Source organism: Python bivittatus, unplaced genomic scaffold, assembly GCF_059951505.1.
Source record: "Python bivittatus isolate LINGU-HERP-01145 unplaced genomic scaffold, Pbiv_v1 ctg000340_np1212, whole genome shotgun sequence".
Lineage (NCBI taxonomy): Eukaryota > Metazoa > Chordata > Lepidosauria > Squamata > Pythonidae > Python > Python bivittatus.
The window spans coordinates 9,127,551-9,398,846 of NW_028277056.1; the positions used below are offsets into that span (position 1 = coordinate 9,127,551).

The window sequence follows — 271,296 nt, forward strand, 5'->3', positions numbered from 1 at the left end:
TGGGCCATGTCCGTCGGTGGGGCGCTTCGGCGTCTTTTCCACTATTTTAAAATGGGCTGAATTTGGAGCGTGCTAACACGGGCACGTCGTTCACATTGTACAGACCAGCCACGTGGCCCCCATCGCGCTTTTGCACAAGTGGCTGCAGTTTCTGGAAGTTTATCCTCAAGGGAGTTTCCTCAGATCAATTTAGGTTTGATGTTCGGGCTACAACATTCCTTCAGGGAACCGCCATTCGTTTTTAATCGTCCCATGGAGCATGCACCAGAGAGTTGGCTGATCTCTAGAAGGATCTGACCGGCTTTGTACTTGGATGGGAGACCACTCGGAAATCCCAGGGAGGCAGACTAAAATTGTAAGAGCTTTTCCAGAATAGGTGGTGGCAAACCACTTCTCTAGCATTGCTAGGAAAGCTCCAGGAACGTGTCTGTGAGGTATCTGGAGTTGAGCCCGACTCAAAAGAGATTTATATGAGAGTGCTTGTTATTTTGAAGAAACGAAGCAGGAAGATTGTTTAGGCGGCTGTCCTTGGACGATCCTGAACAAGTAATCTGGGCTGCATGAATTTGGACTGGAGACCACCAGGAAGTTCCGGGGGTAGGCTAGACTGGGAAGTTGAAACAGCATCCTGGACGAAGAAAATGGTAAACGGCTTCCTTATTGCCACCAAGAAAATTATATGGATGTCCATGAAATCACCAGAAGTTGAGACCGACAGGAGGGAGAATTGATAATGTTACTTACAGTACTGTTCATTCAACGGCAAACATAAAGAGATAAAACTCAGGGAGCCGCTTTGAGCTGCCTAAAATAAAAAGTTCCAGTACTGATCTTTTTTGGAGGCGCCAAAATGAGGAGTGCCTGCTAAGACAGTTCCAGAGTTGTCTGCAGGGTGTGGTCAAAAAAGTCAAGATGGCAGCCATGACAGTGTGATCCAACCACTGCACGTAAAAAATGGGCGAAGCTTCAACTGCACCATCATGGCCGCCATCTTGCCTTGTTGACTACGCTCGGTGGGCACCCCGGACAGTTCTTTTAAATCAAGCCTCGTTTGCTTTTTTATAAAATGCTTTCCCCCCCTTTTTGTCACTTCTGCCTCATTTTTTATATCTTTGCATCCTAAGCTGATGTGTTGCTAAGGTGGACCCTTTGCTTTCAAAGATCGCCAGCTGAGGGAGTTGGATGCCCGAAGTATTAAAAAAACTGTATTTGCTTGCTTGTTTAGCCGCTGTTGTAGCCAATGTATGGTGGGAAATCCAGATTTGTTTTATAGGAAGTGGCATAAGTCTTCTAAGTTTATTTGGGGGATAAATATTATATTTTCTAGGCTGGCTGCATAGAATAATACACTTAGGCTTCATATATTGAGGTTCCTGCCTTTGTTATCTGTTCCTTTCCTAATAGCATGATTTTCTTAGGTATATGTGAATCGGGGAGGAATTGTTCTAGTTTTTCCTTTATTCAGAGAACCGATGGATTGTGAATAGTTAATAAGAATCATACTATAGGAAAAGGTTGTATAGGATGTACGTTGTTTCTTTATAAAGAGAGGTGTTAACAAAATTCAACCATGCTTATTTATAGTATTATGTACTTTCTCCAAATTGCCAACTGTCTCTCTCTTCTTTTATATCTAAGATCGCCAGTTTCTTTCCAGCGTATTTACTCTGTCCTATTTGGCTTATAAGGAGGGGTTCATTAAACATCTGCTTGGTTCTGTTAACAGAACAGTTTCATCGCGCAAGTGTTATTTTAATTTGGGCACACAAATACCTCAAGAACCCTAGCTGATGGGGGGGGGGGGAATGAAAAGATAGGCCAATTTTTACAAATTCTGAAACCTAGCAATTATGCCTAAATCTTAAAAACTATAGCAAGGATTAAAGCAAGCAGGGGTCGGCATTTCAGCTGGCTGAATGGAAAAGCTGCGTTTTGCATCCTTTAGCAAGGAGAACAGAAAATTACATTTCTCTGAGGGAAATTCATTCCACAACCTTAGATCAATTTTAACGTAGAGGATTTCCTTCTTGAAGAACAACACTGACGTGAGCAATAATAAGAGAGGATTCTGGGCCTCACCTTTACATATGCTCTCTTTAGAGCAGTGCTTCTCAACCTTGGCAACTTTAAGATGAGTGGACTTCAACTCCCAGAATTCCCCAGCCAGCTGGGGAATTCTGGGAGTTGAAGTCCACTCATCTTAAAGTTGCCAAGGTTGAGAAGCACTGCTCTAGGGAATCCTGGATGTATCTTTAATTCCATTCCCAAATTCCCAACATAAAATTTACATAGATTTAAATTTATATTTACAGAAGACATGAGTTCCCTCTCACCTGTAAACAGCCTGATACCCGAAACAAATTTTAATTTCACATCATGCTGTTTGATTTGCAGTGTGGGTGTTTTGTGTCTGTACTCTGAGCAGCCCCATGGAAATGGCGTGTATAACTATTCCTAGGTTTGGCCTCCAATTTAGGCACATCATGATATTTACCTATCAGGTTTCACTCTTCAAATTTTGCTGCAGATGGGCAATAGCTCAGAGCACCTGCTTGGCATATACTCAATTCCAGGACGAAACTCCCAGAAATCTCCAATTTAAAAATAAACGAGGTAGCAGATGATGTGAAGAACTTCCATCTGCGACATTGGGGATCTGCCAGTTAGGGTAGATAAGACTTGGCTAAGTTGCAGGCTAAGAAAGAATTATTTGTAGGGCTGCGCACACTTCAAAAATAATTGGGGAGGAAGGCTTCTGACCTTGTGCAGACGCCGTGTCTTTTCGCTATTTGTTCAGCAAAGCAGTCTGGCTTTTTTAAAAGCTTCCACATGAGCGGTGAGAAAAGATGCTGCCCCTTTAAGGAGTCCTCTTTTTTGCTCCTTCAGGCTCCTGCAGAAGCCCCCAAAATTCAAGCTACGTTAATGAATAGTGGGGCTTGCTACTTGGCAGCTAAATAAAACCAATAAATGCATAAACGCATAATCTCAAACTTGCATTTACTACCATGCCCCGTTGGTTGTTGGGCATCATCTGGCCTTAGGTCGACATCCTTCCTATCTGAAGGAGAGACCCACGCCTCCAGAATCAGTAAACCTGGTTGCCTAATCCTGTGTACATATTGCACACCGAAGCATCTCCAGCATGTAAAGTGAAGTCCATGCAATAACCCTAACCATCCATCCATCCATCCATCCATCCATCCATCCATCCAGAAACCCCTGCGTGAGAATTCCTCCCCTAGGAATTAACTAGCCTTCACCTGCGTTTGAGTCAGGTAGTTCTGTCTGGAACCCGATGGCAAGCGTGTGGCCATAGAAACTGAACTAAATAAAATTGAACAAGAGGCACAAATTGCGCTGCACAAAGGCTGCAACAATTTCCAATGCTCTGTTGGGACATCTGGCCATGGTTTCGGGCAACGTATCGGTGGCCAACATCTCTGAGAGTATGTGAAGATTCTCTTACTCATTCCTTGAGAATGTTCCTTGGCCTTCCTTGGTTCTATCAGCCAACCCGCCAAAATGGCCATTATTATTATCTGTCACACTCAGCTGCCGCTGTAACCATGACCAAGCCCATTTCCAGATGCCTTTGTTGGCTCCAGCTCAACTTCCGCATCCTTGATCGGGCCCCATATATGCCGTGTAAAAGGTATTCTTGCACTTATATCCATGAATAGTTTCAGACTACTCTATAGTCACGACAAGCAGATTTCTGGCAAGATGGTCTGTTTTTCCTAATAATCCATTGGGCAAAAGGCAGAGGGAGAGAGAAGAGAGGAGAGGAGAAAAATATGAGCGTGGAAAGATAAAGAGGATTCAGTCCTATTTGCTTTGGCTTCAGCCTGACCCACAGTGGTTTTGGTCCAGCAGCGTTATGTCCCCCCACGGTCCATGTTATTTGGAGAAAACAGTACTTGATAATGTTAGCAGAACTGAACATTATGAACGGATCAGATAATCTGTAGCCACGAACTGTAACTTAGCTTTTAGTGGAAACAAGTAGATTGTATAAACTGCACTTTAAACCATGGTTTATAACATAGCTGTGTTTAAACCATGTTGTGCAAATCCAGCTGTGTTTTATTGCATATATCATGGTTACATAAATTATGGTGTAGCATGTATGAGCCCAGTCAGTTTAAATAACCCACCCATTTAAATTAGGGAAAAGGTAAAAGTTCTTTAGACCATCTTTCAACTTTCACCAAAAACTATCTTCTTATGGTTACTAGTCAGTACTTACTTCCTCCCTTGTAGAACTCAAAATACAACATTGTGATTAACCCTATTTATGCTGCATGTAGATAGAAATGATTTTATGCTGGGATTTTAAAATGGGCAGCACTGGGAAAAGCAATCACTGCTCTGTTGATAATATTTGGATATGACTACATGCAAACAATAAACGGAGGCAACCTTGCATCTTTAATTCTAAACTTTATCATACAACTGGCTATTGACTCAAGTCATCAGGAAAATGAAGTAATTTTTTTTCAATTAGTAAGATCTCTCTATGCAAATACATTTTTGGATATTTTTAAAAACAATTTGGGAACTTCAAGTGCATCACCAATGTGAAAATGTTAAAGCGGAAGGATTCTTGACTTCTACCGAGCAGAAGACATTAGCATAAATAAAGAGGAATGTCACACTACTCAGAGAGGCTATACAGTAACTGTGAAAATAGTAATAATACTAATCAGCCTGATCAGTTGTAACCATTACAAAAATAACCTAAGGGCCAAAGCAAACACAATTATTTGCTGTTGTGCCAAATCACAAATACCAGAGACAGAGCCTGAATGCGAGGTCTACATGAAGGCCAACTTCCCAAGCCGCTGGCCATGCTTCCCAGCTTCCTCACTGCATGACAGCATCAATAGTCATGCCAGAGACCTCTCATTTCCATAGCCCTGATGCCTGATGGAGCTAAGACAACTGCGGTATGCCAGGGAAGGCCTTCGTGCTACCCATTCAACAGCCATCAACTCATGTAGTCGCCCTTATCCTTGGGCATTTGTTTTGCATCCTCCGAGGCACAGATGTGGGAGAGAAGTCCTAGTTCTGATCAGCCAGATTCTGCTTTATAGGCAGCAGTTCTTGATTTGAAACTGGGGCACCAAGCTACACTCAGGAAGAGGAGCCCCTAGAGATACCTGAGTGAAACCGCAAGAGTAGCCTATTGAATCAGAGCATAACAGGAATTAATCAGTCCCTTTGGCTTACCACCTCTTGCCCGTACAAGGCTTCTAGGTCATTTCATAGAGTAACGTAGTAGGACTGATTGCTGGATTCACACCAAGCCTAACATAGTTTGATTCTGGCTTAGCTTAAGGTGGGGATCCAGCAATTATGGCTTAGAGCAACCTCTCTTCTTTGTCTTCCCTCACCTCTGCCCTTCTGTTCCCAAACTGTCTGCAGTGTGTACTTGGAGAGCGTTGTCTTATCTCCTTGGGACACATTGACAGGCGTACTGCCTAACTGTGCAGAAAACCTAAGTAAGCAAAGAGAGAAGAAACTATTCTTTAGCTCTTCAATCTTCCTGCCTGTCTCCCGGGAAATAATAATAGGAGAAGGGGAAAACAGTCCCTGCCTGTCATTTTCTAGCAAGGAAGAACAATACGTCTAGTAAAATTAATGCCTTTATTAAACATCTCCCCCGTAAAGAAGAATCAGTCACTCCAGCACAGCTCAACATGAAGCACGTTGATGAGAGAGAAATGGAAAAAGAGGAGAATAGGCTGGTCGTTTTTGCTGGCCACGGCTGCGCTCATGATCAGGCGGGAGGGGGGCATGGCCAGATCCTGTACCTGTAAGGCAGGTCTGACGTGTCTGGGTTGCAAACATCCGGGCAACCACCAATTAGTAGCAAAGTGATCAGAAAACTGTTGTCTTGCCAACACCTGGATTTTTGCACCTTAGATATGGTGTCCCCTATTGTGGGAGAGGAGATGGTGAAGAACAATCAGAAGCTTACACAAAGACCCACAGAACACAGGCAGGAACCGAAAGCACATAGGTCCCCAACATGCATGCATAATGCAGGAGTAAGCGCTTGAGGACTGATTTTTCCCTGTAATTGCAGCATCCTGGTTTGACAAATGAGAAACACCATCAAAACAATACTGTGTCTCAGCTTCTCCTACACAATTTTCTTTGCATGGAAAGGGAGACTATGTTAGGAATGGATATATCTCTGCTCCTCTCTCCAGCAGTTGCCCCAAAGCAGTTGATGGGTTCAGACATTGGTTAAACCATGGCTTATTTTAACCATGGTTTGTTGGAAAAGCTATAATAGCTTGCTCTGTACCTATGGCTGAGTCAAAAACCATAGCTGGCAACCTGTAATGACTAGGCTTGCACATTATGCTAAGACAAAGCCAAGCCAAATACATTACGGCTTTGCATGACGCGTGACCCCAGAGGCGTGTGGTGAAAACTTACATGTGTTAAGATCCTGCAAGATGCATGTAAACAAATCATATGTCTGTGGCCAAACCGGGTTTATTTGGTCAGAAGAGGCATAATTTCTTTTAGATTTATTTTTGGGATAAACAAACTTTAAAATCCCACTGCCCTCACCTCAAGGTGATAAGCGTAGAGTTCTTATGTATATGTTTATTATTTATTTATTTTTTTAAACCTGAAACTTAAAAAAAACCCTTATGTTGCAATAATGATCTCGTTTGTCTTTTTTTCCTCTTGGTTGCATAATACCTTAGTTACAGTAGGTGGGGGATATATGTTGTGTCTCTCATTTACTCAGGGTATCCTTTGATTGCGAACAATTAAAGCTTTAAAGACATTTCACAGACAGTATAGGTTCTACCCACGGACATCTGTGGTAAGTCAGAAAATTATGATGTGTGCATCAGGTCATCATGCAAATAATGTGATTTACATATGTGTGTTAGGCATCGTGATGTGATGCATGTTACGTTATCTCAACATGTACATGATGATATTTTTATATATACTATATACATATATATATATAATGGTTATTGAAGATTTTAATTACAGTAATAAAAACTAATACAAACTAAACTCAGAGAGAGAAAGGAAGGTAAAACAAGAAAGTAAAAAGTACGGAGAAAGAAAAAGTAAAAAAAGAAGAAAGACAAGAAAAAAGAAAGAGTGAAAGAAAGAGAAAGAAAAGAAATATATAAAGAAGTTACTTCCAATCTTCATCACAACAAGTATAAACAAGTTTGGTAGCTCTTCACTCCCTAGAACTATAACCCATCCCTTGTCTATAAGCAAATCCATAAGACATCAACTTTTCAATCCTGGAATCAGCAAAAAACCTGTAAAGGGTTGCCAGAATTTCATAAAAACATATCTTAGTCTAACCTTGATCAAATAAACTTTATACTCCTTCATTTTGCCTCTGAAAATCTTAATCTTTAGTTCATTCAAATATTGTCGTAGGATTTGATCTCTCTTCAATTCTTCTTTGTCCCAATGCAAAGGCTTCTTTGAGGCTTTAACAAGCCTCTTTTGTAAATCCAGTAAAAAGACATTATCCAAGCCATTCTCTCGGTTTATAATTTGCATTTCTGCTTTAATTTTTAAAACTTCAGCCAGCTTCTTTTGTATATCCAGTAAAGTGTCCTTATTCGGGTCATTCTCTTGGCCTGTCACTTGTATTTCCACGTTAAATACCTTCTTTGTCTTGTAATCCATACTTTTTTTTATCCAATATTTCTGATTCTACTATTTCTGCATCAAGCAAGTTTTGTTTCACATCAGTCATTCCTTCATTATTATCCTTTAGACATAGTCTATCCATAGAAGCAGACATCATTAGTGATATTGTTGATATTGTGGCTACTAACTTCTGGCCCCATTCTTCGAAGATCTCCTTTAATATTTCAAACGTTATAATGTTTTGTGTCATTTTATAAATTCCAATCCTAATCAAAACCAAAGGCAGTTTTTCCCCCTCCCTTTTTTGCCTGGAATCTTTAGTCCCCTCTAGTGTCCAATTTAAATCATGAGGTCTCTAATCTCTATTATGACTTACAGTAGACAATATAATTGTTGGTTTTATAATCTTTTAATTATGTATTGCCGATTTTAGTCTGTTGTAAGTCGCCCAGAGTCCCCCATTGTGGGGAGATGGGCGGGGACAAGTCAAATAAATAATAATAATAATAATTCTGGTTCCCATGAAAAGCTGTTTATTTTATATAGTTAGTTCCCAAATCTTATAGTAAAAGTTTCAGTATTCCAAATTTGTCTGGATCCTTAACTCATTTGTATCTTTCTTGGTTCAAAATCTTATTTAGCTTTTTGCCATTTATTTCAAATTCTTTAAGATCTTAAATGTATAGTTAATTTTTCTTTTGTTCAGAAATGAAGGTAGACTCACTAGGTGGGTTTTCAAACCCGTCATTCTGAAGATCTTTGATATTCTCTTCTATTGGAATTACATATGGGCATCAAACGCTTCAGAAAGCATGCAAATGGGAGAAATTTCCATATAGGCAAACCTCCACGAAGGAACAACTATTCTTTCTGCATGAATGCCTAGGACAGCATGCCCTGCCCATCAGTGTCAGATACAAATCTCCAATAAACTGCACAGCTGGATAGGAAATAGCTCAACAAAGCGGCCAAAAAATGATACGGCTAACGATCATGGATGCTCACCTCCGACTAAGCAAATATCAGCACACCGTAGATAGCCTCAAGGAGCAACCGAAACAAACCATGACCCCAGAACACACAAAAATGCTGACAACTGCATCAAGGCTACATCACTAAGATAAGCTGAAAAAAGGAAAACAGAACTCCAAGCCAAACTGCTCAAGCTGAACCCCAGAAGCAAAAAGTTGCCTGAACCCAAATAGGTAGTCAACATGTCCAGCTACCCGCTATCTGCTGCAGAACTCCATATCCTCCAGAAAGGCCTCAACTATAACATAGATGATGCTAATTTGAAGAAGGACCCAAAGCCCACCTAACTTGCTAGATCTCATGGGATGAGCAGAAATAATTGGGAACAGGAGGTCCATCTGGAAGCTTATAGGGAACCAAAACAGCTTACAAATAGTGGTGTTACAAAAATGAACCAGAGAATGGCCATAACTAACCATGCTGCTGCATTCTGGATCAATGATAGCTTCTCTGTGATTTTCAAGGCCAGCCCCATGTAGTGTGTGACGTCCCTCAACACCGGAACACATTGCCATTGCCCCATGACAGAAAACAAGTCTGATGTATGACCAGTACTGTGTATCAGGCCAATAATCACCTGGGTCAGGTCTATGGTGGCAACAGTAGCCATGAAGCCCCATGCCCCCTCCAAATCATTGCCCAGAAAGGGCAAATTAAAGTCCCCCAGCACCATGAGTCTGGGGAACCGCACCACTAGCCCAGCTAGGACATCAAATAACTCAGACAGCAAGACCACTAGGCAACAGAGAGATAGGTATAGAAGTAGCAATCCCATCTGATCCCAGAGTCTCTCAACCAGTTATTTGCGGGGTAGCACCTCTGAAAGCCATCAGGGTCGCTGAGATCATTATAGCCCCCCACTATAATTATAGCCACATTTGGAGTTGCAACTGTTACCACACTCAAAGTCTGGGTAGGCATGTTTCTGAGAGAGGTGGTCCCCCTTCCATGCCCAGCCAGGTCTCGGTAAGACATGCCAGGCTGGCTTTCTTATCCACTACAGCAGTGTTTCTCAATTGAAGTCCACGCATCTTAAAACTGCCAAGGTTGAGAAACACTGCACTACAGTTTGGATTACACATGAGGAGAACCTTATTATGGGTTGATACAGGCATTCAGTAACAACAGGATCATGTAAGCCCTAGTTTAGATCAATCTGACTTTACAGATAGGGATGCAAGAATGGTGGCAATCCTATCTATGGGTGCAAAAATAGAGACTTCCTGAATACTGATGATCTTCTTTTGATTTCCTTTTTTTCCCACCCAAGGTCTCTCTCCCCTATTAAACTTTCCCTCCCTCCTCAAATTCTCTTAGCTTTCTCTCTGCCCGCCTTATAATGAAATGGCCAATTCACCCTTTACTTTTGATAGTGTTGAATGCAAACTATCCTTTCATCACAATGTCCATTAACTTCTCCTCTATCCTCTAAGATAAAACCCCCCGAAGGCTGTAACCTTTTCTTCATATTCCTCTGTCTCCTTGATTATTTTGGTTGCCTTTTTCTGTAATGAAATTCACTGACACTAATTTTTAAAAACTCTGCTTAGGTCTCCTCCTAAGGATGGTGCAGAGATGAACCTTAATGATTTGATACGTAATTGTGTCAGATTAACCATTTCATGTATAGATTTTTTAAAAAATTAGAGGATAGATGACATCGCAACCTGATGGCTTGTATATTCTCAATTTGTCAGTGAGGTCTAGAACTTCAAGACTTGTCACCTGTATTTATCTGAGTTCTTCGGGCTTCTTCCTTTATTTCATAGTTACACCAAGCTTCTTTTCTTCATTGTCTGGGATCAATCCTCCCTGATTATTTGGGGGTTTTGTCCCTCCTAGCTGCTTGCACGAGACCCTAATCATTCTTGAGAGAGCATGTCTCATAAGGAAGCAGAAATCTCCCTGTCATTAACATGTATTATTTTAACTGCAGAGGGGTCAACTTGGCTCCAACAGTTCTCATAAGATCCAGACCAAAAGACATAGATATAGAATATTTTGACACATCGTGAAGTTTGATAAAGCAATTTACCTCCCCCGCCCCCCATTTTATTCTCTAAGATTCATGGGTTGAAATCTAGATGGCATTCTCTCCAGCTCCAGAAATTATACCCTTTCTCTCTGCCTCTCTGTAATTGGGCCCCCTGGGGAAGTATTAAAAAAAGAAAGGCAGTCCTTGATAAATAGGAAAAGTTTAAATGTAGTTCTCTTCTATTGGATAGTTTAACTTCCTAGGCATTCCTTTCGGGCTTGTTTTAAACGAAAAATGGAGCTGCTGATTTTATCTTTTATAATAGGAGGGAAAGCTGAGGGCTTGCCAGCAGGGTCTTAGTCATCAACAGACGTACAACGTGTCCCAATTTTATGGGAAAAGGAAAAAAGAGAAAAAAAGTAATATTTGGCGGATAGAAGTAATTTTAACCAAAACTATGTTTTTAAATAGGATGTGCAGAGCAAAGTATATTGGCTTTATCTGAGCTTAAGCCAAGCATAGTGTTAAATTAGATGAAATGGAACAAGGGGCGTTGACATTGTGTCTGAATTTCTTTTAAAAATCCTGCACAGATTTTAAAGAATAAAGACATATGATAAAACGTCTGGTTCAAATCAAAAATCTCTAGTCCAGAATTATGTTTCCATCTTGGCTGAATAGATGCTTCTGGAATGTCCAATATGTAGGACATCTGGAATTTAAAAGGATGCTAATGCATAGATAGAGCCATATGGAGAAAACATTTTATAGCAACAAAGACTGCCATTTATGTGTTATAGAAAATGTCACTTCCCCACAACTGAAGCAGTAACTTATGGGAAAACATCTGGATCCTGCAGAACAATAGATGAAAAACAACTCTGCAATGGTTGCTTTGAAAAGCAGGGTTGGGAATGGCTTTGAGCCAGAAACAAAACATCAGCCCTGGGTGATCCATAATTTGACTGTACTAATTCAGAATTTAAATGGGAACCTGGTCATATGGGACCAGAGACTTCTGGCTGCCTGTTTGGCCAACAGAATCATGCATTTTATGGTATAGTGCGTGCTTCCCTGGCAAATAGTTATAGGTTCAGTTGCTGGTGTTGTCACGACCGTCTTTGGGGTTCATCTCCACAAAAAGAGGTGGAATTTCCTGAGTATGAAACCACAGTCCTTTAGAGATCCAGATTGTCAGAATGCCCACAGACACAGAAGCAACATGCTGGAAGGCATGTTAATTTCAGCTCTAGCTGAAAGGAGCAGAGAGAACCTGTTTCTCTAGGTGGGGATGGCCCAGAATTAGTTGCTTTCATTTTACAATGCACCGGTTCTACTTAGTAGCTGTCATTCTGCAATGGTCAGGGATATCTCTGGGGTCCCATGTGGTGGGTCTCGAGAATGATGCTCTCTGTTTTAGCACTTATGTTGGCTGTAGTCTCAGCATTCGTCTAAAACGTTCATGTTATAAGCACACCCACACTTAAGCTCACTGAGAGGAAAATCTGGTATGTCAAAGCTGAAAGCAAGTGCTTAAGCAGCAGCTTATTTCATTGAAGCACTCTGTTGTTGATTTGAACACCCAATAGGCCTTAGCATGGAGTTTAGGGTGGTCTACTCATTAGCAATGCAGTGGCAAGAAACTGTTCCAACCTCTTCATCTTCATCCCCATGGCTGGCTGGGGAATTCTGGGAGTTGAAGTCCACACATCTTAAAGTTGCCAAGGTTGAGAAACACTGCTCTATACTGTATAACAATTATGCCCATTGCTATTAGAGAAGATGGAAAGGTACCCTATTGCTTATCTGTCTGATAGTCCACATAGCAAACTATTATCAACTTTGAGGGACAGCACTTTTCCATGATTTCAGACTGGAGATGTCAGAGGCTGACTTAGAGAGTTTAGTTCTCTTTTTCTTTCTCATTCATGATTGGACTTCCAGATCAGGGCTGCAGAAATCTAGATGACCAGGAGATGGTAGCAAGGAGTTAGAATTTTCAGTATGTTTGCTGTCATCTAGTGATCACCTTAATTCATGCTTTAGAATATAGTCCATACTATGATCACACTCATATTTTTCAATACCATCAAACAATTGTGAAAAGTGGTAGTGGGAGCGAATGCATCAATTTTAATTTTTAACACAGTAAATATTGATAAATATAACCCCTACAATCAAAAGTTCCTTTGGGGTCCTCCACAATTTTTAAAAGTGGGAACGGGTCCTGAGAGAAAAAAGTTTAAGAAACACTGCCCTAGAGGAAATAGCAAATATGTTCCCATGTTTATTTCATTTCAGTTTGTTTTGCTCAGAGGGAAAAATGCCACTCCTTTCTCACCATTTGAGGTAAGAGAGACTGGGGCAGTATATAACAGCAATTTCACAATAGCTTCAGAAAATCTAGAACTGAAAGTGACCATGTAGATAGCCACATAGGAGGGATTTATGGAACTTCCCCTAGTTTTAAAAGTCTACATTTTGGAAAAGAGGACAGATTAGTTCATTTTACCTCCGTGAAAAAAAGCCCCAGAATCATGACAAATCATGCCATGCTAATCTGGGGAAAAATATTAGCAGCTTCCCATGTTTTAAACATGTCCTGCAAGCTATAAATTCATTATATAGTAATAAAACGTTACAGCCTCCAAACATAAAACTGATCTATGCTTGTAAGCTGAATCACATGGTGCACTGTATTTTTTTTCTAGCTGAATAACTTCAGTTTTACTGAATGGCCCCAGTGGAAAAGTCTGGACACTGAAAACTAGGGCACAAGGAATAAGATGTGGCTAAAATGTCTTTTTGTGTGCAAGGGGTCGTGGGCTCTGAAGGGCATTTTTGCATAAGTTTATGCTCCACTTTGGAACCAACTCAGCTTCTCACCTGACTCTTATGGCATTGCTGGTGGTCATTCACTGAATCATTTTCCTTCTGATTTTGAACAGGTTGACATGCAGCTGGGGAAAAATGGTTTTTTGCATGGCTTGCAAGCCATGCTGCTTTCTTTCATTTTCAGCCGTTTGGGACATTTTTCTGGATTTTTCCCAAGGTGACATGGTTGGGGGGATCATGGGTGTTTTGTCACCATCTTCTTGCACATCCTGAATCCTCCTCCCTCTTCTTGGCATCTTTCTATGAAGCCACAGAACCTTGTTTTCTGTCACTGCAAACACGAAGACGTAACTAAGAGAATGATGCCAATTTGACTTCTTCCTGCTTCAGAATGTTGGTGTAGGGAAGAGATGATACAATCCCTCAGCGTTTTAAGTCAGGAGTTTCCAAAATTTTTCAGGCCATGGAACCTGTTACTGTAGTTAAAAAGACCCAGGATCCCTGATGCAGAGGGAGTTAAAATAAAGCTGGTGGTTGCCCCTGTTGGCAGCAGCCATGTGAGTGGCTTGTTAAAATTGAGCTTGGGCTTCTTTCTTTCCAATATAAGAGAATATCTGTAGCTCAGGTTGAACTGTGGAGTCCTTGGTGCTCTCTGAGCTTGGATGTTTGCTTGCAGACGTTTCATTACCCGACTAGGTAACATCATCAATGCTAGTGAGTGTGGGGTTTGCTCCCTGTTTATATACAGTAGCTTGCCCTGCCAGTGTTGGTGGGGGTCTGGTTTTCTTCTTGGTAGTTCCTTAGGGTATTGTTTTCTGCTTGATGGTTTGTCTGGTGTTAATCCCTGCTTATCTGGGTACTGGCTGTTCAACAGGATGTGTTCTGGTCTTTTTGTTCCTTTCTTAGCTGTTTTATTGCCTCTTCTGAATGGTGTGTAAATATGCTTTATCTCTATGTGTTTATTGATGAATGATTTGTCTGAATGCCAAGCTTCCAGATATTCCTTAGCATTTTTGGATTTGGCTTGGTCTAGGACGCTCCCAGTTTCTCAGTTGGAACTATGGTTGAGTCTGTCCATGTGTTGTGAGATTAAGGAGTTTTTAACATGTTTTCTGACTGCTAGTTGATATTCATGGATGTGCTCTGATAGTCTTCTGCCTGTCTGTCCTACACAGTGGCTGTTACAGTCCTTGCATGGTAAGTTGTAGATGACTCCTGTTTTTCCTTCTTGGGCTACTGGGTCTTTTAATTTACTTAAGATGTTTTGGAGGGCTTTTAGTTGGTTTCTGTGCTACAGTAATGCCATGTGGTTGTAATAGTCTGTTGGTCGTTTCTGAGATGTTTTTGATGTATGGCAGTGTTATCCTTTCCATAGCTTGTGTTGGTTGTGGTATAGTGGGTTGTAGTGGGTTAACACCAGACAAACAATCAAGCAGAAAACAATACCCTAATCAAGGAACTACCAAGGAGAAAACCACACCCCCATCAACACTGGCAGGGCAAGCTACTATATAAAAACAGGGAGCAAACCCCACCCTCACTCACACTGATGATATTACCTAGTCGGGTAATAAAATGTCTGCAAGCAAACAGCCAAGCTCGGGGAGCATCAAGGGCTCCACAGTTCCACCCTGAGCTACATGTATTCTCTGCTACTAGAATGTTTTGTTTATTCTACAGACTAGTGGTGCACCAAAACATTGCAGAAATCCTTTGGGCTCCTTTTAATATTATTTTCTATCATTTATGTAATATGTAAATAAGCCCCTTATTGCTAATTATCTCTAGTATGATGAAGCTCTCCAGGGTTCCCTAGCCATTTTAGAGGGTGTAATGCTCCATTTCCTATCCTTTACACACTATGCAACATTGTTGGCATATGAAGCATGTCTGCTATTATTTCCTCCCACAGAATGGACTGCATTCCAGCACTGGCAAATATTCATAATTTAGAGAGGCGCACCAGTAACCTTGGCTTCCTGTTTTTACTTAAGCAGAATTGCGAGGGTGACAGCAGCTTTCGCCACGCCAAGAACAGTATTAAAGAAGAGCCCTGGATCCTTGCCATTCTATAGAATGTGTGCAGTCTTATCATAAGAAGAATTATGCAAAGAATTTAAGGCAGGAGTTCTAAATAAATGTACGAGGAAATCCCTGAAACCAAGTGGCATTAGGACAGGATAAAAAGAGCATCCGTTCTCTGCTGGATGACATCTTGTTGCCTTCATTTCTGTTTTCAGCTAAAACACCCTTTTCATTTTAGGATGTTGAGCCGGATCTGTTCTTTGCCCGTCAGATGGGATCCGACGAGTGTTTAGTCTGCAAAAATTAAAAGTGCAAACAAGGACTCGGGGCTGCCGCTTCTATTCTGGAAGAGGCTTCTTTAATCGCCAGCTGTCTAAATCCTGGCTAGGATCCTTCACTGGTGAAATACTGTGCTGGGGAATCTGATGTGTATACTGAAAAGTCCCACCTTTGTAAGTAGACAGCATTGCAAAAATGGCATACAGGTTTGCCAGGTCTGGGTGGGGCAAAGCAGAAGTCTTTTTAGCATACCCACCAGACTGCAGCAGACATACCAACTATCTCCAACAGAGAAACCGGCTTGATTCCTATGCTGTAACAGCAAAAGGTATGAACGGAGGTTGGTCTCTAATGAGGAACATGTTTTGTTTCTTAACGCAATATTTGTAATGCCAACTAGTTCCCTTCTGCTCCTATAAGCAGTGAAATACAGCTAATAGTTAGTAACCACCAAGAGAATTCGACACACATTTTAACTATGTAAAAACCCTAAGGGAAAGTTGTCCACCCCACTTATATTAATCACCAGGAGGCAAGACTTGACTGGTTCCATCCTATATTGGGACTCATCAGACATAGTTTGATTTTTTTTACGGGGTTCAAACCCCACACCAGGATTTGAACTCTTGGACCATTGTACTACATGCACTAGCTTTTGTACACATGCACTAGCTTTTAGATCACTACTCTGATCCTAGTGCTCAGTAATATTGCAGGGAGAGATGCATAACATTTATCCCTAGAACTGCATACCCAAGCCACCTCCCCTTCATCTCTCAGAGTAGAGTGATATGGATGTTGCATTATGTCATGTCCTCATGCACAAGATTTACATGACCTCCACTGCTCTGAAACTTAAGGGAAGGTGGACTGTATGTACCATGCTAAGGATAGATTCTGTCCCACTTATTATTATTTGGGCTAGCAGCACTCACCACAGAGACTGCCACTACCTCCACATGACTTGAACGTGTTTGACATGTTGCATTAGAATTAGAATTATGAAAAAAAAATTCATCTCAGAGCATCCATTCTCTTGTCCTGGTTGTTTACATGGCACCAAGGATGCTGTGAAAATATTGCTCCTTGATTACATCATGGTGGCCTTATCTCACCTCAGCTCCATGTCTCAAAATATTATGCTGATGCTTCTTGTCCTGTAAAATAATTAGCTTTTCCAGGCTAAGCCACCAAAGGGCCATGGTGAGTAAATTTCGGAGTGCATCCTCCCCATTGGCTTCTCTACGTTAACTGTCAGACCGTTTAAAAATGAAAATAATTCACCCTTACAAATCTGTAAAAAAATTTTTTTAATGCTTCTAGCCAGCAATATCAGCTGAGACAAACATCAAGAAGTGGAAATGACAAGGAAATGTTGAAGTCAAGGCAAGATCTGGGACGCCAATAAATTGCACAACTAGATGTGCCCCCCCCCCTCCACAGATTGGTCAGATCTGTAAAATAGAAACCACAGATGATCTGCTGAAAAAGTCAGCTTACACTTTAGGAGTTGCAATAGTAGAGGATACATGTAGTTCAGAATAGGACTGTTGAGTGTTGTCTGAATTTGCTTTTCTTCTTCTGGATGTTTCATGACCTGACTTGGTAACTATCAGAATGGTATATACAATCCACATCCCCTTAAACTCTCAGAAGAGATGCTGATGGTACATTATTCATGCCCCATGTACGTGGCTTTTACTTCCACTACCCCTCTTGGGGTGGGGACATTTCTCTATTTTAATGGTCACATAGTGCCTCCTGGTGGTCAGTGTAACTGAAAACACTTTATACAATTGTTTAGTCGTTAAGTCGTGTCCGACTCTTCGTGACCCCATGAACCATATTGCGCCAGGCCTTCCTGTCCTTCACTGCCTCCCTGAGTTTGCTCAGTTTCATGCTCATTGCTTCAGTGATGCTATCTAACCATCTCATCCTCTGCCGTCCTCTTCTCCTTTTGCCTTCAATCTTTCCCAGCATCAGGGTCTTCTCCAAAGAGATCTCTCTTTGCATTAGGTGACCAAAGTATCTGAGCTTGAGCTTCATTATCGATCCTTCCAATGAGCAATCAGGGTTGATTTCCTTTAAGATTGACTGGTTTGACCTCCTAGCAGTCCAGGGGACTCTCAAGAGTCTTCTCCAGCACCACAGTTCAAAGGCATCAATTCTTCGGCGCTCAGCCTTCTTTATGGTCCAGCTCTCACAGCCATACATTACTACTGGAAAAACCATAGCTTTGACTATGCGGATCTTTGTCGGCAAGGTGACGTCTCTGCTTTTTAATATGCTATCTAGGCTTGCCATAGCTTTCCTCCCAAGGAGCAAGCGTCTTTTAATTTCATGGCTGCAGTCTCCGTCTGTGGTGATCTTGGAGCCCAGATAAATGAAGTCTGTTACTGCTTCCATTTCTACCCCTTCTATTTGCCAGGAATTGATGGGTCCAGATGCCATGATCTTAGTTTTTTTAATGTTGAGTTTCAAGCCAGCTTTCGCACTCTCCTCTTTCACCCTCATCAAGAGGCTCTTTAGTTCTTCTTCACTTTCTGCCATTAGGGTGGTATCGTCTGCATATCTGAGGTTGTCGATGATTCTCCCTGCAATCTTAATTCCAGCTTGTGATTCTTCCAACCTGGCATTTCTCATGATGTACTCTGCATATAGGTTAAATAAGCAGGGTGACAGTATACAGCCTTGTCGTACTCCTTTCCCTATTTTGAACCAATTGGTTGTTCCATGACCGGTTCTAACTGTTGCTTCTTGGCCCGCATACAGATTTCTCAGGAGACAGGTAAGGTGGTCTGGTACTCCCATCTCTTTAAGAATTTGCCACAGTTTGTTGTGATCCACACAATCAAAGGCTTTTGCATAGTCAATGAAGCAGAAGTAGATATTTTTCTGGAACTCTCGTGCTTTCTCCATGATCCAGCGAATGTTGGTGATTTGATCTCTAGTTCCTCTGCCTCTTCGAAACCCAGCTTGTACATCCGGTAGTTCTCGGTTCACGTATTGCTGAAGCCTAGCTTGTAGGATTTTGAGCATAACCTTGCTAGCATGTGAAATGAGTGCAATTGTGCGATAGTTTGAGCATTCTTTGGCATTGCCCTTCTTTGGAATTGGAACGTAAACTGACCTTTTCCAATCCCGTGGCCACTGTTGCGTTTTCCAAACTTGCTGGTATATTGAGTGTAGCACTTTAACACCATCGTCTTTTAGTATTTTAAATAACTCAGCTGGAATACTGTCATCTCCACTAGCTTTAGTTGTTAGCAATGCTTCCTAAGGCCCACTTGACTTCACTCTCTAGGATGTCTGGCTCAAGGTCAGTGATCACACCAGCGTGGACATCAGGGACATTAATATAGTTCTTCTGTGTATTCTTGCCACTTCTTCTTAATCTCTTCTGCTTCTGTTAGGTCCCTGCCTTTTTTGTCCTTTATCATGCCCATCTTTGCACTAAACGTTCCTTTCATATCTCCAATTTTCTTGTAGAGATCTCTAGTCTTCCCCATTCTATTGTTTTCCTCAATTTCTTTGCATTGTTCATTTAAGAAGGCCTTCTTATCTCTCCTGGCTATTCTCTGGAAATCTGCATTCAGTTGCTTATATCTTTCCCTTTCACCCTTGCTTTTCGCATTCCTTCTTTCCACAGCTATTTGTAAAGCCTCATCAGACAGCCATTTTGCTTTCTTGCATTTCTTTTTCTTTGGGATGGTTTTAGTTGCTGCCTCCTGTACAATGTTACGGACCTCCGTCCATAATTCTTCAGGCACTCTGTCTACCAAACTTTATACAATACATACAAATAACTAAAAATAGTAGTGAAAATCCTTTTAAACCCTATTTTACATAGGACATCTGTATTTCTCTGCTCTGAAGGTGGACTGCATATATCATACTGATAGATTCTATACTGTATATCCCTTCCTGTATAGCTCCTAAAGCTAATGTACAGTATATAGTCATCCAAAGTGCAAAGGTCTGTAGCAGGTTTGAACCCCAAAGAATGACATCCAGCTACCTATGTCTTGTTGTTGTTGTTGCTCAGTCGTTAAGTCGTGTCCGACTCTTCGTGACCCCATGAACCATATTGCGCCAGGCCTTCCTGTCCTTCACTGCCTCCCTGAGTTTCCTCAGTTTCATGCTCATTGCTTCAGTGATGCTCTCTAACCATCTCATCCTCTGCCGCCCTCTTCTCCTTTTGCCTTCAATCTTTCCCAGCATCAGGGTCTTTTCCAGAGAGTCCTCTCTTCGCATTAGGTGACCAAAGTATCTGAGCTTGAGCTTCATTATCAATCCTTCCAATGAGCAGTCAGAGTTGATTTCCTTTAAGATTGACTATGTCTAATGAGTCCCAAATAGGACAACACCAATCACATAGGGCCTCCTGCTGGTCAGTGTAACTGGCTTGGTAACATCATCAGTGCATGGGGGAATAACGTTTGAGGGTTGTTAATATATGATGGCTTGTCCTACCAGTCTTGATTGGGGTATTGTTTCTTCCTTGATTGTCCTTCCTTTATCTGGTGCTGGTTCTCTGGGTGTTGTTTAGAAGGTGTGCTTAAGATTATTTGCCTGTTCTTTGACCTCTGATTGCTTCCTGTTTTGAATGGTTTATGAGATGGAGCTTATCTCAATGTGTCTATGAACAGCAGATTTGCCAGAGCGCCTCTAGGAATTCTCTTTCATTTTTAGATCTGACTTGGTTGGAAATGCCTACTGTTTCCCAAGTGAAATCACGGTTGAACTTGTCAATGCGTTGTGAAATTAAGGAGCGTTCGTCATGCCTTCTGACTGCCGATGGATGCTTGTGGATGCGTTCTGCCAGTTTTCTACCTATTTGGTTTCCCTAGTAATTTCCACTGCCCTTGTGTTGTATGTTGTAAATATTTCGTATCCTGTTTTGTCTCCTTTGGCTGTTGAGTTTTTGGGTTACTGTAGGATGTTTTGGATAGATTCTGTTGGGTTATGGGCTACCATGATGTCAAGGGGTTGTAGTAACTGTTGCAGGAATCCCTTGGTATCAACTGAAGCTGAAGAGGCTGGACATTTCGGCAAGGTAACCGTTTGAAATTAATACCAAAGAAGCCGTGAAGTTCTTACAGAAAGGACCTCTGGAAAGCTTTGAACTTCATAACCTCCAGACTTGAATATTATTGAAATATGTAGTGAGATCTCACACATGGAAGAAGAACTAAGAATATTTCTGAGCTATTGAAGACTGCAATGGGAAATCATTCTAAAAGCAAGAATCGCGAGACTCTTTACAAGCTACTGGAAATGTGAGAATGCTGTATTTCTGCCAAAGGAGGTGCTACGCAGGGCTGATGGAAAAGGTGTCCAAACTTTTCTCCTGCCATATTCAGTTTTCTTATTTTGAATCTGTAAAAAACTGCATATAAGCAGGTATTCAAATTTTCAGAAATATGCCATTGTTTAACTTTGCATCATGTAGACGTTGTGTCAGTTTCTGTTTACTTGGAGATACAATGAAACATACAGTTTGATCAGGAATGCCTACGCCAGTGTTTCTCAACCTCAGCGACTTTAAGATGTGTGGACCTCAACTCCCAGAATTCTCCCAGCCAGCCAGCTGGGGGAATTCTGGGAGTTGAAGTCCACACATCTTAAAGCCGCTGAGGTTGAGAAACACTGATGTAACTGTAGTTCCTCCATATTCAGAGACAGTTATGCCCTGATAAAAGGATCTGGCTGCCATCAGCTTTTGTGGGAAGGAGGTTAATATCTTTGACCTCTTTTAGGGCTCATTTTAGATTGTAGTTCGTATCCTCTTTTGATTTCGATGCATTTCATGGAGAAAGCGAGTTTTGCTCTCAGACCTGAAAAGACACATTCTGGAAGGCCATTGCAGACTCCCAGCAAAACAAAAAACAACCCCCCCCCCCAAAAACAGAAATAAGGTAGCAGTTTACAAACTGCTGTGGAACAGCTGAGCCATCGGTTGGTCTCTTTCTGAATCACATCCAAAAGAGACCTCACGTTATTATGTTATTGCTTACATTCTTCACAAAAAGGCCTCTCAATAAATACTTTGCGGCTAAATCAGGAGCTTTAGTATTTATATCCTGTTAGAATTGTGCCTTACCGTGGGCCTTGAGAGAGGCAGGAAAAAGGGAGGTATTATGACTTCTTTTTAAAAAAAAAAAAAGATTGCCAGATGTTTCCAAAATTACTCATACGAGATGTGAAACGAAAAATCCTATTTAAGACATACAGTGTATCTTTACGCTTCCTTTTCAGCCCCAAGGTCTACCTTTGGCTGCTTTTAAGCAAGGGGAAACTTCATTCATTCTCTTAAATTTCTTGCTCCACAACAAAATACGGGGAAAAAAAAGGCAGCCCAAACCAGATATTTAAGTTTTACTGCTCTATTCCAAGTTTATAACAAATGTAAAGTGTTTTAGTGTTTTACTACTTTCATTATTGTTTTACAATCATTGGTTATTAAGCAACCCAGAGTTGCTTAAAATGGGTGGCCATATAAATCTTTAAAATAAAATAAGATAAGATAAAATAAAATAAAATAAAATAAACTTGTCTAGGCTGGCTCGTTCTATCTAGTCAACAATTCCAATTACAGTACATTCCCAAGAAGTACAACTTTCTTTTGCAACACAAGAATCACAAAATTCACATATTGTGCAGGGTTCCGAACTACTCAACCCCTTGATGTCACATCTAAATCCAGATTTATATTGTTTATTTTTTCATCAGTTGCAGTTTTTTCTCCATTTTGCACTTGATCAGAGATAACATACTTTTTTTTCTATTTCTTTAGATCCCTTTGATTCCTCCTATAAACTGTTCCTTCAGCAGTTTGTATAGAGTGAGATCTAGGACTGTGATGGTTGTCTACAACTTGGGTCGGTTTCCACATTCCAGTTTGTTTTTTTCAATCCTTTATAAACATGGTCATCTTGCAAGTTTAATAAAATATAAGGTGATGGTAATCTAGTTCTCAAATGTCAACCCATCAACAATTATGCTGGTGATTTGTTGTCGACCTATTTTTATAAGCCAAAAGACCCAAATTAAAATAAGAATTGTCCACCTTTGACTTAAGTAACAGTCCCGATATAGTATGATAAGTTCTTTCCATCAGGCCGTTTGGGCATAATATGAGTTATAAGTAGTGTGTATGACGTCCCAATCATTGCAAATTGTCTCAATTTCACTGAGGTAAGTTGTGATCCATTATAAACTCTTCAGGGATCCTGTGTCTTGCAAAAAGAGACTTACAATGAACAACTACCGCTTGACTAAACAAATGTTCCAAACAATCTTCCAGTAATTTGGAATAATAATTTACCCCTACGATATATTTTTCTCTGAAATTCAAATGTATCCATTTGCAATTTCTGCAAAGTTCTCATGGACACTTCATGCTTTTCCACTGCTTCTTTAAAATTCCTATTTCTATTCACTGCGGCATCAGAATATTCTACATCTAAATCTTCTCTGTTTTCTATAAAAGCTCTAGAAAAGTCACCTGCTATTAGCTAGACTCATAAACCAGTTGCAACTGATATTCCTACAAAAACAATAACCATATTTGGATCTTAAAGTGCACAGTGTGATTTCTAAAAAATAGCTTTCAAAAGTTTATGACCAGTCTCTACTAAAACTTGTTTTCCATATATAAACTGGTGAAATCTTATATGGCTAAAAACAATAATATTTTCTGTCTGAGAAGAATTATGTTCTGCTTTTGTCATGGCTTTGGAAACCTGTGCCACAGGAAATAGCAATACTGTACCTAAAGAAGATGCATTAGCATCTACTAAAAACTACCCCTTCTTTTGCCTACTTTTTTAAATAGAGGTGCCTTCATTACCAATTCTTTCAATTCATTAAATAGTTAATGAATTGGTACCTAGTGAAATTCCATATCTTGCCACAACAGTTGCCTCAATGAATTCATCACAGCGGTCATTGCTTGAACAAATGTTGCTAAACATAGGCCATACTTGAAAATCTTTATCTTTTATCCTTTTGGTTTGGCATATGAATAGCCTAAGTCTTTATTTCATTAAGTTTTGCACCACTAGGAGTTAATGCAATTAATCCAATTTTTCACTTTTATTCATTTAATTTCAAATCTCTTTCCTACAATTTTCTAAAACTTGTTTAACTCCTATCATGTTCTCATTCATCCTTACCCCATATGATTATCAGTTAAAACACAAGACTCCTTCTACATCTTCTCCAGTCTGCTGTATTACTTTCTGATATATTTCTGGAGCAGAAGAAATACCAAATGGTCCCCATTTAAATCCATATGTACCAGAATCTATATTAAAAGTACATAACTTTGAATTGTCATATAATTGGATTTGCCAAAAACCATTACTTGCATCTAAAACTAGAGCTGGTAATTGATAATGTTCTCTCAAAATAGCTTTATTTTAATTCCTGGGATCTTAACATATTATTTGTTCCCTTCTTAATGTTTCCATTATTACTACTGGGTTTGCCCATTCAGTAGGTCCATTCACTTTTACTGAAACTCCTAACTGTTCCATTCTGTTCAGTTCTTGTTCAACTTTGAAGGCTATAAGAATTTTTCTCGGAGCACAGTCTACTGTGCATTTAATTTAATTGTATAATGTCCTGCTGAGCATCCTATTCCTAAAAAACCATCTTTAAATTCACCTATACAGTAGTAGGAATCTTACTTTACAAGAAACTCTCTGTACATGATTTAAATTAGCTACTGCTTTTAATCTTAAAACAGCATTTGCTTCAAAATCTATCATATTTAGAACTCTGTCTAATATTCATACAGTTTAATATAACATGCAATCATTGTCTTGAAATTGTTACTATCTTTACTTTTGACTTTTGTGAACTTACTTGAAAGTTTTATACATTCTGAAATACAAAGTATTTGCATGTGTTCCTATATCTATCTCAAATTTACAGTTTTATACTTATTAATGATTAAATCAACAGTCCATTATTCAACTAATCCTTTTATTTGAAAGTTCAATAAAAAATTCTGAAAGAACCTCTTCCTCATTTAGTGCACAATCTTTTAACTGTAACTTTCTGTCATTAGTTTTATACATTTTTGCAAAATGATTCAGCCTTCCACATTTTCTACATTTTTTTACCAACAAGCAGGCATGCTCTCTCAGGTTGATAAACTCCACACCTCAAACATTTTCAGTTTTGACTTTCTGTATCAAAACTGAGTGCTAAGATTTAGCTTTCATTGAGAGTCTCTTTCAGTCCTCAAAATATCAATTTCCATATTCCCAAGTCCTTTTAGTTAAGTTATGACCAATTCCTCAGTCCTACAAACAACATGTTCAAATGTGAAATAATTTTGGATTAACAACCTTGTTCTTACTTTGTTGGATCTCATTCCACACATTCCACAGTCTGTCATTAGAGAGTTGTGTAATTGTCCAGACTCATAATAGTGTAATGTGTTATTTGTGTGTCCAAGCTCACTATAATGTGCTTGCAGCTTGTTCAACTCAGTAGAGTTCAGTACTCTCTCGTTTCCTTTTTTAAAAAATATACTTCTCATGAGTAATGCTCTTCCTTAGTGCATGGTACAGTAATTTTCAAATTTCCCCTGCAGCTTTTGCTTTATCATACTTCTCACCAAACAGGAACATATTAAACACCTCTATCACCTCTTCTCCAGCAAGTAGTAGAAACAAGGCTGCCTGTAATTTCTCATTCTTTGTATTGGTTTCAATAGCCACAAATACAGCTCAAAGCTTTGTTTTTATTTTCTCCAGTTTTCTGCCACATTTCCCATAAAACTTATCTGGAAGCTGCAGTTGATCCAATTACTGTTCTGGTACCTTCTAAAAGTTCTTTGTTTTTTTCTGACACCATATTATATTTGGTATATCACAACAAACAGAAATAATAAATAACACAAACTGGATATTCAGGTACATTTGACTATTCTGTTCCAAATAGACAAGAATAGAGAACCACCTGCCCACACACACAACTGGCTCTTTCAATCTCTTCATCTACTTCAGTTACAATGGACTTCCAAGAATTACCACTCATAAAAAATTGGCTTTCCAAATTAGATTGAAAAAGTAAATTTTCTCCCCCATCCAACTCTATTTTTAATACCTCTCCATAGCAAAGACCAAAGCCATTTTGATGTAGTGGTTAAAGGCACCAGGCTAGAAACCAGGAGACTGTGAGTTCTACTTTTGCCTTAGGCATGAGGTCAGTTGGGTGACCTTGGGCCAGTCCTTCTCTCTCAGTCCTAGGAAGGAGGCAAGAGCAAGCCACTTCTGAAATCTTGCCAAGAAAACTGCAGGGACATATCCAGGCAGTCTCCAGGAGTCAACGCTGACTCGAAGGCACACACACACACACACACACACCCTAGCAAAGACTACAGTGTCCTGATCTAATTTTTTCAATAAACAGATGAAGGTCCTCATGACATTTAAAGGGGAGTAAGAATCTTCAGATGTATCCTGTCATCCTTACTTCCAAAATAGAAACACAAGGAGTTTTTGACAGAAAAAAACCAAACCAAAATCTGTTTCTTAATGGCAGGTCATGAGAATATACTGCAAGAGAAGTATATATAATAATGAAATGTGTTTTGTTTGATTTTGGCTTAGCGTGTTATGTGAACATAGCCATTGTGGGTTTTAAACCATGGTTTGGAGGTTAGCATGTATAGCCCAGCTAATTTTATTAAAGTATGGTTAGAACAAACTGGCTTAAGATACAGAAACCTAGTCAATGTGAAAGAGAGGGTTTTGAAACACAGCTTATAAAATGCAGTGAAATAAAATGTCTTCTCTGAAACTTTGCCTCATCTGGCAATAACCAAAAGGGTTCATTTCTTTTACAAAAAAACTAAAAATTTGGAAAAGGGCTCTCTGAAAGACTTGGTAATGTCATAACTAGAGATATCTACGTGACACGCTAAAAACGTGCAGCTGTATGGGGATTTTACGGTGTATAGAAAATGCAAAGGCTGCATCTTGCGTTTGTAACTCACCTAAGCGCCATCTTTTTCTGTTTAAGGAAGGAAAGAGAATATCTGCACAATATCTTTTGACGGATTATATGCATAGGCCCTGCTGATTGCTGAGCAAATATTACACTTGCGTAACATTGAATTGAGTCTCTGGTCTGCCCCTGAGGTTTTATTATAACTGAATGTCATGTCCTTTCAAACAATGTCAATGCAGGAAGACCAGCACTGCCTGTTCTGTGCCAAGTACAAACAAGACATGCTCAAACTTCCTTACCATTGCTGCGAGTATAAACAATGCCTTGTCAGCTTTTGCTGCAAGCTGCAGCCCAAAGCGAGAAGGAACCATCCTTATGAGATGGTTTTTAGGCAGCAAATGCTGAGGGCCTTCGGAAAGTGATGAGGAGTGGGGGGGGGGCATGCATTTAAGCCCACTGGTTAAAACCTGCTGCTCTCAGGTTTAATGGAAGACACCGTTGTCACATTTCCATTGCAGGCCAAACCGGTTGCCTTCGGTACACAGCTTCTTGTACAGCTTGTCTTTTGCCACAGGCAGGAGATGTCTTGGAGCTTTTCCTCACTAGGAACATTTAGCATCACTCATCTCTTGCTTTACTGATATAGGGATATGCCTAGAAGCCCAGACACCACTGCTAAATGCATAAACCCTTTTTCAAAATGCGCTGCTTTCCACACATGCTGGAACAACATTCAGAACCTTTCTTCATTTAAGGATCTTGAGCTGAATTTAGGCTTTGCTGTAATAATTTAAGGTCATCCTAGGGTAACAAGATGCTGCTAACTAACTCTTCACATCCAGACCAGCATCCCGTGCCACAAATAACCGAGTTTGTGCTTGCTGATCATCACCTCAAGAGAGCAGTTAACTTTTGTTTAGTCCAGAATGAATTGATTAGTCATCTATCTATCTATCTATCTATCTATCTATCTATCTATCTATCTATCTATCTATCTATCTATCTATCTATCAAATTTGTCACCACTCATCTTGTTGAAAAGCGACTCTGGGCAGTTTACAAAGGGGATAAAATCAATTAAAATATAATATAAAAACAATCTTAAAAATAATAAATAAATTCCAAGAATTTATGGTCCATGGTAATCTTAATAATTGTCTCCAATTCCATAATTTGAAGGTTTCTATCAACTAAGGAGAGCAAGTCCCCTACTTCATCGCACTTGCCATCTTTTATCTTTTTTAAATGTTTTATTGATTTTATTGTAATTTCTTTGATTCGTGAAGAGTCGGGTGGCATACAAGGTTAATAAATTGTTATTATGGTTATTGTTATCTTCTCTCACTCTCAGTGTTCAGCTTTCACAGCTATACATTATACTGAAAAACCATTGCCTTAACTATCCTGATCTTTGCTGTGCTTGAAATAAATATGTTTGCCTTCATGATCTTATCTAAACCTATCATGGCCTTCTTCTCTAAGATTAACCTCCTCTGAATTTCTTCAGCAGGCAGCCCATCGTTATCTATTCTTGAGCCAAAGGGAAATATAAATGCCATGCGTTAACTCCTTTGGGGATCTAACCCTTTGCACGCTGATTGGGGACATGCTGGCTTTTCTTTTCTAAAATGGAAATGAATTCCAAAGGCTGACACAATGCAGGACAGGGGTTTGCTCCTTGAGAGCCCAAGAATAAACGCTTTCTTTAAAAGCAGCCCTCCAATCCGCAGCAACGACGCCTCAAACGGGGAGCAGAAGAAATGGTCGCTAAAGGGTTGGGAGCGCGGGCACGAGGCGTCGGGGCCGCGCGCCCTCTGGCGGCCCGCCGGCTCGTGGTCATTGCTCCCGCGCACGCGCCGCCTCAGCCATTTTCCGGCAGTGTGGCTTCTTTTCGCTTGCGACAGCAGGGAGGGGAAAGCCGTTTGCGCTTTACGGCGGAAGGACCATGCCGAGCCGGTCTTCCCCTCGCCGCGGGCGGCGGGCGGCTTCCTCTTCCGCGCTTTACGGCCGGGTGCGAGGGGCGGGGAAGATGTCTGAGAGGAGGCGGGGAGCTGGCGGGAGAGGCGAGGCGCCTGAAGCGGCGGCGGGAGCGGAGATGCCGGCGAAGAAGCAGAAGCTCAGCAGCGATGAGAACAGCAATCCTGGCGACCTGTCGGGAGACGAGAATGTGAGCGGCCCCGCCGGGAAGGGAGCGAGGGGGTGGCCGCCGCGGCGCTCTCCGCCTTCCCGGTTTCCTTGGGAAGGGCGAGGCGGCCGGGGCCCGGGCCTAGCGCGTCTCCTAGCAACCGAGGGGGGGTGGGGGCAGTCCTCGCACTGGCTACCATTTAGAGATCGGACTGCAACTCCCATCACTCCCGCCCCAGATAGGGTGGCTGGGGATGATAGGCCAGGAGGGTGAAGGTGCAACTGCAACCCCATGATTCCCAGCCCTGTTAAGCTGGCTGGGAATGATAGGGCTGGAGGGAAAAGGTGGAACTGCAGTCCCATCATTCCCAGCCCCGTTATGTTGATGGGGATGATAGGGCTGGAGGGAGAAGGTGGAACTGCAGTCCCTTCACTGCTAGGCCAAATATCTTGGCTGTGGATGATAAAGGTAGGGTTGCAGTTCCTATCATTTGCACGTGTTGATTGGAGATGATGGGTCTGGAAGGATCAGTTTGAAAGGGAATAGCTGTGCTCCCTCAGGTATGTTGAAATATCATCCTCCCTTAGGTTATCCCCTGGGGATGTTGGGAATTCCCTGTTAGTAGATTTTATTTTCATAGGCAGTAGGCATATGTCAAAATAAAATTACCCAAATAGAAAATAAACATGTCAGAGGTAAACTTCCTAATTTGTTTGTATTCTTTTTTCAGAATACTTGGTGGAATATTCAAGCATAAGAGGTCATTCTCAAGTTCAGAGGTAGTGCAGGCCAGACAGAGAGTTGCTGTCTTAGTGAGAGCTTAACCACCCAATCAAACCATTGATTTATTGGCCAATATTGAGAAGGTTTCAGGAAGAGGTTTTTCTTGTCTAAGGTTACCTAAGATTGTAGATTTCCCTATATAAAGTCTTCTCCTTTTTCTTCCACTTTCCAGAAGGACCCCTAAGCTTTTCGAGTTGGCTGGCACATCTGGAATTTTAAGAATACAATGTGGGATGTTTCTCCAAAGTGGTGCTGGTTTTGCTCATGAACAAACATGACTCACCATCACTGTTTTTCAAACTTGGCACCTTTAAGATGTGTGGACTTCAACTCCCAGAATTCCCTAGCCAGCATGCTTTCTGGGACTTGAACTCCTCACATCTTAAAGTTGCCAAGTTTGAAAAACACTGCTCACCATGATGGCATCACTAATTAAAAAGAGCAGTTTACCAGCATAACTGTAACCTCCGTCAAATATTTCCTCCTAAAAGACATTTCCTATTACCTTTGCCTAGTTCTGTCTTTCTTCATTAGTAGGCGCACACTTCCTAGCAAAGCCACCCATCATTTTTACTTTCTATGAAAGATTTGGTGCCCAAAGTCTGAAAAAGATGCTGTAAGCTAGTGCTTAAATTTGCAGCATGCCACCTTCCCATATGTAATGTTTTATAAAATGAAACAAAATGACTGTTAGTGAACACACTGCTGCCTCCTGGATGCCATGTTATTCTCAGTTGTTTGTTTATAACTGCCAGTATTATGAGGCAGGATTATAGAAGGCTAAGTATCTAATGTTTTTGTAGAATACTCTTAGCTAATCTGTTCAGAAACTTGTCTTTTTTCCATCATTCTGGAAAATTTCTGCATTTCAGACGTTGCTGTTGCTGGCTTTTGGTTTTTTATGAAATCCATCTTGTTTTATGTTTTCAGGATGATGCTGTTAGTATAGAGAGTGGTACTAATACTGAACGCCCTGACACCCCTACGAATACTCCAAATGCTCCAGGAAGGAAAAGTTGGGGGAAAGGAAAATGGAAGTCAAAGAAATGCAAATATTCATTTAAATGTGTGAACAGCCTCAAGGTATTTGCTGTCTTAAATATTTCAGTTTGCTGTTGCCTGGTTTAAATTTATTTATTTATTTATTTACTTATTTATCAAGTTTGTATGTCACCTCAATCACAAGACACTGCTGTGATGGAAGTAGGTATCAAAAAGAGATTGTATTTGAGAGTATGGTGGCTGGAACGTAGAGAAATGCTTTTGCCAAGTCAATCTCTTGTCAATATTGATAGAACAGGATTTCAGAAATTGAACTGGATATCTTTTGCCTGCACAGCAGGCAGTCCACCAGTCAGCTGTGCTCCAGATACCCATTTTATCAAATAGCTTTAGATAAACATTCTCCAGAAATGTGCTTCATCTATTTCAACTGTTTTTAAAAGGTGATTTCAGCTAATGTCTTTTTCAGCATTCTAAGTAAGTCTGCCTGTTTATATGAGGGATGTGTTTTGCCTCCTGAAGATTCTGGGTTCAGTTCCACATTGGCATAGGAAAAATGCCCGAAATCCTAAAGAGTTTTTGATCAATAATGCCAAACTCAGTGGACACTGGTCTGACTTGGTAGAAAGCAGCTTCTCATGCTCCTAAAATTAGGAACATCTTTCCCAAAAAAAAAAAAATTCAGTGTACTACTCGCAGTATGTTATTCTCTTTGTGGGATAGTAGGGTTGTTCAGAGATACATCCTGAAAATACTAAACTTAGTTATACCACATTATTGTTAGATTTCCAGGAAGTTTTATCTCTCTTCATAGTTTTTAAAATATCTTTGTTACAAGTTCAGTGTCTGATGCATGTGTTGTTATGGGAGGTGTGCCTTGGTAAAACTGGAACAACAGGAAGTTGTATTTTAGCTGTTGACAGGAAATTGAAGGGTGCACTTTCTTTTTGGGGGATATCTAAGAACAGCAGCTGAACATTATAACTTGGGTATCCTTCAAGACATTCATGGAGAGGACTGTAGAAGTATAGCCCTTATACACAATACTGAAGCCATAACAACTGGTTTTATTTTGGATAGAAGATACTTAAAACAGATTCTGGAGTTGTTTCTAGACTCAACTGTTGGGCTCAGTGTATTGTCCACTCTTTTGGTTTAGCCTTTTCTTTCTGTACCTTTTCTCCCTGCTCCCCAAATGTTGCCTATGAACTTTATATAATATTAAAATACTCTCCAGATGAGCTTGACTCTGGGGCACTTCATGAATACATCTATATCATTTGGAATTGGCTTGCCATTGTGTTTCTTCATGATGCTTTTCTATGTCCCAGGAAAGGCTACTGCTTTGGTATTCCCCAGTTGTCTCTCATCCAAGTACTAACCTGAGCTGACTTTGCTAGCTTTTGAACCCAGACAAGGTTGTCCAGGTGCAGCTGTCTACTGGCTATATGGATTATTCATTGAGGAAAAAGTATAATCTGTTTTGCGAATATTAAACATGTGGACATCTACTTTTTGAAATAGAGGCAGGATGCCACATGCTCATAAGGTATATTACTGATGTTAGCGGCACAAAAAAGTTGTGATTTTGTAACCAGAATAATAATTGGTTTGGAAATTTCTAAAAAATGTATCTGCTTAAGTACTGGCAAGGGTTGATAATCTGTCAATTGCACTGACTGCCACCAGTCCTCTATTTAAATTTGAAGTATTGCTAAATGGTTTGGATCCAGCTTTGTTCATGCCCAACCACCTGTACTTTAAGATGTGTAATTTGTGCATTGCCTTATAAAAGCTGTTAGATTAGAGGACAGTGGAAATAGAATTTTCTTGATAGTGGTTCTGTGTTTGTGGAAGTTGGTGTTAATTGATGGCTGTCAAGCCCTAACATTTAGAAACAGGGCTGTGTTATGACTTTTGTGGGTCCTAAGCATTTTTGCCCTTGTGGGCCCCTGCCTCCATACAAATAATAGTATTAAAATTATATTTCATATGAATTTCAATATTTTCTTTGTAGTGTTACAAAGAAATAGGGAACAGTAAATAATATATGTATTATTTTGTATTAATAATCAGTTGATTAATCATGGTACTTGTTACATATAAGTTGCTAAATTTTAGTATTCTTGTTTCGACTATAGGTTACAAATAAGATCATTGGGTCGTTGTTCAAATTTTGTACCTTTCTTGCCTGTTTTTTATTAAAAGGCATGAAAATAAATAACTTCATTTTTATTCTTTCAAGTTTTTTTTTTTTTTTTTTTAATTTCATGGGCCCTAGGCACTGTGCCTAGTTTAGAAGTCTTAACTTAGCTCAAAAGATCTTCTGTTTTCTTGGTCTATGATCTCCATTTCCTTTCACTGGGAAGGAAAATACTCTCTTGGTCCATCAAAAATCCTATTAAACCCAGGGTGGGTTTCATCTCACTCTAGGTAATTTTTGGCAAGAATTTTTTTTCCTCCACTGCCTACATCTATTAATCAAATCACACTATAGACTTCTATTAGGACCAAAACCTTTCCCTTGCTAAACTTGATTGGAGGGAGATGGAAGTCTGTCCCCCATCAAAAATTCCTATTTGCCTAAATTGAAGTCTATTTATACCCCATATATGCCTGTGTTTCTGTCTACCCCTTTATCTTTCCCTGTGTCTGAGAAAGAAGAACATACAGCAAGGAGTGGAAACGCTTCCAGCTTTTTAGGAGTAACTGCACACCAATGTGATAGTCGGTTGATGGTTAGCCATGACTTTGTGAACATTTATGCTCAGGACATTTGTTAATGTTGCCAAATGCTCCATAGACCTCAGAAATCTTCCTACCAGATCCAGATCTAAAGCTGATTTAACAGTGTCTAGGAGGAAGGCAAGTATTAGAGTTCTCCCTCTAATAATACTACTCCTCAATCTTAACATTTTGGGGAGGAGGACACAAGTTTTAGTCATTTTGTAACTATATGTGGCCATTTAGTATTATTTGTGGACATCCAATATCCTTTATATTATTGGCTGTGATTAAAAGTAAGTCAGAAAATGTTTTGTGTAACGACATAGTATGTTCCAAAGTAAGGTGGCAGTAAAGCAAGGGTGAAATCCACAGGGGGTATTGTTTTTGGCAGTATCCATATGTTAACTGTGGTTCTGACTTGAAAAAGATCCTCCTACAAATGGTAAAGATAGTTCTTGGGTTTCGACAGCAATTAGGACTGGAATTTCCATCACTAGCTGATGCGGTTGTAAAGCATGATGTCACGTGACCACATCGCTTAGTGACAGCAATCCCAGCAGTCCTGGTTGCCCTCATAAACCAGAGACAACATGGGTTGTTAAGAGAGGACTTCACATGACTGGAGTCCTGTGCAAGCAGGCCAGCGGGCCAGGTGGGTGAGTGAGTGACACGGGCAGGCACTACTGAGTGTGGACAGGCCAGTGCAGGCCGCGGGAGGCCACAATGAAGTGCGGGCGGGCTGGTGGGGGTCCCTATGGGGTATGGGCGGGTGGGGTGTGCTACAGAATATGAGATCCCTGGGATCCCTTACTCCATAGCGGGGCTTCTCAGGAGAAAAAGCAGTGGAAGTGACTTATGGGAGCAACTTGCAACGTTCCCTGCTGGCTTCCCCATTGAATTTGTTTGGGGAAAGCTGGCAGGGAAGGTCACAAATGGGATCATGTGACTGCGGCTTGCTGCAACAATGTAATCATGAGGCGGGCACCCGAGTGCCTGGATCGTGACCGCGGGGATGCTACAATGGCCAGAACTCCAAGGACCAGTTGTGAGTCCCCTTGTTCAGCACTTTCATAACTTTGAATGGTCGCTAACGAGTGGTCATAACTTGAGGATGACCTATACAATAAGCTTGTTAAGCATACTTATGTCCTTGCTGAACTTGTTTTAACACTGAATGAAATGCTATGTTTTGAACTTGTTTTGCTGTTTCTTTCTCAGGAGGATCACAGCCAACCATTATTTGGGGTGCAGTTCAATTGGCATAGCAAGGAAGGTGATCCCCTGGTGTTTGCCACTGTTGGCAGCAACCGAGTGAGTGGCTGATTAAAATTGAACTTCGGCTTCTTTCTTTCCAATAGAAGAGAATATCTGTTGCTCAGGGTTTAACTGTGGAGTTCTTGGTGCTCTCTGAGTTGGTTGTTTGCTTGCAGGTGTTTCTTTACTCAACTAGGTAACATCATCAGTGCGAGCAGCAAACCCCACACTCACTTGCACTGATGATGATACTAGTTGGGTAATAAAATGTCTGCAAGCAAACAACCAAGCTCAGAGAGCATGAAGAACTCAACAGCTTCTTTCCTTCTCTGCTTTCTGAATGTCTGCTGTCTTGCTTTTGGAAGCTATAAAGTGCTGTTTCCTGAAAAGCTGAATAGTGCTTTTGATTTCACGAGTTGACTTCTGGAACTTGTGATGAGGTGGGGGAGCAGAGGGCAAAGCTGGCCGTGGTTGCTGACTGCAGCCTATCCAACGTGCCTTGGAAGCAAAAGCTTTCAAATGAAAAGCTCTGGACCTGTTTCACTGGGGATATGGGGAGTGGAGAATTTTGCCAAAGTTTAAAAATACAGTGTAGTCTGGCAGTCTAAGCTGATTGAATTGTGACTTGTTTTAGTTAATTTTCTGTGTATTTATTATATGATGTAATTCTTGCAGTGAAAGGATTGTAGGCTCACTTGCCTCCCCCGAGACTTATACTGTGTCTGTCCTTTAAACAAACACACGCACCCACCCACACATACATATTTAAGGTTACATTGACAGAACTGAGCAAGTCTAAAATAGTTGAGACAAATTATGGCTGGATAAATACATTATGGATATACCTAAGTTAAGCTGTTTGTGTAGCTTTTCTTCTCCTTCCCGCTGCTGTAGAAGAGTTAACTTGGTGATTCTCAACTTGTTTATTTATTTATTTATTTATTTATTAAATTTATATGCCGCCCATCTCCCCCAGAGGGTGACTCTGGGTGGCTCACAATTAAAATCAAATGGTAAAAACAGGAAAAATATAAATATCCATATTAAATTGGCTAAAAAAATAGTACTATATAAAAAGACTATATGCAATTCAAGATGACGGGAGATGGGGTGAACTTGATTACCCCACCAGCCAATTCCAACAATGTGAGTATGGAAGGACTTAGCTTTGGGAAACAGGAGCTTTAACCTCTTGTGTTTCGTCCATCTGCAGGTAACTTTATATGAATGCCATTCTCAAGGAGAAATACGGTTATTGCAATCCTATGTGGATGCTGATGTATCCTTTGTTACTTATGTTTCTAGGACTGTGTTCAGGGAGGCATCACAGCTCTCTTTTTAATTAGGCCATACCACAAGATCTGTTAAGAAGACTTTCTTTTCTCCAGAGGGAGTGAAACAAAATGATGCTCTGTCCTGTGGGATTTTGGACCTCATTGCTCATTAGTTCCAACTGCATAATGATGTCTCTGTTTTCTTTCCCCTCTTTGTCCCCTTTCCTCATTTCCACATGAACAGATGGTTTCCTTCGCATAAGCTCTGGTTCCAAAGGGATCGATAGCATCGCTGTAGTTTTTTGCCATGATCACTTAGGGTGACCTTGAGCACATCACACTTTCTTAACCCACCTGGAAGAATGTGTCACTTCATAAGGTTCTGTAGACTTTAGTAGTGATTAGAGATTATAAACAATGAGAAATGTGCTGTCACTTGTTAAATCAGTGTTTCTCAACCTTGGCAGCTTTAAGACGTGTGGACTTTAACTCCCAGAATTCCCCAGCCAGCCATGCTGGCTGAGGAATTCTGGGAGTTGAAGTCCACACGTCTTAAAGCTGCCAAGTTGAGAAACACTATGCTATTTAAGTATTTTGAATGCTTTGCTGAAATATTTCTGCTACTCAGAGGAAAGCAGCTACCTAATTAAGAGTATTCGTTGGGGAAAGTAAGGTAAATGTTAAAATACCTTTGTGATTTACAAATGATCCTAACTATTTTGTGCAGTACTTCCTATGTTCTCATTTTTTCCCTAAAGCTCTTTTTGTTTTTACCTCCTCTGGCCTTATTTTCTTTCGTACTTCTCTTTGTGCTATTTTTAAAGAAAAAAGGAGCTGAGTCAGGAACCTGTGTGGAGGGCCTGTGCTGTTATTCTTTGAGCTGCATGAGCTGAATCCTTGTTAATTGGCTTTGTCACCTAGGACTGGCAGTGGAAGCCCTGTGTGCTAATGCTGATCTGGGATTCAGTCCTGCTACAAAAAAAAACAAAACAAAACCCTCCTTCTCCAATCTGGGCCTGAGTAATTGGAGCTTAAGTCCAGCACGTCCGGAAGGTCCTAATTTGGGAAAGGCCGGCATAAAAAGTAGTGTGATAGACTGGAGTATCTCATCAACCTCTCTGCATTTCAGAGGCCTGAAACTGGAAATGTGGTTAGTAGGAACCATAGTTAAGAACAGTACAAGGACTGTGATTTGGAGAAATGGGTTTCAGGAGTGAAATGACACTGAGGGAGCAGTTTAGCTAATCTTTATTTTTCAGTTGAATCCTCTTCTAGCATGTCAACCACTGCTGTCTCCAGATTTTATCCATTCCCTTGGCCTCATATGAACTCCTCTGCTTTCTCTTTTACAGTGGGGCAAAAAAGTATTTAGTCAGCCACCAATTGTGCAAGTTCTCCCACTTAAAAAGATGAGAGAGGCCTGTAATTTTCATCATAGGTATACCTCAACTATGAGAGACAAAATGGGGGAAAAAATCCAGAAAATTACATTGTCTGATTTTTAAAGAATTTATTTGCAAATCATGGTGGAAAATAAGTATTTGGTCAATATCAAAAGTTCATCTCAATACTTTGTTATATATCCTTTGTTGGCAATGACAGAGGTCAAACGTTTTCTGTAAGTCTTCACAAGGTTTTCACACACTGTTGCTGGTATTTTGGCCCATTCCTCCATGCAGATCTCCTGTAGAGCAGTGATGTTTTGGGGCTGTCGCTGGGCAACACGGACTTTCAACTCCCTCCAAAGGTTTTCCATGGGGTTGAGATCTGGAGACTGGCTAGGCCACTCCAGGACCTTGAAATGCTTCTTACGAAGCCACTCCTTCGTTGCCTGGGTGGTGTGTTTGGGGTCATTGTCATGCTGAAAGACCCAGCCACGTTTCATCTTCAATGCCCTTGCTGATGGAAGGAGGTGTTCACTCAAAATCTCACAATACATGGCCCCATTCATTCTTTCCTTTACACGGATCAGTCGTCCTGGTCCCTTTGCAGAAAAACAGCCCCAAAGCATGACGTTTCCACCCCCATGCTTCACAGTAGGTATGGTGTTCTTTGGATGCAACTCAGCATTCTCTCTCTCCTCCAAACACAACGAGTTGAGTTTAGACCAAAACGTTCTACTTTGGTTTCATCTGACCATATGACATTCTCCCAATCCTCTTCTGGATCATCCAAATGCTCTCTAGCAAACTTCAGACAGGCCCAGACATGTACTGGCTTAAGCAGGGGGACACACCTGGCACTGCAGGATTTGAGTCCCTGGCGGCATAGTGTGTGATGGTAGCCTTTGTTACTTTGCTCCCAGCTCTCTGCAGGTCATTCACTAGGTCCCCCCATGTGGTTCTGGGATTTTTGCTCACCATTCTTGTGATCATTTTGACCCCCCAGGGTGAGATCTTGCATGGAGCCCCAGATCGAGGGAGATTATCAGTGGTCTTATATGTCTTCCATTTTCTAATTATTGCTCCCACAGTTGATTTCTTCACACCAAGCTGCTTGCCTATTGCAGATTCAGTCTTCCCAGCCTGGTGCAGGTCTACAATTTTGTTTCTGGTGTCCTTCAACAGCTCTTTGGTCTTGGCCACAGTGGAGTTTGGAGTGTGACTGTTTGAGGTTGTGGACAGGTGTCTTTTATACTGATAACAAGGTCAAACAGGTGCCATTACTACAGGTAACAAGTGGAGGACAGAGAAGCCTCTTAAAGAAGTAGTTACAGGTCTGTGAGAGCCAGACATCTTGCTTGTTTGTAGGTGACCAAATACTTATTTTCCACCATGTTTTGCAAATAAATTCTTTAAAAATCAGACAATGTGATTTTCTGGATTTTTTTCCCCATTTTGTCTCTCATAGTTGAGGTATACCTATGATGAAAATTACAGGCCTCTCTCATCTTTTTAAGTGGGAGAACTTGCACAATTGGTGGCTGACTAAATACTTTTTTGCCCCACTGTAGCTCCCTGGAATAGCCTTCTCCATCTGGTGTCCTCATAGTGAACCAATAACTATACAGGGAATTTATGGGAATTGTTCTCCAAAACATCTGGAGAGAACTGAGCTAGAGAAAGCTGCCCTAAAGCTATGGGCTGTTAATATTTTAATGGCTGCTGTACATGTTGAACCTAATCGTCCTTTGGCTTGTATCTGATTATTATGCCAAATGGCAGAATAGTTTCTGCAGACGATTGAAGGAATAAACTATGCTTTCACTAAAAATAACATACTTTTAAGCTGCCACTTTTCTCAAATGACTGTCTTAAGTTGTGCAAACATTTTTCTATTGCTGTTAGTGGAAATTCCACGGTTGTGTGTATTGTACTTAACTGCATACTTCAGGCAGATGAAAACTTTTATACTTGTGCATGGACTTATGATAGCAATACAAGCCACCCTCTTCTGGCAGTGGCCGGCTCACGAGGCATTATTCGAATAATCAACCCCATTACAATGCAGTGCATAAAGGTGAGTTGATACAAGAGGTAAGTATTAGGTTCAGAAATTGTCCCTGATTCTTAATACAAAATGCATAGGGTGAGAATGGGACCAGAGAGCTCAAGCTTAGCATGCAGAAGGCTGAAATTCAGCCTCTCCGGGAAAATCTGGGAAATAATCCTCCCTTAAACCCCTAAAGGTTAACTACTGGACTAGTTGCACTAGAACTCTGGCTTGGGGTAAGGCAGTGTTGTGGGCTGCCACCAAGAAACTGATCTCTGAATGTTATTGCAGCACTATGTGGGCCATGGAAATGCAATAAATGAATTGAAATTTCATCCGAGGGATCCAAATCTTCTTTTGTCTGTTAGCAAAGGTAGGAGAATAAATTCCTTTTAATGTTTTTATGAGTAATGTACTATATTAGTGGCCTGTTTCTGTGCCAGCAGAAAGGGGAACAAGGATGGCTCTGAAACTGATAAAGCAGCACAATAAAGGTTATAAAACCAAAAGCTAGTGCTGGATAGACTATATTAGAAAAAGCATACTACCCATAAACAACTAAGGAGTACTGTTGAGAGAGAGATTTATTATTGGCAAGAACTTGAGAAAACAGTTGGAATATCCAGTTTTAACAAAACATTGGTTAAGGATTTTAAAGAATATTATGTTTCTTATGACTTTAAAATTAGTTCAATCCAATGAAAGATTGTATTTCAGGTTTATTGGGCACATCAGTGTTTAAAAATTGATTTGATTGCCAGCTTCATTATGCTGAAGGTGTGAAATGGTTGCAGGAGTTCTTGGTCATATGACATGGGTATGTCCCACTTGTTTTTTAATAAACACTGGCGGGCCGTGTGTTGTGTGGGTCTGCTCTAGTTGTTGCTCAGCTACAGCTCCCAAGGAAGCAGGGTCACTGCAGAAGGATGCTGGGATATGTATTCAGCCATTTCAAGACAGTTGTCAGTTGCTTTCCCCTAGGCTAGTGAAATAAGATAGAATCAAACCATGATTTTGTACCCTGTGTTGTTACAGCAAAGGATACTTTTTCAAAATAGAACTTGGAATTATTGAAAAACTTGCTTTATTTAAATGAGATAGCAGATGCTTTCTACTTTCTTGTAGCTGCATTGAAGGTTCATACCAACTTTTTTTTAGAACCAAGCTATGGTTATTAAACAGGTCTGAAAAGAGCCTCTTTATTAGATGGAAGCTCTTTGGCAGCACAGAGGCTTGAAATCATGTGAGATGTTGGCCTATTTCTTTTAATTAAGCATTTATATCTCTCTGGCACCTCTGGACAGTAACTTACTAACCTTTGATACAGTTAGCTATAATGTGTACTTATAAATGAGGAATATGTTAATGGTGAGATATATATGGATAACACAATCTAATCTGGTTGATTGGACTTTACTAGATCATGCGCTCAGATTGTGGAACATTCAGACAGATACTTTGGTTGCAATATTTGGAGGAGTTGAAGGACACAGAGATGAAGTTTTAAGTGCAGTAAGTCCAATACTAATATATGGTTTGAGAAACTATTTGGGAACCATTTTGTAATTGATTTTTGTACTGAAGCAAGGAGGAAAGATAAACTTTAGAAAATTTAAATACGTGTGAACACTTCACAATAAGGTTTATATGGAGATTTCAGTGTTTTCTGGGCTGTTGTCTTGCTTTTATCTGAATGTTGGGTACAAAACTTAAAAACTACGACTTTGTGCTTTTTGCATATAGGATTATGACCTGCTTGGTGAGAAGATAATGTCTTGTGGCATGGATCACTCTCTAAAGCTCTGGCGAATCAATTCAAAGAGAATGATAAACGCCATCAAGGAATCCTACGAGTACAATCCCAATAAAACTAATAGGTAAGAACAGTCCTGATCCGAGCATTATATTTCTCAGTTCATAGTCTTCTCATGCAATCATGTATCCTCCAATCTAAAACTGGTAAGTGCATGGATTTAGAAATGGGTTAATCTCAAAACTGAGAGTCAGTGTGGTATAATGGTTAAGGGGCTGGATTAGGAGCAGAGAGACTCAGGTTCTCATCCCTGGTCAGCCACAGAAGTACATTGGCTGGATCTGGGCCAATCACTGTCTCTCAGCCCAACCTCTCTTACAGGGTGGTTGTTGTGGGGGGAGAATTCACTGGGTTTGAGGTGCAAATTGTCAGGAATTACATGTTTTTTTTTAACCCACTATCCGTTTTGATGGCCACTCACCCTCATTCCTCCTGTTTTTTGCATGTCTCTCTTCTTTGTCTGCAGGCCATTTGTTTCTCAAAAGATTCATTTTCCTGACTTCTCTACAAGAGACATACATAGGAATTATGTAGACTGTGTGCGATGGCTGGGTGATCTGATCCTTTCCAAGGTATGGTATCTTCCATTTTAAAACACTTGTTTGTTTACATTATATGTTTTGGTATCTAGAAGACAGCTTCAAAGCTGTTTACTGTCTGAAGTAAATAATTTGAAGAGTATAGACCCACACTCCATTGCTATTTCTTTCCAAAGTAAAGTACAATTGTTAACATATGTTAAATGTTTCATATTGTGGACTCCTTGCTAGCCGGGTAACAAAATGTTTGCAAGAAAACAACCAAGCTCAGAGAACTCCAAGGACTCCACAGCTCAACCCTGAGCTACATATATTCTCTTCTACGTTTCATATTAGCTGCAGTTTGGCTTAGTGAGAACATTTTGTCACTAATAATTGCTTTCATTTTCTCTCTCTCTGCAGTCCTGTGAAAATGCCATTGTATGCTGGAAACCTGGCAAAATGGAAGACAATATAGATAAAATTAAGCCCAGCGAGTCTAATGTGACTATTCTAGGGCGATTTGATTATAGCCAATGTGATATTTGGTATATGAGGTTTTCTATGGATTTCTGGCAAAAGGTAAAAATCATAAAAGATTAAGCAGTAGAGTAGCATAAGGAATAGCCCAGTGCTTTAATTGAATGTAGGGTGTTGTGAAGCAGCGCGAGTGTGTGAAGGGTTCATCAGGTTTAAACAGCCCATCTACGTATAGGGATTAATGTTGAATAGAAAAAATGGGGTGAGTGACTGAGTTAATAATATGCCATAGTGCTGGAGAAGAGAGGCAGGACTTTGGGGGTTTAATGAATATGGTGTGATTAGAGATTGTCCTATGGAGATTGGTGCCCTGTGGTCTTCATTACTGAATGCCTTCGTGTTATATGGGTGATTGAGAAACTACAGGTAGTCCTTGAGTTACGATAGCATTGGAACCGGGATGTCACATGACCTTATCACTTAGTGACAGGAATTTAGGCAGTCCCGGTTGCTGTCGTAACCCCAAAATGCACAAGTTGTTAAGTGGGAATAGGGGAAGTCCCAGATAAGGAGTGCAGGGGTGCTGCAGGGGGTTGAGGGAGGCCCGGCGCAGGCCACATGCAAGTTGGGGGATGTAATTCAGATGATTTTTCTGGGAAACAGGAATAGCATTTCAATTGTTTAAAATAAGATAGGCAATGGAATGAGAAGAGTAAGTCAACAGAGCAGATAATTCAGTCACACTTCATTCGCACCAATCAGTGGTGCTCGCTTTTGTGCCGATCCCATGTTTTCAGATGTCTTTCTAACATGAAGAATGCTAGATGTTTCCAGGTTTTTTTAACCCACAACCAAAAAGGTTTCTGCAGTTCAAGATCTACATATGTTCCTAATAGAGAACATACTTGACTGTAGTAAGCTATGACCATATTAGTATATGATAATCTAGTTTTATATAGTTGATGCCTTGAGTCAGCCTTGACAAGTCCCTGCAGCTTCCTTGGCAGCATTTTATAGAAGTGGTTTGCCATTGCTTGCTTCCTAGGACCAAGGAGAGTCACCCAGCCAGTTTCCATGCCCAAGGCAGGGCTAGAACTCAGCCTTCCTCATTCCTAGTCCAGTGCCTGAACCACTAGACCAGTGTTCCTCAACCTTGGCAGCTTTCAGATGTGTGGACTTCAACTCCCAGAATTCCCCAGCCAGCCTTGCCCTAGACCAAACCAGCTCTGTAGCTTACTGTATATGCAGACCCCAAAAGTATTAATTACAACAGCTTTTTCACTTTGCAGACTCTTATCCAATCTGGCATGTTGCAGATGTGTTGAACTACAATTTCAAGGCAATAGTCTACACTTCTGGAGAGCACTGAGCAGGAGAAGGGTGACCTAAACCATAATGTATAGGGTTTTATGAATTACTTTAGTTAAAAATGTTCAGTCGTAGAAAATATTTTATTCTAATAGCCTTGAAAGAGAAGAAGGGAGAAAGTCACAAACCTAAATTTCATTTACACATTACTAAACCATAGTTCAGGACCATGGATAAAGCCCTTGCTTCAAAATACTTACAAACATGTGGAGTGATAATTCTGTTGTTAAAATGTAGTATATAGCTTGAACAATTTATTTGGAGCAGGGGTTAAGCTCCAGGCACTTACTTGAGTTGCCTGAACAGGAAGGGTTTGAATATATCTTCGTTGAGGAAAAGTTAAGAAGATATTGATTACAACATCTCTGTGCCACAAACAAGTAGACTGGGATATTGAGCAACCCCTTTTAGATCCTTTGATCCTTGTGTCTGTGGCACAGGATTGCCTGCATGTATCTTCTGTTCTCTTCCAGATGCTGGCATTGGGCAATCAAGCTGGCAAACTCTATGTATGGGACTTAGAGGTAGAAGACCCACATAAGGCCAAGTGAGTTTGTGTGAATCTTTGACAGTGTCTCGGTTCTTACTTGTAAGCGTTGTGAAGCATGCATATATACCTTTTAATGAACCACAATGTTTAGAATTGTAGTTGGAAATATATGATAAATACCATTTTAATTATTTATTAAACCTTTACATTTCAGAGTGCAATTGGTATGCCTTTTGTTCTGACAATAAAGGGAGATATTACTGGGATACAGGCACCCACATGCACCCCTTAATAACTTAATCTGTGTATGATCTCCCTTTGTTTCAGATTAAAAATACACAGTAGACCCTCAGTTTAATGAACTGATGGAGGGAAAGGGTGTCTGTTAAAGCAGGGTGTCCTGCTAAATCCAAACAAAATTTTACACATGCATATTTTTTTGCATTTTATGCATATGTAAAATGAGAATGGGATTTTGTCCATGTGGATTTTTCACCTTTTACATGTGCTTGAAATAGTGGCTGGGCTTTATGAATGCATGGGAGCATATGATATATTGACAAATTTTGGCCATTGCATCTGAGGTTCCTTAAACCAGTATTTAACAGATAAAAATCACCACCTCGTGATTCTCTCATGAACATATAACAAATCAAGCATTTCTAGAACCTCAGCCTTATAGATGGTGTAGATTTACCTGATGTAAACCTCTCAGGACCATTTACCAGAGCACACTGTTAGCACAATTACAAAAATCTGAAACCTAGATTACAGTGTATTTGCAACAACATGGTAGAAGTATGTTTTTCCTCCTTTCTTGCATCAGCTTTTTTTGTCTGGAGAAATATTTCTATTTGAATGCACCCATGTCTTCAATCTGAAATTATTAAACCAGAATCCTATTTTGCAAATTCATTAGATTTTGATCTACTTTATGAGTGTAGACGAAGTGTTCAGTGAGGTTGGGGGAAGATGACTTCTTAAAATGAAGTTTAAAAGATTTAGCTCCTTTCTATCTTCTATGTTGTCCAAGGTGCTTTCTTTTTTGCAAAGAGAAATACGAGTATTAAAATACACTTAATTTCTTTTAATAGGTGCACAACTCTTACTCATCCAAAATGTGCTGCTGCTATTCGACAAACCAGTTTTAGCAGAGACAGTAGTATCCTTATAGCTGTGTGTGATGATGCCAGTATCTGGCGCTGGGACAGACTTCGATAAATTACGGCTTCCTGAGAATTATACTGCTTTTTTTGTCATAAGAATTTCCAACTTGCTGATATTGTAAATGCTTTCAGAGTAATCTTTCCTTGCTTCTGTCAACAGTTGAACTTCATTTGGTTTGGTAGTATTGTCCTTTTCAAAAACTACTGCTTTTAATAAAAGATATTTTTGTACATTTTTAAAAATTATTTTAGTTTTTGTGTTTGAAAGTTGGTAAATTTCCTCTGTATTAAATAGGTATTTGCTATTGTGTAAGTTTGTGAACTAAATGACAAGCAGAGATAAGTTTTGCATGTAAGGGAGACAGATTTGATTAGATGCAGAAAGAGAACATTATTTCATGCAGGATTCTATTTCCTTGGAAGATGGGCTTCATTATTTTCAGGTAGCTAGTTTTTAAGATTGAAAACCTATTTGAAAACATTGTGGTATTTGAAATTTCAGATATTGTGACTGAATCAGGCTTACCATAATTCAGGCAGGGTTCCACTCCGCTTAACTCATAACTCTTTCCCTTTATTACTAGAGCAGACTAAATTAAAAAAAATGAAATGATATAAATTTGTCTGTAATGTATACAGGCTCTAGCATTTTGTTCTCTTTTGCAGGAGTGATTTTTTTGGATACAGTCTTGCTTTAATGTAAAATGGCATGTAGAATCAGATGATTGGACTGGCCAGTTTTATTTCACTCCTCTCCTGCAGCCCCCCTTTTATTTCATTCCACGCCCCCCCCCCCAGTTTCTCTATGAAAGTTGTGCATTCGTTCAGAAATTATTCAGAAGCAGTGATATGGACTGCAACATCTTTATTATTTATGAAAGCAACTTACCTGTTTTCAAGCTTCCATGTCAGCTTGAAAAAAAAAGATGTGGCTGTGTTAACAGTTGCACTACTGAATCAACTTCTTAAAGCAGTCATATCTTGACACCTAAAATAAGAGGCACAGTTCTATTTTCTATATATTTATATTCTATCTTTCTTCCAGCAACTCAGTGTGGTATATATAGCACTTATTGGTTGGGATGAGAGAGTAACTGTTAGAAAGTCACCCAGTGAACTTCTGTGGCTGAGGGTGCACTTGCAACACTCCACCATCAGCACCGCCAGAATGGAAAAAAGATTTCTAAGTGAAATGAGACGAACTGCTGGACGAATTGCTGTTAGTGAATTACAGTCTTGGTGAAATGCAGTTAGCTTTTAATAATTTATTTAGAAGGTTTGTCTAGATGTTGAGAGGCCCATAATTTGGCTTAGAACAACAATATCAAGTAGTAAAGAGTCACTGGGAATGAGGTGGCATATACATTTAATAAATTATTATTATTATAATTAAAACCCATTCAACCAAGAAAAGGGGAAAAATCAGTAGAACCCCAGAAAACAAAACTGAAGATCCAAAGTATAAAAACATGTACTTTACATCTAAAAAGTCATGATGAAAAAATAAAGTAGGATCAGTCACATCCTCACCTCTGAAGTGGAACAAGAGTCTTTAAACCTTTAAAAAAGATTTTAAAAAAAGATTTAAGATGTGTTAGAGATGTATGTAAGATAAACTACTTGTCAGAAAAAATGTGAATGTGTTTAATTTGGTGATTAAATAAAAATATTTTGGAATAGTATGTGTATTTTTAATTTTAAGATTGCTTGTTTGGGACACTTGTGTTCACATCAGTCAATTTATTTCTTTACTTTTTTAGCTGTTGATAAAGCAGAGCAAGCAGTGTAAACAAACTGCTCTGTTAGTCCAAGTATGTAAGATCATTAATTCATTAAAATATCAATTTTTCCTTGTTTTTTAATTTGAGAACTGATTAAAGAAGTCTATACTTTTTAGGTTTTAGGGTAAGTTTTTCTAATACATTAACATTATTGTGTTCCTTTGACACAAGGATGGGCTACCTTTTCATTTCATTCTGCTTCAGGAGAATTAAAAAGACTCCCGCTTTCCTAAGCTGACAGAAATTGGATCAATAAGCCCGCTTTTTGGTATCCTGCTCTCACTAAAGCAGAAGTATTATTTGGACGGGGGGAAAATGATAAATGCATGTTGATGCTTTTTGTGCATCTGAAGAATTCTGTGAAATCAGAAAGCTTGCGCACTCCCTTGACAGTAGGAACGGGTAACAATAGCATCTCTATTTGCTGGGAGATAATAAAACGGCATCCGTAAGTTTCTTTTCCGGGAAGGAGGAACCCCTACAACCCCTGAGTCGGAAGAGAAAACCAGTTCAGTTTTCCAATGGAAGCTCATTTCGCTATCTCTGTGCGCACACGCGCCCTCCGCCCCTTGATAGGCTCAAGCCTACATTTCCCAATAGACTCTTCGGCCTCCGGAGCGGCGATTCCTTTGGAAACGAACCCGAATTGTTCTGCGCTGCATGCTGGGACGTGAGGTCCACTTTCTGGGTGCTTCCACCTACGCTCTTAAGAATCTCCTCCTTCCGGCTGCCCCGGATGTGCTTCCTTGGGGCGGGGTGGAGTGGGGGCGTCACGGAGGGGTGTTAGGGTGTTCGTTCGGGCGGATTATAGGTGTCTAGAAAGGCCCCCTCGGAGGAGCCAAGTCGGGGTGCTGCCGCCGCCACCGCCATGTTTGGTTGCTTGGTTGCGGGGAGGCTGGTGAGTGGCTCCCGCCTTCGGCCGCGGAGGATGGAGTGGGCGGGCCCCCTGGCCCTGGGTCTCCATGGAAACGAAAGGGAGGGGGAGGGAAGGAGAGAAAGAGATTGAGAGAGCGAGAGGGTGACCATGGAAACGAGAGGGCCGGTTGGCCCCTTGGGGTTTCTATGGTGAGCGATGCGCGGGGCAACTCTAAGCACCGCCTCCTGGGGTTTTCCAGTCGAGGGGACGACTCGGCGCCCACCGGGTGTCTAGGAACTACAACTCCCATCACCCCCCGGACAGCAGGGGCTATTGTGGTGGGTTGGTGGGAGTTGTAGTCTCAGTGCACCGGGATGGCGCCTGAGGGGGAAGACTAGAGAGATTCTGAAGTGATGTGCGACTTGTGGCGGGAGTTTACAAACTTATATTGCATTTATAGAAGCTTTCAACAGGCTTTATGCTTTCGCTAAAGAACAGCTCAAGACACGTAGTCCCTTATTGCTGTGTATTCCTGAGGGGGAAAGGCTGTGCCTGTTGAACTTCTGGATTGGACATGAGGCTCCTGTTTCAGGAGAAAGATTACTCTGTACTTATTTTATTCTTCTGTGGTCCGTGTGAGCTGCCTGCTTCCTCTCAGCCCTTCCACAGCCTATTTATCGAGCTGCCTAGGTCCCACTTCATCCTGGAGGGATTTGACTTCAGAAGATGACACTCCACCACTATTTGCACAATTTTTATTGCAAATTGGGGCTTTGCATGAAAGACTGCAGCCCAACACTTGCTTTGGACTTTTTTCCCTGTTGGAGTTGTGCAAGTGAACCCAAAGCTTGCATCCTACTGTTATTTATTTCAGCATAGAAAAGATGCGTCTGAACAGCGAATTACAACTTTTGGTTGTTGCTGTTGTGCAGATGTGGCCATTACTTTCATTAGCCCTTTCCCCATTTTAATGCATCTGTATTTTCAGTGGAAATAACTTTTTCAGGAGTCAGACTGATTTATCAGGTGGCTTAGCATCTTTGACAACTAAAAGACAGAGTTGGGTCACACTGAACCTGCTGATCGAGAAATGGTGTGTTAGAGCATGTTTTGTACAACTCTTTATTCTAATAGAGGTGAATATGTGTAGCTCAGGGTTGAACTGTGGCGTCCTTGGGGTTCTCTGAGCTTGGTTCTTTTCTTGCAAACGTTTCATTACCCGGCTAGGTAATATCTTCAGTGCTAAAATGGGATGGGGTTTGTTCTCTATTTATGTGCAGCACATAAATAGAGAGCAAACCCCATCCCATTTCAGCACTGAAGATGTTACCTAGCCGGGTAATGAAACGTTTGCAAGAAAAGAACCAAGCTCAGAGAACCCCAAGGACTCCACTCTTGTATTCTGTATAACTTAGCAACTCTTTCTTCTGCCCAGCTAGAGCAGGGATTGTTCTGTGAGCCACCCAAGAAGCAAATTGGACGAAATGACGCATTGCAATGTGAACCAGTTAAACTGATTAAAAATGTTTTACTCAGTGGAAAAAGGAGTTCCCGTTTAACTTCTTTTATAGGTTCAAACAGTGGCCCAGCAAGTGGCAGAGGACAAGTTTGTGTTTGACTTGCCCGACTACGAGAGCGTCAATCATGTGGTGGTCTTCATGCTGGGGACCGTGCCCTTCCCGGAGGGTATGGGCGGATCTGTCTACTTCTGCTATCCTGACGAGAATGGTGTGGCCGTGTGGCAGCTCCTTGGATTTGTCACAAATGAAAAACCAAGTGCCATCTTTAAAATTTCTGGTCTAAAATCTGGTAAGAGGGGAATACAAGGATTGGATCCTGTATATAAGTGTGTGTTATTAGGGAGCGCAGGTAGGCCATCTCTGCATTTTTGCAGCTTCCTGAAGTACCCCCCATGACTGGGCCTGCCACCAAACACATCTGTTTGACTAGGAAACATCCCAACCTCCTCAAAAGGACAGTAAATTCCACTTCTGCTCTGTGCAATTGGTGTCCCGAGATCATCACACTATCCATCCCTGCCATTCTTGGAGACTGAAAAAAAAGGTTGGAAAAGAAAAAAAGCTCCACCTGCAAGCACAAAACAGTTGTTTGCCCCTGCTATACATGTTGTGGCTCTCCAAATATTTTTAGACTGCAACTCAGCAGCAGCTGTCACCGGTAAGTAGGCAAGGACTAGAGAGCCTACTTATTAGTCAGGGATGATGTGAGCTGTATTTCAACATCTGGTGATGGATTCCTCATTCTTGCTATAAAGATTTACCATTGCTGACCGTGAGGGCAGTTCAGTCCTGCCAATTCTTCCCATGTTACTTACAACATTGCTTGTGAGCAGAAAAACATAACACAAGCAGCAGCGGCTGTTTCTGCTGTCCTTGTGTTCTGCTCTTAATCTTGTGACATAAACAATGGGATCTTCAGCCTTGTGTTTTCTTTGCTGCTGTTTATCTATTTAGCAAAGCAGTTTTTGGTCCCCTTTGCATGTTATGGAATTCAAGCACTCTGGACAAGCCCCATCCCCGCTGACATCAATCTCCTACAGTCACACATTATACATGTACAGATACGTATATGTTGGTGTACATTCAACAGATCGTAGCTCACATGGAATGCGCCACGTGCGCAGAGGCTAATCTCAAGCAATGTCAGCGAAGGGTGCAGGTTATCCAAATGTTCACGTGATGGGTGTTCTGGATTGAAGCATATCAGCATAGGGCTCAAATATTCTCTGCATTCTTGCTCTATTTTCTGCAGAATGCAAAATAGAAAACAAAATACCCCCCCCCCCCGCAAACCCTGCCTATCTCAACCAAAAAGCAGGCTTTGATCAGATGCATGCTTGCAAACACTTTAAATCCTAATGCTGAAATAATTAAAAGCCAGTATTAACCACCCAGTACTATAATAGGAAAAAAAGTTGCAAAGAAATATATTTCCCAAAACATAAATTATACTAAGCAGCGTTTTTAACAGGAGATAGCCACACTAAGGATGCAAACACAATATAGTGCAATTTCTCATGTTAGAAAAATAGTTAAATATATTTCCAACACGAAATGTGCGTGTTGTTATTTAATTAGAACTCACATATTTTAGTCAAATAATGAAACCTGATGGGAATCTATTACCACTTTATCCTAATAAAGATCTTTCTGGGCTACGATATGTTGGATTTGTTTCTTTTAAATATATTCAACAAGTGTATTTTAGTACCTGGTTTGCACTTGGAAATTTTTTTGTTTCTCCTTATTCACTCAAATATAGAAGCCAACAGCTGAGCCCTCAAAGAGGGTAGGACCTAGCCAGTGCTGTTGTCCTTTCAGCTCTTGTTCTAGGACAATTTTTTAGAAATTGCTGGCTGGATAGTTTATTTCTGTTTGGGAATTTGGAACATGGCCAACCTTACAGCCTTTGCATAACTGGGAAGGTTTAATTATAGGCCACTCAGGTTTTCTTATCAGTAATCCCCTGAAGTTTTACCAGAAGAAATATTAGCATACTTATAGTTAAAGATCTGAGAGGCCTTGGAAGAGAGAATCTGAAACTCATTTGTACCTATTACTCCCTGTAGTTTTCTTTGGAGGAGTTTATGCACATTTTAAACTAGTCTTTACTTTCAGAGAGGAATATTTTTCTTTTTAAAACAATCTTTTCATCTTCAGAACTCTATTCCTGTGACATAGCTACATGAAACTAATCTGGGATTAGTTTTTAAGGTTTGGAGTTATGTGCATGTTATTCACACTTTACTATTCTGCTGAAAACAAATACAAATAATGGATTGCTCCTCCCCCCCCATTTTTAAATATTAGTTTTCATGGGAACTCTTTAGCCATGTTTCCTGGCAGTTGGATTTATTTTGTTTCAGATAGCTATTATGTAATTTCATTACTAATAATGCATGGCTTCAGTTGGATGCATTAGATCACCACGTGACTAATATTAAAATATTACTATAAAGCTGGAAATCCAACAGGGAACAAGTAACTCTTGCTGAAAGCAAAAATCCACATCTTTGCCTTTCCCTCTTTCTTATATCTTTCATGATGCATGATATACAGTTTGGAGTATTTTTGTACCTATTTACTTAAACGGTATCTCTCTTTTAATGGCAGTTGAAATAGACATGAATAATACAAAACAAACAAAAACATAGTTTGGGATATAATAAAAGCATACTAATAAGCAGGTGACATTGATATAATTCAGTAGTAGACCAGCTTATATATAAAAATGTTCACACTTGCTAGAAGGAGTCTAGTAGTGTCTTTTCTAACTAACAATTTTTATTAAAAGGCACAAGCTTGCTTGAGCCACAGTTCACTTCATCAGATGCAGGGAATGGGGAAGGGAGGGGAAGACAGGTTGATTGTACAGATGTAGGCTGCAGTTGCAGTTCCCAAAAGCTTTTGCCTTTTAATTAAAAGTGTTAGTTAATAAAGGCACTATCAGATTCCTTCTTATTTTTTGCTACCCTAGACCAATACAGCTCTCTTCCTACAGAGTCACAATAAAGCTAACTGCCTTAGGGATCTCTAAGCCTGGGAGAGGCCACAGAGAAATCTCTTATCTTTCATGCTTTCACCAATTATGCTTCTGATGGCAACACTGAGAAAGGGTCCTCTCTATGAGATATTAAATCCCGAGAAAGTTGCAAAGGAGAGTGGCACAAATAGATTACTTGTTCAAATAACCTGATTCCAAATTGTATATGAATCATCATTAGCATTTTGTACTGTGTCCCAAAATTGTTTGGAACACAGTGGAACTGTTTTAATGAGAGAAATATGCCTCTTCTAGTCATTAGTCTGACAACAGCTTTTTGGTCAACTAAAGCAGTGTTTCTCAAACTTGGCAACTTTAAGATATGTGAACTTCAACTCCCAGAATCCCTCAGCCAGGCAGGCTGAGCTAAATTTTTCACACACTTCTTGAAGACAGCCCAGTGTCAAAGGTATTATTATGATCCTGTTGGGATATATCCATAACTTATGATATGATAGATTTGTTTGTCACATATATATAGCTGCCCATCTCACACAAAGCAACTCTGGGCGACATACAACAATTAAATAAAACAGCAAATAGATAAAAAACAATCCTTATTAAAGGATAAAAGGTAATTTTTAAAATTAAAAATATTATCAAAAATGTTGAAATATACAAACCCCACAGAGAAGGTCGAATATCAGTCATAGTGGAGCTCTCTGAGAATGTCTCCAGTTCCAAAGACCCCCAGGCCTGATGACATAACCAGGTCTTGAGGGGCTTCCTAAATAATAGCAGGGAAGGAGCAAGCCTAACTTCAGGGGGGAGAATGTTCCACAAGGAGGGATCCATAGCAGAGAAGGCCTGCCTCCTGGGACCCACCAAATGCAAGTCCTTAGTCGATGGAACCCATCGCATACCTTCCCTCCAGATCTAATGGGACTGACTGATGTAATCGGGAAGAGACAGTCCCTCAGATAACCCCAGCCCCCTGGCATGAAGGGCTTTAAAGTTCAGAACCAGCACCTTGAATTGGACCCAGAAGCAAACTGGCAGCCAATGCAGCTTGCAAAGCAGAAGTGTAATTTGTGCTCTTCTAGGAGTACACATAACTGCCCATGTTGCTGCATTCTGCACCACTGAAGCTTCTGGATACTCTTCAAGGGCAGCCCCATTTTGTTTAGAAACAAAACAGTCACCAATAAAACCATGATATATTTATTCTTGCCAGCAGCAGCACAACCAAAGAGGTTTGGCAAAACCAAACTGAAATGATGTCATGCCATGTGTTTTGTAGCATCACATGTTATGGGGAAGAAAGAGAGCTACTGAATGTGTGATTCTGGCCTATGTTGACACCCTCTGCCATGTTTACACAGTTATATATTCATCAAGCAGTCAGCAAAAGCAAGAAGAAGGAGGTCAGATATCTCCCCTGCATGACTCTTCCTTATGGCAAGTTTGAGTTCTTCCTTCCATTTATACTCCCTTAAACTGCTACTAGAGACTGTGATTTTGAAGCATCAGCATTTTAACATTTCATTAATGGTGGCTGTAGACTTTTGTTCTTTGTTTCATACCACTAGGATAACTGCTGTGTTTCCCTCCCATGAAGTCTTGTACATATTTGATACTAGTTTAGAATTGCACTTGCAATGAGAAGCAGACAAATGCATCAAGATATCTGTGGTGTCTTTCTTTTAGGTAAAGGTAGTCAGCATCCGTTTGGAGCCATGACTATCCCCCAAATGCCATCTGTGGCCCAGATTGGGATTTCTGTGGAACTTTTGGAACTCTTGGCTCAACAGACTCCTGTAGCAAGTGCTGCAGTATCATCAGTCAATTCATTCACAGAGGTAATTGCGTAGTTTTTTTTCCCAATAGAACAGTGTTTTTCAGCCTTGGCAACTTTAAGATGTGTGGACTTCAACTCTCAGAATTCCCAAGCCAGCATGCTGAAGTCCACACGTCTTAAAGTTTGCCAAGGTTGAAAAACACTGCAATAGAATAAGCAGTTTCTTCATGGATGGGCCTTGGAGTATCAGACAGGACAAAGAGTGGGTTAACAAATTTGCCATTCATTGGAACAGGACATGTCAAATGAGATTCTGAGAGATTCTGATCAATAATAGTAGAACTTCCCCAAACACAGATTGCTTAGCATTATTAATCCTTTATTGCAATGCATAGCTTTAAGGGGATTGTGTAGTGCAATCCAATTGAACAATAGCTTCCTAACTCTCTAGAGGAGGCTTTGGAGGAACATAGAGGATTGCAGGAAGCAGAAGGGAAAAAGTCACACAAACTACTTTCTGCTCTCAGAATGATTGGGTTCATCCCTGATATTGCAGGCTATTTTTGAGCATGCTTTTTTATTCAGATTGTATCTGTTGTGTTCTTGGTGTTGAGTTTGGTTATTTTCCTGCAGATGTTTGCTGGTAGTCCTCACTTACTGACCACTCATTCAGCGACTGTTTGAAATTACAAAGGTGGTGAAAAAATAACTTTATGGCCAATTTCCGACCATTTTTGGCCTTCACAGTGTCCCTCAGTCACGTGATTGCCATATAGTTAGCACATATTGTCCTGTGCCTGACCTGTGGTTTTTTTCATTTTTTCCTCCCTGCAAAGCAGACAGATTGGAGGGGAAGGGATTTCAGGAGAGTAAGCTGTTTGCTCTTCTACACATCAAAAACAATGTGATTGTGCCGGCAGCAGGAAAAGTGCAGAGATTGGAGAAGGGATTTCAAGAGAGTACTTTGTGTAGCACTCCCATGGCTCCCAGCCCTGGGCTGCCAGTGCAGTTGCCTTGCTTTTGATGTGTACAAGACAATAAGCAGGCACTCAAGCATTCCAAAGGGGGGGGGAGTGGTTAGGAGGCAAACAAAAGCTGAAGGTGTGGAACTGACTAGGCTTGTCTCTTTCCAGCCAGAAATTGCAGTTGTCATGTGATTTCCTGCTTAGCGACCATTTTGCTTAGTGGCAGAGTTGCCGATCCCAATTAGGATCATTAAGCAAAGACTAGCTGTAGAACCAGGCTAGGTAATGTCATCAGTGCAACTGGTGATGAAATGTCTGTAGGAAAACAACCAAGGTCAGAGAAGTCCAAGAACACAACAGTTCAGCCATGAGCTACAGATATTCTCTACTATTAAAACCAAATCTGTCAAATGATGGCTTTTGTTTCAATGGTACCTACCTTATTGGCATCAGGGAACTAGTTAAAACAGAGATATTTTGGACAGCATTTGGAGAGTAATAAGGGATGGCATTACCTGTTATGTTGATTTTCTACAATTTATTTTATTGTTGTTTGGTTTATTACTGTCTTTATTATGGATATATGTTTTGTTTTGTTTTTTGCTATTAACCACCACAAGTCCTAATAGCAGTTTTCAAATACATAAATAAATAGCTCGATCTGTTTTGAGAATTGCAGTAGAGATGAATATGTATGTGGAAATTGTTAATGCTTTTTTATTATTATTTCAGTTCACTCAAAAGATGCTAGACAATTTTTATAACTTCGCTTCATCCTTTGCTGTTACTCAAGCCCAAATGACACCCAACCCATCAGAAGCTTTTATTCCTGCAAATGTAGTTCTGAAATGGTAAGATACAGTACTTCTTAAGCAGAAGAAGTTTCCCCATTTCTGTACTAAACCAGAATAATAATATGGTTACAGGGTGGTTTTTTAGCTGGTTAATCAGGTTGATGTTTGATCAACGTAAAGTTCTGCGTATTAACCAATCAACAAATCTTGAGGTGTTTATTTTTTCAGTTCTATTTTCTTTTAGGATTGCAGATGGCAAGTATTTTGTGATGAGTCACTCCCTTCCATAAGTGAAAGATTTAAATATCATACAATAAGTATTTTTGTCATCAAGGAATGATGTTAGGAGTCAACATACTTCCTAATATTTTTTTAGCAGTATGCAGGGGGTTTGCTATCATCATGAGTCACTTCCTAGTGAGATGAGCAGTGACCAAATTTGAAATATAATTAAAATAAATAATCCAACATAAAATATGGAAGCTTTCCCCAAACTGGTTCCTTCCAAATGGGTTGGGTCATAGTTCCCATCATCCTCAGTTAACACAGTTCATCACTAAAAGTGGCTGGAGATTATGCCTTTTTTAGTCCAGCGTATCTCAGAAACCCTTGTTGGAGGAAGAATTCTGCAAGACCATTGTTCACTTGGCAGATGGAATTGTTCTGAAGGGTGCTGCTCTGTTTGCCAATGTTTAGGGAGGCTTCATTTAAGGAATGTATAAAGCTCTGGATTCAAGAAAGAGGATGGAGGGGTGTCCAAGAAGAGTGATGGCAACTCTCTTATTGCTGTTGACGTTTCCACTCTATTATTGGAAAACTTTGGGAAAACTATGGAACAAAAAAACACATTCTGTCAGACATTTAACTAATCAGTGTTAATGTGATCTAAGCCAAGATATTTTAATGTAATGTTTTGGTTGATTGTATGGCATGTAGTGTCTGTGTTGTTTTAGTTTCATAATTGCCTGTGGAGAAGCTATTTTAGAAATACTAAACCCATGACTCTCCAAATTTTGGAGACCCCATCTCCCAGCATCCTTTACTTTCACCACAGGGTATGCTAGCCCAGGCTGCTGAGATTTTGGTTCAGCCAGACTTGAATAGACACAGCTTTCCAAATCTTGTTCTAAGCCAAAATAATATTGAAAAAATAGTGCTTGGTTAGAGAAACCTGACACTTTCCCTAGTGAAAGTATCCATTTAATGGTCTGGTGAGACTTTGGGTCTTTTACCTTTAAGTAACTAGGAAAACTAAAGTAATGACAAGATTTGTCATGGATGGGAAACCTGGTTATGCAGTAGAGATCCCTTTAAGTTTCTACTGACGCATCTCTTCCTCTCCCTTCCCGCTCTGCCTTTTGTACTCTTACTATACTGAGCTTCAGTGTCCAGCCATTCTAAATGAGGCTGTACCATTTTAATGATTTAACCTAGCACACATGGTCCTTGTAAGGGTATCATGTGTTTCTTGAGTTCCTTCCAGGAAATGGAAGATGTCAGTGAATCAACAAGCTGCATGTCCTTTTCTGTAGCCTGCTTATTCTAGGCCTCTGAGGGATTGCACACTCATTTTTTTGCAGGAACGGCCTTTGTCCTGTGGAGGAGCAAGCTGTGTTGGCTATATGAAATGTACAGGAGTCATGATAGTCTCTGAAATAGTTGGAAGATGGCTTTGTTTCCAACATGGTGCTTTGAGTGCTGGAGATTAGGAGAAGTCTCTTTATGTCTAGAGAAAGGGAAACGATATCCTTAACTTGAGATTCCCGCCAAGTCTCACATACGAAGTAGCTTTCATATACCATTTTTTAGAATTTATCCACATCTTCTGTTTTTTCTCCCTTTCTTTCAGGTATGAGAATTTCCAAAGACGACTAACTCAAAACCCTTTTTTTTGGAAAACATAATCCTGAGTCAATTCCTTGGAAGTTCACTCTAGCAACCAGACAGAGCTTAAAAGATGCAATACACTGAGCCTGCTGAAGGATACCTGGATGAATTAATATGTTTGAGATGAAGAGAGAAAAAAACCCTCACTTTTTGTAATACTTCTGGGACTTCATTTAAAATTAAAACATAAAGAGTAGTCATTGCAGCGTGTCATGTTTTCAAGTTAAAAACTATGAACCTAGAAACCTATGACATGTACAGAAAACATGGTCAATAATATTAACAAGCATAAAGCTTTTGATTTGGTTTTTCTTTCATGCTTAGAGACTGATGTTGTTATGCAACATGTTTGCTTTTAAAGGTTCGTTAATAGCTTGTATAACTTCTAAATGTCCTGTTCAGTTAATTCTGCCTTACAGTAGTCGATTTGATTATTTGGTTTTCATGTTCAAAACAAATAGTTTCATCAGTAGCCATGACAAACATCATATCCTTCTGACTATATATTCCTGTTTAATTCTATCTGTGTACTTCTTTAGCATAGAGAGATGGGGACAGTGGAGTGGGGGACAATGGGACATCTATTACAGTCTTTCTTAGGGCCTGCTCTGAAGGACTGTCTGACAATATGTCCCATGAATTGTTTCCAGGTTAAGGTTGTAGAAGGTTGTAGTTGTTGATTCACCTGAACCTGTTGACCAGGATTTCTCCAAGCTTTATTTGTATAATGCAGAAGCCTTATGTACAGGGGCTTGATTCATTTTTGAGGGCAACTCAGAGCCACCTTTAAAATGCACTGTGCCCATTCTTCGGGGAGAGGGCAATCAAGAGCCACCTACAAAATGCCCCTTGACTGTGGAGAGAACAAATAGGGAATCTCACCCCTTCAAAAAGGTCAGTCTATCTCCTCAAAAATGAAAGCAGATTCCAGTTGGTTGTCCATAGGTCTGGCCCAGCATCTTAAAAGCTGTCTTGGGACCAGTGGGTGGGTGGGGGGGAGGAGATGAACAGCAGAAGGCTAGATACTTTCCCACTCTTTTATAAACCTTGGGAAAATTTGTTCCAGCCCCATTTTCAAACCAACCTCCTATTCTGCCTTGTGCTCTGTGCATTATCACTTATGTTTTTAGTGTGGATGGTCTGTAAAGAATGCATTTCTGAATTCTAAGCATTAGGTTCAGCTGCCTCCAGGTTTTTTCTGTTTTGTCTTGGGAGTATCAGTGAAACCTTGCTGTTTTTTCTTTGAAAAGCTTGGATGCTCATTCTCCTTAAGCATTCACAGAAAAGGGGACTTTCACCTTTTATATATGAGGTTGAGATTCATCAGGAGATTCCACTGATGGCAGCAGGAGGAAATTCTTGCTTACTTCCCCCACCCCGCTTTGCGGTCTGCCCTCCTATGGGCAGAAGATGATCAGAAGGCAAGACTTAAAAGGCGAGCTGTCATAATCATTTAGGACAGTCCTATTTTTATGTATGGAATAGACATTAGTGAATAAAGATAAATACACAAATATCTTTTTTTAAACTGAGCTACATTTTGCTGATGTAAAAATATAATTTGAGATCTATAGTGTGATTTCTTCTAACTGCAGCTGCAGTACAATGTTACTCAAAAGTTTATATACTTGTTCCAGCAGAACCAAATAAGTTAATAAGAATTGTTGGGATCAACGGAGCAGCAAAAATGTGTTAGTAGTCTTAGGTTTATCTTGTATATGTTAATATTTCTAATCATTTATCTTCATTAGCAATACATATGCAGAACTGTTTTGGGGAGGGGATAAAACTAATATGTTGAACAATAGGAAAGATAATTGATGGGTATGAAATTAGTATTTCTGGCAGCATTTTTGATTTCTCATGTTTTACTCCAATTTTCTTCTGTTATAATACATGGGCAAGCTTCCATTGTTCTAAATAATAGTAACTTAGAAATCTCAGAAATTAATTCATACTAAGCTGATGCATGCCTGCGCCCTCATCCAGTTTCTGTTGACAGAAGGTTTGAAGTTTCAGTTTACTAGCAGCTGTTGCCTTTATGTTAAGCACCATGTTTTCTTGGTAACATAAAAATATAGTAAGATTATTAATAATCAGAAGAGGCTGCATGTTAATCCTATAGAAGAGAGTAGCAGCATCTTAGCCTAGATTTGCTGATATGTGATGGTTTTATGTCAACAGATGGCAGCACCTAGCAAACCTTGGCTAGTTTCAAAAAAGCTAAGGAGTATGGTGTTTCATTACTGGATGGGAGACCACTAGGAAAGGCCAGGTATGCGGATTAAATCAGGAAGTTGAAAAGACATTCCAGAAAAAGGCCACATTCACATTATCCCAGGATAGGTACCTGGCCATATCCATGAAGTCACCAAGGGCCAAGTTGGATTGGGATGAGATTTCATTCATTCATTCATTCATTCATTCATTCATTCATTCATTCATTCATTCATTCATTCATTTATTTATTTAATGTATAGGGCTGCCCACCTTACATAGGTAACTCTGGGTGACTTTTCTTTTAAGGTGTTATAAATTAGAATCCACACAATGAGATGCATAATCGAGCCCTAACTTCAGCTGTCAAAGACAGAGTCAAAATAACGTGTCCCAAGAAGTGGATCCTCTAGGGTACAGTAAGTCTACGTCTCACAGATTTCATGATTATTTTCACTTTATGCATATGTTCTGTTACCTGATGGTTCAACTTGTTAGATTCAATGAGCAGGTAAAATACCGCACTTTAAAAACACACCTTTTATATAATGTCTGCCTTGGTCATCCACGAAATGGGAGGCAGGAAAGCTTAAACTATCATAAATGTGTTAGTTTTTAAGATACCACAACGCTTTTGCTTTGAGTTTGTTTTTGCTGCAAAGGAGCAACACTTTGCCACACTTCCGAAATCTCCACTCAGGTACTGATAAGAAAGATGGCCAACGATGGCAGTCAGCTGTGCAGTCCCTGGGAGGGAGTTGCATTGAACTGAGTATGTGTTTCCCTTGTCTTGAGTTTTCATACATACATAGGACTTCCCTGCCCTCTGGGCCTCTGTTCAATTTCTTAGCCCAAGATTGTTTCTAAACAAGACATTTTGAACTAAACAAGACATTATATAAAAGGTGTGTTTTTAAAGTGCAGTATTTTACCTGCTCATTGAATCTAACAAGTTGAACCATCAGGTAATAGAACATATGCATAAAGTGAGAATAACCATGGAATCTGTGAGACGCGTTGGAGAAGACTCCTGAGACTACCATGGACGGTCAAGAAAACAAACCGATGGATCATCGAACAAATCAACCCAGAGTTCTCACTTGAGGCATAAATGGCCAGGCTCAAATTATCATATTTTGGACACGTTATGCAAAGAGCCAGCTCTCTGGAGAAGACTTTGATGCTGCAAAAGGTGGAAGGGAAGAGATGAAAAGGACGACCAGCAGCAAGGTGGATGGCCTCAGGTACAGTGCTGATGAGTGCACCTTTGGAAGAGAAGGACCAGGTTAGGGACAGATCGTCATGGAGAAAATCTGTGGGGCTGCTAAGAGTGGGCACCAACCTGATGGCACCTAATCAGTGAATCAGTCAAACAAACAAACAAGCCATGATTGTATCGGTCCTTCCCTGATTATTCCCTTCTTGCTTTCTGGACGATCTTTCTTCGTCCCCTCTAACAGCGAAAGAGCGTCTAAAGGAGCCTGGAGGATTCTGAGTCGGACTCTCGTCCCGGCAGGACAATTCATGCAAAGCTGGGCGAGGAATCCTCGATTGTGACGTCACTCCTAGTAACAAGTGAGTGAGGCTCGCGTCCTAGCGACGGCCCCGCCCCTCCCTTCCCATTCATGAGCCCGCCCCGAGCGCTCTGAATGCCCTGCGTTTCGCAGAGTTTCTTCGCCCCCGTCTCTCTTTCAAGAAACCGAGTTTCGCTTCTTGCCTGGATGGGGAGGAGGAGAGCAAGAGAAGGGAAATGGGGCGACTTTGCTGAGGCCGTGCTTTAAAATCAAGTCAGCAGGAGAACGAAAATTAGGAAGCATGTGACTGCAATTCCCCCCGCCCCCCCGCACGAATCGGCCTCTGTACCTCGACCTCTCACTCGCTTTTCGCCTCAGTAAAGATAAAGGCCAAGGATGTAAAAATGTTGGACACGATCCATAATGCAATCACAGAGGGGAGCAAGAACCTGTTTCTGACACTTCCCAAGCTCACTTCAGAAGGTAAAGTTTATTTAATTGTTGCATAAAAAAAAAAAAAAGAATATAGGGCTGTGAATGGCTTTTCGGGGTATATCTTTAAATATCCCTAGTCTTTACTCTCCCGGTGTTTGAATACGGCAGTAAGTTTCTGAAAATATGAAATGGAAATGTTTCTTCAGGCAATACTGGCCCAGTTAGCCAAGCTGGCGGGCGAGTTTTGTGTGGAAGATGGATGGCGGATCTAAATATCCATTCCAGTAAATCAGTAACGTTTCTAAATAGATGTCTCTCTGGTGCTTCAGTTCCATTTCCCCCCCTTTAATATGTATTTTTTTGGGGGGGGGGGACTGTACTAGTAAAGAAGCAGCTGGAAAATAAAGGAGGAAAAGTCTCTATCCTCCCCGAAGCATGAGAAATATCTACAATCCTTGTCTAGAAGGCTGATGGACAGGTTAGTGCATTTGGGGGTGGAAAGATGTGTGAACGCTGTTCTGCAAATTCCTGGATCAGGAGCTGGGGTTCCTTCAGTATCACCCTGGGTTTCCCCTTTGAGTTGCTCTCTTGCTTCTCATTTTCGTTGGCGGTGGGGGGGGGATCTCACAGTTGTGGTGGAAAAGTGGTAAACACAACCTGGCTGTTTCTGGCCTTGTGGAATTTGGGGGCCCAGGAAAAAGAAGCCAGGGATGAGAGACCCTCTGTTTCCATGAGAGATTTTAGGATGGCCGCTGGTCACCAAAAAGAAGCTTGCCTTGGGGTCCAATCACCCCACGTCTCGGAGATCCCAGACTGGATCTGCTGTCTTTGGTAAAACAAGCTGACTAAAGAAAAATAAACTCCTACCAGAAGTTAGAAAAATGTCTGGGTTGAGTGATGGCCTTTTAAGATTTTCCCTTGGTATCTGTTTCTAGGTGGACGGTTAGTGGTATCGTAAAGAGCAGGGGTTTCAAAGAAGTCAGTATGGCTGCAGTTGAAGCCCCCACCCTCTTTTACATACCCCTGTTAATACTTATGTGGCACAAGCAAGCGTGCAAAGAAAAAAGAATCTCGTGGCGCTAGCTTTCATAAATTAGAACTCTACTGGCATTATTACTTCGTATCTTTGATGAAGTTTATTCAAGTCCAGAAGATCCACATCAGCCATTTTATTCAAGTCCTTTGAACTGTACTTCAGGAGAGTCTGCCTTTCTTTCCCCACTAGATGGCAGCAGCAAGCTATTTTGGCTGATCTCAAACAACTAAGCAGGGTCAGTCCAGGATAATATTGGGTGGGAGACAACCGGGAGATTTCAGGGCCACAAGCTAGACTGCGGGCAGACAGAAGCCATTCTGGAGGAGGGCAAGGGCAAAGCAGAAACGACAGCGATGTGTCTGTTAGTCAGTAGAGAGCTACATACTATACTCTTATCGGGAGTTGAGTTTGACTTGAAGGAGGGTTGGGTATAATAATAATAATAAAGCCAGGATTGAGAAGACAGCAACAGACAGCAAATGCCGCCTCTGCAAAGAAGCTGGAGAAACAGTGGACCACCTAGTGAGCTGCTGCAAGAAGATCACACAGACTGACTACAAACAACGGCATGACAAAGTAGCAACTATGGTGCATGGGAATATCTACAAGAAATCCCACTTGCTTGCAAGCAAGAATTGGTGGGACCATAAAACAAAGTAATAGAAAATGAAGAAGCTAAAGTGCTCTGGGACTCTAGAATTCAAACAGACAAGCACCTGCCACACAACACCCCAGACTTAACCATTGTTGATAAGAAGGACAAACAAATCTGGATAGTGGACATTGCAATACCTGGAGACGGTAGAATGGAAGAGAAAGAACTGGAGAAAATCACAAAATATAAAGACCTGCAAATAGAAGTAGAATGACTATGGCAAAAGAAAGTAAAGATAGTACCAATAGTAATAGCCTCCTTGGTGCAATCCCAAAACATCTGGAGCACCACTTGAAGACCATTGGCATTGACAAAATCACCATCAGTCAATTGCAAAAGGCAGCTTGACTTGGAACAACTTCCATCCTGTGACAATACTTTTAACCCCATCAAACAGCAACTGCCTATCCCAGGTCCTTGGGAAGGACCTGATAGGTGGATAAAAATGCCAAATCCAGTCTAAACATCTAGCCGACTGTGCAACCAACCATAATAATAATGTTTTTAAATTTATATTCAACTTTCAGCAACTCTGGGCAGTTTATAAATTGTTAAGAATGGTTAAAAACATTAAAACAAGATAACAAACCCAGATGGGAACAAAGAAATAGAAGAAAAGGGGGCTTCAATTATAGAGTTCATAGAGTTGGAAGAAATTCTGCAAATATTCTGCTTCAGCCTCTTGCTAAGTGAAGGGCATCCAGAGCCCTGCTCGCTGATTCCCCTGGAGAAATCATTTCTCATGATCGCCAACTGTAGCCTGCCCTCTTGTGTTCAAGTCCCAGAACCGAAGCAGGCAATCCTTGGGGCCAATAGATTGCAGCTGGAATTTTGAAAGCATGCTGTGGACACACTCACAAAATGGCTGTAATGGTGCCCTTCCATTAAAGCATTGCATTTTCACCATCCATAATTTCTGCTTTTGGAAAATGTGTAATCTATCAGAATGGTATATACAGTACCTTCCCTTAAGTGGTCAGCATAGGGCAGTGTTTCTCAACCTTAGCAACTTTAAGATGTGTGGACTTCAACTCCCAGAATTCCCCAGCCAGCCTGGCTGGCTGGGGAATTCTGGGAGTTGAAGTCCACACATCTTAAAGTTGCTAAGGTTGAGAAACACTGGCATAGGGAGATACATATGTTACATTATGTCACACCCCCATTTATGGGGCTGTACTTGAATGTACTTTTGGAGGGGGGGGGAATTTCTCTATTTTACACAGGGTTTATCCTGTGTAGTACATTCAGTGATACTAAGCATCAGGAGGCATTACATGGCCAGTTTCATCCTATTTGGGATCCATCCGATGTGGGTAGACAGATGTTATTCTACAGGGTTCAATCCCTCTGTGAGGAATTGTGTATGGGACTTATAAGCATTCTAGAAAATAAAGATGCTACAAGAAATTGCCACTTTACTGTGCAGCATGCCAATTTCTCCTTTAGTTTTTTAATGCAAGTCCCCTCCCCCCAATATTTAAGTAAGGCAGTGAACTTGCTGGACACCAAGAGTAGTATCTCTGGGCACAGGGATGCCCTGAAGGGTTAATTTTGCCTATTCTTGCATTACATACACCTTCAGGATAACCTTCTCCAGTCAGAAATGATCCACCTGATCTTGGAATCTCAGAAGAAATTGCTCAGGGTATGCCAATATTGAGATGTGAGGGGGAGTGAGGCTCCCAGGTGCTATTTTTTCAGAGTCTGTCGCTGCTCTGTGGAACAATCTCCCTGTGCCATTGAGATTGTTCCCACATTATGGGCCATCTGGAAACTTAAAGGCTAAATTGTCCCACAGAGTCACTGGTGGTGATTGAGAAGACATCAATGAGAAACTGGTGGATTGCTGCATTTTTGTTTAATGCTGTTTTTGCCATGAATGTTCTATTGAGTCCTCATTATGTATAGTCATAAACCACCAAGAGTCCAGTTGATTGCCACGGATATAAATCAAATCCATGTAGCAACAAATCAACCCATTTAATTGCCAAACATTGAACTAAGCTGCTATGAGAAAGACTAAATTATTTCACAGATTCTGTGGTGGTTAAGAAGACCCCAGTGAGAGATTGGTTGATTGATATATTTGTGTTTAATTTTAGAATTACTTAATGCTGTTTTGGCCATAAATGTTCTATTGAATTGTTATTATGCATACAGATAAACCACCAAGAGTCTGGTTAATTGTGGTGGGTATTAATTTAATCCATCCAGCAATAAATGAACCCATTTCACTGCAAAATGTTGAATTTAATTCAAAGCTGATCGTGAGGTAAGCTCAAAGTGTATCAGTGGGATATGACACAATGGTTGCATAGGGATGTGGAGGGAAAAAGATTTTCCTCTTAAAATCTTTAATGTTCTTTATACATGTTTCCTTAAGAAGCTGCTTACTATTTCAAAGTTTCTGTACCCATTTTAGCCATTCCTTCTCTTGAATGTGGGAGACACAAATTGTCTGAACAGATAAGTCAGTTCTCAGACATGAACAAAATCGATAGTAGATAAGTGCACATAGGCCTTGCTAAGGTCACAAACAGTTTACAAAGAACGTCTGTTAGAATCGACCTTGACTGATTTATGCATGTATAAGAACATTTAGTTTTGGTACACCTAAAACCTTTGGTTTCCCCAGTTTAATATAAATAAAGCTTCCCCCTAAATACCTTACGTTAGTTTTCTATTATACACCCCTTAGCCTATAAATGGAGAAGCCATTTTCTCTGTCTTTGCCTTAATTCTTCATGGTGTTGTTAAGAGCCTGATGTGATCCTTAATGCATCAAGTAAAATATTTTGCCTTGGGTACAGTTCTCTCTGATTTTCTCAATAGGGTTTTGAATTAAATTCCACATCAGAGAATTAAATTCAGTGAGCTTCTACCTAGGATTGAGGTTTCTCCTCTTTTTAGAGTTGTGTAAAAATGTGTTAAATGACAAATATGTGTGCTTTACATTTCAGAGGTCATTAATATTTGGGACACAGTTTCTGAGTTTGTTGAAAAACAACTATCCATGAATAAGGTAGGACTTCTTGTAAATTCTTCTGCTTGAACTCTTAACTTCACATCTTGGTAGGTTCTGTTTAAAGGCACCAGATCGTATGCATGACATCTCCTTTTTTAAATGTATTGGAAGGTAATGCTCTTTTGTTGATAAGATTAGGTGGCGAGGAATTGCTAACTCAGTTTGGCTTCCTTGAGAAAGAGGAGTTATTGGAGGCCAGCAGCAAGCCTCATGTATCTTCAAACCAGGCATTTGTTCACCACATTCCAACAGATCCTCAAAGAAATTTATGAGCAACTATCTCGGTTATTACTCAATTTGCTGCACCCCCCCTTCCTCCTTTCTCTTTTTCTCTCTCTTCAAAAACTGTACAGTCTTCTCCACAGAAATCTCAAGATCTTCTGTCATTAAGAAGACAAGGAGTTAAGAATATAAAAACATAGAAAGAGCATGTTGGATTGTACCAAAGGCTTATTAGTGGATCCATCAGATGTCTCTCATTCAAGAGAGAACTTCACGTCAAGAAGTTTTTCTAAAAAATATTTCACTTCTATCCAGGTTCATCAGTGACTCAGACTGTGCTATTAACATTCCTTTGTTCCAGCTGTGATTCAGCATTCCTTAAGAGCAAGCCTTCCAATTCCCTCCCTCCTTCCTGTTATGTTTTGTCTACATGTTCACAATATCCATATAAATGTCAGGCCTAGCCCAAGGAACTCCAAGAGACAATGCTAATTCAGTTCAGCTATGTTTATTAGCTACAACCTCTAGCAAGAATCTTCCCAGACTAAAACCCCAGTTCCCAAAGACCTCCAGCCACAACAGTGTGAATTCCTCAGGGAGGTGCCAGTCTCATCCTCTTGATCCTCCCTCGCGGTTCTGGCGAGCTAAGAAAATGTTTGTCTCCCTGAGCTCGACCTTCATAATTCCATTCCATCACAATAAACTAGACCAGTGTTGATACCCTTAGTTTGCTGATGTGTGTAGGGGAAAATCCTAGTTTGTTGAGTTAGGTCTGTGCTGAATATAAGATCTGAAGTGTGACCTTTCAGCTTGTAGCTTGGGGTCCTTCACCACTTTGCTATTCCGGCTCTTACTTAGGGTCTCTTCTTTTTCAGGGTGTCCAAATCCCTGGTCTTGGGACGTTCTCCTTCCTTAGACAGAAGCTGCAAGTTGGCAATAACAAATTCATTCAACGGCCTGTGTTCCTTCTCTCTGAGAAACTTGCACAGATCCACAGACTAAAATTGAACAAAATACACACTCCCGGTGAGAAATTGAGTTTCGGGGTTTGCCCCAGTCTTCAAGTCTGAACCCTTTGCTTTGTACAATTAAGTTATCCACTGAGCAACATAAATAATTTTAAAAGGAATATTTATTTGTTTGTTTGTTTGTTTATTGTACCCAAAGGGAAAAATGGAATTCTCATGTCAGGTGGAGGTGCCAACCTGAAACCCCAGTGAAGCATATGGCTCCCAGAAGCTTTGGGTTCCTCAAAATTTTGCAACCCCAATTATACTATACTTTTTTAATATCCTTATTATCCTTATCCCTAAGTTTTTGTAAATGGCTTAGGATGATTTATAATAACACTGAAATCATTTAAACATGCTAAAACAGATGGCAGTCAACCTAAAATTCTTATTAAAACCATTGAAACCTACCAAATACTGTTGAAAGCCAGGTTAAAAAGGCAGATTCTTAAAATTCTCTTGTAGGAGAAAGTAACCCCTAATAAACATGAGGAACACAACCAGGGATGTTGACAGAGGAAGTTCCCCCTTGACAAGTTCATGTCACCCAAAAGAGATACTCCTGATGCTCTTAATGAACAGCAGATTGTGCAAGGGTTTGTGACTGAAGGAGAAAATCATGCCCCACATAAATGCAGATTACTTGCATTGGCTGTACAGTATTTAATCTTAATGAAACATAATTCAGATTTAGTTATAGTCAGCCCTTCAAGGTAGTCCAAACCAGAAGCACCAACCACGGGTACTTGCGCTACCCTTATTGTAAGGCTACACTAACAGAATCTTGCAAGTGTAAAAGCACCTCTCCCCTCCCTTACTTTTACTCTCCTGAAAACTAGGGAGGGTCCCTTCTGAGATGCTTTCTCCACCCCCACCCGTCCTTCGGACTCAGCTTTTGTTTATCAGACCGTTGTCTAGGCTGCAGCTCTTCCTCCTGTCTCCCAAGGTCATTCCCGCATACCATCGCAGTTATTGATTGACTGGATCCACGTGCCACACTAATCACAGGCTCTGGGCTGCTCACAAGTTTGGTCCCAGAGCTATCTATTACTCCTGGATCCTCCTCCAAGGCCAAGCATGGTGTTGGTATATTTATGATGCCAGTTGCCAAAGTGGCAAGGGCGGGTGGGAGGGCCCAAGATATCTTCCTGCCTGAGTCAAAAGCAAGATTGTGCCACAGTTCCATATCCAGAAGCTGCCTAGACTAGAGTACCTGGGAGAAATATGTGAATCAACCCATCATGTTATTCTGCTAACATCTTATTGTATGATATCAGCTTGCCTATAGAGCATTTCTCCCTTCCACGCCTTCCTAGGTGATATCCCAATTGTCCAGCTGAATTTCATTGTGTTATCCCTGGAGGGTCCCTTCGACAGGGAGACGGTGGAAGGATGTGTCCGAGAGACCCTCCTGTCTTTCTCGCGGTCCATTGCCACCAAGCAGACAGTCGAGTTCACCTTCAAAGGAATTGGTGTCCTGATTATCCGAGACAACAAGGTGAAAATGAAGTTTTACAAAGATTTTCTTCAGACCATGGATGGAAGCGGGGCGCTCTTAAAAGCCCTTTCAAATGTAAGTTTGTTAGGCATTCATTATATTCTAGGATTAGATTGCATTTTTGTGGCATCTTAAGAAACATCTGCTAATACATTCAGTATGGCAGTGGAACCAAAATGACCAAATGATGGGTTCAAGCCGAATCAAGACAGCCATCAGTCTGGGATGCCTGATTTTGCATTTTTGCAGCAATTATGTATAATTAATATAAAATTTAAAAAATTAAAAACATAAAAATAAAATAATTAAATTAACATTGCATGTTTATTGTGTGTATAAATAGCGTGTTATAAGAGAATGAGAGTGGGAATGTGGTGTTTTTGGGTCTGGGGTGACTATATAAGTACATTCCTGTTCTGTGTGAGTACTAAAGGGAGGAAGACTCCATCCATCCATCCATCCATCCACCCATCCATCCATCCATCCATCCATCCATCCATCCATCCATCCATCCATCCATCCATCCATCCTCTCTCATTTCTCAGCCATTCATCTACCTACCTACCTACCTACCTACCTACCTACCTACCTACCTACCTACCTACCTACAGACCTACCTATCATATCTGTCTGTCTGTCTGTCTAATCTACTACTTACATACATTACTTACTGAGTGTCTATGCTATTCAGTTACCAATGCTCTGAATGGCTTATAGCCACGAAAATATGTACATTGTGCGTGTGTAGCATGTCACCTTATTCATCATCATCTCTGCAGCTTCAAGGCTCCTCCACCTGTGCAGCCTTCAAGGCTTCTCCAGTTTCTCAGACTTGGATGTTGAAGGCACTTGTACAGTGTTTTCATAAAAGTCTTGTTTGGTGTCACTTTTTTATCTCCAGCCTTACTACCTTTAGTCTTCATACCAACCTACTTTTCAGGGTAGTTGTTGTAGGAATAATGTTATGTACCCTTCCTTGAACTTCTGGTTCAGAGTCAGGCATAACTCTGCCTGCCTACCTGCCTGTCTGTGTGATTGATTGATTGACTGATTATATGCCATCAAGTCAATGTCAACTCTTAGCGACCCCATAGTTAGACCCTCTCCAGGATGATGGTAAAACTCTAGCACAACTAACTATATATAAATGTTGGTGTGTATGACTGAGTTGTACTGCATTCCTCTTTTCTACAAGGGAATTAAGACTACAAGTATATAGAATAAAATAAATAAATAAATAAATAGTAATAAATAAAAATTGCATAAAACAATCAACCATTTAAATATGCAACCACAAAGGCACCAAAACTGGAATTAAAATGATTGGTTGATTGATTATGTGCCATCAAATTGTTTTCGACTCCTAGCAACCACATAGATAGATTTTCTCCATGATGATCTATCCCCAACCTGTTCTTTCAAGTCTCCCAGCAGTACACTCATCACCACTGTAACTGAATCCATCCATCTTGCTGCTGGTCATCCATTAGAACCATAGAAGCAATTAAATTAGAAACAATGAGAATTTGCTAGCAACAGTTTTAAAACTTTCTTTGGTCTTCACCAGTTTGGTGGCTTCCAGAAGTCCATGCTTGTTGCCATTTCTGGAAGTTGTCTTCTCAGCCTATCTAAAGAACACTAAGTTGGGAAAGGCCATCTCTATAAGCAGCCAATACCAGAAAGATTTCAGTAATTGTTGGAAGGCAGAGAAGGTCAGCAAAGGTTTAGCTGTTCAAGAGCACAATATCCTTATTTAAAGCCACCTAAGATAGCGGCCATCATGCTGTACTGAATTCCACCTATTAAATACATTTTTCATGTGCCAGTTATGGGTCTACCGTCAATCTGTTTTATGAGATGACTCTGAGTTTGGCACACACTATGAAAGAGGGAGAACACTTTTTCTATCAATTTTTTCCAGAACATCCATTCTTTTATAGATCCCAGTACTATCCTCCCTTATTTGCCTTTCCTCCCTTCAAACCCTCTAAACCTTTTAGCCCAACTTGTGCAAATTCCCCTGGACCAAGAAATCTATTACTAGTGGGAAGAGAGTTGTGGTTATTCAACACAGTGTTTTCAGAAAAGAAGGTAGGTATAATAATATGTGGGAATGACCTTGGGAGACAGGGCAAAGAGATGCAGCCAAGGGAAAAGTCAGATAAAAAGTAGCTGAGCCCGCAGCAGGAATATGGACAAGGCAAGAGGCTCAGAAGAGACCCTTGGGCTGTAAGACTCTTGGGATGGGAGGAGAGAGGTACTTTCAGACTTGCAAGATTCTGTTAATGTAGCTTGATAAAGTAGAATTAGCTCATCTGGTCATTTTTCGTGTCTGGTCTACCTCATAAAGCTGATAGTAGGTTTAATTATTTTCTGGATGCCGTATTGATTCTTTCTTTTTCTTCAACAGAGGCCAGGAACTGTGGACTCTGTGTTGTCATCCACAGACACAATCACTCCACCATTCTGCCCTTCCAACACTGCAGCGTTTCCAAGGTGGGTGTGTTTCTCTAATCAGTCCACACGTTCTCTAACCTACAAGTTCATCTGCACAATAAGGCTGGCAAGCAAGGTTCAGTTATTTGGAGGCTGATCAGAAATAGCAGTAGTCTTTTCATTAGCTGCTTCCTGCTCCCTGGCAGGAAACGGACTGTAAAGGGGAAACAGCAGCTGGGCTGGTGGGTCCAGGGGTGGGACCTGGTGGCCTGTGATGCACCCTCTTGGCCTTTGGACCAATGTGATGGATGGTCCTGAAGATAAAGTGCACGTGCTCACATTTAAAGGAATTGTGCCTTGTATGACCAGAATGTGGAATTTATATGTTTCGGTGATTGGCTTGCTATGGTTTTAGCTTTGCATGTAAAACCCACCAAGTTTAAAAGGACATTTTGTGTAATGGGTAGTAGGAATAACCTTGGGTGACAGGAAGAAGAGCCACAACTAAGACAATGATCAGATAAAGGAAATGCAAGTCTGGGTCAGATCTGTAACTCCAGTAAGGATCTTAGGTCACACCTTCCCTAGTTCTCAAGAAGGTAAAGGTAGGGAGGGGGAAGGCACATTCAGACTTGCAAATTCTGTTACTATAACTTTATAATAAAAGTAGTATTCGCATGCATGACTTTGGTTTCCTTGTCTGGCCTACCTTGAAGGGTTGATATTTTGAGGCTCCTGAAGGGCAAAGGAGCCCCTGAACCCTTCTGTTTTGATTGATTCTTTTTTTCCTGGTAGGATTGAGGTCAAAGAACTGGAAACCATTCCTGAAGAAGATGAAAAGTCCAGCAAAGAGCAGGAGCAGGTGGACAAAGAGAGCTATAAAAAAGGTTGGATGAAAATGTACATTTTTGTGAGCTGTGTTATTGTTATTTATTTCATAGGTAGTAAGGCTATGCCTATGTAGCTGCTGTTTTTCTGAGATCTGCTTGGAGATGGGCTGTAGGGAAATCCAAATAAGTTCTTGTAAAATCTCTGAAAATCTAAATCATGGTAGTGGGGTGGGGGAAGGAATAAAAGATCTCCCCATCTCAGTTCTGGTATACTCTTCTTTTTATTGGAAGGTTTAAGGAAGAATAAAATATTTGCAGCTACAAAACATGCTGTTCTACTTAAGAGAATTAGGTATTAATAGAGGAGAATATATGTAGCTCAGGGTTGAACTGTGGAGTCCTTGGTGCTCTCTGAGCTTGGTTGCTTGCTTATAGACGTTTCATTACCCAACTAGGTAACATCATCAGTTCTAGTGAGTGTGGGGTTTGCTCCATGTTTATATATAGTAGCTTGCCCTGCCAGTGTTGATGGGGGTATGGTTTACTCCTTGGTAGTTCCTTGATTAGGATATTGTTTTCTGCTTGATTGTTTGTCTGTTGTTAATCCCTGCTTATCTGGGTGTTGGTTGGTGGAGAAGGCGCGTTCTTGTCTTTTTTGTTTCGTTCTTAGCTTTTTGTTCTCTCTTTTGAATGGTGTGTAAATATGGTTTATTTCACAACATTAACACCAGACAAACAATCAGTCAGAAAACAATACCCTAACAAAGGAACTACCAAGGAGAAAACCACACCCCCACCAACACTGGCAAGGCAAGCTACTGAATATAAACAGGGAGAAACACCCCCCCCCCTTGCACTGATGATGTTACCTAGTTGGGTAATGAAATGTCTCCAAACAAACAACCAAGCTCAGAGAGCACCAAGGACTCCACAGAATGAGGTGTCTTATATATTAGTACATAATAATACTCTATAATCCCATGTATCTGTAAAATATAAACATCTTAATGTCAGACTGTAATCCCATTTGAAGCCTTGGAAGTTACATTAATTGTCCATAATGGGGCTTAGTTCCTGAGTAGAAATTCCTAGAATCATAAAGATAATAAGTCCCTAGAGTTGATTACGTGAATAGGTCTGGAAATTTTTCTTGGCAACAGTATGGAAGTGCCATTGTTGCCTTGTTTTGCAATCTTTTTTAACTTCCCAGTCTAACTTCTACTTCTGGGAATTTCTGATAGTTTCCCATCCAAATATAAGCCAGGTCCAACTTTGGCTAGTTTTCCCAGATCATCCAAGGTCGCCCCAGGGCTGCTGTCAGCTGTAACATACCTTTTTACCTTTTATAGGATCAGCTTTATTCAGTGGCGCAATAAGATGATTTCAGATATTGGACTTGGGGGATGAGGGTGCTTTTAGATGGCTAAGTCCTCTATTTTAATTCCTTCAACCCTGCCTTTTCTTATTCTGTTGAGGGAGTCCTGAACCTTTGCTCCCAAGTCGCCTTCTAAAGACACTCTTTTGTAGAGGGGTGATGGAAATATCTGGCACTAGAAGAGAACCAGTGATGCTGAGAAAGCCAGACAATGTATGAAATTTAAAATAGCAGCCTAGTTCCAAAACACCTGATCCAGAGTGAATCACCCTTGTCAATGGCTGGATTGGAAGAAAACTAGGTTGAAACAGGAAATCACATAGAGGTGTGGTGGGCAGACTCTAGAAGAGACGGTGCTTTGGACTCCAGGATCTCATCCTTCTTTCATCTCTTTACTCCTTGGAGCTTGGTGGAAGTTCCTCAGAATAGTTTGAGAAGCTATCTTATCTATGATTTGCTTGAAAGCTCTTTCACTGACAGCTTGCAGTTGTGTCATAGAGTTCTCTGACAACCTCTGCTTTTACTTACAGAAAATCTGTTGCCAAAACGCTTTGTCTCCCGCCAAGCACTTTTTCCAGCCAAAGTGACTGGGATCAGTTTGACCGAGGAGCTTGAGAGGAACCTCAAGCCCAAGCCACCACCTCCTCCAAGGTGAGATCTTGACTCTGAGGGCATCAAGTGAGTCTTTTCAAGGTTATTGTGCTCTGGCCATATGAAATGACCTTACACTGAGGAATGTTGTTGCTTCTCATCTTTTCTGGCCTGGTGGTCGCATTTCAGAGATCACATAGCAAAACAGCTACTGAGGATCTTGCCCATCCTCAAACCAATTGCTATGTGGGATATGGCCAATTACAAAGGACTGTTTACCAGAAAGGTACTTTCTGTCACTGTTCTGACCACCGTCTCCACTTCTTCTTGCCCTGCTCACATATTTGAAAATTTTCATGTATATGAAATCTTCAGGGCAAAGATTCCTTTGTTAATTTTTCTTTTGTTTTGCCTGAGTTAGTGGGGCCTTGTTTTTTATTATTTTTTATTATTTTGATTTTATTGTATTTTATTTAAGATGGCTAATAGACAGGAAGAGATATATAAAAGAAAGGACATAATATAAATGTGGTAAAACAGTTTAAAACAACAGCTCAGATCAGTTCAGCCATCAAAGTCAGATCCTGGTTGATCAGATAGACAGGGCTTGGACTCACGTAATCCGTCTTCTTCTTGCACAATTCAGTTTCCTTTGTCGCTTTCCAGTTCACGTTGTGCTGTTGGAGTCAAATGAAGCAAACAGTACTTTTTGCAAACCAGAATTTTCATCCAAACCAAACACCAAGGTATTACTTAATCTCTCTCAGACCCACTCATTCTCCCTTCAAATTTGTCCTCCCTCATAATATATTTTTCCATCTGATTTCACTTCTGGGGTTGAAGCCTTGCCAGAGGTACAGAGAAATAATAATGATCCCAACAACAGAGTCAACAACTATCTTGGTTATATTTGCAACTTAGAATTGGCCAGTGAAGAAGGGTTAAGCACTTGTCACCTTCCTGATTTTTTATTACAATTTCTTTTCTCTATCTTAGGTATGATACATTCAGACGTGGGGAATAGCTTTCCCATTTTCCTTTGTGTGAGAGAGGCAATATGAAGCTGATCTTGATAGGTTAGAGAAGTGAGCTGAAAAGATCATAATAAATTTTAACACAGTTAAATGGAAAGGTATTCACTCCGTGGGGGGGGGGAATCAGAAGCGCAGATAGGGGATGGCCTGTTAATAGTGTACTTGAAAAGGATTTCGGACCTGTGGTTGATCCTAAGTGGGGTTTGATTCAAGAAAATGATGTGGTTGAAAAACAAGCAAATGTAGGTTAAATCAATAGAATCAATACAAATTCTAGGAAGTAAATAGCTTTGTTCTAGGCTCCACTGGCCAAGCTCTAACTCAAAAAATGTGTCCAATTCTGGACAACATACTTAAGAGCAATTCTTTGAAACTGGAGCAGTTGCAGAAAAGGGCAAAAACATTTTAACCCTGGCCGTGCAGCAACATATCATCACTGAAGCATGACAGACTGTATTCGTAGCAAAAATTGTGCTGGAAAAACCCTACAGCTAAAGCTGTCTCGTCTGTGAGCTGGGGATGAGACAAAGGCAAAAATATTGAAGCTGTGGCATAAAAAAGAACATGTTTGCGGTGTGGTTAGAGGAACTTGAAGATCAGCCCTTCATGACACGGGGCCGAGTTATCTGAGGGACTGCCTCTCCCCGATTACATTGGCCTGTCCCATCAGATCCGATAGGGAAGGTACACTACGTGTTCCATCAGCCAAGGACTAGCATTTGGTGGGTCCCAGGAGGTGGGCCTTCTCTGCTGTGGCTCCCTCCTTGTGGAACATTCTCCCCCTTAAAGTTAGGCTCGCCCCCTCCCTGCTGTCATTTAGGAAGCCCCTAAAGACCTGGTTGTGTCATCAGGCCTGGGAGTCTTTGGGAACCGGAGACATTCTTAGATGGCTCCACTGCAATTGATATTCTGCTCTCTCTGTGGAGTTTGTGTGTTTTAAAATCTTTTTTTTAATCTTTTTTAAAATCGGGGACAATGTGTTCATTCTAAGAATAATTTCTTAAATCTTTTTCTAATGCCTGTTTTTATTCACAGGTTATTTTATTTTAATTGGTTTAATTGGTAATTTTAATTAAACTGCCCAGAGTCGCTTTGTGTGAGATGGGTGGCTGTATAAATGTGACATATAAAGAAAAAAAGAAAGAAAGAAAGAAAGAAAGAAAGAAAGAAAGAAAGAAAGAAAGAAAGAAAGAAAGAAAGAAAGAAAGAAAGAAAGAATGAATGAATGAATGAATGAATGATTTGGTAAGATGCAGCCCCATCGTAAAGGTTTCTGCTTAATTTCCCCTGCCGTTGTTCTCCGTTCCTGGATGCTCTTTCAAGAGCTATTGTGAGAGCTGAGCACAAAGCATTATTAATGAACCTCTGGATCCAACTGAATTCTATGCTTCCTCCTGACCCCAAGCAATTGTTGAGTCACAGTCTTATGCACTGGTTGGCTTTTAAATATTTTAGAGGATTGTCTAACTAGTGTGGCATGTCAACTGTTGATCTTTTGACTGTTGGAAAGTATCTCTGAAAAGCTGGCATGCATGAAATTAAATAGGTAGGTGTGCCTTTGTGTTCAGCTGGAAGCAACCTCTGTGAAAGGATGAGTGAAATGGGAGGAAATAAACCAAAATCCGCCTCCGTTCTTTGTACATGGGGAGAGTTCTCAAGGCATCTGGAGCCACTTCTTTTGCAAAGAAATAACTTTGGCTCCCTCCCTGCCCCCTTTTTATAGGCCTCTGGAGTCTCCCAGGGTTGTGCTGCTAAATTTGATGGTAAAAGGGCCAAATAACAACATCGGGATTTGCCAAAGATTAAGCCAAGCTTTTGGGACAAGAGCTAATGCAGATATAACATTGTGATCCCTGGATGCAAACTGCTTCCCTTCTGCAATTTAGACAATGGTGTTAAACACTCCCTGAGTGCTGAGAAATTATTGGGGTAGCATGATAAGGAGTAGTGTCCTATAGAGTGAGAGAACAGTTGCGAACCCTGAAGTCTCTGTGGTCCTTATTTCATGCACAAGTCCACAGGCGGACCACATTGGGAGCAGCATCATAATGCCCTCTACATATAGTCACTTTGCCTCTGTCATTCAAAACCAGTCCAAACTCTTTGTTGGCTACACATGATTCTTCCCCAGGATTTTTTTAACCCATGATTTAAAAAAATGACAGAGTAGCTGAGGGTTTACATACAATCCTAAGTCATAGCCATGATTTATAAATCAAAGCAAACAGGGTTCACGCATGTTACTAAACCAAAAGCAAACCAAGCACACTGACATGGCTAGATGCCTCGACCAGATCCTTCTCTAGACCTCATGCTGAAGGATTTAATCTGGGAGCTCTCAGGGATTTGTAAGAGATGAAGGTAGATGCTCTATGAGCTGCTTCCGCAGACAAGCCTGGGCTATCTTCTCAGCAAAATTGCAGAAATAGTTTGCCAGAGTTTATTTTTTTCCCCCTGCATTGTTTTTCCTAATCTTCAGCCCTGGTAGTCTCCTATTCAAGTACAAACCACACCTTAACCTGCTTAGTTTTGGAGCCCAGGCAAGGTCAGCCAGGTGCTGTTGGCTACTGAGATCAGGGGGTTGCCTGAATATGGAAGGGGTGAGTGAGCATCTGGGTTCAGTTGCCTCCTGAGAGGGGAAGAATCATGTGTAGCCAATGTGGTCCACCTGTGGATTTGTGCATGAAATAAAGACCACAGAGACTTCAGAGTTCTCCACTGCTCTCTCACTCTATATATTTAGCATAATTTTCCTGAGGATGACTTGTAGATGACAAAATACTGTCCTGCCAAGCCTTCCTTATTAGCAAGCTTCAGTCTCTAAAGCACTGTTTCTCAACCATGGCAGCCTGAAGATGTGTGGACTTCAACTCCCAGAATTCCCCAGCCAGCATGCTGGCTGGGGAATTCTGGGAGTTGAAGTCCACACATCTTCAGGCTGCCATGGTTGAGAAACCCTGCTCTAAAGACATGCCGTACTGTTATATAAATAAATATATAGGCTAGTGAGCAATATGCAAAAATAAATATTGTGAATATGTCAAGGAAGGCCATCTGAAGCTGAATACAAAGAATAAAGCCTATAGGTTGCAGCTGACATAATGGCTTGTGGTTTTAGGTAACTTGCAAGGAACTGCCTAATGCTTTGTGAATAATATAGGTCAGCATTTCTCCTTTGGAAGACAAAATCAAGGCCGATCTTTGAACACAGTCCAGAAGGCCTACTTCAGAGCTTCATAAAGGTCCTCCCAATAAACCTGACTGCAGCCATACAGTTTGAGATAGGTACTGTGGTAGTTTGCTGCTACAAGCATGTGGCCTTCCCATCATGGGTGTCTGCGGGAGTGGGGGCAAATGATGTCACATGCATCATGCGTCTCTGTGCAAATGATGTAATTGGCATTGGTCATGGAGGCAATGGATGCATATTACTGGTCGTTTGATCAGTATTATTTGCCTCCTCTGCAAAATGATGTCATGAGACACAGGGTGGCTTCTAAGATGCCTGTGTTTACCGTCTTAAGATCACAAAGTATTTCAGATCAAATTAGCTTCACGTATCCCTTCTATGAACTTCAGATTGCTTTCATGGATGACTTCGAGGACTTCCCTTCATTCTCAGTAGCATCACATGTCAAAGGCAGCGGAGTGAGATTTCCAGCATTTATTTATTTATTTATTTACTGTATATACTCGTGGATAAGCTTATCCACGGATAAGCTGACCCTCGAATTTTTAACTAAAATACTGTGAAAAATGTGCCACCTGTGGATAAGCTGATCCTCAAAATTTTCGTATGTAGTAATTTTCACAATTGGCTTTATCTGCAGGTTTTCATGGTATTTTGGTTAGAAATTCGAGGGTCGGATTATCAACGGATGGGCTTACACATGAGTATATACAGGATATACAGGTACTTTTAAAAAGCTGAGGGAAAAACACTGTATACGGGGAGTCCTCACTTTGTTTAGTGACTGCTTTGTTTAGTGACTGTTCAAAGTTATGACAGTGTACAAAAAATAGCTTTATGACCAATCTTTGCATTTACAACTGTTGCAGCATCCCACAGTTATGTGTTTGCCATTTGTGTGCTTCACAACTGGCTTGTAACAAGCAGAGTTTAATAGAGAAGGCGGAAGTAAAATCGTAAGTCATGATCACATGATATTTTGCTTAACAATCACAGCACTTTGCTTAACGAGCGAAGAAAAAGGTCATAAGCCCATCATGATCACATGATCTACCACTTAGCAACAGGGTCGCCAGTCCGAATTGTGGTCGCTAGGTGAGGACTACTTCTCTACTTGAGGACAATCCATCCATGGATAAGCCAAACCCTGTTTGGGGAGTGTATTTGGCACCTAAAATTCTCAGCTTATCTGCGAGTGTATGTGGTATATGATTTATATGATTGCCCATCTCACATAAGTGACTCTGGGTGGTGTACAAAACACAAAAAAACTCATGACACGTATCTCCTGGCACCCAAGGATAAACGATGATCCCACTCACAGAAGAAAAAAGCACATCAATGATGCAGAGCTCATTTGACCTCCTGACCTAACAAAGAAAACACTGAGTCCTGTTGCTGAAATGATCAACCATGGACTACTGCAAACCACTGAACACCCATAATAGTCTTGCCCAAATAACACTAATGGTTAAATACGGTGTAGGTGGATTTTCTCTTTGGAAGCCTGACGTGAACATAAATCCAGCATTTTAAGCACAGTTGGAGCTGCAGTATTTGGGGTGTCATCTCAAAAATGTCTTGAGATGCAATTCTCCCTGTTCTTTCCAAGGACACAATCTTGCATTAATATTTGTGTTCAAACTGGAGCCTGAGCAGTTGTTGGTATATGCCCTGCTTTTGAGAGTATCCTGTGATTATTTTTCAAACCTATAAACTCCCACTAACTGCATATTGTGTTCTGCAGGCAAGCAACGCCCATTCCTGATGCCTTGAAGACAGAACGGGAAGTGAACCCTACCCAAACTTCTGCCCCCAGATCCCAGACTTCATCCCCAATTTGTGATGAACATGGTAGGGCAGGACAGGTATAAAATGTCGCTCCTTTCACATTTTTAGCTATAGCTTTGAGTGGTTAATAATAGCAACTCTGGAAATGATATTTGCTGTTAGGAAGGAATGGGTGGCTGGTGGTCCCTGGCCCATCCTAAGCTCTTTGGCCCACCACTCCCTACAATTTTCTAGCCGATGAGTGGTGACTCTGAGCTCCAGCCAATTGCTTTGCTATTGAGTCCTGGCATATGTGGACCCATGTGTCACCCAGGCAGTACTGATATGGAAACACAGATAGAATGAACTGGTGCTTTCATGGGGGAGGTTTATGCATAACAATCAAGATTTCTTTCACTTATGTAGTTACTACCATATGTTGTGAGATTGTCTCTATCATACTGGAAGCCATTGTTTAGGGACCAGGATCTGTCAGTTAATTTTCTCTCTTTCTCTGGAAGCTGGTGGTAGTGTCAGTCCAACAAGGCTGACCAGACTAAGAAACCAATGCCGTATAGGTCAGGACTACTTTTATTGTAACAGCTATAGTAACAGAATCTCCCAAGTCTGTATGTATTTTCCCCTCCCTCACATGGTTCTCTTGGCCTGGGCTCAAGCCCCGCTTATCTGACTATTGCCTTGGTAGTGGCTCTTCCTCCTGTCCTTCAAGGCCATTCCCTCTTCCCTCTACAGGTAGCCTGTTCTGACTAATTTTTCCTTCAGTTAGGTATGCAAGGAGATGCAAGTAAAAACAAAAAAAGTTCTAAATTACATTTAGGGGATTTTGATTGATTGATTAGATTTGTTACAAATTTGTTTAACAAGAGATTTGCCCTCTGCTATAGAATTAGAATAGAGAGCCAGTTTGGTGTAGTGCTTAAGGCAGCAAGCTAGAAACCTGGGAGACTGTGTCCCACCTTAGGTATGAAGCCAACTGGGTGACCTTGGGCCACTCACTTTCTCTCAGTGTTAGGAAGCAGGCAATGGCAAACCACTTCCAAACAATCTTGCCAAGAAAACTACACTTGTCCAGGCAGTTGCCAGGAGTCAAGAAGGACTTGAAGGCTACCTTGTCATTGGCCAGGAAACAAAAGGGGGGAGGGGCGAGGGAAGTCCAGGAGAGCCCTCTGAGACTATCTTCAGTGGAATGGAAGATAGGACTTCAAATTTCTCCTTTCTTTAGCATTCTTTTTATAGGCAATGTTGAATTACCTTAGTATTGTAGCTTGGGTTGTAATTGATAGATTATTCTTCATCAATCTGCAGAGGTCATTCATCTTTAGGAGCATCATTAGGATGGTCCTGGTTGTGCCTGTACTATGACCGTATTATAAACCCAGGGAGTACAAGAAACTTGTTGGCATGATGGCTTGAAGGATTCTCTATCCCTTCACAGCCTGATACATCTTGGAATGTCTCTGAACATCATGTGCTTAGGTATGCACACACTTTCAACAAGTACAACACTTCCAGCTTTTCACATCTTGCCATCAGCTTATCCTATAACAGTTTCTATCCTGCCTTTCATACAGGAACTCAAGATGTTATGTGTGTGTGTATACATGCACCAACATATGTATATACTTACATATACTTAGATACACATGCACTTGTGTAAGCAGAGGATAGAGGAAACATGGTTTGGCAACAGTCCATGTGAAAAGGATCTGGGGAACTTAATTGCAAACTGAACATGAACCAGTAATGTAATGAAGCCTAGGTTCCATTAATCGAAACTCAGCATGCAAATCATAAAAATTAGAAACCTTGACTGAATGACTGTAGCCAGTTCTAAGCACCACATTTCAAGAAGGATATAACTAAAGTGGACTTTTTCACTTAGTGTGACCAATATGGTGAGAGGTTAGGGCACCAAATCCTATGAGAAAATTAAAGGGAAATAAGGAATCTTCCTTCAAATGTCCTAAGATCTGGCATACAAAAGATGAATTGAATGTAATTACTGTTACTTGGAAAGGCAGGACTAAAACAGGGAGGTAGATTTTGTCTAAAGAGTGGGGTACTTCATAATATTAAAACTTGCTTCCATGGGGTAGTAAATTATCTTCTTTACATTATCCTTCTTTCTCATTTATGCAGAGTAGACTGCTACTGCTAAGGATGTCTAGCTGGATTCTGCATTGTAGATCTTGCATAGAGGAGTTAGACCAGATGTCCTCTAAGATCTCTTCCAATGTTATACTTGTATGAATGAGGAAACAATCAGGTTGAAGCACATCCAGATGCATTATTCTCTCTGTGTAGATCCCATGATACGTGTGCATGTAGCATATTTTTTTTCATTATAAACAAAGAAAAATGTGATTATTTAAATAATAATAAAATGATGGTGGTGGTGGCGGTCAGAAGAAGAGGAGGAGGAGGATGGTAGGATCAAATACCACCAGGGAGATCTGAATTGCTCCAAAATAAGCAATCTCTCCCTGTCCCCCCATGACTCTGATGGTATTTCATTCTATATAAATATATTTTGCATGCTTGTAGAACTATTTAATGAAGTCTTCAATTTCTGCTTTGTAATGTATAGTTTATGTTTTGAGGACGGAAATACAGGAGATGAGATTAACTGCAAATGAGAGCAAAGTCACACCTTTTGTCCTTTAATGCCGAAACAGCTGATAGAGTTTTACTGCCAAAAAGCAACCGAAGACAGTTTGGGACCAGATGTCTCTTTTCCTCATCAATATCCCCTTGTTTTCTGCTTTGGTGGTTAACATGATGACAATTTAATACTTAACAACAATAGTTGGCTCATGTGACCTGTAAACCTTTCAGAAGAGTAGGGGCCATTTCACCCATTGTAATGGTAGAGCCAGTCCTGAACAAGACACAATCCAGGTCATCTTTATTTGTTTAGAAACATTAGTATTAAGAAAGCCTGAGAGGAGAAGAAGGGAAAATATTTTTGTATGTAGCTTATAGCCTTCACCAAACTGATGTCCTCCAGATATGCTGGAGCAAAACTTCTATAATTCCATTCAGCAAGCTTAGCTGTGTGAGGATTATAGGAGTTTTACTCAAGGACAGAGGTATCAACATGCAGAGATGAGTGAAAGTTTGAAGCAAACATATTATTATAGTTCATTTGTAACTATACCCAGAATAATGAACCTTATTTCGTATGGTAAACTTATATTTTATTCATTGGGCGGCAAAGATCAGTACAACTTTATGGGCTGCAAAGATCAGTCTAACAATTTTCCCCCCCATCAGAAATGGAACTTCTTGTCCTCGTTTGAAATGTCAGTCATGAGTTTCTTTCAGAAACCTTACTTTAGAAATGTCTCGTGTTAAAAGTGGGATTAAATCTTCCTTGGAAATCAATAAAGGCAGAGCCTACAGTTCAGTGGCATTCTTTGCTTTGTGTACCTCCAGGAGATGTGTTACCTATGCATGCAGCGTGCTCAGAGGAATTTTCCTCTCTACTTGGCTGAAGAAAAAAGGAGGAAGGAGAAAGAGGATGACCGCATCCTGGCCCAGTATCAAGTCATGAAAGATCAAGACGCCCTTCAGAAGCAGCTGGTATTGGGACTGAAAAATTGTTTTTTTTCTTTCTAGAAAAGCAGGACTTTTGGAACCAGAAGAGCAATGCTAATTTTTTCACTGCTGATTCACATGTTCCTGTTCTTCCCTTCATAATCACAGCACTCTCAAGATTCATTCATATGAATGAATGAGTTGTCTGAAGTCAAACAACCTGGTAGAAATGCATATTCCCTGCACAATTTCAGGGTTCCTACCTGCCATTGCTGGTTCCATGTTTTCAAGTGGGGAGGGAAGTCTTCAAGGCCTTTTCTTCTCTCCTGCTCGAAGAGGGAAGCGATGCCAAAGGAAAATTCCCAAAGTATTTTTTTGTAATAGTCCTGGCATAGTGGAAGTGTTGGGAATGATATCTTTGGACATTCCTGTAGTCCTGCTGAATGTCTCACCTTGTGATTCTCTGAAGCCAGTCTTGAAAACTACAGACTTTCAGAGTGCCACATCCCAAGGGCTAGGCAGAGAAGGAAGATTGAAGGCCTCTGGATCTAGTTCTTTGGGGAACCCTTGGGGCAACAATGTAGGAGAGGATCTTACAGCTGGGGACTCTTGAGGCATAGCTTGTGGTGAGCGGATGGAAGGAAGTCACATATGTGGAAGAAGTTTCCAAGAATGACATGCACCATTCACAGCATGACCAGTGGGGGACGGGACACCCATTATTGATTCTGAATCATGGTTTCTCTAATTTGGCCCAGTTCATCTCTTCTTTTCCATCCTTTTCAGCTCAAAACCATTTAATTCTTTCTCCAAACTACAGATGGGAATTGTGACAGCTCGGGAGCAGAATCAGAAAGTGGCAGCTTATAACCTGGGCATTGCCGAAGCCATTCGAAAACACAAGAATGAAAAGCTGGCTGAACCCTTTGTAAGACCCCACTCTTTGCAAAACTTTTGCTTGGCCTTTTCTCTATCTAGGCTCTTCTGATCTGTTGGACCACCAGTCCCATGATCCACACACAGCATGACCATATGGAAAAATCTATTTTATCTGAATCAAGAGCTCTTGTCAAAAATAAGAGCATTGGAGAGAGCTTTGCCAAGTGAGCCATTAAGATAGTCCTCTCCAGCCAGAGGCCAGATTTGTTAAGGTTTCCCAGAATCCCTAGCCTCTGTGGCCATTGGTCTAGCTCACGTCCAATACTATCAGTCCATCTACTCCTTCACCCATAAAGGCACCCCATAGTTAGACAGCGGCAGGCCCTTAGCTACAAAGTAATGCAGCTTCTTATCTGCTTGAGGAATTCTGTAGGAGCATAAATCAGTTAAAACATTATTTTTAAAAGTTCAATAGATAAAAAGAATATAACAGTAATATAAAAAGTTTAACATGATATAAGCATGTGGGATATGATGTCATTTTACATTAATTCATTAGGTATAGCCTTCTGGGCAAAGTGGGTTTTACCTTTTTGGCAGCCTTCATAGATACTGGTTTCCATGTTTCTATAGATCAGTATTAGCAACACTGCTCTCATGTGCACAGAGCATCAACAACATTCTTCAATAATCTCTGTACCCCCCCTTAATTTTTAATATGTATGTATGTTTTTTTTAAAGCTTGAAAATTCATGAGCTTGCCAAATCTCATGAAATGTTTGGGGTTTTTTGCAAGAACTTTTGAGAGAATACCTTCATGAAATGTGGATGCTTTTAATGTGTGTTTTGTTGGAAGGGAAGGGGAACCATTGTGGAACTTTGTTGGAAGGGAAGGGGAATGCAAAACCAAAGTATTGTGTTTATTCACATAGAGATTTGTACCTCTTTTCAGAGGTCCTTCATTTTTGAGCAGAGGCCACCCAGTTGTACCCCTCATGAGAAGCAAGAGGAGTATGCCCAGCACTTGGACAAGCAGCTGGAGAGCAGGAAAGCCAGAGAAACAAAGCAAAAGCAGGAACAAGACTTCATTGACCGCTTGCAGCAAGTTCAGCTGGCAGAAGAGTGAGACTTTTGGGATAAGTTGGTCTACCTTTGAAGCATTTCTTTCCTCAATATTTATTGATTCCAAGTTTTAAATGTATCTTTCTCTAGCCTGGTGCCCTCTAGATGTCATAATTATGAGCTTGGAAGTCCTGCAGAATCTGGAAGGCAGTGTTTCTCAACCTTGGCAACTTTAAAATGCATGGACTTCAACTCTCAGAATTCCCCAGCCAGCCTTGAAGTTGAAGTCCACACATCTTAAAGTCGCCAAGGTTGAGAAACACTGCTGGAGGGGCACCTGTTTGGTAGGGTTGGTGATTCAGATTTCCCAGACAGTCAGTATGGTCTAGTGGTGAAGGCACCAGGCTAGAAACCAGGAGACTGTGAGTTCTAGTCCCTCCTTGGGCATTAAAGCCAGCTGGGTGACTTTGGGCCAGTCACTTTTTCTCAGCCCAACTCACCTCACAGGGTTATTGTTGTGGGAAAAATAGGAAGAGGAAGGAGTATTAGATATGTTCGCCATTTTGAGTTATTTATAAAAATAAGAAAGGCAGGATAAAAAAAATCTAAAAAAACAACAACACTGGAATACTCCAGATATGTTTTGACTATCATTCCATCACCCTCAACCAGTTAGGGATGGTGGAAGTTGTAACCAGACTCATTCAGAGGGACCCAGGATTTAGGAAGCTTGTTCCAATCAATTGTTATTTATTGTTCATTCCACAACTGTCTTCCTTGTAGCATCATGGTGCTTTCAATTGCAAATTCAGACTAAGAGCATAATATAAAATCATGGTGTGGCACTAATGCCTGGAACATGCCTTGAAATAGTAATATGGTATTTCTCTTAAACATGTAGTAAAAGCCTTTCCTTCTCTACTCTCTTGGCCTTATCGTCTGCATCTTCAGCGCTTCTTAAGATAGAGAATGTCAAGATATGTCTTGAATATACAGATAGTCCTTGTTTAGTGACCACCTCAGACACTGACCATTTGAAGTCATGATGGTGATGAAATGACCGTGTTTATGACCTTCACAGCATCTCTCTCTCTCAGTCACATGTTCACTATTACAGTCAGTTAGTACACATTGTCTTGTGTCTGACCCATTTTTTTCTTTTGCTCCCCTCACAGAGCGGAGAGATTGCCTAGACAAGCTATCTCTTCCTGAACTGCTTTTCTCCAGCAGTTCCCCAAAAAGTGCAAGCAGCAAGTTAACAAGCTCAGTTCTGTGACCTTAATTCATTGATTAGAATCCCTTCTTGCTAATTTCCCCATGCTGGGGTGAGCCGGAGGGTGGGGGAAAAAGGCCATAAGATTTGCCCATCCAGCTTCCTCATGAATCAAGTTTTGGAAACCTTCCCTGCCATTTGGGCTCATATCCTGTAAAGCAAAGGAAAGCTCAAGTAAAATCACAAGCACACTTGTGATCATGTGATTCTTCACTTAGTGACTGCAACCAAGTTGGTGGTCCCAGTTGTGGTCATTAATGCACTCACTAAACAAGGACCACCTGTAGGGGGCCAGCAGTCAATACAGCGGTGGCTTTTAAGATCTAATGGAAATGCTGTAGATTTGGGCAGCCCGATCCCAGGCCAATGCTTTAGATGCTACCTGGGCCATTAAACATCAAATCAAAACAACAACTCCTACTATGTTGATGACCATCCAGGAGTAAATCTGACTGAAATTGTACTGGCTGATTCCTAGTCTTCTGTCTACTTTTCTAGATTAGCTGCCCAAAGAGCAAAATATCTGAAAGAGAAGATGGAAGAAAAGCAAATTTATAAGAGGGCCCTTGATATGCAGGTAAATCAGCTGGCTGCCAACACAAGCAATTCCAACTTAGAACACGAGTTTGTGGTCCAGGTGTTGAAATCTCTTATTCAAGTCTCTGCTCAACTGATCCCTTTCTCTCAGCTGAGACAACTGGTAGGCTTGAACTCCCATTTCCATCAGCTTTTGCTGATCATGACAGGAGCTCTCTTCCCTAATACATGCACACACAAAAGTCTCATTGAATTTAGTGGAGTTACTTTTAGGTAAGAAACTGTACCATTGCAGCCTAAGTGAATCACAGCAGCAACAGCAGATGATTCGTGTTCATTTATAAGCTGTGCAGCTGAAATGAAAGTTGTTGGCTTCTCCCTTCAGTAAACACAATGAAATTGAAGATTAAATGTGGAGGGTGGAGAAAAAAAATAATGTTTCAGGGCATTCCAACTGAGTTGCTAATCTGGCATCATATCTCTCCCCTTCTTCATATGTTCATGTGAACATATGTAGGTTTACTATTGCAAATTAAGAGTTCCATTAGAGTGGAACCAACAAGGATGCTAACACGGAGGGCAAACTAGCTTGTGAATGATTTCTTGGAAATCTAATTAGCAAATCTTGAAAGAAAGTCCCATGGCAATCCAGCCCAGATGTTCAAACTGTCAGTAATAAAGGAGGAGGCAGATGATCCTAAACTCTTTCCAAGCCTGTTTTGGTCTGTACAATCAGAACATTTGCAGGCATTGTAGACCATTTGGTGTAGGATTACAGTGTTATCGAAACTGAGTTTGCTTGGAAGTAGATCCTGTTAGATTCAAAGAGGCTTGCATTTTAATCACTCTGCTTAAGCCAGTGTTGTCCAAACTTGACCACTTTAAGATGAGTGGACTTCAACTCCCAGAATTCCCCAGCCAGCATGGCTGGGAGTTGAAGTCCACTCATCTTAAAGTGGCCAAGTTTGGACAACACTGGCTTAAGATCATAAGATTCACTGCACAAATCCAACCTTCACTTCTCAGTTTTTAATGTCCCTATCTAAGTGGTTGGTTGGTTTTAAAGTGAGGTGCTTCTGCTTTGTAAAGATATCTGTAATACAGTCATCAGCCTTGTGTTTTCTACATGTCTGGGACTGCAACTTTGTGATAGCTTATTTATTTGTTCACAATATTTATTGTGAACTTCAATCCACAAGGACTCTGGCAGGGTACATAAAGCAACAACATAAACATTGTGAAAAAAATACAACAAGAAAACATCTCATTGGTGTCCCATGACAAAAACCTATTTCCAAATGCCCTTTGAAACAGCACCATTTTGTTTAATTTTTAGGGTAGGGGCCATCCGTATCTCCAGGGGGAGAATAATCCAAAGAAGGGGGCCATTACTGAAGATGCCTGTCACATGGACCATGTCCCACCTAACTCTGAAGGAGTGGGAGCCCACAACAGTCCTTCTCTTGATGACTGGACCAGATGGGCAGATTTAGTTCTGGCAAGGTGTTAACAGATGGTACTTGTAGTCTGCCAAATCCAGAGCATGCTAGATTAAGGAAGGCTGATATAACTAGCTCCATCATCTACTTCCTTAAAATTCTTATTAACAACATTTAAGGCATTCATAAAATGCTAACAGCTGTAATGATATGAAGGAACGACCTTGGGAGACAGGAGGAAGAGCTGCAGACTGGACAACTGGGATGTAAAAGATACCTCAGTCCATAGAAGGAGAGGGCACGTGGGAAGCCTTTCAAAAGGGACCCTCCCTAGTTTTTGGAGAGCAAAAGTACAGAACAGGAGAGGTACTTCCAGACTTGCAAGATTCTGTTAATGTAACCTTACAATAAAGATAGAGCTAGTATTCATTGTTGTGCTTCCTGTCTGGACTACCTCGAAAGGCTAACAACAGAGTTTGAATTTTGGGGGTGATTGGAAAATGCAGAGATTTAGTTCATAATTTTTCAATACCCCTTTCTGTGACTTTTAATTTGATTTTAGTTTCCCCCTAGCATTTATTATGCCAAGGATCATTACAGACATTTTGTCCTTTTGTGTACAGAGAGACAAGATGGGTGCTTATGTCACTTTTTGTGTGTGTATGAGGCTTGGGAAGATACAGTTGGCCATGTTTTGTACAACTGTAGCATAGCAATAAAGATGCAGGGCCATCCCTACTGTTGGGCCAAATGTCTCTGGGGGCTGTTGCCCAGTCTGACTACACCCCCTTCTCCCACCAGGTGGAGTCAAGGGTGTTGAAGGTCTCTCATCAGTTTTAGAGTAAGTTCCTGCCCTTGGTCAGATAGGCTCTTGTATCTAAATGGGGACATATCCCATCTTATCTGCAGTTAGCAAAATCTGTACCTGTGGACATATTTTTCAGAATCTCATGAATCTGGATATTTATGCATTTCTCCCAACACTTGTAACAAGCAAATTTGAAATGAGGCTAAGAATGAATTGCTGTGAGTGAAGCACCTTTTCTGATTTAAGTTTCCTCTCCCATTTGCACATAGGTAAAGTTAAAACCTACTCCCTTGCCTGAATATGTACCTGATTCAACAGAGGCCATTTTTGGGAAGAACGACATGAATGAAGAGAAAATGGAGGAAAGGAGGCAGCGTGCTCGGGAATATTCTAAGTCCCAGTTGCAGGCAGCTGCAGACCGGAAGCGAACAGCCATTCTCAACCAGCTGGTGGATCAGAGGAGAGCTGCAGAGATGATTCAAAGGGCTAAGAAACAGTAAGATGGAAATTGCTGTGTGGAAGTTTTTCTGACAAGATTGAGCTACTCTGACAGGTTAGGGTACTGGGTGGGTGGTTATGCTTCTTAACAAGGTGTCCCACTCTGGACATGCTCCAGATGGATTGTGATGAAATGGGAATGGCAGCCCATCAAAGTGCCAGAAAATTTCTCCTCCAGCAAGAGCTCTCCCAAGACGCACCTTGGAAGGGCAGATTTGACTTGGAGTAGGTGGATGGAAGATAGCCAGGCTTCAAGCCATAGAGGATTTTAAAGGTGATCTCCAGGACCTTGAAACAAACTGGCAACCAATACATCTCCCACAATGTTGGTGTTACAGGACAATACCAGACTGTTCTTGTGAATTTGTGGTCCACTGCATTTTGCCCTAGTTGCAGTTTTCAGGTGGTCTTCAAGGGCAGTCTCATGTAGAGTGCATTACAGCAGAACACCTGGGAGGTGACAATGGCATGAGTAATTGTAATCAGCATCCTGGTCACAACTGATGCATCAGCTAAAGCTGGGCAAAGGCACTTCTGGCTACTGCTTCTACCTGCTGTTCCAATGGAAGTCCATAAGGACCTCCAGATTACACACGTTGGTTAAAATCAGTAAAAGAAAGTCTCCTGGTGCATTTCCTACTGGTAGGATATCCACTTATGTGTGGTTGACAATGTGTGGTGATGGTGGTGTGTAGAGCCAATGAATATGCATACATTTGTAATGCTCATTTGTATGTAGAGATAACATTGTATAACTACTAGAACTTATATCTCATCGAAGACAAGTCAATCCAAATCCATTCAAACAGGGAGTTTGATTTCATTGATACCTTACTCCTTGTTCACCTTGAATCAGCTTCTTTTCAATTAATTTACCACCCCCCTGGTGGTCTTTAAATTACCACTCCCTCCCCCAAGCTGGAAGCAGGCAAAGAGGCAAAGCAGGACATTGATGGACCTGTTCTGCTTGTCCTAAAGGCCTCTTGATATTCTTCTAGGTGGATGGCAGAGAAAAGTGAGAGAATGGAGAAGATCTTCCAGATGAACTTGGCTATGCAAGAGGACTGGCGGAAAAGCGCAAGGCTGAAGCGGCAACGGGATTACGAAGAGAAGCTCTTCAAACAGTAAGGATTCATCCAGAGAACCTACTCTCTCCCATCTTTGGCTCAGACTAACCATCTGAAGTCTGGGATAAATGCTTGGATTTCTGAAATGGAAGATGCAGGTGGGGAAGAATGCCATTGCCCTTCCTTTCATCCCTTCTGGATGCAGTGGACACTGATACAAATGTCTTGCTTCCCTTTGGGGGGAATTTCTGCAAAAGCCCCATAAAATCAGTAAGAAAGTGGTGGTGGTGGGAAATGGTTAAAAATGTTTTTAGAGCATTTGTTCTCACCCTCTTTGCCTTACATTAGGAGGAGTCTGGTAGCACTTTTTCAGCCTAAGTCATTTTATGAAAAGGCATCCCCTTCCATTAACTGCAGCTCGCTTTGACCATGCCTTGCAGTCTCCTCTGTGGGTGGTTGTGTAGTTAGAGCTCTCTGAGCTGCTTTTAGGTTACAGACATTGCATTACCATAATTGGTAATTATGCAGGAGTTGTGGGGAAGTGAGGGTTGTTAGCCGCAAGGGTTTTATATAAATATGGATGAGCTTGAGGTTGACTGCTGTGTCTAGTACCGAGTCTCTGAAATCCTAAAGAGATGTTATTTAAGTCAGCAATACCCGCTTTTTTTCCCCTGGGTCATTGATTCAGGGTGCATGCTGGGGGCAGTGTTCCAAAAAGCAGATAGTGTCAGGACAAAGCTAAATTTAATTTAATTTGCATTTAAGTTTAGTTTAAGCTAAGCAATGTTGATACCATCACTCCCCATTCTCTGCTAAAATCATTCTTCCCTTCTGTCACTTTAAGATGACTATTTGCTAAATAGGCTGATCTTATCTGGGTTGGGCTTGAAAGCTATTTAGCATCAGGTCTGGTTAGTATTTGGATGGGAGATAATTGGAAATCCAAGGACTCTAGGCTAGATTGGGAAATTCAGATACATTGAAGAAGAAGGCAGTGATAAACTAAATGTCCATGTAGTTACCAGGAGTTGAGTGTGACTTGGAAACTTGACTTTATTCCTTCAGGGGCATTCTTCAGGAAACTTGACTTTATTTCTTCAAGATTTGGAGGGTCGGGGTGTGAAATGTAGCCATACCGCCTCAATTCTACACCTCTGATTTAGGTCAAATCATACAGGGCACTAGTTCTCTTGTTCCACCTTCCTAAGTAACAAAGAACTTCCTAATCAACTGGGCAGCAGAGGGTGTTTGAGGAAAAGTGGGTTATTGGCCTTTCTACCAAGAAGCTGATTTTTTAAAACATTTCTACCTCCTTGAACTGCAGGGCTGGAGACAAACTTCTGCTCCTTGACCAGTGCGCAAGGTTTCGTCGTTGCTACCAGTGCAAGAAGGGCCTGAACAATTTTGGGGAAAGCAATGTATGGACAGACAGTAAATATGTCCCGGGATCTCGGTTAATAGTTTGAAGCAATACAATTTGTTTATGTCTTCCTTTCCTTCCTTTTCTTCTCATAAGAACCTTTGAAATTGTTTTTAAAAAAGAATACCTCATTGTTTTAATGTGCTTATGATTTAATTCTTGTAGCTCTGTGAAATGAATTTCTAGTCTTTCACTTTCTGGTGTCAGGTTTTTGTCCTCCCACTTTGGAATGTTTCTCTGAATTAAAAATATGTGTGTGTGTGTGTGTGTGTGTACACACACACACACGCCATAAAATATGCATCTTTATTATTTTTTAGAAAGTGGGCGGATTGATCTTCTCAGGCAGGAATGTAAGAGTGACTTGTTTGATTTACAGGGATTGTCTGCCTTTTTATATATACATTTAAAAATTTTTTATTTTAAAACATCTGTGTTTTGTTCAAATAAGGTGGAAGACTAGGGACTGAGAGAAGAGAGAGGATTTTGACAGTGAGGTCCCCAGGTAGGGAAATGAAGCACCGTCAGTGGTGAAAACTATAGGACCCGTGAGGAAATGACACTCATGGAGATGGCTAGACAGGGTGCTTCTCACTTGCCTAGGACTGAGCCCAGTGTGACCTCCTGTCACCAGATGTTAGCCACTAATGCCTTGTCCAACCCCACCCATAGGCACCCATTTTTTCTGAGATCTTTGTCATGTTTGTTTCTAACTGTTGTCTTTTAGACCAGCTTTGGATGGCTCGCCAGGACATCTAGTAGATTCTGTTGGTGGCCAAGGTACCTTAAGGCTAGGTTTGTTCTTATAGTCCCCTGCTCAGACAAGCAGTGAAGCCAAGGCAAATTTGGACCCTGGGACTAAAGAACCTGTCTGGGCATAGGGCATTCAGACCATGCCAATCATTCCTCTTTTATCTTTATCAAGCTGGAAAACTGTGGTCTCCTGGACCAGTAAGGGATGATTAAGATGACCTCAGCCAGTAACTATACCCTGCAGGTCACTCTGATGAAGGTCAACCTTGATGGCAACACATACTGTATAATTCCAACACATCATTTGCTTCTGCTCTTCTGAAAGCAAGCAAAATAACATTGTACCTGCCAATAATTTCTGTTTGTGAATATGTTGACCTTCAGGGTTAATGTGGTGGAAGATTTCTGAAAATTGAATCCATTCTCCTTGCAACGGGCACTGCTGATTCAGCCATTCTACCAGCACATTTGCTGAGCCCTTAAAGTAATGCAAATTCTGTTGCATAAAGTGGAGATAAATCTCTACCCAGCTCCCAAGTCTTGGGGCTTTTTTTTCTTTGAAAACCTTTGGCTCTGTGCCTCTACGATGACTTATGTGACTGAATTACTATAATGAGATTTAAAGTAGGCACTTCCATTAGATTTCATAATAGTACCAGTATGGTGTAGAGGTTATGATGTTTAACTAAAACCATGAAGATGCTGGTGGAAGTCCGGCCTCCAGCATGGGAAGTCACACTGGGCAATGCTTTTAGCCCAATCCACCTCTCAGGCTTGGGGATGTGAGAATAAAATGGAGATTTTCATCTCAGTTGCCTTGCTCTTCTGGAGAAAAGGTGAGCTATAAGGTAAAGTCAAGTTTTACCTTTGTGGAGGGCCCACGCTATACTGTCAAGTGTGTAACCTACTTACAAGGGTATACGGTTAAGGAAATCTTTAATGGTTAATCAATTCCTTTATCATGACATTAAAATAAGAGAGACAATTAGTCATGGTTCTTCATTATGTGGAAATCTTTATTCTAGCTTTAGTTAATACATACCAAATTGGGACCATTCACAGTGCTAGATTCATGGGCACAACTCCGTTTTTGTAATAGATTTTAATAGGAGCAAAAGAGTACGGTATGATTTCATTACATGACGTACACAGCATTTTCGTAACACTAAAATCACAGCATAGGCATTCACTGATATTGTGCTTTCTCAGTTATTCAGAAACAAGTCATTTTTGATGGTTTTGATTAACAAATGCTGACACACCTTCTGTGTTTTACTGCAGATTACATAGAGTGCATAATGTGATTGGCTGACATCTAATAGCTACATTCTCTGCCCCAGGAGAACATTCAGTAGACCTGTTTTTGAGTAGAACTGCAGACCAACAGCAACCCTAACCTGGATCATAAGGCCCCTTATTATTTCTAGAAAGTGCATTAATCATGAAAAAGTGCAGGGTCCAACTTCCATGGCAAGTTCAGTTTGATTTCCATCACCTGCTCCAGGATCTTCTTGAAGCAGCTCATTTGGGTATGTTGAGAAAATTGAGAAAGACCTCCATAAGAACATTTGGAAACCCTTTTGTTCTTGAGTATGCAGCATCTCACAATTAAGTTTCTCCAGTGATCTTGAGCTGGCTTGATAATTTTTTAAGAACATTGGCCAAATCTTAAGGTAGTCTAAAATGAAATGGTTGGATGTGTGTTCATGGAATGAGACAGGGGAGGGAACATGGAGACTTCTTGGTTAAAAATAATAAAAATAGCACCCCAATTACTAGGCTAGATCTCCTCACCAAGCTTCTGTATTTTTCTGTATTTTTTATGACAGCAGTCCTAAAAATTCAGTTGCATCAATAACCCAATACTATTTTGCTGCAATTTCCCTTGGAAAATGACTCTTGTTTTGATAGTGGCTTCTGCATTAAAATATATTCATTTCCTTATCAAAATTCAGAACAAGGAAGATTAACGCAACACATCTTAATTTAGACATTTAGATGAATTCTGGAATGTAGAGTTGATTTGTCCCCTCATTTGGGGGACATGGTTGGGGGTGATGACAAAGTTACTCTGCTTTCTTACAGACCTTGTCCCTTCTTTTTCTAGACCCCCGTCCCTTATTTTTCAAAATCCCTCATGTGTTTGGTAAACATCAAGTATGCAATTGCTCTAGCTGTTAAATATGAAGAATCAGCAGCAATTACAAATGTACTTAGTAAAAAGGATGTTGCTTGATTTGGATATTAGCACTCATCAATGACTTCATTTCCACTGAGGTAAAGAAGGAAAAATTCCTGTAATTTTGAGGTAAATGTTGGGATTAAAGTTGTGGTTGAGCATCAGGGAGAAACAAACTCAACAGTCCATGGCAGGAAAATAGAGTTTAGTGCTATCTCAGTGAGTCAACAGAATGATATTGAGGAAAGGGTTTTCTATTGTACATTCTTGTAACATAGAGACTGGTATATTCTGCACCTTTCTCATTTGATACTGCCTGTTCCAGAAATGTAGTGATAGGTGCATGCAAAACCACACTGGGAAGCTTCACTAAATGTGTGAAAGGTATCTCATTGAGTCACAAGGTATCTAAAGCCTTTTGGTTGCCACTGGAAAATGAGCCTTCACTTATGGAAAAATAATTTTAGGGAAATAGCTTCATCTTCTGTCATAAAGAGACGTGTCCGGCCTGTGTTTTCATAATTTGCATTTTAATTCTGTTAAAAATTGTCAGTAGAATTGCATCAGGGAGCAAACCCTTGTATGGAATTAGCTAAGTGACAAAGCTGAAAAAGCATCTGGATATTCACAGCCTCTGGTTTGTAGAAAATTACCATCTGTTCAAAATATCAGTTTTGTTTTTAGAATCTCGGTAGCATTGACATTTGATCTTGTCAGCTGCAATTTAGGTCAGGAATGAATACAGCTCAATGATAATTTCACCATGTGCAAGAGACAATTTGCAATTTCTTTAGCAAAGTGGTGCTTACTCAGGATAATTGCAGGTTCTTTTTTGGGGTCTTTAGCATTTAAATGCCTTTGGGGAAGACCTGGGTAAGATTACAGGTTTCAGCAGAACTGAAAGTACTTCTGTGCGGAGACAAATTTTGGTGGTATCTCAAGAGTATGTGGGGAGGGGAATTGGGGAAAAAAAGAAACAAAGTGGGAAACTTACCAAAAAAAAAAGTTTCTGTTAAATATGGCCAGCTATTTGGCCAAACACTTGGTGCTGCTGTTCATAAAAGTCTTTCTAAGGATCTGGTAACCATAATTTCTTCCCAGTGATACATCTCTTGTTCTAACACAGCAATTACTAGTGGGGCATTGGCCGGATCCACATATTATATGACCCTTGGATTCGTTGGTGGATTTTTGAACAATGGCTGGGCTCCTACATAAGCCATACAGTAGTGCTTTAGGAATCTCAGTGGCTGATTTGCTTAACAGGCTAAACCAGAAGTTCTCAAATTGGGGGTTGTAACGCCAGAGGTCACAATTAGTGGGGGACTCATGTACACAAAGCTGGAGCCCTGTTAGAGCTTGTTCTTATTCTGTATGGCCAGAGGTATATAAAAGCTAGATGGACCTTCAGTGGTACTGTTGGGGCCATCATCGTGACATTTTTTGACCATACCCTGCAGATACCCCTGGCACAAAGGGTTCCTATGTTGGCTTAAAGTTACAAGTGCCACCACCACCATTCTGGAGGAAACCACCTGGGAAAAACCATAAGGATCACGGGGCTGCCCACTGTCTTAGATGAACACCTTTGATAGGGGAGGGAGGGAGAAGAAAAGGGGAGGGGAGAAGGGGCATTGGAAGCCCATATCTCACTCTTTTGCACTTGCCAAAGGCATATATTTGCCTCCAGACCAAACATAAACCCTACATTGAAGCATCCTTCCCCATAGCAGCTATCTACCCAGAACATAAAGCAAGTCTTATGGCAAGGCTCGTAAACAAGTAGATGAAAAAGAGAGCGAAAGGTCTATTCCTTTGCATGCTCCTCCATTCTGTCTAGTGGATCCCAACAGGAATCTACTCAGATAAAAGAGGACAGTGGCAGTAGATCTTTTACCTTCCCCTAAGAACCCAGGTTTGAGAAGCAGAGAAATGCCTTGGGAGGGGGGGAGTTATGCAAAGTTGAAGAACTTACCCTTGGCAGTCTTCTCTTATGTGGCCACCTCCTGTGTGTTGGACTACAGCAGTGTTTCTCAACCTTGGCAGCTTGAAGATGTGTGGACTTCAACTCCCAGAATTCCCCAGCCAGCAAGGAGTTGAAGTCCACACATCTTCAAGCTGCCACGGTTGAGAAACACTGGACTACAGTATCCATCAGCCAACCCATGCCCAGCTTTCCTTGCTGGCAAGCCATGAGAAGGCCAACATGGATGATGGGTACTGCCTATCAGTGGGCCAGTAGGTGGATGTGAACCTGCTTTGTAATTAATCTAAGTGGTGACACAACCCATAACCAAGGAGTTTTCCACTGATAGTTGAATTAAATATCTTTTGGCATTATGGTTAGTATGTTGAATTTTTAATAATAATAATACTAAAAATAATAAACATAGTGTTTAAAAACAAAGTTCCTATATTAAATCTGCAGATTGCTCCCTTTCCCATACTTAACCCCAGTGAAATCAATAGTTTTAATCACTGGAGAGGCATGTGTCACGCAAATCCATTTATCACTTTAGGAAGTTGTGGCATGGTTGAGTTTGAGAATCCCTTGGTTAAGCCAAAACCAAGCAAATCACCTTCTGATTTACTGCAGTGTGTGAACACAGCCATTCCCTAAAAGAAGGACAAGCAGGGGTATCCACAGGGTACTAACGAATGTCAAGACAGCAGCTGCAGAATTTAAAATTTTGAAATAGCAAAAAGCTAATTTAAGACTTTGGTTTTAGAAAGTTATAAACAGATTAAGGGTCCAGATAAATTTGAAATAAGATTTTGAATTAATTATAAAGAATCCTTCCCATGGGAAAGTGGACTTTTTAATTTTTTCTAAGAAATAATAAAGATAAGCAATTTTAAAAATTGGATACTGAGGGAACTAAAGATTTTAATTAAAGGAGAAGACTATATAAACCTGATTAACAACTACAGAATGATGCAAAATATTATAACATTGAAAATACTGAAGGCCACTTTTGAAAAATGGAATCAGAAGTTAATATCAACAATGTCAACAGCAATGTTTGCTTCTATGGATAGACTGTGTCCAAAAGATGTTTTGGAAGAAATGACAGGAGAGGAACAAGTTTTGTCTAACAAGACAGAGACACAGTTGACAATGAAAGTGATCTACAAATGACAGACTACAAGAATAACATGGAAAAAGAAATTGGTTGATGCTTTAAAAACCAAAAGGGAATTACAAATAATAAGCCAAGAGAGTGACCTGAACAATTCTTATATACTGGATTTACAAAAGAGGTTTGTTAAAGCTTGGATGAATCTTGCAAAAAGGGGCAAAAAAGAAATGAGAAAAAAAAATCAAGTTCTATGACATTATTTGAATGGACTAAAGATTAAGATTGTTACAAGTAAAAGGAAGGAATATAAAGTTGGTTCATTTGATCAAGGTTAAAATAGATACGTTGTTATTTCTGGCAATCCTTAATGGACTTTTGCTGACACCAGGACTGAAATGATGATGCTTTATGGATTTGTTCATAGATAGAGATGGAATATAGGAAGAAGAGATCACTTGTAGTGATAAATTATTAAAATTCTATATACTCGTGATGAAGTTGGAAGTCCTTTTTTATATATTTTCTCTTTCTTTACTATATTCTTACCCTCCCTCCCTCCCTCTACATTTTTCTTTTTCTTTTCCTTTGCACTTTTTACTCTTTCTACTCTTTTTTTTTTTAGTACTAGTTTGTACTATTGCAATTATAATCTTTAATAAAATTATTTTTTTAAAAAATGGTAGCAGCTGCAATGACACAATTGAAGCCTCACCCCTTTTACATGCATCAGATAAAAGAGGTGGGGCTTCATTCACCCCCAGTCCAGGAGGCCATCTTAACTTTTTTGACCTCTGGGGATCAAATTCACATTTTAAGGAACAAGGCAAGAACAAGCCACGATATAGTTCAACCACTGTTGTCCCCCACTGCTTTTCCAATCTCCCTACTCTCTTATTCTTCCATGAAAAAACAATGCTGCAGACTTCAAAGCTTTAGCAGAGGCTGAAACTACTGCTAGAAAACCCTGCTTTTCTTTATTCCCATGAAATAGTTCTCCAAGGATTCAAGCAGAAAAGTATCCAATTGTTTTTAAGACAAATAAGGATACAGGCAGACATATTATTCCATGAATTTGGAACTTCTTGTGGTCTTTTATCACTCCAGGAATAGTACAAAAATGGAAGACCATTTGCTGGTTACAGTACCTGTGTGTGAAACAGTGGAGAAAAAACATTCTTTTAAAGCTCCATGTCTAAGATTTCTGGAAGGCGTTGGCCATTGTTAAACCCAGGATACTAGCTAGCTTTTATGGACTTTTGGTCTGACTCAGCAGGACTCACTGGGAGGACTGACAACTTTCGATGAGTGACCAGTGGGGTTAAGCATCACCTGAGAAGGACTCATAGATAAAGCTTTCAGCTCTGGCGGAAGTATTTGCTGCTGCTTTTCCTTTACAGGCATATTTCCTCTGATGGGGTCCAGCCAACCAGAGGAGACATGGTAGAACTTTGGGTTAAGGGGGTTCAAGCAGAGGCTAGACATCCGTCTGTCTGGGGTGCTCTAATCTGGATTCCTGTACTGGTCAGGAGGTAGCCTCAGAGCCCTAAATGGCCCCTTCTAACTCTATGATTTTGAATACAATAAATAACATTAAAGCAAAAAAGAAGATTGTCCCTGAGATTACAATTTCTTGGTTGTGTTTGATGGGATCTTGGTGAGGCAGACTAATCAGCAGATGGATTTTTTTCAAGGCATAGTAATCATCATCTCATTGCTCAAGCTCAAATCACAGCTAAAGGAGCCGCTGCAGCACATTGTTCTCTAGTCCACAACCTGTGGGTTCCTTTGATCTACGCTTGCCACCAAATAAAATGTGAATGTTGCAATTTGGAGCAGTGCTTTCTCTTTCTCAATGCCCCAAGTTGAAACTGTAGTTCATGTTTTATTAGAAACATTACATCCATTTCTTTTTAGCCTGAGTAAAGCCAGGATCAACCTTAATGGGAAGGTCTGAAGATTACCTTAAAACCCCCACTCTTATCTCTACCCTAAGTTCTAACCATGACCCTTCAGATGTTTGAGTGCTATATCTACAGACCAGGCCTGAAAAAAACCTATAGTCTATCACCATCAAAGCACCTGTAAGCCCCTTTTTAATTGTATTAGCTACAGATAGTCCTCAACCTACAACCATTTGCTCAGCGGCCATTTGAAGTTACATAGTACTGAATGAATGGTGGTTATGACCAGTCCTCAGAGTTACGGCCGTTGCAGTGCCCCTGTGGTCACGTGATTGCCATTTGCGACCTTCCTGGCTGGCTTCCCCAGAAAGTCAATGGGGAAGCCGGCAGGGAAGGTTGCATGTTGCTTGAGTAAGTCTCCCCCCCCCCATGCACCCTCCCCCAGCCCCTTTGCACATGCTGCCTGACCCTTGCCCATACCCCTGCACACCCCCTCGCCCCCCCCACACCTGGCAGCAGCCACTTACCTGCCTGCCAGCCTGGGATTTGCAACCCTGCCAGCTTCCCCAATGGCTTTGGTTGCGGGAAGCCGGCAGGAAGTTGCCTTGCCTAACAACCATGGGATTTGGTTAACAATGGCAACTGGGACTGCAGGGATTGCCACTGCTAAGCAATGCAATTGTGCTTTATGACTGCATCACTTAGCAATGGAAATTCCAGACCCAACTGCTGTCATAAGTTGAGTACTTCCTGTACATTCCACACTGAACCATGAAATGATCAACCATATTTTAGTCTACATGTTGCATGAATCCACCCTATGTGGTGAGTTTATCTTTTAGCGTATCATGGAGATCCCCATACTTGGGCTAGTTGAGTAAACAAGACCCAATTAACCATAATATGCATATTGCGTGAACATACACTTTGAGTGCTTCTTGAGTTAGTCTATGTTGCCAAACATGAGTTTGGTAGAACTCTCATTGTTTTATGGTAACAGGACATTGTATAAGCTGGATAGAGACATACCAATTATCTGGAAAATTTTCAGTAAATTGGGTTAGTGGGAATTCTGTGTAACTGCTAATACCACCATCTACATCTCTAATGAGGGTCAGGGTTAGGATCAGAGCCCTGGTGATAGTTGCTAAGACTGGTAGAAGCCATGCAGGACTTTGGGGAAGAAGTCACTTCTCAACTGTATGCCCAATGGCAGTGCCATGCTTATTGTGAAACAGTTGCATTCTGAAGTCTCCTAAACCCATGGATGGTGGGCTTTACTGAGCAAGATAATAGGAATTACACCAGTTTAATAGATATGCTTTGGGATGAAGCTACCTAGCAAACAGCATTTTCTATGAGCTCTGCAGAAATCCTTAATCCAGCCTTCTCCAACTGGAAGCACGCTGGCAGGGAATTTTGGGAGCTGACATCCTAATACATTTAGAAAGTACCAGATTAGGGAAGGTTAGTTTGATTTGCAAGAGGAGATTCAAGAGTATGGAACCTTCTAAATTTCATCTAATCACATCAGTTCATTTGATGCTGGTGGCATAATTGGTCCTTGTTTACTCTGTGTTATTTCTGGCTCAGATTTTTTTTAAAAGGAAGCTGCTCATAGAAAGGGTGGGTACTTGCTCTTCTCTCCATTTATAACTGAAGATCCTACAAGCTTGAAGATCGAGACACTTTAGCATCTTAAGGTTCACAGCTGCTGGAATACTCCTCTTCCCTGCCTTCACAAAAAAGAAGCATTAAATATTTTGAGTCTTCATGGCTTCCTGCGGCCACTGGTAACTATCGATAATGAAGGAATCATAGTCAGGGCTGTAAATGAGGGATTTAACAAATGCTTCTTTGTCCTCTGGCTCTGGGTACCAGGATGCCAGGTTGTGTTTGTAGGCATAGTCAACCACCTAAGAACAAGAGATAGAAGAAAAAGCATTAGACAAACCCTTTGTTCCAACCAGATACCATCCAGATAGCTCCCCGTATCCAAAGCCAACAAGACTATGATAGATGTTTACAACATAGCCAACAAAGCTACGATAGTTGTCTACAACTTACCCTTTTTGTGATTTGCTCTATGTATGCAACTATACCTACAAGATGGATTTCTTTTGTGCATATTTAGTGACCTGCAGCCTCATGCTGAAGCAGTTTGGGAAGGTAGAGGAAACAGGAATTCGTTTTCTCAAGAGAAGGAACTTAAATCTCTCATTCCAGGAACCTCACAAAACTTCTTACTTTAACAGCAATTTTGAAGGACACATCTCGAATGGAGCTCAGGGGTGGATAGAGCCTGCCTTCAGCAAGATGCTGCTCTGTAACCTCTTCTGCAATTGCCTAGGAGAGAAGAAAGGGAGTGTGCATCACATTAAGAAATGTTTTCCAACAAGGATAGCATTCTCTCTGGCAACTTTGTGTATCTAGTACTACTTAACCCAAGGCATCACAAATTTCTAGATTCTAGCTCTTCCAAGGAAGTTGCTTTATTCCAAGTCTGACCGTTGTTCCATCTACCTCACTATTCCTAATCTGACCGGGAGTAGATCTCTCTAGAACATTTGCTCAAACTTAGTATCCTCCAAATAAGTTGTACTATAGCTTCTATGACTCCCATCTAGTATGCAAGTTGGGAAAAATGTGCACATAGTTTTCCCTGACCTGATACCTTCCCAATGTGTGGGGGTGCAACATCTGAATTTCCCAGCAGTGTGGCTACTGGTGTCTTAGCACAACTGGAAAATGGAAGGTTGGGAAAGGCAGCTTCAGAATTTCAGACACCTCTTCCTAGGACTACCACATCTGCATGTCAGAATCTAGATAATTCCTGGATAACAGAAAAGAGATACAGAAAAATCTAACACTCTTATGCCATCTTGTAGTCATCTGGAGTCTGACAACCCAGATACCACAGCCTATCTTTCCCATCATCTGCTAACTGATCTTTTTAATTAAGATGTCAGAGGTTAAACCTGGTCCTGCCAGCAGGTTGAACAGAAACCCCATCATGAGCAATAGTTCTACCACTAGTCCAGGATCATCCTTATTTGCTTGTATCTTTTTTTTTTTTTGGTCATATTCCTACTTATCTACCTTTGGGCAAAGGCCCAACGAAGGTTAATTATAAGGGCTATTCCTGGTTACATTTCACTTTGTGTCAACCTCCAAAGGCCAACTGCATGACAGAGACCACCACATCTGTTATCCAAGGGTCTGCCCCACTCAGATAATAGCTGCAGTGACACAAGATAGTTGATCAGATCAAGAAAGATGCAGGGACTGCATATGTAACAACATACTAATTTTGATTAGTGTTAACCTGGCTTAGGTTTATTTGTGGCATCTATTGTATCTCTTAAATTCAACAACTTGCTCCCAAGAAATGCAAGGAAAAAGGAGGGATTTTTGAGGGGGTCTGCAGATGAGGTGCTGGGGCCACATGAATGGAGGGTGGGTATGTCTATCCATCTCTGTTTTAAGCAAATACAACTGCAGATGTAAATACAATACAGCAGAAATATTGTGTAGATGCATTCTTTAGGAAGCCATACTTGATGTGGACCTTTACTGAAATTCCCATCAGGTATATATGAAGGAGGTTAAGCCAAAGGTTGCCGAGCAGAGAAGAAAGGGAGGACAGGAGTGGCAGAAAATGATAGTAAGTGGAACATAGGAGCACAAACCTCTGCTGTGGTGAGAAAGATCTCCTCGGAGATGTGGCGGACTCCACAAGCAATGACTCCTAGAGCAACTCCAGGGAAAACATAGGCATTGTTCCCTTGGCCAGGGAAGAAGGTTTGTCCATTTGACAGGGTTACTTTCGGAAATGGGCTCCCACTGGCAAATATGGCACGGCCCTATCCAAAGAGATCCAAGATTAAGTCCAGTCACCTACTGACAAAAAGTCAAAGAGGTGGAATGGAGCTGGAAGAGGAAAACAAGGAGTGGGGTGCAGAAGGTTTCAAACTCAAAAGACTTCAGGCATGAAACAGCTGTTTTGAAGTTCTTGGAAGTGTTCTGTTTTTCTTAACCATTCCAGAAATGTTCTGAGCCCCAAAGTGTCTTGGTTTGAATTCAGAACATTTTTGGAATGATTGTTCCAAACAGGTTAGTTGGAACTCTCCATTTTGAGTTTTGCTGTTCCAAGCAAATTTGAGAGGTTCTACCTGAAAGACAGGGGACGCGGTGGCACAGCGGCTTAATGACGCTGAAAGTTGCCGGCCAGAAATGGCTGACGCTTCGGCGGTTCGAGTCCAGCCTTCGCGCTAAACAGGTTGAGCTCCTGTTTCCTCCCCAGTTCCTGTCAACCCAACAGGTCGAAAACTCACGTGAGTAGATAAATGGGTACTCTCACTCCAGTGGGAGGAAAAATGCTGGCGGCGCTTGCATGGGAGTCGGGAGCAGTTGCTGGTAAGCGCGAAACCACGCTCGCCCGAAAAGGGGCGCAAAGCAACGGAAACCCCACCTCCTGCGCTCGCCAGCTGGGCTCTGCTCTAGGAAGGAGGCTCTGGCAAACCACTTCCGAAACAATTGCCTTGAAAACTGCAAGGACTCGTCCAAGCAGTCACTGCAGGATCAGTAATGACTGAGCGCAGACAAAAAAAACGCCTGAAAGACAAGCTTGGCCTCCAACAGTGGCCTTTGTGGCAGCAAAATTGCCTAGTTGGAAGCTTCAATAAGAGCAGACTTACATCTGTCAAGCGGTAACAATCTTCAGCCGTGCATTCTGCTTTGCTTGTTGGATTGCTGAGGGCAAACACAACTGGCTTCTCATTGAAAGTCCCCATGTCTTTCAAAATCTGGTGAGTAAAAGCTCCTGCAACTGCAGCTACACCTTCAGGATTTTTTGAAGAAAGAGAACAAATAGGAGAAAACAGAGTTCATGGCTGGATGGAAGATCATTGTTGTGCTCAGACAGTATGCTTTACCTGAGAAGTGAATTTACCCATGTTCTGGGTTCACACAAATGATGAAGTATAAGCTAAGCAATCACACTGGTTTTGTGCAATCTACCAAGCCATAAAAAACCTTAACCAACTATGCATGCTTTTAGAATATTATGTGCAGCTATGTCTTAAGCTGCTTAAGTGTGTGATACAAACTCAGCCGGTATCTCTCAGGTTTTTCAAACCCTTGGGGTTGTTGCATTGGGCTGCGGTCTTTATGGAAGTGGGAGATACAAATATGCGACAACGTAAAAAACAAAAAATAATGCCTGTGTTTGCACTACTGCATATTATTCTACATGAAGCTCCCACTGAAGGCAACTTAGAAACTACAATTGGTACAAAAATGTAGCCTTCTGCTTACTAATAGGACAGAACTGTCTGAGTCATAATACACACATATTGCCAATAGGTTTCTGGGTATAATACAAAGCGCAAAGCCTTCTTCCAGTTGTTTTTTCTACTTCCGAGTCTAGCCTACAGCCGTAGACTTAGGTGGCCTCCCATCCAACTCTAACCAGGCCTGCTCCTGTTTAGCTTTTCAGGATCAGCCAAGTCAGCTTCATTTCAAAGAAGAATTAGGCAGAGTGATGTCCAATGCTGAGCTATCACCTTCACTGAAATGGATGAACATGTTGCCCAAAAACCTATAATCCAGCCTTTCCCAGCTGGAGACCTCCAGATGTAGTGGACTACCATTTCCAAGATTCCAGCAAGAATTCTGGACACAGAAATTCTAAGACCAGGCTCCTGATGGAGTTGACCACCACAATCCTTCTTTTCAAAGCATAATTTTCTTTTTCTTCTCCAATATTACAGTAAGACATGTTACTCAGGGAAAATTCCAGGAAATATTTTACAGTTTTTCGAAATTTAGAGAGTCCAATAACCAGTTCCAACAGTCAGTTCCTAGTCAGAAAGTGAGAAACTTTGTAACGTAGAGAAAAAGCTTCAAACTGCTAACTTGATACATCATGCTCAGTTTGGACAGCATCCAGTCCGAGTTCTGATGATTCCTGATGATATCACAGCAGCTTAAGTAGGACACCACAGACTAAATATACATGTACAGTATGCTTAACCCAATTTCTAGATGAACTAATTTTCTGGGTTCATAAGTGACCCTGGCTAAGTTCACATGTACCATCAATCCACCAAGTCACCAAGAACAATCTAAAGTTAACCCCAAGCAAGTTGAGTATGTTGCATGAATGCATCTCCTTAGCCTTTATAGAATCTGGGTAATTTTGTTATGTGAACCCAGCCCCACCTTTCTGCTATCACATAACAAGACTATACCAGTAATATTTCACCCCATTTCTGCAGTGATATGCCTGCCTGCCCTCCACATGAATAAGGAATTTGTGCCCTATTCCACGACACTGAACTGAAAACTCACCCCAGGAGTTTCTGTGAGGGTGGGAGTGGGATCAAAAAGTCAAAATGGCAACCAAAATCATGTGACTGAAACTCTACCCTATATATAAAGCATCGAAAAAGTGGGTGTGGCTTCAATCAAGCACTCCTGCCTCATCTTGACTTTTCTGACTATCCCCTGTTGGGTACCCATAACTTGCTCCACATAACTGCAGCTTAAAAGTGAGCATCAAAGTTTACAACAGGAAGGCATGAAAATAGGATGGAAGCAGCAGAGAAAATCCTGCAGGGAAGCTGGAACAGTTACCAATAATAGCTGTTGGTTTTATTGTCCGCACCACGTCCTCCAGCGTCTTCACAGTGGGGTGGTCATGAGCAAACATTTGCTTCTCGTGGTTCAGGTGACTCCTGCCCTGGGAGACAACAGAACACAGGCAAACATCTATACAGGTAAAGAAAAGACTGAAGCAAGCCATTGTTCCAGCATTATGGATCTGTGGAGATTAGATTTATGAAAGACTCATTCTTGGTGATAACTCAACAAAACTGGGCCAAACTCATTCTTCCTGGAGAGTCACCATTTTCTGAAAAGCAGCTGGTTAGTCATTTAATATATTGTCTTGATGGCCATAGTAAAAAGCCTGAATAGTCTGAATAATTTATGAATTGGCATGCTATTTTTATATCTATGGAATATTTTATTCTATATTTTTTAAAAATGTTGTTACTCACACCAAGCCCTAGGTATTGGGAAGGCAGGGAGTAAGAAATCTGAACACATAATCCTTGTCTGGTTCAGAAGCCTTTGGGATCTGGACCCAAGTTTTCCAAAGAGTTAGACAGATAGGATTCTGAGGGTGGCCAAAGTAAATTCTTCACTCAACATTAAATGCATTGTTGCAGTCATGAGTTACAAACAAATATGCTGGCAAGTCATGTATTGATGCTACATTGGTATTACCTCTCTCTCTTTCTGTGGAAGACAAAGTATTTACAGTAATCCTATTAAAAATTTGCAAAACAGCTTCCCTTCCACATTTATTATTAATTCAGTTAGCTTACGATTGCCTTAGAAGTTACTCATTTTCACTGAAAGGCAGAAAAAGCATTACAGGTAGTCCTCATTTAGGGACTGCCTTGTTTAGTGTTCACAGTTATGATGGTGATGAAAAAGTACCTTTGTGACCAGTCCTTGCATTTATGACCTTTGCAGGTCTGTAAAGCAAAGGAAGCTGAAAATTGTGATGTTTCACTTAGCAACTGTTTGCTCAACAACTGAATTGCCAGTCCCAATTGTGTTCGCTAAACAAGGACTACCTGTATTACATCATCTTCACCATTCTCAAAATGCTGTCTTTGCAAGGAGAGTATCTGCTAGAATTTCTATATGTGAGCCTTCCCCAGTCTTGCACCTACAGAAGTGTTAAGAGTGTAACAACTACAGTTCCCATGCTGGGTGGCAATTATATTCCAGTCCTAATATATCTGGAGGAAAGCACTGAGACCAATGTCTGAGTCACTGAAAGGAATTTAGAGATGACCTTGGAGAAGGTACAAAAGAATCATTAAGGAGGGACTTCCAGAAGAAATTACATAGCCCACGGATTGAAGCAGGCATGAGAAAGAAACTCAGAATAACCCCACCTTGATTTTGTTTAGTATAAGATGAGACAGAGAGAAACTCTATGAGACAGATTTTCAAGATCCTGTTGCTAAAGTTACAATGGTGCTGAACAAGGACTACTTATGATGGGTCCTAGTAATTGCAGCCGTCGCAGTGTCCCTGTGGTCACATGATTGCAATTTGGGCACTTGGCAACCGGCTCGCAATTACAACATCACAGCATCCCACAGCCACGTGATCGCCATTTGCGACCTTCACTGCTGGCTTCTGACAAGCAAAGCCAATGGGGAAGCCAGCCGGAGGTTGCACATGGTGATGACATAACTGCAGGACACTGTGACCATGCAGGATTCGCCTCACAACAGCAACTGGGACTACCGGAACTGCTGTCGTCAGTGCAGTCATGTGACATTGTGCCTTATATCACTTAGCGACGGAGTTACTGGTTCCAATTACCGCTGGTAAGTGAGGACCACCTGTAGTGTTCCTGGAATCCCTGTGGTGTCTATTTCTTGACCTGACCTATCTTGAAGGGCTGACAATTACCTTGACAATGAGTCCTTTCGAGTCTACCATCCAGATTTTCTTAACAGCTTCTTCTCTGGGAATTCCTTCTTTCTCTAGTGCCATAACTATTAGGTGAGCAATACCCAAAGCCGCCTGGAAAGAAGCAGAAAATTATTTCCTTATAACAGGAGGAATGGCCTTATATTGAAAGAAGTCCCTGGGACTATTGGGAGCTCATGACTGTTGGCTCACAGCACTGGTGGTGGATGGGGGTTTGAGGACACTCTTCCCGTCTTTTAACCCTATATGTACAGTATATATAATATTTTTATTGTTTTTATTGCTTTTTTATTTGTAAGCTGCCTAGAGGCACTTGTATAGTGAGATGGGCAGCGTATAAATTTGATAAATAAATAAATAATGGCCAGAAAGAGTAAACAGGATGGCAAATAGGAACAGATAATTTTGTCAAATGCTGGTGAGACATGGGGTATGTATTTGCTTATTGAATATATTATTGGAAGAGGTTATGGCTGAAACTGATTCGCTGATCAACTGATCAGTTGGTGGGTGGAGTTACATTTCTCAGTTCAACCAGCACTTTTCGGAAAGAGGAAAAACAGTTGGGAGCTTACAATCAAGGCAAGTGAACAGGAGGACAAACAGGAATAAGGAAGCTTATGCAGGATTTTGGTCGGGAGGAGCACATTGATTTCCCATATTTGAGAGTGTTGACTACTTGGATTTTCAAAAGGCTTTTGATAATGTTCCTCACCAAAGGATCTTGAGAGAGTGTAGGATTTATTTTTGAAAAAATATGATTTAGGTGGGACATAACAGGTATATAAAATCATACCTGGCATGGAGAAAGTAGACAGGGAGATATTTTTCTCTGTCCTTCAAAAGATTAGAACCACCAGGGATCATCCAATGAAACTGATTTTAAAACAGAAAAAAAAGTACTTCTTCATGTGTGTAAGTTGGGGAACTCATTATCACAAGACATGGTGATGGCCACTAATTTGGTGAACTTTAAAAGGAGATTGGGTGAATTCATGGAGGACAAGACTAGCAGTCTTAAAGATTCAGTGTACTTTCCAGCTTGCAAGATCCTTTTAATGTAGCCTTACAACCACCCTATAATAAAGTAGAGCTAGTATTTCTGGGTGTGCTTCTTGTCTGGACTACCTTGCAAGGCTGACAGGTAGCCACCCAACCCTGTTCCTCTTAGAAGCAAATCAGAATCCTACCTCTCCCGCTCCTTGGAAGACAAACTTATTGTCAGAAAGCTTGTTCTTTGTAATTCTTAAGGCAGCAAAGATTCCTGCTATAGCAACCGAGGCGGTTCCTGCAAAAGGGGAAAAAAATGATCCAGACAGTCATATCATTGCTGTGCAACAAAATATGGTGTTTACTGAAGTCTATATACCCAGCAAGAGCTGCTGAGGGAAAGAGCTGCTGAGGGAAAGAGCAGTGAAAGAGCTTACAACTTGGAGTGATGCTCCGAGAACCTTACCACCCATTTTTCTCACTTCTTTGTCAAGGGGCTTCTTCAGAAGCTTGTGTAGTGGCTATAGAGGTTGCTTTGGGGCCATGACAGTGGCAGAATTACCAAGGGGTAAAACCATTGGTCAGTGTGTTGCTGGTGGGACCTCCATCTCCTCATGTTGGTGATTGAGTAGACATGATAAAGGTATGCCCAAGAGCCAGTGGAAGAAGCAACTCCTGTTAAGGGTATCTGGATCCATCCTGCTTGTCCTATAAGATCAGGAGCAGGAAGTTTATTCTCCCAGGCAAGAGAGAACTGCTGAATTCTCCTTTTATCTGCATTCAGATGATTACTGAAATTTTTTTCATTCCAGACACTGCTTAGTAAGACTCTGGCACTTTGGATTCGAAAGCAGACATCAGTCTGCATCTCCTTGTGTAACTTTTCCTGAGCCACACAATCTGGGAAAAGACACAGCTGCCTTAAAGAGTAGCAGACGAGTGTTAGTTTGTGGCCTCATGAATTCTGCACCAGGGGTTTGCCCTTGAACCCAAAGCATTTGTTTGCAAATATTCACTGTTGTCTGTTGAAAATAGCATTATTGTTCTAATGCTTGGTTTTGTATCCCGGATTAATGAAAAACTTGTTTATTTACTAGATTTTTATCCTTCCCCTATTGTTGCCACAACAGCAAACCTGTGAAGTAGGCTGGGCTGAGAAAAGCTAAAATGCAACTTTCTTCCATGTAAGGCCAACACTGTAACCACTACACCATACTGTGTTCATGGCATATTTCCTTATATGTTGCAAACCTACAAGCTACTAAGGGAGGAGGCGAACAGAATTTGTTCTGTCTTTCCTTCATGAGCTCAAGGTGGTGTATGTAGCGCCCTGTCCTCTCATTTCTCCTCACCACAACAACCTTGTGAGATAGGTAGGGTGGTGAGAGAGTAGTTGCCCCAAAGTCACTGAGGGAGCTTCCATGATAGAGGATGGACTTGACCTGGTCTCCCTGCACCTAGTCCAACACCTGATCACACTAGCTTTTGGGTTGAGAGAGAGGGGTTGGCTCAAAGTCACCCCGTGAGCTTCTGTGACTGAGGAGGGACTAGAACCTGGGTTTCTCCAGTATTTTCACCACTACACCACACTGGCTGTCTAACCCCAACACCAAACTACACTGTATTTTTATTTTCTACTTGTAGGCAGATTATTTTTAGTAGAAAAATGTGGATAATGGTCATTGGTCAATTAGTAACTTTCCCTGAACCAGCCTGTGGATTTCAGAGCTGGACTAAAAGAAAAACAGACATCAGCCTACCAAACATACATAGCTGGACTGTGCAATTTCTGAATCATTAAGCCAAAGGCATCTCCGCAGTCACAACAGGGCTTGTTAAGGACACTAAGCCATAATGGGTTCACATCTTGTATTACCACAAAACCAAAACAACTAAATTGCAGCTTTGCATTATAGATGAACCAGGTCACCGTGGCTTGCCAGGTGCTCGGACATCAGCTTTGTTAGGCCAGTAGGAAGAGGAAATTGACTGAGTTTCTAATGAAGCATGAATCGGTCTGAACGGTTGGAAAGGAAGATAAATATTCTAAAACAATCTTTGTAACATGAGTCAGGAAGTGTGTTGGATTACATGGATGCTCTGGAAACATGATACATTTTATTAGCATGACTTACAGGTGACCTCCCATCATCTGGGTCAGAACTGGCTTGGTTCTGAGAAGATGCAGCAAGCATTGGGATAAATGGTGTGATCTGCTACCTGAAACCATCACTTTGGTGTTTGTGACCAATCTTGCAATGTATGTTTTCAAAAAACTTGCAATCCCACAGAACCAGTTGTTGTCCTGTTTTGGGGTTTCTATAGGACCAAAAGGGTTTTTTGCCTTTCATGGGCTTCTTATAAAATAAATCTATTCTGTTCTGAATTCTGATGAAAAGGAAAAGCTTTTCAGTTCATATTTTAAACGGCCTTATCCAGCTAAGTTTTAACAGCTGGGTTTCATGACTGCTTTTCTCAGCTACAGAGAAAAATATAATGAACAGTTTAGTAAAGGAGAGTCTGTTGCATTATTTTACATCAAAGGCTGAAGTCTGACATAGTATTTAAAGAGAATTGATAGGAGGCTTTCTATTTCCAGGATGAACTCAACTTGGAAATTTACACCACATACACACGCATGCATGCTTAATGAATATCTAGTTTGCTTGTGAAGTGAAGGTGGTGCACAGTTTGTTTCCTTGGGTTCAAGAACAGAGAAAGATGGTCAGTGTACTGGAGAAAGGAAGAAGATTAATCCTACAGAGGACTAATCTTGAAGAAGATTAATCATGAAGAAGAAATGAAGAACATTCCAGTGATAGCATTCTGAAGAACAGTTAAATAACCCCATCTCCACTCCAGTCTCCAGCCATCCAAAATTATGACTGGGTAACCTTGTTTTGGATTAAGGACCATCTTCATTCCTTTTGGAATGTATCAAGGACAAGTAGGGGGGAAAAAGTGGACCTGAAGGGAAGAGTTAATGAGAAGAATCACACACAAAGCATAACAGCAGTCTTGCTCTCCTAATATTTCAGTTTGATTCCTCCACTATTCTCTTTCCCTGACCTTCTGCCATCATGTTTTTTCCTCTTAAATGGAAGTTTCACCATTACATGGGGTTTTTTTGCACCATCCTAATGGGAAAAGCTAAACAGCAGTTGACACGGCACACAGGTTTGAAGGTGGTTATTTCAGCTGGCTTCAGAGATGTACAAAAAGATTGAGGATGGATACGTGTGGGCTCACAAAGGAAGAATTAAACAAAGAGACCTCTCTCCTGCCCCACAGAAGTTGGAAAAGACTGACAGTTCAACCAGGACTGAAGTAGATTGTTCTTTGGCACCACTTTGTTATTATTGGATTATTTTATTATTTTGTGTTGCTTCTTTCGTTTCTATTGGTTTTTAACTTGTGCTTGCTGCCCAGAGTCGCAGCTGGCAAGATGGGCAGCAATATAAATCAATATAAATAAAATGATACGCATGAAATGATGTCATAATGCAAATGCCGCCATTGCGTAGCTGTATTGTAATGTCTGATGCAAGGCACAGCACTTGTTTGATGATGTCATCATGCACGTATCCTTCTTTGTCCCCCTGGGAATGCCCATAGCATTGGCATCTGAAGAAGAGGCAAGCAATGTCATGCATCTCACAATGCAATGAATTGCATACTGTGTATCATTTGTGCCATGACATCATGACGTGACTGATGAAAATTACAGCATTGTATATTCTACCAGACTTCCACGTATGCAGGATGATATTAACTTTGTCTCTGAAATATGATCAACCTAGTATTGTTCAGAAAACCTACTACTATTTTGGTGTCCTGATACATACAAGTGGACTACCCTGCTACTGTTATCCTAAAGCTTCAGAGGTTTTTATGCAAAAAATCCATTTCTCTTCCCTTAACATTATTTCTGAGAATATTTACCCATGCTTTTCAAAATTCCTATTTATCAATGCTCAGTGCACTCCTCTGTCCTCTTGAGGGAGCTAAAGATTATTTTTTTAGCAGCATCAGAGGAATGAGCTCCGTATAGCACACGGCACACAACTTTCCCAAAGAAACTTCATGTTTTTAAAAACATACTCATAAAAAGACAAGGGGGAGGAATGAAGGCTAAAGGATGGTATGATTCAGCCTCTCCTGTAATGTGTTTTTAAGAAGTCTGTATCCTGGAGAGAGACAGGGTGTGCCTACTTATAATTCTATACTCTAATGACAAAAGGGACTGAAAAGTTGCAAGACAGTGTTGCAATAAAAAAAGTCTGAAATAATAAGCTTCCTTCCTTGAAGAATGTTTCCAATCTCCATCATCTCTGCTCATTGTCCCCTTGCTCTCCAATTGTGTAATCACAGATATAACAGAGGTGCAGAACAATGATTTATTATGAAGATTAGGTTTTACTAATCTCAAAGGGAGAAGACTGTTAAGAGCCCACAGCTGCTTTCTACATAACGTTGGCTAATCAATGTTCATTTAATGCCAGAAGGTCACTCTTCAAAACAAATACAATTCAATCTTTCCTGCACAGTGTAATTTACTAACTCAAAAAACATTTACTTCAAGATTTTCTTAATCAATGATACTAAGTAAAGTTAACAACCCATTTATTCCATTGGTCATTTTAATTTCATTGCCAAATATGTATGTTTAGAACTAAAGTCTTACATCAGTTTTGTGAGAGAGAAGTCTAGAATCAATGTTTTTAACCGTTTCTTGGGAATTCTTCTCCACTTTGTTTAATGGAGGTCTGTCCACAAATTATGCTTTTCCTACTTTAACACCCCCTCAATCAAGTGTGGGACAAGATATTCTTTTTCCCAGCTGACATTTCTCTTTACTGGCCTATCAATAGACATACATGGCTAATTCCATACCCTGGGCTGATCTAAAAAAAATAAAACATTGAACAGTAGATATGTGCAAAATCTACAATTCTGGAGCAATCTAGGTTTGGCTAAGCTGTTCTGTGTTGCCAAGAAAATTAGATGCAGATATCTATGAAGTCAACAGAAACCATGTTTCACCTGAGATTTTTTTGATATTTTACCAACTCCAGCTCAATTTTATGTTCATTTCTTCCCCACAATCTTCACCAAAAGTGAAGAGGCCTTGTCAATTTCCCTAACAGTTTCTTGTTGACATACTTAGCAGTAGTCATGCATATTTTGTTTTGAAGAAGAAACAAAAACTTGGAAGAGCAGCAACAAAGAACAGAGGCCAGGTAAATCTCTCAGCCTCAGTAAAAATGACATGAGTTCTGTTTTTGCCAGCTTCACTAGAGAACAGAAAGTGGGGGTGATGAAGGAAATCATCAGTGAAATGAGAAACAATTTTTGTACAGGGAAAATGAATAAAACGTGAAGGAGAAAGATTCAACATGCAAGTATTCATGAAGGTAAAATCTCCTTCCAACTGTGAGGAAACAAGTTCTTCCTACTCCAGGTTTTTATAACTTGCTGCCTCCTGTTGTAAAGAACATCTCCAAATATCTCTATGGAACTTTACTCAAGGCTGGGATGAATTGCCAGAATATGTCACTCAACAAAAACAAAGTAACACCTCTGCTTATCCCTTGCAAATTTCCTCCAGGGGAGGTCCAGAAGAACTTCAGAGGTAAGTAGAACATGTTGACAAAGAATCAGCTGCAAAGGAGCTTTACAGAAAACTCCATGCAATCTCATAAATGAATACTTGGAACTCTTACCCTGAATGTCATCATTGAAAGTGCAATAGCGGTTGCGGTATTTGTTGAGAAGCCGGAATGCGTTGGCATTTGCAAAGTCTTCAAACTGAATAAGGCAATTCATTCCATACCTGCAGGGTGAAAAAAGAATAATAATCAAGAAAATTAACATTGGCAGAAGAACTAATGGGAAAAAACACTGGCAACTTGCTTGCAGGAAGAGATAGGAAACCCTCTTCACAAAGTGATGTATTAGAAGTAGTAGTATGGCCTTCTGAACCCAGCACCTTTCAAGAGTCTTGGAAGTTGTAATGTAAGAATTCTGAAGGGCGCCAGATTGGGGAAGGTCTGAAGTAGAAAAATGCTGCTATTGACGGGCTTCCAGAGAGACAAATACAGCTAGAAACTCAATTTTTATTGCATTTTAGAAAATGGAGCCATAATAGATGATTTGACAGGCATTTAGCAAACAGGAATGGTAGTTATGAATTTATACCATACAAGTCTCAAACTCTTTATGCTTTCTGGCATAGCTGCCTTCTTAGGAGACTTGGATTTCATCTCATCTCTAGCCCACATAGTATTGAAATGATGGATGTTTGTTTACATTCTCTGCATTTCTGCTTTTCTGTCCTAAGGAGTTCCCCCCAAGCTAAATTAGGAATCTTCCAGCCATTAGCTGATTCCTGACAGTTTCATCATTCAGCAACAAAACTACATTGCCCAGGACACTTGGGAGAGATAACTTACTGTATAACTTCTGGAACTGTGGTCTCCAGAAGTGTTAAACTTTCACTCTCATCATTCCCTGCCAGCATGATCACTAGCATGAGGGGAACTATAGTCCTATACATTTGGAAGACCCCAGTTCAGGGAAGGCTGTTCAAACAGTAGCAGGAAATGGGAGGAGACCTGTAAGTGTATGGGACAGGCAGACCCCCACCAACCTTCTAGTCCTCTGTTCAAAGTGCAGAGTTATGACTGATGTGACTACACTGCCTGAAACTGGTGTTTGGCGGAGGGCAGAGACAGGTGAAGAAGACAGATCTCTCTTTCCATCCATGACTACGAGAAAAGGCTAAACAGTAGAAAACCTGCTTAAACACCCCACCTGCAACCCTACTTGGGAGGAAAGGATCTTAAGACACACATTCCTGGCCCTAAGGCAAGGAAGGGCAACCTTCTGCCAGAATAGGCAAGGCTGCAATGGATGGAATTTTCTTTTTTTCAGGGTATTTGGGATAGGATGGAGGTTAAGGGATTTAGTTGATTTTTAAAACCATGTTAAGCCTATATTATTATACAGTATGTATGTATGTACATATGCATTACCTGACTAAAAATGGGGCAAGCCATTTCCAGTGACTAAAATTTTATGGTGGGGTCAGAGGACAATCCGGTGGTTGGAAAAAAGGGGTTGGAGGATTAGATTCATCTGCCTGTTCCTTAAAAGATAGTTTCACACCCAAGGTGTTCTCCTACACTAACAACCACATGAAAACATTGGCCATGTCCTCTGCACTCACACCATACTCTAAACTTGATTATTCAATAAACTCATTGCTGAGGTTTGCACAACATATGAAATTACAAACCAACAGATGGCATTGGGCTCATACAACACACTAAGTCACAAAACAAACAGAACTTAGGAAACCCACATATACAAACACCTAGTCGAAATTAACACTAATCGAGCTTAGCATATTGTATGAATATCTTGGCTGGGTCTTTACATTCTGTGCAAATGCAATTATTTTCAGCTCATGTGGGTAATGGAGAGATCTAGTAAGTTTGGGTGGTGTGAACTGAATTTCTGGCTTACAGTGTAATGGGACAGGCTTTAGGGAAGGAATAGAACTAGTCTGTGTAAATGAGGAGAGGGAGAAAAATTCTTTTGTGGCATCCTGCACTGAAAACAGATTGGAATTAGTTGAATGCCTCTTTGAATCCTATGATTTTGAAACTGGAGTACAAACAGGGACATTGTATTTTGGACCTTGAAGATCTGAGAGTGAATCAGGAATGGTTGAGAAGTTCTTCTGTCTAAAGGAGACCCACTGTTAGTTTGGCTGATCTGGCGTCATACCATCTAGCCACTTGCTTTGTAGGCTAAAACGGGGTGGGTAGTTTGTGGTTTAGAAAAGCATATTGTGAAAACTCAACCATTGTGTTAGCGTGTTGTGTGAACCAGACCGCCACATTAAGTCCTAACATGGTATATTTGTTATGAAATTTTGATTTTAGTTATGAGATGAGGTTCTGGTGTTTAACACGTGTGTGAACCCAACCCATATGAGCTCTGGGTTATGTGGAAGACTCCTGGAGGACTCTTTCAAAGGCACATTAATGGAGTATGCTTCTCTAAAAGCATATGGCTAAACAATCAGTGCTTTGAATATATAAAACTAATATTCTGAGACAGTGCTGATGTATGGAGACTGACGTTCAAAGAAAGAATGTGATGAATAAGTGGCAAGGGGAGCATCTATGAAAAAAGAAATGTTGCCTTTGGGACCCAAGCAAAGTAATAAAACTTTGGCATGGAAAAACAATCTTCCATTCAGCACCTCTGGCTCTTCCCGAGAAATCCCACGTGAACAAGCAGGATACACCGAGGGTTTCCAATCAGAAACTGACACCAGGAAAATCAAGCTTTATTTCTACACAAGTCACTGAAAGCTCCATTCATCACTGTATTAAAAAGGTTCCTGGTCTTTGTTAGTGTCTCCCAGGTGGATTTTTCTCTTGTTGGTATTTGTGAGGAATTTTTTGCTCTGCTAAAAAGTGTCTGTCAACAGGAAGACAAAGGAAGCTGCTTTGTGGCCTCTCACTAGGCATCCAGACAAGTTGCTCAGTCATATTTAGGAAGGCTCCTTGCTTTAAAAAAGATGAGAAAGAAGAAAAGATTTACCTCTTAGAGGGCCCTTCTGTCTCACCTGTTTTTCAGGTGGGCATCTGTTGCTAAAGAGCTTACAATCCATGCCCTACAAAGCATTTTTTAAATTTTCTGACCGTGTAGCATCAAATTCCTGTCAGGAGGCTACCATTTTTACTGCAAGCACCACTGATCAAAAGATGTGGCCTACCAGAAAAATGGAGTACAAGACTCAGGTCGATCTCAGCTCCTAGTGACCACGTCAACGTATTCAGAGCTCAACTCCTGATGATCACATGGACATGGATCAACCAAAGTTGGCTAGGTGTAACCACCTATAAGAAAGGGATGCCATTCCCTAAATTGTTCCCAGCAGCAACTTTACTGTTGATTCCTTTTTATTTTAAGCTGAAAACAGATGACAACGATACCGTCTTCTAGTACTTTCTTGCTATTTTCCCCGCAAAGGAAAAGTATCCTGAATGCAAGACAACTCCCCATCTAAAGAGAGCTTAGATAGGGGCAAAAAAAGGAGGACAGACATAAACATATGTAAAATATTCTATATACCACCTGCCTTCCTATCCTGTCAAATGGAGTTGCCAAATCCCACAGAAATCAGTTTGGAAGATATTTTCCTCCCAACATATGGGTGCATACAGCTGTGGGCATGTGTACAAATAGCTGGTGTGGGGTAGTGTTTAAAGGGTTGGATCTGGATCCAAGTCTAACTTCAGCCACAGAAATGCCAGTGACCGAGCCAGTTGTGACTTACTGCACAATGGTGGGAATGCTAAGTTTGCCACCCAGAAGTGCTGGAGAAAGACAAGCCATAAATCTAGCAAATGCATACATAAATAAATGACATACACATACTCCTACGAAGCCAGACAGGACAAAAATTAAATTTTATTAAGGATTAAAATTAATGGTTTATAAAATATGGCACTCCATCTGGAAAAATATACATACCAAAATGGTCTCTTTTACAAATACAGAGAGACTGTAGAAACGTAGGTTCATCATGCATAAACCTGTGCATTATAATAAGTTTGGCCTCATTACCAGAAGGCAATGTAGATATAGCTGCTAAACTGGATCTGATGATCCATTTTGCCTGGCTGAGGGAGAAATTGTGGCAGAAATCTATGAAATACTGAGTCATTTTTACATTTCTGTTTGCAAAAAACGAATTGGTTGATAGAGACCATGCAAGGAAATGTATGCATGTTTATTGTGTAGTCAATACATTCCCAAATAAATACAGACAGGATTTCTAATCAGCACACATACTCTGATAGCTGAAAATGCAAAGGTCTAGTAATAAAAGTCAAGGAGCATAGTGAAAAAATGGGACTACATATAAAGAAGACCAAAGTAATGACAACAGGTAGAACAACCAGCTATAGAACTGACAATGAAGATATTGAAGTGGTGGATACCTTCTTCCTTTTAGGATCAACCATTAATAGTAAAGGAACAAGTAGTCAAAAAATACACCACAGACTAGCACTTGGTAGAGTAGCCATGAAAGCCTTGGAAAAGATATTTAAATCCTGTGATGGGTCTATACCTACAAAGATCAGAATCCTGCAACCATGGTATTCCCTGTGACACACTATGGAAGCTAAAATTGGACTTCGAAGAAACAGGATAGGAGGAGTATTGAAACTTGTGAACTTTGGTGTTGGTGAAGACTCCTGAGAATATTGTGGACAGCCAAGAAAACAAACTGATGGCTCATCAAATAAATCAATCCAGAGTTCTCACTTGAGGTACAAATGACCAGGCTTAAGTTATCCTACTTCAGACACATTATGTGAAGACCCAGTTCTCTGCAGAAGGTTCTAATGCTGGAAAGGTGGAAGGAAAGAAAATAAGTGGATGACCAGCAGCAAGGTGGGTGGACTCAGTTGCACTGGTGATGAGTGCACCATTGGAAGAGCTGAAGGACCAAGTTGAGGACAGATAATCATGGAGAAAATCGATCTCCATGTGGCTACAAAGAGTCAACACTGACTTGATGACACATAATCAATCAGCACACAAGTCTCATTTTCCACTGAGGGTCAGCATTGGAAAGCCTCTCTCACCAAGGAGCCTCTCCATCAACTGAGGATACTTTAGCGAGTGACAATAGAAGGACATGCTTGTCCTAAACCCTCCCAAACAGACAACATCTTCTCCCTTTCCTCTCTCTGTTTCAGCTACTTCTGCTATGCACTCCTTGCACCTTCCTTCCTTTTGGGTAAAAAGAGCATTCATAAGTAATTCCATTACTTCCCTGTGCTAACAGCTTTGAATGGCTGCCCTTTTAAACGCTTTGCATTTTAAAACCTGACATTTATGAAGGAAGAATTTGATATCAAAATGCCTGTGGAAATACTGGCTTGCCAATGGATGCACACTTGTTCAAGAGAAAGTTCCTTAAATTCTGCCTCTTCACCCATGCTTGCAAATGAAAAAGAGTAGCTTGGACCGACATGATGGATTTAGCAGAAAAAATGAGCAATATAACAAATAAAGAATGGAGTTTATGTTTGTGGTAAACTGTTTACATTCTCAGCATAGTATGCAAAATCCAGAAAGGGAAATAAAAAATGGATTAACAAAGCAAAAGGACAGCTAAAAATCATTAGCTGAATGGAGCCATCTACACAAATGCCCACAAATTGCAATAGCTCCAGGATTCAGCAGCTAATCTGAATACTCATTCTTTCACATTCCAAAAAGTTTCACAACCTAGGAAAGATTTTCACATTAGCAAAAATGGTTTCAACCTCGTATACCTTTCATGTTTTCATTGTCTCACTTTGATTAGTTAATTAAGAAAGCATGTGAACGTTGTGTGTGTTCAAACTCAGTTCCCAGTGGATACAGATTATATATTTTCTACAATAAGGACAGGCAAATTACAGGCCTCTGAGAAATGGTTTGGCTTTCTCCAGAACTTGAAATCCATCAGTTTGGAGGTAAGTGCCAAAGAGTGGTTCAGAAGTAGGCCATTGCTGGGGGAGATGGGGTGTCAACATGGCAGCTGTGATTGTGTGTTTAAAGCTGCCACCACGGATGTGCCTACTCAAAAGGGAGGTTATAGAGTTCAATAGTTAATTTACAGGTGCAGAACATGAGCTTGTGCACAAGAGGCTTGTTTTCACTATGATTAAACTTTTTAAGAATAGAATTCCATGCTGAACTATTGCCAATTCCCCAGGACAATTAAAGTAACCAAAAATTTGCCCCAGTTAAGGCCTATATACTGAAGACTATGTTGATTATGGGATTATTGTCATGTGACAAAATTCCTGTCTATAAAATAATGTTTCCTGCATATTGAAAAAAAGCATATTTGGAAGATGCTTGGGCTAACATAAAAGGGTAGAGGGAAGTGCCTAATCAACTTTGCTGATTTTAGAAAACCTAAGCAGGGTTGGATTTGATTAGCACTTGGGTGGGAAATCCCAGGCTGGAGGCCATACTGGGAAGTTCAAAAAAGATCCTGAAAGATGGCAATCCCACTTCCATATTTTTGGCAACCACGCAATGTGGGCATTTTCATATAATCATCAGGAGTCAAGCTGTACTTCAAGGAGACTTTACACTGAGAACTCTTAATCTCCATGAACTTTCTCATTTGTACTCAAAATTCCTTGCAAACAGACTATGCCTATCAAGGAGAGGGCCATGCTAGAATCTTTTTTCGACCCAAATGGAATTCTTCCGTAAGGAGAGACCCTGAAATTTGCAAGTTTCCACTTGCACTCTGATGCTGCTTTATTATTTCACAAAGAACCCACCCTTTGTTCCCCTGAGATCAAGGGGATTGAAATGAATCCTTTACCTAAGCCCCACTCCATTATTTCTGGGCTAACTCTTGCTTGATGGAGCCAAAAGGGTGCTAAGCACCTGAGGCTCAGTTCTGCTTTAAGAATCAGAATCATAGAATTGGAGGGGACCTTGGAGGTCATCTAATCTAACCCCCAGCCCAGGGCAGGAAACCTCATACCATCCTGGACAAATGGCTGTCCGGTCTTTTCTTGAAAACTTCCAGAGAAGGAAAACCTTCAACAATGAAATCAGTCTTTGTTGGCATTGCGGGGTAAACGAGATAGGAATCACAACCAGATGAGCTAATTTACTGTATTGTAAAGGTACATTAACAGAATCTTGCAAGTTTGAAAGTATATCTTTTCCCCTAACCCCTTTACAGCCCCAGAAACTAGGAGGGTCCCTTCTGAGCCTCTTCCCCTGCCCGTATTCCTGCTGCAGGCTAACCTGCCTTTTATCTGACTGTTCCCTTGGCAGCGTCTCTTGGCCCAGTCTCCCAAGGTTATTCCCACATACCATCACAGACTTACGGCAGACCCGAACCTTCACATTTTAAAAAGTGTATTCCATCTATTTTTATTTTTTGGTGCCTTCAAGTCACTGTTGACTCCTGGTGACTGCCTGGACTAGTTCCTGCAGTTTTCTTGGCAAGATTTCAGAAGTGGTTTGCCCTTGCCTCCTTCCTAGGGCTGAGAGGGTATGACTGGCCCAAGGTCACCCAGCTGGCTTTGTGCCTAAGGTGGGACTAGAACTCACGGTCTACGATTCTGTCTACGGTTTACAATATTTTAAACTAATCTACCTTTCTGCTATTTCCAGTTCCCAAGATTGCCCACAGTAGAGGTAGCCTATAACACGTCATGATAACGAACTGCAATGTATTATCAACTCTAATAAAACAGACATCAACAAATATCTTTTGTTGGGATATATTTCCAAAACAGGTGGATAATTGTTGGCCTGGAATACCCCTTCTGGCATGTAACCTTATCCTGGTCTGAATCTGGCTTTATGTGGATAATCCCAGGTGTCCTGTCTGCCCCTGCCATTTTTCACATCATCACCTATCAGAGATTGGCGGTCAACCAGAGAAAATGGCACTACCACTTGATGACATTCTCAAAACCAATCAATGCAGCCACCTTTGCAAAAGACCACAGTAAGGGAACGAGACACCAATCTCTTTCTGTCTTAAATTCTGAATTTATGATGCTGAAAGGACAGCGTGGGGACTCCTCTTTGATTTAATCACTCACCAATGTTCTGTTTGGGGACAGACGACTGGGCAACTCACCAAACCAGACCAAATTAAGCCTGGAAATTGAGGGCAGCAATTGGCATGTTATTCACTTGCTGAACAATTGCTCTGATTCAAATCTTTAGCGAGTTTTCTTCAAGCACTCTTTTCAAAATGTGGATTCAAACTGCAGCTTTGGGTCTAAAGGTAGCTATTCAAAGCTATGATTAATGGTGAATCTTATTACTATAGGCACTCTTCAAACTCCTCATTTTGACCTCTTTTTAATGTGGGAAGATAAAAGACTTCAGTGAATATCTATTTAAACAAACAAACAAACAAGCCTATATGTGACGTATTTTGGGCATTAATTCATTCTTCAGCAATCTAGTGTCCCTTGAATGTTACAACTCCCAGAATTGATCACTGATTGGGAATTTTAGGACTATGGTCTCAAAACATTTGAGAGGCCACACATTTGGTGAGCTTGCGCCAAATAGATATCAATCTGATAAACAATAGAGTGTATGTGTAATTAATTTCCAGATGCTAAAATAAAACGACAGCTATTGCTTTACATGGCTTAAATAGGCACTTTAATTAAAGTTGGTCTGTCACTCACAAGAAACCATAGCATATCAAGTCAAATACAATCCCAACATTTGAAATCACTATGTCTGAGTCCCATGACTGGGGGAAAACAAGGGGAGAGGTGTGGCATCAATGGTAAGGCTATCATATTGGGCCGAAAAAATCCAGACAGCCACTAGATGGTCACAGAATAATTGGTAAGCCTTTGCTGCCCCCTAATAGCCAACCAGAGTCTTGCCACCTATATATAGTAGCTTAGCCCCAATCCATATCCTACTTCATGAATTTTCATCATGCATGGCTGGTCAATAGTTGGAAGCAAAATAATAGAATGTCTGTATGGTTTTTGCTCAGATACTACAGGTTAATGATATTTCAATTGAGGAAAGTACAGACTGTGTCTCTTGCTTATTCCAGGCACCTTTCAGTCTATTCTGTTCTGTGATCCTCCTGCCACTGCTTGGTTTACCTACCATAAACTGGAGAGGCTGGGAAGGAAGGTAAGGGAAAGCAGACAGAAACTATCAAGAGATAGAAGGCGAGTCCATTGGTAGCTTATCTCATAAACCAGTGTTTTTCAAACTTGTCAATTTTAAGATATGTGGACTTCAACTCCCAGAATTCCCCAGCCAGCTTGGAGAAATATCTTAAAGTTGCCAAGTTTGAAAAACATTGCCATAAACAGCTGCCCAGCTCAGGTGGCGAGAAACCTGAGAAGAAGCATTTCAAAGCATTCTGAGAAACTCTACCTTAAGGGGCTGACTATAAACCATGCTTGGAAATTCTCTTGCAGTTCCCAAGATTCTACACTGAACCCAAATGCTCGCATTTTGGGGGGGGGGTGCCTTTGACTCAGCATTGACTCCTGGCAACTGCCTGGACAAGTCCCTGCAGTTCTTTTGGCAAGATTTTCAGAAGTGATTTGCCCTTGCCTTCTTCTTCCTAGGGCTGAGAGAGAGTGACTGACCCAAGATCACCCAGCTGGCTTTGTGCCTATGGTGGGACTAGAACTCACAGTCTCCTGGTGTCTAGCCCGGTGCCTTAACCACTACACCAAGCTGGCTCTCAAATGCTTGCATTAAAGTCATCTTACTGAAGTCTGTGTAGTTGTTCCTTCCTGGATCTTGCCCAGCTGATGGAACTCAATACCGATCCTCAAAGGTTTTCCCTTAAAAAGGTCTCTAACTTCTGCACCACACTTCTACATCTTTTACACTTGCAGTCCACTCTTCTTCTGGCTACATCCCTGTTCTCCATCACCAGCTGAGTTTGCTATTACTCAGTGATGCATAAATTATGTCCGTGGGTTCTAATTATTTGGGTGTAATTGGCTGTAATTTGGCTGGGGCTGCTACTGTTCCTCTAATGGTACCATTTAAGCAATAGCATGTTCAAAGCATTTAATAAACAGTATCTACTATAATCTTTTTAGGATTTACAAGCAACTGCACAGCAAAGCCAGAAGGCCAGTTAAAGCCATTCCTGAGGTTATGAATTTCAGATACAGGGACACTTTCATCATCCACTTAACCCCAGCTGATTTCCAAAAGTTAAATTCTGATCTCAACACTGGATGGAAAGCCACTATGAAATCCCAAATCCATAGATGATGATGATGATAATGATGATATCAATTTATATAGCTGTCCATCTAGATTGAGGAGTTGAAATGAAGCCGAGCTTGACTTGAAAGAGACAATTTTAACTTGAGGACTAATTCCTTCTATGACGTGGGATGTAGCTTTGTGAAGGATATGATCCCAAAAAAATCAACTCATGTTGAAGTTTCTCAGGAAAGACAAATCTATTTTCTGCTCCTGGGGCCACATTTGGCAAAAACTGGGTGGCTGCTGGCTCAGTTTCCTGCCCAGGGAAGCCAAGCTAGTTTTGCTTTGTATCTTCTGCTGACAGGCAAAGACATTTTTTAAATTTCTAAGTAGCTTTTGCAGTTTCAGATGATTTACTACTGCACCAAATCCCTACTTTATTCCTAATGTTGTCATTTTTATTTAATTAGATTTTAACTCTTGAGGTTTAATGTTTTAATTATAATCTGGCTATGTTATTTGTACTCATATTTTGTGGGTTTAGACCAGGGTTTCTCAACCTCAGCAACTTCAAGATGTGTGGACCCCCAGTTCCATAATACTGGGAGTTAAAGCCCACACATCTCAAAGTTGCTGAGGATGAGAAACACCAATTCAGACATTGTTTTTGGTAGAAAGGTAAAGTATTAAGTAGACAAAGAAATAAACAAGGGAGGCCTAAATACCTCCATAGTGAACCAAAGGGGTTTAAGTTAAAGCTGACCTCACTTAAAGCAACCTCAATTTGGTGCTGTCCCAAAGTTTTCATAATTATGTTTGTTTGTTTATTTATTTATTTATATCACATTTACATAGCTGCCCATCTCAGGTAGTGATTCTGGGAGGCATACATAATAAAACAATCCAAATACATAAAAAGCCATTAAAATACAACCAAAATCAATTAAAAAGACAAAAACAAAATGGCGAAAAAATATACAAGGGAGTGCATTCCAATTAACCATCATATAACCATCTAGCTGGCTCCACTCTCTCATGGGGTCCCAGGCCAGTTGACAAAACCATGTTTTAAGGGCCTTCTGGAAGGCCAGCCGGGTTGGATCCAGCCTTACCTCGAGTTTGTTGGCAAAATTGTTGACTGGCAATTTTGGTATAACACTTTTGGAAACACCACCTTGGTGAAGATGGATAAAGGAATAGAAGGGAAAGACTGATGAAGTACAGATAGTCCTTGTTTAGTGACCATTCACAGTTATGACAGTGATGAAAAAGTAATTTTGTGAACAATCCTTGCATTTATGACCTTCGCAGGTCTCTAAAGCAAAGGAAAGCTGAAGTAACATCATAAGCACAGTTGTGCTTTCATTTAGCAATCATTTCACTTAATGACCAAGTTGCCAGTTCCAACTGTGGTCACTAAACAAGGACTACCTGTAATACAAAGGAAAAGAATGGGAGGTTTTCTCATTTGTGGTCACCTTACAATGCCACAGTCCTGCATTGCCAGGACTGAAATGTTTTTCCCATGGTTGGTAATTTGTAGAACAGAGAGGGTAGCACAGCCAAAGGAATCAACCAATCACTTTGCTTATCACAGGCTGCATATGCAAAATCAGGGCAGCACCATTTGGCAGTGAGTCAGAACAAAGGTGCTGGCAATGGAGGCAGCAAATTTCATATTTTTCGACTGACTTGGGGATGGGTGGCAAGCACTTTAATACAGCAGTGGGGAAGGACCCTGTTTTCTTGCTTTCCTTGTGTGCTTATTTCTCGCCCTCTCTCTCCATCCAGTTTTATCACCCCTTATTTATTTATTTATATATATATATATATATATATATATATATATCTCAAATGTAGACACTGCCCATCTCACAAGGAAGTGACTCTTTTTCCTTCCTTCCCAGGGCAGTTATTCCTTCCTTTACCTTCCTACCCTCATGTTTCTTTTCCTCTTTTCCTGCTGTTTCTGTGGAAAGGAAGGAGGAAACTGTGTTTGTATATGGGTCTACTTGTGCGTGAGAATAGTTGCTGAAACATGAACATGGGGGGCATGCAGGCCTGAGCTTTCACTCGATGAAGCTCTCCTGAACGAATATGGAGAACATTAAGATGTGAGCTTTCATTTGCAGTGTGATGTCAGCCTAGCATGGTAGTCCAGACAGAAAGCAGGCCCAGAAGGACTTATTCTACTTTACTGTAAGGTTACATTAACAGAATCTTGAAAGTCTGAAAGGACATCTCTTCACCCTCGTCTTTACAGCCCAAGAAACTAGGGAGGGTCCCTTCTGAGATGTTTGCCACACCCCCATTCCTTTTGTGGGCTCAGCTGCCTCTTATCTGACCATTGTCTACTTAGCAGCAATTCCCCCTGTCTCCTAAAGTCACTCCTATATACTATTACATGTGAAGAGCTATGCTAACAAAAAGTAGTAATAACTGGGCCTCGCCTTAATGGCAGAAATCCATGCGAGCTACATTTTTCACATCAGGATGGCCTGTGATATTGGTAGGAAATTGTTCCAGCTATACCATTGACCCCTCAAGCATAAATAAACATGATTTAAGAGGTTCTAAATCCAAAGGGTCATTCCCAGACCACCTATGGGGGCATCTGTGGCTATATTTTTTCTCTGCTTCAATCTGTGTTGAAAGTTGATTTGTTTACATGCATTAATCCGGTCTCTCATAATAAAGCAGTTAACGGAGGAGAACAAGCACACTCACTTGTTAGCAACTGCTTGCATGAACTCATCCACCAAGTCATCATACTGTTTCCCACGAACCCTCTTATGCTTTAGGCCAATGTAGAGTGGGTCATTCAGGAGCGCCTAAAATAGAGGGAGAGAAAACAAACACTGTCTGCTTGCATCGCAGGACATTTTCTCCTGCTGGCTAGAAATTTTATTTCTGAATTAGCAGGAAAGCTGATGATTATCTTCATTTCAGGCAGTTAACTCCAAATAGTAAGGCTCTGTGGTGGCTCAGGTTTGGTGCCATCAAGTATGTGGAACCTGGAACCTGGCATATAAAACACTTCTTAAAGCAGCTGTGTCTTTTCCTGGGAACACAGGGTAGCAACTTTAAGATGTGTGGACTTCATCTCCCAGAATTCCCTAGCCAGCATGCTGGCTGGGGAATTCTGGGAGTTGAAGTCCACATAGCTTAAAGTTGCCAAGTTTGAAAAACACTGACATAGGGCCTGTCTGCATCATCTTCAAGCAGCTGTGTCTTTTTCCAGAAACATGCAGCAACTGGCTAATGGCCTAATCTTGGTATTCATAGGAGAAAAGGCATACAGAGACATGGGATGTAGTATCAGAAAAATATTCTTGCAAACTTAGTGTTGCAGTGTCAAAATCTGAACAGAGGTGAGCTTTAAGGTGGTGCAGACAAGGAAAATGTTCATGCTCCAAAACACTTTTTAGAGAATCCAAAGTCCTGCACAGCCATACTGAAGAAGAAGTACCCCATAGCTACAGTGACCATACATCCTTTATCATAAAGGACAGTCCTTTGTTTCCAAAAGTTGTCCTTTAGATCTATTTATTTTTCAAAAACTTACTTCTGTCCTTTATTTTGGTCATTTCACTTTTACCATACAAATGGTATCACTTAATGCACGGTCTTTCACATTCCGGTGAAAAATCTGGAAATGGAATTGTCTTTTTAAAATAAATATACCTATACTGTTTGATTTTAGATATGTTTATTAGAATATGCATTTTGGTAAAGTTTTTCTTGGTTTTGCTCTTGAATTTTCCTTGGTAAAGCAAAGTTATAAACATAAACAATTAACATTTTTAATCCTTATGAACCTCTTTCAGATTTGCCCCTTTTTCAGGTTTGTCCTTTATTTTTTCCAAGAAAATATGGTCACCGTATCTATAGTCCTTCTGGCTTCTGCGTAAATAAATGAGCTCCCTCACAAGCAAGGCAAATGTGCGTATCTGTTACAGGGTAATGTTTGGCCTCTGTGCGGATTTCAGCATAACAATGAAGCTGTGGAAACATTATCCTTCCATGGCACTCCATGTCTCTCTGTTGCACTCCTGCTTGGGAAAATAAGATCAGGCAATTAGCAAGTGCCTTACTAGATAAGGCCAACCTTGACTGTGCGGGAGGGATTTTAATTAGCCCCAAAATAAAAATGTGCACAATGTCTGATTAAAAGAAAGGCTTCGACCTGAGCTCAGTCTCTGTTAGCTGATAATAAAGAGATGCCAGATGCTTTGTACAAGTGTCAACATCACTCACACCAATAAAAGGAGTGAGATTGGATGGTGATGCCCTGTCCACCATATTGCCTGATTTGACTCACACACACACACACATGCCCCAGACACCACTGCCCAAGTGGAAGTGTTTAGGCCTCGTCTTGTAATCACAAACTAGGTACACACAGACACACAGGTCACGCTCTTGACTGAAACATTATTTTCCAACAGAGCCATAACTGCAGCTTAACCAATGATTCATAGGAAGTACTGGCTTAGCTTGGTGGGAAACAGGATTCTGGACCACATAGTGGGAACAGAAGCAGATGCAAAGACTGGGGGACAATTAAGCAGCTTTGATGACTAAGAGGAAAGAGATCTGTTTCTACATAATAGGCTGATTCAGCCATACCAAAAACGGGGGATGTGAAAGCATCTTTCCAAGGGACCCATTGTTCCCACAGTGCTCCCTCACTGACATTTCACATCATTTTGTTCATTGTTTTCCAAAACAGCAAATGCACAGCTGTGTTTCTTCACCAGGAAACATAAAAGGGGATTCCCTGGATTGAAAGTCAAAGTTCCTCTCCACTGTGCCATAGTGACGTCCATGAAGAAAAGGCTATGTTTCCTAGTGCTATTAGCTGCACAATTTGACAAAAAGCACACATTTTATCTCTCGTGCAGATAAAAGGGACTTAGCCTCACAGTCACAACTGGCTCAGTATTTTTCTGGCAGGGGGTCAATAAACCTTTTGCAATATTATCTTATGATGATGACCCACAAAACGATAGCATGCATTATCACTATTTACAGTAATAAAAAAATCTGGGAGGAGAGAGATGATTCATTTTCAGCAGCATTTGATACTATCAATCATTGTATCCTTTGGGGTCCAAACTCCTCCAAATTCTCCAAAGTTTTTTTTTTTTTTTAAAGGCCAAATATATTTGGTTCCACACACCCCTAGTCTTATAAAGTGAGTTCCTAGCCTTTGGTGCTGGAAATATTGCCTGCCCCTGATATTAAGGGATCCAACATTGGCGATAATTTTAAGGAAAAAACCCACAGAGCTTTCCTAGAAAACTGGTGGGTCTTAATATGCTTCACTATATATGAAGAAGGATTAAAAAATTAATCCACTTCTAGGAACCAGCCAGATTGGCAGCTGAATCAACACTGATAGTAGGACACAACTGTCCTCAAGTGCACTCAAGTCCAAGAGAGTTGCTTTGAGGACAAACAGAAGATCTTGCCTCCAATAGCTTCTGGCTGCCTCCCAACTATTATTGCAAGAGATGGTTGTTTCATATCACCCAATGGTAGAACCAGCCTTCCAACTTTGCTATCATTAAAACTGCCATGTTTCAAAGAGCTTCTTCTCTGTACTTTGCATGAAGCCCATCTTCTTTGTTTAAGACTAGAAACAGATCAAATCACTGCTGGATTTTATATGTTCCACAATAGGGAATCAGCTGTAACGGCTCTCCTATTTGGCATGACTGTGGCTGACTACCTGGCTGAACCTAATCTTGACTCAGCTTGCTTTCTCTTCCTAAATTTTAAGACTAAAGCAAACTTCATCACAACAGCAAGGTTGCTGCTTTTCAATCTCACCACTTTATCATCAAACCCAATAAACAGCCAAGCTCACAATTGTATGCCATGCTGCTGTTCTAGTAGAAGAGCACTGACACCGCACTGTTGTAAGTTGTGGGCAGTGCTTCTTATAGATAGACTCAATTTCCTTTGATTTATATGCAGTCTTATAGGATGAGCATTCTTCAGTTGTTAGTGAGTGATGCATTTCTGGCTCTTGTTTCCTGTACTGACTTTTAACAGCTGTGAATTCTGATCTTAATTTGGACTTCTGTTCTCTCAGCCCCTTCCTCATAACAACCTGAACAACTCCCACTGTCTTAAACATTTCCCAGAAAAATTAGAAAAAGCCATTAAGAAAATTGGGGGTCTTGCCATTCATGGTAATTCGGTGTTTGATCTTAGACTTTGGGGAAATGGCCTTTGTTTCTTGCTAGTGCATAACATTCTGCTTTATGCAATTCAAAACAGGGACTAGAATATATTGGTTTATTTTCAGTTATCATTGCAAGAGTAGCAATTCTCTCTGTCTATCTGGAATCTTTTCTTTAATCTGTTGAAAGCTGAACTGGAAGGTGTCCTGCATTTATTGGCTTTCACAGTATCTGCTGAAATGTTAACATGTGGATCTCATGTAGGAACAGGTCAGATCTACCAGGTAGAGGCTAAGGAAATAAAATCTGGTGTGGAGAACTTGGATAGAGCAGCCTCCTTCAGCTTGGTGTCCTCCAGTTATTGTGGACTTCAGCTCCCATACTTTCAGCTGACCCACACATCTGGAGAGTACAAGGATAGAAAAGGATATGCTAAAGAGCACTATCTCCTAAATGTCACAAAACTAGCCAACAATACTTTCAGGAAAAAGTATTCATTCATGCAACCCAGCCTTACTTTATGGAATTTGCTGCTGGAGATGGGAAGACCACAAACCTAGATTGATACTTTAAAGAAGGATTTTCCAAATTCATGGAGGATTAGTCTATGAATGCCTGTGAGTTCTTATTGTTCTATATGATGCATGGACAACCAGCAACCATGGAATGATTGGGGCCCTATAACAATGAATTAGTGGCCTACAGAATCCTCTCAAGTAGGGAAGATTAAATTTTTCACTCTCCTTTTTTTATCTGAAGTTCAAAGGGAAGCTTAAAGGGCAAAATTAGACCATTTTTAATATTTGGGGAGGTGTTGGGTTAAGACAGAAATAATATCTTAAGTATTTAGGATCTGAGATAGCATTCCTCTGAGTACAAATTGCTGTAGAACACAAATGGGGCATCATTATTGCCTTCAGACCTAGTTGGTCACTTTGAAAAGGATGATTTAACAAGGGACCTCTGGACCTAATCTTTCTAATTTGCAAAATAACACAAAATGCTGTAACCTGCCTCAGTCTATTTTACTCTATGTTGTTGTGGCATTGTATGAGCAGTTCATCAGCTGCCTTGCAACGTTGGTATATGAAAGTCAGGTCGTAAATGTTTGGAAAAAAATGTCCCTGGATGCCGGGGATATCTGTGGAAATGTTCTTCAGTTGTCCTTCTAAAACCTCTCAGCTACAGGTATGGATAGAGTCACCCGTTGGGGGAGATGGGTGGCATAAAAATTAAATCAATCAATCAATCAATCAATCTTCATAAAGGCAGGTTGGAATAATAGTCACCAAAGCTTTCCACAACTGGGAATCTTCCAGATATGTTGAGAAGATAACTCCCATAATTTCCAGCTAGCCTGGCCATATGGAGTTGTATGCCACATGGCCAAAGAAGTTACAAAACCCAACTTATCTGGAGGGTACCAGACTGGGCTAAGCTGGTCTAGAATACGGCTATCAGACCTGAGCTGCAAAAATATATACTGTACAACCACTAGATGGGAACAGTGTTTTCCATATTTCTTTGCTGCCCCCAGAGGTAGTGTGAAGTTAGCCCTAACGTAAAGTACTGAAACAGGGAGAACTAAATGTGAACCTTTATTTAGTCTTGAAATTCTGAGAGATGTTCCAGCCGACACTGTTTCTAATTTTTCTTACTAGTGGGTGGTGAGACCATATAGGTTATCATGAGATCCTTGGAGAAAGGGCGTGATAAAAATTGTGGTTCCAAATAAAATTGCAATCTTCATTTTACTTCAGTAACAACACTCAGTCTTTGCTTTGTCACCCTATTGTTTTAACCGGTAAATTGCCAAAGTTAAAAAGAAAAAAAAGCACTTTGTTTTAATGAAGAACATTTTGTCAGCTAAGTTGATCGCATCAAATAGCACGAGATATTTACTGGCCAAAAACAAAGGGAAAAACAATTACAGATGTCCCTTCTGGCATGGGGTTTAGCTGCTGGATTGCATCCTTTTGGAGCCGAAGACCAGAAAACTGCTAACAGATGCAATCCTCTTATATCATCACAAACATTAAAGTGTGGAAACTGACAAAACACTGAAATTAATTAGGTTTGTATTCTTTATTTGCTGAAATGTGATCTCCTCTGGTCAGGCAGAGGGATGTATGGATTTCCTTGTGACTATTACAGGAAAAGTCAAATTTATCTGATAGACAGGAAACTTTTTACCTCAACTTCTTGTGCTGAAAGATTGAGATGACTCCTTCAGCTGCTGCAAATAGCTATTTCAATTTTCAGCCAGCAGAATAGGAGGGTACCCATCATTGATTTGCATCCACATGACTTGTTCAAATGCTTTAGACAACATCAATTCTGCATGCAAGCTGTCAGGAGCTCCCAAACTCTTAGGTCTGGGTGATTCAGATAATCATACACACTGCTCAAGTGATTCAAAGATTCCTGTCCATTTCAGTGGCCCTTTCAGAAGACCTACAGCTGTATTTATTTATTTTAAAGCAAGCTGTAATTCCTTATCTGGGCATACTTCCAATTGAACTCAAGGCCTAAGTAGAGATGTAAAAGATCATGCTGCTGGTATAAGGGAGGGATTCTTAAGATCCTTGATTGATCTACAGCATTTTAAGAGGAACACTGCTATAAAATTTGCAATTTGGATAAACTATAATAATATATTTCCCATATTTTCAAAAGGAAGTGCTATTCCCCCTTCTTCTACACACACATAGTAGCTAATTCTTCTCCTGTCTACTGTCATTCATTCTTGGCACTCCAAATAGCTGCCCTCTCCCTTTGTATTATCTTGTGTCCTTCCCATCCATTCATTCATGTCACCTAATGGAAAGATTTTGCCCTTAAGCATGTTTATTCCAAATGTTGCATTTTTTTCCTCTTCCAGACTCATCTCTAGTTTCTTATCACCAACCTGTGGATTGCTATTTTCTTATATCCCAATAACAACTTAAGCAACACTAATTCATACTTTCTGATATTCACTTTAGTCTATTTATTCAGAATGAAATATACATTTTACTTTCCTACAGCTTTTCATCAACTCCAAATAGACCACCTTCATTCATATCTGTTACATCCTTCTTGTTTCTCTTTGTTTCATGAACACACAATCTTTCTTGCTTGCTTGCTTGCTGTTTATCATTTCCTCCTCTTTCATTGCAAGTCACAAACTTCCAGATGGATCATAGATATTGACCTTCACCACTCATTATGGTCAATTTAGGCTTCTTGATAATGGCTTTCAGTTCAGACTAGGTCACCAGCCTTTGCCATGTCTGTGCCATGTTCAGCATTCCCTGCTACACTAAGGACAGTATCATTCAGTTCTGGCACATTTGGGGCAGTCTTCCATGAGTGAAACCAAAGCACAGCATGCTACAGCTAAATGTCTAATCTGGAGATTAGCTTTCAAACAAACATACAGTTGACTCCAACCCACCAACCTTAAGGTACATGCAGTCTAATGACATACTCAGGCTGCTTTGACACATATTTTTAAGACATTAGAAGTGTTTTAAAATAAAATAAGCAAGCCATCTCACCTCATTGTCTGTGCCAACATCTAGAAGAACAGGGAGGCACTGCTGGGGGTGAACGCCACCACAAGCGGTGTAGAGCGCAAGCTTTCCTACTGGGATGCCCATCCCGTAGCTTCCTAGATCACCCAAGCCTAAAATTCTTTCTCCATCGGTCACCACAATAGCCTGAAAATGAAGAGAGGAATGTGCTATAGAAAGAAGCATTCAGTGAAGCATTGCTTTTATTAAGCAGACAGTGCTAAACAGGATGGTTTGGAAGAACACTGAATTATTTCACAACATATGGACATCTTCTCTGTCAAGGTCATGTTCTGAAATGTTGGTTTTGCAAAAACAAATTGTGGATGATACCTCCTGGTTGATGTCCATGATGTTACCTATACAAATTCTGGATTAACTCAGTGACTTTTGCTTTTTCATTGTTATTTTCTTTTCTAAAGCAAAAAAATGAGGAAAGGCACCTAGCTAGGCATCTATCTCCTGTCATTTCTCATCTGTCTGTCTGTCTATCTATCCACATAATACTGTACTTGGGGGGGGAGGTATATGTATATGTAAAAAGATAAAAATACATGTATTCTGATGTTCTTTGAAGATCCTTATTCTTATAATTCCCCCCCAAACCACTCTCTCACTGTGAAGAGTTGAAGGATCTGCTTTGCTTCTAGCATTTTCTTCAATAATCACATTGAATCAGGTCACTTTTAAAATTCATTTAGAACATTATTGTCTATTTAGGTTAGCAGTAGTTCTCCAAGATTTCAGGAAGAGTTTTTTCCCCATCACAATCTTTTCTTAACCATGGGATACCTGAGATTCAAGATGGGATTTTCTATAGGTGCTCTACCATCAAATTATCATCCTTTTCCATTTTTTTTTGGTCTGTTCCTTTGACTTATATTCATATGAGGATTTTTATATGTGTGAGCCATAAAGATGCATCTCAAGGGTGTCTGGTAGGGAAATGTCAGTTTAATCCCTCACCCCCTCACCCCAAGAATGATTAATTTCTATTCACCACTTTTAAGACATGCCACATCCTTCTCTTCTAGCCTGATCGGCTACTGTTTACTCCTCCAATGATAAGATAACATTTTCTGGCTAATGAGAAACTTAGTGGACTGTTCTGGATTTCTTTTCTTCCACAAGAATTGCAGAAGATTTAAAAAAAAAAATAGGGCAAACCGCTTAAACTCTAGGAAGCCTATTGAATATTCCCCTATATATCTGGCTGCTGCTGATCTGAGTCTAGGTCAAATTAGCAACAGTTAAATTCAAGAGAACAGAAGGATATCTTTTGGACTTCACATATCCAGGACATGAACTAGAGAAACATCAAACACAATTGAAAAAGAAGTCAACAGAGCACAAGATGGCTAGATAGTATCACTGATAATCCAAGCAGGGGCTTATAAGAACTTGAAGAAGTAGTTACTGATAGACAATTTTGGCAAAATTATATCCGTCAGGTCACAAAGATTCGGAAGTGACTGAGTGACAAATATAATATTGAATTCAACATGGGATTGTTGTTTTGTCAATAAGCTGTGAAATTTTTAGTTTTTTTCCTCTCCAAATAATATAAAGGGAATAGATATACCCCCACATAGCCCTCCACTATGTTACAAGTGTATCAGGAGAAGAAGCCCATAAGTATATTATGTATTATTATTCATTTGATTTAGACCTGTCGCAATCAAAAGAAGCTTTCAGCAGTTTACTCCAACAGATCTACCTGTTTTAGGGACAGGGTGAAAGAGAATGAGAAATGCTGTGTTTACTTAGGAATAGACCTTGTTGGGGGTTTTTTTCCCTAGTGGAGAAGAAATTTGCTTTAAAATATTAACATATTTCAGATGATTAAAGAGAGAAATCCCAGGAGGATTTAAACATATGCCATATGCCATATGGCGTGTGGTTTTCTTTTTTCTGCTGAAGACAGATGGGCATCACTGTTCAATATAAAACAATGAAAGCCATGAACGGAATCAACCATTTCCTTTTCTCTAGATCACTCGGTTGTTTTCGATTGAAGAGAGAAATTCCACAAGAATGTATCTACAGATAATGGTTTGTGGCTTGGGCTGTGGGTAGAAGAAAGTTCTTTTTGCACAAAAAGCAATACAGACATAAATATATATTTGTGGTTTGAATATTTTGGATTTGCTAGCTAAGTCTCAGGGGTATCTGAATCTCGCTGGCCTTGTTAAATATGCTACAGATGCAGTGAAAACCTTGGTATTGATGTGCATTTCTTTATTTTAAGATGTGGACAATCAGTCATTCTCCCAGTAATGTCAAATATAATTTGGTTTTTCCTCCCTGTTTCTCTCCTGCTTACCATCTCAGAATGGTGACCTTGATCTTCCTCTCTAGCAACCTTTAGCCTTTCCATGTACCTTTAGAAGACCCTAATGCCCACTGGAATATTTTAGCACCTGCACAACCTTTTGTAGGCTCTGAAGCCAAGCAGGGTTAGACCTGGCTCATTCTTGGATGGGAGACCTCCAGAAAAGACCAGGTCTATACAGGTAGTCCTCACTTAATGATGGTAATTTGGACCAGAATTTCAGTTGCTAAATGATGCAGTCATAAAGCATAATGTCACATGACTGCATAGCTTAGTGTCAGCAATCCCAGAAGTCCCTGTCATTAAGTGAGGATTGCGGGTCATTAAAAGAGGATCTCGCAACTTCTGGCTGGCTTCCAATAACCAAAGTCTGTGTGGAAGCCTGCAGGAAGTTGCAAGTCCCAGGCAACTTCCAAGCATGCTGGCAGGCAAGTGGCATGGCAAGCTATTTTGGGCATGGGGTGGCTGCTGCCGGGCAGGGAAGACCTACCAGAGCAAATTGCAACCTTCCCTGCCAGCTTCCCCATTGACTTTGCTTGTGAGAAGCTGTCAGAGAAGGTTGCAAATGGCAATCATGTGACCACAGGGCACTGCAACCATCATAAGTGCGAGCCAATTGTCAAGCATCCAGATCGCAATCATGTGATTGCAGAGGTGGTGTGACGGCTGGAACTTTGAGGGCTGGTTGTAAGTACCACTTGTTCAGTGCCATCGCAACTTCGAACGGTCGTTCAACAAGTGGTTGGTAAGCGAGGACTACCTGTAGGTGGTTGAAAAACATCTTGGAAGAAGGCAGTAGCAAACCACTTCTGTACTGTTGCCAAGAAAACTGTATAGGTATGTCCATAAAACCACGAGTCAAGTTCGACTTGAAGAAGGGTAAATGTATGGACACTAAAACATCTCTTGGTTATCATGCATTCTAAATTTGGGTCTATGTGCGGAGGAAGGGAAACATTTTCAGGTTGATTAAGTAAAGCCATATCTATTTTGCAATGGACAGATGATGACAGCAATCCTTTGGTTTATTGAATCCATGGATGCATCGAAATCACTTCTAAGGAAGAATCACAGATGCTCGACAGGTCTATTTTTTACATACAGTTATTGTAGCTCCAGGATGCTGACATCTTGAAGAAGGGTTGGGAAACAGCTCCATTAAAAGCTGTGGAAAGGCACAATCAGCCAGTATCCCACACTCAACTGGCTCCATTGGCAGCGTGACTCAAGACAACGGCTTCATACATCCCATTTCTGAATCCTAGATATCCACCTGCATTTTGCAATGCAGGTTAGGCTGTCCAAATTCTAACCCAGTTTGCTTTGGTGTGCTTTTTGAACTGAACTTGGGTCTTCCACTTGTAGTCAGGAACTGGGCGACCATGTCAAGCAATGAGTCACCCTTTGATCTTAAATTCTAATAAAATCAAAGTATATGCAATTGGACACACACAGTACTACCGCAGAACCTGTTGTTTCAAAAGTACCAAACCCCAAGTTAACCACATGACTGCTCTTAGCTTGATTTGCTTAGATTCTTAAATGTTCCCATTCAATTATGCAAACTTCTAATTTACAAATGTTAGAAGTCACTTCTTGAAAATTAATTCAACATGCTAAGGCTGCCAATCATTCTGATGGAGTGAGGATGAAATCTGGCTTCCATTAAAACACAATGGATAAATGTTCCTGTGGAAGTGCTTAATTCCTAATGCAAAGAGGAACTGGGAGAACAGTTGTGTCTGGAAAGTGCAATCCTATATTACTAAACGTAGACAAGAGGGTTTCAGTTACTTAGGGATTAAAAAAAAAACAGCCAACCAGTCATGATTCCATATGTTCAGAAGTGGAATCTTCACTATAATTTCCTTTTGGAAAATGTTCAACGTTGTGGTTCATGGGACAAACAACAGGCTAAACATTATAAGAATCCTGCAAAAAGCATGCAGCATCTCCATGGAGTCAGGCCATCTACATCTTCTAGGAAGTGAAACTAGCTGTGTGTAGGTGCTCTCACACTGACAAGGCAGTCCTCTCACACTGATTTGTCCTCTCACACTGACCAGTGGCAAAGAGACATAACCCAAAGCTGAGCCTTGAACCCAAGGTCCAGGGCAATCCTTAATCAGTCTTAGTTCTAATCATCTTTTTGCAGCTAGAATAGGACCCACTTTAACCTTGCGGCTCATTTGTAATCTGTTTCTGATTCCCTGAAAAATAGGATTCCCCCCCCCCCCCATTGAAAACAAATCAAACAGTCCATTACCTTTATGTTTTCTTCAGGCCATGAGTTCAGCATTGTGGCAATATGTCCCTTGTCGTGAATGGTAATGAATAGCCCACTGGGGGAAAAAAAGGGATAAATTACAAGAAAGAAAAACCAGTCTGACCATGACAGAGAGATAGTTAGGACTTGCAGAGCTGTCTGGGTACGAAGTGGAATGGCATAGAAAGTACTTTGGTATGCAAAAAAAAAAAAAAAGAGTACCATTAGCAGATTTCTTAAAGCCCGATCTGTTTAAATGAGCATCCCAGGCAAAGACGAAGCACAATCATTCCATGATTCTAACACCCTTGTGAATCTGTCATTCCAGTGAAAAAGAAAACACACAGAACTATCCACGCCAAAGAGAAGCATGAGTAAGCAGAGCTCACCTTTACAGGGAGATGCTCCAAATACAAAGCCCTCTTTCGCAGTAATGCTAAACATGCAGTTCCAGGTGAGGTGGCCTAGTACTGAATAAGTATTACTCACTTCACATGTTCACTTAATATGGCCAGGTGCTGCTGAACAGTTGAACCTGTAAAGCCAGTGGGCTAAACAAGACTATCAGGTATCATCTTAGAAGAGGCATTCTACCCTCATTCATAAAGGGCTGCCTCTTTGAAGAAGCAACTTCTCATTTACCATTTTCTCCTAAGCTTTGCAATTAAACAATATGTGGTGAACTGCCTGCTTATTGGAAACCTATTTTTCAGTCTCTTAAAACATTTAAACTGATGGATTTCATCAATTGTATTATTTCTGGATGAACTTAGGTGCCTTTCCAAAATGTATATATTTCCTAAAGAAAATCTCCCCCTTAAAGATGCACAGAGCTATTTAGGGGGCATACTTATGATCCATTTACACACAAGGGCTGTGGCATTACTGTCTGTCTGTCCAGTGCTATGGGGGCTTTGGGTATACTCTGCCACTTAAATCAGAAGTTGCTCTAGTGGAAACCCAGTGAAGAAGATTTAGTAGTAGAGCAGTAGAGCCCATCATGCTAGCAAGGTTATGCTCAAAATCCTACAAGCTAGGCTTCAGCAATACATGAACCGAGAACTACCGGATGTACAAGCTGGGTTTCGAAGAGGCAGAGGAACTAGAGATCAAATCGCCAACATTCGCTGGATCATGGAGAAAGCACGACAGTTCCAGAAAAATATCTACTTCTGCTTCATTGACTATGCAAAAGCCATTGATTGTGTGGAACACAACAAACTGTGGCAAATTCTTAAAGAGATGGGAGTACCAGACCACCTTACCTGTCTCCTGAGAAATCTGTATGCGGGCCAAGAAGCAACAGTTAGAACCGGTCATGGAACAACCGATTGGTTCAAAATAGGGAAAGGTATACGACAAGGCTGTATACTGTCACCCTGCTTATTTAACCTATATGCAGAGTACATCATGAGAAATGCCAGGCTGGAAGAATCACAAGCCGGAATCAAGATTGCAGGGAGAATCATCAACAACCTCAGATATGCGGACGATACCACCCTAATGGCAGAAAGTGAAGAAGAACTAAAGAGCCTCTTGATGAGGGTGAAAGAGGAGAGTGCAAAAGCTGGCTTGAAACTCAACATTAAAAAAACTAAGATCATGGCATCTGGACCCATTAATTCCTGGCAAATAGAAGGGGTAGAAATGGAAGCAGTAACAGATTTCATTTATTTGGGCTCCAAGATCACTGCAGACGGAGACTGCAGCCATGAAATTAAAAGACGCTTGCTCCTTGGGAGGAAAGCTATGGCAAGCCTAGATAGCATATTAAAAAGCAGAGACGTCACCTTGCAGACAAAGATCCGCATAGTCAAAGCTATGGTTTTTCCAGTAGTAATGTATGGCTGTGAGAGCTGGACCATAAAGAAGGTTGAGCGCCGAAGAATTGATGCCTTTGAACTGTGGTGCTGGAGAAGACTCTTGAGAGTCCCCTGGACTGCTAGGAGGTCAAACCAGTCAATCTTAAAGGAAATCAACCCTGATTGCTCATTGGAAGGATCGATAATGAAGCTCAAGCTCAGATATTTTGGTCACCTAATGCGAAGAGAGATCTCTTTGGAGAAGACCCTGATGCTGGGAAAGATTGAAGGCAAAAGGAGAAGAGGACGGCAGAGGATGAGATGGTTAGAGAGCATCACTGAAGCAATGAGCATGAAACTGAGCAAACTCAGGGAGGCAGTGAAGGACAGGAAGGCCTGGCGCAATATGGTTCATGGGGTCACGAAGAGTCGGACACGACTTAATGACTAAACAACAACAGAGCCCATACAATTGTTATGCTGAGTGTAGATTGTTTTTTCAGATCTTGGCTGTGGATTTTGTTAATTAGTATCTAAGGGATTGTAATTGTATTTGTTTTCTGTAGTTGGTTTTAATTGTAAGCTGCCCAAAGTCATGCAGGTGAGATGGGTGGCTGTATAAATCAAATCAAATCAAATCAAAAAAGATTCTCTGTGTTTCCTCCCTGTTCTCCTAAAATGAAAGCAACATGGCACCTTGCTGCTTTCCTCCCATTGCTTCCTGGCTGTTCTAACCTGGAGCTTTGTCATACCCTTACCCAATGGCTGAGGGATTATTTTGCTTGACTGCAAGAAAATGGGGGCATGGTATTGTCTAGGTGCCACTTTTAGCATTTTCCAAATTGCCCTGATTGATTGGGGAGGAATGAACTGGCCCTTATAAAGCCCTTGTTGTTTCTTCCTTGAAATACTCTTTGAATGAGGTATTGTTTCATCCTTGATTGTTCCTGTTATCTGGGTGTTGGATAATAGGTGTGGTGAGAAAGGATATGCTTAGGGTTGTTTTCCTCCTTTCTTGGACTTTTGGTTGCTTCCTTTCTTGAATGGTTCAAAAATAATTATTTGGGAGGTTGATTCTACAGCAGAACCTGTTTGCATATATGTGGAATTGCGTTGCTGCAGAAGCCTGAACAATGTCACACCAAAAGATGTCAACATCCCTTTGTAGTGATCCCTGAAAGGTGGCCCCTTTTGAGGAGAGCTGCACTCCTGTGACATGTCCATGTAGTTTTCATGGCAACGCTAGAGATCTTCTGCCATTGCCTCCTCCTCCTCCTCTTTGTCGGTTGTTTGTTTGCTTCGTTTATTTTCCAGTCTAGTTTACAGCCTTGAGATTTCCTAACAGTTTCCCTTTCAAGCACTAACTTTGCTCAGCTTTTCAAGAGCAGTCAAGGTCAGTAGATGACACACATTCCTACCTCCCCCAAAGCCTGGATCTGATGACTAACATTAGTTTGCTGGAGAAGATTGGCTTTTTTCCCATTTGTCTGCCAAACTATATAGGTTATTAACAAACTGATTGCAAACAATTACCTTCTCTTTTTTGCTTGTCTGCCCAACTAGACGAATCAATGTGTTAATGACTGCAAGCAATGTACTGAGTGCAATGAAGACTTTAAAAGTGTCAGTGGCAGCCACACAGGACCTCAAATCCTGAAAGCATGGGGCATTTAAGTCTTCCTAAACCCAGCCTTTGCCCATGGAGGCTACCAGGGCATTCTCAAACTACAATTTGGTGGTGGCCCAGTGAAAAGTCACTGACCTTGAGCTGGACATCCTAGAGAATGAAGTCAAGTGGACCTTAGGAAGCATTACTAATGACAAAGCTAGCGGAGATGACAGTATTCCAGCTGAGTTATTTAAAATACTAAAAGATGATGCTGTTAAAGTGCTGCACTCAATATGCCAGCAAGTTTGGAAAACGCAACAGTGGCCACCGGATTGGAAAAGGTCAATTTACGCTCCAATTCCAGAGAAGGGAAATGCCAAAGAATGCTCAAACTATCACACAATTGCGCTCATTTCACATGCTAGCAAGGTTATGCTCAAAATCCTACAAGCTAGGCTTCAGCAATACATGAACCAAGAACTACTGGATGTACAAGCTGGGTTTCGAAGAGGCAGAGGAACTAGAGATCAAATTGCCAACATTCGCTGGATCATGGAGAGAGCACGACAGTTCCAGAAAAACATCTACTTCTGCTTCATTGACTATGCAAAAGCCATTGATTGTGTGGATCATAACAAACTGTGGCAAATTCTTAAAGAGATGGGAGTACCAGACCACCTTACCTGTCTCCTGAGAAATCTGTATGCGAGCCAAGAAGCAACAGTTAGAACCAGTCATGGAACAACCGACTGGTTCAAAATAGGGAAAGGAGTACGACAAGGCTGTATACTGTCACCCTGCTTATTTAACCTATATGCAGAGTACATCATGAGAAATGCCAGGCTGGAAGAATCACAAGCCGGAATTAAGATTGCAGGGAGAATCATCAACAACCTCAGATATGCGGACGATACCACCCTAATGGCAGAAAGTGAAGAAGAACTAAAGAGCCTCTTGATGAGGGTGAAAGAGGAGAGTGCAAAAGCTGGCTTGAAACTCAACATTAAAAAAACTAAGATCATGGCATCTGGACCCATTAATTCCTGGCAAATAGAAGGGGTAGAAATGGAAGCAGTAACAGACTTCATTTATTTGGGCTCCAAGATCACTGCAGACGGAGACTGCAGCCATGAAATTAAAAGATGCTTGCTCCTTGGGAGGAAAGCTATGGCAAACCTAGACAGCATATTAAAAAGCAGAGACATCACCTTGCCGACAAAGATCCGCATAGTCAAAGCTATGGTTTTTCCAGTAGTAATGTATGGCTGTGAGAGCTGGACCATAAAGAAGGCTGAGCGCCGAAGAATTGATGCCTTTGAACTGTGGTGCTAGAGAAGACTCTTGAGAGTCCCCTGGACTGCTAGGAGGTCAAACCAGTCAATCTTAAAGGAAATCAACCCTGACTGCTCATTGGAAGGATTGATAATTAAGCTCAAGCTCAGATACTTTGGTCACCTAATGCGAAGAGAGGACTCTTTGGAAAAGACCCTGATGCTGGGAAAGATTGAAGGCAAAAGGGGAAGAGGAAGGCAGAGGATGAGATGGCTAGATAGCATCACTGAAGCAATGAGCATGAAACTGAGCAAACTCAGGGAGGCAGTGAAGGACAGGAAGGCCTGGCGCGATATGGTTCATGGGGTCACAAAGAGTCGGACGTGACTTAACAACTGAACAACAACAGTGAAAGGAGACAAATAATCTGAGAGTTCGGTAAGTGTCAGAAATGAGATTCTACCTTCCCTCTGAATACATTTCTCCCAAAGAAATCTTTGTTATACAGCTGGAGAGTCAGGATTCCCATCATACTCAATACCCAAGCCAGTGCATTGCAAACTGCAGCAGTTGAGAATCAGTGAGCTGAGTTTGTTCTTTGGACAGGACTGGTTTAAAAGCTCAGTGGATTATGAGATGGCAGGATTCATCATCTTCCCAAGAGAATCAAAAGCAGGGGGATTTTTAAAGGGGTCCCCTTCTACACTCTAGTTTCAGAATAGTTTTTCCCACTTGTGTCAGTTATTGTAATTAATATTATTCCTATATGATCTGTAACATTTAGCAAATCTTGCAATGTTTTGAATTTTGCTATATTGTGAAAAATAAAAGAAGGAAACAACCGATCTCATCACCACTGATGAAGCCTACAATATAATTCTATTCCAACTTTCCTCTGGTGCTTTTCAGATGTGTTAGGATCACTGGCTGGAGGGTTTGGATGTTTCAGTCACAAGCATCTGATACTAGCCATGATGGTATCAGGTACATCATGATGTGATCGTGCAAATGATGCAAAGTTGCATCATTTGCACAAAAGCATCAGGGTGCATCTGGGCTCATCTTGCCCACCCCAAGACATCCATGGTTTTGGTCCCAACTTATCTGGGGAATGTCAGGTCATTCTGCATACTATAAGGCAGGGTTTGACTTAATGAATGTATTAAATGAAATTTTATTTAATTTAATGAATATAAAATTTTATTTCAAGACAAAACCCCACCATATGATGCATAGATCTCTTGAGGCTCTTTTTAAGGAACCTCCCTGACCATCTGTTATGTTGCAGATCCTATTTCTGTTATTGCTGTGGCAACTGTGTTAGGCTCTGAAATTTACAAACCAAACATTCAAAATTAGTTCTTTAGGGAAAACTTTAAACTAACAAACACATCATCTTACAAAAGAGCCTGGACAATCAAACTTCTTTTGAGCCTGCAAGGAATTTATGTGAACACGAAGAATAATTAACCAATCAGTGGTTGAAATTACAGCAAGTGACTAATCTCTGCCTCTTATAGATTTGTTTATTGCAAAGACTTGGTTGTTACAGAGGTTTTAAACAACAAAATAACCAAGGACTTTTCTTTCTTTCTTGGAGTGTTTTTCAGTTTATGCTCAGCAGGTAGCTCATGTTGTCTGAGCTCCAAAGCTAAGCATGGTTGGACCATTTGGTATTTGGATGGGCAACTACTAGGAAATGTAAGGGTTATTGTAGGCTAGGCTGGGAAGTTAAAATATATTCTAAAATAAGATAATGGCATCTTCCTTGACAACTGCTGTCAAGAAAGGTACCTGGATGTGACTATGGGGTCATCAGAGTTGAAGTTAACTCAAAAGAGACTTCACCTGTTCGTTTATCTGAAGAAAAAGAAAAGGTGTGAGAACAAAAACAGGAAGATAGTTTAGAACGTCTCTTCCAACCAAAATTCCAATCAGTCCTCTTACGAGCATTTATAAGCCAAGAGAATGGAAAACTGCTTTTTTCTGTCAAGTACAAATTCTAACCCTGTTATTGCATATTGTAAAACAAGCCTTAGGGTATAGGACAGAAGATGCCATTCCTAAGGCGCTGTTTCAAAACTTTGCTGTAACAACAGATGCTTAAACATTAAAAATCCCAAGGGAACAAGAGAAATCAAACTGCAAGCACCCAATGACAGGGTGCCAACATGGCAACATGGGCTCAATGACGCCACCACATGAATGCCATGATCACACACTTGCATCATGATGGCATTCATGTGATGACATCATCACACTGGTGTACTTCTTTGTACCCCCATCGCTCATGGATACCCATCTGCGTACTGTCCCCCTGAGGAGAAGAAAATGTTTAGAAGTTGGGGTAGGGGGCAGTGCAGAAAAGGAATATGAAGAATGGAGTGTTCCTCTTTAAGAAGCCATCTACTCCTTGCCCTATGATCTGATGTAAGGTGCAAGACACCCTAGACCATAATAAGTAGCCTGATGATTCTGAATAACAATAACAACGAAAATAATAATACTGTTTTGCAACATCGATGATGATGAAGTTGTCTTGCTGCAAAGCAAAACATCAGAGGATGAATTTTCATGATGGTGATGATGATGATGATGATGATGAAGAAGAGGAGGAGGAGGAGGAGGAGGAGGAAGATGATGATGATGATGATGATGTCTTGCTGTAAAGCATACCAGTCTCTAGAACAGTGTTTCTCAACCTTGGCAGCTTGAAGATGGGTGGACTTCAACTCCCAGAACTCCCCAGCCAGCATGCTGGCTGGGGAGTTCTGGGAGTTGAAGTCCACCCATCTTCAAGCTGCCAAGGCTGAGAAACACTGCTCTAGAATCATATATTTGCCTTCTAGTCAATGGGCTTTGTGACTAGACCCAGCCCCCAAAGCAGCCATTTTGTGACAGTAGGGATCTCAAAATTCCCAATATACCTTCCCCGAAAAGATTGTCTACCCCTCTTCTAGAGGGAAAGGACAAAGGTTCCCACTTCCCCCAGTAGCATTTTGCCGCATCTCCTGCTTCAGAGGCTATTGAAAAGCCAAACTTAACTGTTGTAATTTACAATTTGAAATGAGCATATCCTTTTCTGATTTTTTTTTTTTTCTTTCTCAGAACTAGTGGTTATCAAATATATCCCTTTGATTCATTTTATGAACAGAGAAAGGAAAGTAAAAAGCTGGAACTATCTTCTTTGGCAAAACATTCCAAGGTGGATTTAAAGCTTTTGTTAGTTTGTTTTCAGGACTAAATAGCTATTGCAGAAAGAAACAAGCCATTTTTAAGACAGTGAGTGGGATATTATGTTTATATGAAAGAGAGCCAAAACTCCTTTTTCCCATTTCTTTAATTTCCCCTCATAAAATGACTTCTCCTATCTGGACAATCTGTTTTCTGTACATTCTGGCCACTGAAATAATAATTTTTCTCTCTCTCTCTCTCAAAAAAAATGGAGATATTTCTGCCAAAATCTACATCTTCCTGTTCCAATCTCCCCTCTTATTATTTCAGCTTAGCAAAAATAGTGCAAAATCAGGCTGAGTTTCTACAGTGTAACACTTCCAAAGTGTTAGCAGTTTTCAGACCTGGCTTCATTTCCATTTTTTCCCCTCCCTCTTTCTCTCTCTCTGTCTCATGATCAAAAGAAACAGCAATGAATTCATGTACCATTCTCACATTTGCAGTTTTCACACAAACCTGCCAATTTACTAATTGGGCACCAACTGACTCCTTTTTTTAATATATAATTTTTATTAAAGATTTTTTAAAAGAATAAAAATACAAATTTTGAAAGAAAAAAGTAAGAAAAGTAAAGAAAAGTAATAAATAAGTGAAAAATGTGCAAAAAAGGAAAGGAAAGGAAAGGAAAGGAAAAAGAAGAGAAGAGAAGAGAAGAGAAGAGAAGAGAAGAGAAGAGAAGAGAAGAGAAGAGAAGAGAAGAGAAGAGAAGAGAAGAGAAAAAAGTAGAGAAAAGGAAGAGGAGGAGGAGGAGGGGAGGGGAGGGGAGGGTATACATTTATATTTTGCCCTCTCTCTCTCTAAGGTACCAGGTGTCTCCTTTTGACCCCTCTCAACCGTTTGTTTTTTGCTAAGGTGCAGAGGTCTCTTCCACTTCCTGGGTATGAAGGAGATCTGCACGGCCCTTACCTTGCCTACCTTCAGGCAATATTTAAAAACCTGCTTTCCCCCCTAGGCGTGGTGAGGTGATTTGGGTGAGGTGATTTGGGTGCATCCCTTTCTAGTTGCTTTTATGGCTCCCTTCATATGCCAGTTGTGTTTTTATGTTATGTGGTGTGCTGTTTTATGCCTAATGTTTCTAATCTTGTGAAGTCATCCAGTCATTCTGAAGTTGGGTGGCCTAGAAATTTGACAACAAACCAACCAGCCTGCACCATCTTGATCTCCTGGAGGAAAGGCAGGATAAAAATCTAAGTAACAAAGAAATAAGTAAGCCAAGCCAAGTAAACAGATAACAGCCTTGGGGTGAGGAGCTGAGTTTGCTAAATGCCTGCCCATCTTAGTCTTCCATCCCTTTGGTCCTTTTGCCTTGCTTTCACAACCTACAGTGGTACCTCGGGATACGAACGCCTCTACTAATGAACTTTTCGGGTTACGACCAGCTCCGGCCGCAAAAATTTACCTTGATGTGCAAACTCCGCCTCGGGGTATGGTCATTTTTCCACCCTGACACGTGGTCCACGGCCATTTTTCCACCCCTGACACATGGTCTGCGGCCATTTTCCCGTGGTGCGGCGCCCGGCCGTTTTCCCACCCCTGACGCGTGGTCCGCGGATGCCAGAACGGATTAACGGTAATTACATTGAACCTTATGGGAAAATTTGCTTCGGGGTGCGACCAAATTTGGAGGACGGAACGGATTAACCGGATTTACATTGAACCCTATGGGGAAATTTGCGTCGGGTTACGACCAACTCAGGATATGCCCAGAGTCACGGAACGGATTAAGTTCGTATCCCGAGGTACCACTGTATTAATTTTCTCTTTCTTTTGCCTAGAAAAGTCTACTAGGCAACAACTTTGATTTTTTTTTTTTTTTTGAGTGAGGAGAAATAGCAGTACCTTCACCTTCCCTTGTGCTCTGAAGAAAAGAGATGGAGAAAGAAGAGAGAAGATATCAGAGAGATGCTAGATAAATCTTGAAGGGAAGATTGAGGAAACTAGGAATGTGTGGTCATGAGAAGAAAGGGGTCTCACAGAGAAGATCAAAACCGGTTCTCTATCATCCCAAAGTACAGAAGACAGAAGAATGGTTTTAAATTAGAAAAAGGAGATTCCTGTTAAACATCAAGAAAAACTTCCTAATGGCAGGAGTAGTTTACAGAGGGTGGTGGCTGGCTGGCTGGTTCCCATTAATTGGAGGTGAAGTGGAGAAAGCGGCCCATCTGTTGTGGATTTTTAAAATTTGGATGCTTGCACTGAGCAGATGGTTGGACTTGATGGCCTTAGTAGCTCCATCCAACTCTAAGGTTCTGTGATTATTCTTCTCAGAGAAGCAAAACTGCTAAGTGTGTTGTGTCCTCTGGCCTGCCAAGAGAGTGCTGACACTAATGGGAGTAAAACTAAGGTGCCTATATTATTTATATTTATTATTTATGGGTGTAAGTTGAAGGCCAGAGCGGATGTTCTTCAATTTTTCAAACTTAATTCAATTCACTAAGGCCTTCGTTCAAACTAGAGTTTGAGTAGCAATTTACATAATCAAAACATAGACCTCTTTTTAAAAAATGGTAATTTCCACAGGTTTTATTAAAGCAGTTTTCCTGAAATGGATCTAGATATCTTGGATTGACTTCTCAGCCCACATGGACGATGGGAATTCTGATGATCACAGTTCCGGCATATCCGGAGAAAAACTCTGGAGGACCAGGCTTATAGTCCTGCTTACAGATGGTGTGAAAGTCAACGGGCCACGGTACCTAAGGGCCTTTCCTCACTAATGAATGAATCAGGGAGTCCACTCCTGAGTTCATCAGAAAACAATGTTAGCATGAAACCTGCTTTCTCCAAGGATGACAGACTGTCTCACTCATGGGCTAGGGATCGAGCCAACAACATGGGGAAGAGAACTGTATTTTATATTTGTATTACTTATGTTTTTACTGATTTTAAATTGTTTGTTGTGAACCACCCAGAGTCCCTCCTTGTGGGAGAGTTGGGCGGTGATATAAATTTAATATATAAATAAATACATGAATGAATAAAAACTTGACAAGGCATGTTTATACTAGTTGTATGTAAGTGGGGCTATCTCCAAGTTGCTTACTGTACTGGTTTTTCCTGAAGATAAAATGAACTGTTTTAGAATGATACATGCCATCTTCTATTCCTTGGCCAGAAGGATAAGAAGGATTTTTTTCAAGGAAGCAGAGAAGTTCAGGGGAAGGGTGCACCTAACCCCACAATACCTGATTTAGTAACTGCGATAAACAGAGTTAAGAGGTTATTGCTCACCTACTCAGTCTGACTGGACAAGATCTTTTCCAAAGAGAAGAAGAAATGCTCTATGCAAACAAGAATGTTATTCCTCATGTCACATTCATCACTTTTAATAATGGTAAAAAATAAACTTTCCAAGAGGTGGGGTTAGAAGAGAGAAAGAGATAATTGAAAAAATATGCACTGGAATACAGCTTCAAAGAGAGTTGGAACTGTTCTGCAACTATTTACAGAACATTTGCAAAGGTTTGTCTCCTCTGTGAATTAGAAAATGCAATTTGAAGCTTTCTCATTTAAGGTCTGGGTTGGAACCAGGGCCAGCTTTCCATCTGATGGCCAAAGAAAAACTTTCTGTGAAGAGGCAGGTGGAATATACAAACAGGCTTTCCTAGCAGTAGGAGAAAATCGATTTCATTTCACCAGCACTAGGAAGATTTTATGCCAGCTTTATCTCCAGCTGCATCCAAAAAGCGGAAGACTGCCAGCAATGCACTGAGATAGCAAACTGGGAATATAGACGTATAACCAAACCTGATTCAGACATAGGAGATGGCTGCTAACTTATCTAGGTGAAAATTGGATGCCCTATCAATTCTCTATCAGAAAGAGTGCTTTATAACTGAAATCAGGGATGAAAAAAACAGAATGATCCCAAGGAGGAGGAAGAGGAATTTGAAGTTAAAATTTAGCTGGGGTGGAGGAGGATTGGCTAGACTTTCTCCACCTACTTTTATTTGTTCTGAGGGACTTTAATGGCACAATTTTTCATACTGTAAAAAAAAAAAAATATGGGAATGGAAGCAGGAAGTCCTTCAAAAGCAAATCTCAACAGTCATACTTTTAATGTCCCTTGTTGAAAAACAGTCTCCAGTACAGTGGTTGAGGTCCAGGTTCCTGACAGGACTAGCAACTTTGTGAACCCATTCTGCACACCCATGTCCTCCGGGGGGCACTTTCTGTGGATTCTGCCACAGTTGTACTTGACTCAATCACCGGTCTGGCTTTCTCTGTATTATGAAATAAATTGGAGTTGAAGGAGGCCTCTCTTACTGCAGATCAGAATCAAAAAATCATAGGATTGTGGACTCAGAAGGATCATCTAATCCAGGGTGCAAGAAAACTAATTAACCCACCCACAAGAGCCTTCTTAAAAGCCTCCAGACTGGGGCATCTGTGTGTGTGTGTCAAAAAAGTCAAGATGGCAATTGTGATCATACAGTCAAAGCTCCACTCCTTTTATGTGCACAGAACTTTGATAGTGATGGCCATCTTGATGGAGAACTCACAACCTCCACAGATATACTATTTTATTGCTTTACTGTTGCACAGATCTTACCTCAGAAAGTTTTCCTTTATATTTAAATGAATCTGGAAGGTTCAAAACTTATTTATTTTTCCAGGTCTACTAAAGCCACTACAGTGGTACCTCGGTTCACGAACGCTTCTGTTCATGAACAATTCGGTTCACGAACAGCTCCGTTCGCAAAGTTTTGCCTCTATTCGCGAACGCCGGATCGGGTTACGAACAGGATCCACGGCCATTTTCCCTCCCGTGACACGTGGTCGCGGCTTCCTGTAGGGAGGGGGACTCTCCCTCCAAGCAATATCTGCCTCCCCACCCGCCTTCCTGTCCTCCACGCCAGAAGTCGCGTCAAGCAAGGTTAGCGTTCTCTCTCTTCGTGCTGTACTTTGTGTCATATTTTTGCGGTTTAAAAAAAACAAAACATATGGTTCAGAACAGATTAACTGTAATTACATTGAACCTTATGGGGAAATTTGATTCGGTTCACGACCAATTCGGTTCGCGACCAGAGTCGCAGAACGAATTAAGTTCGTGAACCGAGATACCACTGTATTTTAGTTCTATCATGTCATCATCTATTGAACGATCATCAATCTATCATGATTACTGTTACAATGTTACTTTACTATTACTTTTATGAACTTTTAGATCCATCTTTAATGTATGTAAATTATATTTTTTTGCGAGGCTCCCAGAGTTGTTAAGGGAGTAGGCAATATATAAACATTCTTAAATAGTCTGGTAAGTCATGGCTGCAATAAATAATTTAAAAAAGAATTTCCACTGGACCAACACTGGCATTTTCAAGGGCTCTTGTTCTGAGATGACTTAAAATATACCACCATCATTTAAACAACCTTGTCTTTCCTAGCACAGAAACAACCACTTTTATAACTTGCCCAGAGCTGATAAAATTTGAAATGGGATATTTCCAGTTGGACTACTGTGCCACTGTTTAATAATACAAATGAAGCAATGAAGAAGCCATTGTTTTTTGCTGCTGTTTTGACAGGATACAAAGTTTTCTGTAATTCTTACCTACCAGGTTGCAATCTATAGACAAATATTGAGAGAGCTTTAAATACACTGAGTCCTGACTGAGATATGAACCAGTGTTTCTCAATTTAGGACAGGAAGTCCTAGAATTTCAAGCTGGCAACATCTAGGAATTCTGAAAGCTGAAGTCCCTCCATCTCTGAAGGTGCCAAACTGACACAGGCACTGTATTTCCTAGGAAAGTGCAGAGTCCCATTTCGATTGAATTATGAATCCTAAAGGGTTAGACTCTATTTCTTAGCCCAACATATGCTGAAAGACAACTGTTGCAAAGAAAGAAACGGTGATGAATTTAGTGCTGTGTCAAAATCCACTTGGCTCCAGGTTTATTTGTATACCTTCTTACTTATTTATTTATTTAAGGAATTTATATAGCCGCCCAATTCACTCACGGTGACTCTGGCGGCTTACAAGAATAAAAACCCCAAATTCAAAATCCACTCCACGCCTCCCCCCCCCACGTCGCTCTTCAAATCCATATACCCCACTCAAAGAGGCTGACAAGAATTAAAATTAGTGCAGAATTCCAATAACTTTCTTTTTAAATTTTTTTATCCCGCCTTTCTTATTTTTATAAATAACTCAAGGCGGCGAACATACCTCATACTCCTTCCTCCTCCTATTTTCCCCACCACAACAACCCTGTGAGGTGAGTTGGGGTGAAAGAGAGGGACTGGCCCAAAGTAACCCAGCCGGCTTTCACTTAAAAGCAAAACAAAAATAAGACAGAGGGAAAAACAGAGAAACCAATTATCTAATGAAACCAACCCAGGAAAAAAAAGTAATGCTGGTAAAACATCATGCTGCCTATGGAATGAATGTCTAAAGAGGAATATCCCACCAAGCTGGTTAAAGAGCCCAGAAAATAATCTCCCCCTTTCTCTTTAAATGTCTTGGGTAGGGAGGTAAGGTCATAGAAGATACTTTCCTTCAATATTCAAATAATAAATAATAAATTTTATTACGGTTATTGACCAGTATGAGTGGCAATTCTATAAAAGTATACACCTTGATCCTTTCCCTTCTCCCAACCAGCTTTCACCATAGCTGGACAAAGAAGAACATGTTCTTCAGACCTTAGATTGGTAAGGGAAGAAACATCTACTCCTAAGGTAGATGCATCCGTGAAGACATCAGGATTCAAGCTCAATTTGAAGGAGCATCTCCAAGGTTAGGAAAAAAAATCCTCTAAAAAGAATGCAGAACAATAATTGACTAAGAGGAAATGCATTTTACCATAAACTGAAACTTTAAAGCTCTGACTTCCCTAAGGCCATTTGGCTATTCCTGCTAGTGGACTCCTCAGCTGTCCCATCTTAAAGGTCCTTGGTTAGTTTAATCTGCTTGGGGTTTTTCTTTGGCCATTTTTTGCTTTACTGTGTCTTGTCTCTGGCCAAATCTGGATGTTTGCACCCAGATGCTGACAAATCTCTTATCAACAATCTGCAGGGGAAAAAAAGTGAAATAATTTTTGGCTTTGTGGAAGGAAGGAAGGAAGGAAGGAAGGAAGGAAGGAAGGAAGGAAGGAAGGAAGGAAGGAAGGAAGGAAGGAAGGAAGGAAGGAAGGAAGGAAGGAAGGAAGGACATATATATTGCTAATAAGTACTGTTACTACCAGTGATTACCCTGCAAGACTATCAGAATTTTAAAAGTTATAGATTTGATGAAGTGTAAATAAGAATTCAGAGTCACATTTTGTTATTAACCTCAGGCAGAGTGAACTGTACTGTACTGCTCTCAAACAAAAGTGCTCTTGTTCATTTTAGAAGTAAGACTTTTCCCATTTGTCATTAAAGGAATACAAATGCACACCAGGTTGTCTGACAGTTGCATCAAGGATTGTGTGTTTCCTTCCTCTTGGAGACCACCCACAGAAAGACAGGTAGCAAATAGGGAACATTTAATGCCAATGGAAGTTTTAAGTGAGAAGCAGCCAGCAGAAGCAAGATAAAAACAATTCTATCTACTCACCGAGGTCGTCTGAAAGCTAGGCCATACAACTGACAAGCCAATCCCACCGTAGGAGTGTACACTATTGGCATGAATCTTTCTATGTCAGATGTGAGCACCCGGTAAAACAGTTTCTCGTTTCTGTCCTGCAGAGTCATAAGGATGATGTATCTGAAAAAGGACAGAAGAAAAGGAAGAGATGAAAAGTGGTGTTGACACACGCATGGGCAATTCATCCAGTACTCTGAAAGATCTGAAAAAGTTTCAGCCAGGTCAACAAGAGTTTGTCCTAGTTTTTATTAAGGGGACTGATTAGGGATGCAAACATCCAGATTTGGCCAGAGACAAGACACAGTAAAGCAAAAAATGGCCAAAGAAAAACCCCAAGCAGATTAAACTAACCAAGGACCTTTAAGATGGGACATTGTGGTGGGGATCTGTGGCAATTCAACCATTCAGATCCAAGGCAGTGGTAATCAAGGCATGAATAACTGTTGTTAAATACAACGGAATCAGGATTGGAGTTGGTGCATCGGCCTTAGTTGCCACCACAGCCACCTTGACATTCATACAGATGGATGTCAAGGAGCACCATGCTCCCCAATGACAAATTGGCTCTTTCTGGAGGACTACAATCCCATCCCGTACAGTATCACATCAGTCCCAAAATCCGTCTTTTTTCTTACAAACAGCACCTCTGTCTCCTCTAGATTTTAGCATGTTTTTTCTCATTTAGCCAGTTACTGAGATTAGGCAGTGAATCAAGAATACTTCAAGAGTTCAAAGTTTGAAGAATCAAAGAAACTTCTGATTCAAGAGTTGAAAGGTAGGGAGCAGTAGACCTGGATGTAATCACTGATGATACCTCACTCCAGAGCTCCAAGTGACTTCGCCCTGAGGTTTCATGTAGATGTTAAACAACATAGGAACACCTACAGTAAATTACTTAAGTACTGCAGTTCCCCCAGAATTATCTTCTGGGCATAGTCCAGCAGGACCAGAATTACTTCAAAAATGCTCCTAAAGCCAAAAGACACTGAAGTGTATCTAAGTCAGTAATACTAAAAGCTGCTGAGATATGCAAGATTGCTGTCAAGGTCACATTCCTTCCATCTAGCTTTTGGAGTGGATCATCTACCAACATGACAAGGCAAAATCAGTGCTATACCCCAGATGAAACCCTGATTGAAATGAGTCCAGAAAATCAGTTCCATCCAAGTGTACCTGGACCTGCAAAATTACCAGTTTCTCAGACACCATACCAAGAATGGAATATTTGAGACCAGCCGATAATTATAGAGGGTGAAGGGAGGGCTTTTTCACTAAAAGTGAAGGGAACCATACAGTACATAAGGGACATTGATCACCTTGCTGATTTTTTTAAATGATTGCCACTGATTTTAATAAATGTACTTAAAGTAGGATTAAAGCTGGATTTCATCCTAACACTTTAGGGTAAGATTTATAGTGGATAGCTCCGGTCTTCTCCCAGTACACAGAAAAGTAGATTAAAGTACACAGAACAGTAACTATGGAGGAATAAATGATGCAAAACAAGAGACATCATTATTCTGAATTGTTTTTAGTTAATGTTTTGTGATAGACTTGGTATTTTTTCCAGGTTTTTTGAAGGGCCAGGCAGGGAGAAAGGTGTGCTTTTCCTCTTACAAATGCTGGAGGGATGCTGCTACATTTTAAAAAAAGCACCACCTCCTGCAGTCCTTTAAAAAGTTCAACATTATCTGCCACTTTTACAACATGGCAGAGAATATTGGGTTAAATAAGAGACTGCAAGAGGTCATACAATAATAATAATAATAATGCAAGGAGGTCCTTATCTATGTGGGAAAATGTCTGAACACAGTAGAGATAAGATGGGGTCAATTTACTATTTCTGTTGGAGAGATGCATTAATAGGAGCTGGAAACAAAGATAGCATAGAAATTATGACTCTGCTCTGGGAACAGCTAGCCTCCTATTACAAAATGCATGGTGAGATGCCAGCTTATTAGCAGTTTCTCCACAACCACAGAAGGCAGCCAATGACAGCAATCTGAAGTGTCAAAATCCATGTTTCTTGGCATCCAGCTCCAACCATAAGCTTTGTGCAGACATCCCCAGCTCACTTCTGCTCACTTGTCTAGATCATTGGATTTGGTCTCGTAGCTTTTGAGGACTCGGAGAACTTGAACATCTTGACTCAAGAAGCAAGGTGGAAGAAGACCATGTATTCCCAGCTGGAGCCTCTCTTCAAGGGTAAAGGCCATACCCTAGGATGGAAGAGAGGATGGGTGTGTTAAAACAATGGAACAGAACCACTCTCTTAAAAGAAAGAAGTATTATTAGTTTTCTAACTTGGTAGACCTTTCCAAAGAAAGAGATGTTGTAAAGAACAGTAGCTTCCTGACAGCAGTTTATCCCACCTTCCAATTTAACTCGAAACTTACAATTGTGTAGAAAGTCAATGTAAAGGAGAGTAGCTGAACACAGACCAACAGTGAGTTCTGTGGTTACAATTCTCTAGATAATTTACAGTCTAGGATGATGTGACTTAGAAATCCAAGCAAGCTGGATTTCTTACAGAAAGACATCTTATACTAATTAGCCCCAGGGCTCTCTGTAAAACTCAGTGCTTCTACAATAAGTTTAGATTGTTAAAAAGTGAGCTGGTGATTGATTCTAAGTCAGTGCTATTTTAAATGCCTTTAATCCAAAACTCTGCTCTCTGTAGCAGGCAATGTGATTTTCAGATTTATAAGACATGGAGCACTCTGGTGGATCTTGTCAAAAGATCACCTTGTTTATTATTCTCTTTCCCACAATACGCAGTGAGATGCTTCTGGAAACACTAAAATTTAAGAGCCATTCACAGATTCACCATCCATGCATTGATCTAATCCTTGATTAAAAAGGATAAAAGTGCCATTTTTAAACATTGATTGTGGACAAGTTACGATGGGGAAGGGAATTATGCAGTAATCTGGATCCAAAGATCTGGAAAAGGGGATCTGGAGTGTGTACAGGCACCCACCTAGCACCTATTGGCATCTGTTTAAACCAAGTGTGCCTATTTTGTGCATTAACAACTATACAAGCCCAGGAAAAGTTATCGTTTCTATAAGAAGGTGCCAACATCCACCACATGAACACTCCAAAGCCTCTTTTCTCCTTTGAATTTGGATCGCTGCACAGCTCTCATGGTAATAAAATCAGAAATGACAGAAGATTAGGAAAAAGTACATACTCTGGTTTTAAGCTAATAGCGAAGATGAAAAAAAAAACATTGAAAATAATTCCACCAGCATTTCCAAGAAACAGAATTGAAAGCCAATACTGAATAAAAATATTTTTGTCCAACTCACCCCAATATATCTCCACATGCTATTTAAGATAGCTGAATTTGTTTGTTGTTATGTGGAAGCCATGAGTCATGCCTCCTCCCTTGGCAACCCTTCAAATGGGATGTTTTAAATAATGTGCGTGTTTCGTTTTTCGATCCTCCCAATTGCAATAACTTAAATGAAAACAATATTGTTTTTGGCATGATGTCCCCTAACCCACTCTGTTTAGTGACTGCCATAGCATGCGCTGGCTCTGAGAAAGACGTTGTGCAACTGAAATTTGCCAAGAAAGCAAATTTCCTTCTTCCAGTGACAGGGAAATGCAAATAGTTACTGAAGATGACAGATTTTTGCCAAATGTAGCAAAAGGTGAGCCAGAACTGCAGAGGAGAATCATTAACATTCATTAAAAAAACAGTCTTCAAATATATGCAGCATTTGATAAGTCAGCCAAAAAGCACAAGGTAAGGAAAGTCTGTGTGCCTTCTGGAATTCTCTCCAACTCCTTAAAAATACCCCTTCTCAGACTCATACAATCAGGAAAGGAGAGGGATAGGGGTTTAGAATGGAAGAGTTGGTGACATTTTAAGCCACCGCCCAACTGTGTCTCCCATAGAAATCCATTGGGGGATTTTTTCCTCTGCAGATCCTGGCCACTTTCAAACTCAATCATTCTTCTGCTAGTTTTGGTCCTGTTCTGTTAAGTTTTTAGAGTTATCAATGGGCAGATAAACAGACAAAGCCCCAAGCTCCTTGAAATAATTTTCTTCCAACATTCCAGTCCAGTGTTTCTCAACCTTGGCAACTTTAAGATGTGTGGACTTCAACTCCCAGAATTCCCCAGCCAGCCTGGGGAATATTCTGGGAGTTGAAATCCACACATCTTAAAGTCACCAACGTTGAGAAATACTGTTCCAATGGGTTGGAAAAAGTAACATGGCTTCTGGGTTTGTTTTCAACCCATTTTCCAATAGCTGCATAGGTATGCATGATGGCAGAGGATGAGATGGTTAGATAGCATCACTGAAGCAATGAGCATGAAACTGAGCAAACTCAAGGAGAATAGAATAGAATAGAATAGAAATCTTTATTGTCATTGTACTACTTGTACAATGAAATTAAATGCCACCCCAGTGCAGCTTTAAAAATATAAAAACCACAGAAGACATAAAACACATATCGCACATAAAACATATAACACAACCTTCACATTTCATATTGCACAACCCCTGATGCTGCATTAATACTGCACTATACGATAGAATTCAGTATAGTTACAGCTCTAACATAGAAGCTATTCTTCAGCCTATTCGTCCTTGTTTTTATTATCCTGTACCGTCTGCCAGATGATAATAGTTCAAAGAAAGAATGTCCTGGGTGGGATGGATCCTTAAGAATGTTTTGAGCCTTCATAAGGCAGCGGGAACTATAAAGTTCTTCCAAAGAGGGGAGAGGGCAACCAATGAGCCTCTGGGCAGTGATGGTAACCCTCTGGAGCGCTTTCCTATCTGCCACTGTGCAGTTAGCAAACCATACACAGGTGCAGTAGGTCAAAATGCTCTCAGTGGTACAGCGGTAGAAGGTCACCAGCAGTTTTTCATTCAGTTGTTGTTTCCTGAGAAGTCTCAGGTAGTATAATCTCTGCTGGGCCCTCTTAACCAAGGCTGCAATATGAGCGCCCCAAGTCAAGTCCTCCTTTATAGTAACACCCAGAAACTTAAAACTGGCCACCCGCTCCACTCGGTCTCCATTGATAACAAGGACAGGAAGGCCTGGCGTGATATGGTTCATGGGGCCATGAAGAGTCGGACACGACTTAACGACTGAACAACAACAACAAACATAGGTATGACTTTCTCCTGGTGGACAGACCTGATAAGTCTGCTGTATCAGATGTCAGCAAGTGATTCACTCATGTCTAATGCAGATACCCCCTTAGCATCACCCACAAGTTTTCATCGCTTTTTGAGAAGTTATACTGGTTGGCACTGGAACCAAAGCACATGGTCCCAGACTTGAAGGGAAGTGATAAACTTATCGTTGGTCTATCTATAGCAGTACCCAGTGAAGGAGCAGAATACCAGAAATCACAGAGAACTGTTACAGAATGAGTTGGTAGAGGAGAATTCTCGTATTTGTTGGTGACTATGGAAGGTAACAGGAGTTCTGAAAGAACCTTATTTACCATCCTTCAGCTATAGGACCCCTGCCTAGCTAGCTGCTTTTCTGCAAGCCAAACTGCAATCACATCCTTGAGCAGGTCCACTCAGACAAAAGCTTCTGGATCTCAAATAAAAATCTTCTAGCCTCGTTGCTTGAGAATTCTTAGTCGGCAGTGATTATTTTTCCCTAACAGTTATTTTTTTACTAAATTCTAGGATGAGAAAATTCTAGATGCTGCTTCCAGATTGTCTGCTAACGCCAAAGGAAACACAACTAGCCATGAGACATCCGTTTTCCTGTGATTATTTCCCGATGAAGCTTTTTAAGTCCTGTAAATCTGGATGTGAAATGTTTGTGCGTCAAAGAGAAGGGAGGCCAAGCCTGCAGGATGAACTTTGCTCCTTTTTGACCTTGTGATCCAAATGCCAACTTTAGATCATGTCATTCATTCAAATATTGATAAAGCCTACTTCACTGCCAATTTCCGATACCCAGGTTGGAAAGAATGCAGCATGGAGATGCCAACAACTGGATGGAAAGAATGAGCAAAAATTCCAAGGTTATTTGGCACTAAACAATTCAGAGACAGCCAACACGTGGTCGTTCCTTGGTTATTCTCTCTCAGGGTCATCCAAAATGTCCAGAAGCTGTGTTCGCCCAATACTTTTTAACCAGATCAGTGGCTGGATATGTACAGCATGTTTAATTTGGCTAATGTTAACTTTGGATTATCTGAAGGTGTGGCTTCACCTTTTCTACAAATTTAGTCTATGATTCAATGATTTGTGCAATTAGTTAATTCAGTAACCAAATTAAGCAATTGCACCAACCCAACTATAGTCCGCTAGATTTTCAGGACCTCAAACAGTGCTGACTTCTCTGATATTTTGTTATTTATTTTTTTGTTTACAACAACTGCTTTTATGCCACTTCAATTATTCAAATCTAGGTTGTTTACAAAGTAGAGAATTATCAGTACAATAGCTGGTAAAAAAATTCCATATATATTACTAACCATAATCAAAACCCTCATAAAACATGAATATCCTTCCCCAGAACATCCTCCACTCAATTCTCAGCCCTCAAATGCTCTTTGAAAAAGCCAAGTTTTTAAAAGCTTTCTGGAGGGCATCAATCTTATTTAAGGTGGTATTTGCCTGACTGGAAGGAGACCAAGAATAGCGAGTCTTACAGAGACACAAGGGACTGCTTCAACTTCGTGGGAGACAGGTTTGTTGTATCAAACAGAAACAAATGATTCAGTTCTATCTTATTCAGATAGCAGAATCACCTGCCTCTAGTAGGGACAGATTTGAAGCCTGAAGATCAGAATGGTATATGAGTCAAAGATGATACCATTTTCATGATGTGCTTGGACTTCAAAATGTCAGGATATTTGTTAAAAAAAGACAATTTATCAGACTTTTCTAGTTGGGTCAGACCCGAAGCATGCTGAAAGAATGACTCATAAGCCATCTTGGTTGCATCAGCCAGAGCTGAGATGACACAGTTTTTTGGAAAAAACGATGTCTCTGAGCATGCCAGCTTACAAGAGCTGCTACAACACAGAGCTCCTACATGCCTTAAGATAAAAGTCTCTAGGAGGGAAACACACCTCTGAAGCTGCTAGAGGTAAACACCCTGCCAAAAGCTGTCCTACCTTCACTATCTCTGCATGTATATTTCCTAATGATACTTGTCAATCAAACTCAGAAAAAGGCATAAAGAACTCTTGCACAGGCACACATATACACACTCTAGGAACGACATAGAAAGAGAGAGAGAGAAAGAAAGAGGCACATGCAGAAATATAAGTGTTGCTTCTCCTAAAACTCCATGGCTTTGTTAGTACAAATGTCCTGGGAGCCACCCAGAGTCATTTGGAGTCAGGCAGCATCAAATCAAATCAAACAAAGCAAATAAACAAATACATACTGGGGGGCATGTTAGAACTGGCATTGGATAAAAATTCCTTCTATCGTCCCTTCAGCTACACTAGGTTGGAGCTGACGTTATTAATTTCCTCCTGCTTTCTTCCAGGCTACGTCTTAGTCCTGCCTTATAAAACACCTGATTGGTCTTTAGAGGCACACTGAAACATTCCATCAGAACACACACACACACACAACCCTTCACATTACTTTTAAACAGCTATATGGTGCACTTTTAAGGCAGTGTTTCTTGAACTTTTTTTCTCTCAGGACCCCTTCCCACTTTTAAAAATTATGGAAGGCCCCAAAAGAGTTTTTGTTTCTATGGGTTATATTTATCAATATTTACTGTATTAAAAATTAAAATTAATGCATTTGTTGCCGCTACCATTTCTCACAATTGTTTGATGAGATTTTAAGATTGTATTATTTTTCAACATAGTCTGGCAAATAATTTTGATTTTGCAGACCCCTGAGAGAGTCTTAGGGAACGCGCAGGAGCCTAGGACCACACTTTATGAAACACTGTTTTAAGCTTCAGTGTTTGAAGTTTGAGGCTCTTTGAAACATGTATCTGGGCTGTTCACTCCCAGGTTTTTGGTCCCTAAGGCTACAAAGGATTGTTATTGTTGTTTTATAACTAACGGGCCCGAAGGTGTGATGGAACAGGTACCTTTGATGGCACCCTAAGGGGGTCAGACACATTCATGCTATCAACAATACTACCATATTAACTATGGTGGCATTGTGGAACATGATGGACAAAGCTGGGTTGCAAATGGAGAGCAACAATACTGAGAATGATATCTTTGGGCTTTGCTTCTCAGCCTCCTGAAAGAGATCTGGTTGGTTGTAAGAAGATTAAAATTGGAAAGTGCTGCATGTGGGTTAGCGATCCATCATGGTTATATGTTCCCCAAGAAAGCAACCCATGAGCGATTCCAGACTTTCAGATAATAGCTGTTTTCCATTCTTGTCCTACAAAATCCTTTGATGATATTCAGCAGACTTCTATTCATGTAAATTAAGCCAAGCTCCCCCAGCCTGTTAGCCACAGAAGTATTTTTATTTAATATAATTATGGGAGTACAACTCCCTCATAATTCCTACTTAGTGTAGCCACTGGTGATGCTGGATGAGAATTATGGGAGTCGGGGTCCACCCTATCTGCAGGACTGCTGTTGGGGAAGACTGAAGGACCCCTTTCAAATGTTTTCAGCTGGAGGTCTTTGGATTGCTAAGGCATGGCAACAGGAGCAAAGGAGGACTTACATCGCTCCATCGCTTTGGAGATGGATGCATTCATTGGCCGTGACTCCCCCACCCACTTTCAGCTTTGTTGCAGGCTAATAAAGAGCCTGTGCACGAGCTGTTTAGTGTACCAATAATGGGGGCAAGTATTCTGGGTCATTCGTAGTAACAAAAAGGGACCCTTCTGTTTTTCTGGTGGCTGCCAAATGATGTAAAGCGTTAGTAAACCGAAAACAACTTCTCTTTAAAAGAAAAATCTACTGTGTGATTCTTTTAGTGTGTTTCTCACTACAGACCCTTTTTTCATTTCAGTTTAGTAAGGAAGGCACTTAAAGATGGACAGACCTTTACAGTGACTTTCAATAGGGTATTTTTTGCTTGCCTTGGACATAAATCGATGCTTTCTGTTCATCTGGCTTCTTAGAAACGAGTAGCAAATATCTCTCCTGTTTCTCCATTTATATCCTACATCAAGCTTTCTCCATAGGCTGGTCCCAGCTCTTAATCACATACAGACACTACATTTTTTTTTCCTCTTCTTCACTGGAACACAATTGGCCGTAACCACTATGTGCCATGCAGTCATGACCCTACTGCTGGATTCCGCCTGCACTGGGACTTTTCTACAGTCCAAATAATTATTCAGTGCCATTAGAATAGAAAGACATTCATGAGAACTTTTTTTTACTCCTAGCAGCCCAGAAAATCCTAACAGTTGGGTATAAAAGATTAGATAAATTCCCAAGAACCAACCAAACAATAGCTAAATAGAGATTAAAGATGCAGAACTAGGGTGATCCTGAACTTCTCTCTCATTCAGTGATGGAGAGAGAATACTTCTCTCTTGCTTTCTGGAAGCATTTCTCCAGGAGCTGAGCTGCTAGATTACAGGTAGTCCCCAGTTTAAGAACAAGTCCTGTTCCCAAGGTCTGTCCTTAAGTCGAATTTGTATGTAAGCCAGAACAGCATTATTGTATAATACTGTACAAGTAGTATTGTATAGTTAACTCAAACCATTAGCAACAGAGCATGTGTATTGTGTATTGAACTTGAATCATAGTGTATTTAACTCAAATTTTGCTACAATAGGTTCTGTTCTTACCTATGGGTTGTCTATAAACTGGGCATTCTTAACCCAGGGATTACCTATATACTGCAGCACGGTCAGATCCAACATGGTCTTTCAGGAGTCAATCCTTAAGTGGCTTCTGTACAATACAAACTGAAACTTGGCCATAACAAGGATTAGATTCCTTTTAAAAAATCAACATGCCTTTGAACTGTGGTGCTGGAGAAGACTCTTAAGAGTCCCCTGGACTGCTAGGAGGTCAAACCAGTCAATCTTAAAGGAAATCAACCCTGATTGCTCATTGGAAGGATCGATAATGAAGCTCAAGCTCAGATACTCAGGTCACCTAATGCGAAGAGAGGACTCTTTGGAAAAGACCCTGATGCTGGGAAAGATTGAAGGCAAAAGGAGAAGGGGACGGCAGAGGATGAGATGGTTAGAGAGCATCACTGAAGCAGTGAGCATGAAACTGAGCAAACTCAGGGAGGCAGTGAAGGACAGGAAGACCTGGAGCAATATGGTTCATGGGGTCACAAAGAGTCGGACACGACTGAATGACTGAACAACAACAACAACAAAATCAATCATGCCCTCTACCAAACAACGTAACAAAATAACTTGATTTAATAATATCTTTTTGAGGTTTATTCATGGAGTATGTGTCTGTCAACTTACATGATGCATGCTCTATTTTATGAAAGCGACACAGTTGTTGATTGGCGCACATTACAGCAGCAGTAGAGTACTTGTGGATGTTGCTGAACTGCAATTCCCAGCAGTCCCAGCCAGCATGGCTAATGGTGAGGAACGCTGGGCATTGTCATTCAATAAACATCTACCAGACATTGATTGGTACCCTATCCCTGTACTAGATTTTGCTACAAAGGTCTAGGGAAATGGATGAAGTTCCATGCATGCAAACCACTTGATTGCTGTTTTCCAGGGATTTGTTTCAGAATGACAAAGGGTAGGAAAGGCTAAACTTGCAGCATTGCTGCTCAGATCATCTCAGAAGACCTTTTGTTAACAACAACAACAACAGCAACAACAACAACGAAAGCTCAGAATCTCTGATCATAGACCATAGTCTGATTTGACCTCAGTGACATTAGGGTGCATAGGAAGTGGAGAAGGGGGGTTGAAAGATGGGAATTTGAAACCACGGATGCCATGCAATTGTCCAACACATTCAGATTAGAAAAGGAGGTATCCAGATCTACATAGTCCGAGGCTTGGCAAGGATTCACCAACAAAGCTGTTTTGACTGGAGGGAGGTAACCCTCCCTGCCTCCAAATCAGCTCTCAACAGAGATCAACTTCAGGTCACCATGCTATAGTCTGCAAGGTTCAGTGTGTTACAGCTTTCTTCTGCCAGTAACACAGATGGAAATTCTGATCTTCATCTCAGTAGTAAGTCATTTGGATTGCCTTTTGTCTGCACTGCAACTGCACCTACAAAAAGATAAATGCCTAGATTCTACCAATGACAAAAGGTAAAAGAGGATGCCAACTTTCCATGTAAAAGAGATAAAAAAGATGCCAATTTGCATAAAAATCACCAGTGCTAATTTGCATTTGTGATGCATATATATATATATATATATATAGTACGGCTGTGCATACTTCAGATTCAAGTCAGAAGACTTGCTTCAGAATGCAAGGGAAGGCAAATGTAGCTGTTGTCTGTGACTCATCTGTGTCCAGAACTGCAGGACTGCAGGGCAAATCTTGCAGCAGCTACATGATCTTGGAAAAAGACAGGGATGCTTTAAGAAGTCACAAACAGATGCTACATTTGTACACCCACACATTCTAAAATGCCTCTTCCAAATCATTGCTCAGCCTTAGTATTTAGTAACATCTCACCTCTGTAGGAAAGACTGTGGTTAATAACTAGGTTTACACAAAGAATTAAGATGATGATGATGATGATGATGATGATGATGATTTTTTTTTACAATAAAATCTTGTACTTGAACTTGGATTCACTCAACAAGCCACAATTGGCTAGTTCATACATCACCCTAAGCCAGTGTTTCTCAACCTTGGCAACTTTAAGCTGTATGGACTTCAACTCCTAGAATTCCCCAGCCAGCCATGCTATGCTGGGGAATTCTGGGAGTTGAAGTCCATACAGCTTAAAGTTGCCAAGGTTGAGAAACACTGTGCTAAGCGATAAAATATAATTTGTAATGGCTTACTTCATATATTGCACTCTGCTAAAATCAAATAAGCCACATTCTAGCTTAACACATTGGATGAAAGTAAATGAATATTCTTATTATCAGTAAAATTTTGTATCATTTCCCTGCAAAAAGGGGTTCTCACTGAATCCAACTTCTTACTCACTAGGCACATTTCTCTCTCAATCTAAAACACTACATTTTTGAAAGCCTGGTTCCATTCAACATTTATAAAATTCCATGATTTAATTAAACCCATAAATAAGCAATTTTTTTTAAACACATACTTGTTTTATTCTTGTTGCATCTGGCATATCTACTGTATGAGTCAGACATGGTACACTTTATAAATGAACTCCTCTATTCTCAGTGTTAATATTTTCCAACATTTTTATTCATCATTCTGTTGTTCTTTTACCCTCTTCAAATCATAAAAGGTTCCATTTTGTATACAATGCTTAACAGATGTATGGTTACCTTAGAGAAAGTTGTTTACTGGCTGTACATAACTTGCATAAAAGCCCATCTCACTGGGGTCTGCCTATTTTGTACTTTGTCAACGTACTTATTCACTCCTTCAAAAGTATAATATTTAGTAATCCTCAAAATACCCTAATTCTAGAGATCAGCAGCATCTCCTCACTTATACAGCTAACTACTTCTTTCCTACTCCTTCACTCTTTTTCATCTACTTATTCCCCACTTTAGCACATACAGTATTTCCAGAGTAAAGTAGTATTTCAGAACCATTCCATGCTGCGTGTTCTTAAGCATATAAATCATCTGTAATACCCAAGGTTGCATACTGTTGTATACCTCCTACACTAACCATTTAACTAGTCTAGGAATGGTCAGTCATGAGCCTGCAGGCTACATACGGGCCCTCTGAGGTTCTCCACAGTTCCTGCTAACAAGCCAATTGGACTTCCTGCTTGGAAGTCCCTTTGTGCAAAGAAGGTTCCCCACCATGGTGGCCCATCCTCCTTAGCTCCCATCTGATCAGCTGACCATGTAGACAACTACAGGAAGGCACAGAGATTTCTGAGTTTCCTCAATGATTTGGCAGTGGGAGCCCAATAAAGCGAAGCAGAATGACTGGGAACAAGGGGGAAGTCAGGTGGCATACCCCTTCTTTCTGAAATTCTCCCCCAAAGTCCTGGTACTGTGCTGCAAACGTTTGAACTACCACTAGATGGCAGTGATGGGATACAGAACACTCTAGCAGATGTCTGGATCTTTGCAGGCCAGATATAGTGGCCCTACCAGGGACTGATTGTTGGGGAACCCAGCAGTCACTAGGACAAAAGGAGAAACTACAAGATTTCTTCCTCCTTCCAAGCAAATGGTAATCATTTCAGGGAGGAAAGATGAAACCTCCCTGCTTCCACCCAGAAACTCTGATAGCAGGCTTTTAGTTAAGATCTTTTAAGAGGGGACATCTAAAACCTGAACTTAAGACATAGTGGTAGCACTGAATCACAAGCCTTCAATCAACTTGATTGAGAAGTGGGTGGGTGGGGGGAATCCTACTCTGCAGATCACATTCTACAGGGAGTCCTCACTTAAAAACCCTAATTGGGACCAGCCACTCCGCTGCTAAGCGAAGCGGTCATTAAGTGGGAAATCAATCACGACTGTGCTTTCTGGCTAGAAAGAGAGAAGACTAGTCAGTTTCACACCTTTGACTTTTGTTTGCCTCCTAACAACTCCCTTGCCCTTTACAATGCTCAAATGCCTGCTTACTGTCTTGTATGCATCAAAAGCAATGCAATCGCACTGCAGCCTAGGGCTGGGAGCGATAGGCGCACTACACAATCAGCTTACAACACTCTCTTGAAACCCCTTTCTCTCCAATCTCTCTGCTCTGCGAGGGGGGGTCGAGGGAGAAAAAAAGCAAACGATTTCTATAGGCAATCTCTCCTTTGCCTGACCCTTCTCTTCCCCTCCCCCGCCCCCCACAGAGCAGAGAGACCAGAGAGGGGTTTCAAGAGAGCAAGCTGTTTGTTCTCCTACACACTGAGAGCAATGCGATCGCACCAGCAGCAGGAAAGGGCCAGGCAAAGGAAAGAGTGCCTACAGAAATTGCTTGCTTTTTTTAATTGGAAAACTGGACAAAGAGATCCAATTGGAGGAAGAAGTCTGTTGAGCTTGTGCATTTTTGCGCAACCATAGAAGTGTGGGAGGACGGGTCCACTGTTTTTCAGTACAGAAACTGGGCAACCAGATCAAGAGAATCCTCAATGTCCTAACCAGGAAAGGTCAAATCACAAAAGACGAACAGTGGCAGATGAAAAGCAGTAGATTTGTCCTCCCATGCTTATAGGGATGCCCAAAAATACACCAGCCCAACATACCTCTTCGTCCAATTGTACTGTTACCAGGGACCCCAACATACAACATAACCAAACTGCTTACAAAAAAGCTTGGACATCTCCCAGAAGGGAGCAAATATTCTATCAACTCCCAACTACGGTGCCTCCAGAAAATCAAAGACCTAAAAATAGAAGATGAAATTATGGTTTTATTCAATGTCGCACTCTTCGCATCCATAGATCCAGAACTAGCGAAAGAATCCATGGCAGCAGTACTACACAACACACCCAATCTAGCCAAATACACTAAGATCGAAATACCCAAAATCATGGACCTCATCAACCTCTGCCTCACCACCTACTTTCAGTTTGATGGACAGATATACCAACAAATCAGAGGAACACCCATGGGATCGCCACTCTCAGGACTCATAGCAGAGACTGTATTGCACCGTCTAGAAATTACAGCACTTCCACATATACAACAAAAAGTATGGATCCAGTATGTAGATGACACCTTCATCATAATAAAAAAGGAACAATTAACAGACACATAGAGATAAACAGCATCTACATACTATTCAAAAGAGACAAAAGACCAGATGATCACCTCACCAGCAATCATCACCCAGATAAGCAAAGGTTACCCCCAGGCACACAATCAAGAAGTCAACATATGCTAATCAAGGGACTACCAGAGGAGCAAAACAAACCCCCCACCCCCACCAGCACTGGCAAGGTAGGCCACAGCATATAAATAGAGAGCAAACCCCCATCCCATTTTAGCACTGAAGATGTTACCTAGCTGGGTAATGAAACGTTTGCAAGAGAAGAACCAAGCTCAGAGAACCCCAAGGACTCCAAAAAAAGGAACAACTAGAGAAGACACACGAAGCAATCAACAACATCTTCAAAAGAATAAAATTCACAAGGGAAGAAGAAGAAAACAACAACACACTACCCTTCCTGGATATCCTTATCAGAAGAGGAAATGGCAGCAAATTAGACATGCAGGTCTATCGAAAAACAACCCACACTAACCAAGTGGTCCATTACCAAAGTAACAACCCAGCCTCCCACAAGAGGAGCTGTGTAAGAACATTATTCAGATGAGCATAAACACACTGCAGCAACCCAGAGCACCAGAAAAAGGAAACAGACCGCCTATACAACATCTTCCAACAACATGGATACCCACTCAACTTTATCAAAAAGTGCCTGACCACTCAACCCACAACAGCACAACCAACACAAGCTATGAAAAGGATAACACTACCATAACATCAAAAACATCTCAGAAACAACCAACAGACTAAAACAACCACACGGCATCACCGTAGCACACAAACCAACTAAAGCCCTCCAAAACATCTTAAGTCAATCAAAAGACCCAGTAGCCCCAGAAGAAAAAACAGGAGTCATCTACAACGTACAGTGTAAGGACCGTAACAGCCACTATGTAGGACAGACAGGCAGAAAACTAGCAGAGCACATAGCAAATCCATGAATACCAACTAGCAGTCAGAAGACACCATGAAAACTCCTTAATCTCACAACACATGGACAGACTCAACCACAGTTTCAACTGGGAAACTGTGAGCATCCTAGACCAAGCTAAATCCAAAAACGCTAGGGAGTCCTGGAAGCTTGGCATTCAGACAAATCAGCCATCAATGGACACATAGAAATAAACCATATTTACACACCATTCAAAAGAAACAATAAAAAATTAAGAAGGAAAAAGAAAAAAGATCAGAACACATCCCCTCCAGCAGCCAATACCCAGATAAGCAGAGATTAACACCAGACAAACAATCACGCAGAAAACAATACCCTAATCAAGGAATTACCAAGGAGAAAACCACACCCCCACCAACACCGGCAGCTACTGTATATATACATAGTCCTTCGGGATCAAAGAAGACATGCTGTTGTGCAGTTCATCTGTGGACATGGATGGGGCTCTGCAATCCCAGTCTGGAAGCGCAGAGTCTAGCACAATGGAGGCACTGGAAGTCCATAAATTAATAGTTTTATGAGCCCAGTGCTATTCTTACTTCCTTTTATGCCTTTTCCCCCCTTAAAGTTGTTTTGTACTATAAGAGGGGATTAAGGAAACTCTGTCTCTTAGCCTCAAAGAAACACATGAAGGGTAGATGTCTTAGCATGTTTCAAAAAAAAAAAAAAAAGGGGTGAAGAAGGCAAAGACCTGTTCTCCATCACCCCACTAATGCAAGACTCAGAATAATTATTTAAGTTTTAAGAAGGCAGTTTCTTGTTATGTGCTAGGAAAAATCTCCTAACTTTAAGAGGAGTTCAACAGAGGAACCTAGTGCCAGAGAGATTATGTTTGAATGAACATAAGCATTGGCTGGCCTGCCATCTGTCAGGAATGATTTAAATTGGGTTCCTGCCTATATTTGCATTTCTACGGCTGCCTAACTCAATAGCAACTCTAGGCAGCATATAAATTAAAGACAAGTGCCATAATACATTATCCCCCACCTCCCCAAAATCATAACAAGAGAATAGACATGTATTATAAACAAACCCAGTATGGTTCACTCCAGGGGGACATGTATCCCAATGCATCCCAGCTAGGTCTTCAAGGCCCACTTAAAGAACAATAGGATCAGGTCTGTTTTAACCTCTGGGAAGATGCAATTCCAGAGGGAAGATACCTTGACAGAGAAGGCTGCTTCCTAGACCCCATCAGGTGACAGTGCTTGAGAGATGAGACGGGATGTGAATCCACCCTATTGGATGGGCAGACTAAATGGGATAAAGTCCGTCAGATATGCCTATGCCATGAAGGGCTTTGTAGGTGACAACCAGCATCATGAATTACAGTGGTACCTTGGGTCACAAACGCTTCTGTTCACGACCAATTCGGGTCACGAACAGCTCCGTTCGCAAAATTTTGCTTCCATTCGCGAACGCCGGATCGGGTAACGAACAGGATCCGCAGCCATTTTCCCTCCCGTGACACGTGGTCGTGGCTTCCTGTAGGAAGGGGGACTCTCCCTCCAAGCAATAACCGCCTCCCCACCCGCCTTCCTGTCCTCCGTGCCGGAAGTCGCGTCGAGCAAGGTTAGCGTTCTCTCTCTTCGTACTGTATTTTGTGTCATATTTTTGTGGTTTAAAAAAAAAAAATACATATGGTTCAGAACGGATTAACTGTAATTACATTGAACCTTATGAGAAAATTTGATTTGGGATGCAACCAAAATCGTGTCGCAACCAAATTCGGAGGGGTCAGAATGGATTAACCGTATTTACATTGAACCTTATGGGAAAATTTGATTTGGGTCGCGACCAATTTGGGTCACAACCAGAGTCGCAGAACGAATTAAGTTCGTGAACCGAGGTACCACTGTACACCTAGTATAGCTTGTGTAGCAGAGGTATTATATGGGCATACCAAGGTATACCCCTAACTGCTTGCACTTCTGGATCCTGCACCAGCGAGTGGTCTTCAAGAGTAGCCCCTTGTACAGCATATTGCAATAGTCCACATGCGAGGTAAGTAACTGTGAGGGACTCTGAGGAGGGCCTCGTAGTTCAGGACAGGGTGCAATTGGCGCACCAGGCAAATCTGGACAAAGACTTTCCTGGCCACACCTCCCACCTGCTCTTCAAGCAGGACCTGGGAGTCCAGGAGGGCCCCCAAATTGTGCATCAGTTCTGTCCTGATTCAGAACTAAAGAACTAGAGAATCAGTTCTCAACTGGGTTCAGAACTAAAGATGGAAAAGCCACAGTACTGGAAGAACCATGAACCCATAGAAACTGGGTCTTGTCACAACAGTTGAGCTTAAGCCTGTACCTCCCCATCCAGACCCTGAAAGCCTCCAGACACTGGGACAAGACTTTGATAGTACCACTTGGTTGAGCAGGGGTCAAGATACACCTGTCTTTTGTTTATGTCTTTTCCTGCAGTCCAGTTAGCATTTACTGGATGGTGTATATGCTGAATGTTAGGAAAAAAACTTCCCAAGAGCGTTTCAAAGGTAGAACCAGTTAGGTGGTGAGCTCCTCTTAGCAGAATATGTTCTAACAGAAGCTAGATAGCCATAAACTTTAATTTTCTGCAGCAGTTTCAGTGGCCCTTTCCTGTCCTTCATGAAGTCATAAGCCCTGGCTACATTAGGATCAACAGAAAAATAAGTTTGGCCTGGAAAAGAAGGAGCTTCACTCAGTTCCCCACCTCATGTGTTCCAGTTAAAGACTTTTTCAGGGAATCCCAATAAGGAATTGTATGGACACTGAAGGACATGGCATGTGCAAATCTGGAGTTTACACAATATTGTGCTGAAAATAAAGGATCAGGAGGTCTACAACGGGTTTAGTTAAGAAGTCACATGAGATCCTGATTATTCATTGGCTATCCAGGTTGATTTCAAAGCATTCTGGTTTGTCCCTCTGGAGGATGTTAGAGTTTGGAACTCACAAAGCAGATGAAAAATGATAGGAAATGTTTGCTTGGGGTATATCTGAAAGACATTCATAGTACAGCTCTTCATAATCTGCACAAGAATACTTTCCAACAATGTAAATTATGTCTGCACATTACAAGAAGTTTCAGTGCTCTTGTGTCTCATTTAGGCACTGGGAAGCAATAATTTAAATACACTGTTCTCTGTAAAATGCCTATTAAAAGCCCTCCTTCTTCATAGAACAACATGGCAAACATGTTGCTGTCATTTACCTCTGACATAAAGACTGAAGACCTGAGAAAACAATGGGGGAAAATTTGGCAGCTGAGAGCTGCATCTTTTGATTGACAGCATTCACAGCCGGCAAACCGTGACGCAATGCTATCAGTGGGGAGAGTGTAGCAGGATTTCTGGCACATATTAATTCTTTGGTGGGGTTAGGAGGTCTAAGAAAGGTTTGTAGATAAGTTAAGCTAGAATCCACTTGTATAAGCCACTTCGACAATCCACTTTTCTCTTGTCTCCCACTGAAAATCAGAGAGATTTTCTATGCCATTGTTCATGGGTTTGCCAAAAAAAATCAGACAATACAATCGTGGAGTCTTCATGGCTTCTAACCCATGGATTAGACAGACCTCATCAGACTTCAACTGGATGTTCTCCAGGTATGTTAATAAAGTAAAGGTAAGCCTTCCTTCATGCCAAGCTCAGCTCTGGGTGACTTCATGAACACATCCATGTAGTTTTCTCAGCAGCAATCAGAAATTATTTCCCACTGCTTCCTTCAGGATATTCTTCAACTTTCCAGTCTACCCTACAGTTTGGGGATTTGTTTGGTGGGCTGCCTTCCAAGTACTAACCAGGTTCAATCCTGTTTAGCTTTTGAGCTCAACCAAGGTGAGTTAGGGGCTGCTACCTGCTGTTGATATAAAAGTCAGGATAATTCTATAATCCTTCAGTCAACATCGGAGAGGCACCGAAGTGGGGAAGTTGGAATCCTTGAAATACACTTCCTGTGTTATATTTATGAATGCAAGAGGTGGAATTTCAGACTGCAAAAACGGAACTGCATTTTTCATACTCTTTCAGTTAGAAAAATAAAATGAAATCTCTCTCTCTCTGTAGACAGAGAACATCTCGACAAAACTACAGGACTTTTGGGAGGTTGTGGATCATTCAGTTATGCAATCCTTCAAATGGCCCTGTCAAAAAGGACAGTACAGTGTGTTAATACTCTAGCATTTTAGGAAGATACGCTACTGAAGGAGAAGAATTTTAGCACAAACCGACTTGTTCCATCATTTCACTGAGAGATATAAAGACCAAATATCTAATGGAGCCTCATAAAACTGCCTGTTATTCATATATCCTTAACAGACCTTTTTTTTAAAAAAAAAAAAAAGTCTTGAAATGTTATTGCTACAGGATTCATTTGCTTATAAACATGTGGCCCTATCGAATAAAAAAGATTTGGTAAAAGGCTTCATGCGCTCCTGGAATTTAAACTCCATTGTGCCACGTGGCAAAAGAGACATTCTTTCCATTCTTCTCCTCCAAAACTGATAATTGATTCAGGCATGTGTAGGTTAAGCTGATTGGCAGACTCAAGGATTCTTAGCCGTCTTTACTTCGCAGGCTCTTTAAGTGTGCATTGAATTAGAAGCTATAACTGGGAAGAAAGTGCCAATTTAAATTGGAAGAGAGCAGTGCTTCAGCTTTAGAAGAGAAACACCAGTTCTATTAGCACCTCATCTGCTCCAAACCACAGGATTAGATTATGAAAATAAAGCTCTTGATTTAAGATGCGCTCACTGATTGGCCTTGTGTTTACTCCATACAGAAAGCAGATGCACACTGGAAAAGCCACATAAAAGATGCTCTTTGAAGGCTATAAGACTTAAAACAGGCACAGGCAGCTTATCCAGCTAGGATTTGCACACATTTAAAAAACAAAATGGGGAGGAGGGAGATTCAAGAGCTTTGCTGAACATTTCAGCCTATTTTGCATGTTAATGAAACTTGGAAAGGGGGCTAAGTTAAATATGAAGAGGCCCAGTCCATTGATTTTGCCCTTTATTTTTGCAGAGAAGCAAACATCAAATTCATAGCCCAAGAAACAGCATTGCTGTTTTTCTCCATCTTCATTTGGGCAGTACAATCTAGTGGTGATGGGGGCCAAATAAAAAAGCAGTTTGGAGTCTGAAAGTCACAGCTTGTCCATTCCTATCTTAAAAACTAAAAGGAAACTCTTTTCCTTAAATTTAAATTTCAAAGACTATATTAATCTTTAAGAAGTTAATATAAATGATCCTTCAGTTAAACCATGTTGAGTTGAAATATACAATTTGGCACGAATTGTGTGAAACGGCTCGTTCGAAGGGCAATCCCATGCAAGGTGACCTGCAAGTAAGTCCCCCTGAAATGGAGCTTAATTGTGAATACACATGCGCTATTTAATGCTACGTAATGTACATGCCTTGGGATGTACAGTGGGAGCACATTTCATGGCATTAAATAGCACATGGGGTAAGATACCAATCAATTGAGCAAAAAGGCAGAAAACAAACAGAAAACAAAGGTTTCTGTCAGAAATTGCGTGCTGCTTGCTTGTGTCAAACAGCAAGGAACTTTAAGCTCTGATTCAAAACACAGTAGCTTGTAAATGTGGAAAGAGATATGTGATGTATATTTTGTTCTAAAGCTCAACAACATGGAAGTCCTCTCAAAACACAGCAAAGATATTTTTGGAAGACCAACAGAAGGAGAAAGCCATATCATTTGCCCTGACATAAATCCCCATCTTCAAATACTGCAGCTACGCTATGGATCTGTCAAACTGCCTGGAAGATGTCTCTGCTGCTCCCAAGCTGGTACCCTGAAGATGTGTTGGGCTTCAACTCTTCTAATTCAGAGACACCATCAGGAAAATCTTTGAAAAAATAACTTATGAGATTCCTGTGGATTCCTTTAACTCCTGAATAAATAAAAAGAAAATATTCAAGATGAGGGAAGAGCTTTCCTACTAAAACAGCTCCATCTCTTGGAAATTATATTCACATAGGGAATCATCCCCCCAAAGAAGGTGGGGCCATTGCAAATAAATAGGTGGGGTCAGGACTGTACTTTTTAGAGGAGATGAGCAGTTGTGGCTAAGTCTTTGAGTTGAAGTTGCAGGTTGAGCCTCCTGATAAAATGACCAGTCTAACCAGTTGCATTTGCAACAAATCAAGACTGTGTCAAAATTATGACATGGGTACGGTGATGTCATGATGCAACCTTACATACATGTGTCCCAAAGTCTGAGGCAACATAAGTTTGCATCATGATGTCATAATATATGTTTTGTCGCCTTCCCCCATTGGATGTCTATGAATCTACCTTGAATAGTGCTTTATTTTTGTATGCTACTATGTCTGCCCCCTTTTACACCCTGTATTCCTGCTTCACCAACACCTTCTGTGAAACTATACAGGACTCCTCATCCTAATCTTATTTGTTTGTCTCCTTCATGGTCATTTGTCTCCATTGTAGGAGTCAATCTTCTTGATCCCTGGATACATTTTCAATCTGAGAACCTGCCCATTCAGAAACCCATTTTCTGAAGCAACCTTCCACCATTTTTCTTTTCTAAGCACATTTATAAAGCCTCAATGCCACCTAAAGCCATTCTGGAAAAATAAGGTAATAGTAAAGGCTGTCATTTTACTCTGCAACACATAGCTCCTGTAGGAAGATCTTAAACCAGTTGTATCATGGGCTTATACAGCAATTGTTTGAAGCTGCTGTCCGATCCCAGGAGAAGACAGCTTTGGTTTAAGGTCTTCTCAAAGATGCACTGAACATGATCCCCGGGTGCTCCAAATCACAATTTGCCTGTCAAAACAAGATTGCTTCACAGCCCTAGACTGTATATCTGGCACCTGCTCTCCATAGTTGCAGAGAAAAATCCTTTTCAACTTTAATTGAAGATGCCAGGAATTAAAACTGCTGTTCCTTCCTCCCTGTCATATATATCAAATAATCAAATCCTCAATTCATGCAAGGTATTACCTATATCTCTAGGCTACTTTGTTACTCCATAATACTTGCAAATTTGTTCCTGAACATGTACAACCTTTTTCTTTTGGTTGATTCTGGAAGAAAAAATCAGGTCTGGAGGCTAACCTGTCTTGCAGTCCAGCTTTCCTTGGGAATAAGTTTCTCAGTAAATTCCCCTACGTATGGTATGGAACAAGGAGAGGAATACTAAATTTCACCTGCCTCTTCCTGTGCAGCAATTAAGAGAAAACAAGATTTGGTTCTAAGATTTCTGCCTTCCTCTGCCATAGGATTCCCATATCTGGGCTGCAAACACCTGCACAACCATTAGATGGCAACAAAGGTGTTACAGTAGCTTCCTGTATTTCTTTGCTGCCATCTAGCAGCTTGTGATGGAATAGTGTTATGAAGGCCATGCTCAGGGAGATAAGCGTTTCCTTAGCCCTCAACAGGAGCGTGGGAAGTTTAAGAAGATGAGACTGGCACCACCCTAAGGAATTCATAGTGTTGTGGCTTGCTGGCTTGGGAACTTAGGTTCAGTCTGGAGAGATTTCTGTCTTGAGGTGGAAGCTAATAAACGCAACAGAACTGTATTGCACTGTCTCATGGAGTTCTTTGGGCTGAACCTGACACAGCTGTATATAGTAGTCCACCAAATGTAAGCACTACAGGTGGTGTCATCCCATCTGAAACATCCAGCCCTACAGGTGGATGCAAATGGAGCTCCTTCCCCTGAGCATTCCATTTGTAGGTATCATCTGTGATCCTGGAGATCTAAGGCTTTCTCAGCCATTTTACCTACAGTATACATTTTCCAACATACTGTATAAACACAGTTCTTAACATCTGACATTCTAGCATGGCTTAATACAGTGAATTAAGTCCAAAGGAAAGTAATGCCAAATTTTAGAACTACTGGAGCTCCACATACAGGTGTGAGCAGAGGGGAGATTTGCCACTGAAGCAAAACAAAACAGTCATTGAGCAGATAATCAGAGAAGAAAGAACCTGAACCTGAAAACTGGAAGGACCTGGTTTTGTTTTGTTTCAGTTGGCATCAAGAAAAGGAGTATTTGCAGATTCTCCACCCACGCTTGGACTGGCAGCCTAGTGTGCTAGTTAAGACAAGGCAAATTATTTGCAAGAACTTTGGAATGTATTATTGAACTTGTTTCAATACTGTAAGCCTCCTGGGGAGGACTAATGAAACAGTTATGTATTCATTTTTGTTTTATTTTCCTCTATCTTCTGCTTTTAAAGCCAACATTGGTTCCCAAACTGACACAGCTAAAATCCACATGAAAGTTTGTTGAACACATTGCCCGATGGGTGGGCAGGGCTGGGATTTTAACATAATTATGTTGTCACTGGGATATTAATATAGTTCTCAAATTATTTTCAATTCTCTTTGAGTCTTGCAGAAATGAAGATGTTTAAATCTTGATCTTCTCATGCCCAAAAGAGAATATTACTGAAGTGAGTGCAGTGATTTAATTGGAAATAATCAGTAAAAGGTCAAAAGTGACAGCATGAGAAGAGAATGGTTGACTTCTTTTCTTTTTTTTAAGCCTATTTTGAACCAGAATGGAGCTCTTTCAGAATAGACTGAGTCAGCTGTAACAATTTTGTTCGGGTGGATCACTGAACACAAATGGAACATTTTACTCGTCAATCATTCCCTCTGCTAGTCATGTTCAGGAGTGAGGGCCAATGATTTCCTTACCAAATTTGAAGCAAAGATTTGCAAATGTTCTTTAAAAATGCACCCCGAAATTTAAGAGAGGAACATGCTCACACAATAATTCATGGAAGACTACCCAGATTCCATGGCTCAAGAAAGCTGAGTATCTACTGAGTGATAGAAAGGATATGCCTGGTGTATTGGAAGCTTGATGACCATGAAAGGTGTGGCAGTTCGGGAATAACCTTGCTCATCACAGGACTGGGCCAGCTCTAGCTGACTGACTGACAAGAACATTACACAGTTCCCTTCCATCTCCCTTATTACAGTCAAATTTGTACTCTCAGATACAACATAATGCAACATAGCCCTTAATCAGGGTCAACGTTCTTTTGCCAGTGTTTCCTGATTTTGCCAAAGATACTGTAAAACAGATGGTCCCTTCTTCTGTTATTACAAAAGTTCATTGATACCAGAATCTGCTGAGCAGCTGTTCCACCCATCCAATCTCATTTGGTCAATGTTTACTCTCTCTCTCTCTTTTTGTCCTACTTAACTTCCTTCCCATGCCAACCCAGTAATCTACAGCTTGTCATTTGCCTCTTGTACCTGGAAAAGGAGCACTCATTTCTGCTTACAATAGAGAGCAGAAAAAGGGAGACATTGCATCATGGAGACTCTCTGAAAGGGCATAGTTGAAGGCATCCTGCCATTTTGAAACCCATGTGTAAGTTTTTTGGTAATAAAGGTGTTTTCCTCAACGCAATTATTAAACGATAAAGTTTATTTTAGAAAACAGTGTTTTTACTGACCTACAACTGGACCTGCCCCTTTCGGCTCTGGACATTTAAGCTAGTGCTTAAAAGCAGTTGGGAGCACATTCCTACATTCCAATGAGCCTCCACCATTTTTGTCATTGAGCACATCTGGAATATTGAGACCACATTGTGACCATTCTGGGGAAGGCTTAAAAAGTAAAGATAAGATCTCCTTCAAGTCCAGTTCAAGTCCTGATCTGTGCAGTTTTCTCAACATCATGCCCAAAGTGGTTTGTTCTTGCTTTTTCAGGGAAGTTTTTTCAACTTCCCAGTCTAATCCAACAGCTCTGATATTCTGAGAAGGTCTCCCATCCCGGATGGAGGTGCAGCTAGTTACAAAACACATGGTGCTCACCTTTGTTCCAGCCTTGGAAAAACATCCTTGGATAGTCAAGCTGATTTTCTTCCAGCTTGACTATCCACAATATCAAAATAGAAAATATCAGTTTTTGGAATTTGAGATGCTTGGCCTTGTAGAACATGGAGGTAAACAGCTTTCTTAGCAACTGTAACTCTTACTAATGCTCTCTTATGGTTTTGGCTACAATGCTTCCAGAGGGTCTCAGTGCCCTAGCAATGGGTCCTGGGGCTTTTGGCAGCTAGACTTTTTTTTTTTTGTCCTCACCAAACAAGTGAGGTGAGGCAAGAATAGATGTTTAAGTGTATGATGTATATGATCAGCTAGAGACTGATTTTGGCATTCTCTTACTGGTTGGCTGGAAGGACAACATGTTGGCTCCAGGGACTCTCATTGCTGCTCCAATTGGTACAGCCACCAGCCATTATCAGCATGGCTCTATGGCTTAGAATTCAGTTTGGAAAAGGCAACAGTGGCCATGCAGAAGCCCCCTGGATACTGGTAGCACTGTGACACTTTTTGTAATTCTGAATGAGGATAGTGGTATTATTTGTGTAGGTGTATATTTGATTGTAACAGCATGTGACAGCATGCAGCCAACTTTAGTTGATCTTAGAAAAGTTAAGTAGGGCTGGATCTGCTTAGAATTTGGAGGGGAAGCCATCAGCAAGTCCCATGGTTGAAGGCTAGACTGGGAAGTCAAAAAAATACCTAAGAAGGCAATAGCAAACCACCTCTACCATACATGTTATGAACATGTTCAAGGAGTCATCAAAACCTGAGATCCACCTGATAAGAGTCTTTACTTACATCCATAGGCATCTGTAGGGGCTGATGTGGGCAACTGATGACGTTTGAACTGAGACACAAAATCCATCCCATGAGGGTTTGTGTGCAATATCACACTGCAAGTACAAAAGGGCATAATAATTTAACAATGTACATTTTGTTATTTTGACATCACAGTGAATAAGACGTATTTGGTAAGCTGAAACTAAAGAGGCTGGAAATCTTTTGAGGTCTTGGACCATGCCACAGTAGGTGTTCCAAAGTTGCAAAGTAGGCAAGGCAATGTCAGAACATGGGTCAGGACCAGCAACAGGCTTTCCTGTGTATTTTCCCTTAGGTTTTTTTTTGTTTTTTGTTTTGGTATGTGTGTAGGGGAGGCGGAATGAGAAGTTCTGTAAATTCTGTGGGCTCACGCTATCATTTTTCTGTTTCCTGCCTCAAAAGAGCAGAAAACCATACTACCAATTTTCAGCAATTGTGGTTGGAATCACTCCAGTATGTGAGCAAAGAAAGAAAGAGGCAGAGAGATTGGGGGGGGCGGGGGGGGCGGGTTCATATGCAGCTCGGGGCTTTCAGTTGTCCCACATTGTGATTTAGAGACCCCCAAAGGATAGAAAAGCAGGATATTTTCGATAAAGAACAAAAAGAAAATCAAACTGACCACATTTTTGGGGTGTGTGTGAAGTACGTGATGACTCAAGAAACTCAATTCCATCAGATTTATGGAATGTTTAAGAGAAAAATTACTTCATCCATTCTTTTTCATTTATTCTTTCCAAGGCAGTGTTTAATTTACCACAGGGATGGGCTTCAGATCTAACCACAGAGGTGTGGGGAGCAGTTTAATGCTGGTAGGTTGAATAGGCCTCACTGCAAAAAAAGAGTTTCGCCAGCTCTTGTTATTACTAAAAAAGTAACATTACACCAAACCCATTTTTGCAACCCCTTTCTAAAATGGACCAACAGAGAATGAACATTCTTGCCAAGCCTAAACATACATCGTGTACCAAGAAGATTTTTTTTTAATATATTTATTTTAATTTTTTTCTAACCACTTATTTTTTTAAAAATTCAAGGATTCCTGGGACAATTATCATACGTCTGTTTGGGAACCCTCCTGGGTTGAATACCAGCAAACAAAGCTCAGGAAAGATTAAGGGGTTTATTCCTTGTAAGGCAAAGCAAGGCAATCTTTTTTGGACTGGTAGATCCATCCAAAAATTGTGATGGCATGTCATAGGTGCTCTCACAAAATGGTTGAATTTTACTCATCTGAAAACAGAGAAAGGCCCCCGTGCATCAGGCTGAACTCCATGTAGCTTTCTTGGAAGCAGTACAGAAATTATCTGCTATTTCCTTCTTCCAGAATGTTCCTTTGACATCCCAGTCTAATCAACAGCCCTGGCATTACCTGGTGCTGCCCATCCAAGTACTAACCATGGCTGACCCTGCTTAGCTTCCATGATTGGCCGAAAGGTTGACAAGATGCTTGGAAAATTAGCAAAATAGCTTCCATTTGTCCATCATATCCCATCTCCCCATATACTTTCTAACATTCCAGGCTATTTTTGTCTTTTTCTTTGGACGGGCAGTGAGATTTCCAATCAAAGTACTGAGTGGCAGCCCCCTATCATTTTTATTTCTTAATGCCAAAGCAGTGTGCCCACCATGATAAACACACACACACACACACACACACACACACACAGAGCCACTCACCCCTAAATGCCTGAATACCCAATGCTAATACTCAAATTGCCGTTGCATTACAGCAAATGCCAGTTAAAGATACTTGGATCTTTCCTCCCTAATAAATCATGGAATTATTAAACTGCCTCCCACCAGGGCATCATTAAGATGCCTTGCAGTTTAGAGTTGTACAACTCGGAAGAAAAACTGTCCCTAAATTCTCCCGTGCACTACAATCACCTAATAAGGTTGAAATATGTTCTGCTTCTTTAACCTACAAAAATAGCACACTGTTACGTGCTATTTTTCAAGCAAGTCTGCATCTCTATAATGGGAGAAGCTTTCCCTTCCATCAATCAAAAGGCCTTAAAAATAATAAAAATCCAACCTTGATATCATAGTAACTTCCTAGCAATTTAATAGAAGCCTTGGCTTTCTCAGGGTGGAAGAAAGGGAGTCAATTGTTAAATTTTGGACCATTTCTGCCATTTAAAGTATTTCCTTTCCAAGCCTGAGGGAATCAGAACAGCTGAGAATCAAAGTAGATTTTCAATACATCTATTTGGCCAACCAACATGCTGTGGACAAAACCCAACTTGTGTTCAGTTCGCTGGAAAGCCAATATTTCCTACCTAGTACAGGGAAGAAAGGAGACAGAAAAAAGGGGAAATATGTTTTCTAAAAAACAGTAAGTCTATTTTAGGACATCCACGGTAGGGTTTGTGCATTTACTGCTTCAGAACAGTGGAAAACCATGCCATAGATTTACAACTATGTTCAAAGAAGGGTCTTTTTTAAAAACATTTTTAAAATTTATTTTTAATATCTTTATTTTTGTAACAAAACAATCTTTAATCTTAAAAAAAGAAACTTAAAAAAATTGAAAGTACAAACTAAAAATACAAAGTAAGAAGGAAAACTTTTTTTTTAATATTTTATACTTATCAATAGTCACTGGTTTAGCAATGAATTCGCTACTGTACTATGAACAGTACAAGATATTATTGTAAGATATCACAGAATCTCTGCCATAGTAACACATATGGCTGTGCCCTTTGATTGGTAGAAAATATTGCCTTTTCCAAAGCAGATAGATCACACATTTCCAACAACCAATCCTTGACTTCTAGAATAAGATCACTTTTCCAATTTCTTAATATAATTATTTTTTTCCAACCCCCATGCTCAGTAAAACCACAATTCCTGATAAACAATCAAATTCCAAATGGTATATAATTCAACATTACATTAACATCTTTAACAATTAAAGGTTTTCCCCAAAATGTACTAATATACATTAATACACTATTCCAAAAACATATCAAAGGATCATATCAAAGGATCATGTGGATCAATGAGCCCTCAAATTTCTTATACTTCCAGCATAAAAACCTCAGAGAGGGTTCTTAGAAGTACAACAATGGAGATCAATGTCTATCTGCAAGTTACCCACATTTATCATAATTAAAGTTAGAAATAAATTGCACCGAATTTGGAAATTATTTCTGAATACACATGCACAGGAAGGCATTCCAATATCCTTATGAAACAATTTTTTTTTACGGTGAAAAAAAACCCTATTATAGCAACTAAAATAAACTAAAAGCGACAAAAATAAACTAAAAAAGCCAAATTAACAGAAAAAAGAGATGCATAAAATGACTGCAGATAACAATGTGAAATGAATTAAATGCTTATCATTAAATATAGACCATATAGAAATATTGCATCATCTTCTCATTTTTGGAACAGAGACTTTTAAAAAATAGATAACAAATTCATATCCTGGATCAATTCCTTGAAATCAGAAGGGTAAGTTTCTTTCCAATTAAATAAAACTATTCCTTTTGCTGTACCACAGGCTCAATAAAGACCAAAGTCTTTATAAGATAACAATTTCCATATTTCAGGACTATAGTTCAACATCCCACTGAGATCTTTGACTATAATATTTCTTCCCAAAATTGTACTGACAAGAATGTATATAGAGGGAGGTTGGATTGGAAAAAAAGGAGCATGGTTTTAAAACTGGAGGAAGAAACACCCATAATCCATGCTATTTTATGACACTGTCTTGATAGCTGAAAATGCACATAGTCTGCAAGCTATAGGAATGAAAGACAAGGAGCACAGTGAAAAAATGGGACAAAGGTTAGGTATAAAGAAGACCATACTCATGACAACAGGCAATACGACCAGCCTTAGAATTGACAATGAAGATATTGACCTGGTAGTTAACTTTGGCCATTTAGGATCAACTATCAACAGTAAAAGAACAAGCAGTCAAGAAATATGCTGCAGACTAGCATTTGGTAGAGTAGCCATGAAGGCCTTGGAAAAGATATTCAGATGTCATGATGTGTCTATATCCACAAAGATCAGAATCTTGCAAGCCATAGTATTCCCTGTGACATTCTATGGAAGCAAAAGCTGGATTCTGAAGAACCAGAATAGAAAGCGTTTTGATCCTTTCGAATGTTGGTACTGCAGAAGACTCCTGAGAATACCATGGATCATCAAGAAAACAAACAAATGAATCACAGATTTCTTAATACCTAGACTCATTGATTCTCCAATATTGGATGTTCCAATTCTTCTGTATCACTTTCATTTTACTTTTCAATCCTTTACAAAATTGAATTGTTGGTTTCCGTCCAGCGTTGCATCTCTTAAGGATCCTAAAATTGCAGGAAACTAAGAGGCTGCTAAAGAATCTGGGCCATACTATTTCATTAACACATATGTCAAGCATGCATACTGCCAAGCGAATATTGTAAGTGCAGTAAGTCATATTCAATACCCAATCTCTCCATGTCTTTAAAACAACCCTGAGAAATCAGCTGGTCTAAAGTCCTGATCTTTATTCCTACCAAACAATCTTGAGCATCAGGGTTCGCTGTATGCGGGATCTTCATTAACCACTTGCTTTAAGAGCTACAATTTGGGAGAAAAGAACATGTTTTAAAGACAGTTCTCATCAATTGGCTAAAGAGAAACTGAGTCATGCATATTTTAAGTAGTTCTCTTATGAACAGCAATGACTTGTGTTTAAAACATTCCAAAGAATGAGCTGATGTCGCAAAAATGGTGTCAGTCCTTAGTCAGGAATATATGAAATAATCTCTCTTTTGAAACAACCTTGTTGCAAAAGAATTTTACTCATTCCAAAATTTAGTTGATAAAAGAGCTGCCAAATAACAGATGGAACAGGGATTTCTAAATATTGGTTAAAAGAGACAATTCCAAGAATATGTCTATCATCTATTAATGCTACTGCCCCACACCCAAATCTAATGTTCTCCACCTGTGTTGCTTCACAATTCTTTCTTTGGCCATGCTGGCTGGAAAGCATGGGGATTGTAGTCAGAACAAATTTAGACCACCCCAAATTGTTGAAGCTTAAGAGAGACATGCAATGCAATGCAATGCAAATCCTATGATTTCACGAAGAGGCCATATGGAGTTCAAGCATGTTCCTGAGATAACTCTTAGGTAAGTACAAAGTCAAAGTCTTTTATTTCAGTCACTGACCAGCCAGTAAGTATGTAGAGAATTGTAGGTTTAGGTTACACTCCTACACGTGGAAGTAAATCGCATGGAGGTGGACAGGAGATGTAAAAGCTGACAGGCAACAACACTATGTCCACTTAAATTAGCATATATTCTAATTGAACTTAATATAGGTAGTCCCCAGTTTAAGAACGAGTTCCATTCCCAAGGTCTATCCTTAAGTTGAATTGGTATGTAAGCCGAAACAGTATTACACAATGCTATATTATGATGGTGATAATGGCACCTACATCATAGATGGACATCTACGTAATGGACCATGTCCTCACTTCAGGTTTGGAAAAGGAATAGGTGGATGGGCAAATGATATGGACAAATGACAATACAAAATGGATGGGAGCATACTGCACACATAAGATTTCTCATTTTTTCCCGTTCTGGAGAAACATGGGGTAGGCGTTTTGCCATTCCCATTTTAAATCTATTTTAGGGCATACACAACAACTGAGCTTTCAGCCAACAATCACACTGTGAGATGCGTCTTCCTTTGGCTGACATCCAATACAACCTCCACCTAGGCAGTTGTTAGATCCCCAAACAGCCTTAATCATGCCAAAATCTTATGGCTATTTCTGAAGAAGGAAGAGAGCTACCAATCTGCAAATTAAAAGAGGAAAAGGAGTATCAGGTAGTAGAATGGGAAAGAACAGGATGTTCTTAATAAGGGCATTTCTTCTACTTAACAGGAGGGGCTGTGGGAAAAGAAGGACATGCCACAGAGGTCTCTGTAAGGAGGGGGAAGCCAAAAAGAGCTTGAGACACAGAAGTCGAAGAAATGCAGACATTAAAAAAACGGTGCCTTTCAATGAGCTACTGATTCCTAGCTTTCTTCCATAAATAGCTCCAGGAAAACCATCTTTTGTTATTAGCATCTGAGCCAGCTGCTACTTTTCTCAAGCCAAATGATAATAGTAATGCTCAAACTAATAATGGCTGAACGGAGATGCAGTATTTTTAAAAAAGGGGGCCTATGGCAGGTAACCTTCTAGACTGGCAATCTGCCCGTCCATTGAACACACTGGGAAAGTGAATGCTATCTCAGCTGTGCCCCCGTGTTTGAGGTTCACTACCTTTCCCTTTCTCCACTGGAGAAGGAAATGGCAACCCACTCCAGTATCCTTGCCAAGAAAACCCCATGGACAATGTTAAAAGGCTAAAAGATATGATGCCGGAAGATGAGCCCCTCAGGTCGGAAGGTGTCCAATATGCTACTGGGGAAGAGCGGAGGGCATTTCCAAGTAGCTCCAGAAAGAGTGAAGCGGCTGGGCCAAAGCCGAAAGGACGTTCAGCTGTGGATGTATCTGGAAGCGAAAAGAAGGTCCGATGCTGTAAAGAACAATATTGTATAGGTACCTGGAATGTAAGCTCTATGAACCAAGGCAAGCTGGATGTGGTCAAACATGAGATGACAAGATTAAACGTCGACATCTTGGGAATCAGCGAACCGAAATGGACGGGAATGGGTGAATTTAATTCGGGTGACCATTATATCTACTACTGTGGGCAAGAAACCCTTAGAAGAAATGGAGTTGCACTCATAGTGAATAAGAGAGTGGGAAAGGCAGTAATGGGGTACAACCTCAAAAACGACAGAATGATCTCAGTGCGTATCCAAGGCAAACCATTCAATATCACAGTCATCCAAGTCTATGCCCCAACCACTGATGCTGAAGAAGCTGAAGTTGACCGCTTCTATGAAGACCTACAACACCTTCTAGAACTAGCACCAAAAAAAGATGTCCTTTTCATCATAGGGGATTGGAATGCTAAAGTAGGAAGTCAAGGAGTAATCGGAATAACAGGCAAGTTTGGCCTTGGAGTACAAAATGAAGCAGGGCAAAGGCTAATAGAGTTCTGTCAAGAGAACAAGCTAGTCATAGCAAACACTCTTTTCCAACAACACAAGAGACGACTCTACACATGGACATCACCAGATGGTCAATACCGAAACCAGATTGATTATATACTTTGCAGCCAAAGATGGAGAAGCTCTATACAGACAGCAAAAACAAGACCAGGAGCTGACTGTGGCTCAGATCATGAGCTTCTTACTGCAAAATTTAGGCTTAAATTGAAGAATGTAGGGAAAACCACTAGACCACTCAGGTATGACTTAGATCATATTCCTTGTGAGTACACAGTGAAGGTGATGAATAGATTTAGAGGATTAGATTTGGTAGACAGAGTGCCTGAAGAACTATGGACGGAGGTCCGTAACATTGTACAGGAGGCAGCAACTAAAACCATCCCAAAGAAAAAGAAATGCAAGAAAGCAAAATGGCTGTCTGATGAGGCTTTACAAATAGCTGTGGAAAGAAGGAATGCGAAAAGCAAGGGTGAAAGGGAAAGATATAAGCAACTGAATGCAGATTTCCAGAGAATAGCCAGGAGAGATAAGAAGGCCTTCTTAAATGAACAATGCAAAGAAATCGAGGAAAACAATAGAATGGGGAAGACTAGAGATCTCTACAAGAAAATTGGAGATATGAAAGGAACGTTTAGTGCAAAGATGGGCATGATAAAGGACAAAAAAGGCAGGGACCTAACAGAAGCAGAAGAGATTAAGAAGAGGTGGCAAGAATACACAGAAGAACTATACAAGAAAGATCTTAATGTCCCTGATGTCCACGCTGGTGTGATCACTGACCTTGAGCCAGACATCCTAGAGAGTGAAGTCAAGTGGGCCTTAGGAAGCATTGCTAACAAAAAAGCTAGTGGAGATGACAGTATTCCAGCTGAGTTATTTAAAATACTAAAAGATGATGGTGTTAAAGTGCTGCACTCAATATGCCAGCAAGTTTGGAAAACGCAACAGTGGCCACGGGATTGGAAAAGATCAGTTTACGTTCCAATTCCAAAGAAGGGCAACGCCAAAGAATGCTCAAACTATCGCACAATTGCACTCATTTCACATGCTAGCAAGGTTATGCTCAAAATCCTACAAGCTAGGCTTCAGCAATACATGAACCGAGAACTACCGGATGTACAAGCTGGGTTTCGAAGAGGCAGAGGAACTAGAGATCAAATCGCCAACATTCGCTGGATCATGGAGAAAGCACGAGAGTTCCAGAAAAATATCTACTTCTGCTTCATTGACTATGCAAAAGCCTTTGATTGTGTGGATCACAACAAACTGTGGCAAATTCTTAAAGAGATGGGAATACCAGACCACCTTACCTGTCTCCTGAGAAATCTGTATGCGGGCCAAGAAGCAACAGTTAGAACCGGTCATGGAACAACCGATTGGTTCAAAATAGGGAAAGGTGTACAACAAGGCTGTATACTGTCACCCTGCTTATTTAACCTATATGCAGAGTACATCATGAGAAATGCCAGGCTGGAAGAATCACAAGCCGGAATTAAGATTGCAGGGAGAATCATCAACAACCTCAGATATGCGGACGATACCACCCTAATGGCAGAAAGTGAAGAAGAACTAAAGAGCCTCTTGATGAGGGTGAAAGAGGAGAGTGCAAAAGCTGGCTTGAAACTCAACATTAAAAAAACTAAGATCATGGCATCTGGACCCATCAATTCCTGGCAAATAGAAGGGGTAGAAATGGAAGCAGTAACAGACTTCATTTATTTGGGCTCCAAGATCACCGCAGATGGAGACTGCAGCCATGAAATTAAAAGACGCTTGCTCCTTGGGAGGAAAGCTATGGCAAGCCTAGATAGCATATTAAAAAGCAGAGACGTCACCTTGCCGACAAAGATCCGCATAGTCAAAGCTATGGTTTTTCCAGTAGTAATGTATGGCTGTGAGAGCTGGACCATAAAAAAGGCCGAGCGCCGAAGAATTGATGCCTTTGAACTGTGGTGCTGGAGAAGACTCTTGAGAGTCCCCTGGACTGCTAGGAGGTCAAACCAGTCAATCTTAAAGGAAATCAACCCTGATTGCTCATTGGAAGGATCGATAATGAAGCTCAAGCTCAGATACTTTGGCCATCTAATGAGAAGAGAGGACTCTTTGGAGAAGACCCTGATGCTGGGAAAGATTGAAGGCAAAAGGAGAAGAGGACGGCAGAGGATGAGATGGTTAGAGAGCATCACTGAAGCAATGAGCATGAAACTGAGCAAACTCAGGGAGGCAGTGAAGGACAGGAAGGCCTGGCGCAATATGGTTCATGGGGTCACGAAGAGTCGGACACGACTTAACGACTAAACAACAACAACCTTTCCCTTTGAAAAACTTCCACGTCTTGTTTTTCCTGTACATGTTTGATTCTCTTCTTCAGCTTTAAAAAGTGAAATACTGTAAAATTGCTCTAGAGAGGGGTGGAACAGGGGAAGAGTAGGGCTACCATATCTGGGTTGCCAAATTCCAGGTACCAGTAGATGTCAGTAGAAAGATAAAAATTCTAACCTGCTCCTGCCATCTAGTGGCAGCTGTATTTTTGCATCCAATATTTGGCGCTCCTCAGAAAGAGCTAGATTTATGATAGTATTAAATGCCAGACTCTGGGTACTGTTCACGGTGTTTTCAGCTCCACTGTGCTGAAAAAAGGAGCAACTATTCACTAAAATGCTTGCCGGACAAGACAAATCCTTATAAATCTGCCCCCGGCATCCCATGTCTAATTGTTCCCAAAGTGATGTCCTCCAGATCTGTTGGACTTTTATAAAGCCCCACTCTTAACATGTTGTCTCAACACAGCTGATGGGGAAAGGCTGTTAGATATTGAGAAGCCCTTTTTTGGCATGCTGCAGCTCTGGGGCTGCTTTCTGGTTTGTTTGGTTTTTTGCAGAACAAAGCCCAGCCCCAGTCCAGCCCAGCAGCCAGGCTGGGCACACGTCGTCAGCATCAGGAGCAAGAAGACAGCAAAGGTCAGCGGGGGCGGTGGAGCACAGGGTGGCAGAGGGCCAAAGGGGCATAGATGCGGGGGGAGATAGGCAGGTGGGGGGAGTTAAAATGTCGCTGTGTGTGATGGAATGGTTTGATGAAGGCCATGCTCGGGGAGATAAGCATTTCCTGAGTCCCCTGCAGGAGCGTGGGAAGGTTAAGAAGATGAGACTGGCACCACCCTACGGAATTCACGGTGTTTTGGCTTGCTGGCTTGGGAAGTTTAGATTCAGTCTGGAGAGATTCTGTCTTGGAGGTGGAAGCTAATAAATGCAACAGAACTGTATCTGTACTGTCTTGTGGAGTTCTTTGGGCTGAACCTGACATCAATCTCTCCAGACTCCTACTACCACCGAGAGGGGGAAATTGGAATCATGGCAACAGATCCCCAGGGGGCAAATTTGACACTACAGTTGTTGGTGGCAGCCCTGCTACAACATCAACAGCAAATGGATGCACAAATTAATAATCTACAAGAAGTTATGGGGCAGTTAATACAACAGCTCGCACCGGGAGCCCAGCAGTCACCTCCCCTGCCACCAGTATTGCTACGTTCACCTGGTAGCATGCCTGAGAAGTATGGAGGTGAGGTGGAGCAGATGAAAACCATTCTATCACACTGTGGTTGTAAGTGTGGGCAGGCTGCCAAGTGCCCAAATTTTGATCATGTGACCATGAGAGCACTACAACAGCCGTAACTTCAGGAATGGGTTGTAAGTCCCTTTGTTCAGCACTGCCGTAACTTCGAACAGTCACTGAACGAATGGTCGGAATTCCCACCTTTCATACAGGAGCTCAAGGTGACATATGCGACACTTCTTCCTCCTCTTATGACAACCCTGTGAGATAGGTTGGGTCTCCTTGCTCCTAGTTCAACACCTTCTCCACCGGACCATATTGGCTCTTGGGCTGAGAAGGAGGGACTAGAACTTCAGCTGCTTCAGTATCAATCCAACTCTTAATTGCTACACCAAACTGGATCTCTCTGCCAGGGCAACCAGTACCTACATCAGTAACTTTGGTAAAGATTACCTCGTACTTAGTTCCCTGTAGTGTCCAGTTGTTAAAATCTTATTATTATTTTTTAAAATTCAAAACAACAGCATTTCCCCCCAGAAAGGATTCTTTATAATTAATTCCAAAATCTTATTTCAAATTTATTTGGACTCTTAGTCCATTTGTAACTTTCTAAAGTCAAAGTTTTAATCACCCTTTTGCTGTTTATTCCCCCACCCCCCAAAATTAAAGTTCTTAAACTTATAGTTAAAACTTTATTTCTCTAAGGACTGAAGGAAACTCGCCCAGTGCTGTCAAACTTGTCAGTCCAAAGGTTTCTAATAGCTGAAAAACAGATAACAAGCAATTTCCAAAAGTGATTAGAAAAGGAAGTATGCAAACTTAGTGCCCTTTTAAAGGCGCCAACCGTGGTTGGAGCAAGATGGCTATTCCCTCATCTCCCAGAGCTGTAAAGCCACCAGAGACCACTAACTTGCGGTCTCCTTGTGAGGAGCAACTGTCTGGAGCACTTGTGGGCGATCTCAAGTCCTCTCCTTGCCTGGAGAGGTTTCAAAGACTGGTTTACTCACCAGCTCTTCATCCCATTGCAATCATTGGCTCCATTTTTCACAGAGCCCTCTTCAATCCACCATTTCTTCCTCAAGAAGTCTCCCTTGCAATTTCTCAAAAATGTTCTTCTCCTGTAAAAGATGTTTCTGTATTTCTGGCTTATTTTACAGGTAGAACATAAACAGGGTCCATGTAAGAAGGTTCTTCATCCCCTGAAATTCAGCTGAAGCATGAGAGCCAAGGAGATAGCAGTCTGCTTCAGATGATTGTAGAATGAAAGACAGAAGATTCACACAATACCTCAGCCATCTTGTAACCAATAACTGCAAGGACACCAAGTTTCAGTTTGCTGGCATTCTCTGCTGAAATTAGTTTCCAGAGCAAATCTCATTAAATTGACTTAGGTTAGGAAAAAGAACTGCTAAGAAAGAAAATGCAGGATCATTTTTTCTGCATGGAACTCAGCTAAATGCAGTCCCAAAGGGATAGAAATTCAAAGACCTAAGATATTTATACTCACAACCAACAACAATCTCCTTTCAGCATTCTGAACTGTACTTAAAAATGGCCATTTGTTTCCTGCCTAAAAGAATGTTAGATATCATAACTACTGTTGGCCACAACTCCAACTTTAAAGAGAAAATAGAAACAACAAAGAGGATAAACAACTATTTCCTACATAAGATCTTGGATAGTTACCCAACTACATTTTGCAGAGCAGGATCCAATAATGCAGGATGTAAGGATTTTGGCAAACATTTTAGAATTGCTGAAGAAATATCTGAGAGTTGCAAATGTTAATCTTTCTCCTCCTTCCTTACCCAATCTTTTCCTGCAGTAACATAACCAAGAACCTTAAGACCTAATTGACTGAAACAGAAAATACCTATCTTGGATTCCTGGCTATTACGATAACCTCCTTGCCTGCAACCAGAGGCATTTGTAGGATCTGACACTTTTGTCAAAAGGACAAAAGCAACTCCGGACTGTTGTGTCATGCACACAAAATCGGCAGAATTTGCAGCCTGAAGGTGTAACGTTTTCATCATCTGAATGCCCCACAGATGCTTCTGTGCAATGGTGTCCATTGTTTGGATCAAAACAGGTAAGACAGAGATCACAACAGCACAATCAAAAACCTGCACTTTTGTATGTGCCTGACATATAGACTCACATACAAAATGACTAAGACCTGGATCACACTATCTGTGCATCAGATTCTCTGAAATGTGAAGCTATTTAGATAATTAGTTCCTAAGATCTATTATTTCATTTACTGGCTGACAAGCAGGCAGCTCTGCTTGTTTGGCTGCAAACAACATTTAATATGATATGATATTGCAAAATACATCTCCTATTTCCAAAAATAAAATGGACTTGAGAATCCAAAGTTGTCCCTTGTGGCATCAGATTTTCCAGTGACACATTCTGGCTTCTTTCATTTTCATATGTTAAAATAGAAGCATATGGGAGAGGTTGGCCAATGATAAGAGACCATAAGAGTTATTGGGAAAACATCTCAAGAACTTCCAGTAAGCCTATGCCTGGACTGCTCAGGGGTCTAATGTAGTCCCAGGGAGGTCCTGGCTGTCTCAAAACATAGGATTGGCCAAAAACAGTTATCAAGAAGTTTTGAACTTGTGCACTTTCCTCCTAAAAGACAACAGGCATGGATTCAAGCTTCTTTACCATAACCCGAAATAGGAACAGGAGGGATATGAGTCTACGGAAGTTCATTGATCCTACAGGCCAGAACAAATCATATGAGACTCTTTGAAGTCAAGAAATCATTTGATTAATCATGAATTGTTGAATAAACCTCATCTGGAATGGTTCCCACATTCCACCAAGCCATAAACTATGGTTTACAAACCACAAGGACTAGGTTCAGAGAGTAGTTTAAACCAAAACCAAATATACCGTGGTGTGGCTTAGTACAATGTAGGCCACCAAACACTTAGATCTCAGGCTATTCCATCTCTCAGAGTCCTCTGAAATAGGTGCATCAGCCTTTGGCAAGCATGAGTATTTAACTGATGCTTAAATCCCCTGGTTCCCTGCTGGCAGTGCAATTCTTTGTCTCTTTGCATCACTCAGTACAGATTCTCTTTCTTGCAATATCAGGCAAATCTAGACCACACCCAACTCCCAGATGCCCCTATTTTTGATATGCTTGCTCTATCTGCAACAAATATTCCTCAGAGACATTCCAATATCCCCAGGTTGCCATCTCACAGCAGGTGGCAGACTATCTTGGCTGATCTCCAAAAATTAAGCAGTATTGAATTTAGATGGGAGACCACCAGGAAATCTCTGAACTAAACTCTAGTTGTTGAAAAAAGACAATCATGACAATCCCCTTTCATGATATTACTAAGAAAACAAGGACCTTTTCACGAAGTCATCAGAAGCAGAGCTTCACTCAAGGGTACACTTTTTACTATATAGGTATGAATAAATAATACTGTATTCTTTCATATTGCCTCGAAACTGCTGCCTGGCAAAGGCTGCTTCACCATGCCTAAAGATAGGGCCAGGTCCATATATCAGTTAGGAAACAAAGTGTGTGCTTTTTAATTTACTGAATTGAATTAGGAATTGATCACACCTTCAAAACATGATAAAAATATATTAAACAATTCTCCTTTCATTCCCGAGTAATTAAAAACAAATAATCAATTATTAATTTCAATTTAGAGGGGGATTACTGAACATTTACAGTATTATTTTTTTTTGGGGGGGGTAAAGTAGCCAGTAGATTTCCAGTTCCTAAAAAGATGTGGGAGTCACAATCCATTTTGAGCTGATGTGCCTATTGGCAACTATGTAGAATGCTGGTTTAGATAGGACTCTGAAATTAACTTCTAAGAAAACGGGTTTAGGATTGGGATGTTAAGTGCAACAAGGACATGGCCTTTAAAACCCCTAAACTGTATTAGCTGTGAAAAATCTCATGATGAAGGTTTGAACTGGCATACGGTCCAGAGTGCCTTCGGGCAGGTTTACACTTGTAATTAGCTATCTTGTCCCCACACCCCAAGCATCGAAGTCATGCCTCAGTCTCAGATGAAATGCAAACACAGCTGTTTGATTTTATTCCTGCCAAGATCTTCATGAGATTTTCACATTACGTAAGATTTAGCCCCTGTAACAGATAAACTCTGTTTATTTTTTCGAATGATTAAATGAAATGGATTTTATATAGCAAGCAGATTATCTCCTTCGCCTGTAACAACCTAAATTTGCACATGGCTATACAAATTTCCACATGCCTATAATTGCATGCAGGCATCACTTAATACAGAGTTTTGGAGTCACCCAATTTCAGTAAAAATCCACTGGCAGGATCTGGATGTGTTCACCCCATTCCAGTCTTTTAAACATCTCTTTTGCCAGGAAGAAAATATGTATTCTGAGTTAATGGCAGTCTTGTCCTGCCCTAGTCACGTCCCTGTTAAAATGCCTGAAAAGAAAGGATACTACAGCTAATTTGATTCAATTTTTAAAAGTGCATGATGAAATCATTCTGGAGGTAGGGGGACATAAGCTGAGATGATCAAAAATATCAGTTCAGTATATCAATGGGAGATTTTTAAAAATGAATACTGCAGGTATCCATCTGTTAACTGAGATGAAATTTCACTTTACACGGCCTACGAATCATAATAGCTTAGATCTTAAAATAATGCAAGAATGGAAGTTTCCATCTTTCTTCCTGCACTAGTTACTTCCCAGATCCCACTTCTCACTGATCTACTGACCCTCTAAAAATGCTGGTACAGGAAGGGGGCACCAGTGGCAAAAAGGTGAAAAAAAGATGGAAAACTTGCTTTACTGAAGTTCTTTAATTTATTTTAGGATCCAACTTGTTTTCATGTGCATGCTCTGAACAAAGAATAGGCTCCATTTACTAGAATTGTAGCCTTGGATGTGTGTGGGCAATGTTTGGCATCATCTCAGAATCTAAAAAGACCTCAAATTCTAGATGCTTCTTTTAAATTCTAGATGTTAATTTCATTATTAAACTGGGGAGAGTGGAATTATGTGGAATTCATTCATTCATTCATTCATTGAATTTATATAGCTGCCCATCTCATTTGCGTGCAACTCTACATCTTAGGTACCCCAATTTTTTCAGCCACAGTAATCTGGACTCCTAATCCAATTTTCTTTTTTTCACCCAAGCTGCTCAGCAGCGTTGGTGTGGGTATGTGTAGCAAAAACATCACAGTGTAGTCATGGTAGCACAATTGAAAACTTGCCGCTTTTGTACGTGTATGCAACATTAACATGTATACAAAGGGATCTGTTTGTTGCTGTCAGTTACAAACCCACAACCAGCTTCTGATAACAAACTCAAGAGACATATTTCAGTCATCAGTCATAACCGAAAGAATGCTGCAAATTCAAACCTTTCTACATAGAAAATAGGCACAAAAGCTTACTGTAGCAAAACACTCCAGAGAGACAAATCTCAAATTTAGGAAGATCCAAAAAGGGTCCATTTCCAGTCCAAGGGTCCAGACAACAACAGCATACAAAGAGAATCACAGGTAGGAAATTCAAATTGCCACCAAAAGTCAGTCATAAAAAATACCTCTTTCCTTAGTCCTATCAGCTTGACTAATTGCAGAGTCACTCTCCTTTCCTTCAAGTAGATGGCTTGACCTTCTTTGCTCTTCTCTTCTCAAATTTGCAACATCTTGCTGGGCTCAGAATTTTGCCTATTTTAGACTCTGAGTCAGCTGATGCTTCAGCCAATTCCTGTGGTCCAGACTAAACCCAGGTTGGTCACACTCTTCAGCTTCTGCATCTCAAGACTCAGACGGATCCCTAACAGAGAAGGACTTGGATCCTGCTGTTATGACTACCATCTTGACTTTTTGACCACCACCCTGATGGACAGCTCTAGATCCATCATTTATCACTAAGCTTCCACTCTTCCTTGTCACAAGGAAGGAGATCTCCTATAATTAATATGTTATCGAAGTCCTTCTCTTTATAACCCTCTGTTCCTATCTTTTTGAATTGAAGCAAGAGACATTCTTCTACCTGAGGCAAAGAAGAAGATGCACCTCTCTGTAATGGGTGTGAGAATAACCTTGAGAGACAGGAGGAAGAGCCGCAGCCTGGTCAACGGTCTGATAAGAGAAATCTGAGTCCAAAGCAGGAATAGAGGTGGAGAAAGCATCTCAGAATTGACCCTCCTTAGTCCTCTGGATCACAAAAGTGCAGGGGGTGGGTACTTTCAGACTTGCAAGATTCTCTTACTGTAATTTTAGGATAATGGTAGTATTAGCATTCTTGGTTTCAGTTTTCTTGTCTGGACTTCCATGTAGGGCTGACACCCTGTGCAAAATCTGATAGTTGATTCATTTCTTCTCTTACACCTGCAGGCAGAACACAGCTATACGTCTGAAGAGCAGACAATGTAATACGCAACTTTGCTTAGATAAGGAACACCTCTGAAGCTGAAGCTATAGATTTTCTAAAACTACTTTTAAATCCTTTTATTCATAGTAGCATAATCACCCAACGCACATTAAAATCATATGTAATCTGTAAAGAAAACAGCCTGGATTTCCTGGCAAGGAAATCAAACTGTGTACTTTAGCACTGATTATATGCTTGCTATTTCTTCCAACAGTCAGTACTTAAAAGTGTGAAGTACAGTTATGGCTTGATATATTGCTCATCAGTAATGTCGGTACAAAGAAATCCACTTAGAAAACAAAAGGAAATACAAACAATGTAAAAAACAAAAACAAAACCCCACAGTATAGAATTAATGACAACCTATTACCTGTTTACTTTTGAAGTTTGGAATAAAAAAAATTGTATAGTGGAACAATGAATTTCAAATTGCTGTATGTTCAGTTGGTTTCATCTCCACCTCTATTATTATTAAATATTAGATAAGCACCTCAAATTACTTGTCTGATCCTATACATATCTACTCTAAGTAAAACTAAGTTCTTTACGCTCAAGTGAGTAGTTGGAATTAAGCCCAACCGAATTCAATAAAAGGACAAAGAGTGTTTCATACACTACTCATTCACAATAATCTAGGATCAACCAGGAATCCTGGGTTATAATTATGTGCAGTCTATAAATGGAATGCAGCCAATAAGTTGAAGATGGTCACTTTTCAAAAGGAATTGCAGTTTGCTCATGGCAAATGGATGCCTAATGAAACAAAAGAAGAGGAAGAGATTTATAAATGCCCATTAAACAGAAGAGCTAAGTTAGAACTTTCATATGAAAGTACAAGATATCTCTGATACCAGAAGGTATATGCAAGAAACTGTGAGTGTTATCATTATGCTTCCTAGGTGGACTGCCAGAGAGACAAATATCATAGATTTATATTTCGCCTTCATCTGGTTTCTCTTTAATTTACTTTATGGCCTATGTGAGGAAACATTCTAATTAGGACAATAGCTCTACTAAATCTAATAGTTGACATAAATTGATAGTTGATTGATTGCGAGGATCCTGACATCTGTATAACTCTGTGAAGCTGGGTTAAGGGACTGACCAGCCCAAAGTCACCCAGTGACTTTCCATGGCTGAAGGTAGCCTTGAACTTGGATCTCCATCATCCTAGTCCAGCATTTTAACCACTACATGGAAAGAAAATACAGGACTAAACTATCCTTGATAAGACTCAATGTGTAAAGAGCAAAGTCCTGGCTTTCATGTCCTTGAAAGCTCTACATAAGGCTGTCTTTGAAGACAGCTGGGAAGCTTGAATTGGTCCAAAATGCAGTGGCCTGCCTGTAAATTGGGGTGGCAGAATTAGCAGAGTTGTACCTGTGCTGTGGTTGCTGCATAAGTTCCTGGTTTGTTTCTAGGTCTAATTAAAAGTCTGGTTATCAACAATCGTATCGATCAGATGCCTACAAAACCATATCTCCTGCCCAAATATGGCCAGCCCTGTGTGATCTTTGAGAGCAGAATGCTGGGTTCTCTTTCCATGGGAGGTAAGAAGGGTGTGGGTGGTTTTAAATGACTATATAAATAAATAAAATAAAAGAGAAGACAAACTTCTACATGCATCTGCAAATCTCCCCGAGTTGAACAGAGCAGCAACAGAGAAACATGTCCTCTTCTGTTACTTTACAATCAACAGGAGGCAATTGTCATGGTCAGAGAAAATACATGCATAAGAGCCCGTGTGGTGTAGTGATTAAAGTGCTGGACTAGGAGAGGGGAGACACAGGTTCTAATCCTCCCACAGTGCATTTTTCCAAAGACGGCGCGGCCTTCTGAAAGCTACTCTGTCTTTCTGAAGGCCCTCTGAGGACAGCACAGCTTTCTGAAGACAGCATAGCCTTCTCAGGGAGCCACGTGTAGGAAATGTTTGCCGGAGAACCTGGGTCCAAAAAGGAGACAGCAAAGACAGGGAGGTGCGTCTGCTTTGGCCATGGTGCCTGGGCACAAAAGGCGAAAGGTCGCTGCAGGGAATGGGAGAGAAGACAGCTGGGTGAACGAATGCTTGCTGGCACTTGCTGGGGCTTCCTGGGCGCTGCAGCTTGCAGGGGCAGGCTCGGGCTGCTGAGGCTTCCAGGGGTGGCTGTGGCTTCATGCTGCGCTGTGGCTCAGGGCCTTCCTGCAAGGCAGGGTGCAGGGCAGCCAAAAGGGCAGAGATATGGGGGAGATGGGCGGTGAGGGGAGTTGAAGTGCCCTTGCAGTCATAAGTGAGGGTGGGCTGCCAAGTGTCTGAATTTTGATCACATGACCATGGAGGCCCTATAAGGACTGTAACTTTGGGCATGGGTCATAAGTCCTTTTGTTCAGTGCTGTTGTAACTTTGAATGATCGCTGAACAAATGGTCGTAAGTCAAGGACTACCTGTGGTCACTTACTTCCAGCCTTAGACTATGAAGTCTAAACAACTTTATCTGCCAAGCTGCACTGGATCAGCATGGTAGATTATGGCCCATAATTTTTAATAAAGAGACTTTCACCAGGCAGTGGACTGATTCACACTGATAATGTAAATTACAATAATACATTATATAAGTTTATATTATATTGTATGTCCTCTAGTGAACGGAAATGCCATAAGGTAATTGGCACCAGAAGAAGAATGCAAATTGGAAGCTTCTCACTTATTACATGAGCAAATTAAAGATTAGCTCTGATTATGTAAAACAACTCTGAAAAAAATTGAAAACAAAATTAAATGCAGGGAATATAATTAAAGCTTTAAACACTTGCACTGATCCAATTATATGATATGCTGCAGGTCATCTTCTTGTGGTAAAGTGTTGCATGCTTTGATTATTATATTTATTTGTCAAGTTTATATAGCTGCACATCTCACAAGTGATGTGAAGCTTCAAGCAGATTAGGCAGGTGTCAGTTGAAAAACCAGACAAGTACCTCCAAACCCCATTAGTAATGGTGAAAACATGTTGATTTCCACACCAATTGTTTCTTGCCTGGATCAACAAGGACAAATGAAAAATTTGGACAAAACTGGAAAATCAAAAGACCATGGGATGTTATTAACTAATCTAACTTTAGAATCCATATAAAAGGATTCTAAAAATGAATGTTTGAAATTTGGAAGCAGAGATTCCCAGATTCAAATACTACTCAACAAAGACTAATGGATCAATGTTGTGAAATCCTTACAAGCAAATTCTTTTGAGACACAGAACTGAAAGCAACAGAGCAGATAATAAACAGAAATGCTGTAGATTCTGATGAACCCCAAACCTTGGCAAATTTAACTTCTGAAGGAATAATAGAAAATGCAGTTGAAGAAAACTTAGCACAACTTGACAAAGTAGAACAGCACATAACCCAACAGTTAGAAGAAATACACCGGATTGGCGAAAGAAATTGGCAGGAAAAAGAATTCAAATGAAAGAATTTGAACAAAGAAGTCAAAGTCATTTACAAAAGGAAAAGGAACACAATTCAGACAGATATAAGTAACTTGAAGAATTTGAACAGGGCAACCTTAAAAATGAAACCTCAAATGTAGTCTTATAGAGCGGTATAAAATTAATCTTAAGATCATGAAAGATGTTTTGGAAGAAGTGAGCCACAAATTGTGGAAGTAACCTAGAAAATGAAGCAATAATGAAAGCAGGATTAACCATTTCAAGCAAAACATTTTATTTTGAATAAAACGTTCATTGTATAAAAGCCTTGAAGTTGATCAGAAAAAAGTTGAAACAACTACAAAACTTAATAAGAGGGAAAATATATAGTTTTGGAAAGCTTTATGGGAAAATGAAGGAGAATATAATAAAAAGGCAGAATGGAACAACAAAGTCAGGAAATAATTTGAAGGAAAACAAATGAAAGATATCATTATAACTGAATTGGTTCAATTGCAAGCTCAAAGAATAAAAAATTGGAGTGGCCCTGGGAGGGATGAATTACATGGCTTTTGGATCAAACAGTTCACAAGCCTACATTCCAGGCTGGCAACATAGCAAAGTGAGCTTCTGCAAACTGCAAAGAACAAAAAATGGATGACAGAAGAAAAAAGTAAAGAAAAATCCTAACAACTACAGGTATATTACTTGTCTTCCTGCAATATTGAATTTATTTACAGGAATCATAGCAAACCTAATATATTCTTATATGAAAGAAAACATGTTTTTCTCTTCTGAACAAAAAGGAACTTCCAAGAATTCTTGAGGCACAGAAGACCAGTTACTATTTGACAAGAAGGTCCTTTAAAACTCAGTGAGAAGAAAAACTAACCTTGTTATGGCTTGGATAAACCATAAAAAGGTATTTGATTCACTCCTACATAGCTGGATCAGAAAATGCCTAGAAATATTTGGGATTAGTTAAACATTCCAAGAAACTTGAAAGTGTCAATGAATGTGCAGAAAACCAATAGCGAAGAGACAGGTGAAGACAAAATTAGAAGAGAAATATTCCAGGGTGACTTAGTGTCAACTTAATTATTTTGTTTTAGCAGTGTACCACTTGAGTATGTAGGAATACAATGCTGTCTAGACAAATGAGCAACTTTGGCAATTAAAGGAGGCAAATTGTTGTAGAAGATGGATTACCGCTAATGAATGGAAATGCCATGAGGTAATTGGCATCAGAAGAAGGATACAAATACTTAGAATAATTGGAAACTTCTGACTTATTACATGAGCAAATTAAAAAGATTCGCTCTGATTATGTAAAACAAATCTGAAAACAAAATTGAAAACAAAATTAAATGCAGGGGATATAATTAAAGCTTTAAACACTTGCACTGGGCCGATTATTTGATATACTGCCAGTACCGCTGAGAAAACACAAAATGTATTAGACTTATTTGATAGGAAAACAAGAAAATTAATGACTGTGAATCATACTTTTCACCCAAAGAAGTGATGTTGTCAGGTTCTACTTTGTCAGAAGTAAAGGTGGGAGAGAATTTAAGCAAACAGCAGAAGAAGAGAAACACAGCTTGAATGATCTATCAGGCATCGAAGTACCATTTCTGGTGGAAGTTCAGAAAGAAAAACTGCTGAAGGCTACAAAATCAAAAGAAGATTACAAAAAGGAAGCAACTGAAAGCTGAATTAATACGTGGAAAGCTAAGCCTCTTCATGGTTAATATATACATGATATTGAAGAAAAATCAGATCAAACTTTGACTTGGCAGTGGCTGAGAACTGAAGTTCTCAAAAAGGAAACATTAAAGCGTTAAAGCCAAAATTGATCATATTTCGAAAGATAGCAAATGCTGGCTCTGTAAGATCAAAAATGAAACTGTAGATCCCCTCATTAGTGGCTGTAGCAACATTGCTCAAACTGAGAATATAATGTTGCAAAAATAATGCGCTGGAATTTATGTAGAAAGTTTGGCTTGGCTGTTAACAAAAACTACTGGGATCACACAACTGAAGAAATCTTAGAAGATGAAGAGGCCAAGATCTTATGGGATTTTAAAACACAGACACTTGAAACACAACACACCAGACATTACTTTTACTGAAAAGAAAAATGTGTGGTGGGTAGATGTAACCATATCAGCAGATAGTCAAATTGAAAGTAATAAAATATTGAGATTTCCAAACTGAAGTCGAAAGACCTGGGGAAAGAAACCCAACCCAAAAATACCAACAGTAATTGGAGTTTTGGAGCCAAAGTGATTCACCAATATTTGGAAGCTTTAAATTTACTGTATTTGACACCCCTGACTTTGTAAAAAAACCCACCTTGTCTGGAACTTCCTACATGCTACAACAACCCCTCCATGATTCCCTTGATCAAAACCCAAATCATTAGAAAATATCCGGTCTAAGGATTGTGATATTCTTTGGAAGAACAGACAATATAATAATAATAATACAGGCACATGCACACACACTCCGTACTCAGAGGTGATTATGGATCCCAGAAATGTGAGAATCTGGTTGAATACAGCCATGCAGAATTTACCACTTCCGAAGTTAACATCTATATAGTTTCTTGGAAATACGTTAGTCTCAAACTATAGAGTTGGATTAAGTTCAAACCCAATAAAAATGGAAAATTCCAGCAATGTTTTATTGCTGCTGATACTCCGGACTGCAAGACCTTTGAAGCACATTTGATAGAAAAACATATCTAAGGGGCAAGGCAAAAGTCCAATAAATAGGTCAACATCCAGGTTTCCAACAAGCTAGTATCATTAATAGTCACTGATACAAACTCTCACACGTGAACAAAATGGTAGAGGAGAACAGATGGTCCAGAACGGCACCCATTTGCAAACATCTCTCTCTCTCTCTCTCTCTCTCTTTCATTCACACGCACAGAATAATCTTCTCCAGTGCAATGCCTGTACAGTTTATAAAGTGTATATGTGTATGTGTGTGTGTATCTGTGTTGCAGGTTTGCGCAGTCCCAGTTTTTCCCCGCTAACTCTGTTATCAAAAGTCACAAACCTACTTCCCATATTGTGCATTTGCTCCTATGGTCACTCAGCCAAAGTTTACTGAGATGGATAATTTATTCCCCACCATGCATATGCTCAAGTCTTCAAGAGCAATTTTTAGCGTGATTTGAATTTCAGAAGCTGCCTAATGAACTGTACAGTACTGGTACTGAAAAACCTGGCAAAACAGATTGTTCTTTTTTTAAATGTTCTGCTGGCTCGATTGACTTACAGGAGGCTGGTTTTAAGACCGGCAGCTACCCTGAGTAGAAGATACATGAATTTGCAGAAACACACCCACCCAAGGTGTCCCGAAAGATGCAGAAGATAAAGCCTGCCCAAATTTTAGTTCTGCATTGCATGCTTGCTGCTTTGCAAAAAAATGAGAGCTATTCAAAAGAGCTGACAAGTAAGGAATATCCTTCCCTCTTCTTGAAAAAATAAAATAAAACTGATGACTAATGAATTATCAATCTGTCTTGTTTGCAGTGGCACTTTTCCAAAAGATAGGGGAAGTTTCACTCCAAAGTACACATATTATTCTTCCTACAACCAGCTACATAACTTTTGTAAATAATCACAACAGTGTGCAAATAAAATAAAACAAAACAAAATAAACAAATAAAATAAAATAAAATAAAAATACAGCCAGAGGCGGCTACATTGCTGCATTGGGTGAGAGTAAGGGATCTTTTTCACGCTCAGCATGGGGATAGGATGAGTTTCCACTCCTCTGCCAGTAATCTTGTTTGCAGGCAATGCCTGATTCCCTGGTGCCTAAATACAAATGTGAACTTGTATTCACGGATGAATGGCAAAGGATGTTTCACTAGTAAATATGATACTCAAGACCTAGATCAGAGGAGCAGCAAAGGAAACTGTTGGTGGCTTGTAGCATTTCAGTCTGCAAGTGAGAGATGACTTGTGAAAATGCATCATCATTAGGAAACGGAACCCTTTGTCAATACAAAAATGAACCCTGGGGCAAAGGATTTGGGTATACCTTTCTCTTCATTCGTATGCTAATTCTGAATGGCCAGGGAATTTATTCGCAAGGGGAGTCTTCAGCCAAGTGAGTTCCCCCATGTGCAAGTCTTAAATGCTTCATTTCTTTCATCAGCTGATCTGGGCTTTGCGTGAACTAATCCTAATTCAGGAAGGAACATGCAGAGCAGGTTCATATATAGACTGGGTTCATACACAGATTGAATTCAGATCAATCTTGTGTATGAACAAGCTTTCTGTACTTATGTAATAAGCTATGTCTTAACAAATATACTTTATCATGACATAACAAGACAGCCATCTCATCTCCCTTCTAATTATAAAGTATTCAGACTGGTCCCAACAGGCAACTGTGTGCTTCCTATAAAATGCCTAGAATTGCAAAGTCTCCAGAAAACTGGCCAATTTTTGTGCCAAATCAATAGCTGTTGAAAGCCACTGGATCTGAATTGATTGATTATGTGCCATCAAGTTGTTTTCAACTCCTAGCAACCACATATAATCTAGGTATACTGAGTCATCTGTGAATGAGACTTTTTTGCTGGATGTTTTGTAATTTAACTGTTTTTTTGGTCTATGACTGTGCATAAACAATGATGGCCAGGTTCACGCTATATGCAAAGACACAATATGCTGAATCACAAACCACTTAACCCCATTTTAGCCTAGAATAGAGTGTTGTGGGAATCCACTCACTAAGTTAGAATCATAAAGATGACCCACATGTACAAGTTTATGTCCTTAGCTGGAAACCATGACAAAGACCATCAGTCTTTTCTAAACACCACCATCATCACCCATCATCTTCATTTCATGAGACCAACCAATTTCAGAAGACTTCAGACTTCTAGCCCTAAAGTTTAAGAATACACAAGCAACAATGCTGATATCTGATTAGATTTTGCAAGATTGCAGATATTTTAAAAAAATATCTTAGAGATGGCAATAGATGTTCTGCTGCCCCTGAGAGCCATGTTTCTGATCTCTGGTCTATTCACCTGCAATGCTCAATATAAAATAAGCTAATTTAAAATTAGTCAAGTTAGATCGGGCCCAAATTCCTCTTTCCAGCTGTGCATATATCAGCCACAGCTGGAAATGGCATTCAGGGAATATGTTTCCTGGGCTTCCATTCCTTCTGCAATTCCATGAATAGGTATGAGCTATAACTCAGAGGTAAAATAGATGTCTGAATGCAGAAGGTTGCAGGTATTTATTTAGATTTATGGCCAAAGGAAGTTTGGTAGGGCCCAGAATATTCCATCCTAAAATTTTAAAGTAGCTGCCAGCCTAAGTCAATAATACAAGGCTAGCTGGTCAAATTGTTTGATCCAAGAGAAAGCAGAATCTTGCTTTCTAAAAGCCATTCTGATTAGATTTTGACAACCTGATCATAGAAAACTTAGCCCAAAAGTTAAGCCATCAAGTAAATAAGCAAGACTCCCTTGTGTCATTAGGACAGAAGGATGTGGGAAAACCCCAAACATTCCAGAGAGGGAACTTTTAGGAAAACTCGGGAATGCTTCCCTTCCTTCTCCAGACCACCCCAATCCAGATGTTCCACAGGTGATCTATACAGTTTTCCAGAAGTTAATCCTCTGAACCAGAAGCAGTTAGTGATGTTCCAGTTATGGTCCAGCCTTTATACAGAAGACCTCATTTGGAATACTACAAAACATTGCATGGCCAAATCTGGATAGCTATAGCACCTTTTCCAAAACTGGTGCCTCTATGTGTATTCGGCTTGAACTCCAACTAGCATGCACCATGGCTGCTATACATCTGAACAGCAGTAGGCCCAAATAGTCTGCTCTGTAAATAATTTACGAGGGCAGAAGAATCAGTGGGAAATTTTATAGTACGTCTTCAGGCCCAATGGAGGATAATGTGAATGTGGGTCAACTGGAGAATCTCTCTGGTCCTGAAAAAAGACTTGCTGGCCTTTCTAGGTGGACCTTAGGAAAACAAACGCCAAGGAAGGTGAATTCCCTTGAAACTTAGATGAGAATTATAAGAACCACATTCAGTAGGGAATTGTTTTAGAGAACAAAATTGAATCTGAGGGCAGCAAGCAGTTGTGAGGTCTTCTTGTGCAACAATGACAACCGGATAGTATTAAGCAAAGTTTGGGTCCCCCTCCCCAAGTTTTAGGTCTGCTGGGGTAAGTGAGCACACCATTTGTGTACCTCTGGGAAATCCAACCTACAGGAAGAATGAACCCTGGTGGGTGGCGGAGAATTTTATGCAAATTTCATGGGTCTACATATTCTTGTTTTGGGTTTTTTAACACAGAGAAATAAAAAGATTCAAGTAGGAATACTGTACATCTTTCCCTTCTAGTGTGCAAAAATCCAGAGGACTGCTAGGGGCAGAAAAAAGCTAGTTTTTGGTATATCTCCTTGCTGCCATCTAGAGACCATCTGGAGTACTGAAGCCCATCTTCAGTAGCTTGGGTAATAGCCCCGGAGTTTGGTCTAACCTTGTTGAGATGGGGGTTCCTGGTGATATCATAGCCCCGCTTCTTAATCCCCGTCGCTTTCGTGGCTGACGGGGGGCACTCTCCCGAGGAGCAGGACCTGCTCGGGGGCAAACTGCCAGCTTGGAGCCCGGGCGTGGCCCCCAGCAGTCGAAGGAGGCTGCCCCCGCCTGCGCTCCTCAAGGACTTCAGCATCATGGATGGTGGAGAGCGGAGAGAGGCGGCACCTGCGCGATTTGGGGAAAAACGGTAGGAAAGGTAAGCAGGGAGACAAGCGGGAGGGGTGGGGTGGGGGTCTTGCCAGCGCGAGAAGGGGAGGGGGCAGGAGGCTCAAAGGAGGGAGGGTCCCTCTGCTAAGCAACCTCCCCCCCCCCCAAAGCTCCAGACAAAGAAACCGAACAGCCGTCTCTTACTTCCGTTGCTGGCGCCTTCCCTGCCCGGATCGGCAAGTGCGCGCCCAGCGCAGCAGCCTTGGAGGAGGCGACCCTGGGAAAGCGAAAGGAAACCCCAGGAAGCAGATCGGCCGCCGCTTTGCAACCCGAAGACTGGCACTGGCAGGCGGAGGGCGCCTCCCTCCGCCGCCCAGATCCCGCCCTCTCCCCCTCGCCCCCCAGCGTCGCTCTTCAGGAACCGGTGATCGGGCGAGGAGGCGAGAAGGACGGCCGGATCTGCCTTTGCGCTTCGGGCGGGGGGGGAGATCTCGTTTCCACTGCGCTGCAAGCGCGCGATGGACGATGCTCAGCCAGTCCCTGCCTTGGGAGGAGATGCAGGATCTGAGGTCCATGCCCGCTGCTGGACAGCAGCCCTTGTTATCCTTCGGTCTTGGCCTCGGGGGCAGGGTGATGGGGACAACGGGTGCTTGACCGACTCTGGAGCCCCACCGGTCGTTCATCCTGTAAGGACGGTGGGGTTACAGAGTCTCCCGGTTGGGTATGGCAGAAAGGAAAGGCAAGTTGAGGGTGCTACCAGTTTCACTTTGGGCCCCAATGTGCCAGTGGGAAATCAAGGGGAGTAGGCCAAGAACAGCATGAGTAGCATAGTTATTCATTTCGTTTCATTTCTTTATTGGAAGTAGGCCAGGAGTAGCATAATTATCTGTCTGTCTCTGCCTGTCCGTCCGTCCATCCATCCATCCATCCCTGGATAGTAAAAAGAAGCCTACAGGTTTTAGTACCCAGCTGGAAAATCCAAATGGCCATTTGTAGAGCAAGTCACGGGGCCATTGCTCTGTGTTCCCTTCAGGAAATGAATTGGACAGGTGCAAGAGTTAAGTGCGGTTGATCTCTTGCACAGCTCTGTCATCTTCCAATGGAACCGTTTAGCTCTTGATTGTAGATGGTTCCATCTGGTTTGAGGAAAGGAAGAAAACAGATAAATAAGGCTTCCAGGGGCAGCTTGAATGTATGGACCTCCATGGAGTAGGTTACCAAACTACGAGATGGCAGGCAAGACACTGTGGTCAAACCCTTGCCCCTTTGTTGGCACATACAAAAAGGACAGGGCTTTGGGACACCCACCAACTTTAAGATTTTGAGCAAACTCTACTGTGGATGGGCCAGTTTACAGTTTTGAGTGGGCTTCAGTCCATACTTGACTAGATACTAGCATCTGTTTGTTCAAAACAGTGATATTGATCCATATATTATTCATGACCTCCAAATGGGCAATGGCTACAAATCCCAGAATTCCTCTGACCAGGCTCTGTGGGAATTCTGGGAGTGGTCACCTCAACACATCTGAAGACCTCAAGAGGGAGAAACTTTGCTTGCAATGATATCAGTGTCATACTGGACTGCTGGGTCTCTGTGAACAGCCCTGGCTTGGTGAAGGGAGCCATGGAAATGATCTTGGAGAAGGCATCCAGAAGCTGTTAGAACAACAGGTGCTGAAGATGCATTAAGCCCTGGGCGGGGCAGGGGGAGAATATCGGAAGAGAATTAGATGTCTCCTCAACTTCTTGAGGTAGAAGAGAAAGGAAGGGAAAATGCAGATTGCAAGATGCATGGTGGCTGGGGAATTCTGGGAGTTGAAGTCCACACATCTTAAAGTTGCTGAGGTTGAGAAACACTGGCCTATCTCAATAAAGTAGAGTTCTAGTCTTCCTATGGAGGCAATTTCCTGAACTAGTCTGACTTGTAGGGCTGACAGTTATACATCTTTACATTTAAGCTCAGTAATTGAGATGTATCAAATTATATTCTTTTGACAGATAGTTACCAAAAAAGGTTAATTAATAAGTTCTTTTATAGACTACAGCTTTTCTACCTTAAATATTAACTGGATTTGTAGATAACAATAATAATGCTTATCTTGGTACTCTGAAAAAGTTCACTTGCTGTTTTATGTAAATCAAGAGTCATTTTCTGGTTTCTGTTGGCCCCTTCTGTCAAAGGTGGTAAGAACAATCTGGACCATTTTCTTTTCAGATCATTTGGCAACCCAACCAGTAACATAGGAGATATCCATTTTAGTAAAGCAGCCATGTTTAATAAAATATATGGGAAATGTCTTCTAAGCCATCAGCTTCTTACTTCAGGAGTTCAGAATTATGATGGATGACCTGTGACAGGGGAAGAGCCCCTCAAAAGGAAGATATTCCATTTACAAACTGCTCTCAGAAATTTTTTATAGGCTAGGTTGATATATGGTGCTAACACAAGAGTAGACACCATTTATGATAGGATCAATACTTTTTATTGGCTTCTGAAGGCCACAAGTGCTGTATCTAGTGATGGTGTAATGCCACCGGAATGGCGGTGGCATAATTTTTTGATCCGAAGCATAGTTCAACCTGTAATGTCCTCTTCCCAAAATGAACAGGTTCTAGGGTTGTACCACTAAACCATAATGCACCTTGTAGTTGTTTAATTAAGAAAACATAGTTAAATGTTAATTGTCATAGATTAATGGGATGTATAAAACCAGCCATTTTGTATAACTGAAATCTCTTCCTTGAACTCAGATTGTTTTGAGAAGATCAGGTAGGAGGTGATGGGATACCCTGCTGATGCCATGGAAAGCCACTGCCAGTCAGAGATAATAATAAGGGCTAACTCCTATTCCCCAAATTAGTTTTGTCCACATGTGTTAGACTCCAGGAACTGCCATCCTTAGCCAACATATCCATGATGGTTGGTGTTGATGGAGACTATACTTCAATGTATCTGCGATTGGAGAAAGTTGGTGTTTTATACCAGGGAAAGAAAATTCTTCAGGCAGTGTAGCACTCAATGGGTAAAGGTATTAATTTGATAAAACAGTCATCTTGCTGTGTGGTTGACAGAGAGGAAAGGCAAAGCTGTGTCTGTTGCCCAAGATCCCCTCGCCCTTGTTTGGAAAAAGTCCAAGACTACAGTCACCTATTTATGAATTACCTTGAGACCTCCCAGCCCACACATCCAAGTGGAGCCTCTGGGTGAGTTCCAGAATCCCAGCTATTGAGTAGGGTGTTATGGGTCAATGTACAAAAAGTATATGACTCCAAACCATGTTTCTTGCTTAACAATCACTATTTACAGGACAAAAAATAAGTCAGATTTGATTTTTTGCCACTGTAGACTAACACAGCTCTCCTACAATATTTACAGGACATACCAATTCATCTAACCCATGCAGATTTTGTGATAGCTGTGATTGTTGTTGCTAGAGATGTAAACAGTTTGCTTCTGATTATCCAGGACTCAGCTATTTTCCCCTCCCAACGATGGGATTTGGGATGACTTTTAGGTGAACTTTAAATCTTAAATGATACGTATACAATCAGTAATTAATACAATGACTTCTGGACAATTTGCTCACACTACAATTGGGCAAGATGGACAAGTAATTAGGCCACTTTCTATGTCTGCTCTGGTTGAAGGAAGAGTCTTCTTAGTTTTGGGGTGTGTTTGTGAAGTAATTTCCTTCCATAGCTTTGATCAGATGTACGCCTGTGCTGATATGAAACTCACCTATCTAGGAAATTATCAGAAAGCTGCTGGTATTATTTTCAAATTTTGTGCTCTGGAAAAGCTTGGCCTTATTCATAGAGCTATTTTTTGGGTGCTCAGAAATGGGTTTTTCTGTTTGATTTTAAATACTGTTGCAAGCTTCCTTGAGCTTTTTTGGAAAGGCATAGTTTTAAAAAGTGGAATGTAGTCATGCAGTCATAATATACAGTAGGTTTGTCTTAAAGAAATATAGGGAGGTTATTTTCAGTTTCTAGGCTGACCTTCTCTGAGCCCAAATTTTAGACAAAAGCAGTTCTGAATGGCCAGCAAATCTAAGGAATTGGCAGGGCAACCATGCCTGGAAGAGAAATGACCAATCTGAAGTTAGCTGAAGTGGAACCAGTTTTTGCCTTGTGAGGTCAAATCTGGTTGCAGACCCATTTGATTAATTAATTGGACTTCATTGGCCACAATCAAGATGGAGTCTTGGTAGCTCACAGACAGCCACAGACAGGCAATAAAACATCCACAGTAAAAAAATAAAAATTAAAGCCATTGGTAAAGCAAAATACCAATGTTATTGCCATCAGTCATGAGTAGGGCTTGTTTCTAACTCCTAACTGGCTTGGGGGGGGGGGAAATGGCTCCGTTGTCCTTGAAAGCAAGCTTGCCCTACCGAATTTGGCAAGAGAAAAGGTTTCTTGGAGGGAGGGAAGAAGAATTCTTACTCCTGGTTTTATGTGTGAGATCGTTAGTGAAAGTAAATCAATATCTTTTTTAAAAAAAATAGCCAGCACACTTGTGTAGAAGGTCAGGAAAGGTGTTCTTCATTTTAAATGAATATATTATGTTTATTAGGCAAGATAACACAGAGGAAGCAACAATGGATTTTAAAGAGAAGGCTGGCAAATATCCATGGTCATCCAGTCCATACAAAATGCAGACTGCTGAGAATGAATGGAATCCAGAGTTAGTGGTTATCATCTCAGCAAAGCTAAAATTAGGGAGGATGACAAAATGTCCTAGAGACATTGAAGTTATTAACTCACCATGTGTTTGTTAGATACCAAGCTACTAGAAAGTGAGACATAGTTGTAAAAAAAAAGATTAAAAAGTGCATACAGAATTCTGGAAGTTGGAGTCCACACATCTTCAAGCTGCCAAGATTGAGAAACACTGGGTTAGACTTCAGTACCAGGCTGTGTTTGCTATTAGTGTTGCTGCTACTGTTGTTATTTCTTTCCTCTGTTGCAGAGGGCATTCATGAAATCTATCTCAGTTACAGTATTCTTTGCAACCTTTCAGGGATCTTGATCATTGCCATGACAACTTTGTGAAGTTACCATTCTTTTTTCCACTGAAGAGAAAGCCAAGATATTGAAAAGAAAGTCAAGGAATATGGAACAGAAAAGTTGAAGGAAATAAACAGTAGCAGTTTGAACAAGCTTCAACAAAGTTTGCAGTGAGTCTGGTGCTAGCATAATTGTTGAAAATATGGAAGAAGCTTTAAAAGTTTTTGGTCCATAGCATTTTATGTCTTCTGGATAGACTTGGCTAGAAAACTTCATAGCCCTTTGAAGACAACTATGTATAATCATTACACACTAATATTTCATACTGTATACTGTACTTTCACAAAAGGTCAGGGGAGAAGTTAAAGTTGAAAGCAAAAGAGTCTTTGTTTTAGAGAAAAATAGAAATATAGACACTTGGAACAGCTTGTCTTGGCCACTGTTATGGCTATTAAGTCTTGTTTGCTCTCCAGTGGCCACTTTCAGTCTTTAGAAGGTAGCAGGACCTAAATGACTTTGGGTTATCTTGGAAGCTAAGCAGGGTGGGTTGTACTTGGATAGGAGATGAGGCAAATGAAATAGGAAGTTAAAAAAGACAGTGGCAAATCACATCTGTGTTGCTATCAAGAACATTATATGGACTTGTCCTTGAAATCACCAGGAGCCAAGCTTGACTCAGTGGAGACTTGACGTACTGCAAATTCTAGAAGTTCCTTGGTGCAGGTGCTGAGGTATGTTGGAGATGAAGCTCTTCTATTGTTGGAGAGAGAAATATTTAATGATCATAGCCATTGGTTTATTAGTTTACCTATTTAAGCATTGACCGTATACACTCGCGTACAAGCCCATCCACAAGAGCCAGTTCAGTGTAGTAGTTAAGGTACCAGGCTAGAAACCAGGAGACTGAGTTCTACTCTTGCCTTAGGCATGAGGCCAGTTGGGTGACCTTAGGCCAGTCACTCTCTCTCAGCCCTAGGAAGGAGGCAATGGCAAGCCATTTCTGAAATCTTGCCAAGAAAACTGCAGGGACTTGTCCAGGCAGTTGCCAGGAGTCAACACTGATTGGAAGGGAAAAAATAAACAAACCTGCAGATAAGCCAACCCTCATTTTAGTTAAAAATATCATGAAAAATGTGCCACCCATGGATAAGCCAGCCCTCAATATTTCTGTATGTTTTAATTTTCACAGTTGGCTTATCCATGGATAGTCCATGGATTATCCATTTTTCATGGTATTTTGGTTAAGAATTCGAGGGTCAGCTTATCCACGGATGGGCTTATCTGCGAGTATATGTGGTTTATCTGGGTACTTTTTAAAAGTATTACCATATATACTTGCAGATAAGCCCATCCATGGATAAGCTGAACCAAATTTTTTGGAAGTATTTTGGCATATAAAATTCTCGGCTTGTTTGCGAGTATACCCAACCATGTGACTCTGGACAGTGTACAAAAGAAAGAAAAATATAATCAATACAAAACAACCCATTTCATTAAAAGTTACTGAGTCCATAAACCAATAAAATGGTGGTCATTTTATCAGACTTATAATGCTGACATAAAACCATATTTCAGACAACACTACTATCATCATTCTATGAAAAAGAGATTGTGCATTTCCAATTGTGCACTATCAGTTGGTACACTCCAGGAACAGTTTAATTACATGGTTGGGTTAGACCACGAGCTGGCACAACCTGGTGCCTTTAAGCCCCAGAGCAACCCAAAACAGCACCTCCTCTCTTTCAGATTAAATTAAAATGGAAATGCTTAACATTTTAAAAATGACTGACATCTTACCAGATTGCTGGATCCCCTGAGATTTCCATGATTGTGTGGGCAGCTCATTAGGTTTCAGCAATCTTGTGCAGTGTCTCGAGATGTGACATGGAAATCTTGCAAGATCTTTCACAGGATTTCAAAGGTTGAGGTGTATGGAAGCATCACGTTATTGCACATTCATATCCTGAGCCTGTAAAAGCTTATATCTCCAGATTTAGAGTACAATTCTTAGAGCCTTCACATCTGAAGAAGAGCTGGTGTCCACCAGCATCTCCAAAGCTCCTAGTAGGATGAAAATTCCCCCAGTGCTAGGTTAACATCTGCCTATTGCCCATTAAGGCTTGGCAATCTTATAATTCATCACTGTCGCAAGGCATTATCTAATTAGTCCTTCAGCTGAACAAAGGAGGCATTCATGTTTCCACTGCTCTCTGGGCTTGTGCTTGCGAAGATGGTGTGTATTCCTGACCCCAGACCATAACAAATTCTGCAGGAGGTGATGGATTACTGTGTAACCAAAGCCTTCAGAATCCCTAACAGTTTTAACACTCTTTTCAGCCCAAGTCTGCACAAATACCAGCTTATTTTCCACTTCCATTCAGCTGTAGGTTTTCTTAGCCACAAAAATAGCTGTTCCTATTTATAAATTATCTAGATCCTTCTTAGTCTGAGAGAACGCCTGTGGAGTGCAATGATTAAGGAGTTGAGTCAGAATTGGAGACACCCAAGTTCAAGTCCACTCTCAAACACAGAAATTCTCTGAGTTACTTTGGGGCAGCCACTCAGCCCCATTCAGCTGGGTCTGTCAGCCCAACCTACCTCAGAAGGTTGTTGAGGGGGGGAATTGTTGGAGGCAGTGCTTTCATATGCAGCTTTGAACTCCTAAAAAGAAAGGTGAGATTTAAACCCACTTAGTTAATTTACAAGTTGCTCTGACATGTTCAAATACCAAATTCTTTCCAATGTGCCAAACAAGTTTGGAGGTTATTTGTAAAAGAGCCACAGTAGGAGGCTTGATCTTCCCATTTACATTGTTTTTTCCCCTTAATCTTGATCAAGGCTGATTGAACCAAGCTGGTGAGAGAAGAGAAGTTGTTACGATGAGGTGGCAAACAGTGGAGGTGTTGCATTTAAATGTTCTGGTTGCATACAAATACAGGTAGTCCTCAATTTATGACCATTCATTTAATGACCGTTCGAAGTTACGACAGCGCTGAAAAGAATGAATTACGACCGGTCCTTGCACTTACGGCCATCACAGTGTCCCCATGGTCACGTGATCAAAATTCAGATGCTTGGCAACTGACATGTATTTATGATGGTTGCAGTATCCCAGGGTCATATGATCACCATTTGTGACTTTCCCAGGGGGCTTCCGACAAACAAAATCAATGGGGTAAGCCAGATTCACTTAATGATTGCAGTGATTTGCTTAACGACCACAGCAAAAAGGGTCATAAAATTGGGCATGACTCACTTAATGACTGTATTGCTTAGCAATGGAAGTTCTGGTCCCAGTTTTGGTCGTAAGCTGAAGAATACTTGTAATAAAGGGAAAATGCTGTATCTATTTATTCTTGATGTGAGTTCCTCACAGCTAGTGAACTGACCTGTAACTTTTTCTGATATACAATCAAAATGTTAACATTACCCAAAAAAGTGTTAAAAAAATTAATAAAAATTCCCTGTATTTAAATTAAAATGTTGGACATAGCTGAAACTTTAGAAAAAAATGTAAGCTTCTAAATCCTGTGTGTATTTAAGCAGCATAGACTGGTGCTTAATGGGACCTCTGAAATGTCATTTATCTATAAAAATTCCTCCCACCAATTATTCTTTTTTTTAACTTGCTCTGATCCAAAGGGGTGGGGAGTGGGGTGGGAAGCAATTTGCAGAGGAAAGGTTAAGCGTTGCATTAAACACACTTCTTAATTTTCCTTCACAAAAGCTTTGTTTCTGCTTTGTACGCCAAAAGAAATGGGTGTTTTGACACTAAAGATCCAAGTCTGTCCTTTGGCACGTTAATGGCTAAAGAATATTAAGGATGCAAATGTTTTTTTTAGAAAAGCAGACATCACACACTAAGCTGCAAAATGTTGGCTTGGGTTTTATTTATTTCAATGTTTGTATTCTGCAAGTCTTTTTGCCTAGAATATGGTGGAATCTGTCTATTTCTTCTCTCTCTCTCTCCTATTTTTAACTTCACAACAACCCCACAAAGAAGATCAAGTTTCCCAGTGGTTGGTTTCACATGACATTCTAGGCTAGCCTAAAATGAGTTGGGTAGTTTACGGTTCAGCATGTTACTAGAAACCCAACCATTATGGAGCAAGTAGCTACAAGCTATCATGTTAATCCATAAATATGCTTTCTTTGTTTTGACATAGCATATTATCTGAATCCAGCACATGGGTTTTGTTATCTCTAAATTGCGACATATACAATTTAGCATATGTTGTGAACCAGGGTGATGTAGCAGTTAAAGACGCCAGGCTAGAAACCAGGGGACTGTGAGTTCTAGTCTCGCCTTAGGCACAAAGCCAGCTGGGTGACTTTGAGCCAGTCCCTCTCTCTCAGCCCTAGGAAGCAGGCAATGGCAAATCACTTCCAAAATCTTGTCAAGAAAACTGCAGGGACTAGTCTAGGCAGCCACCAGGAATCAACACTGACTTAAGGGCACATTAAATAAAAAAGTGTACCTAATAGTTTTACATCTAGATGTGGTTTTGCACACACATTTCCCAAGTTCTCTAATTATTGTGCAACTGCCTGTGTGCCCAATAATCTTGCGCATCAGAGGAATAAATTCCTTGCAGCAGAGATCTGCTTCATCCTTTACATAAAGGAAACGTCAAAACATAACATGTACATGAACATGCTGTATAAACTGTCAATGACCATATTGTTTTTCTCCAAATCTTGGCAGAATGACACTGTTACCCAACTCACTACATGGTCATATGCACAGTTATAAAAATAACGTGGCATTCGGCCTGTTGTCTCCCATCATTTATGAATGAAATGGATTCCTCTGGGGGGTTTGTGGATCCAACTCAGCCAAAAATCTCTTCCATTCCCTGGTTTTGCGGCAACCCGAAAAGCAAACAGCCCAGAGGAAGAAGCTGATAAACAGAACAAACAAATTGAAAGTGTGAAGTAGCTCAGGAGATCAAAAAGGTGAAAGAGCTTTTGGGGGGGGGGGGTCACCCGTATATCTTCTGGGCCAAACTTGGCTGGAAAGGTTTTCGGCACTTTGAAGAGATCTGTAGGAATCACTATCTACTGATAATTCATGTTGTGTACCTTGGCCAAAAGTCAAGGGAGCAGATAACATTCAGGGCATCTAGTTCAGTGTAAAAATATAAATAGAGACCCTAGAATAGCTTGTCTTGGCCACTGTTGTGGCTATTAAATATTATTTGTTCTCCAGTCAACAACTCCAGTCTTCAGCAGGTGGGGGCATCTAGCAGACTTTTACTGATCTCAGAAGCTACGCTGGGTCAGGCTTGGTTGGTCCTTGGATGAGTGGAAATTCTAGGGCTGTAGGCTGGACAGGGAAGTGCAAAACTCTGGAAGAAGGTAATGTCTGGAGGTTGAGTCATGGCAACTGGACTTCTTTTCTTTTTTGGTAGAGATGTTTCGCTACTTGTCCAAGCAGCAGGATAATGGTAAATCACTCCCATGAAATGAGCAGGGATCCAGAATAAAAGAAGTGGTTCGTCATTGCTTTCTGATATACTGTGTGTGTGTGTGTGTGTGTGTGTGTGTGTGTGTATATATATATATATATATATATACACACACACATACATATATATATAAAAATAAATAAATAAATAAAAATTATTTTGGCTCTGTAGTCTAGTCTACAGACTTTGGATATCCTGGTGGTTTCTTTTCTGAACAAACAACAGGTCCAGCCCTTGTAGCCTTTTTCAAATCCAGCCAAAATCAGACGTTGCCATCTGGATTATCACTCAAATCCTCTCTTGTCTAATCTGGGGTGGGGTCAAGTATCTAATGGCAGAGGGACCGTACTTCATTCTGGGTATTGGTGCACTCCAGGTACAGTTACAAGGCAGAAGCCAGACCCCTATTTCATAGTAACTTATCAGTTTTGAAGTGAAGAATATAATACACTCCTTTTGCATTCACATGATACCCTTAACCTAGTTACAGGACTGACCCTTCTCTTGGGCTTGTGCAATATTGAACCAAACGCACTGAGCAGGTTGGTTTCACGCAGGCCACAAGAAACCTAATGAAACTAAACAAGCATAAAGTAAAAGGATTTTCCTAGGTCTTTATCTGACCTTCGTAAGGCTGTTGTGTGAATCGTTAAAGAAGGCTTTGCAAGAGCCCATCCAGTGTCCAAAAGGGAGACTTGCACATTGTACATGATTTTTCTTTGTTTTTAAATAAAAATAAGTCCTTTTAAAAAAAACAGGGTGGGGTTGAAATCCAATACATTTAGAAAGCAAAAATATGGAGAAACTGGAATAGGAAATCCTACTTATGATTGTCATTTCTCTCTGTTGAGCAGAGTTAAGGCCCTGTGCTCTTGCCCAGAAGCTAAGATGTATTGGTGGTTATAGCAAGGATGGTGACTTGTTGTGTACATTGTAGATCTCCTGTGAACTCATCTGAGAAATTTAAACTATTACTCATTACTGAGGAATAGCTGGGAAAAGGAGGAGCTGAGGAATTCTCATGGGGAAGTGGTGCGTAGGTGGTCACTATCCACCATATCAAATTCTGCGGCAATCTTGAATGCTGGATCCCAGCAACTTGGCCAGGAGACAGGGACATGGTGTTCCTCCCTTACTCCAGGGTATTTTTTAAATCCTTTGGCCAGTAGACAGCAAAATTTTGCAGTTCTCAGCTTCTCTGTTCTTGAAAGGATGGATTCTGATGGGGAAAAAGGAGATTGGGGATAGAGGATTAAAAAAAGAAACAGCAGTATCCTATACCTCCCACCCTTCTTATGATGTGATAAGGCATAAACTCAAAATTTGCATGAAGAGAAAGCAAAGGTCATACTTTCTTTAGAAGAACCGTAGTGCTAGTTTGCTTGGAATAAACTACAGGGTGGGGTGGGGAAATGCCCCTGCCACTGTAAGATACTACATTAACCGTACAGACATAGGACTTGAGAACTTCTGGAGAACAAAAGAATTTAGACAGACCACAGAATTGTCTTGGGATGAGGGACTGGCACCAGAGGACCTGCAAGGGTTTTAAGGCTTAATAAAACACTATGGATTTAAAAAGTGTGCATTACATCAAGACCTCTAAAAAGAATGTTAAGCCCTGAATGTTTCTCTCCTTTCCTACTTTCAGCCAAGCAGGAGTGAGTCTATAATGAAGTGGTGGATCTGGCTGTTTGAGACCCATTGTTGAGCTGGCTGATGTTGTATGTTGGGATTATAGAATCACAGAATAGAAGGCTGAAAAGGGTCTTGGAAGTCATCCAGACCAATGGCTCTCAACATAGGCCATATGGCCGCTCAGGGAGCCGTGCCATATTTCCCGGGGGGTGGGCACTGAAGGTGGTAAAGTGCCTTTTTTTCCAGCTAACAGTGACTGTGAGGAGGGTCACAGAGGTAAATGAGGCTCAGAAGGGGCCCAGGAGCAACAAAAAGATTGAGAATTCCTGATTTAGCCTACTGCCACTGCAGGAATGCCCACTACATTCCCCAAGAGATGCCCATTCAGCCTCTATTTGGGCATCTGCAGTCAAGGAAGTCTACTTGAAATCTACTGAAGTACTCAAATCTACTTCCTTGTAATTAAAATCTACTGTTGCTTCTTCTGCCTTCTGGAATAATGCTGAACAGTTTTACCCATCTTCTCTACAACAACCCTTGATACACTTGAAGGTAGCTGTCATGTCTCCCCAAAGTCTTCTCCCAGCTAAAAATACCCTTAATTTTCTTAAGTTTTTCCTTCCTTCCTTCCTTCCTCCCTCCCTCCCCCCCCTCCCCTTTCCACTGTCTTCTGGATGCATTAAATCTCCTTCTGAAAATGTGTGCCCAGAACTGCATGCAATTGTGATGGAAAAATAATAAAGCTGGAAACTCCCCCCCCCCTTGCCTCTCTTGCAGCAAACTCTTTACTCCCCCTCTTCTTTGCCTCTCTTTCTGCCCCTCTCCCCCTTGCCTCTCCTGCAATCTCTTTTCTCCACTTCCTCCTGCCATTCTTTGCTCATGCAAAGCTGGATTAGCTCCCATGACCCAAGAGTGACCATGTTCCGCTGCCAAAAATAGCCCTCTTAACACTATCATACTGAAACAATGGGAGGGCCATCACCTGTCTGCTTAAGGGTTTGCCATGGTTCTTATCTCACAATAGAAAAACCATTTATCCCCCATTTAACACCTATCCAAACCTATCCTCCAGTCAGATCCCTCAGATTTCCCACCTCTCAACCTCAAAAGTGTATAAATTCTAGGCTTTTCTATTGTCCAGGGCCCCTCTTTCTCAAAAGCAGGCACCCAATGAGCATTGAAATAAACCTGGTTCTTCTCCTCAGCGTTGTGCTCCTGTCTTTGGTAAAAAATTCCACGGCACAATATTCTAGGTACAGTCTGATCACAGCAGAAAAGAAAGGAAAAGTATGTGTGTGTTTTTTGTGATCAACATATAATGTGAAAGAGGAAAACAACCATTTCCAAGCAGAGGTGAACTTGAAGATACTCTTCTTTTTTTGAGAACTGCTGCAGCTGTTATTAAAAGTATCTTTCCTCTATGGTTTGCTGTTTTTGGCCCACCATTAACAAATAGCTGCTTATTTATTTTACTTGCTCCCCTGCATTCATAGGACCCAATGCATCTGCAGATTGTCAGATTCCCTGCACCATCCAGTATGTGTGTGTCTCTAACATAATTAATTATTATCCTTATTTCAAAGAATGTTTCTTGGCATTGCATAGGCCTTTTTGGACAATAAAGATATTGACGTTTGCAGCTTGCTTCTTTGGAAAGTGTGTCCCACATGTTCAGAAAAAAAGACCAAAGTTGGGGTGGTAGGGAATTATCTTGGTGAGCTATATGGGTGGTGGGGAGCTACTAATCACAACCCCCCCCAATTACAATAATTGGGGGGGTTGTGATTAGCCATGCCTACCCACAACATGTTTATGAAGATTCTCAGTTATCCAGGTGGAATCGTCTGGAGGTTGAGTCATGGCAACTGGACTTCTTTTCTTTTTGGTAGAGATGTTTCACTACTTGTCCAAGCAGCTTCTTCAGTCTGACTCCAGACTACCCACAACATGCTTTCAAAATCCCAAAGGTGCCCACCAGCCTGCAGAGATTGCTTACCCCCCACCCTTGAAATCTGACCCAGCTGATTATAACATTGGTTGGGTATATGGTGTCAACTTCACATCTGCTTTAGCATTTCACCTCACTCTTCTTCAACCAGTGGTCTATAAATGTGTTGGATTACAAATCCTAACATCTTTATTCTGTCTGAGAATAATGAGAAATTATACTTGCTGGGAATAAATGGAATTGTAGTCCAATCCATGGGCACAACACCCAAATTGGGATGGTAATCATATTGGTGGGACCCATGCAACTAATTCAGGAGGAGGGCAACAGTAGCAGTTTATGGGATTTATACATTATAGGAGCAGCAGTCAAGGAAACAATAGTTCAATAAAGGTCAATAATTGCAGAAGTTGACTTTGGGAGAAAAAAACACAATACCTTATATATTCTAAGTTTGTTAGTTTCAGATGGGTCTATCTAGAAATATTTGGTTGGTATAGATTCCAAAGAAACTAATCTATGGCTTTTCAGATAGTTTGGGATACATATCTCTTCATGCTTGCTCTAGAAAATACCAGTTTATCTTTGATGAACCAATTATGCTAAGTTCATTACTCAATGACCCAGTCTTAATGTACTACTTTTGACCTCAATTTCCTGAAAGTCAAAAGTGAAAAAACTAAAAAGAGAAATACATCAACATCACACTGGGCAGCTTAAATAACTCCTGTGTGTAAAGAAGGAAAATGTTACTCACGGTGAATTAAGTCCAAGTTTTATTCTTTGGATGGAAGCCTAACATAGCATTAGCCAAAACAGCCATTGTTCCCCAAATGCTAATTTAATGTAGTTTAGATTTTTCTGACAGAACAAGAATGCTAAACACATAATGGCGAATGATCAAATGGAGATGTTAAGGTAACTGGAATGAGCCCATATTTAACAAAGCAAAAAACCTACAAAAAGTTGTACCAATTCAGTAGCCCAATCACTTGTCTTTCAGACCTGGGCACAGTACAGAGATGACCTTGATGGATGACCTCTGGTGAGACTGGGATAGGGAAGGGAAACCCTTAATGGTGGGGTGTCACAGGACTCAATGGTTTCCCTCCTCCAGTTCACCATCTACATGAAGCTGCTGGGTGAAGTCATCTATCAACATGGGGTCAAGTGTCAATATACTAGTAATATTCAGCTTTACATCTTGATACCTTGGCCCATCCAAGTCCAGTCCAGATGTCTGGAGGCCATGAGGGTCTGGATGGGGAGGAACAGGCTTGATGTAAGAGAGAATACTGAACACTTTTTATCCCAATTATTTTGGGAAGTTACCCAAGATCCAAGGAATTATGAGAGACTAGAATGGATTGCCATTATGGAGGAATTGTCATTTTATTTCTCCTTTGCAGAAAAGGAAACCAAACATAGGCTGAAATTGAATTTGGGCAGAATGGGCCCTTTTAAAATAAATGTGGGGAGGAAATGGTATTCCTCCTTGCAATCTGAAGTGACCCAGTTCTGCCCAGTGTCCATACTTGCATCTAAACTTCTACCCAACTCTTTTGGGGGGGGATAATGTCCAGCTTGATTCATTTTATTGAGACAGAACATATGGTTTGGAGGGCAGATTATATGTTTAGCACATCTCAGTTCTCAGTTTCATTCCTGGCTAATAGACCACCAGAAACAAGTCTGGAAAAGACACTTATGGCCTTTCCCCACTGGCACTGCTGTGTCAAAATGCTCACCATTAGTTTTTAATACCAGCATAATATTGCTGCCCCCATTATGCGTCCCTATTTTGCTTCTATTAACGTTCTCATTCACTGCCAGCAGATAGTAGCTGTCTTCCCTCTAAAAGAATATCTGGCAAAGTCTAAGAGGCCTTATACATCATGAGACTGCTTTCAGAAGATGTCAGAAGAAAGGGGAGATAACTGGGACTGTGTAGTACTTTGGATTCAAAGGCAAAAGGGGCTTCGGAGAACACATAACAGCTATCTGATGCAGCTCCTTGAACCAAATGGATCTTTTCCCAGGCAAGGCCAGAAAAAGATGCAGCTGCTTTAAGGAGTTGCCAAATTCTCAGGGTTTTCAAATCTGCATCTTTGTGCCTTCAAATCCAAAGCACTGCACAGGCATTAAATGGCACCTTATCAGTGGCACAGACATGGATGGCTTAAGGCTGTCTAACTCATGGCCTGGGGATTAAATGATGATGGACATTGTGGAGTCATGGCAGAAAAAAGACTGTGGAGTCTTTGGGGTTCTCTGAGTTTGGTTATTTTCTTGCAAACGTTTCATTACCTGGCTAGGTAACATCTTCAGTGCTAGAATGGAATGGGGTTTGCTCTCTGTTTATATACTGTGGCATGTCCTGCCAGTGTTGGTGGGGGTGGGGGGTTTGTTTTGTTTTTTCCTCTGGTAGTTCCTTGATTAGAGTATTGTTTACTGCTTGATTGTAGGTCTGGTGGTAATCTTGGTGTTAATCTCTGCTTATCTGGGTGATGATTGCTGGTGAGGACAATAAAAAGGAAACAAAAGACCGGAACATCTCCACATGACCAAGCCTTAAGAACAAACACATATAAAACCAGAATTGAGAAGACAGCAACAGGCAGCAAATGCTGCCTCTGCAAAGAAGCTGAAGAAACAGTGGATCATCTAGTGAGCTGCTGCAAGAAGATCGCACAGACTGACTACAAACAACAGCGTGACTAAGTAGCCACAGTGGTGCATTGGAATATCTGCAAGAAATATCATTTGCCTGCAAGCAAGAACTGGTGGGACCACAAAACAGACAAAGTAACAGAAAATGAAGACGCTGAAATGCTCTGGGACTTTAGAATTCAAACAGACAAGCACCTGCCACACAACACCCCAGATTTAACAACTGTTGATAAGAGAGACAAACAAGTCTGGATAGCGGACATTGCAATACCTGGAGACAGCAGAATAGAAGAGAAAGAGGTGGAGAAAATCACAAAATATAAAGATCTGCAAATAATAGAATGACTATGGCAAAGAAAGCAAAGATAGTACCAATAGTAATAGCCTCCTTGGGTGCAATCCCAAAACATCTGGAGCACCACTTGAAGACCATCAGCATTGACAGAATCACCATCAGTCAGTTGCAAAAAGCAGTTTTACTTGGAACAGCTTAGATCCTGTGATGATACGTTTAACCCCATCAAACAACAACATCTGCCTATCCCAGGACCTTGAGAAGGACTCGAAAGGTGGATAAAAATGCCAAATCCTGTCTAAACATCTGGCTAGCTGTGCAACCAACAATAATATATTAACAAGAGTTTGGATGACTTCAGGCAGCTTAGTTTTCAAAAATATTTGGCTACCATTTTCTGCATTATCAATGAAAATGTATACTTATTGCTCATATAGTATTTGAGACATTCATTAGTCACACATCACAAAAGGAAAGTGTTGGTACAGCTAAGTATGTCTAGACATTGGGTGGGGAACCATTTTCTTTCTTTCTTTTTTAAACATGCCACTGTATTTGGAAACTCATCATTTCTTGAAATTGTTTATCCTATATTTAATAAAGCATTAATTGCCATTCATTTTTCTGTGGACTGTCTATATTCAGCGTGTTTTCAATATAGCTAATAACTTGTACTCCCGGAACTAAGACAGGAGATGATAAAAACATGAACCAGATCTTTTGTTGAAGGGGTGCAGTAGAAGAACCATGTTGATAATGCTGGGCAGTGGGGCTGGGTAGCATGTGGTACATGAATTGCATGAGACCACCAAGCTGTTTCTGCAGATGTTATAGTTCCCCCTCCCAAGATTGTGTCATCAACATTGGCAGCAACATGCCAATTGCGGTATGACTTTCCACCAATCGCCTGTAGTGGATTAGTGAACTGTAGGTTCATTAACACACCAATTCAGGTTTATTAATGCCCCAAGGGGAAAATTTGAACAGAACATCCTCTTCCTTTCTCTGCTCATGCCATCATATCTTTCTTTTGCACTCTGCAATCCTCAATCGCCAAAAAAAGTAAACTCAAAATTGACCCCCCACAACTCCCCCTCCCCCAAATGCCTACTTCTGCTCTACAAGGAAAATTTAGGTAGATCTTCCCCATCCCTTTTGTTGATCAGGATGTATTGGAAGACTGACCAGTGACATTTGTATGAATCATTTGTGCCCAGGAGCTTCTCTTTCATTTCCCATGAACGAACGGTCAAGCCATTCTTATGAGAGGAAAGGGGAACAAGTTGAGCCACTGACCACTGTTGGCTTCTGGCAATGTTTTCTTTTCTGTTCTCAATATCCCTCATTAGCAACCAAAATGGCTATTATAAAAACTCCTTGGGAATCCCAAAGGCAATGTATTACATTTCTTGGCGCTGCCTACGCCTGATAATTTAATCCACACTGAGACCACAGGGTTTCCCACATGCTCCATAAAGCGTGCCATGAAATAAGTCATATCTCATTTGGAATAAATTTTTTTAATGCCACACAAAAACAGGGGACTTCTTCAAGAAATCCAAAGCCACATATACACATGCATCTTGACAATCCTGTGCTATATTCATTGTTCTGACAAACTTTGCAGAAAAAAGCATGTCTGAACATTGAATTGCAACTAAAGCTTCAGAAAGAGCTTCTTCACACCCTCTGTAATTAAGTTATGGGGCTCATATGAGGTGGGTGCCACAAATGAAGTGGCTTGATAAGATGGGCCAGGAGCCTGATCCAGCAGGTCTCTTCTAGGGAGTTCCTGATTTGTGTGTAGAAGGTGCCAGGTTCAACGTCTGGCAGTTCCAGCTAAGAATCCAAATATCCAAGAACCTAAGAACAGCCCTTTTGGATCAAGCCCAGGCTCAACTCAGTCCAGCATGAAAAGTTAAGATCCTGGAGGAATTTCCCACTAGAATGACTCTTCTATGATTCATGAAAGTCACACAATATTTGAAAAGCCTGAAGTAGTTATACTCTTACAGCAGGCTTGAAAAGTGAAGACCATTTTAGAGGAAAGATCATGGGTTACAGTATTTAGGGGAGAACTACATTCCTTGCACATCTTCCCCTTAGTTAGGGATGAATATCAGTGATGTTTGGAAAGATGGGGGGAGGGGGGCTTTGAGTCAGTCTTGATTCCTGGACCAGTCCTTGCAGTTCTCTTGGCAAGATTTTCAGAAGTGGTTTGCCTTGCCTTCTTCCCAGGAGTAAGAAAGAAGGAATGGCCTAAGATCATCCAGATAACTTTGTGCCTAAGGCAAGACTAGAACTCATGGTCTCCCAGTTTCTAGCCTGGTGCCTTAACCACTACACCAAACTGGCTCTTGCAGAAAGATGACTGGGTGGTAAAATATAGAGGAAAAACAATTTTCTCCCAGTTTGGGAGTTGTTCCACATAATCCATAAGAATATAAGAAGAGCCCTAATGCATCTTAGACTAGCATTTGATTAGAGTAGCAGCCAGATGTCTCTGGGATGCTTATAAGTGGGAGATGGAGACATATTCCTCTCCCACTGTAGTACAACTGGTATTTGGAGGCATATTGCCTACAACTGAGAAGTAACATGGAGCCTTCAAGACTAATAGTCCCTTCTAGCTAGGACTCAAAAAACTCATTCTCAAATCTGGACAGCTGCTGCTAATCATTGTCAACAGTACTGGACCAGTACTTCACAGTTTCACAGTTTCTCATAAGGAGTTGCCACGGCAGATGTACCCCTAAATTCATCTCATCCCATCTGCAGCAAGACCTGACCAGGAGTGAGAGGACATCCCCAGCCTCAAATTATTGAAGTCTTGCTTGATGCTCAGAGCAAGGAGAAGGTTCAACTCTGTTGAGCAGACATAGTGGGATGGCTTCTAATATCTATATCAAGTCTAGCTAATTCAAAGTCTTCATATAACCTGCCAGCCACAGAGTGATGTTCCACACTGTGTTTCTCCTGCACTTGAATAAGAAGCTCAGGTCTGAAGAATGCTATTCCAGGTTGCTTGCAAACACAGCCTGAGATGGGGTGGGGGCATGAAGAGCTTTGAACAGTCCCTTCTGTTCAAAGAAGAGCTTCTGTAATATTAAGCATTGTCTCTTTCAGTGGGGCCTATGTATACACTGGATTGTGGCCAACATGTCATCGTTATGAATCACATCAGCCTAAAGTTCAGAGAGTACTATAAAGTGGTGTGATTCTTCTCTTCAACCCTGGGTCATAAAATGTTTATGCCTATATCTGTTTTTTTCCCATATAAATATTTTAATGATTTAAAGCCTTGGCAATAGAATACATACTTTAGATGTTTGCTACCAACATAAGAATGTCTAGTTTGGAAGAAAAAGAGCGAGGGGAAAACTTTTTCCCCATTCCCTAGAACAGCTCCTAGAACTTGGCTATCTCTGAGCTCTGACTTCATCTAGCTGTACAATACCATAGGATCTAGTTTTCCACAGCACACTCCTAAATAACTGGATACAAAAGAACATAAGAGGGGCAACACTGATTATTGAGAATAGTCTTCCCCAACCTGCAATAAGTTGAACATCAGCTCCCAGAATTTCCAGCCAAATTGAAATCTAGCACAGTTGAAGACCACCAGGATGGGGAAGTATTAAATGAATGCTCACAGACAGAGATAGATGTTGGCAACTGTTATGGTTCCTTTTACTAAACTAAATCTTATTTATTACATTCTGTGACGGTAAAGCAAGATTTGGGGGACTTGTCATCGTCCCAATTTTTTGGGACTTCAGTTCCCATCAGTCCAATAAAGCATGAGATCAAGGATGAAGAGACCAGCCCTACATCATTGGAAAGATCCCCCATTCCAGCTTGCTCTGTATAACATCTCTGCATATATCTAGCAAGCTGGAGTACTGCGAAGTTCCCCTTCTGTAAATGCAATCCTTTTAAATCCTGCCAACCTCCAGAGAGAGTGATAGAAAACTTAATAATGGAAGGAAGTCAATTCAGTCCTGAAGCAAAACTCCCTTTGGAGTTGTTTTCAGCTTTTTTTGTGTTTTGCTACACTTTTTTTTTTTCATCCTGGTGGTAGCCATCACTTCTGCAGGATGCCTTGGAATGAAAATGCCTGCATTTGGGAAATAGAATTATGCTTCCAAAACAGACTTATCTTTTAACTTCCACCTTTGAATAATTCATAGAGAGTAATGAAAAATCTACCAATTCAACCCAAGAGTTGAAAAATAAAAATCGATGTAACCATGTTCAGTTCCTTTTGTCATCATCAATTTAGAAATGGAAGTTTCTCCTGTTTTTTTCCTATCATTAGCATGATACAGACAGACATTCAGACAGACATAATACTGTACATACATAATATTTTTGCATATCTGCAGGCTTTCACTTTGAAGTATAGCCCCCAATTTCCTCAACGAAGATGGCCATTGCTGCAAACCCCAGGTTAGTCTACTGCCCCCTCATCCCAATGTGGCTGGCCTCTAGATGTATGGATTTATTTTTCCAGAATTCCCAGCCAAAATGGCCAGTGCTCAAAATTCTGGGAGTTGAAGTTCACACATCTGGAGAAGTTCATTCTCAAAGAGATATGTGTACTGGAAACTGCTTTTGTTTGTAGATAACCAGCTGATTCCCTAAAGCAAACCTATGTCAGAAAGAACCTGTTCCAAGAACAGTGTCCAAGACACATTCTCAGATACACTGGAGCTTCCAGGCAAATCTAGCCATCTTTATAGGAGGAGATCCCAGGAATTTCAGAAAGCCAGCCAAGACTGGAACTTTTATCAATGATCTGTGGGATGCAATTTTACTGCTCCAACATGGCGAGCCAAGTAGATGGGGAAACAGATGGAGGAGGTCAATCTAAAAAGGGCAGGCAGAGATGGAAATTATGACAAATAATAACAGTCTGCACCCTCTCAAAATTTGGGCAAAGCATGCCTGGATTTCTCAACAGGCTTTGTTAAGCTGTTCCAGCAGGATATAGAGCAGCCAGCAAGGAAAAAAAAATGAAATTACCAAATTAAAAGAGACAAGAAAGATATCATCATTAAATTCAATGCCAACATCCTGCTCAAAATCAGAAGGTGTGGAGAGCAAGTTGTTCTTGAAGAGCATCATTGCTCATGCTAGTATAAATGTTTGATTGGACCATCTTCTATTCATGCATTTTTTGCTTTAGGATTCAGGCATTTTTCAAAGAGGCAGTCATCTGTTTGAAGGTTTATCCAGATGATACTCTATTTCAGAGTTAGGGAGGTCATTTTGGGGAATTGTTCTCAGGATTCCCCTTGAAATCTCAAGATGGCTACGAGTTCAGTGGGTGGGTCCAGAGTCCAGAATGGGTAGAATTAACCTTCTTTCACACAGAGGGAAGACCGAGTGATTTTGCCATTGAGCAAAATACAACTTTGACATGGGGATTACAGGTAAAGAACCTTAAAAGGGATAGGGGGATGAATTATGAACTTATCACTCAAAAGATTGAATGAACATAAGAGTTCATTTATTCATTCAATGTCTAGGGCTGTCCAATCACTAAGCAATTAAGGATGTTTTACACAAAGTGTTAAAAACACATTATCATAACGAAGTAATAATCAAGATAATAAAACAACTGCACAACGGAAGACAAAATGTCAGTCATATAATACTCTAGCAGGTTCACATATGGCTCTGGCCCAAGGGTTGCTGGTAGATTCAGGTTTGTAAGGTCTTCCTAAAGCAGGGTTCCTCAACCTTGGGACTTTAAGATGGGTGGACTTCAACTCCCAGAATTCCCCAGCCAGCCTTGCTTTGGGAGTTGAAGTCCACCCATCTTAAAGTTGCCAAGGTTGAGGAACCCTGTCCTAAAGGACAGCAGGATTGGAGCCATGTGGACCCTGGTGAAAAAAAGTTGTTCCAAAGGGCAAGCATGAAGATAGGAAACTCCTTGGTCCCATAAGATGACATTGTTTTATTGATGGGATCTGGAGTATGCCAACCTTGTCAGATCTTGTAGGATGGACAGAAACATTGGAGAGATATCAAGGCCTTAACTATCAAAATCTTTCCAGCAAAAAGATTATATTATGTTGTTTAAGTTACCATAATTCTTCTTAAATGTGAGACAACCCCCTGGACCCCCAGTGTGATCTGTGTTTTGCGCCTGGCCATACCCACTTTGACAATGACTTTATGAAACAGCCCCCAAGTCCCAAAAGTGCTTACCTCCCCCCTCCAAAATGGGCAGCCCAATCTAGCACATACCATCACATTTGCACATTTTATGAAAATGTTATTTTCTATCTTCTTTTTTTGGAGATGCATCTCTTCTTTTGGAGTTAATACATAAGCATTCCCCCTCCCCCCAAGCACAACCACCCAGAGTTTGCCAGGCTTGGGTATACATAAGATCTCCATTCACACCCAGTGAAGAAATGATCACTCTCCCCTCTCCCATGACCTCTGGCCCACCCTTCTGTGTTTTGGTTGAGGGAAGCCTTGATGGGAATCAGCCTCAATTAAGAAGAAAATGTTGAGCTACAGATGAATAGCCACCAGATGAGCTAAACCCTTTGGTATCTTCCCAGCTCTGTCCCAGCTAGCTGTGGCCAACCACAGTTTTGAGTAAGCAGCCACCACACCATCTCCTCAGTCTTGTAGCAATCCAAACCTAACCAAACATTAAGCATATTCTTTTGGGCCACATGAACAGAGAAGAAAGAGAGTATTATCCCTCCTATAGAGGAAGCGCATGGCTTTGACAAACCATTCCACTTTCTTTGCACTGCAGTTTAGGTAGCACGGACCATTAGCCACAGGATTACGTGCTGACTCTTCTTTGGGATATGAATTTTTGAGGCTTGGTTGAAGTGAATACCAAAATTGGATGGCTTGGGATATGCATAAACAAGAGAGAAATTTCTCTGGAAATCCATTAGTAGGAACGGAGAGTAAACTTCTGACTCTGTGGTTTATCAAAGTTTCCTAGCACATCCAAGCTTGTTTCTACCATCTCCCAGACATGAGAGAGAAGGGGGTGGAATGGCTTGTCTTGGGGTAAGAATAAACAAATATGGATTGAATGAGAACAAGCACTTAGTATTAGATAGGTCATAGCCTTCTTCTTTATGACATCCTCTCAGATATTTGATGGGTGCTATCATATCTTCCTTCCTCAGCCTTTTCTTCTCAAGAATAAACCTTCCCAGTTCCTTCAAACTCTTGTTATTTGTTTTTAGTCTCTTGATCATCCTTATACCATTCTTGGAATCTGTTCCATTCTGACTGAGTCCTTCTTAAAATGTGATGCCTAGAATTGGACACAGTACTCAAGTTAGAGTCAAACTAATGCAGAATATAGTAGAACTATTTCTTCCATATGGAAGTTTATGGCAGCCAAGAACCACAGTGGGCAGGGTGATGAATTGATGTCATCCTGAAACTGGGCAGAAATGGGATTACCAGGGTTTTTTGTGAACCTTGTGGAGTTCTTGGTGCTTTCTAAGGTTGGTTGTTTTCTTGCAGATGTTTCACTACCCAAATAGGTTTTTTGTTTGTTTGTTTGTTTGACATGTTAGGCATGCTAAGCCTACTTAATTGCTTGCACATCTTCCTTGCTTAGTTTGTTATTGAAAAAGCATCATGAAATTGTGATATCATTTATCAATGGTTTGTTTCCAGGCATCTACAATATAATTCCAGGATGCTATAGGGGTTCAAGAGCTCCACAAGGTCTGAAGCCTATGAGTTGCTCACTCTTGATTTAGCAAATAATCAGAATAGTACAACTGAGTTATAAGACAGCATGATCCAGTTTTCTGATGGAGCTCTCCTTAGTTCCAGTATGGCCTCTTTCATAATAAGTTACTTTTAAGTAAATTAAAATCCCTTGTGAAGCCGGATGAATTGGTTATATTATATTATATATTCTTATATTAGTTTAGCTAATATAAGAAGGTTGGTATCTTCAGTAGGTTCTACAATTTAAACAGGCAATTTGTATGTAGAAATCAAATGTATCAGGGTAAATTCTTCCAGAGGAAGCTATCTGATGAGCTAAGATTCTAATTGCAGGGCCTTTTGAAAATGTGGGGGCAATCAAATTTGCAATTCGACTCATCCCATTGCTGATGTAATACTGAAGAAATACTGTCTAGGAAAAACGAACACTGCTGTTGTGTTAGCCTTTTGAGGTAGTGCAGATAGAAAGCATGACAATGAATGCTAGCTCTGTCTTTATTGTAAGGTTACATTAACAGCATCTTGCAAGTCTGAAAATACCTCTCCCACCCCTTACTTTTGCTCTCCTGAAAACTACGAAGGGTCCCTTCTGAGATGCTTTCTCCATCCTTCCTCCTTTGGACTCTAATTTTCATTTATCAGACCATTGTCTAGGCTATGGCTCTTCCTTCTATCTTCCAAGGTCATTCCCACATACCATTACATTTTCTATGTGGTTGTACTCAGAAGTAAAGACAACTGAGTTCAATGGTAGATTATTTCAGACAAATCTTATTCAATCTATGCCTTTTGAAAGTTCTAGACTTCAATTCCTAAGTCCTCAGCCAACACCTTTAGCTCCTGATCTACTGAACGTCAACTCCCGGGGCCCATAGCCAGTATGATTGTGTCAGTTGCACTATGTGGAAGCAGAAGTCCAAGCATTTGAATGGCACAAGGCTGGAACAGCCTAGTACATCACATTATATTCTATGCAGTTTCTATCTAGGCCTGAAATAGTTTGGCTAATGCTAGCCATGTTTCTAACATTTTATAGAGTATAAAGTGTAATCTCAGAAGAACTACCATTACTCATTGGCATTGTTTTTTATACTGTTTTTTAAAATTATTTTATTGTTCCCATGTTTTTATATTGTTTTTATTGTTTGTGAGCCACCCAGAGTTATGTAGTGAGATGGGTGGCTATACATATTTGGATGATAAATAAATAAGGATGCCAGTGAGAAAATAAGAAAACGCCAAGAGAAACCACTGCATCTTGGAGTTGCTTTAAGCTGCACTTCAAAGTTCTTCCTTGAACTTTGCCAACCTCGCTCTTCCAATCGAGGAAGTTTTTAACAAATATCATTCTAATGACTTTCCACTTGTTAGTGCTTGCCGTCCGTGTACGCGACTGTATAGGGGTGTATCTGAAATGTTTTTTTAAACAGTCATTTCCAGACTGTTTCCTCAGCATAATAGAAAAGAAAGCAGCAATTTAGCAAAGAACTGCATGCCTTTGTCATTTGGATGAGGCACAGTTAGCTGATGGAGGGTTGGATTTACCTATCACCCAAGACAATTCCAGGTCAAGCTGTGTCCCCAATTCTGTTTCCCTGTCTTGTTCTGACCATCCATTCCCCAGCTGGCAGCAAAAGCAGCTGCAGAGAGCTAATCTGCACCGCGAGACATAATTGAAAATGGCCAACCGAGTTGCAAAAGGACGCAGGACTCCAGGGACAATGGGGCTTTTCTGTCTGTTAAAGAAAATAAATAAATAAATAAAGTAATCAGCAAACAGCTTGAAATTCTGTGCTGAAAAAGTATGGGAAAAGGGAAATAAAACTCATGATCTGTCATAAAGGAGTACTTAGGGAATACCTAAAAATAGCTCATTACATTGAAATGAAATTATTTTAATCAAATAATTTATGTATTGTACCTATCCCTAGATTTTTTTCCAAGAAGCTCGTGGCAGTTTCTATAGTTCTCCTCTCTAAATTTTATTTTGACAATACTGTAATCACCAAAGAATGTTATATTAAAGAGAATGACTTGCTTAAGATCATCCATAGAGCTTTATAACTAAGTAATCGTTTCAACCTGCACTTCTTTAGTTTCTAATCATGACAACACACTGACCCTTTTGTCAAGGACTTGTCAATCTTCCTATCTCTTTGAACTCATTGGCCAGAACCTAATTATACAACCTGTGGAGAAGACACCTGAGAATACTATGGACAGCCAAGAAAACAAACTAATGGATCATCGAACAAATTAACCCAGAGTTCTCACTTGAGGCACAAATGACCAGGCTCAAATTATCCTACTTCAAATACATTATGTGAAGACCCAGGTCTCTGGAGAAGGCTCTAACGCTAGGAAAGGTGGAAGGAAAGAGAATAAGCAGATGATCAGCAGCAAGGTGGATAGACTCAGTTACAGTGGTGATGAGTGCACTGGTGGAAGAGCTGAAGGACTAGGTTAGAGACAGATCAACATGGAGAAAATCTATCTATGTGGTCACTAAGAGTCAACAACAACTTGATGGCACATAATCAATCAATCAATCAATCAATCAATCAATCAATCAATCAATCAATCAATCATGCATTGGGTTAGCAAAATGACCATGCCATCCCCCCAAATGAAGAATGTTTTTAATAATGAACTATGGAATTAAGAACTGAACATTCTTGTACATTCCTAATCAGAGTGTGCCCTGTTCTGATTAATAGGTTAAAAAAACAGCTTGTCGAGGAAGAACCAGTTAACCTGTGTTTGTACTGATTGCTTGCTAATGAATAGCAATGATGGAAAGAGACTTTTTCATTGGGAACTATTAGCTCAGGGCATTTCCTTACTGGCAATCTACTTGAAGGGTGGAGTATGAATGTATGTTCTGCAGGGTGGAATGGGGACACAGCTAAAAGTAAACTCTTTGCTGAAATGTGGGTTGGATATGAGCAGGAAAACAAAGGCAGAAGGGCTTGGGGAATGGAGTCAGAGTTATCTGAATTAAGGCACAATTTGGAGGATGCAACACTTAATCTTTAGGAAACCGATGGAAGCATTCTACCCTCTTCTCCATTTCAGGAATATGCTATCCTCTTTTACTTATTCTTTCATTAGATTTATAACCAACTTTCCTCCAGAACCTCAAGGTAGCTTACATGACGTTTCCTTTCATTTTATCCCTACAACAATCCTGCTAAATTGGATTGAGCTAAGAAGGAGCAGAAGACAGTGAAAAGCCCACTGCTGGAGGGTGGCTTTGAACCTGGGTCTTTCCAGATTTAGTCCAATTCCTTAACCACAATACCACACTGGCTCCCCTTTATTGCAAAGATGGAAGCTCAAACAGTCCAAAAGGGTCATTGCTGGGGATTTGCTGAAGTGCCTTTCTTTATGACACATAACAGAAGACAAGTGGCTAGCCATGAGTTTGAGTTCCTGCCACACAATTGCTTTCTCACTGCACATATGTAAACATACTATGTGCAAGTGATATGAACATATTTCTCTTTCTGCTACACATTCTAAAATATATTCAATCAGATTGAGTGAAAGGCCATCATGTAATGTATGTCAACAGCTGCTTCCAACTCTGTTGACTTTACTGCTCAGGACCATAGATAGATGAAGTGTAGGGCTATGTGATGCTCAGACTTGAAGGGGAAAAAGTGCTTTGGAACTTGTGAAGCATCCCAACTATTACCTGTTGGCAGCTCTGGAAGGAAGAAGGGAGGGAGAGAGAGATGCTCAGATCCCCAGCTCTCACAACACAAATCTAATGTATTATTTTGGAATTTTTGTTTTTTCTCTTTTCCTCCCATGAAATATAATCTCTCTCAATGATTTGGCTCCTCAGCTCCAAATTGCCTTTTCTCAGAGTCTTTTGTTTGCCTTGACTCTTGGATCAACCCCATAACTGGCTTGGCTTTGAAAGCTGCATGGCCCCAAAATTAATGTTTAACCCAAAGCACCCCTTAAATCATAAGTGGAAGCTGTTCAGAAACTTCCCACTCTGAGTGCCATCCCCTCTGTAGTCTTGAGCAACCCTTGGCTTCCCTTGAATGATTTCTAGGGCTTTAAAAACTCTTGACACTTGTCCTCGTCCTTGTAGGTGGGTGGTAGAACAGGTTTGCTGAACTTGAAGTGGTCTGTGGTTTGAGTTGGGGGACAGAGTGAGCAATAAATGATGGAGTCTTGCTTTAGTTAGTAATGAAAGAAACAGTTGTTCCAATTTTCTGGGCACCTCTCCTGAGATTTTCTTCTTGTTGTTGTTCCAGACAGGCTTTGGTGGGGGAATTCCACATAACTTGTTTGGCACCAGTCTTGGAAAACTTGTGAGTGATTAATCAGGAATCTCCTTGCAATTCTCACTTCTATCTGGCAGGAAATAAAGAGACTTGACTGCTCTGACATAAGCAGGTAAATTTTGTTTATTTAGAAAAATGAACTGTTTATACCAGCCCAGGATTCTGTTGATCTAAGAATAAAGAAAGGGAAGTTTTATTTCCCGGTAAATAAAATTTTTGATAGAATATATGATTTTAGTGAGGGAAAATAAGGAAAGATCACTGTGATGTTGACCAGAAACATTTCACGAGCCTGGTGTTCAAGGAATTTATGTTACTAAAAGTGACAAGTCTGGCAGTTCCAGAAAGATATGGGGAAAGTATTGTGGCATTTCACTTTGTGGTGTAAAGCCCACATAGATAGATGAAACTTTAATCAAAAATTGATGTCATACTATATCTACTTGGTCTTTGAAATGCTACAAAACTTGGCATTTTGACAACTGCTTCTTTGGAATATGTCACTTCAATATAAGAGACAAGTCTTGCAATAACTTTTTTCTTCCTTATGATGAAGATGAATTTCCAGGTGAATCCTCAGACTTCCAGCATTGTCTTCAGAGAGTTCCTCCACCTCCAGGACCACCTCAAATCTGCATCCCAGAATTATGCATCAGAGCATTTCCATAGGGCAGAGTTTACAACTCACTGTTCTCCAGATGCATGAAACTTCAAAAATATTCATAACCTCCAGGCGATATGGCTCAGCCTGAAGATTATGGGTTGTCCAACACATCTGGAGAACACCAGGTTGGAAAAAGATTGTCTTAAGTAATGAAGATGCTCTAGTCCTGGGTTAGTGTCCCCTACCCAATCTGTTCACTAGTTCTCTTTAATGGAAAAGGTGATAAAGGATTTCTGTTGAAGTTGGAAATTTGCTGGGACATGTAGAGTCTTTTTTGGCTCTGACACTTGGCTTTTTCTAATCCTTGACTTTACTTCCTGGCTCTGATTCCTGGCTTGATCCTTTGGCTCTCAACACCTGACTCAAATTTAGAATTGTAGAATTGGAAGAGGCCGTTCAGGCCATTCAGTCCAACTTCACGCTCAGTGTAGAAATCCAAATGAAAGTGTCGCTAGCAGAGAGCTGCTTAGCCTCTTCTTCTGCCTATGCTGTGAAAGGGAATCCTCTCCTTTGTGGACTATTGGTTCCATGGTCAAACAGCCTGCTAACATTCAGTTAGAATCGGCCATCTTGATTATTTCATGTCCCGTACTCCAGAATGATGAAGAGGAGGTCTTAGCCTGTTTCCGTCTGACTTTCTTTCAGGTATTTGACAAGTGCTATCAGACCTCCTGAAACACCCAGCTTTCTCTTTGCAAAGCTAAAAAGCTGCATTTATTAAATTCTCTCATCATAAGACCTAGATTCTGATCCCCTGATTATCCTCTTAACTGACATCTTAAGCTGCCCCAATTGCTTTGAATCCTTTTTGAAGTGTGATGCCCAGAACTGACCATAATACTGGCGATGAGACCTGACCAACATAGAATAAAGTGGATTTCTGTGCCTTGGAAAATCTACTTGGTTTGATGCAACGTAAAATGGTACTCGTCTCTTTTGCAGCTACATGACCATCACACTGCTGGCTCCTGTTCTGTTTCCAATCAGCTACTATTCTAAGATCATTACCAAACCAGGTATCCCAGTCCTATACTTCTGCATTTGATTTTTATTGTTATTAATAATTAAATGTATATGCTGCCTACCTCCCAGCGACTCTGTCTGGTTTTAAATGGAGGGCATTATTTTTGGTCTGTTAAATTTCATATGGTTACTTTCAACTGACTAATCTATAAAGATTGTTTTTAATTTTATTTGTGTCTTCTAGGGTATTAACAATCCCATCCAATTTTGGGTCATCTGCAAATTTGTTAAGCATTCTTCCATTTCTTCACTGAAGTCATTAGTAAAACCAGACCCAATCTTTGGCATTCCACTTGACAAATCATTCCAGTTTGATGAAATACCACTGATGAACACTTTTTGAGTGCAATTTTTGAGCCTGTTATATATCCACTTACTTTTCAACCCACCCAGCCCAAACTCCTTTAATTAGCTAAACATGGTGCCTTTTACTGAAATCATATGATCTTATGCCTGTAGCATTTTCACAATACACTAAGGAAGTGACCCAGTCGAAAAATGAGATTCAGTGAATTGAGCAAGATTTTTTTTTTCTTGAAAAATCCATGCTAACTTCTGGTACTTAACAGCACTGTTTTCAAGGTGCCTGCAAATTAGATCTAGAATCTCCCCAGATATTTATGTCAGAATGGCCAATTTGTTGTTCTCTGCATCCTCTTTTCCTCCCTTTTTGAAGGCAGGGAAATGTACCTTTCTCTAGTCATTTGTTGCTTCACCTGTTCTCAAGGATTTGTCAAAGGTAATACACAAAAGTTCAGCCGGAACATTAACAAGTTCATCCAAAACTCTCAGATGCCATTCATTTCACTTCAGACAGTATGATTCTACTCCTTTTATTTTGAACATATGCTGAAGACATTCTTTTTATTGTTCTTACCATCCTTTGTCAACCTCTGCTCATTCTGAGCTTTCACTTTCCAAACTTTATTCTTCTGGGCTACCTGTCTGGGCTCTTTCTTTGCAACATGCTCCTTTTTGCATTTCAGTAATTAGGTTTTAGATCTTTATTGACCTTTACATGTAGCTACAATGGATTCTCCTGCTTCCTCCATTTTTCTTCCCCATCAGAATTGTTTGTAGTTGGGTTTTTAATATCTCCTTCTTTAGGAGCTCTAACCCATCTTGAGCACTTTTTTCCCCATTAATTTCTTTTGTTGGCAAAATAGACCTCATATTTGACTGGAATGTTCTTTCTGATTTCCAATGTGGTCCAAATTCTCACAGACATCATCAGCAGCTAAGACTGTTCATCCTCTGATAGATCCTTGAGGAGAAAGAAGGTATAACTTTTGAAGTCTTTCAAGAAGGTAATGATCCAAGACCCCAATGCAAAAGGGTTCTTTAAATTTATCTCAACATCAAGAGAAGGATGACATTTAAGGATCCATTGGGCCAGCACTGGGACGAATGGTCTCAGATGAGCTTTGAACTTCTCTGAAGCAACATCTATGTGTCCTACAGCTGTTCTAGGGGCTGCTAAATGTATTGTTGGCCTTGGTACCTGATGCTTGTGACCCTACTACCTTTCTGTTTTGCCTTTCGGTCTGGATAAATCATTAATCTGCAACTATTGATCTGCTAGCTGTCACCTCTAGAACAGGGATTTTCACATTTTTCAGGTCATAGAACTTGTTTGATGGAACAAAAAAATCCCAGAACCCTTGATCAAAGCTCTAGTGATAGAAAATTGGTTGCATTAAAGTGAAGGTTTCTCCCTCCCCCCCCTCTTTTCCCCTGGTGTAGCAGTTGAGTGAATTTCTCTAAAGATTAAATAATACTTCCTCAACTTAGTGTCCTCCAGAGAGATTAGACTACAATTCCAGTATGTCACAGCCCAGCAAAACACACTGTTAACATTTGCTCTTACAGAAAAGCATGGAGTCTTTTTCTGTAGAGAACTGCTAGAGCTGACAGTGACCAAGGCCAATCTTATTTTCATTTTCTGCAACTTATTTTTCTCTCTTTCTCTTAGCACCCTTTCTTTCTCTGTCCTCTCTCCAATGGTTTCTATGGGGGAAGAAAGTGTGTTCTTTTCAGGCATTTGAGCTGATTGTTTGCTCAAGGATTTTAAGATTAGGCTAAAGCCCATAAAAGACCCTATGCTCTCAGACTGCCTATGTCAATGGGAGCAATAGACCAGTTATTTTTAATTTAACTGATGCAAATCAGAATATCCAGTTTCACTGAATTCTCAAAAAGATATTACTGTATTCTTTCAGAGACATTATTTAATAAACTGGTTTGAAGTTAACAGTTAACTTTATTAACCACAGCAAAATTCACTCTCCTGAATAAAATGTTTTGGAAACAACTGAAGTTCTTCATTAGATAAACCTAACTCTTCAAAAGTTATTTCAGAAACTAAGTGCAAGTTTATTGGAAAAAAAACACTCTAGTTCAAAATCTGAAATAATGCCAAAATAATAATCATTTGTTTTATTACCATCATCTGTTTTAAAAATAATGTTTAAAAGTAGATTTTGAATGAATGGATCCAGGGTCAATCCTTGCAAAAATATGTGATTAAATGAGCCAACATTTTAGTTTAATTTGGACAAATATGTTCCATTCCTTTGTGTATTGTATTTTAATCCCGTATTGTGTAAGGCTAGCTTTTAAGGACTGTTCTATTATCCCTGATACGGTGATTTTAAACAAATGCTGTTCTCAATGAATCTACAGATAGGAAGATTACAAATACTTAAATGAGTAAGTGGGACCAATTCAGAAGTGATGATTAAGTAATTAAGTTATGCAAACATGGATGGTATATATTAGAAGTTGGATAACTTTTTGATGGGTGGCTGATAGCTGACCTCAGTTTTTAGGAAGCCAAGGGCTGCAGTGGGTATTGCAGTGACGCAATGTGGGCAAGTCCATGTTTTCCATTTGTTGTTGCTTGCGGGTCTGCCTTTTTTAACAAAAATATTTTAAGCCTATTTTGGGGTTTATATTTCAGTCTTTGTGTGTTTCCAACCTTAAGTAGTAGGAAAACATACTGGTTTTTAGAACCTGTGGTCAGAGTAAGCTCTGAGGATAGCCACAAGGTTCAGGGGCCATGTACAGGATCCTTCCAGTTGAATTGATGGATGGATGGATTGACTGATTATGTGCCATCAAGTCGTTTTCAACTGCTAGCGACCACATAGATAGATTTTCTCCAGAATTTGAATTGCCTGGTCCCAGAATATGCTCTGAATGGCCAACTCAGGCCTGTTAATCACATCTGAAAAACCTGTCATAGAATGTAATAGGAACTTTAGATCAATTTCTCCATTCTGATGTCCTCCAGAAGTGGTGGACAGCCTCATCCATAATTCTCCTTCAGTGTAGTTTTTGCCACTTGGCATTTATAGGCCCTGCAGTCTATGACGCCTAGAGGGTGTTTGCTTGGCAAATGTTGGTGCTCAGAGGCCAGTGAGATGGAGAAAGGTGTCTCAGTGCTCAGTTCCCTATGAAAAGCAAGAAGCAAGCAACATATACAAAACTTTTTTTGGGGGGGGGGGTCCTCTCAGCTCCTGCTTTGATTGAAGGGTTGGTTAAGTGCCTTCCATCTGCAGGATTCTGTATCTTTACTTATAAACACATTTTGAGATTTTGATGAGCCGAGCCAGAACTTGTACCTATGACACAGGGCAACTCAGGGATTAACCTTGCTGTAGCTGATACGCCCAGGAGCGTGACAAACCCCAGCATGTTCATCTGCTACAGTAGACATTAGCTGTCTATTGGTTTTTTGGAAACTTTGCCACTGCCACATTCTTCTCCAGTTTGCAAAGATGGGAACTTGTGCTGACACATTGACTTGGTTTGCCTTTCAAAACTGGCGAAAACATTCACTTGAGGTCATTCTCATTTAGGTTTCAAGCTTTACCTAGATCTTTGGAAAACACTTTATAAACAGTTACATATATACTTTAGCCCAAAGCTAGGATGAATGACACAGGTATGATTCCTAAGTAATATGAATTGTGATGTGGAGCCATTCATAGAACTGCAGAGCTGGAAGGAACCACAAAGGTCATTTAGTCCAACCCTCTGCAATGTGCAGGAAAACCAGTTACACCATTCACAAGAGGTCTCTGCCCAGTTCTTTTTAAAATACTCCAGAGATGAACAACCCACAACCTGCATTGGTAGACTGTTCTCCTCTTGTACAAATGTTACTGTCATAAAGCTTTATGACCCCTTATATTTAAATGAAATATAGGCAGCTGTAACTGATATCCATGATTTCTGGTCCTATTTTCTGTGGCTATGGAAAATAGTTCTTGCCTATCTTCCCTAAAACTTCCCTTTATGTATCTGAACCCAGCTATCATGTCTCCCACAACCTTCTTTTCTTGAAATCCCCAGGTCCCATTATTTTTCAAAGCCAAAGCACTTTGATAGGCACAAAGAAAATCAAAGTTGTTGCAAAAAAAAAAAAGTTTTTTTTCCCTCTGTCCAAACAGTGGTATGCACTAAAAAGAACAAAACTTGTTTTTAAAAAAGGCTTTAGCAAATGATAGAAGACACCTGGTAGTGGAGCAGCACAAAGCCCAGGGACTCAACAGTTAAATCTGTTTTAACTGCTTTCCACTTTCCTCAACGTCCCCGCAAAGAGCCTTTTCCTGAGGCATTGTGGGAAATTTAAATGGCAGCTAGATCATACTGGCTAGCATCCCTGAAGATTTCCTTCCTTCCTTCCTTCCTTCCTTCCTTCCTTCCTTCCTTCCTTCCTTCCTTCCTTCCTTCCTTCCTTCCTTCCTTCCTTCCTTCCTTCCTTCCCTCCCTCCCTCCCTCCCTCCCTCCCACCTTCCTTCCTTCCTTCCTTCCTTCCTTCCTTCCTTCCTTCCTTCCTTCCTTCCTTCCTTCCTTCCTTCCTTCCTTCCTTCCTTCCTTCCTTCCTTCCTTCTGAAACCCAAGTAGGTGTGTCAATTGTGAATCCCACCAGGTGCTAATGCCAGACCTCAAGAAGTACCTTCTTCAATAATTTTCCCTTCTTGAGATCTTCTGGTTGGGGGAAGAAGAAATGACTCCATCATATTTTATAGAAGTGACATTTATGACCATAAGAGGCATGCCAGTTTTTGATCTTGGCCACATATTTATTGCTTCCTTTGCATGGAGGGGTTTACTGAAGTAGGTTATTGAACTAATTAACTCAGGAAGCATTGGAGTTATTATGGTTACTCTGTTTTGTGCCAGAAGTGAAAGAACAATGGATGCGATGGAGGAAAGGTGGGATTCAAGAACCGTGAGAACTTGATACTGGTCCAGCCCTGGATGCTGCTAGATGCTGCTTCTCCTTATCCTTCTCCTCCACCTTTTTGATGTCCCATCTACTAACCTTCTCCTGTCCTAGTTCCCCCAAGGATAATGGGCATCATAGTCCCACCATGCTGGGACTTCACTGTGGCAAAGAGAGGACCTCATGTCAAACCTGTCAGCAATTCCTTAAAGAAGCTGCATCTCTTTACGGGCTCATGCTGTTGTTCCATTGCAATCCCAGGTAGACACATTTGATTTAAAGAGGGGCTGGCATGTCCATGTGTCTTCTGAATCCCTTGTTCTTCCTCAAATCCAGATCACTGCACAGCCATCTTTAAATATTAAAAAGACAAAGGGGTTAGCAACCTGAACTTAACAGTTACAGCAAAGAAATGCAGGTATAAATGCTTTAGTTTTCTCAGCCTCAAGAATAAATAAAGGTGGACATTGTGTATTGAATAACCCACTTACTTAGTGAACAGAAGAGCTCATATTACTTGTGATTTATGAGAAAATTGCTTACAGGTAGTCTTTGGGTTATGACCATTTGTTCAGCGACCATTCAAAGTTATGATGGTACTGAATGAATGGTTCTTAACAATGGGTCTTTGTAGTTCCAGCTGTCACAGCATCCTCATAATCATGTGATCGTGATCTGGGCACTTGGGACCCAGCTCAGGATTTCAACATCACAGTAAGTCGCAGTCAAATGATTGTGATTTCTGACATTCCCTGCCAGCTTTCCACAAGCAAAGTCAATGGGGAAGCTGGCAGAAAGTCGGAAGTCACAGTTGTGTGAAGTCCTCGCTTCACAACAGCAACCAGGACTACCGAAATTGCTGTCGCTAAGCGACACTGTCACATGACATCACACTTTCTGACTACATCACTTAACGACAATAATTCTGGTCCCAATTGCCATTATAAGTTGAGGACTACCTCTACTGATGCAACAATTATGGATGATTGTAATGAAATATGGTCACCTTTTATTGAAACGGGTGTATAAAACTTTATGTGTGTCTGCGTGTGTACATATGTATATATGCAGTGGTGCCTTGGGTCACGAACGCTTCTGTTCACGACCAATTCGGGTCACGAACAGCTCTGGTCGCAAAATTTTGCCTCCATTCGCGAATGCCAGATCGGGTCACGAACAGGATCCGTGGCCATTTTCCCTCCTGTGACACAGTCTGCGGCCATTTTCCCGCCTGTGACACGTGGTCCGTGGCCATTTTCCGCCCGACACGTGGTCGTAGGGAGGGGGACTCTCCCTCCAAGCAATAGCCGCCTCCCTGTCCTCCACGCCAGAACAGATTAATGGTAATTATATTGAACCTTATGGGAAAATTTGCTTCGGGTCGCGACCAGAGTCACGGAACCAATTAAGTTCGTGAACCGAGGTTCCACTGTATGTCTGTGTGTGTTTAAAAAAAAACTTTATAAAAAAATTCCCCCTCACCCCTGTGGGTGGTCTGTGTCTTCCTCAATCTCGGGTCCTCTACCAGAGGCCTGGGAGTTTGAGGGTTCTGCGCAGGAACTGAGCTGTTCCTAGCCCTGCACTCTTCTGGACAGAGAGTTCTGAGGTTGCTCCTGGGATCTGCTGGAGCCACTCTCCCAGCTTAGGAGTCACAGCCCCGAGTGCTCCTACCACCACTGGGACCACTTTGGCCTTGACTTTCCACATCCTCTCAAGTTCCTCCTTCAGGCCCTGGTACTTTTCCAGCGTCTCATGCTCCTTCTTCCTGATGTTGCTGTCACTCAGCACCGCTACATCTATCACCATTGATGCCTTCATATACGTGTGTGTGTGTGTGTGTGTGTATGTAAGAGAACCACTTATACATAACTCTTTGTTCTAGTTTTGCTTTCTCTTTTCTTTTTCTTTTTCCTATTGTTCTATGTTTTATTTTGCTGTTCTGTTTAATTAAAGCCAATTTATAAAAAGGTGGACCTTGCACCAGAGAAGTAAAGAAGAGATTAATCCTAGGGAAAAAGGTAGCAACAAACTTAGATAAGACCTTGAAGGGGAAAGATATTTCTATGATAGCAAAGATCAGAGTAGTTAAAGCAATCAACAATTGTTCCGAAAAGTGGGTGTTGAAAAGAACAAGAGAATATAAATTTAAAAAATGGGAGAGGAAAAAAATCCAAGGCTTGGCAAGATTGAGAGGAATAGAACAAGAGGAAGTGGACCAACAGGAACAAGGAAAATACCAGGATAACTTGCAAGAGCTACTAATTGTTCCCAAAGGCAGGTCAAGGTTATCTGACCCTACATGGAAGTGTCCACAGAGCATGGTAAAAAAAAGTCAAGATGGTGACCATGATGATATAAAAAACAGGCAGAGTTCAAGCATACTGTTGTGGCCATATTGATTTTTTTGACCAATGGGAACAAATGGCCCCTGAAGAGCTAGATCAAATGGGAATCAGATCTCCAACTGTTTAGGAGAAAAGGAGGAAGTCGGAAGTAGACTCCAAGGCTTGTGAAAAGTTTTACTAGGACTACAGGACCCCTTGTTTTGAAAACATTTATCTTATGCCAGAAATGGCTTGATCATAGGGACAGACAAGGGATTGCCCACTAACCTGCATGCCCTGATTTAGATCACGTTGGCTCTTCCTTCAGTGAACCTGATCCATCTGGCCTCAGTCCACCAATTCATGTCCTGCTGGTGAGCTTTCTGAAGGAGGAATGGCTTGGACCGGTCAGATCCGCTTTGCCTCTGAGCTGTGAAGCGCCCATGTGAATAAGTCCTACATTAACGACCTGCTGTTAGGTCGACAAGCAGTGTTCCTCAACCTTGGCGACTTGAAGATGTGTGGACTTCAACTTCCAGAATTCCCCAGCCAGCATGCTGGCTGGGGAATTCTGGGAGTTGAAGTCCACACATCTTCAAGCTGCCAAGATTGAGAAACACTGGTCTAACAGGGTCTGCAGAGTCACTCTGATGTGACAGGGTCTGCAATTCTGGGAGTTGAAGTCCACACATCTTCAAGCTGCCAAGATTGAGAAACACTGGTCTAACAGGGTCTAACAGGGTCTGTGTCCCACCATCCTTTTGAGACGTCCACAGAACTTCCAACGGCCATCAATTTAGAGTCACCCCTCCGTCCAACCCGTCCAGACCACCCCGCAGCAGCAACCAGCAGTAAGACCAGCCGCTGCCCCATCCCTGGATCTCCGACAGAGAACTTTGGTCCCCTCCATAGAGGCCTTGGAGGGCTGAAGCAAGGGTCCCCAGCGGGTCCCGCCCCAGATTGCAACTAGAAATGTAGCTGCGCGTCGCCCTGCAGGTCTCTTCTTCCAGCCTGGCGGTTATCAATTGATCCGGTTTGTAAAGGAGGCGTGCGTTTCCCTCAGCCGTCGGAGGGCAGCGGAGTCACACACACACACACCCCGCCTGTTTACCCCGGTTTCCATGGGACTTCTTCCCAGCAAGTCCACAGCGAGGAGGGCGACCCCGGCGCCTTCCCGCACCGCCTCGGGGAAGAGGACCAGGGCATTCCCAGCGCCGGGCGTGCCTTCCCCTTCTCGCCCCCGCCGCTGCTGTTGGAATGTCCCTTTCAACGCGCCCGGCTCCTGAACACGGACGGCAGGCTGCTTCTGTGTCCCCTTTCTGCTCTCGCCCCTCCGCCGCCCCTCCGGCGGCCCTCCTGGGGTCGCGACGGGGCGGGGAAGCGTTTCTAAGTTTCGTGCGCTCTTTTAAGGCACCTCTCGCTGTCAATGGAACGGCGGGAGGCAGAGCAGAAGCAGCCGGCCTCCGCGGCTCGGAAGAGTGAAGCTGGGGTAGGGTGGGGTGGGGTGGGGGGAGATGAAGAAAGCGATCGGGGATGGGAGGGGCACTTTTCGTTGCTTTTGAGTGCGGGGCAAGAGGCTTTTCCTAAGTTTGCTTCAGAGTTGCACACAGACACACACAGACACAGGTCGCGCGGCGGAAAGCGCTCTGGGCGTCTCGCCACTAAAGTGCCGAGTCAGCCGCTGGGTGCGCAAGGAGGAGCTGGCGATGTACCGAGCGGAGGGGGGCGACAACCGGGGGGGGCATGATGGAGGCAGGGGAGGGGCATTTGACCGGCTGGGGAAAATAATCACAAAAAGGGTGGGTTGGGTCACAAGGCGCCTGCGCCAGAGTGCCGGCTGCTGAGTCGTCCTGAACTTTTCCTCCGCCTGGCCCCCACCTCCGCCTCCGCCTCCTCGCCTTGGCAAGCGGGGTGCGCCCGAAGCTCGCAGAAGGAGCGCGGCGGGGCTCCCAGCTCGCACCTCCGCGGACCTTCCGCCGGGCGCCCTCTCTTCACCCAGCTCGCGTCTCCTCCGGGCTGCCTTCCCTCCCTCCCGCCAGCCCCGAAAGGAGAGGTCCACCCGCTGGGGAAAGGCGGCCGGCACCCGCCGCGGACGCCTCGCGCGTGGGGACGGGGCTCGCCTTGCGCTCGCGGGGAGGAAAGCTCCCATTTCTTGGCCGGGGGCAGCAGCGCCGAAAACCCGCAAGGGATGGGGTTGCGGTGCCCACCTGCCTGATTGTCGTTATTGCTTTAAACCCAGACAAAACTTTGCTTTCAGAAGCACGGAAAACTTTCAGCGCCCTGAGACGCTGTGGAAGAGGTAAGTTCAGAAGGAGGGAGCGGAACCCGGGGGGGGACCGGCGGCCCAGCCGATGCCCTTGAAATCCGCATCCCGCGAGCCGCTCAGGCGACATGGCCAGCGATCAGGGATAATGAGAGGTAGAGTCCAACAACTAAAAGCGCCCCCCGCCCCCTCCCCCGCAGCCTGAACCACGGCTGCGGTCCTGCGCGTGTTTTGCGGGCGCACCGAAGCCCCTCTGGGCGCACCGGGACTTCCCAGTGGGCGCGTTCAATTTTGCGTTGAAAAGGCAGCTGGAAGTCGCCAACGATGAGGCATTAGGTTGAAAAGGGGCTGCTTTTCGGGCAAAAGACCCCTGATTTAAGGGGGTTCTCTCTGCTGCTACGGTGGAGGTTGCTGGTGAGTCTTGTTGCCGAAACAAAATTCTCTTTTCCCAAAGTGACTGTCTTCTGTAATTTGAAAGGCTACTTGGTGGTATCCATGAAACTTGGGCAGTGAATCCGAGGAACTAGATGGCATCAAACTTGGTGGCACAGCTAATGCTCTGGAAGACAGAAATGGTATTTCCGATGTTCTCGGTTGGAGTATGGGCTGGAATTAACAGGATGAAAATTAAGAGGAACAGCAGCAAAGTTCCTCACCTAGGAAAGGGAAACAGAATGTACAGGAATAGGACTGGGGATACTTGGCTTGTGATAGGATGTGCAAAAAGGGTATTGGTGTCAGCGGTGTCTGTAGGGTATGGTCAAACAAGTCAAGATGGCCACCATCTTAATTGTTTTGACCACACCCTATTTGGACATCCTTGCTTGGAATCATATTTGAACACAACACAGTGTGAGCCAGCAGTGTGATAGTGCTGCAAACAAGACCAATGCAGTTTTAAACTGTGCCAATAGAAGTTTAATTTCCCAGTCATGCGAAGTAATACTTCCACTCTGATCCACGTGTGTTAGAACAACTTGGAATGTTACATCCAATACAAGATACCGCATCGCAACAAAATTGCCAGGGAATCTGGAACAGATGCAGAAAACAGATGCGAGAAGACAAGCAGGAGGCTAGAAATTAAATTGCACTGAGAAACTAAAGGGACCTCCATATAATTGGCTTTGAGACAAAAGGAGGAAATGGGGGGGGGAGAGAGTTTTTTACAAAGGTTGGTGCCACATAGAAGGTCAAGACCTGCTCTCTATCACGTTAGGGTGCAAGACACTGACTAAGAGCTTAAAAATCTAGGGAGGCAGATTCTGAGCATAGGTTAGGGAGCCTTTTTAACACTACTGAATGAGGCGAGGAGCTCCTATTTACTGGACGCATTCAAGCAGAGGTTGGACAGACATCTGGTCCGCGATGCTTTAAATGCCTTGTTGTACCAAATGAGGATTGAATTCCATAGCCTGAATGTATTCTTCCAATTCTGTGATGGTGGTTTTAGAAAATTACATCCAAGACTTTCTTCGTGCCTGGCTGTGTTATTTCTTTCCTGTCCACTGAACTTAGATTACCTGTACATCTTTAATTGTCCAAAATAGTGACTGGCAACAGATAAAGGCAGTTGATCTCATAACACAGTCTTCAGCCTTCCCCATCTGATTATGGCAAGCCTCCCAGAATTCCTCATCAGATGGCTGGGAATTCTGGGGGCTGCAATGGAGAAGGCTGCAGGTACATTTCATCTTGGATAACATCTTTCTCTTTCTACTTACCCAAACTCCAGGGACTAAGCAATGTGCAGAAACTGATTTCTGTGGCATTTCCTCTTAGCAAAGAGACCTTTCAAGGTCATTTTCCCCTTATGCCTTGAATGTGCTAAGGAATTTAAGAAGCTGCTTCTATAAAATCAAAGTTTTGGTCCCCCCTAGCATCCCGGTCTCTTGTGTTTTGGGCAAGGCAAGTATTCAGCTTGGAAACGCTGGCAGGCAAAGTCTGGATTTTGCTTCTGGGTTACACTCCTTCTCTCTGTGGGGAAAGCAAGATGCTATGTTCATGCTTAGTGACTCTTACAGTAAGATGTAGTAGGTACACTGGAAATTAAATTAAAAGTATTGCATTGAAATTAGGAATGCTTCTTATGATTGCTAAGTCATGAGCCAGAAATTCTTCCATGCTTTTAAAATTTGGCACAAGATAAGCCAGCTGTTGCCAGCTGCTTATCCCTTATCTCTGGCTAATTGCTTGCTATTCTGCAGTATTTCTGGAATTTGGTTTGCTCTTCTCCAACAGCCCTGTAAGGTAGGCCAGAACAACATTGCAACATTGCAAACAGTCTCAGACCACGATGACTAAACCAGTGAATTTTCAGGCAAGACCATTTGAAACAATTGCCTGATTCAGTGCTCACATTAAATCATGTGCACTACTTCAAACACTAAGTGGCTTCTTTGATCTGGGTTGAGGTTTTGGATTCTTAATTCAGAATATATCAAGAACTTTTGGAATGCGTGTTCTAAATGCGTTTTTAATGAGAAAATAAATAGCATATTTTTCCTTGTATAGAGATAAGGGCTTTCTACAGAAACATATGTTCTCTTTGTGAGAATTTTTTGTACTTATTTCAGTATAATTGTACTAAGCTATGGCTAAAGAAAACACGTACGACTCAAGCAAAGAAAAAAAGGGGGGGTTGCGTATGATGATTATATATGCAGTTTTTCTTCTTATTTCTTTGAAGGAATGTTTATTTTGTCTAATTGCCGCCAGCCACAGCTTCTGCACACATGTGACTTTAGCCAAACAGACATTACATTCATGCAATTTCCATGCAGACTGGTGTTCATATTTTCCCCTGATTTTGAGATTATTTCCACTTAAGGAGAAATGTCCTGTTGACCCACCCAATTGAGTTTTTATTTGTTTGTTTCTTGATTTGATTTATACCCTGCCTTGCGAATCTGGCAAGTACACAAGGCAATTAATTAAACGAGTCCCCTCGGCTGAAGCACGATTTGTTTTCAGACATGGATCCATGTTAGAGTTTGTCCAGGAAATGATTCTCTCTCCAGTTGGTGTTTTGCTGAAGTTCTCAAAACGTAACTGTGGGAAAAGGTACTTCAAGAGTAAGTAAAGTCTCCTTTGAGTTGAGGTGAACTCCTTGTGACTTCATGGGTGGCTTGACAACAATACAGAAGATTGTTTTCTTCTGGGAGATTTTCCAACTTCTCAAGCTAGCCGAAAGGTTTGAGAGTCCTTGAAGTCTCCCATCCAAATAGTCACCAGGTCTCATCTTGCTTAGCTTCTTAAATCAGGGAAGGGCACCAAGATGTCACCTGGAAATAGTGCATAGGCAGTGGAACACATAGAATTTATATTCAGTCCCTGCTCTATGCAGTTAAAAGGAACAGGTAGAGATGATGTAAAAGGCCCTTGGCATACGAAACAGTTGACATTTCTGATCTGGAGGAACAGACAATTTAATCTCTTTGGAAAAAGCATCCTCTACGTATTCCTAAATCACATGGGGACTAGTATAGCAGCTTTTGGAACAGGGGATTGGTAGTGTACAGGTAGCCCTTGCTTAACGACCCTAATTGGGACCGGAATTTCTGTCGCTAAGCGATGCAGTCGTTAGGTGAAACACCATGTGACTGCACCGCTTAACAATGGCAGTTTCGGTAGTCCCGGTTGCAGTCGTTAGGCAGCAGTTGCCTCACAAAGGGCCAGGCGGGGCACACCCCGTCAGCACTGGGAGGAAGAAGAAGGCAAAGGTCAGCAGCTGGGGGTGGCAGGGACGGCAGAGGGCAGGGTGGCCAAAAGGGCAGAGATGGGGGGGGGAAGTTGAAGCACACGCTGCAGTCCTAAATGCGGGTGGGCTGCCAAGTGCCTTTTGAACATGTGACCACAGGGGTGCTGCAATTGCCATAAGTTCAAGGACCGGGCGTAACTTCAAATGGTCACTGAGCAGATGATCGTTAAGTGAGGGCTACCCGTACACTGACAGTAAATCACATAGCACAGAATTGTGGGAATCCTAGGACCTACCTTTCCCTTTGAGAGTGAGGATCTCTGTTTTGCTTTTGATGTCCCTTTCTTAGGTCCTTTGTGGACGTTTTGACCCTAACCCTTTGCAGAATGCACTATCCATGGTTCCATCCTGAGATACGGGTGTAATCAATTAATGACACTTGCTTTATCAGAAAAGATATAGGAAAGGAGAGGAAACAGAGGTGGAAATCCTAATATAGATGGTGAGTCAGCTGAGGCAACCAAACTGATCCCACCCCCAACTCAAACAATGGCTCAACCTATTTTGAGTCCAAACTGAGCCCAGTTCAAGCCCCATCATGCCGTTGAGATATCATTGGGAGCATAAGAGACTTGGATAACTAGGGTTCCCCTGGATTGTATCCAGACCCTGATTGCCTGCTTATCTAAGCTGCACCACCCCTGCGGCTGATCTGTTTGCATTGTTTGCTGTGGTGGGGGAAGAAGGGAAGATTTCCTCGCCTCTCACCCCACTTTTGTACTTGGTGTCCTCCTATGGCAGTGATCCAAATGCCAGGAATACACAGGAAAGGATTCACCTTAGATGGTACAAAAAGTGTGGTCTGCCAGCATCTGTTTAGTGACTCCCTAGAGTGGGTACCAAAAATCAGAAGGAGTCTGATATCATCTTTTCAGACACTAACAGATTTTAATAGAAGGCATAAGGCATCAATAGATTTGTGGGTCTCCACTGCATCTGATGAAGTGAACTACAAGTAGTCCTCACTTAACGACCACAAGTGAGACCAGCAACTCCATCGTTAAGCAATGTGGTCATTAAGTGAGATGTCACATGACTGTAACTTGTGATTTTACTGCCGGCTTCTCCATTGACTCTGCTTGTTGGAAGCTGGCTCTGAAGAGTGCAAGTGTCAATCACGTGACTGCAGGGACGCTGTGATGGTCGTAAGTGTGAGGACTGGTCACAAAGTTACTTTTTCAGCATCATCGTAAGTTTGAACGGTCACTAAACAGGGCAGTTGTTAAGCGAGGTCTACCTGTATAGCTCACAAGAGCTTATGCTTTTTAATAAAATCTGTTAGAACAGGTGATACCAGACTCCTCCTGATTTTGGGTTACGATAGACTAACATGGCTCTCTTCCTACAATCTCTAGAGTGGATGGAGCCCCACATTTCGGCCCTGTTTTGTTCTTTTGAAGAGCTTTGGGCCAAATGGGCATCTTAAGCCTTGCAACTGCTTAAGGTGCCCATTTCACCTTGGAACACCTCCCAGCCTTGCCAGTTTTGGGAGTGCAACCTTGGCCAGCAGAGTTTCACATCCCTGACCAAAGACGTGTATATGGTCTTCCTGTGTTGCTAGAACATATCCAGGCTTTCCATCTGGGACAAAACAAATGTGAAGGGACAGGAAGCACAGGGGTGATTAATCTTCCTCTCTCAATGCAACACGGTCTCACTGGAAGCAACTTTTCATCCTCATTGTCGCTAGTATCAAGAACCATGTTTCTCAAACTTGGCAACTTTAACATTCTGGGACTTCAACTCCCAGAATTCCCCAGCCATCATGGTCTAGAACGAGGCTGCCTAGTTTTTCGATTACAGCAGCTCAGAATACAGGCTGCAGAGAGAGCTTTCATAACCCAGAGCCCTTTCTTATAAAATCATTCCCTTTGTATAAACTAATTGCCTGGGATCATACATCACACTAAGCCATAACGTGATGGGTTTGCTTTTGGCTTAGTGCATTTTGTGAACTCCACCCTTGGGTCTGTAGAAGGGTGCACGGGGGAGGAAAGGATGAAAGGATCATACGTTGCGATGCCTTGCTGCAAACTCTGCTCACAGCAAATGCCTTGTTGCAAACATTGCATGCACGTTGCATGTGCATACATAAAGGACGGGCTTGGGTCATGATGTCCCAGTGCACATCTCCTCATTTTGATGAAATTACGGCTTGCTGCAGATGCCCCTGGGTCCAGCTGTTATAGTTTGTAAATTATGGCTTAGTGCAATATGCAAACCCAGGCTTTTGTGGGATACATAACTCATGGTTAAACAACCATGAGAGTGTGGTGTGGGAATCAGGCCACTGTTAACAGAGAAGGATTTTTGCCTGATCTTTCTGACATGTCAGATTTCTGCCTAGCGATTTTTCTTTTCCTGCTAGGTTCTCCAGAAGTTCACTTTGTGATTTCTGTACCAGTAATCCCAAGTGCTACCACCCCAAAACAGCTTTCCAATTTTACAACTGTATTTCTTACATGGGAAAATATGGCCCAGGCTTCCAACATATACATTAGATTGGTGATCAGATCAGTTTGCTATCTGGTTACAGATGTGGACGTTCTCTGGCATGGCTGCATTTGGGAAAAAAATACTTGTGGCTTTAGGATTCAAGAGCATAGCTCCTCTTATAAATTTAATTTTGCTTGGTCTGTTTTTTATTTAGATACTTTCGGAGGGTTACATAAAACTATTCCTTTGGAGAGAGATTAATGTTTAACTTCTTATCTGAATGACTGTGAACACACCCCAATTCTAGTTCTCCAATCCACCCCCCACTTCAGTCTGGCCAAAAATGGCATTTTCTTTGTTTCTGGATGCTGACTGAGGTCTACTGAAGCAAGAGTTGATGAAAAACAAATGCCCAGCGATAATAATTCATCCTTTAATGAGGTAATAAACATTGTACCTGTAGCTGGCTGGCAAGGAAAACATGATGTGAAATGCATCTTTGGAAATGCCAGTGCAGGCCTGGCTGCTTTTCAATTCCTGTGAAAACAGCTGATAATATCACACTGGTTTTATCGGGTGACACCCAGGCAAAATTTGTTGCTTCCACCTCTATAAAAAGTTTTTTTTTTCCCTTGCAACACTTTTGCAAGATGATTTCTTGCCTGTCCCTGGAAGAATCTTGGAATCTGAATCTATAGAACAAGATCTGACAACTCCAAAGATCTTACCCAGAACGATCTCCACCTAGTTTTGCCACATTGCCTAATCCAGCTTGTTCTTGCCAGGTGACCCCACTGGCAGCAGGAGATCTGTTGTAATGTCCTGGTTACAGAGTGGTCTGGACCAGGGAGATCCAGGTCCAAGTCCCATTTTCCCACCTTGGAACAATCCCTTCCTTCCAGACAGGTGTTGTGGCATGGATAAAATTAAAGGGAGACCCTTCTGTAACCTCCGTGTCTCTCAGAGAAAAGGGAGCTTGCGGATTCAGGAACTGAAAAAAACAACAACAGTAGATCACCATCTGGGTTCCAAAAAGATAAAAGCTTTAAGCGTCTATTCCATTTGGAACCACATGAAGATGATTGAAGGGCCTTCACTGGCACCTAGAGTGATGTGGGAAACATCTCATCTGATGATAGTGTGCAATTAGGGAGTGCTTGAATGAAGTAACTGAAAGGACTATATTCACATGTTAGTCGTGTAAAGAGTTGGTGTCTGGAAAACAAAATCATGGTACACTGCTGTTGATGTCAGATGGTTTGCACACCTCCATGGCTTGTTCCATCTTTCCATCTTTCTGATATCTGTGCTGGGGTCACATATCCCACTAAGCTTTGGTTTCCTTAACTGCTGTTGTTGAGTCTAACTCAATCGTCTGGGTTCACATCTTGCCTTAGGCATTCAACCATGCCTTATAAATGCCAGAAACTGCATTCACATAAGGTTTGATTGGGACCTGCCCTATTACTCTAATTTGGGACCTGCCCTATTACTCTAAAGAGTAATCTGCTCTAAAGAGTTAAAGGGAATCCATATTTATTCAAGCTTCTTTTCTTGCTTGCATGGAAGAACCTTCTAGGTTCTCCTCCTTTGTTGAATGTTCAGAAGTCAGAAAGGGGGAAGCAAGGAATGGCAGGGGCTCTGGGCAGTACTGGTGGGAGGAGGGTTATGAATAACCTCTTTCCCCAACTTTCCACATATATTACAACAGCTACATCCAGAGTCTTTTCTCATAATCAGGGCTACAGAACTGGGGAACCTCTAGATGGGAGCAAAGAGATGTAGAACACCCTTCACTCTCTCCTGTCACCTAGTGGTCATCTAGAGCTTTGCAGCTCAGATTGATTAGCACTAGGGAGCATGACTAAGCCTTTGCTGTATTGATGTAGTATCTTGGGAGGCTGGTCTTGATTCCTGATGCTGTCCTGGTTGGCTAGCAAAATGTATTGTCCTTATTAGTTGGGAGAAGGATGGATGGAATATTTGAAGCATACTGATTGGATAATGGATAATCAGTGGCAAATGGCATATATTGTTTGCCCTCCATCCTAAGATACAGATACTCCCTCATTCAGGAATCTGCCAACAATTGATCAAGGCTGCATTAGTCACTTGAACACATATCCTGGAATGAACTGAGGAGACAGAGCACATGAAAAGTTTGCACACTGTGGGTATGTGTCAGTTTCAGGAGTCTGAACAGAACCTCTTCCAAAATGTTTTCCTCCCCAGTTGGCCCATCAATTATTAATCTGGATGTGTATGGGCTAACGGGGCTAGTAAAAATGCTGGGGAGGCCACTAGCTATTGTAAGTATATTTGCAAGGCAACTTATGCATAACTTGGTTGGATTTTGGACATTTCAATCCCATTTGGAACAGAGTTAAATACTTCTTTGGATAATGCAGCACCATTTTGCATGGTTATTCTGAGTTAAATATACACTAAACCTGTAGATTATAAAGTGCTTAACTTGGGTTGAACAGCTGATGAACTTACTTTCTGTTCAGTTACTAAATGTGCTTGTTCCCATGTTACACTCATAAGAACTCCACAAGGTAGGGTATTTGAAGAGGTAGCAGCTAGTCAAGTTGGTGTACAAAGTGGAAGTTAGACCTCAGATGTTCCCAGGAAAGATATGAGATTGTCCTTTACTGAGTTACATTTATGCATTTCTCCACTATCTGTTGACTATGGGGTCCTTTTCATTTAGGTAGACATTGAACTCAGGGTTTTCCCTTAGGCAGATCTGAACATTTCTCCCTTTTAAACTTTTCAGAATGCCCTGTGAGTATGTTCATGTGATGTCTTGATAGACATTATACCTCCCTCAAGTCCTCTAGAGATGTTTAAAGTTATTTCCCATCATCCGCAGCTGATGGGATTTGTAGTGCAAAGCATCTTGCAGGTATATGTTTGGAGAGACTGGTCTAAATTCTAAAAAAAAAAAGAAGAGGAAGGATATGCATTGGGAAAAGCTGAGTCCGAGAGGAAGGGTAAGATCAGTGGATTCCACAAAGGAAGATGGACAGTTGAGGGCTTCATCTGGACCCCCAACCCCATTCTTGCTATCCCCCAGATTGTGCTACTGAACTTCGCCCACCCCCCACCCCCAAATTTTCTGTGAAATAAAGGGGCAACTGGATATATGAAGCCACGGGGAAGTTTATGACTCCTATTTTAAAAAATACCCACCAAACTGTCCAAAAGCAGCCCTCCCAAATGATTGCTCCCCACCAGTGACAAGCCCACCTCGCTGTCCCATGCCTCATAAAACTCGAAGGCTGGTTTCTCTGTCTCTAAAGGTTTCCGGCCTCTCTCGTAACAAATCCTCGAGCGCAAATCCAAGCTCTTTTTCAAAGGGAAGGAGGGGGGGAAGGAAGGCAAGCCAGAATACTCATTCTTCAATTTGCCCTGCCAGCTGGTAACCAAATAACATGATGAACCTATTACTTTTGCGTGTGTGGGTGCAGTTGAGCCCAGCATATCTGCTGCGCGACTACTGTATGTGCTGGCAGGTAGCCTAGTTCAGACACTTCCAGCCTGCTTTGGTTTTTTCCCAACTCGTCTCTTCTCATAACCCTCAAATTAGCAGGGATTTGGGCGAAAGGGATCAGCGCGCCTATTGCAGCCTTTCAGCACCATCCCTAGGGATCGGTTGTAATAGATACAGCTTGTGTTTCTAAAAATGCCTCCCGGGTTTTAGGAAGGGCCATTCAGTTCCCTGGGTTGCAACGTTAATCAGCCGCAGAAAACGTTTGGCTCGTTCGGCAAAGGTGGGAGGGAGTCGTTTGTTTTAGGAATCTCTTTGCCATCTCCCCTCCCTCTATTTTCCCCTCTGCAGTTCACCCAAGTTCCATGGAAAAACTGCCTTCCTTGCAAGCTGTAATGGAGATTATGGTTTTCACACCCCTTCCCACCCTAGGAATTCTATCCAGTGAGTGGGTTTGGAAAAGCACCTCCTAGATCAGTGTTGTCCAAATTTGGCCACTTTAAGATGAGTGGACTTCAACTCCCAGAATTCCCCAGCCAGCATGGCTGGCTGGGGAATTCTGGGAGTTGAAGTCCACTCATCTTAAAGTGGCCAAGTTTGGACAACACTGTCCTAGATCATGAGTTTTTTAAAAAAGAAGGACAGCAACATCAGGTGCTTGTCCTTATCGGTTTTAATTGATTTTATGATTGTTCGACACCCAGAATCGCTTGTTTGAGATGGGCGGCCATATAAATTGAATAATAAATAAACAAACAAACAAATTTGAAACACACACATATACGCCTACCGACTGTTGTATTGAATATTGTTAAATATTCCATGTGGTTCAGGAACAGTGTCCCAGGGTAATATATAAACCAGGACCAAGCAAGCTAGTATCTTCCAAATATTTTGGCCTTCAGTTCCCATTCCCCCAGCCTTGGTGGCCAGTCCCAAGGGATTATGGGAGCTGTAGTCCAAAACATCAGAAGAGCACCAGGGTGCTGACTCCCATCAAAGGACATATGCCATTAAAAAAAAACAACCCACTGTTCCAACAAAATATTGTAGCATAGAGAATTCCTCTTTGTGCCTTCTGCTGGTTTGCGGTGCCCTCCAAAAAACTCTGCTCTGTTATACCCACCCATCTTCTGAACCCTTCCTTTGAGCTTTCATTGACTTGTACTAAGGTCCTGTTTTTAGCGTGTGGGTTCTCAAAGTTTGCTGTATCATAACACCCAAATAACAAATGAGTTAATGTAGAACTTTGATTTTATGACCTTTCTGCTCTGGGTTGCTCCTGACCTACAGTTAGAGAACCCCTGCTTGTTGGTGGTGGGTCCTGAAGTATGCTAAGAGCTCCCTCCCTGGACTGTGGGTATCCCTGTTTTGTGTACTTCATAAGCATTGGCACTCACAGCTAAACATCAGAAATGATAGTAAGTACAAAAAGAATCTAGAGAGTGCTAATTTTCTTCTCATCAGAACGTGCATCCAATCTACCCTCCCCACCTTAAAAGAAGGAAGATAAAACCTCCCTTTGTTTTAGGCACTTACCCAACATTAGCTGTCTAAAAGTGATGGTGGAGCTAAGAATGAACATGTAGTTTTACTGAATTGGACAGAACCCATTTGATATTTATGTATTGATTCATCCTGTAAATTGCATTCTCCATCAAGGAGATCCCTGGGGCAATGTAGAAATAATCATAACAACTTTTATCATAACCCCAGGAAATATTGGAGCAAGCCACAGGCAGGCAGGCAGGGCCATTGATTAAAACAGCATGGTGTCTTTTTCTATATGTATAATTTTTATTAAAGATTTTTTTTAAAAAGGAGTATAAAAACTAATACAAGCTAATCTAAACTAAAAAAAAGGAAAAGAAAAAGAAAGAACTCAAAGAGAAAGCTAAAAGAGTAAGAAAGGAAAATAAAGTGAAAGAAAAATAGAAAGGAAAGAAAAAAGAAACAAGGGAGTAGCTTACAATCTTTATAGCAGTTATAAGTACAATTATAAATTTACCTCTCACTCTATGGTTACAACATAACTCTCTTCTTTCTATAATCTACCCTGTCTAATAATCAAAACCATAAATCATAAGTTTATTTTTCTCTGTTTCATGCAAAAAGTCCACAAGGGGTTTCCAGTCAGCAATAAACGTAGATATTGTCTTTCCTCTATTCAAGGAAGCCGATTTAGCCATCTCAGCAAGTTCCATCATCTTCACCAAGCCTTCCTCCATTGTGGGTAATGCTGAATCTTTCCATCTTTAGTATGGTGTCTCTTTGATGCAAACTCCACCCCTTTGGTACATGTGGCATGATGTCACACAGAAAATGGATGGAGCTTCCATCGCAAAGGCATGATGCTATTGTCATTTTGAAGAATGTCTCCAGTTCTGTAGACAGCTCTGGGGCAAGCCACATTTTTTACAGCCATATCCAAAAATCACATTAAAATTACAATTCTGGCATTGCATAAAATATTACACTCCTCTTGGTTGTGTTGCTTGGTCCTCTGCAGTTCTTTACTTAGCCTGTTTGCCAGGCCTTCCTTGGATCAGAAAGTTTAGATGTTCCTCCAGTGGACCTTCACTCCTCTTCCCAATGTGAAGAAACCAGTTTTATTTCATTTTGTTCAAAGAGAACAGGGTTCAGAACACTAAGATTAGCAAATGGTCTTGTCTGTTGCTCTCCTTTGATTGAGCCTACCTTGCAGATACATTCTGAGGACCATACTGCAGCAACTTCTGAGCTTCTGGGAAGACCACCAGGTTGGAATAAAAGGCAAGCGAACTGCATTCATTCTTGATGCAGTGTCAACACTTGGTGTTGCTTTGCTTTGCACCCATCTCTCCAAACTCCCAGTTTCCTCTAAGAAGCTGGAAAAGGTGGCTTCATCTATTTTGGTAACATCTTCTGGAAATCCTCCAGAGGTTAACATTTTCGAAAAGTGGGCCTGCAGATGCAAAATGTTTGCCCATCTCTAAGCATTTCCAGCGCCTACATCCAGCAACCCCCACCCTTCAAACAAGAGCAATGGGTGGTAGAAACTGGAGTAAGGCAGAATGGAGCTGGAGAAAAGTCATCCTATTGTATAAAACCAATTACAGGATTTATACACCCCACCCCACCCCACCCCGATTGGTGCACTCGATTTCTTGCTTCCTCGCCCCCTGCCAGGGACCCTTTTCCAGGGCCGGCTGCATATTCCGTTCATTTGCGGCATTTCAAGAATGAAGCCAAGCTGCTCCAACTCTTATTGATTTAACCCCAGCTGGGTTTAAATATGCATAAAGATGCATCTAATAGCTATGGTTTGTTTGAATAATCCCAACCAGGAGTGGGCGAGTTTTCCTCCCTCTTTGCAGCGGGAATTCTCATGCCTGTGGTGCTTTAGTTGCCTGGCTATGTTTCAAATAAAATTTTCATTTTTTCCCCTCTCCTCCATGCTGTTTTCATGCTTTTTGTTCTTTGCTACCGAACAGAATAGCATGCTTTTTGTTCTCTGCTTTCCTCTTGTGTATGCAGACTGCTTTGGACAATGTAGCTTTGATTTTTTCTTTTTGTTCCCATGATGAGTAGAAATTTGGGGAGACGGTCTGGGCTTCATGATGTTTTTGGAGCCTCTTGAAAACAGGCAACACAGTAGTGCAGAGGTTCTCAAATTGTGGGTTGAGACGCCCCAAGGGGGTTGTAAGCAATTCGAAAGGGAGGAGGGCTTGTAAAAAATTTAAAACATTATCTTAAGCATGGTAGAGTCTATCTCAGACTTTCGAGTATTAATAATTGAGTATTAATAATTTACTGACCTGCTTCCTTTTCTTAACAGATGGACAAGAATTTGGGGGAACACCACCCGCAACTATGTTCTGTGAATTATGATGTTACAGAGTGCTACTTTCAAATGATCTTCTTTTATCCTTCCCTATCTGTGAATTTTACAAAACATCTCCATTTATCTGTTGAAATACATTGCTAGGTCAAAAATGTGTAGAGTTTTGGATTTTGCTTTGATTAAAGCCTATTCTGTGGCTTGGGAGGGGGGGGGAACTGGAATATGTTATGCCCCGATCTATTGGAGCAGAACATAAGCTGCTCCAGGTAGGAAAGGCTTGCAGAGGATGGTTTGGAATTGTCTCCAACTCTTTCACTACCAGCTGGCACAGGAGGCATCTGAACTTCCTTCTGTGGCACGAAGGAGCATGTTTTATGCCTATGTGGGTGTGTGCCTCTGCTTTCAACTCATGCTGCATCTATGCGTGTTTGTGTTTACACGCTCTTTGGAAAACACAGGGGAGTGTATATGCTCCACTGCAGGTCATGTGATCAAAAGGGAGCAGGGAAGGGGTTCCAAAGGGTGCCGTGGACACTGTTCCAACTGCTACCCCACTGCCTCGCCCTTACGGCAGGATGACTTGGGAGAATTTTTTCGGTAACGCTTTTCCTGGCGTCCCACACCAGATGCTGTCCATTTTTTAACTCCATCTTTGGCTGGTGTTTCCCACCCTACCAATTTTGGTTCTGTTCTTTCAGGTTTTGGAGAGTTATCCTGGACAAGCAGGTTCCTGAGTGCCTACTTTCCAACCTTCCATTGGGTGGGAAAGCAAAATAAAATAAAATAAAATAAAAAACGGGGGGGGGGGAGCCTCCTTTGTGCCAAATTTGACTCCTGGTGACTTCATGGACACACCCATCTGGTTTTCTTGATAGCACTTTGGAAGTGTTTTTGCCATTTTTTCCTTCTGTGATTTTTTTTTTAAATTTCCATTCAAGGCTATAAGGCTGGGACTTCCTGGTGGTGTCCATCCAAGTATGAACCAGGCCCAGCCCTACCTAGCTTTTGAAGATCAGCTAAGGTCAGCTAGGTGAGGGTAGAATGCTAATGTAGTAAATACAGTTCAGGAACACAGAATCACATGTCATTAGATTAAACAAAAAATACATTGAAGTTACATGTTCTTTAGTGATTGTGTGTGTGTGTGTTAACAGGATCACAGTTTGTTGGAAAGAACATGCAGTCACTGTCAAGGATTGGCGACAAGGTATCCACAAATAATAAACTCCTTCTGGACACCTCATCTCTCCCAATAAATTAGAATCAGTTCTGAAACATCATTTCTTGCAGGAAAATACCCAATTCTTACGGCAGTTATTTCACTTTACAAATGAGGAACTGAGGATGAGAAACAGCAAGTCTCCAAATTGCCTTTGGGAAACCTGTATTTCTCCAGTTGCGTTGGAATGACTTCTCACATATTTACGTATATCCAACAATCTTCTCTATAGGACTATGTGGGAATTGCCTTGCAGCACAGCTGGAAAACTTGTGGCCATCCAGATGCGTCATCTTTCACAACTGGCCAGAGTAGTTGTGTCTGCAAGGGGCTGATGTCCAGCAACATTTGGAACAGGTGTCTCCACAGGAGGTGTCAAAAAAGTCAAGGGGGGTGGCCACAAGCATGTGATCAAAGCTCCACCTCCTTTTTTATGTATATCACATGCAACACAAGTAGAAAAGGGATATGGCTTTTAGCTGTGCAATTGCAATATTGACTTTTTTTTGACTCCTGCCTGCAGATGCTCCTGACCTGAAAGTCTATAACTTCCCACTCCTGTCTTAGAAACTGATCCAGGATTAGAAAATAACTGCAACCACAGCTATAATCTTGAATTTCAACTAGATTGGTAATCACTTCCTCAAGTCCTTGAATTTAAAGTCTCTACCTTCATTAAATTACAGTTCCAGATTAGTAATAACTAAAGTGGTAGAAAGCCAGTACAGATCTGTTCTGTAGCTAGTCCCCAAGAACTTTGTTTCTTCAGGTATAACAGTCTCTTAATTCTTTATCTATTAACTGTAAGACTTTTCTTCTTTTTATCCAGATCCTTGCTCACCATGGGGGCATTGCCAGTCTTCCTCCTACTCCTATGGACTGTAAAAGGAGTTGCACCCTCACATCCTCATGGGAAGCCAACTTGGCCAACCTACAAGGTACCCGTTGTTCTACCCCAATTAACAATTCATTTGGACAAACCACACTTCGATGCAGAAGCCAAACTGGAAGTGGTCTCTTCATGTGGTCCATCTTGCCACAAACGTTCCCCACTCCCAACGTATGAACAGGTGAAAGATTATTTGTCCTATGAGACGTTGTACTCGAATGGTTCCCGCACCGAGACAGAAGTTGGCATCTACATTGTTAACAGGGTCAATGCAGGTGGACAGAGCCGATCGCGGACAAAGAGGCAAATCTACGGCTATGACACGAGGTTTAGTATTTTTGGCAAGGACTTCTTGCTGAATTACCCTTTTTCTACTTCCGTGAAGTTGTCCACAGGATGCACTGGAACGTTAGTGGCTGAAAAACATGTCCTGACAGCTGCTCATTGCATCCACGATGGCAAAAGTTATGTCAAGGGAGCCAAGAAGCTACGGGTTGGGTTCCTGAGACCCAAGCCGAAAGATGGCCTCAAAAGGACCAACAACAGTAACTCCCTTGAGCCTGAGAAAATGAAATTCCAGTGGATTCGGGTGAAACGGACACATGTTCCCAAAGGATGGATAAAAGGGAATGCCAATGACATTGGCATGGATTATGACTATGCCCTGCTGGAGCTCAAGAAACCCCATAAGCGAAAGTTCATGAACATAGGAGTGAGTCCAACAGCAAGTCAGCTGCCCAGAGGAAGAATTCATTTCTCGGGCTATGACAATGATCGGCCTGGAAACTTGGTTTACCGGTTCTGTGATGTCAAAGATGAAACCTACGATCTCTTGTATCAGCAGTGTGACGCCCAGCCAGGGGCCAGTGGTTCTGGAGTGTATGTGAGGATGTGGAAGAGACAGAACCACAAATGGGAGCGTAAAATTATTGGGATATTTTCTGGGCACCAGTGGGTGGACACCAACGGTTCCCCCCAGGATTACAATGTGGCCGTTCGTATCACGCCCCTCAAATACGCACAGATTTGTTTTTGGATCACGGGCAACTACCAGCAGTGTAGAGATGGATAGATCCAATCTATGTCCCAGAAAGGCTTCAGTGGCTTGCTGGGGAGGGGAAGGGAAGGGGTGGTGTTGGTGGAAAGCATATGCCTGACTGCTCTATGGGCACAGTTCTGTTTTTAGAAATGCCAGGGTGCAGGAGTTGACAGGGCGCTCAACCCGGTTAATGTTTGTCAGTAAGCACGGTGTCCATGCCATGGCACAGATCCTATACCTTTGCTTACTTTTTGCCTTAGGATAAGCAATAGGATACCCATGTAAAACGGTTGGGACCGAAGCAAATTATCTGCATCTCCCTTTTACAGCCTGTTTTAGGATGGGCCATCATTCGCCAATGGAGACGCTGATTGGCTGGCTCTCACGTCATTCATGAAGCACAGTGTTGGCTAGGTCTAATAGGAGGATAACTGAAGGGAGCCACAGGCATCCATTCTCAACTCCGGTGATGCCAAAACAGCAAATGATGGGTTGTGACATTACAGTACAAGCTCTTCCCTTTTGGATGTGTGTTGTGACATCAGTCACCAGCATATAAGGGATTAATTTACTTTGGGATGTCATGACACATTTTTTCATCATTTCCCTTTCCCCTGGGGTTGGAGATTTCCCATGGTGGTCTTTCTTCTCCTTCTCCTTCTCCTTCTCCTTCTCCTTCTCCTTCTCCTTCTCCTTCTCCTTCTCCTTCTCCTTCTCCTTCTCCTTCTCCTTCTCCTTCTCCTTCTCCTTCTCCTTCTCCTTCTCCTCCTTCTCCTTCTCCATATTGAGAATTCTTGAATTCCCAATAAGAGCCAGTGAAAGGTAGACATGGGAAGCAAAAGTGTAGTGCTTGAAAAGCAAAAGACGAGGAAAAAAACTTCAGCTGTTATTCTTCTGAAAGCACTGGTCAAAAAAATATGAATCCTTTGACTAAATTGAGTAAACCCTGAATAGTCTTTTTTAAGCTAGAATGTAATTACTTTCTCTAGGTCTGCTTCCTGTTTTAAGGCCTATTATAATATGACGTCTGGATGTGCATTAGCTTTCTCCAAGGGCCATGTTAGCAATAAGTCCACTACAGTATTGAAACACATATTTTGGTGATATTGTTCATCTTTCTCCTCCACCCCCACCCCCCAATTAATCTTAGGGGAATCCTGTTCTGCTGGTTTTTAATCTTCATTGCATTTGCAAAACACTGTACCAGCTGGAAAGTTACGTAGTTGGAAAAGGGCTGTGTGCAGTGTTGACTGGTTGGCCCTTGAGTCAATGCCAAGGTTATCTTTCTCCTTCTTAGAGCAGGCTGGTGCAAGGCCCTGATTGGTGGCCCATGCCTGATTGGCAAAACCACCTTTCCTACATGGAACAGGACCTTTCTTCATATGCTTCTGAGTGGCTGACTTCTTCAGGATAAATCCTTTTCTCAAAAGTTGTTTTTACAGCTTAAAATGATGTACAACCCTTTTTAAAAGAGCTTGTAAAAACTGGACTCAAATGGAATCAGAGGTCTGCATAAATCATGGAGGAAATTTATGGAAAACAGAATTCAGTGTGGAGTCTATACATTCAAGGCAAAAGCAACAAGGAAGGAAAGCTTAGTTTGCAGCTGAAAAATATTCAGCTGGCCCTATTTTTATGCATGTGATGTGCAACAGAATTAGTTATTTTTTCTAAAGAATTAACATTTCTAGCCCTGGTGGTGTCATCTGAGAAATGAGAGGAATACCTGCAGAAACATTTCAGGTTTCAGAATGCTGCCTTTCTGTAGAGCTAGCAGACTCAACTAGGGAGAAAAAGGTAATATATGTTTGTTCCATTTAATTTATACAGGCTGCAGAATTAGTCTTCTTTAAAAACCCAAACAACAAACAAGCCAGCATGCTGAGTCCTTGGGGTTGGTTTTTGTACTCTAAATCCGTCTTGTCTCTTGCACTGTCCAAATTCCAGGCTGAACTTCCACATACAATGTAGTCCTGTGCAGGAGATGGACAGGAAATTCATTTTTTCCCTGGCATATGAACTCAGTACTGCATTAGAATGAAACTCTCTCCCCCCACCCCCCACGGTATCCCTCTCTCTATTTCATTAAATCTGTTTCCTTTATTTGTAAGTGTTTGATTTATTGAGCTGTTCTCTGAAGCCCTCCTGGTTTGAAATATATCACAGCAGGTCAAGACAATTTTGCCACATAGGATCTTGTAAATATTTATAAACCTTGGCTAGAAATGGAAACATGCATTGTAATTCTACTTATTTTGTAAGGATGTTCAAATACAGCATGTGTTTAACATCTTGTGTGTTTCTTGTTGTGTTTTTTGGTTTACATCCCCATTTTCTTCTTGTGCAAAACATGAAGGCTCTTAAGAACATAAGAACAGCCCTGCTACATCAAACCAAGGCCGATCGAGGCAACTTTCAACCTGGAGGCAACATTGGGTCTTCAACGCTAGTTTGTCCTCCATGACTTTGTCCAATACCCTTTGAAAGATGGCCATCACCACATCTTGTGGGAATGCATGACACAGGTTAGAGATGCACTGTGTGAAGAAGGGCTTCCTTTTATCTGCTCTCAATTTATATTCAGTCAGTTTCATAGGATCTCACCTGGTTCTAGTCCTTGGGAAGAGGGTGCAAAACTTCTCCTTGTCCCCTTTCTCCAGGCTGTGCCTAATTTCATACAGCTCTATTAGGTTCCCCCATATCAATGTTTTTCCCAAAAAAGAACCTAAATGTTCTAAGTCTTTTCTTGCTTGCACCTTTCCATACACACAGCAACTCTTACACTGCATAACTACAGATAGCCCTCACTTAATGACCACAATAGAGACCGGAAAATTCATTGTTAAGAGGGTGATCATTAAGCGAGGCATCACGTGACCACACCCAATTTTAGGACATTTTTTGTGGCAGTTATTCAAATCACCATGGTCATTAAGTGAATAACATGGTTATTAAGTGAATCACATTCCCCATTGTTTTTGTTTGCTAGAAGCTGGCTGGGAAGGTTGCAAAAGGCGATCTTGTGCCCTGGGATGCTGCAACTGTTGTAAGTGCAAGCTGGTTGCCAAGCACCTGGATTGGGGGTGCTGCAATGGTTGTAAGGGTGAGGACTGGTCGTAAGTAACTTTTAGTGCTGTCATAACTTTGAACAGTCGCTAAACGAATGGCTGTTAAATGAGGACTACCTGTATTGGAGGCTTTGCACTATAGATGTCTGATCCTAGTCACGATGCTGCCAAAACAATGAAATATGTCATGACTTCATAAGTTAAGCATCACCCTTTTGTAGTTACATCACAGCCATGATGCATATTTCATCAGTCACCTGTGCTTTACTTCATATTTTCTCTTGAAAGCAAACACCTGGCAAATGCCCCCAACTACATACTAAAATTAGCACGCTGTACTAGGTCATGGTTTGTGTTAACTGTCATTTATTGAACAAGCCTTAGTAGTCTGTTTTGCACATCACGCTCCATCACAGATGCAAAACCTCAAGCCGCAGGTCTGTGCTTGCCCCCTCCCCCCCAAAGCTTTTAAGGTGGCTCTCAGAAACCCTGCAAAAATTAGCTACCAAACTGCAATTTTTTCCACAATAACTATCAAGGTTGTAGAAGGGAAAGCTATAATATGTGGAGGTGGTTAAATTCTAATGCGGCTTGCTTTTTGTTTGGTCTGATGTGCTAATGCAATCAGGGATAAGCTATGAGTTTGTTTTAAAATAATCCTAATGTCGGACCTATTATGCAAAAGAGGTAGGATTTGGATTGTGATACGCCCGCCATCTTGCAGACTTTGACACCCTGTCCCCCCACTACTCCCGTAAAGGAATCATGGGAAGGAGCACCTTCCAACATCTTCCCTTGGAATCTAACATAAACCACGGAGGCTGCTGACTACTACAAAGAAAATGACACAATGAAAGGCAGGAGAGCCACATCTCCTCATTAAAGAACAAGAACCACAAGTTTCACCTCTAAAAATTTATCTGAAGTGTCTTTTCCACTTTTAAAGAGTTTCTCAAGGAAATTCTCTCTCATCAAACTGAAGGAGAACTAGTAGGACAAAATGCCTGACATTTTCTCTGCCTGACATTAATTTTATACAAGTGAGGTACACATTTCCCATAGTACCAAAAGATGAACTTCTCACCTCTACTTGTTGGGTTTTGAGAGCACAAAGTAGGTAGCACTTCCAAAGAAGAATGCATTTTGCCAAGAGAAGGGCAGGCCATCTGTTGTAAGATCACAAATTCCCCACCTCTGATCCCATTATTATAATACCACGAATC

At 41.1% G+C, this 271,296-nt stretch overlaps 5 protein-coding genes across 10 annotated transcripts; 4 read left to right on the plus strand and 1 right to left on the minus strand.

Annotated features, from left to right (window-relative positions):
* Positions 1-28,793: 28,793 nt before the first annotated feature.
* On the plus strand, positions 28,794-46,878 carry EED (embryonic ectoderm development). Of its 2 annotated transcripts, XM_088140536.1 has the most exons (12): positions 28,794-28,934; positions 30,606-30,758; positions 34,623-34,715; positions 35,872-35,937; positions 39,266-39,391; positions 39,656-39,737; positions 40,785-40,876; positions 41,108-41,241; positions 41,644-41,749; positions 42,119-42,277; positions 44,017-44,090; positions 45,128-46,878. In XM_088140536.1, exons 1-12 carry the CDS (start codon positions 28,797-28,799, stop codon positions 45,252-45,254), a joined length of 1,350 nt encoding a protein of 449 aa, XP_087996662.1. In that variant the 5' UTR covers positions 28,794-28,796; the 3' UTR covers positions 45,255-46,878. The 2 variants fall into 2 exon arrangements, with proteins under 2 accessions (XP_087996662.1, XP_087996663.1); XM_088140537.1 differs by lacking the exons at positions 41,644-41,749; positions 44,017-44,090; positions 45,128-46,878 and having other exon boundaries at positions 42,119-44,015.
* Positions 46,879-47,721: 843 nt separating this feature from the next.
* HIKESHI (heat shock protein nuclear import factor hikeshi) lies at positions 47,722-57,979 on the plus strand. Its single transcript, XM_007442041.4, has 5 exons — positions 47,722-47,878; positions 49,408-49,645; positions 54,047-54,198; positions 55,835-55,953; positions 57,746-57,979. The coding sequence occupies exons 1-5, from the start codon at positions 47,849-47,851 to the stop codon at positions 57,798-57,800; spliced, it is 594 nt and encodes a 197-aa protein (XP_007442103.1). The 5' UTR covers positions 47,722-47,848; the 3' UTR covers positions 57,801-57,979.
* Positions 57,980-61,639: 3,660 nt separating this feature from the next.
* CCDC81 (coiled-coil domain containing 81) lies at positions 61,640-94,911 on the plus strand. Its single transcript, XM_025175563.2, has 15 exons — positions 61,640-61,997; positions 66,601-66,662; positions 67,763-67,913; positions 69,214-69,470; positions 71,806-71,891; positions 72,627-72,718; positions 74,567-74,687; positions 80,599-80,719; positions 84,078-84,224; positions 85,000-85,107; positions 86,011-86,180; positions 87,892-87,970; positions 90,447-90,673; positions 91,674-91,799; positions 93,067-94,911. Exons 1-15 carry the CDS (start codon positions 61,919-61,921, stop codon positions 93,206-93,208), a joined length of 1,968 nt encoding a protein of 655 aa, XP_025031331.1. The 5' UTR covers positions 61,640-61,918; the 3' UTR covers positions 93,209-94,911.
* Positions 94,905-210,197, minus strand: ME3 (malic enzyme 3). Of its 3 annotated transcripts, none has more exons than XM_088140538.1 (15): positions 209,978-210,197; positions 209,568-209,791; positions 158,290-158,423; positions 156,175-156,324; positions 140,712-140,787; positions 136,099-136,260; positions 129,096-129,199; positions 116,309-116,418; positions 110,786-110,883; positions 109,575-109,688; positions 107,712-107,817; positions 105,773-105,915; positions 104,765-104,938; positions 103,323-103,421; positions 94,905-102,991 (listed from the first exon to the last, which is right to left on the minus strand). In XM_088140538.1, the coding sequence occupies exons 2-15, from the start codon at positions 209,760-209,762 to the stop codon at positions 102,830-102,832; spliced, it is 1,827 nt and encodes a 608-aa protein (XP_087996664.1). In that variant the 5' UTR covers positions 209,763-209,791; positions 209,978-210,197; the 3' UTR covers positions 94,905-102,829. The 3 variants fall into 3 exon arrangements, with proteins under 3 accessions (XP_087996664.1, XP_087996666.1, XP_087996667.1); XM_088140540.1 differs by lacking the exon at positions 209,978-210,197 and adding an exon at positions 182,544-182,638 and having other exon boundaries at positions 209,568-209,704; XM_088140541.1 differs by lacking the exon at positions 209,978-210,197 and adding an exon at positions 182,544-182,638 and having other exon boundaries at positions 158,280-158,423; positions 209,568-209,704.
* A 39,712-nt stretch (positions 210,198-249,909) lies between these two features.
* PRSS23 (serine protease 23) lies at positions 249,910-269,295 on the plus strand. Of its 3 annotated transcripts, XM_015889601.3 has the most exons (3): positions 249,910-250,382; positions 265,013-265,065; positions 265,907-269,295. In XM_015889601.3, exon 3 carries the CDS (start codon positions 265,920-265,922, stop codon positions 267,036-267,038), a length of 1,119 nt encoding a protein of 372 aa, XP_015745087.1. In that variant the 5' UTR covers positions 249,910-250,382; positions 265,013-265,065; positions 265,907-265,919; the 3' UTR covers positions 267,039-269,295. The 3 variants fall into 3 exon arrangements, with proteins under 3 accessions (XP_015745087.1, XP_007437044.1, XP_087996669.1); XM_007436982.4 differs by lacking the exon at positions 265,013-265,065 and having other exon boundaries at positions 249,912-250,382; XM_088140543.1 differs by lacking the exons at positions 249,910-250,382; positions 265,013-265,065 and adding an exon at positions 265,097-265,708.
* The last annotated feature ends 2,001 nt before the right edge of the window (positions 269,296-271,296 follow it).

Coding starts and splice junctions, on each gene's coding strand:
- HIKESHI (XM_007442041.4), top strand. CDS start 47,849: ATGTTTGGTTGCTTGGTTGCGGGGAGGCTG. Junction 54,199..55,834: donor CAGTCAATTCATTCACAGAG/GTAATTGCGTAG, acceptor TTATTATTTCAG/TTCACTCAAAAGATGCTAGA. Junction 55,954..57,745: donor GCAAATGTAGTTCTGAAATG/GTAAGATACAGT, acceptor CCTTTCTTTCAG/GTATGAGAATTTCCAAAGAC.
- CCDC81 (XM_025175563.2), top strand. CDS start 61,919: ATGTTGGACACGATCCATAATGCAATCACAGAGGGGAGCAAGAACCTG. Junction 86,181..87,891: donor CAAGTTCAGCTGGCAGAAGA/GTGAGACTTTTG, acceptor CTACTTTTCTAG/ATTAGCTGCCCAAAGAGCAA. Junction 87,971..90,446: donor AGAGGGCCCTTGATATGCAG/GTAAATCAGCTG, acceptor ATTTGCACATAG/GTAAAGTTAAAACCTACTCC.
- ME3 (XM_088140538.1), bottom strand. CDS start 209,762: ATGATGCTGAAGTCCTTGAGGAGCGCAGGCGGGGGCAGCCTCCTTCGA. Junction 110,884..116,308: donor TTTCAATGATGACATTCAGG/GTAAGAGTTCCA, acceptor CCCCTTTTGCAG/GAACCGCCTCGGTTGCTATA. Junction 103,422..104,764: donor TCTTTCTCACCACAGCAGAG/GTTTGTGCTCCT, acceptor CTTCTCTCCTAG/GCAATTGCAGAAGAGGTTAC.
- EED (XM_088140536.1), top strand. CDS start 28,797: ATGTCTGAGAGGAGGCGGGGAGCTGGCGGGAGAGGCGAGGCGCCTGAA. Junction 34,716..35,871: donor CCACTGTTGGCAGCAACCGA/GTGAGTGGCTGA, acceptor GTCCATCTGCAG/GTAACTTTATATGAATGCCA. Junction 40,877..41,107: donor GAGATGAAGTTTTAAGTGCA/GTAAGTCCAATA, acceptor TTTTGCATATAG/GATTATGACCTGCTTGGTGA.
- PRSS23 (XM_015889601.3), top strand. CDS start 265,920: ATGGGGGCATTGCCAGTCTTCCTCCTACTCCTATGGACTGTAAAAGGA.